This window comes from Diabrotica undecimpunctata, chromosome 5, assembly GCF_040954645.1.
Source record: "Diabrotica undecimpunctata isolate CICGRU chromosome 5, icDiaUnde3, whole genome shotgun sequence".
Classification (NCBI taxonomy): Eukaryota; Metazoa; Arthropoda; class Insecta; order Coleoptera; family Chrysomelidae; genus Diabrotica; species Diabrotica undecimpunctata.
The window spans coordinates 94,785,380-95,068,904 of record NC_092807.1 but is presented as its reverse complement, the minus strand read 5'-3'; the positions used below and the strand labels follow the sequence as shown (position 1 = coordinate 95,068,904).

Sequence of the window (283,525 nt, the reverse complement as noted above, 5' to 3'; positions counted from 1 at the left end):
CGGATTAGTACCTCTATGGAAGGTTGCCACTCCATCTTTTGCGCGGTCGTCCGATACTTTTTCTGCTGATTGGTGACATATCCTTGCTATTTTGACGACACGGGTTTCCTTTATTCTGCTTATGTGGTTATTCCATTTTTTTTTTCTATATTGTGTTCATTCATTTACCTATACACTGTACGTTACATTTTGCCCAGGTATTTTATTTCCATTATTCCAAGGGAGGAATCAGACCAACATTACGAGTCTATGAAAATGTATGCGCAGAGTCAGACAGGTGGACCCTCCATCACTTACAGCGACCGACCGCAATCGTCCAGTTTTGAAATTCGGACTTGTTGGAATTTTTGATCGATGGTCGATGAATATGGAACATTTCGCATTCATTTATACTGTTCTAAGCAATGACATTGACCATTGATATTTCAAAATTTGTAATTAACCTATAAAATTTGGGCTTGCTCATGCTATAATAATTTTGAAATTTAATAGAATGGGATATAACACAAAGAAATCTCCTTATTGTTGTCTTTTTAAAAAATGTCATGCACCCAAACTGCCCCCTACGCCTACGAAGACGTCTTCACATAAATTACAAAAATGTGGTTATGTTGCTACAGCCTCCTGAAGTTTTGAAGTGGTTTTGACTTTGACGGTCGGTCGATGGAACACGAACGAGTAATGTGAATTTAAAAATAAAAATATAAAGGCCGATTCACATTATAGCTCAGGTCACGCTCCGCTCACGCTCAGTTCAAGGTTCGGTCAAGTATTCTTACACGCATCTTAAATGGTGCTATTCACAGTAAACAAAACGCTCACGTTCCGTCCCGCTCTTTTGACCGCGGCGATTCTCCAGGAGAATAGTTTGATCGTGACTTGATCTGAGTGGAGTGGAGCGGCAGGGTAGTGTGAATTAGTAACAGTCAGGTGAAGGTATTTTACGATTTTCGCAGCTCGATGGATGACGAACAGTTGATTGAATTGGTGTGCTGCTGTAAGGAATTGTACAACCAGGGAGATAGACTGTATTTTGATACGGTGCAATAAAATTTATGTTTTGTCATTCGAAAGTACTGAAAAAATTTAGTTTCATCGTCATAAAGACCTTTATACAGAGTAAAAAACTCCCCTTCTGTTTTCCTTGTTTTTAAAATATTATGCACCCATATTCTTGGCTGTTTATTGGTTAACTGAAGCTCTTCTTCGTCCAAACATAAAGCAATGACAGCCAAATCACTGTTAGAAAAATCTTTAAACATGTTAAACAAATTTATATATGCAAAGAACTGTGCCTATTCTCTGAGTCCCGCCAAATTGAATAGTATACCGAAATTCTTGATCGTGAGCGGAGCGTCACCTGAGCGCCTACTGTGAATAGTGTACACAATTCTTGATCGTGAGCGGAACTTGAGCGGAGCGTGACCTGAACGTCTAATGTGAATCGGCCTTAAAAGTTGGTTGATCGCCGTCAGATGATTGTTCTGATGCCTACCTTAGGTACTTGTCCAATACTGGTGCAATGAATTTCTATTTATTTACATCTGGTTGGTTCTTTGCTGACTGACTACTATTTTTTTAGTTTTAGTTTTATTTATATATGCTTAGATATATTTATATAAGTACAAATTATTTTTTCTTTGATATAGATAAAAAGAATAAAAGCTTTAATGAGTAGACTTTAAGTTTTCAGTCATAGACAACATAACTTACTTTTTGTTTGTTACTGTGCTGCCTATTTTTTTTTTAATATGTGCAAAATTTATTAATTTTTTTCAAATCGAATAAAAATTTCTCTTTAAAAATAAAAAACGGGATGTGGCACTCCGGGAGTGACCGAGAAGGGAAACATAGTGTAAAAAATTATCTTTTCTACAATCGTTTGTTTAATAAATAAACAATAATAATTAAAATTATTTGAATTTTCCATATAACTAATGTGGGGTATTAACAAACAAATGTACTATTACGAATTAGTAGTACTTAAATTAACAGAACTATTCCTTCGATAACTCTGGCGAGAAAAAATGGACTTTTCCTCATTGGTGCAAATAATTATTAAAATTTAAATGGTTGCAATAAACAATCAAAAACAATTTATAGGTTTAGGTAAAACTAGGTAAAAACTTACCGCTGGGTCTAATTACCAGGGTTTGCACTACAAAACAACGAACGAAATCAATTCAATATGCGTGCATGGGTTCACGTGCCGGGTTGCGTCTTTTCTTTTCAACGACTGGTGCTCTTCTCCTTAAAGGGACGCATTCCACGAGCCCGATGGCGGTACTTATAGGGATCGTAGGAATACAGGGAGGACAAATGTATTGATTAATTTATACAACCATATTTAAATTTAAACATTCTCCCCCCTTTAAAGGCCATAAGGTCTTTAAAAAACAAAACGAATTCCAAATACTATAATTACTTAAACAACTAAAACGATAATTAATACAAACAATTCCTATACAAATCTTACAAAAAATATTCAAAACTTAAACTACAATAAAAAAATTAAAATTAAAATGGTGGTTTCGTCGCGGTTATATTGACAAAAGTCGAACAAAACAAAATTAATAAAAACGTTGTAAAGCGGCCAAAAAAGCTTCCGCGGTCAAATCACTAGCTAATTCAAGATTTAAAGCCTTAGTACCGCAACATACAAATAGACACAAATAGGCCTTTTGAGTTCTAACTCCCCTGTAACGAGACATGGTTATCGAAAACGGTCCACCATAATCTAACCCACAAATCGAAAAGGGTTTAATGGCACCGAGACGAAATCTAGGCAAGTTACCCATAGGGGGTTGTAAGTTTGTAGGTGATTGTTTCCAACATCTAATACATTTGGACAATACCAAATTAACGGCTTGTTTAGAAGACATTGGGGTGTATTCTGTAACACTTCCGTTAAATTTTAGAGGCCTCTAAAATTTTAGCGTCCGCTAAAATTATTTTTTTATTCTGTAACTTATGCATCCGTTAAAATCATAACCTAAACCGTTAAAACTCCCGCTAAAACAGAATATTTTGGAGGATGACAAAACTTGTCCTCTTATTTTTAGCAGTCAGTTAAAATATCATTTGATTATGTTTGTTTGGTTAGGTTTATATGATTATTAGTTTGTTTTATATATTATAGTATAGATAAACAATTAAAAAAGGCAAATGGCTTTTTATGATATATTTGGCGAAGGTTTAGTTGATGAAATAATAAATAATAATGAAAGGTAAGTCTCAGTTTACTTTATAATCCATATGTTACACCTACAACGAAATTCAAATTTTTTATTCTTTTTGTACAGCTGAATTCAGATTACACCAAAGAATAATCCGATATATAAGCAATCCTTTCTAGCTACCCACTTCAACATTTAGAAAACTTTTTAGATTTAATAAAAATGTTGCAAGGATCATCACTGATATGATTAGTCCATATATGCAAGAAGGACAAAGAATATCTGCAATTCCTAAAGAACTGAAGATTTTAGCAACTTTTATGGTACTGGAAGCTACCAATTACCTCTGGACAAGGATACAATTTTGCTTTAAGTCAACCAAGCATGTCGTTGCATTGGTGAAGTAACAGAAATAATTTATTTATTTGAGATTTTGTGGTTCGTGGAGTACATAATAAAATTTTATTAAAACGAAAATACAAATACAACGCGAACACAAATAAACTGAAATGAAAATGAAATATATTTTCAATAATAATAAAATAATTAACAGACAGACTGTCAATTTCTTCTTCTTTATTAAGTTTTTGGCCTCCGACACTCAGTTTTTGGTCAATTTCTACCTTACAAGTAGTTTAAACACGATCAACGTGCGATGTTGCCGTATCTGATTGAAAACCTTTTAGAGGATTCCTCTAAAAAATATATTTTAGCGGTCCTCTATAATATTTCTTTACAGAATGTCAATGTTACCTAAAACTTTAAGAGGACCGTTAAAAGTTAAATTTTAGAGGCCTCTTAAATTTAACGGAAATGTTACAGAATACACCCCATTATCCAAAACCTTTGACTAACCAAAAACTGAGTACTCTTAAATCCAGCATGTAAATACTTCTCATGATAATGACGAACTAGAAGAGTAGTAAGGCGTGATTTCTTTGGTAACAAAAACGGGTGTTTTGCTTCATACGATAACGAAGACTGAGATAGACGACCACCTACTCTTAAACGATGAGTACTATCATCTAAAAATACTCCCAACTTACGAAATGGTTTTGGAAAAGAATTTGATTGAAGATGTTCTTCAAAATACTTTTCTTGTGTAAATCTGACAAGAATAATCAACGAGTCTTCTAATTCTACGAAAGTCAAGGGTCCTGACCGTTTCGACCTTTTATAACGAGAGTTGTGCGCGAATCGCAACATAAAAGCCAAAATTCTTTGGATCGAGGTAAAAGACGATTTATTTTTTAACAAACAAGACAAAAAATGTTCCTCACGAGTGGAAACAAACACTAAAGCTTTCTTTATCTCTTCCAAAGAGGATTTTTCCTGCAATGAGGGAGGAACCTCTGGAAAAATTAATAGAATATTATACAAAAACGAAGGACCTGTTAACCAGTCTAATTTTGATAGAAAAGCGGCCGGTAGCATGCCTCGCGAAGGCGCATCAGCTGCATTATTTCGAGATTCGATATAATGCCAAGAATAATTTTGACTATGGGACTGGATATACGAAATGCGATTTGCGACGAAAGTTTTGAATCTCGAGTGGGAGCTTTTAATCCAGTGCAATACGATTTGAGAATCTAACCAAGCATACACATTTTGAAATATTATATGCTTCCACGACTCTAACACAAACGACATAAGTTTTACCAAATGAACAGCAGCTAACAATTCTAATCGAGGTATAGTAATCTGTTTTATAGGAGCTACTTTCGATTTGGCACACAGTAAATTAACTTGAACTAGGTTACGAGTATCAATACTACGAATATAAACGACACAAGCATATCCCTTTTCACTAGCATCGGCAAATCCATGAAGCTCTAAGATGGGACATGTGGAAATATTCAAAAAACGAGGAATTTTGAACTGTGAAATAAGAGATAGTTCGCTCTTATATTGCTCCCATGCACGAATTATTTCCGAAGGAGGGCGATCATCCCATTTAAGACCGGTTGCCCAAAGTTGTTGGATTAAATGTTTAATAAAAAAGGTTAAGTAACCACAAGGATCATAAATTCGAGCTAATTCGGACAAAAACGATCTTTTGGTACAAGGGACGTCTTGCAATTTGACTGAAAATTGAAAGACGTCGGACTGTGCAATCCACTTCAAACCAAGGATTTTTAATGAAGGACCATTTGCTTCTGGATCAAAATTAATGGAGTGAGGATTAATATGGGATTCAGGAAATTGCGACAACAATTTGGATTCATTCGAACACCATTTCCGTAATTCAAAGCCTCCTAACTTTAACAAAGCGACTAATTCGTCAACTAAAGTTTGTGCTTCTTCGAGAGTCGAAGCACCAAAAACAAAATCATCAATATACGAAGCGTGACGAATAAGCGAGATGGCGTTAGGAAAACGAGAGCCTTCGTCTAATGCTAATTGTTGGAGAGTTCTTAAAGCGAGATACGGCGAAGATACTATTCCAAAAGTAACAGTTAATAAACGATATTCCTGAATTTCCTCAGCGCTAGAAAATCTCCATAACACGCGTTGATAATCCGTGTGTTCCGGAGCGACTAAAATATTACGATACATCTGACGAATGTCCGCACACAGCGCAAAACGATTAAGTCTAAAATTCAACAACAGCGAGACTATGTTCTGTTGCAGCTTAGGACCTACCAGTAAATAGTCGTTCAAAGATTTACCGCGACTGGGACTTTTCTGAGACGCATTATATACAACTCGAATTTTACTTGAAACACTATCTGGTTTCACAACGCAATGATGTGGAATATAATACTTTCCCCTTTTCTTTTCGGCATTAGGGACTAACTGCATATGACCTAAATCAAGATACTCCTGCATATGAAAAGAATATTCTTTTTTCAAACTTGGTTGACGAGATAAGCGTCGTTCTAATGATAGCAATCTATTTAAAGCAATATCATAGCTATCTTGCAAACAAGGCGGCGATTCACGAAAAGGCAAAGATACAACATATTTACCCGAGACGTCCCGATTATGCGTTTCCAGATAAATGTTCTCACACAGAACGTCTTCTGGTTCTGAAACTGGCTTTTCCGGTACGTTTTCCAGTTCCCAAAATTTCGTTAACGAAGAATTTAGTGGGTCTTCAATATTTGAAAGACAAACAAGCGAAGTCGACGAAAGGTTAGGTGTGCTAGTAGGTCCTAACAAAATATAACCAAAAACGGTATTTAGGGCATCTGGTTGTCCCGCTTTACCTTCAATTTTACCTTCTAACAACACCTTCGAAAATATGCTACAACCAATTAACAAATCTATAGATTGACTACAGTTAAATTCGGGATCGGCTAACTTCAAATTTTTAATATAATTCCACGTCGATATGTCAATTTTGGTGCTCGGCAAATCCGAGCAAACCCGATCTGTAATAATAGCCTCCAAGTGAAACACCGGTGACTCCTGATGACGAGGTTGGATAGAAAAACTTATTTGACCTTGATTCAGTTTCGTTTGCATCGAATTGAGTCCGTTAACTTCAAATGAACAAGGAGTTTTAGGCCAACCTAATCTACTGGCAGCTTTACGACTAATGAACGAACTCATTGAACCTGAATCTAGAAGACATCTCAAGGGCTGTTTACACCTCTTACTATCAATCGCGTGAACTAAAACGGTACCGAGCAAAATTTCCTTTTTTGTCTCGTTTTTCTTCCCTATAAAACTAGCAGCACAATGTGATATTTCAGGCGAATTTGGTTCGACTCCCGATGCCCCTGAATTATTAGTATTTTCTGTGGACGACTGACTATTGGAACGATTTCTATCAAAGTGCAACAAACTATTATGAAGGTGACTATTACATTTACTACCTTTAAAGGCCTTTGGACACGACTTGACAGAATGATTAGCCTGATTAAGACACCTAAAACACGAGGATGATTCTTTACAAAATTGGTATCTTTCTTTTGGAGCTTTTTTCAAAAACAACGAGCAATGGTTAAGAAAATGACTTTGTTTACATAAAGCACAACATATTGACGACGAATTTGTAACAAAGGATGAACTACGATTATACCTTGACTCATTAGAATGTTTATAATTACACTTTGGCTCCGTATAAGTTGGAGCCCTCGACGATTTCTTAGATTCGCTTAAGCTACTATTCAAATTATCGTAAGCAATGTACTGAGTTTCAATAAACTCTACCAATTTTTGAAATGACGGGATTTTATTCGATTTATTTTCTAACTCAAATAACTTTACTGAATCCGCGTCTAATTTCGACAAAAGTAAATTAAACATAATAAAATCCCAATGTTCTGTCGGAAGACCTAATGTTTTCAATGCGGCTAAATTTTCTAAAAACGTATCTACTAATTTAGCCAGATTTTTCGAATTAACTACCGATATTTTCTGTACGCCCAAGATCGCATCCCAATGCGCGGTCGCACAACGACGAACATTTGTGTACCGTTTAACAATTAGATCGTAAGCAATTTGATAATTATCGCTATTTATTGACAAATTACAAATCAAACTAAGTGGAGTCCCTTCTAAACATCCTTTCAAATACTTAAACTTTTCTACGTCTGCTAGGCCTGCGTTATTATGTACAACCGAATTATATACGTCTAAAAACGAACTAAACTCCTTAAAATCACCCTTAAATTTAGGCAGCTCTATTTTAGGCAAGCTAATATTAGATTGTGGAACTACTACTGATCTAAACGGTTCTGGAGTTTCAAATTGTGGCTCAGATAATTCCGCACTAAATAGTTTTATTTTATAAAATTGTTCCAAAAATAATTCCCGAACATTTTCTTCAACCCTTGTATCCGCGTCTGGTACAGAAAGAATATTACTAATAATATTAGTGTGATGTTTTAAGAACTCTTCGCGAATCGAATCTAAATCCTCTAGTCTAATTTTAAATAAAGGGCGAATAGAAACGTCTGAAAGGGCCTTAAAACCTAAATCGAAAATTAACTGAATATCATTTAAAGCAGTTTTTCTTAAAAATTTGAGTTTCCTATTCTTTTCTTCAAGTTTTTCCATTTTAAATTTTTAACAAGTTTCAATAATATTATACAAACGAAAATGTATAAAAATGTGGTCTAAAACCCCGAAATTAGCGATTTGTAATTTGATACTTTATTAAAACGACGATAATCCCCTTTTAAAAAGTCCCATATGGTTGACTTTACAAAAAGGTCATAAATTATTCTCGAGCCACGACAAGAGACGCAAACTTAAGATAAGAACCCTCAAAACGATAAAAAATACGACATTCGACGAAACCAACCATTCAAATTTAAATAAAACAAAAATATTTTTTCAACAAATGAGTTTAAATCCGGCTAGATAGGCCAATGTGGGGTATTAACAAACAAATGTACTATTACGAATTAGTAGTACTTAAATTAACAGAACTATTCCTTCGATAACTCTGGCGAGAAAAAATGGACTTTTCCTCATTGGTGCAAATAATTATTAAAATTTAAATGGTTGCAATAAACAATCAAAAACAATTTATAGGTTTAGGTAAAACTAGGTAAAAACTTACCGCTGGGTCTAATTACCAGGGTTTGCACTACAAAACAACGAACGAAATCAATTCAATATGCGTGCATGGGTTCACGTGCCGGGTTGCGTCTTTTCTTTTCAACGACTGGTGCTCTTCTCCTTAAAGGGACGCATTCCACGAGCCCGATGGCGGTACTTATAGGGATCGTAGGAATACAGGGAGGACAAATGTATTGATTAATTTATACAACCATATTTAAATTTAAACAACTAAATTAAATTAGACGTTGTATTGGTCCTGTACGGTGCGCCGCTCCAGACGAGTATAATCGCCGGAGTGTCAACTAGTCAACTGCTCATAACAAGTATACACGCATTCGTGGATTTAACGCGCATGGGACAGGTATCAATTTTTAAGGTTCCCGCAGTGAAAGGGTTAACAATAAAATATCGGGGATAACTATATTTAAGTTAATTAGCTGTCAAATTCATGTCGATCATTATAGCTAGTAATGTGACGTCAGTTCCGTCGTTTATCAGCTACATGTAAAAATATCAACATGCTCCACCCTTATAATATATTGATGATTTAAACTCTTTATAGTTCTCTCTTCTTTGAAAATAGCTATTTTTCTTCCCTTTTTCATTCTTCTTTCAACTGAGTGTAACAAAAACGTAATTTCTTCATTTTGGGATTCAGAATCCAGCAAATCTATTAACAGATACTCCTATTTAGGGGTCATTCTGCCCAAGGTTGGGGTCAAGATGTGTTGTGCCAATTAAAAAGGTGCCAATGGCCTCGACTTGGGACTGGGCTGAGTTTAATATGCACAGGGCCTTAGTACTATGCGTGCGTGATTTTGTCTGAAGCCCTCACGTAGTTTACGTTTGTTGGTTGGTTTTGATGATAAAAAGAAGAAGAAAAAATGTAAAGGAAATATTTTATTTATTATATAAATAAAAGTATACTTAAGTTGTTTAATTTTTTATTTTGCACATAAACTATAAATTTATAATTGTTTTATTAACTTTAAAAATTATTTTATCTAAAATGAAAAGTGTTGCCTCAAAATCAAATAAACTTTTTCTTAGTACTTCTTCATTCTCAAGATCTTCTTATACATCATCCAAATTATATAAAAATGAAACATTGTCAGTATCAAAAACAGTTCAATACAAGATTAAACCATTTCGGTTCCCAAAACCAAAAATGTTTTGCTGAAAAGAAAATATCAAACAGTAACAGTTAGAAAGATGATTATTATATTTAATACTATTATTTGTTATTATTATTATTATTATTATATATATATATAATAACATTAAATTAAATAGATAATATATGGTAGCTAATTATAATTTCTAAAGTTTGCGGAATCAACTTGGAGTTTTACTGTTTCGCGCATTGACAATTTTATATCGCATTTTTGCGCGTCGGAAAACCGTCATCTTTGTTTATTTACGCATTATAAAACAAAACAAAAAATATAGTTTATCAGAAAGCTTTAAATTGATTAACAGACTGTGTCGTAACTGTTTGAAACCTTATAAATAGCCATTATTTTAGGCGAACTTAGGTAGTCTTCTCATCTAATCCTACTCTTTGTAGGGCAGCGGCCATCTTCTGGTGCTGACAACGATCAAATGCCTTGGTGTAGTCAATAAAACAAATATAGACATCACAACTGGCATCTCTGAAGTAGGATTTGTAAGGTCAAAAGTGCTTCACGTGTACCCATGGAAATGCGGAATCCAAATTGCATTTCACTGAACAAATATAGACATCACAACTGGCATCTCTGAAGTAGGATTTGTAAGGTTAAAAGTGCTTCACGTGTACCCATGGAAATGCGGAATCCAAATTGCATTTTACGGACATTTTCTTCGCATTTCTTGTAAATTCTGGCAGTAAAAGTATGATTTTAGTGCATGACTCATAAGGCTGATAGTTCGGAAATCTTTGCACGTTTTCGCAGATCGTTTTTTTTTTGGTAGTGTTACAAATGTTGATAATAGCGATTCCTCTGGGATATTACCTGAATCGTATATGGCGTTAAACAGTTCAGTTAACTCCTTCGTGCTCACTTGACTCCTCACCTTAATAAGTTAAACGGGTATTTCGTCCGGACGTGTGGCCTCACCATTCTTAGACTGTTTTAAAGCTGCTTTCACATTGCTTTCCAGTATTGACGGCCCTGTCATGCAATGTATTTCTGGACGGTTACCTTGGTAGTCCCTCGGTAATATATATAAAGATATTATATTAATTTGTATTGTAAACGACATTTAAAATAAAACTTATGGTATAGCCAGTTTGGTTTAGCAAACTTTATTTTGTAAGGACTTAATTGTTGTGATATGACAATTGATCTTGCAAACTCATGATTCCTGTGTAATTGAAAATATAATAAATATATAATATAATATAATATAATATAATAATATAATATAATAATAATATAATAATAAAATATAATAAAGATGTTATATTCATTATAAAATAAGCTTCAGATTCAGATTAAAACTGGTACACTTCAAACTTTACTTTGTTACTTTTAACTAACCTTTATTACTTCAAACATGTGTAATTAATTAAAGATAATAATACAACATCATTCATATCGAGCATTTTTTATTTATTAATTACGAATTCCTATCGTTTGTTTTAAGTTTATTGTATACAAAAGTTTAGCTTCTCTTATTTATTGAGGCAGTACAAAGTCTGCAGTGTCAGCTGGTTTATAAATAAAAACGTGAAGAGAAAAGGTCTTACCCTTAGAGGACACATTCTGTTCTTCTGTGCTCTAACTCTAACTATTTGTTCGTCGTCGAAATAATATACGTAGTTGAACCTACAGTCGTCTTCGTCGTAGAATGTACAAAGTACTTCGTTATTTTTGTCATTCACTGAAAACAAAAGAAAAACAACAAACTTTATAAGGTTTTCTGTTGATACTCCTTTTTGATAGAACCCATTTACAATAGTTGCAAAAATATTGCACCTAATCATTAAATAAAATCATCAATATCATGGTCTGCAAAAGTATCTGTTCCCTCCCTAGGTAACGAAATATAAGAAAACTCCAGACGATATTATAAACGAAAGTATCATATGGAAATACACGTTCAAAAGCTCAAGAATACTAATTAACAATATTAATGCTGCTAACACTGATAGTAGAAACAATTAAAGTTAGCGGAAAACTTTTATTGATGCAACTTTAAACCTTATATTGGAAAAATTAAATACATTAGATGGAAGAATTACAGACATTGAAAAACGTAACCAAAGTGTGATACCAAAAGTAAGAAATGGCTAGGCAATTAAGAATATAATAGCTTAAACGCAGTTTACCCCCGTTAAGATGGGCAAAATGCTCTCAGTCCTAGAATTACATTTTTTCATTTTTTTACGTTCTACTTGATTAAAAATAAGACTCACCGCAATTTTAAAACGCTACCCTCAACCCCCAAAAACATAATTTTTTCGTTTTTATTTTTTTTTCGGTGGGTTGCAATTAATTTATAAATTTCAAAAAATTCACATGCATAGTTGAGGTTTTTACAAAACTTATCTATTTTTTATAAACCCATAGGTTGAGTATGCATAACCTAAAAATGCATTTTTTTTTAAAAGCGTACTTTTTTTGGCTGCAGTTGCAGGTCTAATATTTAGGTAATCAAATTCTATACCTATTTCTGATTTTTTCCAGATTTTTCCGTCAGGTGCGTCATCTTCAAAAACTCAAAAAACCATTTTCTGTGGGTGTTTTGGGGATTTTATCTATTTTAGAGACTTCAAAATAAATCAAATAAGAGTTATTTTTATAGGTTATATATATTTGAAGTAACTGGGTCTATTAGGACAGGGGTCACCAATTATATTCCCTGAGAGTCCGTTTCGAAAAACTACTACTCTTCCGCGGTTAGGACACTCAGCACTTAACCAGGCAGTGGCGTAACCGGGGGGGGGGGGGGTTATCCAGAAACCCTTCAGTAGTTGTAACCCCCCCTCAGGAGATCATCCTGGTTACGAGTTGAAACCAGGCAACAAGGCCACCTCGTTTAGGGAGGGGTATGAAATAAACTCAAGGGTTTACTCCTTGAGTTTATTTCATACCCCTACTTTATGAGGTCAACCTCACTATTATATTGTTTTTTCTCCCGTTTTTATTTAATAAATTTTTGCGGCGTATTTTGAAATATTTGTATCTTAGAACTTAATTTAATCATTTAATGCTATTGTTTCTGGTTGTTTTCTTTCTGCAACTATAGTGTTTAACACTTTTCTACATTAGTTTCCATAAAATAACGCACATAACAAATTTTACATTGGTTTAATTAAATTAAAAATTAATGATTACAATAAGTATAAAAATAAAGGTAAAACTCCTTACAAAATTAAACTATTAGTGAGAAAATGGCACTTTTTATTTTGTACAACCTGTATGAAATTTGGAGTGAGGTTAGTACAACTGATTCTCATTAGGGAGCCGAGATGTTCATCTGTCAACCAAGATCTCTACCGATTTTTAATAAAGTTCATTTTTGAAAAAGCGGCTTCGCACACATCAGTTGAACCAAACATAGTACACAGTTTTATTGCCAACGATTTTAGTTCTGGATATTTTTGTCACACATACATTTAATCCAAAATTTGTCTCAGGCAAGCGTTTCTGGAACTTGAGTATGAACCTCCTTTAAAACGGAATCATCTTGATACTCCGTCATTTCCATCTGAAGGGCAGCTTTGTTACTCTTCAAAACTTCTGCTGCTTCGCTGGTCCATACACCATTAGACTTGAGTGAAAAATTTTGTGGAAATCAGCAAATCGTTTTTTAAATTTCAAATCAAGTTAAATAAACCGTGGGAACTGAGTAACATCAATATCTTTATTACTATTACAAACGGATTTAAGGAGTGGAAAATGCAAAAGTTCGGCCTTAATATCCTCAGAAAAAAGTCAATCTTTTTAGAAAAACTTCTAATATCCGACAGAAGTTCACAAACAAGTTTTCCCTTGCATTGTAGTTTTAAATTCAAGAAGTTCAGATGTCTAAAGATATCCGCCAAAAATGCGATAGTTGCAACGTTTTCTGTGCCCAAGAAGAAGCCCAAATGGTCATTTAGATATTTATATATTTAGATTTGATTATAAATTTACACTATAATTTTATTACTATATTTTATTTTTAATTTAACGGCGGTCCGCACAAAACAAGCTCACGGCCCGGATACGGACCGCGGCCCGCCATTTGGTGACCTTTGTATTAGGACATTCAAAAATTCGGCTAAACACCTTTGAACCCCCCAATAAACATGTTTTTTCAGAGTTTTTAATGCGGGGTCAATAATATATTTTGAGATCGATACAACCTGAATTAATATTTTCATTTTCTACGTTTTTTTTTTTCGTTTTTATAAAAAAGTTTTTATTATTCTTTTATTATCAATTTATCTATCTAATTATTTATTTATTATTTATTATCTTTTTAAAAATAAGACACAGCGTAATTTTAAACCGCTACCCCTTACCCCCAAAAATATATTTTTTTCCTTTTTAATTTTTTTTTCGGTGGGTTGCAATCAATTTAAAAATTTCAAACAATTCGCAAGCATAGCTAAGGCTTTTACAAAATGTCTATTTCTTATAGATCCATACGTTGAGTGTAAAAAACCTAAAAATGCGTTATTTTTTTTTCGAAAAAAGCGTATAACTTTTTTTGGATGTTGCTACAGGATGTGGCTGATTTTTCCGTCAGGTGCGCCACCTTCAAAAATCCGAAAAACTGTTTTGGGGATTTTCCTTATTTTATAGACTTAAAAATAGATCAAATCAAGATTTTTATAGGTGATATATAATTTGAAGTAACAGTCCATTAGAATATTTTAGAACCTTTCAAACCCCAAAAACCATTATACCTTCTTTTGGAGATAGCAGGTTTAGCTTCTAATAGCTAAATAAAGCTATTAGCTCATAGCTTCTAATGTTTTCCAGGTTCTTTGTAAGCCACCTTCAAAAAGATGAAAAACTGTTTTTAGTGGTTTTTTCGGGATTTTCCCCATTTTATAGGTCATATATGATTTAAAACAACTGTGTCATTAGAGCATTTAAAAATCGAGCAAAACGCCCTTAAACCTCATTGTTTTTTAGGGCATTTGCGAGTTTTGCGGGGATAATAATATTTTTTTAAATCGATACAACTTGAATCAATGTGCTTCCAATTTGTATTTAAAAAATATATAAAAAAAGAACATTTTCAGGCCTCAAACAAGCAAATACAACCACCTTTTATGCGAAAAAACAGGTGTGTAAGCATTATTCGGGGGTTTTTACTGAATTTATCCAACTTTTTTTACCTTATACATATATATTTTGCCTATCTTAATGGGAGTACCCTTTAATGAGTATTTAGTATACCATGCATGCATCCAGAAAACAAAGCCAAAGGAGGCAGTACATTAATAATAAAGCAGAACATAACACGATAAAAAATCAGCAGAAGTTAAAATATACAGAATATATTCAAATGCGTTCAAAACAAAGAAAGGAGCTAGATAGGGCTGTATATCACCATTATTGTTCAACACATATTTTGAATATATAATAAGAAAAGTACTAGACGGATGGAATGGAGAAATCACTATAGGAGGCAGAAAAATCAGCAACCTGCGATACTCAGATGATACACTTATAGCAGCGAATGAAGTCAAAATGATTACATCAGTGAACGGCTAAGCCGGATAAGCGAAGAATTCGGACTTCAGATCAACACCGGAAAACCACAAATAATGATAACCAACATTGGCGATTGCTCCTCAGAAATCAAGTGTAAATTACAAATAACCCGAACCGCAACAGCTAAACTGATTAAAATATGGAAAGACCGAATAATAACAAGAAATATTAAGCTGAGGTTGGTCAATGTCCTTATTTTCCCCATTGCTACATACACAGCTGAAACATGGACACTAAGAAATGCATAGGAATAAGATCGAAGCCCTCGAAAAGTGGGTATATAGAAGAATTCTACGCGTGCCCTGGAGAGATCATAGAACCAACCTGTCATTTCTGGATGAGCTTTATTATAAAAGTCGGGCTATTAAAAAAACTAAAACGAACATACCTAATTTGGGGACCATGGAACTATTGGGAGTAGATGGAAAGGTAGAAGGCCGAAGACCAAGAGGAAGATCTCCAACACGATGAGCAGGCCAAATGAAAACTATGATGGGAAAATCCTTACATGAAGCCGTCCATATTGCACAGGATCGCAGCCGATGGAGGCAGCAAGCCAATATTATTTAGAGTGTCACCACGCTCTAACAAGGTCTAAAGGAATGAGGAGGAGAAGAACATAACAGCAAAAGCAATACGGGCCACATGTGTAAATATTAAAATGAAAAAGTATAAAATGACAGTAGCAATATTATACTGTCCCCCAAAGCATAATATTAAATTAGAACTATACATAGAATGATCCACGGATGATAAAAAATTGTTTTATTTTACACGAATGCAAGAATGCAAGTAAAAAGATAAACCCATTTTACTTCTACTCGGAAATTAATTACTATATCAATAAGGGATAGTCTCATAAAGAGCATTATTTTATATTTGTCCTCTCGTAATTCTTTCAGATTAATTTCATTTGTTTTATGGAGAATTATGACGAGATGAAAATAGTGTCAAAATTATAATTATGCTTACCGGTTATTACGTCAGCCGGAACGGGAGTGAATTTTGAGCACTGTGCAGAACAGTCTTCCGGTTCCTTAAGTGGACCTGTATTATATTGTTGGCATTGAACACAGTCTTTGAATTCGGTACATCTATTTGGACAAGTCTGAAAAAAAGGGATACATCACTGTAGCGATGATTACTAAAAGTGTCGTCTCCGGTGTAATTAATAAACGTATGAAAAACTGTTTGCATCTTGGTGCAAGTTTCCATGTTTATTAATTTTTCTAACTATTGCGCAATATGTTGCAATATTGCGTAGTTAGCCGGTACGCTCTTATTGTGGCATTGTCTTGAAAAAGACAATGCCTTTATGGTTTATTTACTTGGTGGAAATAAAACACAGGTTTTCTAAGAAGAAAAAAACTCAGCTTCAGAGTCTTAGAAAATTCGCAGAGCCCTTCGAGCAAAGTGCTCTAGGGAGCTACCCTAGACGGGTAAAACCATACTGTGTACTGACTTGAGATCCGAAAATGTCCCATATTTAAAGATAAATTAACTTTTATATGAAACTTTTTCATTTCTCAACCAATTAAATTTAATTATAAGTTCTAGAAGGAAGGGCGATGCACATCGAGGTGCGTGATTGGTGGCACCTGATGACATCCCCCTGCTTTGGAGACTCTGAGGCTGATAAAAAAAGCTGATTTTATTAAAAAACTTAAAAAAACAATTTTTTTACAATTCACATATAGGAAAGAAAAAATGCATAAAATATATTAAAAATGGATATGTCCATATTGTCAAATTTACTTACAGTTCTCTAACACACACAACACTCGCGTAGCACTCACTTGCACTGCACAAAACACTCACAGGCGGTGGTCGGTGTTGTTGACAGCATCTGCAGGTCCATCCTCGGTGATGTGCTCGTACTACGGCGGCTTCGTCCTCTCTAGCTATACGTTTCCCATCTGCATGTCGCCGGTGTGTCGTAGGCGAGTTTGCCTGAGCCTCCGTGGTGACTCTGGACCACATAATGGTAGGGCAGGCAGTGACTGGCTACTCCGGGGACATTCATCGCATCCGGTACTTAGCATCAAGTAGGCTGGCTCGTTGGAGATATGGCACATCGACGGTTTCAGGGCTGCAGAAGGTGGATATCGGCATGTTAGTTTGGTATACTAACATCCGATGCTTCTCCCCGCTGTTTTCTTGAGTGGTTTTGATGAAGGCGTGGTGTTGGAACTTTTGCGATTTTCGATCGCTGGAGCATGAGAACTCTGACATCTCGGAGTCATGGTAGAGTTCGTTAAATGGTTGGGCGCCATGTCGTCTCCGGTGTAATTAATAAACGTATGAAAAACTGTTTGCATCTTGGTGCAAGTTTACATGTTTATTAATTTTTCTAACTATTGCGCAATATGTTGCAACATTGCGTAGTTAGCCGGTACGCTCTTATTGTGGCATAGTCTTGAAAAAGACAATGTCTTTATGGTTTATTTACTTGGTGGAAATAAAACACAGGTTTTCTAAGAAGAAAAAAACTCAGCTTCAGAGTCTTAGAAAATTCGCAGAGCCCTTCGAGCAAAGTGCTCTAGGTAGCTACCCTAGACGGGTAAAACCATACTGTGTACTGACTTGAGATCCAAAAATGTCCCATATTTAAAGATAAATTAACTTTTATATGAAACTTTTTCATTTCTCAACCAATTAAATTTAATTATAAGTTCCAGAAGGAAGGGCGATGCACATCGAGGTGCGTGATTGGTGGCACCTGATGACAAAAGTAAATGTAGTGTGCAGTTAATAAGTATATTTGTTTATGGCCGAGGGTTATTAAAGTAAACTATTACCACAGAATAAGAAGCAATCAGAAGATTATCTCTCACAGAACTTGTACGCGCATCTGGCTCGCGCAGACAGCTTCCACCATTCGGAGGCGGTTCTATATAGTAGCGTCGTGGTATAGTTAATTATTATCAAAAAACAGGTAAAGTTTTAGTGAAGTGAAGGGTTAAATTCAAAACTTTAGTTATTATAGACTCTCAAAAATAAGTAAACGCAGTTCCCATATGATTTTTGCATAGAGACGCTGTTAAAATATAGGCTATAAATGTAGTTTATCATATTTACGTTTTCCAAAAGATCTAGCACGACAAGTAGCTTCAAGTTTATACACATACAGCTTTTAATGTAATTAAAATCGATTTTTCTAGTATAAGTGTACGTTCACACAGACAGCTATGACGCGATCAGCGATGCGATGCTTTGCTATGCTATGCGTTACATAGCAAGCTATTATCTGTGGGTGTTTCAATACAATGATATGCTTGTGAGCTAGTCGTCACCGTCCTAATAAAAATATTACTACGCGACTTTTGTTTGATGATCTATCCTACAAAACATTGTTTTTCAGATTCCTTGCCACTGGGATGTTATATAGAAGTTTAGCATTCACTTTTCGTTTAGGAGTCTCGACAGTTGTAAATATAGTACAAGAAATTTGTTTAGAAATATGAAGTTTTTCTACAGAAGAAATGTTGATACATTCCGCTGTACATTAATACTTACTTGTTACTTGTAACTCTTTTGCAACCTAAATCCATAATTTATTTATCTTGTCCCTATTGTGATAGTTTTTTATCGTTGATCTCATAGGGCCAGACGAATTCTAACATTGTTTATTAATTTTTCCACATCCATATCGCTCGCTAGATATGTGACTATTGACGATGGAATCAAACATTCTTGAAAACCAAACCGAAGCGCATACTAGCCGCTACTAGCATCGCATCGCATCGCACTAAATCGCGTGCTATTTGAACAAGGCGCTTAAGATACAAGTGTTTGATATACTCGTATAGCAAAGCATCGCACCGCTGATCGTGCCATAGCAGTCTGTGTGAACGTACACTAAGTATTACTGTTGTATTACTACTACCTACTAGTGGTATTGGATATCGAGTTATACTGTAGATTGAATTTAAGTACCGATTTATATAAGCATTGTTTTGTTTCTTATTCTGAATTAAGTACTATTTAAAAACTTACTGGGCATCTATCACAGAATTTTCCAGAGTACTGTCCCTCGTCGCTGACATCACAGTGGCATACGCCGCACTCGCATTTTCCGTGCCCGGAACAAATCTTTCCATCCGTCACGCCAGGAGCGTAACAGGTGGCGTTGGACTTTGCACATGCGCAGTTTGGACCGGTCCAATTATCATGGCACTGGCACACACCGCAGTTGCATCTACCGTGGTCAACACCGCCACAAGGTTTGCCGTCATGACGTTCACAGGAGAAGTTGTCACATTCGCAGTATTCGCCGTAGACTCTCTAAAAAATGTAACAAAGCAAATAAAGAATAGCGTACTGTATCTTTAAAACTCCGTGTTTAGCACTCATAAGTAGATTCAGCAGCTAACGGTGTCATTAACGGTGTCAAGTTCGAGTTGGAGTTAGGCAATGAGTCAGTTATCCGTTTCCGTAAAGAAAAATGCAACTATGCATTTTGCGACCTATAAATAAGCCTTGGATAGAACAGTTTTATCGTCGACGACGAGGAAATAAGGAATATGCATTCTGTACATGGAATTTCTTAACATTAAATAAACCAGAAGCTTAAGCATCACTGCCCAATGAACTTGAAAATATAAAGTAGAACTTGCCGCAATAAAAGAAAATAAATAGTTCGGAAACTGAGTCAAAGACATTTGGCAAACATCAGATCTTTAAATATAAATGGGCCACCAAAAATTTTCTAGATGTAAAAATACAAAGGGGAATATGTTGCGGAATTGATCACTTATTGGTACAGATAAAATATAGATGCAGAGTCTCGAGGAACAAATATAAGCAGGATAAGTGCCAGAACGAGGAAGGGAATATAGAGATAAGAACCCCGACTTTTGAAAGAATTTAACAAGCAATACGGACACAAAGAAACTACAAAGTGTCGAAAATAGGCTACGTAAAAGATGGGAGAATAAAGTGGCAGCGGGTAAGCACAGTTTACCGAAAGTAAAAACTTGGAGGCGAGCGGCGCAACGTCTACATTGGTGGCAGAATCAAAATAAGGGCCAAAGCTCAATTAGAGTTATAATGTTATTAAAAAGAAGAAGTTAATATAACATATTCTTAAAATAGGAAAAAATGCAAAAACACTATACAAATAAAAAATGTATGATTATAATACAGTTTGTAATTTTATTCTACTTAATACTAACCTCATTTTCGTTCTGTCTTAACTCACACATACATTTATTGCAGACGCATTGTCCTCTGCCGGAACATAATAACGCACTTGGTACGTCTGGAGGAGTACAATCGTTGACAGTTATGTTGGTTGATAAAGAATCAAAGATACATTCACACTGTTTCCCGAAAGTCCCGGGGCTGCATTCACAAATGCCGCATTTGTATGTGCCCATTCTTGAACATGCCGGGGCATTTTCTTTATAATACTGAAAATAAAAAATGAAATGTTTGATACAAAATATAAATAGAATATAAATTTAACTTACTCTATTGCCGGGTTTTTCGCAGTCGCACTCGCATATCATTTCTAAATCGATTTTCAAACTTTCATGCATTCCAACGGGGTATATTTGAATTGTCTGGAAATGATCTGCTCGGTTTTTAGGACATTGTAAGACTTCTATATTGATTTTGAACGTTACAACGTCACCGACCTAAAAAAATACGTTCTTAATTTAAAATTGAAACAACAACTAAATAAGTAAAAAAGAGGAACAAAAAATGAAATACAGTTATAAAATCTAAAATTAAGCATCCCCGAGACCATTAAGACCGTAGCTGGTCTCAACTTGCGTGGAGGAGGGGCTTTGAAGTGAGTAGGGGACCTTCAGTACTTTGCGTAAGACAGACTAGGCGGGGAAGTCCTCAACCCCGACACAGTGCGTCCCAATGGCTGATAGGGAAGGTTCTTGTAGATATGCAGGACAGGTACGAATAAGGCATAGCCAAATACGTACCCGCGGATCAACTGAGGACATCGCAAAATCCTGTAGGCTTAATTCTAGATACTCACAGGCGCCACTCGCATTATGAGTCAAACGGCTGTGACACTGCGATGGGGAAGGCAACGGGAAACCACCCCATAAATAGTCCCTAGTTCATTCATCATGGTTAATGTAAACCAATTGGAGAAAGTACTAATCATGGACTTAGGATACTCAGAAGCGGTGATTCTGAGCAAAAAGGTCACTGGGGCTGTGATCAGCGTGCTACCTCTCTCTGATAGAGTCGGATGAAGCTGCAAAGCAGACCCGTTAATACGAACATCATCCAAATTTACACTCCAACATCAGAAAAGCCAGAAGAGGATATCGAGGAGTTCTACGCACTTGTACAAAAAGCACTAAAATATACCAAGAAGAACGCGCTTACCATCATCATGGGTGATTTCAATGCCAAAGTTGGCAAAAGCAGAATAGAAGACATCGTCGGATAACACGGCTTAGGCGAGAAAAACGAAAGAGGAGAACGACTTATCCAATTTTGTCGGGAAGAAAATTTTACCATTGCTAACACCTGGCTTAGACTTCACCCGAGACGACTTTATACATGGAAGTCACCTGCAGATAAAGCCAACAATATCATCAGCCACCAGATATCCTTTATTCTCATTAACAAAAGATTCAAAAGAACTGCTTGACTTCGGCGAAGACCTTCCCAGGAGCAAACGTCTCATCGGACCACAACCCATTAGTGGGCCAGATAGAACTCAAACTAAATAAACTCATTAAAAGTAAACCTAAACAGAACCTGGATTATGACACTCTAAAATACCCCGTAGTTCGTCAGAACGTAAGAGATGTTATGAGAGAAAAACTACAAACCGCTAAACAACAAGAACAGAGTGTAGAACAAAAATGGAGTTATATAAAAGACGTCATGCTAAATGCGTGAAAAGAACGTCTGGGTAAGAAAAAAATAGTAAAAAAAGAATGGATGACTGATGACATTCTACAGATGATGGACCAAAGGAAATTAATGAAAAACAGGGACGCGAAGAAATACCAAGAAATCAACCAAACAATTCAAAAAGAAATACGAAGAGTCAAGGAAACATGGATGCAAGAAAAATGTAAAAAAACTAATCAAAGAGCTCCAAGTGAAACACGATCATATAAATATCCACCGAAAGATTCGAGAAGCCACTAGTCAATACAAGAGGAGAAACACACACCTACTCATAAACAAAGACGGGAACCTGGCGACGACAGGTAAGGAGAAGTTGGTGACCTGGAAAATGTACATCGAAGAACTTTTATGGGACTACCGAGGTAAACTTCCAGAAATAAATTGCATGACAGGGCCGTCAATACTAGAAAACAAGGTGAAAGCGTCTGGATGAAATACCCGTTGAACTTATTAAGGTGATGAGTGAAGTGAGCACGAAGGAGTTAACTGAACTGTTTAACGCCACATACGATTCAGGTAATATCCCATAGGAATCGCTATTATCAACATCTGTAACACTACCAAAAAAACGATCTGCGAAAATTATATCTTTCTTAAAATCATACATGCCAGAATTTACAAGAAATGCAAAGAAAATGTCGGTGAATGCAATTTGGATTCCACAATTCCATGGGTACACGTGACGCACTTTTCACCTTACAAGTCCTACTTCAGAGATGCCGCGATATCAGTTGTGATGTCTGTATCTGTTTTATTGACTACTTCAAGGCATTTGACCGTTGTCAGCATCAGAAGATAGTCGCCACCCTTCAGGGAGTAGGATTGGATGAGAAAGACATTCGGAGCATCACGAATTTATACTGGAACCAGCTTGCTCAAGTCAAGGTCGAAGACCAGCTGACCGACCAAGTACAGATCATGCGAGGAGTAAGGCAAGGCTGTGTGCTCTCGCGGACTCTTTTCAATATAATCTTTGAGGAAATTTTTACTGAAGCCCCCACAAACCTAGAGATGGGAATCCGAGTGAACCGTGAATACATCAATAATAACCGCTACGCTGATGACACTGTGTTACTAGCAACCAGCCTAAATGATCTACAAGCCCTACTAGACCGTCTGAGAACTGTGAGCGTAACATAAGGACTTAATATTAAGAAAACTGGTTGTCAGCCGTGAAAATTTAGATCCCGGGGCGGGTAACAAAGATATCCAGAGAATCGACAGATTCACATATGCGGATAGTGAGGTGCTACATTCTTCCAGTGTTACTATATGGAGTTAAAGCCTGGACGCTGACGCAAGCTACTGAAAAGCGGATTAAAGCATTCGAGATGTGGATCTACAGGAGGATACTAAAAATATCGTTTGTGGACCATGTCACCAACGTTGAGGTCTTACAGTGCATGACAAAAGAAAAAGAAGTGCTTAATTTAGTGAAACAACGTAAGCTTGAGTACCTCGGCCACGTGATGCGGAACGAAGAAAAATATCGAATTCTTCAACTCGTCATGCAAGGTAAAGTATTTGGCAGGAGAGGACCGGGTCGCCATCGTGCCTCGTAGTTGAAAAATCTCCGACAATTGTTTGGGATGATCTCCGCGGAGCTGTTTCGCAGAGCAGTCAACAAAACCATAATAGCCTTGATGATCGTCGACATCCGGATCGGATAAGGCACTAAAGAAGAAGAAGAAATAATCATAAAAAAATTTAAATGTAGCACCCAGGTTTATGTAAAACTGTGTTCTTTGTGGTTGGTTTTGTTTTGGTTTTTCGTGTAGCGAGATTTCGTTTTCGTAAAGGATCTAATCAGAACGATCAGACAAGCTATATAGGATCCAGTCTCCGTATTTGCCAACTAAACATAGGAGAACTCAGCAGGACAAATCCTACAGCCAACAGGCTCGCAGTGAATACCACCTCCAAAAACGACATACCCAGCACAACCATAAAATTTTATAGCTATCAATATCAAATGTGTACAAATGCTTAACCTTCTTGGAATCTATATAGAGGACTAATATAGGTGACTTACTATAGGTAAGAATGAACAAAACGGGGATGTGCTTTGTAACAAAAAATACTCTGAATTAACCACTAACTATAACTAAAGACGTGCCCCTGAATTGTACGAAATAGGAATAAAAAGATCCATCCATCCAAGTAGGTCAATTCCTAGACCAAGTTAAAATTTCGGAAAGCAAACTAGAACCATCTTTTCACAAGACTTTGATTAGGTTATAAGATGGATCCCAAAGATAGTGGATAATTGTGAAAGATTTGGCAGTGTCTTCGTTGCAACAGCTAAAATGTGCGTTACAAGAAGCGTGTGAAAGGAATACATCCAGGTTAGTACCATGAATATGACGTCTATAACGTTTTTGTGAAGAATAGTAATCCTGATATGGCTGCAGAGATTCTGGAAAATTTAGGCGATTCGCACGGAGAAAGATCAATGGAAACAACTGAAGAGTCTGAATTTCTAAAAGTCAAACAGACAAGCATGAAGACTATTAAAAAAACTTGGCAGAAGCAGTCTACACTTTCACTAGTATCCACTGATCATGCTGGATCAGATAACTTGCAGAATAATTTCTCTTGGTCAACTATCTTGTTAGACGACGTCCTTAATTACGATAAGTATCGTGTCTAGGTCTTATTTAAAAATTTTCTTGGTCCATCGTCCATCTTTGGCTCTGGCAACATGGCCTGCCAGTCCCATTTCAGCGTTGTAATTTTTTTAAATGCGTCCGATATTCATAAATATTATAAAATATAAACTTACCTTTATATTACTACACTTATTGGTCTGAACCAAGGCTCCTGCGGAATTTAAACATTTACTAAAATATTTAATATTCAAGGCATTAGAAGAATTATCTTTTATTTCAACGGAGGAAGAAATTAGTCCGTATTGTTCTTTTATAAGGGAAATAATATTCGAATTATCGCCATCCATTTTTCCCACTAACGAACCCTCTATGCGTCTGGAAATCTGTTCGTAGGTGTTAACAGTATTGTCGGTGACGGCAAAAATGACGTTGATTGCATTTCTCTTTACGCTCCAATTGATTTGTTCGATTGAGGGGTAGTCTTGATAGGAGGATTGTGTGTAGGAACCATCATAGGATAAGTGGCAATATCCATCGTTGGGTTTTACATTACCTCCAATCTGAAAAAATCATAAATATTCTGTTGTAAACATATATATATATATATATATATATATATATATATATATATATATATATATATATATATATATATATATATATATATAAGCTATAGAGCGACGCCTATGGGTTTATTCAGGCTATGGACTTAGGAGTGCTGACATGGTCAAAGACATTGAACTTAGGAGTGCTGACGCTATGTTTCGTAATATTGTGAATTGTATAATTGCAAATGTATATGTTTTATTTTAACTAATATTTTATTCAGTTTAGAATCTGATTTTATTGTAATTAGTCGTTTTAGATCTAATAAATTCTTTTTTAAAAAAGGACTTTTGGCATTCCCAAATTTGAGTGGCGCAGTCAGTAGGATGGTCAAACGGGTTTAACGAATATAAATTCGGTTCGTTTCAACGATTTATTGACCTTAATTCAGAAGTGTTATATTCCTGTGGGTGGATTGAGTAGCCCTTTATAACAGGAATCGTGTTAAGTGGACTTTTCGAGTGAATACCGAAGATACCTGCCTAGTCAAACCTTCTGAGTGAACCAGCTTACATGGAGTGGACAATTCTTCTCTGGTAAGTGCTTATGTCGTATAGAGAGCCTAAAATTCTAATAAATTCTGATTCATCAGACTCAGATTCTGACTCAAAACTCCCTATTAAAGATAATTTTTGTTCTAATTCATCCTTAATAAATAATCGTACTTTTAATTTAAATTTTTACTCAAAAAATAAAAGAAAAATGGCAATCCCACAATTAAAAAAGGAATATCTTGACATGATTCCAGATTTCCACGGAGAAAATACATTACTTCCTAGATTCGTGGAAATCTGTGAAAAATTGATTAATAAATTTTATAATACAGTTGACTCAGATGATTTTCAGAATGAATACCTTATGTTTAGCATATTAGCAAAAGTAAAAGGTGAAGCTGCTATTAACATTTCAGCATGTGTAGTTAGGACCTGGCAAGATCTTAAAGATGCCTTGCTAAATACATACGCTGATAAAAGAGATATTTATACTCTTAGTATAGAAATGTCAGAATTAAAGCAAAATAATGAAACTCCCTTTGAATTCTTCAATAAAGTCCAACATCTTTTGAATTTACAAATATCTTTGATTACTACACGTTCTAATGACCAAGAATTATTAATTTTATCAAACTATTTTAGGAATTTAGTCCTACGAGTATTATTACGTGGTCTAAAAGAACCACTTGGAACCTTCATGCGAACTAAAAACCCTAAAGATTTAAATTCTGCACTAAGTATTTTAACTAACGATTTTCAAATTTATTTAAATGAAAATAATTCTTGACAATCTAGGCAAACAAAGCCAAATTTTCAAAATAATCGTAATCCAAGACCAAATCTTAACTTTCAACAAAAAGTTCCTCAAACGAACAGATCCTTTACATTCAATGAACCTCGACAAAGAATTCAAGCCCCACATATAACAAACTCCACACAATTTCAACAAACAAGACAACCATTAGCATCAACCTCTTTTTCAAATAATAACAGAGGAACTAATATTTTTACAAATAACAGAAGTAGTAATGTCTTTAAATCAAATGCAAATCAAAGATTTCAAGCCCCAACTCCAATGAGTACCACTAGTCAAAATACTTTTAGACCAACAAATTTTGGAAATCAAAGACGCTTCAATAATACATTTTCAAGTCAACCACAAAATATCATAGCTGAGGAGCTACATAATATTGGCGATACCGAGGAAGTTGAATTAACTAATGAGAATCATTTTTTAGAGAACAAAGCCTCGGAAAATCCATAATTACTCAAGTTGAACTTTTAAATCTGATAAATAACGAAAGTGAATTGCCGTACATTGTATTTCCTGAGCATAATCTTAAAGTAATAATAGACACTGGGAGCACAAAATCGTTTGTAACCCCAGAAGTCGCTGAAAAATATTTTAAAAATTCAATTTTTCGTAAACCTTTTCAAATTTCAACAGCACTTGGAGCAAAACAGGAAAATTACTGTACTGAAATTCCCTTATCGAAAATTTTTAATACTAAAAATAAATTAAATTTAAGTTATTGCGTTTTTAAATTCCATGACTATTTTCACTGCTTATTAGGCCTCGATAATTTAAAAAAATTAAATGCAAAAATTGATTTGGCCAATAACGTTTTAATTACTTCGCAGAGTAAGATAAAGTTGAATTATTATAAAGCCGGGAACAGTGGCAACACGAATTGTATAGTAGTGCCGCCACGAACCGAGCAAGTTATCAGTTTAAATGTTAAAAATATAAAAAATGGCGACGTAATTATACCATATACACAAATCGGTAAATTAGAAATTCCGGAATGCCTTACGACGGTAGAAAACAATAAGGCTATTTGCACGATTTTGAATTCTTCTGAATCTTATTTTAAATTGGATGTAACTTCCCCAATCATGGTGGAAAAGTTCGCTGAATACGAACAAATTTTAAATCCAAATTTTAATTCCATAAATGCTGAAGAATTCAAATTCGATATTTCTAAAGTTCGAACAGATCATATAAATTTTGAGGAAAGAAATTCAATATTAAAGTTAATAAAAGAATATTCTGATATCTTTCATGTCGAAGGTAACCAATTAATTTTTACTAATAAAATTAAACATACAATAAAAACAACAAACGATATACCAGTATATTCAAAATCCTATAGATATCCAGAAATTTATAGGAAGGAAGTGCAAAATCAAATCCAGAACCTGCTGGATCAAGATATTATTAGACCTTCGGATTCCCCTTGGTCCTCTCCTATATGGGTGGTCCCAAAAAAATGGACGCCTCCAAGAAACCTAAGTTTAGAGTCGTAATAGATTATCGACGTCTTAATGCTATCACACTTGGTGATAGATACCCTTTACCTAACATTAGTGACCTATTGGATAAACTTGGACGGTGTCAATACTTTACGACACTCGACCTCGCTTCAGGGTTTCATCAAATCGAGATGGATGAAAGCGACATTCAAAAAACTGCATTCAATACAGAAAATGGTCACTACGAATTTTTGCGAATGCCTTTCGGACTCCGTAACGCCCCAGCGACATTCCAACGGGTTATGGATAATATCCTAAGAGGTATACAAAATGAAAAATGTTTGGTTTATCTTGACGATATAATTATATTTAGTACAAGTCTACAGGAGCATCTAGTTAATTTAAAAGAAGTGTTTCAAAGATTAAGAGAATCAAATAGATAAATTTGAGTTTTTAAAAAAAGAAGTAGCATATTTAGGTCACATTGTAACGCCAGAAGGTGTTAAGCCGAACCCAGAAAAAATAAAAGCGATAAAAAATTTTCCAATACCCAAAAATACTAAACAATTAAAAGGATTTTTAGGACTTTTAGGTTATTATAGAAAATTTATCAAAGATTTTTCTAAACTTACTAAACCACTAACTACTCGCCTGAAGAAAAATGCTGAAATCAATGTATGTGATTCAGATTACATCCAATGTTTTGAAACTTGCAAACAACTTCTCATAAATGAACCCATATTACAGTATCCTGACTTCTCCCGTCCTTTCAATCTCACTACAGATGCTAGTAATTTTGCGCTAGGAGCCGTACTTAGTCAAGGAAAGATTGGATCCGACTTGCCAATTGCTTATGCAAGCAGAACTTTGAACAACTCAGAAATCAATTACTCAACAATTGAGAAAGAGTTACTGGCAATAGTATGGGCTGTCAAATATTTTCGCCCGTATTTATTTGGACGACGCTTTACTATTATTACTGATCATAAACCACTACAGTGGTTATTTTCATTGAAAGATCCCAACTCCAAACTAGTAAGATGGCGCTTGAAGCTAGAAGAATATGATTATGAAATCATTTATATAAAAGGATCTTTAAATACAAATTGTGATACATTATTCAGAATAGAGCTAAACGTCAATGAAACAAAAAATTTGGAAAACACAAAAAATATTTTTGAATATATGGAAACACTTAATGAACAAGCTCAACAAGATCTTAATAAAGAACTAGATACAGAATCGCTGATTGTTGAAATAGATGAAGATAATAGACAAGAAGAAAATCCTGATGACGGTGAGACGATACACACCAATGTAGAAAATCCTACCCCCGGAATTCCTATTTCCGAAAACCCTGTAAACACGGAAATTAATCAAATTTTTATCTCTGAAGTTAATTTTAATCCTGCTTGTCCCACTATAATCAAATTATTTGATAAAAGACAAAGAATTCTTGTCCAGTTCTCAAAAAACAATTTTGAGCGTGATGTTATTGATTTTATTAATAAATATACCATACCCAAAGTAAAATATCACCTTTACTTTGAAGACCCAGTATATGAGAAATTTAGCGTTGTTATCCAAAAATATTTTAAAAATTCTCAAATATCATTTATTAATTGCACTAAGAAACTTATCGATGTTCCTATAAACGAAATTAAAGAAATAATTCAAAACTATCATGAAGGCAAGCAGAATCATAGAGGTTTAGATGAAACGGATAACCGAATTAAATCTTTATATTATTGGCCCAATCAACGAGCTTCTATACAAACTTATATTAATGAATGCGAAATATGCCAAATAACAAAATATGATAGGAATCCCATAAAGCCAATATTTAGCATTACTCCTACTTCTACAGCAATTAAGCCATTTCAGATTTTACATTTAGATTCCATAACTCTTGAAAATACCAAATTTCTAACGATAGTCGATTCTTTCTCTAAATATGCCCAACTTTATAAACTTAATTCTGCTCAAGGTATCGAAGTAGCAAACGCTTTGATTAGATTCTTTACTCACCACAGCTGAAAGATTTCATTCAACTATTATAGAACATATCAGGTTACTAAAAATCAAAATGAGTATAAATCCGACCCAACAGAACAAAAAGTAAACTATGCATTATTAGCTTACAACAGTAGGTACTATCCACGCCGTAACAAAAATGAAACCCCATGAACTAGTTACGGGACATTTAGACACCAACTCCCCATTTAACATTGACCTAGAGCAACAATTAATTAATAATTATATTTCTAATCATAAGGATAAAATGAAATTACTATATTCTAATATTAACAAAAAACTTAGCAAGCAAAAGTTATAAATAAAGCAAATGAAACACGCGAGGAATTACCAAAAGAAATTCCTACCGAAGTATTTGTGCGAAACAGACAAATAAAAGGAAAAACTAAAAATAAATACCAAAAAGAAAATATTAAATCCCTAAATCTAAGAAAACAGCAAAACTCATTAAGCGGCATAAAAATACTACTGAAAACATTCACCTTTCAAAAATGTAAAACGACCTAAACGGAAAACTTATATTTTTCCAGGTTCGTCACAATCGGACATACAACAGCCGAAATAAAGGATATCACCCACAACCTAGGCATTTTACCTATAAAATTAGGAACCGCAAAACTCCAAAAATCTAGTCATACATTTGTACATTTTTACAATTTAAAACCACTTGTAACTGAATATGACAACCTGAACAAGCAATTTGAGTATCTTAAAAATAACATTTCTAACAGCGAATTCTTTAGATCAGAGACGTACAACTACGTTAATATTATTTAATATATCAAAAATAGCATACAAAGAATCTCTTTATTTTACAAAACACAATTACCATTTGAATTAAAACACGAAAATATTTTAGTTTTTGAATCCATTCTGGAAATTACCTGTAAAATAGAGGAAAACCAAATTCAATATTTTCTGACAATTCCTATCGATTTTGAGAACATGTTTGATCTCTACTATTTATTACCTATACCCACACAAATTGAGTCAGAATTTGCAATAATAATACCTAATATTTGCTAAAAAATAAAAATACAATAATACCTCTTAACGACATTTGCACCCACGGTAAAAATTTCCAATGTCCAAGCCGTCTACAAAATAACCAAATTAATTTAAAATTTAAAAAAAAATCCCACAAACAGAATCACACCCATCATGGAATAAAGAGAAAATTACCACATTCCCAGCATTTGGACGATCATATTATATCTTGCCATCGTTGTCATATTATATCTTGCCATTATATAATTGAAAATGTATATGTTTTATTTTAACTAATATTTGATTCAGTTTAGAATCTGATTTTATTGTAATTAGTCGTTTTAGCTCAAATAAATTCTTTTTTAAAAAAGAACTTTTGGCATTCCCAAATTTGAGTTAAATCTCGCTTTAAACTTAGAGCAGTGCATAATTCTTTTTAGAGTCATAATAACACACACACCCCCACACACCCCCACACACACACACACACACACACACACACACACACACACACACACACACACACACACACACACACACACACACACACACACACACACACACACACACACACACACACACACACACACACACACACACACACACACACACACACACACACACACACACACACACACACACACACACACACACACACACACACACACACACACACACACACACACACACACACACACACACACACACACACACACACACACACACACACACACACACACACACACACACACACACACACACACACACACACACACACACACACACACACACACACACACACACACACACACACACACACACACACACACACACACACACACACACACACACACACACACACACACACACACACACACACACACACACACACACACACACACACACACACACACACACACACACACACACACACACACACACACACACACACACACACACACACACACACACACACACACACACACACACACACACACACACACACACACACACACACACACACACACACACACACACACACACACACACACACACACACACACACACACACACACACACACACACACACACACACACACACACACACACACACACACACACACACACACACACACACACACACACACACACACACACACACACACACACACACACACACACACACACACACACACACACACACACACACACACACACACACACACACACACACACACACACACACACACACACACACACACACACACACACACACACACACACACACACACACACACACACACACACACACACACACACACACACACACACACACACACACACACACACACACACACACACACACACACACACACACACACACACACACACACACACACACACACACACACACACACACACACACACACACACACACACACACACACACACACACACACACACACACACACACACACACACACACACACACACACACACACACACACACACACACACACACACACACACACACACACACACACACACACACACGCACACGCACACACACACGCACACGCACACACACACGCACACGCACACGCACACACACACGCACACGCACACACACACGCACACGCACACACACACGCACACGCACACACACACGCACACGCACACGCACACACCTGGCCTGATGGGCCTTCTATATGAAAAAATTGAGATGAAGTTACGTTAAAACGTTTAGTGATAAATTTAAACTATAATTGCTGAATTTAAGAGAAAAACAACCGATTTTTTTTTATGGGGGTCTTCCTTGGCGTTGGGACTATGAAATGCCGGCACAATTCTTACCCTTTTTTTTCTTACACTAAGTTTCTTACACTAATTTGTGTGGGTGAGTTGGGGTGTGCATTGCAGGGTGTATACGGCCTCCACACACCCCGGTGTATAGTGTCCTTATCTAAGTGCCTTGGCACCTGTATCCTCTCGCCAGAGTCCTAAAATAGAAAGATTTTTTTGGGTGGTTGTTTTTCTGATGACTGCATTCTTTTTGTTTAGCGACTTTGTGACCATCTCATTCTTCATTTATTCGTTTGGGACCCTATATCCGGCTATTTGCTGTTTAGGCCTTCTGTGTACCGTCCTGGTGTTTGCGTTGTAGTTAGTCAGCTCTCTTAACATGCTACTTGGGTGGTTGTTTAGTCCGTTGAAAAGTTCGTATGCCTTTTTGTCCATTGTGTGTAGGATACTTGTTTGTCCTGAGTCTCTGTATAAATTTCTCAGAGGTACATATCTCGGTAGACTCAGGGCATCTCTTATTAGTTGATTTTGCGCTGTTTGTATTTTCTTCCTGTTTGTTTTACAGGTGTGTCCCCACGCAGCAGAGGCATACGAGAGGACTGGCAGGATAATGCTATTCGCCATCCTGATTTTGGTTTTAAACCTTAGCTTGCTTCTTCTACCAATAAGCGTTGAGAGCTGACTTTTCAGCGCTTTGGCTTTATACGTTTGCTGATTAATATGCTGCGTAAAAGTGAGTTTTTTGTCTAGTAACACTCCTAGGTATTTGGCCTCGTTTGTCCATTGTACTGGGGTGTTTCCAATCGTTAGTTCTTGGTTCGGTACACTTTTTCTGTGACTAAACATTACAGCCTGTGTTTTATCTGGGTTTATGGCTATTTTCCATTTGATGCACCATCTTTCGAATCTGTTAAGTGCTCTCTGCAGATGATTAGCTGCATGATTTGGATTTCTCCAGCTAACAGCTATTGCCGTGTCGTCAGCGTAAAGACTCAACAGGGATCCTGGTTCTTTTGGCGTGTCGGCCGTATAGATGGTGTACAGGTAAGGCGACAAAACAGCTCCCTGAGGCACACCCGCCTCCAGGGTCCCGACCTCGGACAGGGTTGCCCCTGTCCGAACTCTGAACCTTCTGTTGGCTAGGTATGATCCAAGGAGGCATGTCATCGCCTCGCTGTATCCCATAGTGTTCATTTTATAGATGAGTTCATCATGCCAGACCCTGTCAAATGCTTTACTGACGTCCAGAAATGCTGTTGCCGTGTACATTTTTTCGTTGTATCCTTTAGTTGTGAATTCGGTGAAACGTAGAACTTGTAGTTCGCATGAATGTTCGCTTCTGAATCCAAATTGCGCTTCTGGTATGATGCCTAGTGCTTCCGATTCATCGTTTAGTCTTTTTAATATAACTCTTTCCGCTATCTTGCTTATTGATGATAGTAAGCTGATAGGTCTGTAGTTTTGCGGAAATGTGCCATCCTTCCCTGGTTTTTTAATCATGATGATTTATGCCTCCTTCCATCTATCTGGAAAATATCTTAGTTTAAGCATGTTGTTTACTATGTTCGTTATGTAGACAATAGCTTTGTTGGGTAGGTTTTTTAGTGCCCTGTTTGTGATGTTGTCAGGTCCTGGGGCTTTTTTGACGTTTGATAGCTTTATTAGCTCTTTTACTTCTTCGGGGGATGTGTGTATTATTCCTACTCTGCCCTTTCTTCTCTTTAGTCTTCTGGCTGTTCTTTCTACCTCTTCTTCGAAGTCTATGTCTTCATTAGGGTTTTCGTTATTTCTACATGCCCTTTCTAATTCGTCCTTTAAGACTTCAGCTTTATCTATCTGCGTGTGAACAATCCCGTTTTCTCTGTGTAGTGGAGGTATGTGTTTCTTGTCCTGTCGGAGTATTTTCGATAGTTTCCAGAAGGCGGATTTGTTTGGGTCTAATTCTTGGATATAGTTGTCCTAGCTTTCGTTTCTATGGTCTCGTAGTTGTCTTTTAACTTCCCTGTCTAGCTCATTTGCAATCCTTTTATCTTCTAGTGTTCTAGTGCGATAGGCTCTTCTTCTTTTTCTGTTTTTTTCTTTTATTAAGTTTTGTAACTCGTGACTTATATCTCCGAATCTTCCTTTTTGTCTTGTAATTTTATCGGTCTTAGAGCTGGCATCGATAGCATTGGTTATAGTTTCTTCTAGTTTGATTACGCTGTCTTCTAGTTCTGTGATGTTGTTTATTGTTGGGATGTTACCGATGTTTTCGCTGAAGATTCTTCTGAAGAATGGCCAACTTGTTATCTTCTTTTTGTGGGGCTGCAAATAGTTTAGTTCTATTGCCCCAGGGTCAGGACGATTAAATTGTGCGTCGAATCGCCTTCATTTAGAGAGTGTATTACGTATTGTTGACCCACGTTGTGTAGGATTGCAATGTCTAGATGTGTAGGGAGTTGTCCGTGAAAACACGTCGGTTCTGTTGGTCCGATCACGTAGGTGTTTGGTCTATTTTCGAGATGGGCGCAAAGTCGTCTCCCGTTGTTGTTGGTCGCTCTATCGAACCAGTTGGGAGATCTCGCATTAAGGTCTCCTATAATTACTGTGGGCTCTTCTCTGTCGAGGATTAATCTCAAATCTTCATCGAATATCAAATCATTTGGTCTGACATAAGCTGACACTATTTTTAGTGTTTCGTTGTTGGCCTTTAATCTAACTAGCGTGGCTTCCATTGTCACCAGTCCATCTGGTGTTGGTATATGTTCATGTTCTATGCCTTTTTTAACTAGTATGGCTGTTCCTCCTGATCTTGTGGTCAGTTCTGTAGATGTCGTAGCCAGGAAATTTGGTTTTCTTCCTTTCCACTAGTTTTGTTTCTTGAAGGGCTACGACATCGAGCTCTAATCTATTAATCATCTCGTCCAAAAGGTTGAGTTTTTGGAAAATTCCACCGGAATTCCAGGACCCTATGCGTAGATCTTCCGTATGGTATCTTCCGTATTTCCATATCTTACTTTTCCTCTTGTATGATTTTTTTATTTCTCTCGGTCAGAGCCATTATATGGCCGACCAATTTCTTTATTTCCTCGTCTTTTGCTTGGTTTTCTTTCCTTAACTCAGTCATCTGAGTTAGGAGATCTTGAATTTGGGCTTGTGCCTGTTCCTCTCGTTGACGGCTCTCTTTTTGGAGCTGCCTGATTTGCTCAGTCAGTAAATCTACTGACTTGTAAAGTCCGCTTTCGTCCTTTTCTTTTGATTTTTTCCTCGCTTCCTCTTCTTCTGAAAAGTCAGCGGTTGGTCTTTGCCGTTTTTGTTTTCTGCCTACCTCCGGCTCGGCATCCGTTGCGGTGGAGATGATGTCCACTGTGGGGGCCTATTACGTCGTTTGGGGGCGTGGCTTCAATTGACTCGGTGGCCGGGCTCAGCTCCTCGTCGGGGGTAACTTCCATGGTGGTCGAGACGCTGTCGTCTGTTTCCACCTCGCTATTTTCTTCCTCTTCGTTCGGGATGAACGATTCATCATCGGAGGTTTTTTCGATTAACGCGGATTCAGGTGTTAATTTTGAGGTAAAGTCATTATAGAGTTTAATTGCTGAAGCAACCGAAGGGGTGGGTGACTCGGAATAGTCACCATCTTCTTTTTCTTGTGATGCCACCTGCGTGACTTTTTGGTGTGGGGGGGGGGGAGATCACTCATAGTGCCGTAAGGCAGTGAACACATAAGTGTTCAAGACTAAAATTGGAGTTTATTACTCAGACGACTCTGTTTTTGTCTTCCCGCCAAGCCGCTGCCTGACGGTTTTCCTGGGTGTCGTCCCAGCAACCTCTCGGTAGTTCACTCCCCGATTTCTCAGGGAGGGACCCTCTTGACGTTTCACTCACCTCAGAGGCAGGGGCCGTTTCTGTCCGACCTAGATTCAAAAAACTAGGCCTTACAGTGTCATACCTGTCGACCCACTGAGGTGAACCCGTATGTTTCGCTAACACGAAGCTATTAAAAGCCTCCGCGAGGAGCCTATAAAGGCAACCCCTCAAGCTTTAACTTAAAAATATCCCGCATCCGCTTTTCGCTTTGAATGTAGACAAAAGCCCGTGCAACACTCGGTGTCTTACTCACACTCACCGGGAGCTAAAAAGCTCCGTTGCGGTCAGGTCGATTGCCCCCACCAAAGCACACTTCGCTGCTTGTCGCTCTTCGCTGCGCGTCTGCACCGTTCGCCTGCTGGAGCCGAACTCTGATTGATAGAGTCATAATATCATGATAATAGTAAAAATTGTGTCTACTAATTGCAACATATTATATAGGTATATTTTGCATTTATTTGCCAGGGTAGTGACAATTCTGTATGTTTTTGAAGTTATACTTCTATACACGCGCTCCACGTTGGAAATTTGTATGGGAGTGAATCTGTGAAACCATTACATATGTAAGATAATGAGTAAGAGAGAGACAGAGGATATATTTTCTCTCTATTCCTCTCTCGAATATAAAAATGTTCCTTCTGTATATATAATTTAATATTATATATATATATATATATATATATATATATATATATATATATATATATATATATTATATATATATATATATATATATATATATACACCTAATATTATACATATAATAAAATATTTATTAATATTATTATTTATGTGATATGTTTTGTATTATTTATTAAATGTTCATAATTATATTATTCTTTTGTATTTCAAAATAATAATCTCAATAAATCACTGTATGATCCAGAACTGTCAATTTTGAAATATATTTGTGTTATGTCCTCGGTAGTGTAGTAGTCAGTATCCCCGCCTGTCACGCGGGAGACCGGGGTTCGATTCCCAGTCGGGGAGGACTTTTTTAATAATATTATTACATTATTGTCATTTTTAAATACTTATGGATATTGCATTTTAATTTGTATTGTATTATTATATATGGAATTATGTTGCACTGTATTGTAGTGTATTTTTTTATGTATATTATTGTCATTTTTAAATACTTATGAATATTGCAGTTTAATTTGTATTGTATTATTATATTGATAATAAAATAAACAATGAATTTTACTGCAGAGTATGTGTAAAAAAATTTTGCATTCAACTCCTTTCATACATATATGAAAATAAAAATATACATTTTCATCAAAATATTGATTCAATCCTTCATTGTTAGTAAGTTGTTATTAATTCTGTTTTTCTTTCTGCTATGTCTTACCTATAGAATTACATATGTAATGATTGTGCAGATTGTGCTCCCAAATAAATTTGTAACCGCGAATGCGTGTATAGAAGTATAACTTCAACCGGCAGTCCCACTGGACTGCCATACCCGTTTTTTTTTTTGTAAAGCACCACTCATTGTAAAAATTTCACCGATTCACCGTAGCATGTGCGCATGAATAGCTACCAGTAAGTACTAAATAAAGGATTCAATTATTATCAAATGATATAATTCCTCTGGCCCGGCAGTGACGTGATTGTTTACATTTTTCACTTATAGTAACTTCACTTTCAGTAACTATAATGTGAAAACTTTAAATGCCAAATTATAATCAAGTACCTAAGTTGATTTAAATAATAAACATGGAAATTAGAGAAAAGTACTTGCTATTATATATTTATGAGCGAATGGAAAGGATTGTATTATTAAATAATAATTTTGCTCATTAAAATTTAAAACACTTATTTTTTATGAAAATGATGGACAATTTTTAATGTTTAATAAATTGGTTCTAAATAAAATAAGCCATAAGTAAGCCATCTAAAAATCTCAGAATTACGATTAGAGCTGGAAGATCGGGATCTTGATTCTATTGAGAAAAGAGTTGTTTTCGAAATAAAATTTCGGGTAATATCCACAAAGTTTCTACGGACATTGTGTCTCCGGAACGCATATTTTCTAACGGGATTTCTTCGTTGGAAAGCAAAGTTTCTGCGAACCGATATTTTGTTTCCAATATTTCGGGTTTCGAAAAAAAGATAAAAGAGATTAAAAAGGAGATAGAGGAAACAGGAACAGCAGACCGAGAAATCAAATCAATTACAGTAGAGACGAAAGACGACGCCGCCAAATGTAAGTTGGAAACGCGGCCCATATTTAAAGCGAGTAGAGGCTCTGTTATGTAAACAAGAAAAGAGGCTCTGTTTGTGGTGAAGTCCCACATTTTGATAAAAAATCATCATGGAACAACTATATTAAACAGTTCGAATCAGCTATAAGAGCGAATGGTTGGTCCAAAAAATAAAAGGCTGTAAAACTGAATATTGCTCTTCGAGGAGATACCTTAGATTGTTGCAGCAATTCTGGAAAGGTCCGTACCTCATTATGGAGAAGATTAAAGATGTTATTTACTAATCAGGACGTTTTATTAAAAATGTCAAAAGGAAAAGAGTTGTTAACCACAATAAAATCAGCAAAAATCTAATACCTCTGCCACATCATGAGGAACAACGAAAGATATGGCTTGCTGCAATTAATTCTACAAGGAAAGGTAGAAGGAAAGCGAAGGATTTCCTGGCTGAAAAATCTACGTACGCGGTTTAACACAACAACCACAAATCTTTTCAGAGCAGCCTACTCGCACTTCCAGATGACTATTTACTGGCCCATACCATCTCGGCCAGTATTAAAGATGCACCAGGGTTGGCATCCGTCTTTCGCAGGAAGTTTGGTCGAGTTGATGAACTTCAATGCCAACTGCCAGCTCCCGGAAAAGTAATCTGTTGCAATCCACATAGTTACTGTTGCGGAGAGAAAACCATCCCTTGTCACTTTGGATAACTAAAAGTTGTGAAAGTGGGTCCAGTTGTCGATAGCAGCATCCAGTTCCAGTCTCGATAAGGTTCCAGGAGGAACCATCTCTTAAGGAGGGGGCAACGTTATGTTAGCCGCCGGTAACCGACCTGTGACCTTCCCGAAGATTTGAGCGTCGACAGGTATATTTCCAAACACTTCGCCACTAATGGTAAAGGCTTCAAAACTGGTTCCGATAAATCGAGAAACGACTATCGAAGGTAAAAAAACCGGTCCATATTCTTCTAGCCAAATTGAGGGAACTCTAAAATTGTTGTATCAAGCAAATTATAAATAAATAGTGTAAATTAAAGTAGTTGCATTTGAGTTTTAGTAATAATTGTTAGTAAATAAGTGTACATAAATTAAATAATAAAGACAAAAAATTAGACGTTAATAAAATCGTTTCATAAAGCTTTTCCAGGGAGTAATAGTACTGGGCGAAATCTTATAGTACAGTATTTTGTAGTACAGATGTTAGATGTTACTTACTTTTCCATCTCCAGCGATGTGAAAATTAGCATCTGTGGAAACTACCAGCAATTTTCTAGCTTGTTCTCTCCAACCAATCTGATGCCTACATTGCAATGCTTGTAATATGGCATCGAAACCTCCTTTAGGTGCCCCCAAATTTCCAGAAACATTTGTTTGTTTCACAGCGCGCTATATAAATTAGACAATTAGATATACATCTTGTAAAAACTGGTATAATATATCTTAACATTTTTATTTACAACTTTTTCAATATATATTAAATTATTTTTTTTTAAAGGTTAAAATACGTTTATTGACGTTTCAATTTTGCTAAATGAGACCAATTGTGTCGCGAATTCCTCGGCAGAATGTAGTAGGATCTGGTTACCCATATTGAAACAGGAAGTTATTAAAAGGAAAATACCAGTATTGGTAAGTCAGTAACATATAGAGAATACATCATTTATGTTTTTTATATAACAAACATATAAAATCGGAATTTGGTGTTTATTGAAGGTAAACTAAATGCCCGATCAAATACTTACCATGTCGGGATAGTATTATGAGGTTTTTTTCCTGGTTTTTCCCTCATAATTTACTATGGAATCACTAACAGGAGAATTTTACTGTCATCATGGCATGTATTTGTCTTTTTAAAGACGAATTACATGTTATGATCTTTTCTGACGGATATTCTCAAAAAGTTGATTTCATGTAATCGAATGAACTATCTTATAAGTAAAGTCGTCCCAGGAACGCAACTCAACAATATTGGCAATATCATTTTAAAGTCGTCTACTTTAAAATGTATAAGGTATGTCTGAATTGTCAATATAGATGAGTCAGATAAAATTAAATTATTAGAAGAATTTTTCACTAAGTAACAAAAAACAAAATTTGTTTAATTTACTAATATTTGTATTTTGAGAACGATTTCCGAAGTGGAAATTGAAACGTCAATAAACGTATTTTAACCTTTAAAAAAATATATTAAATTAGATTTATTTTTTTTATTCATTACTACAGCGGAGTAAATAAAGACCAAAGAGCAGAAAGGGGAGTGTATGTAGCAATAAGAAAAAAAAATATAATAAATATGTTTATAAAATAACTTTCGACCTTAATAGAAGAATTAAAACAAATATTTAACAAATGCTTATGATAGACGATGTACAGGAAGATCTTAAAACCATGAACATCAGGCAGTGGCGAAGAAAATTATACGACAGGGCAGAATGGAAGGACATTGTCAAGCAGGACAAAGTAGACCGCAAAGAGTTGTATGCCATTAGAAGAAAGACATTAGAAAAAAGGCCCGAATAATTATAGGGGACTATGCGCCGTACCTTCTGTGGTTAGGTTATATGAGAAAATCAATAAAGGAAGGACGGAGAAACAGTTGCGGACATACCAAAAAAACTGGAAGAAAAATTTGGAAGCTGAGGTTTGGAAATTAATTATTATAAAACGCAATACATCTACATTGAAAACACCGCAGAAGACTTGGAGGTGAATAACAACTTAATAAAACAAACAAATGAATTTAAATAGCTGGGGTTAACTTTAACAAATACAGGATCAGATGAAACGGATGTGATTATATGGACCAAAGATATTACAAGCAAAATTAAACACCACATATTTAATACAATAGTGGAAAGCTGCTCACTATGTGGCTCACAGAGAAGAATGGAAACAATAAATGCAATGGAAATGGTGTTTTGAAGAACAAGCTGCAGGAAAAGAGGACGTCCTAGACTACAGTGGAACGGACAAATAAAAACAGCAATGGAAACAATAGACCTCACTGAAGAAGATATATACGACAAGAAGAAATGGCGATTGGGATGTAGTAAACGGTAAAAATATGCTGTATAAAGTCACATATAAAGAAAAAAAGAACATATAACAAATAAACAGCACTATAATGAAATAAATAAACCAACAAAAAGAATAATTTAATAAAAAAAGCAACTATACAGAAAATGGCTGACTACAAACAACGATAAAGTTTATAAAGAATATAGAGAAAAGATAGAGAGGTGAAAAAACAAATAACACAACAAAATAATGAAGAATAGGAAAGAACCTGCTTAAATATTAAAACATACATATAAGGTACAAGAACTTCGGAGTCATGGAAAGTACTGAGAGGATTGAAACAAAACTCATAAGAAAAAATTAAATTGGTAAATATACAGGACAAAGAATGGAAGGACTATTACAAGAAACTATTAACAGAACAAAGACCACAATTCATTGGAAAAGAAAACAGGCGAAGACGAAGCAAATCCCCACAATAAGAAATAGAAATAACAGATAGGGATATGAGAACGGCCATAAAAGCAATCATAAATAAGAAAGCACCGGGACCTGGAGGCATCTCACATGAGCTTTTCAGAAAACCATAAATGGAGAACAGCTTCCAAAGGAATGGACGGAGGCATATATAATAATAATAATAATAATAGAGTTTATTTATAACAAAAATTCGTTACAATATAAATTTACATATTTTATACAATAAATAAACCCAGTTTCTCACAGAAGTTGTTCGTCACATGGACTACAACTTGTACGTAAGGGTTGAATTTTTTTTTTTTTTTTTTTTTTTTTTTAACATATTCGCACAAATTACAATTATAAATTTTTAAAGTAATAACTAGACTTCGGCAAATATGCATATTGCATATTTTGCATATTGTGCATATTTTATGCAAATATTTCATATTTTGGCATATTTGTATAAAAGTTTGCATAAAGTGCATAAAAGTTCAGATTTTTATACTGTATTTGAAAATTTTTAAACATACCAATTTATTTCAATTCTTGTATAAAATTTTGTAGTCATTTTAATCAAGAAATGATCTAAGTACGTAATCTCTACAGGTCCAAAACATTTACAATTTCAAAGAAGATCAATTTAAGTAGCCCTCAACATTCTTAGAAAGTCTCGGTCACTGAGGCATTCAGTTATTGGATAATCGCTAAGGGTTCGCTCATTTGCATTTTATGATCTAATCCCCAAATCTATCTACAATTTATTGTATCTTAACAGCAGGTAAACGGCTAATAGTTTTGTTCCTAATTTAGGGATTTTCCAAAATCTCCCCCAGTTTATTGAATTAGGTACCTAAACATTTCTAATTTGATGCTCAGATTTGTAAATCATTTTTGTTTTGATATTCAAAGCGTAAACACTCGTTGTGCGTAACAAAAAGGAAGATTGTGATTTTATAATGCCTAAAACAACCAGTGCTTCAACTTGGATTAAACCTTATAAAGAGGTGTCTATGGATATGGGAAAAATCTACTGTTCAGTCTGTGACAAAATTGTAAGTATCTAATATTTTCTATTAAATATCTAATATTTCATACATACAGGGTGTTTCCAAATGACACTTACAACGTTTGACTGTAGATACTTCTCGAAAAATTGAACAAAACGATATAGTTAATGAGGGGTCAAACTTATTTACTTTTCGAGATACAGGGTGTTAAAATTAAAAAAAAATTAAATTCTTTTAGTTAATAACAACAATAACTTTAAAACCGATAAACGTATTTACTTGAAATTTAGTACTCGTAGGTTGTTTTTAAATGAAAAATAGCTTCCTTTAGTGAGAAAAAATTGTCCATGGTACAGTACAATGGTGTGTATTTAGAAAAATTTTTCACCTTTACTTTTTTTTATGAAGTCAGCTATTCTAAAACACAATTATTTTTATTGTAATTGAATTAACAAAAAAAACTTTTGTTGAATTTTAAAATAAGTTATATGATGTACTAATGGTTAGTAACAAAAACTAATTTGTGGATTAATACTGCATTTAAAACACTTTTTTTCCAAACCAGTTATTTGATTGACCAAAAACACCTTGTATATTTTTATATTTTAAAGGTTGGGTTAAAATAAAGGTTTTTATTTTTATTTATAGATAGCATGTGAGAAGAAATTTCAGATAGACCAACATGTGAGAACTGCTTCACACATTGCAAAAAAAGGAAAAATAGGAGGAAAACATCAAACTTCAATGGCTAAATGTTTCCAATCTACTTCAAAAAAATTAGATGAGCAAGAAACTTTTAATGAAGACTTGTGTCGCGCATTAGTGTCTGCAAACTTACCGCTTTCAAAATTAGCAAATGTAAATTTTAGTTCGTTTCTAAAAAAATATTGCAAACTTAATGTTCCAAGTGATCGGTCTCTAAGAAGAAATAATGTGAACGGGCTATACTCGTCGGTGTTAATTAATATTAAGGAAGAAATTGCAGATAATTATTTTTACATATCTGTAGACGAAACCACTGATTCCTCAGGAAAGTATATTGCTCATTTATTGATTGGTGTTCTTAAAGAAGATACCTTACCAAAATCTCATCTTATTTCATGCCAGCAACTTGAGAAAACAAATGCTTTAACAATTTCGCGTTTTATACAAGAAACATTAGCAACTTTTTTTCTTCCGACAACTATTCCTTCTAATAAATTACTGCTTATTTTATCGGATGCTGCTCCTTATATGGTGAAAGCAGGACAAAATTTAAAAATATTTTTCCCAGATTTAATACATGTTACTTGTGTAGCGCATGGATTAAACAGAGTTGCAGAGGAAATACGAAAAAAGTTTCCTCTTGTAAATACCATGATATCCAGTGTCAAAAAAGTATTTCTTAAATCTCCTATAAGAATTCAACTTTATAAAGAAATGCTACCTAACATTCCTCTTCCACCACAACCTATTTTAACGCGATGGGGAACATGGTTAGAAGCAGCTAATTTTTATGCAGATCATTTTGTTAAAATAAAGAACATAATTGATACGTTAACAGATGAAAGTTCCCAATCTCTTTTGGATTCTAAACAAACTTTTCAGAGTAACTTGCTTCAACAAGAACTTTCATTTATAAAATCAAATTTTAGTTTTGTTCAAAAAACAATTACTCAGTTAGAATCACCAAAACTGTCATTGTTCGAAAGTACAGCATTAATAAAAGAATTTGCGTCATGTTGTCGGAACGTTAGAGGTAATATAGGAAAAGATATTTTAAAAAAATTTAAAGCTACTATGGAAAAAAATAAAGGTTACCATATTCTTTCTGAAGTAGTCAGTGTTCTAGCTGGAAATATTTCGGAAACAATTAATTTAGAACCAAATGTTTTGGTTAGTTTGAAAAATGCTCCCGTTACATCAGTTGATGTTGAACGAAGTTTTTCCATATATAAATATATGTACTCAGACAGAAGCCACAAGTTTTTGTTAGAAAATTTTGAACACCACTTGGTCATTTATTGTTACCATAATTCTAAATAAGTTTATTCATACTTAAAAATGATGTAGTTACTTAAAATAAATGTAAATCTTAATGAATAGTAGGAAATATTTAGTTATGTACACTTTTTTTTAAATAAAATTGTTACTATTTTACGATTTGTTTATTTATTTGTATGCATATTTTGTAAAATATTTGCATATTTTCGGGTAAACACACGCATATTTATGCGCATATTTTCTACATTTTTATTTGCATATTTGCCGAAGTCTAGTAATAACATACAAACTGTTGACAAATAACAAATAGTAAAACATAATATTTAAAAATATAACATTTATATGAAATTGAAGCTCATTAATAGCTGTTCATGACTTCATGCAATTTATATCTGTTACCATGGATCCATTGTTTTAATTTTTTTTTAAATTTTTTATAGTTATGTATTATTTTGATGGTAGATGGTAAGCAATTAAACATTTTTGGTCCCAAAAAATCAATGCAACGTTGGCCAATGGTTTTTCCTTTTTTTGGTACTAATATCGTTAAGTTTCTATTTCTAGTTTGATATGTATGGTGGGTACAATTCAGAAATGATTTCTCTCTGTGTAAATATACTAATGATTTGTACGAGTACAACTGGTTTAAATCCATAAAATGACTGTCTGTAAATAATTGGTCCACTGAAGATCTTATACCCCTTCTATATATTATTCTAATTATCCAATGTTGTATAACGTTTAGATTTTTAAGGTGAACACTGTACGCTCCACCCCATCCAATAATCCCATAGGTTAATTGTGATTGTACCAGAGAATAGTATAAAATCTTTAAGTGGTGAACATCTAAGAAGTCGCGAAGTTATTTGAATTTTAGGAGTAAACCTCTTATTTTTTGGACTGCATATTTGATATGATGATCCCATTTTAGGTGTCTGTCAATTACAATACCAAGGTACTTAATATTTTCTGCTTCTGGAATTGTTGTATCGTTGATAATTTTAAGTTGGTTGAAATTTGGTAACCCAGTGGTGTATGACGAAAATGGCAAGTATTTAGTTTTTTCAATATTTAATGTTAAATGGTTATGTTGAAACCATTTCTTTATTTTTACAAAGTCCATTTCGACATTTTCCTTTAACTTTTTCCAATTATTATTGCTATAAAAAATAGCTGTATCGTCAGCAAAACTTATGATCTGGCCTGAGGTCTGCAATGTAAGCAATGTATTTATATAAATAGTAAATAAAAGCGGCCCCAACACCGTTCCTTGCGGGACTCCGTAAGTCACAGTTCTGGTCATGCTGATTTTACCATCTACAGTTACCTTTTGCTGTCTGTCACTTAAGTAGCTCTCTAACAATTTGAAGGCCACACCTCTGATGCCGTAATTTTTTAGTTTATGTAACAGTATTTTGTTGTTTACAGTATCAAATGCTTTAGAGAGATCTACAAATATACATAAAGAAGCTTTTTTATTATCTAAAGCATTGTAAATATTTTTTACCAATTTACCAATTGCATATTCTGTAGACCTTCCCTCTCTAAAGCCATATTGACTTTCAGATAATATATCATGTTTCTTTAAAAAATTATTTAGACGAGATTTTATAATTTTTTCGATTACTTTACTGAGATTCGAAGTCAAGCTTATTGGTCTATAGTTTCCAAGTTCACTACGATCTCCACCTTTAAAAAGCGGTTTAATGATACCTGTTTTTAATACATTGGGAAATATACCTAATCTGAAACAGTTATTGATTATATAGGTCAATGGTTTAGCAATTTGTTCTGCAACTTCTTTTAACAATTCTGATCTAAGGGTATCTATACCTGGCGATTTTTTATTTTTTAGTGTATGTATAGTTTCAATGACTTCATCTTCATTCGTTGGAAATAAATATATGCTATTTTTTACATACTCAATCTTTTCAACATAATTGAGAGGTGTATCAATTTTCTCAGCATATTTTTTTCCCAAATCACTGAAATAGTTATTAAATAGATCTGCGATTTGTCCATGATCTGTTATTAAATTATCATCTGTCTTTATCTGCTCAATTGCTGTTTTAACTACTGTTCCACCACACAATTCTTTGACACATGTCCAAAGAGCCTTTGAAGTGCAAGTATTTTTATCAATTAAGTCATTAAAATATTTCTTTTTTGCTTTTGTTAATAATCTGTTGAGATTTTTGGATAATTTATATTCGTTAATGATATTCATGTCACTGGGGTGTTTCTTAGATTTTTTATACAAATTGTTTTTTTTCCTCAATAGCTTTTAATAATTCTAAATTGATTCAAGGTTTTTTATTTTTTGATTTTTTTCGAATTTGTACTTCCTTAGTTGTTATGTCAATATTTCGTTGTAGTGTATTGATAAACTCCTCAGTTGTATTATTTATATTTGTGGAATTATAAACTGAGATCCAGTTTTCGTCTTTTAAATTTAGCTTTAATTGTATGTAATCTGTATATTTTTTGAACATTGTGTACTTTTGTTTTCTTGTGGGATTAACTGAAGAGTTGAAATTTTCTAATATTAATGCAATGGGACTATGATCAGTTATTTCGTAGTTAAAAATGTAAGAACTAAGTTTATGTTTACTTTTTTGTGAATTTTCAATAAAGAAATGATCGAGGCACGTTTTACTGTGAGGTCTTGTGATTTGGTTTATATATGATACATATCCATGCATGTTAAGTAAGTTTTTATACTCCGATACATAGTCATCATCAACTAATAAGTCGACATTAATATCTCCTGCAAAAATATTAATGTCCGACTTCTTTGTATGGCGCAAATAATTGTTAAGGCATGAATTAAATACCTTTGGGCATGAGCTTGGTGATCTGTATGTAGAAACGATTTTAATATTTTCATTTTTTCCGTAGATGTTTAATTCGATTGCTGTCATTTCAGAGATCTTAATAATGTTGTATTTATAGTTTAGATTGTTTTTTACATATACAATAACACCATCATTTCTATTAAAGTTACCTCTACTATATATGAGTTCGTATTCCTGTATTTGAAATATATTGCAATTAACAAGCTGTAAAGTTTCCGTTAAAATAATAATTTCAAAATCAGATGTAAAATGATTTAAAAAAACGATAAATTCGTCAAAGTTTTTTGAACATTTTATGACATCTATATTTAAGAAAGGAGATAGAAAACGATGCGAGAACTACAAAGGAATAAGCGTAATATCATCAATTGCAATCTTATATCGGAAGATACTGCGAGAAAAGATAGAGCAAGCCATAAAAGGCAAAATCGGGGAAGATCAGGCAGGCTTCACGGCAGGAAGATCATGCATAGACCACATATACACACTGGAACAACTGTTGGAAAAGAAAAAAGCAAAAAATAGAGATACATTTGGCATTTGTGGACCTGAGAGAGGCGTATGACTCTGTACCAAGGTCAGAACTATGGGAGGCAATGTACAAATTAGAAATACAGACGGAACTCATAGAAGCTACAAAAGCTCTGTATAAAGAAAATAAAGTGTCCATTAAAATGGGAACAAGAATCATAAGAGACTTCACCACAACAAAAGGGCTCCTGCAGGGTTGTTCCACATCTCCAGCCCTATTCAAAATATACTTAGAGAAAGCCTTAACTACATGGAAAAAAATGCGAAGGCATGGGAGTACCGGTACAGAACGAATACCTATATATGTTAAGCTTTGCAGACGATCAAGTAGTGATTGCACAAGACCAAGACGACCTCAGCTACATGATGAAGAAACTACAAGAAAAATATACCAAGGCTGGCCTAGATATTAACCTCGCGAAGACAGAGTATCTATCTACAAGTGAAGAAGACATAGAAGATCTACAGATTGATGAAAAAGTAACAATCAAAGGAAAGGATAAATTCAAATACTTGGGGTTTATAATCACGAAAAAGGCAACAATAGAGGAAGAAATTACACAAAGATTAGGACAAACAAGAACAGCAATCCGACAACTTAACTCAGTATGGTGGGAAAGACAAAAACACAGATTTATAAAACATTAGTGCGAAGTATTATGACATATAGGGCTGACAATTGGATCATAAACAAGAAAAACAGCAGTAAGATAATAGCAACAGAGATGGAATGCTTGCGAAGATGCTGCAGAGTAGCAAGAATGGATAGAAGAAGTAATGACGAAATAAGGCAAAGAACATCAATAGAAACAGATATACTAACATATATAGAACAAAAAAGACTAAAGTGGTATGGACATGTAACAAGAAGTAGCGACAGCAGATGGATAAAGAGAATAACCGAATGGAGCCCCATACGAAGGAGGAAAATCACGGATAAGTAAGTAAATATCTATAAAAGTTTAATTTTGAATATCTATGGAATCTGCTGTTACTTGCTTAACTTAAAAAAACACATTATAATTCATTAGATTCAATGAAAAACTATTGAAGATTTATGGTAGTTCGTAAGGGGTTGCCATATTATAAAAAACTCGATTGATTTATAGATAAAGTCTACAATTATATATAAAAGACAATCTATTTTTAAGATAGCTCTTAAACATTTGACAATGTGCATTTCAAAAGTTTTTCGAGATATGTTAAACTCAAATTGGTTCAAAATGGTTTATATAACTGCAAAAAAATCACAAATTATAAAATGTTTCTTTTATTTTAAAGAGTGTGTATAAGCGTGATATTAATCCCTACCAATTGGATTGATACAGCGTAGAATAGATTGAAATGAAAGTTGCTTGGGGAGGACCATGTTCAGTAACGAACTGGTTTGGACTGATGATGATTTAGTTTAGCTTCAATTAGGATTTTTCTTAATGGTTTCTTATATATTATGGTAAAAATGAGTAAATTACAGTTATTCAAAAACTTACTGAAAACAATTCGGCATCTGTGGATAGTCTTAAGACGTGTTGGTAGCCGTGAGGAACAGTACAATTTTCGCAAGGATGCACGAAACTATAAAAAAAATAACAGTACAATGTTTTTCTGCTCATAATTTTTTTAAGTTATACAGATTTTGTAGCTGTAGCAATGGCGGATACACAGGGGGAATGGAGAAATCTCCCCAAGAAGGTCCAAAATAAAAAAAAAACCTATTATTTTGCCACTGTGTAGCTGTAGCTATTGAAGATAATGCTTAATTGTGACAAAGCAACGATCTAATTCTCAGATATATGTATTTAGATTTTTTTTTTTTAAATATATTTTACTAAATGCTGCAAATTTTAAAATTGGAAACATGCCTATTCCATAAGTAGATGGAAGAATTGGAGAACCGCACTTTTTGATAGTTTACCCTGGGATGCAAAAGAGGTATCTGAGACTAAATACATTAAATACCACCCGCTACCCAGAACACACTAAGGTATGCAACATTAGCAGAAGAGGCCCTGGCTCTCTAGGTTGAGGGTTGGGCAAAAGGCGAACACCGTCATCCCCTAAAAAACTGTTAAGTAAATATTCATTATATATATATATATATATATATATATATATATATATATATATATATATATATATATATATATATAAGCGGGGATCCTACAGCTTCTGCCGCTTCCCGCATTTCGATCGCCATCTTTTTCTATCTCTCCAGGTGTCTTCATCAATGGCTCTGTCTTTCATGGTTTCCATAACACCTTGTATCCAAGACTTGGCTGGTCTTCCTCGTTTCCTTCTATTACTTGGATTGTATTCCATAGCTCTTTTTGGCCATCTGTTGTCGTCCATCCTCTGTACGTGTCCATACCATATTAACTGTCTAGTTTCTATTCTTTCAGAAGTTGTATGTACTCTATCTGTATATTCATTATATCAAATTATAAAAAAGGTGCATTTAATTGGTATTGTGCCAGCTATGTACATTCTCCATTGAGAAGAGAAAGACCATACACAAAATTATGTCAACTAAAAGACAACCGTTCTTAAAGATACTTCTTTTTTCAATCTCGGAATGCTTTGTATATTGCAAGCAATCAATGTGTGATCAAAGATTTAAAAAATAGCAATTTACTTAATAAATTTCGAAAGTGATATTCAAATCACTTTTAGATCGTGTTATTTCTAATTCTTCTTCTTCTTCCTTCTTGTATGTAGGCTTTAAAACCTATTTCTTCTTCAATATTAACCTCCTAAATTGTTTAAATTATCGCAACATCTTTTTCTTGGTCTGCCAATACTTTTACGTCCATTTTGTGACTTATCTCATGCTATTCTATCCTCTACCATTCTACTAATGTGTTCGTTCCACTCCTCTTTCCGTTTTGTCACCCATCCATTTATGTCTTCTATATTACATGCTCTTCTTATGTTTTTGCTTCTCTCCCTATCCAACAGACTTTTCTTTGATATTCGTCGGAGTATTTTTATCTCTGTTGTTTCTAGTAGTCGTCTCGTTTTAGATGTGTCAGGTCTTGTCTCCGCCGTGTATAATAATATAGGTCTAATTGCTGCTTTATAGATTCTTGTTTTTGTGTCTTGTCTTAGGTGTTTGTTCTTCCAGATTGTGTCATTAAGAGATCCCGCCGCTTTACTTGCTTTTAAGCTTTGTTGTCGTACTTTCGATTTAAATGTGTTAGTTTTCCATTTATCTTTGCCTGTATTCGATTATGGAAGTAGATGTCTTCGATGGTTTGTATAATATTGATTGGTATGTTTCTTTTATACAGTAGGTGTAAGACGTCTTCGACTTGGATGCGTTCGAAAGCCTTTATCAGGTCTATAAAACATAGATATGCTGGTTTATTGTACTCGATGGCATTTTCTGTGATTTGTCTTAGTACAAATACGGCGTCTACGCAGGATCTTCCGGATCTAAATTCTTGTTGTTCATCTGATAAGGTTTTTAGTTTATTGATTTTGTTGGTTAGGACTTTTGCGGTAAGCTTAAATGCGATGTTCAGTAGATTTATACCTCTATAATTGTTGGGGTCTTCTTTATCTTCTTTCTTGAACATTGGTATCATTATGCTGTTTCTCCCTGCGTCTGGTATTTTGCGGTGCAATATTAGTTTTTGTATAAGTTTTATTATCTCAAGGGTTATAGTTTCTCCTCCGTGTTTTAGAAGTTCATTGGTTATTCCGTCTGGTCGTGGTGACTTTCTATTTTTGAGTGAATTTATGGCTATCTCTACTTTCTGAAACCTGATTTCTATTTCGTGTCTTAATTCAGGTACGTAAGTGTGTTGATTATGATTTTCCTTTCCTTTAAACAGTTCCGTCAGGTATATTTCCCATTATTTTGTTGGTATGTTATTGTATTCCTTCAATTCTGCCATTTCTTTCCGTTGGTTTCTTATGAATCTCCTTATTTATTTTTGTGTACCCTAGAAGTCGCTTTTCATTCTTTTTCGAAACTGTTCCCAATGTTCATTTTTTGTTCTTCTTACCAACTGCTTTGTTTCATTTCGTATTCTTCTATAGGTGTCTCGGGATTCTGATTGACATCTAGATATGACATTTAATTTTTGGTAGTCCATTGTGATCTATATGCATTATTCTTTCGGAGATATAACGGCAGTTATTTGTGTTGTCTTTAAATTTTTTATGGAAAAGTATACCTACGGTTGCTCGTGCTCGTTCTTCTTTTTTCACTCCTCTGTATCCTAAAAAATATTGCTTATAATCTATTTTTCCTTTTATCTAAACCGTGTTACGTAAAATATTTTTCTGTAGGCGTTTATTATGCTAAAAAGAATCTGAATGGACACATTATTTTATGAACTACCAATTCATACCTCTCTTGCTTTTAGCGGTAATAGATAAGTAGCCGTTTTAGCACCTTTATTAATCTCATGTGGAATCAATTCAGCGTTACTTTCATTACTGTTTTCCATTTTTTTTACTGGAAATATAAAACACTTTTGAATCTTGTAGGACAAATGTTGTGATAATAAAAAACAAGTTGACATTATTATTAAGACTGTCTATGTAGATATTCAAAATCGTTCCAAAAGCAAAAAAAATCGTTCCAAAAGTGAAAGAAATCGTTCCAAAGGTGACAAAAAACTCGTTGTGAAAATAGTTGCTTTTAGTAAGATTTGTAAGTGGAATTTTCGATGTAAATAATAAATAAATACGAAAGTTTACATCTCGGGACGGCTGTGGAAAAAAAACAGTTATAATTGAACCCATTAACCAATTTTAAAATCATTTACTTACTTCTCTGTTAAGTTGTTGCCGTGTGACATGACAACTTTGTCAATAAAAGTACCAAAGCCCAGTTGGAAGTTTGAGGTTAGTTTTTTCATCGTAGTTGCCAACCTCTCGCCCAAATTTAATAATTTCTCGTTTTCTGACATAGACTTACTCAAACCCATTAGATAGTAAACGTCCATTGGGTAGTCTTCTGCTTGGGTATATTTCATTTCAATGCTGTGCACTTTTCCTAACAAAAGGAAATAACATAATAATTAATACGAATTTTTGCATATTTATTTTACTATTGTCTTAGAGTTTCTCTCTAATAGATTACATTTTAGTGAATTTTAGGTAAATAAAATATTCCGAAACAGCTTCACATCTGTCAAGAATTATCCAGGAACAGATATGAAGACAGGCCACGTTCCTCTGGTCTGGGAATATTCCGAGTAAAACTAAAAAAAAGTAGGGAAAAGTAAATCACATGCATATGATATACGTATGCTGAAAGACCTTAAAACGGAGACAGAAGTCTAAGCTAGGTTAAAACAGCAAGTGACTGATATCAGGGACGAAACGAACGAAGAGCAAAATATCAAACATATTACAGAAATATTTTTTTTGTGACATATTTTTTGCCCCGCCTTTTGTCTATACCTAAGTCAATATTGGCTGAATCATAACCTGGTAAGCATTTCTTTTAGTTTTTTTTGTTTGATTTTTACTGCACAAGTAATTATAAATTTTAATCGTATTTAACAAATAAATAATTACATTATACTATCAAATGTTTTGATAATAAAAAAATCACCTTCTGACCTCCCTCTATAGAATTATCAAAATAAAAACTGATCCGAGAATTTGTTGAATATTGAAATGAGTACAAACTTTTGTCACAAATTTCTACTTTAATTATGGGTTTTTTCAAAAGATTATAATAATTGTAAAAAAATTGAAAAAGAATAAACAATTTTTAAAATTGATCCTTTTATTGCTTGACATTAAAATTAACTTGTTTGCCTTAATTTCTGGTCTCCTCCTGATTTTAATGTGTGTTTATCTTTTCTTTTTCATTTTTCTTTAATCAACTTTTACCCTATTCTTCTGAAGCTATTTTCTTATGGCATTTAAATTAATTACTAATTAAATGGGAATAAGCCACAATTAAGGGTTAAAGTAAGTTTATTGACGTTTCAATTTTCACTTCGGAAATCGTTCTCAAAATACGGTATTTTTTTTCTTAAGTTGTTATTTTGATCTATTTTGGTTTTATATTTTTGATGTTATCTCTCAATTGTTGTAAAATTGCTCACCATCCGCCTGTGCGCCCTTAAGATGATAATAACCCAAAGATGGTAATAAAGGTGAGAAAAGATTTATCGGATTTCTGGTTACAGAGTTGCAATCAGAAATACTGTTTTAAAGTAGCCAAATAGTACAAGCGATATATTATTTGACGCGCCTGAATAATACGAGAATTCTTCCGGTTTTTATATCACTTCAGGTTAAAAGGTTGCAACTAAAAGTGCCACATTTTAGTCGCAAAAATAGTAAATGTGATATATCAATCGTCGTGTACTGAAATGTTGAGTTCAAATATGTAGTTCCGGTTTTGATGAAATTTCCGGTAATAATTTGTGACCAGAAGTTTGGCAAAAATTACTCAAATTTAGTGAAATCGTATATTAATAGACAGAAAGTTACACGAAGAGTTGAAATATTGACTTTCGGTTCTACTTCCGGTCACTTTAGGTAAAAACTTAGGGCTTACGAAGTCCAATTGCTTGTTTATATTGATTGATTAGCTTGCTTTCCAACTGTAACATTATTAAGGTTATAATGTTCTGTATAATGAGTATCTTGTATTAGAATGGAATCTATTCATCGTATTTACCACTATTTTCATTCATTATTAGGCAATCTGGTTTCTTTGATAGCTATGATGTCGATTTTCATTATATTCATTTCTTTGGTGAAATCTGTGAGTTTACCTTCAGCAATGTTATTTTATTATAAACTTCATTGTATCAAGCAGGGGTATTTTTAGAACCCTCTGATGTGATAATATCTCTAAAACCTACCCGAGACCTAGGACCATTTTTTGGCGGAAAACCGATTTGTGCAAAATAAAAAATAAAACCCAATAGAAAAGTAATACTGTGATAGATAATGAAATAGATATTAATAAATAGTTATAAGTGAAGTCAAAAAGTATTTTCTTTATTCCAATTTTTTCGATTATATTTCTTGCTTTCAGATTTCTTTTCGGATGAAAGAACTTAAAAACCGGCAATTGAGCAATGGACCGTCACAATACCGCTACATCAATCTTTCTTTTTATTCTACGACAATAGTCAATACCAAGATCAAACAAGAAAACCTTGAGATTTAAAAAAAGAAAACCATGTGTAAGATAAGAAAACAGAATCTTCTTCTTCTTAGCCTTATGTCGTCCATGTTTCGACATAGGCCTCTCCCAACTCCTTTCATCGATCTCTATCCTGAGCAACATATTTCCAATTTGATCCGGCTATTCTTTTAATGTCATCAACCCATCTCATCTGTGGTCTTTCTCTTGGTCGTTTGCTTTTGTAAGGTCTCCAATGTTGTATTGTAGTATTCCAACGTTGGTCTTTTTGTCTAGCAGTGTGGCCCGCGAAGCTCCATTTAAATTTGGCAATTTTTGTTGCTATGTCCTCGACTTTTGTTTTGGATCTTACCCAGTCGTTCCTCTTTTTATCTGACAGTCGTATACCTTTGCTCTTTCCATTGTTCTTTCTGTTTTGGCTAGTTTATTCTTATTTGCCTTGGTTAGGGTCCAGGTTTGACATCCATATGTCATGATAGGAAGGATGCATTGGTTGATCACTTTGCTCCTCAAGTATTGGGGTATTTTGCGGTTCTTAAGTATCCAACTAAGTTTTCCAAATCCTGCCCATGCTAGTCTTGCTCTTCTAGTAATTTCCGCACTTTGGTTCTCTTTGTCAAGTCTCAGGATTTGACCTAGGTGGATATATTCCTGGATTTGTTCTATCTCACTGCCATTTATAGTTATACGTCTGGGGTCATCTGTGTTTGTCAAGAAAACAGAATAAGAAGGGCCAAATTAAGATCACTTTTGGGTTTGGTTAAAGATTAAAGTATTAAAACTAGTATAATATTCACACTCTGTTTGATTAAGATATTCATAGATTTAACGTTATTATAATAATAATTAGAAGTCTTACTCACCTGGTCGTAACTTTAAACGTATTCTTTGAGGTGCTACTGGCACCATCTTATCTCTGACACCACCAGCGTTAAAGCTTCTTCCAATTCTCCCCACAATCGTTTTATCACCATTATGAGCTTTTGTTAACTCTAGATTGGTCACAACATTTTGTATATTATCCGGAAAAAGGACAAATTCTTCAGCACACTTTTTAAGTCGTTGAAATTTCAATTCGGGTTCGAAGCAGCGTGGTTCATTGCCAAAGTCCTAAAACGAAGTATAAAAGAACTTAAAAAAATGTATACCGATGAAAGCATTTCGGGGAGCAAAAGATAAAACAAAAGTAGTAGACCTACTTAAATCATCTAGAAGAATACCAGAGATGGAGATGGCACTTTTGAGTATATAAAAAGAAGGAGATATAAAACTAAGGAGTAGGATGGGATGACTATTCTTTTACAAAAAAAAAAATAGGAAGAACGACGGGTCGCCATGTAGATATTGGGGATTAGGGATAGACAATAAATAAGAATATAAACAAATGAGTAAGGAAATAACAAACAAAGAAAGAGAAGATGGTTAAAAGGCTATGAAATAAGACACTGTAAAAGATAAATTGAATAGGCTGGTTGGATATTAAAAACGATAAGAAAAGATTGGAAGAACGGAAGTAATCTTCTTTCGTCCTAAGCCTTTTCTTCCCCCTACTTTATACTTGTATGATAACGTGTGACGTGTAATAATGGGCGACTTCAATGCAAAGGTCGGCAGAGGTAAGGTGTCAAACTTTGTGGGCGGTCACGGATTAGGAACTAGAAACGAGAGAGGGAAACGTCTCATACGCTTCTGTCAGGAACAAAAACTATTGATAACTAATACTTTTTTTAAACTGCCCCCTCGCAGACTTTACACCTGGAAGTCGCCAGCAGACTCGAAAGAAACAAATATAAGAAACCAGATCGACTTCATTGCCATACCAGAAAGATTCAGAAACTCAATCACATCAGTGAAAACCTATCCCGGGGCTGACGCTCAATCGGATCACAACCCAGTGGTGGGTAAACTGGGAATCAAACTAAAACGTATTGAAGGGAAGCCTAACAAAACCAAGATAAACATTAGGAAATTAAAGGATCCCAACATTAAACAACAAGTTCAGGAATCCTTAAGAAGAAACATTGGAAACTTGAGTGAACCCGCACAAGACGCAGTTGCTAAATGGGAAGAAATTAAAAGAGCTGTTGAAATGACAAACAAGACACTTCTGTTACAGGAGCGCGTAAAGAAGAAAGAATGGATGACGGATGAAATCCTTGATATGATGGAAGAAAGAAGACAACACAAATGCAAAAATCAAGTGAAGTATCAAGAAACAAGTCACAATATAAAAACAAAGATAGAGGAAGCGAAGGAACGCTGGCTGAAGGAGAAATGCTATGAGATCTAAGAGTGCGACAGAAGATATGACTACCACAACATGCACAAAAAGATCAAAGAATTAACAACTAAAAAGAAAACCAATAATCCCCACCCAACACTAATAGACGCAGACGGTAACCTTATATCAGACGACTTGAAGCTCATTGACACATGGAAAGATTACGTAGAACGACTTTTTAACGATAAACGCAGAGCGACAGTGGACCAAGATGACGACATGACTGGACCCGAAATACTAAGGTCTGAAGTGGAAAAAGCCATTTCATCGCTAAAAAACGACAAAACACCAGGTCCCGACAACATACAGGGCGAGATCATAAAACTCCTATGCGAAACGGATGATCGCTTCCTCGATTTTCTGACAGGCCTTTTTAACACCTTTTACGACAAAGGGGAGATTCCGGAGGAATGGCTTTGATCGACCTTTGTAGCCATACCTAAAACACCAAGTGCAAAACACTGTGATCAACACCGCTTAATAAGCTTGATAAATCACATTACCAAAGTTTTCACCAAAATCATACACAATAGAATATATAACAAATGCGAAGCAAATATATCGGAGTCACAGTTCGGATTCCGAAGCGCATTGGGCACAAGAGAGGCGATCTTCAGTCTGCAAGTTTTAATTCAAAGATGCAGAGACATGCACAAGGACGTCCACTTGTGCTTCATCGACTTCTCCAAGGCGTTTGACAAGATCAAACATGATAAACTCATGGAAATGCTCAGGAAGATGCATATTGATGGCAAGGATCTGCGCATAATAACCAGTCTCTATTGGAACCAAAGTGCTGAGATAAAGATGGGCAACTTACACAGTGGGAAGATAGATATTAAAAAGGGTGTACGACAGGAATGCGTCCTCTCGCCGCTCCTGTTCAATATATACTCTGAACAAATCTTCAGAGAAGCACTGGGAGAAGTTTCGGAGGGTATCAAAGTAAACGGAGAGGTAATCAATAATATTAGATATGCTGACGACACAGTTATTATCGCAAATGACTGCAACGAGCTTCAAATTCTCATGCAAAGCATACACACAGCAAGTCAAGAATAGGGTTTAGAACTCAATACAACCAAAACTAAATGCATGCTCATCAGCAGAACACAATAACCTCCGATGCAATTGACATTAAACAACCGAAAAATAGAACAAGTGGAGACATACACATACCTTGGAACCACAGTCAACACAAAATGGGACCAGTCAACAAAAATAAGATCACGAATTGAAAAAGCGCGAAACGCGTTTAACAATATGAAAAAGTGGTTCACAAGCAAAATCTCAATGGAACTAAAATTAAGACTGGTCAAGTGTTATGTCTTCCCGGTCTTGTTCTATGGAGCAGAGGCATGGACCACAACGGAAGCCACCCTGAAGAAACTAGAATCCTTTGAGCTGTGGATATATCGCAGTATTCTTCGGATATCCTGGACAGACCACATCACTAACGTGGAAGTAATGCAGAGAATAGCCAAAAGCAAAGAAATAATCTTCACAGTAAAGAAATGGAAGCTTGAGTACTTCGGACATGTCATGAGGCATACTAAGTACCGGCTGCTACAGTTAATAGTCCAAGGAAGAATCGACAGTAGGAGGGGACCGGGAAGAGGACGACACTCATGGATGCATAACCTGCGACAATGGTTCGGACTAACATCGACCGAACTGTTCAGAGGTGCCGTAAACAAAGTCAAAATAGCCTTGTTAATAGCCAACGTCCGAAACGGATAGGGCAAAACAAGAAGATGACGTGTAGAAGAGAGTATTTATCGTTTCGAAGTACGAAGCCCAGATACGATGTTTCTTTTATTTTAATTGTGTTCATAAGATTTCTGTCATGTCTAATTCGTCTTACCACTTCTTCGTTCATATAGCCACATTTCGAATGCCTTCAATTTTTTTACGGATTAGACTTTCAGACTCCAAGCTTCTACCCCACATAGCAGTTGCGACCATACATAATATTCGACGAACTTCAATCTAATAACCATACTCAATTTCTTATTTGTAAACATTGAAAGACAGGTATCGACGACAAGGACCTTCGAATTGTGGCAAACCTCTACTGGGGTCAAACAGCAAGAGCAAAAATTGGCAACGAACTCACTGGAAGGGTGCAGATCAAAAGAGATGTCCGTCAGGGGTGTATCTTATCCCCACTCCTATTCAATATTTATTCCGAGGAAATATTTAACAAATGTATAGAAAATGCAAATGAGGACATAAAAATAAACGGCGAGTTAACGAACAATATAAGATATGCCGATGACACGGTGATCCTTGCCAGTACCATAAACGAATTACAACAGGTAATGGAAAGAGTTTATTCAGTTAGTGAGGAATACGGCCTGAGCCTCAACTTCAAGAAGACAAAGTGGATGCTGATAATCAAAAAGCAACAACCTGCTCGACAATTACGGATAAGTATCATACTAATTGACCATGTAGAATCATATGTGTACCTTGGCACCAACGTAAATGCAAAATGGGAACATGCCACAGAAATTAAGGCGAGAATAGAACGAGCTAGAGCAACATTTAACAATATGAAAAAGCTCCTCATAAGCAAGGATTTGTCTCTTCCCCTAAAACTACGTCTATCGGAAAAATCTTACTATATGGTATTGAGGCCTGGAAGCTGACAGAGACGCTCACGAGAAAACTAGAAGCATGTCACCAACATAGAGGTACTCCAAAGAATCGGAAAGGAGAAAGAAATCGTGAGCACAATCAAACAAAGAAAGCTTGAATATCTAGGACACATATTGAGACACGATAAGTACCGTCTACTGCAATTGATTGTCCAGGGGAAAGTAGACAGTAAGCGAGGACCAGGCAGGAGACGACACTTGTGGCTCCAAAATCTGCGGAAGTGGTTCGGGCTCACATCTGTCGAACTATTCAGAAGCGCCGCAAACAAGATCAGAATTGCCTTGTTGATAGCCAACGTTCGCAACGAACAGGGCACTTGACCAAGAAGAAACATTGACTTGTATTTGATAAATTCTTCTATTAATAAATTCAATCCAGATCCTGTGGTGAAGGCCGTGTTCTCTTTATCCACAGAGCACAGAGGCCTATAAATATATATATATGTGTATTGTGACAATTAGGGTTTATAGAAAATAATTTATAAGTTATATACTACATAATATTAGATATTTGGTTGTTTTAAATAAGTTATATACTAGAGAATTTAATAAAAATATATTTATGTGAGGGTATTTTTAATAAATTAGCATAATAATTGTAAAAAGTTGTATTTTAATATTGTAAATATATATAAGTGAGCCATGTGCTTAGGCAACCAAAAATACTCTCGGAGATTGACAGATATTTATACTCTGAAGTGACGTTTAAAAATATTTACGAATATAAAGTGGGTTATAATAATATATTGTTTGAAATGTGTATTTTATTAAATTAGAATGTTAAGTTACTAATTTAATTATATATTCTGATCTGAAAAGCCTAAATGTAAACAAAATTATTAATAGAAAAGAATGGAATTCTCTGGATCTCCGGAGATGGCCATGTTTGCGAAATGGTTTGTTCCAGAAAATTCATACAAGTATGAAATAGAACAAATTGGAACATGATCTCTTACGAGATGGTTCTAGAATGTCCAAAAGATATAAATACCTGTGATTTGGATTCAAGATGGCAGTTTTTGAGTTTTTTTATTCAGAAGAGGCAGTTTTTGAAAGTTTTTAGTCAGAAAAGTTTTAGATAGTGCAGTCAGAAGAGTTTTAAGAAGTTTTTAGAAGTTTTTAGTCAGAAGTCAAGCAGTTTATTATGAAAGTTAGTTAGAGTCAGTGAATCAAGTACAAATAGTCCAATAGTATAATATAGTGAGTTAAATGAAGATTAAAAATTATGCATATAATTTAATGCACATTTATAATTATACACAAATAATTATTGAAGATAAAAAAAGGTATATTGGAAGAAATTAAATTATATTATGGTTGGAGATTAGTATAAATCAACTTATAATAATTGGATATTGGTATATTGAAAAGAAGAATAAATATAAATGCTGTTTGCTGGTTTGGTTGGTGGTGTATAAATGCTGGTGAAGAAAACTATATCTTAAATTGGTAGAAGCTGATAATTGAAAAAAGTAATTTCACAAAAAACAAGGATAACCGAAGTACGAAGACTTTCAGTGGTGATTAGAATATATATAGTGGAAAACAGTTCATTTAGGCATTCAGTGAAAGAAAGGTACAAAATTTTGTTAATATAATTTAGTTAGTGTCATAACAATTTCAATTTTGAAGATAGTTTTGTTTAAATTTTAGATTGTCTTTAGAATTTAATTAGTTTTATAAGAATATCACTTTAAAGATAGTTTATTTTAAATTTACATTGACTAGGTTAGATATATATGTGTGTTTCATAATAGTTATAATAAAGATAATTTAAAAAAGTACTTACAAGCTAATTCTTTGAGAACCGCGATAAAAACCCTATATATTATATTATTAAAAATACTCATTGCTCATCATTCAAACAAAAAAACACATCATAACAATTTGGCACCCAACGCGGTGGCTCTCTATTTAAAAGAATTAGTTTGGGAAGATAAGTGCTCTCATATAAGTAAATTAATTATCAGTAGAAAGAAAAAATTATAGATTTTATTTTTAATTATATTTGAACAAGTAAAGTCTCAAAATGTCTCAAGGAAAGAAAGGTACAAGAAGCAAAAAGAATGAAGAAGATGTGGAAGTAGAAACACAACCTATACAAGAGGAGAGTTTAGTTCAAGTTCCACAAGATACTGCAGAAATGAATCCAGAAAGAGAGGAAAATGTCAATATGGCAGCTTTGATGTCATTAATGATGCAGATGAACAAGACAATGGAAGAGAATTCAAAAGAAATCAAAGAAGACATGAAAAAAATGGAACAGAAAATGGAAGAGAATACGAAAAAATTGGAAGAGAATTCAAAAGAAGTCAAAGAAGACATGAAAAAAATGGAACAGAAATTGGAAGAGAATTATAGAAAATTAGAAAAGAAAATAGAAGATAATAATAATAAAATTGTAAAACAAATGGATAAAAAACTTGAAGCTGCAGAGAAAAAAGTAGCAAATGAAATAAAAAGTATACGGAATGACTACAAGAAAAGGATAGACAATGAGAGGACAGAAGTAAAGAGGATTATTCAAGATAATAAGATAGATATAGAACAGAAAATAGAGTTACAGAAATGTAACTTAGAAGTAAAAATTAACGAAGACAGGAGAAACACAGAAGAAAAATTAGACGATATACAACAAAATATCCAAATAAATTGTAATCAAATAAGAAATGTGGAACAGAGAATAGATGATATTTCACAAATGAGAGACATAGGGAGACCTTACTTAAATTTAACAAATGAGACTGGGATTAAATTCTCTGGTAATATAAAAAATTTGCATCCTAGAGTATACATAAATAGTTTAAAACATAAATTAAGATTGGTGAATAATATTAATGATATTAAAGATTATATTAGAATGACATTAAATGACAATGCAGCAACTTGGTTTGCTAGTATTGAGAATGATTTAGATAATTTTCAAACATTTGAAAATAAATTTTTAAATTATTATTGGGGTGAACTAGAGCAAGCCAAGTTTAGAGAAATTCTATATTTTGGAAAGTATAATCAAAATTTAAAATCAAATATGGTAGATTATGCATTGAAATTGATAACAGTTGCAAAATATTTAGAACCACCACTTAGAGAGGATGAAACAGTCTTAAATGTATCTAGACATTTTGATGCTGATGTTGTGCAAACCGTAACTGTACAAAATATTCAAACAATAGATAGTTTTATTAATTTTATTCAAAGAATACAAAGAGGCAATATGACAAGTAATAATAACAACAGAAAAAACAACAATACTTTTCAATATAATAATGATAATCAACAATATAGACAATCATATAATAGATATGGTGATAGTTTACAAAATTTTAATAATAATAACAGTAATCAAATTAGACAAAATTGTAATAACAATACTAATTATAATAGACAACATTTTAATAACAGTACTAATAATAATAGACAAGATTTTAACAATAGAAGAAATACAGAGCGACCTAACTATAACAGACAGGTAAATTGTGTTCGAAGGAATAGGAGCTGCGAAGACAGGGAACGAAATAGTACAAGGCAAGAAAATGTGAGTAGAAGTCATAGTAGGGAAAGACATAGGACATCAGATCCAAGTGGTCAGATACAATCTGACAATTCTAATAATCAAAATTTTGTGCCGTAAACTTTCTGAATTACAAGTTAGGCCATTGCTATTATGAAAAACCTTCTGAATTTATTTCTTTAGATGAGGATAAAATTATTGACTCTATTAATTTAATTTATATAAATGCTTTGGCCAAAAATAAAATGATTAAAATTATGATAGATACTGGTTCAGAAAGTACTTTAGTCTCGGAGAATTTTATTTTTAATACATTAAAACTATCAGATATAATAAAGATTCCAAAAATTAAAATTATTGGTGCAAATAATAAGAAGTTGGGTGAAATTGATAAACTAGCCAATTTTAAAATTAATATTCTTAATAAAGAAATTAATATGCAAGGATTTATTGTCAAGGATTTATGTGTTGATATATTAATGGGAAATGATGAATTGGAAAAGAAGAAAGTAAAGATAGATTTTGAAAAAAAAATGGTAACTTTGGAAGGGCAAATAATTAAATTTATGCAGAAAGATGAGGTGGAAGAAGGAATAAGAGTTGATAGGATATTATTAAAAGAAAATAATGATGTTTATGAAGAAGAAATGTATTTTGATGATAGGGAAATGTCCCAAAAGAATGTAAAGAATAATTCTTGTAGTGAATATTTAAGGAATGGAAATTTTAAGCAGATGGATGCCTACGAGGCGGAGTGCGTAAAATTGGAAGCAAGGAATAATGAGTACATATTGAAGAATAATGTGATTTGTAAAGAAGAAGATATGATGAAAGTTTTAAATTGCCCTGAAGAATATAAATCAATAGTCATTTCCATATTGCAGCAACACAAGGGACTTGTCAATAAAGAAAATAGAATTGCACAAAATTATATCCATAGTATAAAAGTTAAAGAAGAAAAAGATTTTAAAACAAAATCATACCCAATACCATATAAATACAGAGAAGAAGTAAACAAAACAATTAATAATATGTTAGAAGATGGGATCATTGAGAAGGCAGACACATGTTTTATTAACCCCATAGTAGTAGTACGAAAAAGATCAGGTGAAATCAGGTTATGTTTGGATGCAAGGAATATTAACAAGATTACTGAAAAGCAATTTGAAGCACCAATGAGTATAGATGGAATATTAGGAAGAATTACAGGAATGTCATTTTTCACTAAAATTGATTTACAGCATAGCTTTTGGTTAATACCTCTAGAAAGAAAAAGTAGACAGTATACAGGATTTCAGATAGATGGAGTAGTATATCAATTCAAAGTAGTACCATTTGGACTTCAATCATCTTGCAGTGCTCTATGTAGATGTCTTCATGATATTTTGGATCAATATGAACATTTTGTAATTCACTACATTGATGATATATTAATTTTTTCTAAAACGGCTGAAGATCATGAGAAACACCTAAAAATTATAATAAATAGATTAGACAAAGTTGGACTAAAAATAAATCAAGAAAAATGTACATTTTTTCAAAAAGAAGTCATATATCTAGGTTATAAACTTAATACTAAGGGAATCGAAATGGATCCAGAACGGACACAAGTCATTCAGGAATATAAAACACCACACAATTTAAGAACTTTAAGAGGATTTATTGGAATAATTAATTATTATAAAAGGATGATACCAGATCTAAGTATAAAAGAAATTCCATTACTTGAACTACTGAGAAAAGGTGTAAAATGGAGATGGGATCAGAGAAGAGAACTAGCATTCCAAGAGATTAAAAACATTTTTCTGTCAAATTTGAAAATATACTATCCTGACTACACACAGCCATTCATATTAAGAACAGATGCATCAATAGAGAGATTATCAGGGGTATTATTACAAATACATGATGGGGTCGAATACCCAATACAATTCATTTCAAGAATTACAAAGCCACATGAAAAGGGTTACTCAGTTTCAGAATTAGAACTAGCAAGTATAATACACTGTGTCACAAAATTAAGATTTTATTTGTTGGGTAATGAATTTACAATAGAAACAGATCACCAAGCTTTAACGTCTATATTAAATAACAAATATGGAAACAGTAGAATACATCGGTGGAGTCTAATACTTAGTGAATACTGCTTTGAAATCAAATACATTTCTGGAAAATCCAATATAGTGGCAGATGCTTTATCAAGGTTAGAAAATACACCACAAAAAGGGCAGCGAACAATAAAAATTGGATTAAATCAATTAGTAGAAAGTACTGGATTATATTCTAAAGAAGAAATTATAAGAGATCAGATCAATTTGAGTGAAAAACAAAAAGTCCTTAGGAAAGATGGGGTATATTATAAAATACTAAATGGCATAGAAGTATATGTAATAACTAGAACTTTAGCAAAGAAAATATTGAAAAATTTACATAACAATTATATGCATATTGGTTCAAGAAAGCTATGGATGCTATTTAGGGACAATTATTTTGCAAAGAATGATATAAGTATAGCAAAAGAAATTACTACCCAATGCCCAATATGTCAACTAAACAAAGAAAAGAATTTCAAAAACCAGAACACATATAGATCTAATGTTGTATATGAAAAACTAAATACAGTGTCCATGGATTTTATCTCAAATTTAATTCCAAGTCCAACAGGAAAAAAGCATATACTAGTGATAGTTGATTTATATACAAAATTTATTAAACTATATCCCTGCTCAAGAACAAATGTTAAAACATTGAAATTATATATTAATCAGTTTTTCGAAGAAATAGGACCATTTAGAAATTGCATATTAGATAATGCTACATATTTTAACAACCAAAAATTTCGGGCATTTTGTGAGAAAAAGGGAATCAACATTCATTTTACAAGTATCAGACCTCCTCAGGCAAATCCTGCAGAAAGATATATTAAAGAAGTTATAAAATATTTAAGAATAGTGTGCCAAAATCAACACGAAACTTGGCAGCAACATATACCACAAGTAGAATATTTTTTAAATAATACACATAATTTAAATACAGAAGAAGTACCAGAATATTTAATGTTTGGCCATATAGGAAACAGAAAGTGGATTAGTGAATATAATCAGGATATGTTAGAACAAGTAATGCAGAAAGTGAATAACCGAATTAGGAGGAAAGCTGAAGAATATATCAGAAGACAAAATCGAAATATAAAAAAACCAATCACATTTAAAAAAGGAGACCTAGTGTTAATTCGTTCACTTAGAAAAAGTAATGTTAAAGAAAACCGTTGTAAGAAATTACAACCAATGTTTGAAGGTCCATATACAATTGAAAATCAGAATGGACTAAATAGTTATGTGTTAATAGATGCAGAGAACAGACTAAGAGGCATATTTCATATCAACGACATTTTTCAATATCATGAAGAGATTGAATAATGATTTCTATACCTTTAACACAAATATAATAACACTAATAACTTACTGATATATCCATTTTATTCAATAGACTTGATTTGTTAAATGGTAGATGGTAGATTTCATTATTTTGAATCAATTTGACATCGTACTTGTTGAATTTTGTATATATGGAAATTGTTTGATACCCTAAAAATCATAATTTGGGATTCGATACTATAATTGCTATAAAAATGTCTTTCTAATATAATAAAGTGGAAAAACTTACCAATTTATATTGATGAAAGTTATTTTGAATGGAAATAATTCCTAGAATTTGTCTATAAATAAACAGAACACCATATCTATTATATTTTTAATTAAGGTTATATTTATTCTCTGATATCGCATCCATTGCTCCATTTGACATGACAGTTTGACCATAGAATAGCCGAACTGTGCTCCGTTGTTCTCTGTTTTGACATAGACAGCGAACAGGGATGTATTTAACACATTTTAAATAAAAAAAAATTGAATTATTAATTTATTAAATTTAATAAGATATGAGAAAATTAATATTTAAAAAAATAATAAGTAAATTATTTATTTTAAATATTATTTTGGGGTATTGTGACAATTAGGGTTTATAGAAAATAATTTATAAGTTATATACTACATAATATTAGATATTTGGTTGTTTTAAATAAGTTATATACTAGAGAATTTAATAAAAATATATTTATGTGAGGGTATTTTTAATAAATTAGCATAATAATTGTAAAAAGTTGTATTTTAATATTGTAAATATATATAAGTGAGCCATGTGCTTAGGCAACCAAAAATACTCTCGGAGATTGACAGATATTTATACTCTGAAGTGACGTTTAAAAATATTTACGAATATAAAGTGGGTTATAATAATATATTGTTTGAAATGTGTATTTTATTAAATTAGAATGTTAAGTTACTAATTTAATTATATATTCTGATCTGAAAAGCCTAAATGTAAACAAAATTATTAATAGAAAAGAATGGAATTCTCTGGATCTCCGGAGATGGCCATGTTTGCGAAATGGTTTGTTCCAGAAAATTCATACAAGTATGAAATAGAACAAATTGGAACATGATCTCTTACGAGATGGTTCTAGAATGTCCAAAAGATATAAATACCTGTGATTTGGATTCAAGATGGCAGTTTTTGAGTTTTTTTATTCAGAAGAGGCAGTTTTTGAAAGTTTTTAGTCAGAAAAGTTTTAGATAGTGCAGTCAGAAGAGTTTTAAGAAGTTTTTAGAAGTTTTTAGTCAGAAGTCAAGCAGTTTATTATGAAAGTTAGTTAGAGTCAGTGAATCAAGTACAAATAGTCCAATAGTATAATATAGTGAGTTAAATGAAGATTAAAAATTATGCATATAATTTAATGCACATTTATAATTATACACAAATAATTATTGAAGATAAAAAAAGGTATATTGGAAGAAATTAAATTATATTATGGTTGGAGATTAGTATAAATCAACTTATAATAATTGGATATTGGTATATTGAAAAGAAGAATAAATATAAATGCTGTTTGCTGGTTTGGTTGGTGGTGTATAAATGCTGGTGAAGAAAACTATATCTTAAATTGGTAGAAGCTGATAATTGAAAAAAGTAATTTCACAAAAAACAAGGATAACCGAAGTACGAAGACTTTCAGTGGTGATTAGAATATATATAGTGGAAAACAGTTCATTTAGGCATTCAGTGAAAGAAAGGTACAAAATTTTGTTAATATAATTTAGTTAGTGTCATAACAATTTCAATTTTGAAGATAGTTTTGTTTAAATTTTAGATTGTCTATAGAATTTAATTAGTTTTATAAGAATATCACTTTAAAGATAGTTTATTTTAAATTTACATTGACTAGGTTAGATATATATGTGTGTTTCATAATAGTTATAATAAAGATAATTTAAAAAAGTACTTACAAGCTAATTCTTTGAGAACCGCGATAAAAACCCTATATATTATATTATTAAAAATACTCATTGCTCATCATTCAAACAAAAAAACACATCATAACAGTATATATATATATATATATATATATATATATATATATATATATATATATATATATATATATATATAGACTGCATTTCATTTCAGTTGAACTTCCACAAGTGCTCCTGATGATGAGTTGAATAACTCGAAACACGTGTAGAGCAATCGTAGAGTTCCGATTGAAATGAAATGCAATCTTTTACTTTCATATATATATATATATATATATATATATATATATATATATATATATATATATATATAATTTAAAATATAAAAGAACTTTTCTCTTCCTTTTAAGAGAACCTTACTGTTACAGATATGGACTGATACCGTTTTGTAAATATAAATCGAAACGTTTCCGCTAATACATGGAATAGTTAACATCTAGCTTGTTTCTTTTCTCCTCTTATCTGACTGAGATCTTCAAGAGTTACGGATTGAAAGGGATTTCACCCCATTCCATTGTTCCAACAAAACCACAAAGTATCAAGACACGGAAAAATAAAAACCAAAGAAACTATTGATCATATTAAACAATATAAATAATAAGAAAAATGTATGTACGTTTACAAATGAATCTAACAAATCAATTGACACCCTTCATAAATTTCAAACTATTTCACACCAACAACTAGAAAACTATTCCATATGAAAATATTTCTAAAATTAGCAAGGAATTGCAGAAAAATAATTACGAGTACACCAATTACACAGGTGTTATATAGCTAGAAAATATTGTATTTATTGCAGAAATGTACTTACGGGATCATAACACCAAGCGCATTCCGGTGTTTGAATACATTCTCCACATCTTTCTTTGAGTGCACAGCGAGAAAACTTTGGGGCAAATTGGCCTATCACAATTGTAACGATTAATAGTAAAAGAAAACTATTCCCTACAAAACTCTTTATCGTTGGCGCCTCCATTACTCTGCAAAAGACAAGATTAAATGAAGTTCATGTAAAAAAAAAAACAAAAATGTAATCATTTTCAAATATTTTAAATTCTTACCTAACAGCGATAACAATTTTGTGGTTTTACTTAATGGTTTATTATTTTAAGTTCACTTATCGCGCTAAATACAGTTGGAACCATGGATTTTTACCCCGTTCGTCATCACTTCAAGCATACAAAATAAGTTGAGCCATAGTTCCGAAATTATGTACATGCTCTGGATACTTCTCATTAATAATATTACTCAGTAATGAATTTGCAACGATTATTTGTAATTATACATGTTACTTACAACAATTATGGCTAATATATTATATTTACAGAAAGGGAAAAAACAAAGAGAGAGAGAGAGAGAGAGAGAGAGAGAGAGAGAGAGAGAGAGAGAGAGAGAGAGAGAGAGAGAGAGAGAGAGAGATCTGAAATATGTTGGGCAGACCAACTCTGATGGGAAAATTCCTATATGAAGTAGTCCATCTGGTACAGGATCACAGCCAATGAAGACAGCCAGGTAAAAATATTTAGATACCACCACTCAGAAGGGCTCAAGGAATGAGGAGGAGGAGTTACCTTCTATAATCACAGGATGTTTCTTTTGTATAAATCTGTTGTTTTTTCTTTGTTTGTTTCCTTCGGAGTAGACACGCCAATAATGATAAAAGTTATAAAATTTTAAACTTGCTTTTGCTATTTTTAATATGACTATATACTTATATAGGAGTAAGGCTCTTTTCAATATATACTCTGAGGAGATTTTTAATGTTGCCCTCACAAACCTAGACATGGGAATCCGAGTGAACGGTTAATACATCAATAATATGACACTGTGTTACTAGCAACCAGCCTAAACGATCTGCAGGCCTTACTAGACCGAGTGCAAACTGTGAGCGTAACATACGGACTGAACCTTAATATTAAGAAAACTAAATTCATGGTTGTCAGCCGTACAACTTTAGATCCCGGGGCACTAATGGCAGGTAGCGAAGAGATCCAGAGATTCGACAGATTTACTCACCTCGGAACTACCCTCAACGTACAATGGGACTACGCTCAAGAGATTAGATCCAGAATTGAAATGGCACGGTCTACATTTATTAAGTTGAGATCCTTGCTGTGCTGCAGTGATCTCAGTTTGGGAACCAAGATGCGGATAGTGAGGTGCTACGTTCTTCCAGTGTTACTATATGGAGTTGAAGCCTGGACACTGACGCAAGCCACTGAAAAACGAATCGAAGCCTTCGAGATGTGGATATACAGAAGGATAATAAAAATATCTTATGTGGACCATGTCACCAACGTTGAGGTCCTACAGCGCATGACAAAAGAAAAAGAAGTGCTTAATTTAATTAAACAACGTAAGCTTGAGTACCTCGGCCACGTGATGCGGAACGAAGAAAAATATCGAATTCTTCAACTCGTTATGCAGAGTAAAGTATTTGGCAGAAGAGGACCGGGACGCTGTCGTATCTCGTGGTTGAAAAATCTCAGACAATGGTTTGGGATGACCTCAGCGGAGCTGTTTCGCAGAGCAGTCAACAAAACCATGATAGCCTTGATGATCGCCAACATCCGGACCGGATAAGGCACTGAAGAAGAAGAAGATACTTATATATAATGGCTATATACTCCAGCGTTGGGTTAAACAGCGAATGCTTTCTAGATCCTATTTCTTGAGTGGATCAGTCTTCTTTTGTTTATGTTATTTTCTTGACGATATCTCTCTATTTTTTCCTGTCTCTAATTTTTTCTCTCCATTCTGACTCCTGCCCTTTTTAGGTCTTCTTCAACTTCTGTAGCCACTTTGATCTTGGTTATTCTATCATTGCGTATATCACTGTCTCATCTCCTGCTCGCCAAATGTGACCTAACCATCTAACTATGCATTGCTTTATTTTAGTCACGATGTCTTCCTTACGTTCTTCCTTAATCTCTGCATTCGTTCTGCTTCTATATTCATTTTGCTCTGTTCTGATTGGTCTCAGTATGGTTCTCGTAATCTTTCTCTCCGCTATTCTTAAAGTTTTCTTTGGCTTTTTTGACCATCGTCATTGTTTCTCCTGCTTATAATAATATTGGCCTAAATATGGTGTTATAAAAGTTCATCTTAGTTTTCTTAGGCAGTTTTTTGCTTTTAAGTAATTTTTTTTTGCAAAATAAGCTTCATTCGCTGCTAATATTTTTTCTTTTATTTCGGACTTCCTTTTTTTAATATGATCAGTTTTATTTTATTATATTAATCATGTTGGTTAAAATTAAATGAATTTTGTTCTTGGTGGTTCTATTTGCTGATATGCAGCGAATTTTCTGTTTGTGTGTTTCACTCACAAATTATGTCAAAATAAAATTCTGACTGAATTATCAATGACCCTCTTAGGACTGAACTATCCTTGACCCTTAGGAATCGATCTTAGGATATCCGCAGCATCACCCCGTAAAGCACCAGTCAAGGAAATAGCCTTTTCTTGTTCTGCCCAATCATTGGCTGTCGCAATGGCTTCAAATTATCTAAGGTATATGTACCAAGAAGACTTTCCATCAAATGGTGGCAATTTGAATCTCATATGATGTGTCGTTTCGTCCCTAGGTGATTCTTATTTCACTACTAAATCTAAAACTACTGCATTAACTGGTGGTAGCACTTTCGTATTGAATACTCGAATACAAAGTAAACTAACTTGCATGTTATGAAACGGAAATGATAACACAGCATAACAAAATAAAAAAATTGATGCTTGAGAAGTAACGAATTAAAAATATTTTTGCCGCTCTGATTTCAAAAATGTCTTCATTAAAAGTACGAATAAAATATTGCATATTATATCTATGGTTGCCGTAAATAAATTAAACCAGGTTAATTTTTCTATGCACGCCAGATAAAATATGACTGAACAGCACTGGTTCCGTTTAAAACATGGCTGATTCCGTCTGAGATGGTCTGAGCGAAAAAGATGCGCGTACTTATCTTGACAGTTGACAAGCAGAGTTGGCAGTTGGCATTGATTGTTTATTATTCTGTGGTATTACGTTTGTAATTTCTCGATATAATTGAGGATTTACGTCTAAAAATTACATTATATAACTATAAATAAATCATAATTTTTACATAATTTTATAATTAGAAATATTATGCAAAGTAACTTGTGGACATGAAAAAAAGCAGAATCACGGTTAATAAAATAAATAATTTTGACATATCCAATGTTTGATCCACAAACCATTTGATCCGTGTTCTGTGGCATAATTCTAGAAATTACGTCTATGTTCTTTGACATATTACTGTCATAAATGTCATGGTTGAGTCAAAAGTTGGTAAACACAAATTTTAGGACAATTTGTTTTTTAGAGTTTTCTGTAAATAAGTAGTAGGAAACACGAAGTTTAATCTCAAAATTATCAAATTATAAACTTTCTATAAACAATGTCGATGGTAACTTCACCTTCCATAGAACTTAGTTCTTACCGAGACCAACATTTTAAGGTACCTAATCATAAAATTGCTTAATATAAGGATTCTTAATTAGTTTTTGCTTTTAAATACAGGGTACTAGAGCCGAACAGGACGGATTATTAAGACTATCGACCACATTATACGTTGGAAATTTATCTTTTTATACAACTGAAGAACAAATCTATGAGCTCTTTTCAAAATGTGGGGATATAAGAAGAGTTGTAATGGGTTTAGATAAATATAAGAAGACACCCTGTGGGTTTTGTTTTGTAGAGTACTATAATAGAGCTGATGCAGAAAACTGTTTAAGGTAAAATTAAGCTTGAACTTGGGATTGTTTAACATTCAGTGTGCAAATTGTTCTTTTAGGTATATAAACGGTACTCGTTTGGATGATAGGATAGTAAGAACAGATTGGGATGCTGGATTTATAGAAGGTAGACAATACGGTAGAGGAAAAACAGGAGGACAGGTAATGTTATAAACACATTTATTTCTCGTAGTACACTGGAGATATGTTGTTTATTCTTCTATTCTGCTTATTATCAACATATTTAACTTATAATGTTAACAAAGAATGTTTTTAGGTACGTGACGAATATAGGACTGATTATGACTCTGGAAGAGGAGGGTATGGTAAAATAATCCAGCAAAAAATTGGAATTGAGACTCCAGCTTTTTTGAGATAAGCATTGCTTTATTTTTCATTTATTTTAAAGTTAGGTTGAAGATAAAGGAAATGACGAAATATGAAAATCTTAATTCAATTTTGGAATGTTTTCCATTGAGAATGAAAATAATTTATTGATTGTACAATATTTCATAAAACATTTATAAAATTAATAAATGTAATAACAAAATATGTGTTTTTTTTAAGTAAGACTATTGTTTTTTAAAAATAAGAATTATTTTTACCATTTCATCATAGTAGAATATCTTAACAGGTTGATTGTCAGTCTCTCTTTTCCTGCATTACCAAAGAGTCATTTGAGGACTATATGTGGTACTCAGTCCAGAAGATAAATTCAAATTTGGTACTCAGTATACCTTACTAAACTACATGCCTTGTACCTCAGCAGTTGCTCTGCTTGTATATTTTATATATGTATGCTTGTATATTTTAGCCCGTTGCTTACAATATTATACTTTTTTTATGAAGGTCGTTTATCAAAGGGTGATAGAAACACTTTTTCAACTTAAATATGTATTTATATAGTAGAGTACAAGAGCCACCTGCAAGCCCAAAGGTGTCTGATCTTTTTATTTTTACTGCTGTACGCAGTTGTTGCCGGCATATTATTATTAAACGTCGGGAAGCCAATGCAATCAAAGATTTATTTTCTATTATAATAGTTTAAAAATCTAATAGTTGATACCTATACTGTGTCTAATATCTCTATGACCATAAACAAAAAGAAAAATCAATAAAACCTCATTCATTGTCACTCATATCATAAGTCATAACTTATCTTGCAGTGTAAACACGATTTTTTAAAACATCATAGAAACGAGGAATCATAACAAATCTCATATGATATTGTCCTATGATAAAATCATGTAGTGTAAAGTTTACTTTACATACGCGCTCCCAGAGAAGTCAGAACTCCGTTTATTCACAAAATATTCACCACGCCAGTTTTAAAAATTACTTTTAGCAGGTCAAGGAAGTTCATAAATTATTGTAATTGTATAAACAATGTACCTTTAGGGGAACGTAATGTTATTATAGATTTGGTTATATATTTTGATTTCAAATTAACTTTTAAATATCATATTAATGAAACTTCAGATATTTATTCTTAGAAACAGTAATAATTAATAGTTTTCAAAACAAACTTTACAAATGTTATTTCAGTTTCGTTCAGTGGTTTAATTTTCAACTAAACATGTCACAAGAAAACAGTTTTAGAACCACTTTAAATAAAAAATGTTTTTCTAACGCACAAAGTATTAATTTAAAGTTAAAATGTTACGATAATGGTTTGCCATTCATAGGTTAAATATAAATTAGGGAATTAGGGTATGAGAAAATTTTTTGCTCTAATAGGCAATAATTTCGTGTAAGTTAAGTTGCCTACTACGTGACATATGTTTCTGCATCTAGAAATTAAATACTGTGTGAAAGTAAATATTTTGAAGCTGTAAGTAAGAAAAAAAGGCAAGTTTACCAAAAAAATATTAAAAAGCGTAATGATTTACTAACTTTTAATTTTAACTCTAGGTTCTTTTAGATAGCTTTCTACAGTTTAGTACTCTGTAGAGTTGAGCTACACTCTAAAAGATGGCGAACGAAGTATAATCAAAGTCCACATGTCATTAGACCGCAGATTAGACAGAAGAATCTGTCATTCTTATTTATATTTGTTTTCCAAAAATGGCAGCCTCCTGTATCTGGTAAGTCGCTGGCAGAGTAGATCCTTATTCTTTAGTATTAATAATTGCTTGATAGTGAAATGTGTTTATAATTGTGGTAAACGCAGTAGTGTTAGTTCTCGGTTTTTTGTGATTGGAAAGTGTAACATTGGAATACAGAACATCAGTACTAAATCAAGTAGGTACTTTTGAAAGATCCCTTGTTTGTAGTTATTTTTAGGACTGTTCATCAGTTAGTTTAACGCTAGGGAAATTAAAATAATAAGGTTGTTTTCTATTATTTTGAGAGCAGAAGTGAACCAACTCAAAATTGGGACAAACACACCTACTTATTGTATATTTTTATCCTTCACCTCATTACAATATTCAAAAATATATTTTTCTAAATATTTTCTACATAACGAAAATTTTAGTGTAGTGGTTTTTTATGTAATAAAAATAATTGGGAACCGTTTTAAATTAAGGGTGTAAATTCTGACTGAAAAAACAGGCCTTAGGTACAACATGTGCATGTGTGGGTGTTAATGGTACCTGGGTTTGGCTATAAAAAAGAAACATTTCTTTTGAATAGCTTGGCGTACCAGTCAGCTTTTTGTTTAAACCATTAGATCCTTTGATATTTAGAAATACTGATTCATAGAGTTTTCTGTATAATGATACTCTATGACTCAGGTTCTAAAAATATTTTGATTATACTATTTACATCCTCTGCTTTAGTTTTTATTCAGATTATGTTGCAACTTAGTTTGCATATGCAATTAACCCATTTTCCATTTCCTGTGCACTTCCTTTTAGATGTGGTATATATTACCTACATGTTTTATCATATAACAAACATGTTTTAGAAATAATTTATTTACATTAGTTTTACATTTTATAATAAATTATAATATATAGCTAATAAAAATTCAAGATGTCAATAAAACTTAATATTAAAAGATTATCATGAGTTACCAGTTACTGCAAGGTTAATATTTGTTTTTATATTGTAAACATCATAAACTGATAAACTAAGTCACCTTGCAAGTACCTAATTGCTAGGTACTAGATAAACAATACTAAATGTTAAACACTATCTTATTGAGTCTTAATAAGATTTTTTGCTGGGTTTTTATTCTATTAAAATTAAGTTCTTGTCATTTATTTTTAATGTTTATAAAATTGTGTAAAAATATCTTACTTAATTGAAATTTAGGGGAACTACTCTATTATACAGATGATGGATGACATATTTGAGTCTTAGTCTGTGAAATGCTTTCTTCAATCAGATACAAAAACGCTGGTCTATTATAGGTTTAAATACAAGACAATTAGAAATGAAACACATGCATCTGTAAAAAAAAATAAAACACTTTTCAAAAGAAATGGAACATGATTTTTATGGTCTGCAAAAGGAAATATGGCGCTTTGCAAGAGGTCAAAGAACGGAGGTAAAGGAACTAATAGAAGCAAAACACATAGAAAAGGATACATAGATTGATTACCTAGAAAAGCTCTATGCGAAGGAAGAACAAACGACGCTGGAACCGGAAACACAAGAAATTACCACAAATGAAGAACTTAATATAGATGTACACGAAGTTCATAAAATACTTGAAAAGTTGAAGAACAGAAAAGCAGCAGGGAAAGACGGGATACCAAACGAATTTCTGCAATGTTGTGGAACAGCAATGACAGAACAATCAACAACATTAATTAATAAAATTATAAAACACAATAAAATACCGGAAGAATGGAGAAAGGGCAAACTAATTTTACAATTCAAAAAAGGAGATAAAAAATAGCCAGAAAACTACAGAGGTAGAAATTTGTTAAATACTACCCTAAAACTTTACAACTAAAATTTTACAAGTGCTAATAAATCAGAGGATAAGTTTAGCGGATGAACAACAGAGTCTTTGTAGTGGAATGTTCGTTATAAAGCAAATTACTGAGAAATCACTAGAGTATAATAGACCAGCTTTTTCTGTGTCTGCTTAACTTAAAGAAAGCGTTTGACAGAGTAAAACTCAAAGATGTAATCCATCTTCTGTATAATAGAGAAGTTCCCTTAAATATTATAAAAACTATCGAAAACATCTACCAAAACAACAAAATGGAAGTCAGAATAGATGGACAACTTACAGAACCTATAGAAATAGGCAGCGGAATAAGACAAGGGGATTCATTGAGCCCCATGCTCTTCAATTGGATCAGGGATTAAATCATCAAAAGCGTTAACAAAGGAACATAATACAGAATGTAAAACAAAGAACTAAAAATGCTCTGTTACACAGACAATGAAGTATTGATAGCCCAAGATGAAGATATTCCTCAAAAAGACTGGTCCACAAATTTAACATAAGAGCAAAAGAATTTAATATGATAATCTCATCTCAAAAAACTAAAACAATAGTAATCAGCAAAGAACCAACTAGATGTAAAGTAGAAATTGAACAAGTAATGGAAATAAAATACCTGGAAATTACTCTGTCTAGCTATGGAACCTGGACAAAGAAGTGAGAGATCAAGTACAAAAAGCAAATATACTGGCAGGATACCTAAACCCTCCTTTCCACGGCTGATTTTCTTGTGACACAAATCCACGGGTGGGGTCTATCAAAATATTTTTTTTTAATATTTTTAAGGAAACTTACTAATGTAATGTTGTACTACCTAAATGTACATATAGTTTACCGTGAAATAACTAACACCATTATTTTTTTACTAGAGTTTACAACAAGTACACAAGAAAAATATAAAAAAAGACAATATTATTACTCTATATACTTACAGTAATACAAGTAAAAACTAAATATCCAAAATTAAAATTGGAAACAGAAAATAGAGGGGGTTAAATAATGTTAATTTTGTTACCACACAATCGGCACAACATGCTTTTATATGTTCCACACATAACCAGTTTTGCACAATTGGCAGAAATACATAGTTTTTCTTTTTTTACAATACTTACACCATCCCCGTTTTCCTGGGGCTGACTAACGCAATTAATAAAGACTTAAGAAACAATCGACGAGAAGACCGAAATTCTGCATTCGTATTATTGGATCTTCTTCACCATCATCATCATTTACCTCTACAACTCTATGTGAGTCTTGGCCGCGTTTACTATTTCCCTCCATTGTTGTCGGTCCTGAGCAACTATTTCCCATTGCTGTATTCCCATTGTGCGTAGATCACTGGCTACTTCATCCTTTCATCTCTTTCTTGGGCGACCAACTGACCTGCCATCGGGCCTTTCCCAGAATGTGGCGTTCAGGAGTCTTTCATCACTCGATCTTAGTGCCCGGTCTGCTTTAATGTAGCGTACTATGTTTTCATCTCCATATACTGTCTGGTGTTCATCATTGTGTCTTCTTCTCCATTCTCCTGCTGTCTCTTCTCTGCAAGGCCCATAGATAGTCCGCAATATCTTTCTTTCCAGTACCAGTAATTTTGTTGTTTCCCACTGGTTCAGAGTCCATATCTCGCTTCCATACGTTATTGTGGGACGAATTATTGTCTTGTACACTCTTATTTTTGCTCGTATTGAGAGTATTTTTGATTTAAATATGGTCATTAATGAGTAATATGCCCTGTTTCCTGCAGTGATCCTGGCTGCCACTTCTGCCTTTTCATATTTATTTTCAGATGTTATGATCGCTCCCAGGTACTTGAATTCTTTGACGACTTCAAAGTTGTATTCATTGATTGTTACGTTTTGTATAACCCTTGGTCTTGGGTTCTTTGTAACCACCATGTACTTGGTCTTGTCCTTGTTGACCTTCAGACCAACTTCCTTGGCTCCGTTTTCGAATAGGGTGAAAACTTCTTTTGCATCTCTGGTGGATTGTACATTTGTGTCCACGTCATCCGCAAACGCCAATAGTATTTCTGATCCTTGGGCGGCAAATCCGTTTCTCAGTTGTGGTTGAGCTTTCGTTACCGCATATTCCAGTGCAAAATTAAATAACCGGGGGAGGAGAGGATCTCCTTGTCTAAGCCCGGTGTCAATGAGGAATTCCTCCGATGTGGTGCTGCCAATTCTGATCCGTGCGGAAGCGTTCTCTGTGCTCACCTGTGCTAATCGTACCAGCTTTCCAGGTACTCCCATTTCTACCATGGTCTCCCACAATACTTCTCTGCTAACAGAATCGTAAGCTTGTTTAAAGTCCACGAAGATTTGGTGTACATCGCGGTTGAATTCCCAATTTTTTTCCAACACCTGGAGTAGTACGAATATCTGGTCTATGGTCGACCTTCCCGGTTGGATCTTAGTATATAATAAATGTATTTAAAGCTGCAATATTAGCCAAGCCATAGCCATAGCCAAAACAAGAAACGCACACCCACGGGTGAGGTCTGTCAGGATACTTTTGCAGCTAGCGATTGAAGGGATTCATACAATTTTACCAAATTATGCTAAAGTGTACTATTCAGTACCATTTAAAGGTACACCGAGTCTAGGAAAAAAAATACAAAAAAATTGAAAAAATTAAGCAATTTACGAAACCTCTGCCCCTAGGAGTCCGACACCAAAGTGAAGGTGCCACGCCACGTATACAAGAAACGTTTCGTGGGGCTTCCCCGTAGTACCTGTGTTGCGAGTACCTCACCTACCCCCCCCCCGCGTTATCCCACCCCCGGGCGGATAGGTTTGGCAGGCGGAGGAATTTCCGGAGAGGTATGTACGAGCCCAGCTCGTTCAACCTCACCAGGCTCTTTTGGAATGAGAGTAGAGTGGTCCCACAAGAGTCTCGTCTCGGATACTAGGAGTGTAGACCGGTGACCGTGACGCCGAAGCGACCGTGTGCGTTTCTACAAACCCTAAACCTCAAGCGACGGCTCTCCACCTCCCGATTCCTACCCATTAGTCGCCTCTTTCGACAGGCAGGGCTTTCTGACCCCGGCCGTATTCTTATCTCCGCGAGACCGGACGGAGAGTCAAAATAGCAAAAGAAAAGTCACCAATCGGCAGAAGAAGTATCGGGCGACCGCGCAAAAGATGGAGTAACAACCCTCCATAGAGGAATTAATCCGCCAATCAACAAGCAGAATTACTTTCAGCAGAAAACAGTTGATTTCTTTATATTATATATTACTTATGATAAAAATATATTCAAATATACATTATACCATTACGATTTAAAAATTATAGACTTATTTTTATAACATTCATTGAAGCATAATTTTCATGCAGTAATAAAAAGTACATTAATTTTTTATGACATCTGCTCCATAAAACATTTCTGGGTTAAATATCTTTCTGGGATTTTATATGTTGTTTGTATAATTTTCTAAATTTTGAGGATCAATGCTCTCTTTGGGTTAAATGAAATTGGTTCCCATTCCAACTCGTTTTAGGGTTCATTATTTTAAAAGGTGAAGTCTGTTTTTTAAACAATTTAGTATTTAAATAGAATTTCTAGAACTTTTATATACAACTAGCTATTGTTAACACAAAAGTGTAACCATCATAATCCAATTAAAAATTCACTTTTTTTACTTCATTATTTCAAAACATATTATTTTGCTATTTTTACATGAAACAATCTATTTTTATGTAATAAATAATTTATCTAAAGGTAATTTAATTTATCATATCTTTAAACTAAAGTAGAAATAATTTCAAATGTTAAATCTATATCTCATCAATATCAGTAACAATATCTTCGTCACAAATATCCGAGGCATCAACGTTATTATAATTAACGCCCATGTATTCCTTGCAAAATATTTTCAGTTTTCTGCATCACAACTTTTTTGGCAACCATTTAAGTATGCATCCGCAAGCTATTTGTGCAAGCAGAGAATGGGAAGCAGGAGTAGTACCTACCAATTGGTATAAGCCATTTTTTGATTTCTTTCAACCCCAACGTCCTTGTGAACCAATTAACAATTAAATTATGTTATAAAACACAGAAAGCTAGAAAACTATTATCTTTCAATTACCAATAAATGCAAAGTTACTCCTAATTAAAATTTTAAATAATAAGAATATTTTTTAATTATCCATATAAGAAATTTAGTATGTGTGGCAATTCCTCTGGCCATATTTGAAGAGCTTTTCACTAGAGGTTTTGTTAAAGTAACTGTCAAGAAACTTACGACTTCTGAGTTAATGTCAAAATTATTGATTTTATACAAGGCATCTAGTATTTATTCCGAATTCCAAACATTTAGTTGCCACTATATTATGCAATATTTTCGTTTATTCTTCCGCCAACACTGCAGTCAAAAGTTTATAGAAACCAGGTCATTTCAATATTTTATTAATAATGATAGACTTTAATTTATTGTTGATTTCGTTCTTTAATTCAATAAGCAAGGTTGTGAAGATGAATGTTTTCAATAAATTTTGGTTTGTCCGAACATTTAGTTGTTAGGGCTCGTAATACGGATCCTGGACCAAACAGAAAAGTCACTTCTGTACACGGAACAGAATATTTACGAAATAATCGCATACACAAAAAACGCGCCTAATTATATTATTGTAAGTTTAGTATTACGACAATTGCAACTACTTAATTTATCAGCTAATTGTAAACATCTATCAATTTTTTATTTAATTACTTAAATGATAAGAACTTTTAACTAGGAAAAAAATCATACTACGCAATTATTCAAAAAAAAAAAAAAATGTAGGCATAATAAATAGGCCATTGACTATATAAAAAAACGTGGATAAAAATAATTAAGGCGATCAAGGAATTTTAATGTTTCATATGGTCAATTGACCTCTAAAAACGATAAAATCGAAACGTACTACCAAATAGAAGCCTTGAGTTTTTATGATCGGGTTAAATTTGTCCATTTTTCATTTTCCGACTATAAATCAAAAACTATGCCTTTTAGTAAATATTTTATACAAGATTTATTGTATTGAATTACATTACTATTAAAGTGATATCTCTTAAACCTTCGATCAGGCGCATCAATTCTGTGAGATAATACTTGGATATTTGGTGTGCCTACCTCTGGGCGGCGTTTATTAACAAGGGTGGGGGACTATAGTAGGAAACTCTCCACGTCTGAAACATAGCTAGTGTTCTAAGCTCTAATTTTCGTAGTATCGTAGTACAGTTCTCTGCTTATCTCCGACGGTTTAATCTACAGATTACGTAAGTATTTCCAACTCCCGACCTACAATATTTGAAAAACTTTTTTCAATATAAAATCTTCCTGAGGCGATTGAAGACAGCTCTCACCATTTCTATACGACATCTTATTTCCTGTGAGTGGTCCCATTCCTTATTTACGCTGCATCCAAAGAGACCGACACAGAAGAGGAAATTCAGTAAAGAGATGATGATTCTGAGACTGACCAGGAATTTTTAGCAAAGATAAAGTTACAAAATGGTCCAAAAAAGCGTTGTGCCAAAATTAGGCGAGGAGCGCACAAAGTCTTGCTGCATGTGCCTGGCACTAGTGGAGATGCAAGAATTGCAAAATCACCATATGAATGCTGGAAATGCATATTTTCAGAGACAATAATTGAAATGATTGTGAAATACACAAATAATCATATTTGGACAACACAAGTAAAATACGTAAGTCAAAGTGATGCCAAACCTACTGACGTGGTTGAATACAAAAGTTTTATTGGGCTGCTGTACCTACCTTGCTGGAGTTCTCATGAGTAATAGACATCTTTAGAAGAGTTATGGTGTGAAGACGCGTTTGGTGTAGAGATGTTTCATCTAGTAATGGACTTGAGAAGGTTTAAATTCCTTATTAGATGTACTCGATTCCCGAGAAGTGAGAAAGTATTGCAATAAATTGGCAGCTGTCCGAGAAATTTTCGACTTATTTGTAAGTAACTGTCAAAAGAGTTATTCAGTCGCAACAAACATAACGGTGGCTGAAAAGTTAGAAGGTTTTCGAGGCAGATGTTTCTTTATCCAATATATACCATCAAAACCAAATAACTTCGGAATCAAAATTTATGTTTCGATTGATTCCAAAACTTTCTATTCCCATAATTTAGGGATTTACGCAGACACATGCGATAATTGGTTTACCAATGTGAAAACTCTTACAGGCTCTAAAAGAAAAATAAGTATTGTATCACGCTTGTTTCATATGTTCCAAAAAAAGGAACAAACGAGCAAAAAGCATGCATAAAGATGACGCAGTTGACCCAGAAACAGGAAAACCGTAAATTACCCTGGATTATAATGCTACCAAATCTGGAGTTGATGTAGTAGATAAGTTGTGCGCGACCAATGTTGCTAGAAATGTTCGACGGTGGCCAATGGTAATCTTTTCCGCTTTACTAAATGTTGCCCAGGTCAATTCACAAGTGATATATATTTCAAATCGTGATTCTGTTGTACTCTGTTTAGAACATGCGCGTATGGTGTGTGATAAGTATTACGATAATATTTTCAATAATGATTAATGCGAGCTTGATTGTAAAGAATATTTTTGTAACCATATTGTACTTACTGCCTTTTATAATCAAATAGAGTTTGATTTTTTTTCATTTCAAGTGATAGCATCAACCACGTGGGTCATTAGCTATACATTAAGTTAAACGGTCTGAATGTTTGATATTTTGAATTACCACCATTTAATAATACATATTGTACTTGTACAACATTTTTCTTCGATGATTTAATAACTTGTTTTTTGTGTTACTTAATTGTTTATGTGATTATTTAAAAATGTTCAAATTAAAAATATAACCATTTTTAATTGAATAGCCCAGTTTCTTAATTTATTACAGTTAACTTTAGGCAGAAATTTATTTTTAATCTCACAGATGAGATGTGCCCGAACGATTTATGATTTGTATTGCGTTCGGCCGAAAGTTAAAGTCTAAATTATTTTTCTTTCAAAAAAATAAATAGAAAAAACAATTAACAAGGTTCTGAAACTGTTTTCTTGTGGAATGTATAAGATTATGTCGATCGGATAGCCAATCCTGGGCGGCTGGCTTCTCCTTCGCTTCACTGCGAGAGATGTCAGTTCGATCCCCAGCTCGGTGACAGAAAACAAAAAGGCTAACGCAGCAGTTTAAAATTCTAAAATGAATCTGCGGCTTAGTCTAGAATATGCTGGTATCTGATCGGCCTATGGTGGAGCAGTACGGCAAGAGATAAGGGCTTGCGGCTCGGTGATACTCCTCCATAGATCCCTACCGGAAGGGCGTGTGCCGCCTAAATACCGGGTATATATATATATATATATGTATAAGATTATTTTTATATGGGATTAATCTACAATTCAGTGTAATGGAAATTACATTTTATTGTTGTTTGACGTTTCGATTTTCCACTCCGGAAATCATTTTGAAAAAGAATCTTTTAAATTAGGGAGTTGTTATTCTAACCAAAGTTGTCTGGCGGTTATGTTTTCCAAATTGACGGGTGACTTACTCAGGACTTTCTTCTTCTTCTTCACGTGCCATCTCCTCTAAGAAGGTTGGCAACCATCATGATAATTCGCACTTTCGACACCGCTGCTCTAAAGAGGTCAACAGAAGTGCAATTAAACCAAGCTCTCAAATTATTCAACCAGGAGATGCGTCTTCTTCCACGACTCCTTCTACCCTGTATTCTTCCTTGCATTATTAATTGCAACAAGTTATAACGCTCGCCCCTCATGACATGTCCCAGATATTGCAGTTTTCTGACCTTAATTGTTTTTAAAACATCTTTATCTTTTCCCATTCTTCTCAACGCCTCGACATTCGTGACTCTATCCACCCAACTTATTCTTAATATCCTTCTGTAGACCGATAACTCGAAGGCTTCCAATCTGTCCGAAACATCTTTCTTTAAAGTCCAAGCCTCCAATCCATAAAATAATACGGAGAACACGTAGCATCTCAGAAGTCTTATCTTTAAAGAAATTGAAATGTCCCTGTCCCTGAAAAACTCAGGACTTTATCTGACTATTAATCCGCTAATGTTAGAATATTATTGCTTCTGACTTCTTCTTTTAGTATTTGCAACCAGAGCCTGCTACATTCTACTGATGGGTTTGCTACACATTTTTCTTCATTACTATTCATAGTTCTCCATGACTATTGATGCATCTTTCCACTGTACTCTGTGCTTATTATCCCAGGAATGTTTGCACATCTAACCATTAAAATCTAGACATTAAGTAATGTTTAACCACCATTCCAATATATTTTTGATTATTCTCTCATTTTTTTTTTAAATATAAGTGGCATAAGCGGAATAAGTGTGTATATGTCGAATTGATGTGGGTTTTGGTTTGGTTTACGTATTATCCATATGTTTCCAATCTTCTATACTTTCGCCATTGATCCATATACTTATCAGGTTAAAAAATACGAGAAATTGCTGAAGAATTAGATCTTGCTGCGTCTACAGTTGCGGACGTACTTAAGCTTTATCGTAGTGGAAGTGTCCAACATAAAGGCAAAAATTCGGGTAGACTGGGAATTGTGTCTGATAGGGATCGACGATTAATAGTGAAAGTTTGCAAAAAAAACGCTTCGAAAAAAAAAAACGCGCCAATAGACTGTTAATGAGAATAGTTATAGCGTATAGGCAGCACATTATGCAGGTGGAACCTTTGGGACGTTCAGTAAAAATTCGTTTATAGTGGTTTTATAGCAATACCACTATTATAGGATGCAAAGGGTAAAGTAAAAATATTAATAATTTTACCATTTGACTCCAATAGTTCAATCATCTACTGTATATAATTTGAGACATTTAAAAACGACTGGCCTAAACTGTAAGATGGGATAAAAACAAGTGTTTTGATAGCAGCATCTCATTAAATTGAATTTGCGCAAGTGGATAACTGCTACAAATTGGTGTGTCTAATCTGGTGAATAGTATTCAAAGTCGATGTATGTAACGTGATATTAATAAGGTAGCTGTGACTTGAATTTAGATTGACTGAGATGCGTGAGATACCGCTTCATGAAATAAATTAGTGGTTTTACAAGGATTAATAAAAGGAATTATAGAAAAAAAAAACCAAACGTTGAATATTTCGACCAAGGTTTTATGATCAATAAATACCTAACTTTGTCTGGAAAATAGATGGTTGCTGTTTTATAAGTTTTTTTATGACGCAAAAAAAGCCACCGCCACAACTTTACGAATTATTAAGAAGTGACAGATGCTTTTTATTTTGTTGTTTGTCAAACCTATTTTGCGCAAGTTACAAATTGCAAATTTAAAAATATGGATTCAGATTTTGAATTGTCTAACACAGAAAATGAAATTCCTGAAGAAATTTTGGAATTTCAGTCATTTACAGATTAAGATCATTTATTTTTATTTTTTTATGTTTTAAAAACGATTTCCGCATTGGAAATAGAGACGTAAAATCAAATATAATATGTAATTTTTATTACAATCAATTTTTATGTAAAGTTTGTAATTTATAGAATTTTCCTCAATTTGTGCCATACGCTAGATAAATACATAAATTTCATCAGTAAGATTCAAACGTATTTATATGTTTTTAAAGAATTTTGATAAAATAATCCTTCGAAAAAGAGGAAGAAACAGCAATCTTGTACTCTTAAGGAAAGTACTTGTACTAAGGATTGATTCAAGTCAGTGTCGAAACCATCCCTAATTCACCTCAACCACAAATACGTCCTTACATACTAGGAAATAAGGTTGCACATCCCGCAAGAGTTTTATAGCTCTTCAGCTCTTAAGCGAGTGTTATAGCTCTTCAGATTTTGGTTGGTTTTTATTAGTTTTTTCATAATTCTTTTATTTTGGCTCTATGAACTTTGTTTAGAAGGTACTTAAGTAATATCAATATAGATCGAGCTAATTTATATTTTTACGAGTAATTTCTTCAAAATTCGCATGTTTTAGAGATGATACCAACTTAGATCCTGATGAGAATATTGACATTCAAAGCTTACCAGTAGAGTTTGAAGATGAGGAGTTTCCAGACCAACAAATAGAACCTATTAAGGAGCCAATTTTCGTCGACTTCGATGTGGAGGTTGAGCCAATCACTACACGAATAAAAATATATTGTGGAAGAAAAAAAAAACCTATTCATTGATGAACTCACGTAGACTTTTAGAGGACATACCAATCTTCCTAATGCTATAATGAGTTGATGACTAATACTTTTTGACAATGAGTTGATCGAAAAATTTTTATCAGAGTCCAATACATATGTTATTCAAAAGGATCGGAGTAAACCTACTGGACTGACCACCGTAGGTATAAATCAATATCTAGGAATTTGCATGTATATGTCTCTAGTTAACACGCCTAATTGTCGTATTTATTGGTCAATTCCCTAGGCTATCCGCAAAACTTAATGAGTGAGAAAAGATAAGAGAATATCGTCAGTGGCCTGGAGAGATAACAAGACTTTTTGTTTGTTGTCAACATATGTAAAGTCTTGCCTTCTTTACCGTCGATGTTCTAGAGAAAAGGAGACAGAGAAATAAATGAAACTTCGAATTTCGTGTTGAAGTGGCATATTGCTTATGCAAAGTTGTAAGTAATCATTTATTGAAGAGAGGAGGGCCATCAGTTCTTGAAAAAGAAATAGCAGAAAAAAAAGAAAGTCAGCAACAACAACGTATATTCCTCCAAAAGACGTAAGGCTTGATGGTCACTCACACTGGCCATTGTACAAAGACACAAGGCAGGGATGCAGGATGCCAAAATGTACTTCTTTTTCGTATATTTAATGATTACAATGTAGACTATATCTTTGCCTCAACAAAAATAATAATGTTTTGATAAATTTTACTCAAGTTGGATATTTAGTTATAAGATATTATATTTATTAATAATCTATTAAAATTTGTTTTGTAAAGACTTCCGCTATGTATCATACATGATACAACAAGATTTTTCAAAAAATTAATGTTTTTTTGGACGCTACATTTTTTCTACTATTTTTAGGTATAAGGTTATACCTTAAAGCGATTAAAAATATTTTTTTATTACAATACAAAAAATCGCGCATTATAGCGTTAACGCTAACAACGATAAAATGCTCATGCGACATTAGGTTCCCTCAAGTTCCTATTCTAACGCTAAAAGACATTATTACTAGGTAATGCATTTTTGTATCATTAGTATGCAGGTATAAAGAAACAGGAATTTATAATTTTGTGAATGCGGTCTAGCGCCCACAATCTCGCCCACCTTAATTTAAAATTTAAATTTAAATGTTTTTTAAAACGATAACATATAAATCATACGTTGCAATACGTTGATCATTGATTGCTACATTTTTTCCGATATCAAAATATACAGATGGTTTAAAATATTGTAATTATTATATTGTCTCTAACCCACGCACGGATATCACTTTAGACACACTATATTATATTTACTACTACATAATCCCTTTTATATCGTAATACTAATGAATTCCCTGTCTCCAAGCTTGTATATCCCGGCAGTCGTTTTAACTTAGATTTCTTTGTGGTATTGCTTTTTTAGATTCCGTGTAGACATGCTGTAGGTTTTCTATCTCGTTTCCTCTTCTCCGGCGAGAACCATTCCAATATCTTTTTTGGGAGTCGTTTCTCTCACGTCCGCCTTACGTGTCCATACCATATTAATTTTTTACGTTTTAATCTATGTTTAAACGGTGTTCACATAACATTAAACTGATACTTTCATTAAAAAATTATTTCTTCTCACCTAAACTTTGATTTGGAAAAGGTCCCAAGAGAGAGAGGGAAGCTTGCACAGCCGCACCCGCATGAACATTGACCCAGAAGTAGAGGCCCGAACACAAAATCCAGTCTGTCCTATCAGCTTTTGGTTAACCGAAACCAATTTTTCCTACATTTATAGACAGAAAACCATAAAAAAGAAACCACAGAAAAGCGATGATGGCAGAGGAAACTATACAGGGAAAGAAATCCTCGAATGTTAGCAACTATTAAGAGCGAATCAGAAAAAACTTCAGAAACTTTACTAGAATATCACCATTGGATTGTGATTTTTTCCTCAATAGTATCGGATCAAAAATGGATAAAGGACACTGTTTTCAAAAAAGCCATATCTATAGTTTCCCTGTGCACACCGAACAAGAAACGATACCTGCTCACTTTGAAGTACCGACAACTCGGCTTGGGCTTAGTGGTGCGGATCCGTTCGGCTCGCTCCTCACTCATCTTAGCAAACCAGGGCGAACGAATACTCATTTGGGACGAATAAGCAAGTGTGTATGCGGTTTTACGTATATTAAAATGTTATTTTTTTTGGACTATAAAAGCTATGTACAGTTCCAATAAAGCACAGATGTATAAATTAAAAAAATGAAGATATAAATAGTGAATTCTGTTTCAAAACCTACACATTTAGTTGTAAATATATTGATTGTTTAATAATTCAAGCAATAAAATGTTTATATTCGTACTATAAATATATAACAATACATAAAAATAGCCTGACCCTGACCACAACACCAATAGCTTTGTTTAAAACTGCTGATTTAATACCAAAGCAATAAGAATGTCCAATTTACATATTACGATTTATTAATTAGTTGATACAGTACAGTTACTGATCTGTTTGCAGTTTAAAAGCCAGTCTGGTTTTTATAAATCTGGTGGAAAGCGTGTTAGAATCTACATTAAAACTTTTTCTCCATATATTGCAAAATACCAAAAAGAGAAACATTGTTTTAACGGAGACAACAGAAAAATATCAATTATTCCTATTTATAATGCAAATAATTATAATTGGAAGAATATAAATACTAGGAAGTTGGTTAAAAAACTGCGTTAAGTGGTCCAAAACCACCAGTAACTACCTATTTGGATCAGCATATCAATATAATATATGGGTAATTCTCCACTAAATGAAAAATCGCTGTCTCTAGCTAATTTTATAATATTCTTTTTATCGAAACGTCAATAAACGTACTTTAACCTTTAATTGTGACTTATTCCCATTTAAACATTTAATTATATAACACATGAATACGTGAATACGTTTTTATTATATTCCGTGCACTTTTATAATAGTACCGTCATTGCGCATAATGCCTCTCTTGTTCCCATTCCACCTCTAAATCCAAAATGTGTTCTGACTGTTCTTCACATTTTTTATATATACGCTGTTGAATAACTTTGAGTAGTATGTTTAAAGTGTGGCTAATGATGCTAATTAATCGGTATTCATCGCAAGATTTAGAATTATTTTTCTTGGGTGAGGGACAAAAGATAGATCTTAATCATTCTTCAGGAATTTGACCGTCTTTGTATATTTAATTAAATAATTTAGTTAGACACTCAATATTTTCGTCATTCGGATTTTTAGTATATCTACTGGAATTTCATCCTGGCGTTTTACAACTTTTTGAGTTTTTAATTGCCTATTTCACCCCTGATATTAGAAGTTGTATATTTTCATCAGTTGGTAATGTTTCATTTATTTCTTCTCTATTATCTGTAAAGGAGGGACTCTAAAATAAGTAGGGGTCATTCAGTACCCTGCGTAAGACAGATTGGGTGGGGGAGTCCTCAACACCGACACGGCGTGTCCCAATGGCAGATAGGGAAGCTCCTGTAGATATGCAGAACAGGTACGAATAAGTCTTAGCCAAATAAGTACCCGTTGATCAACTGAGGACATGACACAGGTCAGCAGCTGTGTCATTAGTGGCCCGTGGCTGAGCAATACAATTCCCGACGGTACAATACCACAAAGTCGCAGGCGGCAATCAAGTTGATTTAACCGGCTGTGATACTGCGAACACTTACCAACCCGTCTGGCAGGCGTGGTGTTTTAATGCCAATACAACCCTTAAAACCGCGATTTTAAAACAAATACAGATTTACCCCAGGTGAGTAGGATGCGTCCAAAGTACATACAATGCCAGAAATCTACTGTCTGAGGAGAGATTCACAGAAATGGAAACATAAATGAATAAAATTAAATGAGATGTCATAGGTATTAGTAGTGAAGTTAGAAAGAGAGGTGAAACTTTAAAAACACTGAAATCAGGGCATATATTCTATCAGACTGGCCCTAAAACTACATCAGTTGGAGGCATCGGTTTCTTTGTCCATAAAAACCACGCGAACAAGATAATAAACATACAAAGTATATCATCTAGAGTGGCGTATCTTATTCTGAAGTTGAACCGTAGATATCAACTCAAAATTATCCAAGTATACGCTCCAACAACAGACCATACAGACGAAAAAATTAAAATATTTTATGACGATAAATCTACTGCGCTTAATGACTCTCGTACTCAATTTACAATTTTATGTGGCGATTTCAACGCGAAAGTAGGTATAAAAGAAGCAGAGCTAGAAACATCCTTGGGCAAATTCGGTTCCCCAGGAAGAAATGACCGAGGAGAAACGCTACTAGGATTCCTACTCCAGAATAATTTATTCAACTTGAACAGCTTCTTTTACAAAAAGATGCACAATCAGTCCCACTACTGAAACGCTGCTAGTCAAAGAAGACAGATCAATCAGGAGAGCTTTAAGGAAATTTAAAACCGATAATATTAAACGTACTATACAGGAAAATAACAGCCTAAAAGTTCTGCGTAGAAAGCTAACGAATGGGAAATGCGAAATTCATAAATTAAGAAACAAGCAAAATGAAATAATATCAATGTAGTATAGCGTTTATTTAAATAAAACGAGCGGTTCGAATTTATATAAATATATTTATTTATAAGTTTACAGCTCGATTATATCTTATCAACTAAAACTACCTCAATCATCGTTACTTATATATATACAACTTATTATTTACTAGAATATTCTGGAGTAGCCCACCTCTAATTCGTCTCATCGAAAGCGCATCGAAGACGGGCGCTATTGAAATGCCAACTCTTGAGTTTTCTAGATTTATCCTTCTAAGAATTGTGACGCATCGGAGATGGGCTATTTCGTTACAGTAGAGACGAGTTAATACAGGTCGTCGAAGAGTTTTACGAGAAATTATATGGAAGTAGACGAGAAGATCAAACAGGAATACCAACAGCCATTTCAAAGAAGATCATAAATCAAGGTCTCGAACTAATGCCATAAATGGAGGTAGATGAGATTCGACAAGTGTTAAGAAAAATGAAAAATAACAAAGCCCCAGTAGAGGATGGAATTGTAATATAAGCTATCGCAAATAGAGGAGATATGCTATTAAATAAATTAAGGAAACTGTTTAATCTATGTTTGCAGCAAAGAGAGGTGCCCAAAGAATGGAACAATAAATGTAGGCTGGCTGATGATGTTGACGATGATCATCATCAAAAACGTCTCAATTTTAGTTTTTATATTATGTGAAGTAAAAAATAAAATTAAGTATGTACCACTGATGTTACCGGAGGATTACGCCGAGCAACATTCATCCCTCGGGTTAGAGGCCCATTGGCTGGATCAAGTTACTCTCCGGGCGTAATCAACTTAATAACACCCTCGGTGCGTAGATAACTATTAAACCATTGTTTTTTAATTGATAATGAAGCGCGTATGGCAGGCCGGGCCCTAGATCTTGTTTCTCTCTTATACATGCCGCAGCCCGTGCGCCCGTCCAGCCATAGGCGTTTCATTAACGGTTAAAAAACGTTTTAAATTGAAATAGGCCTAAAATACTTATCGGGATATGGTAGAACAAGGTTTGAACTTAAATTTAGGTGAATTCTAGGTGAATTCAAAAATGATGTTTTTACTTGTTTTTCAATCTTGAAAATCGTAATTCTGCGTTTTTCTCAGTTCAAAATTATTTATAACTCGAAAACTATCAAGATTACATTAAAACTATGAGACACTTATTTTTGTTCAGAATAATCCAAAAATTTCAAAAAAAAATTTTCCAGACCGAAAAAATTGATTGGTACAATTCGTTTAAAAAAATTTCAACAATTATTCGCCTGGGTGACCTCTTGAACCTTATTTTGTGGTATCCCATGAAAGCGATTATACAAACAAATCTCATAGGAATATTTTTCCTAACGAACCTGAGCTTTTCGCCTTGTCTATAATTTTAGTCGTTAATATATTTATGTTTAACCCAAATTTTTCAGCTGTCTTAATATGTCCATGTACTATCTTTTTGCTATTCCTAAATAATCATCTTAATGACCACATTATTGGCGAAACGTAGGTTATTTAGATATCCACCCCTTTATTTTTTCAATCTAGTTTCTTAAAAATATATTCCAGGACCATAATAGGATCTCCTTGTTTGACTTCCTTACTTATATTGCCTTCTTCATTTGTCGTTATAGTGTTTTGTAGGTCGACGTAATTTTGTCTCCCTTTATTTTTTTTTCTGAATCACTTTATTATTAGTTATATTTAAACCAAAGAAATCAGTCATTGTGTTCAGGAGTTTATATTATTTATTTGTTAAAGTTAAAATTTTCTTCGCGTACATCGAAGATTTCTTGAATTATTATACTATTTTCTGTGATCTTTCCCGTTATATTTATAAAGTGCACTCAACTACCGTAAGTAAACCCTTTTACATCCTGTTTGTCCCGTTATATCTAAGTCTAACATCCAGACCAGACGCAACATCCACTGAGGATATCTTTCATCACGTCGACTACATAATAAACTCTTCACATGTATGAAAGTAAACAACGGACCTATCTGTTTGTATTTGATAGATGAAATTAACAGTACTTTTATCTTTACTTTTTGTTCCGAATTCCGTAATAGCAGCAAGCGCAGCTATTGCAATAGATATACAGTAGTCCCCAACAAGTTTTCGGAAGCACAGTTTTGGTCTATGTATTTTATTGGATTTAAATCATGTTTTTTGTGTATTAATTTGGAATTTAAATTGGAATTGCATATGCGGAAAGACGTAAGAAATAAGACACAAATTTATTATTATAATGAGCATTTTGATATTTGTTTTGACGCTTCGATTTCCAAACCGGAAATCGTTAAAAAAAAATTAAAATACTGGTGATAATGACAATTTAATACGAGTAGTTGACTTACTTACTACTTATAAGTGGTTTACTCTCCGAGTAAACCACTTATATACAGCATCATCTATATCCGTGTTTGATGCAAGTTTCATCGTTTTAGGACTTGTGAATCCGTCAGAAAGATGCCAGACATACAGTTATTTATGCTCGTCTTTTGTCGGGAGTTCGGATAAGCGGTCGTTCGGTTAATTTCGGACCGTTTAAGGTGACAAAGGGCCGGGAAAGGGCATTGGAAGGCTGGAATAGAAAGTGTACAGGAATGGGGACAGGAATTGAATATCACTGCTTGACAGCACCCTGCATCTGCAGATAATCAGGTTATTCTTGTCAATTTTGATATATGCTACGAAAGCTTAAAGAAGAGATAAATAACGAAAAATGCACGTAAATTTTGTTTTTAAGAATTACAATTGATTTCCTAGACTCTTCGAAGTTATTTTATAATTTTTGAGAGTGTGGACAGTTTGTACATAGTTTGGAAACATTTGACAAAACTACATAAATACGTATATTTCCCCCAATTCCTAAACGGTTACCACATTTTCAAAATTGTCTTAAAATAGCCGGAAAAAAGCACCAATGAAATTCTTCTTCTTTCTATGCCGTCCCCAGTAACGGAGGTTGGCGAACACATTTCTAAAAGTTTTTCTGTCTTTTGCAACGTGGAATAGTTCCTCTACAGTCATGTTTGTCCAGTCTCTAATATTTCGCAGCCATGACTTCCTCTTTCTACCTATTTCCTTTTTGCCATCGACTCTACTCTGCATGATGACCTGCAGAAGACTATATTTATCATTCCTCAGTGTGTGTCCAGGGTATGCATTCTTGCATACTTTTATTGTTCTCAACAATTTTTTGTCTCGACCCATCCTTCTCAGCACTTCCTCATTGGTGACCTTGGCAGTCCATGGAATTCTCAACATTCTCCGGTATATCCAAAGTTCAAAAGCTTCTTAACTATTTGCGCTTTTAACGTCCAAGTTTCTACCCCGTACATTAGTTGGAACCAGACGTAACATTCAACAAACCTCAGTCCCAGCGGAGTATTCAGATTTTTGTCACAGAACAATTGCTTGAATTGCTTGAACGCTGCTCTTGCCATTTCTATTCTTACCCTGATCTTTTGGTCTGGATCTAATTCTGTGTTGATGTAAGCTCCCAGATATTTATATTTTCTCACTCTCTCTATTTTCTGTCCACCAAGGGTTAGTTGTTCATTATTTATTGGACTCCTTGATACTATCATAAATTTGATCTTATTTGTGTTGTCAAGTCCCATTTGAATGCATTCACTATTTATTGCATCTAGTAAAGTTTGTAGTTCTTCTATACTCTCAGCCATAATTATTAACTCAATTAATTTATCTATTAAGTTCATATGCTGCACTCGGTCAAAGGCCTTCCTAAAGTCTATGAAGCATACATATGCACTCTTGTTATATTCCCGACATTTCTGCAAGAGTACCGTCAACATCTATCTGCTCCTCACGTTTCTTATAAATTCGGTTTTGAACAATTTTCAAGAGAATCTTTAAAGGGTGGCACATAAGGCTTATCAATCTATAGTCATTATATGATTTGGGATTATTGTTTTTTGGTAGAGGTAAAAATATCGATTTAAACCATTCCTCCGGGATGTTGCCCTCTACATATATGAGGTTGAGAATTCGGGTGTCTCTTTATATTACCGTCATCTAAGGCTTTTTACAGTTCAACTGGAATTTGATCAGGACCCGGTGCTTTTCCTTGTTTTGCATTCTGTAGGGCATTCTTTACTTGTGAGGGTAAAATTTGTAGATATTGTTCTTCTTGACCTATATCTTGTTCATTTTCCCTCTCGTCATGGAACAGATCGATTATATATTGTTCCCATACTTCCTTTGATTTTGCTCTCTTCAGTAAGTATTCCTCCATTACTATATTGTTATGAGTGTTCTTCTTTGTCTGGTGTTGCCTGTAAGTTCTTTAATTTTTTTATGTAAGTTTGAGGTGTCATGTTTGTTACTGAGTTCTTTAAGTTCTTGGCATTCCTTGTTTATCCATTCCTCCTTAGCCTTTCTGATTTCATATTTGATTTTATTCTTGATGGTTTTATATTTATTTTCATCTTTATTTTTGTATTTTCTTTTTTCAGTTACTAGCTCAACTATTTCCGGTGTCATCCAGTCTTTTTAGTGGTTTTCTCTTCTTCGCCTAGGACCTCTTTTCCCGCTTTTAGTATGGCTTTTTTCATATCTGCCCATTCCACGTTTCCTTCAGTTAATTTATTTATCTCTGCGTTTAGATGCTGTTGGCAGTTGTCGTCTTTTAGGTTTTTGATGTTTATTTTGGTGGTTTTAACTGTTTTCTCCGGTTTTCTGAGTTTAATATTGACGTTTGCTAGTAATAGATTATGGTCAGTATCTGCATCTGCGCTTGGATAGGTTTTTGCATTTTGTACTCCATTACCAATGAAATAAAAATATGTAAATCATTTATAAATAAATATCTTTCGAGAAAAACTATACACTTTTTTATAATCAAATTCAAGCATATATATTACCGATTTCTGACCACATGTCTGATTTAGAAATACACGGTAATTGTTTTCTTATTTGGAACCACTGGACAAAACTAAGAATGAAAACCAGCTCGCCATATATGGCGAGAATAATGCACCGAGCGTTGTATTCATTTATATAAATTAAAAAAAGAGCTCTCAAGTAACTAGCAAGTTGATGGGACAAGTTTATCTGCCATTACGTGGTTGTGGCGAGGTTACCTAAGGTTAATCATCACCTTGTCAATGGCATCGCATCTTGTTTAACACTCTGTTTTTAATTATTTGGCGACATTGAGGTAATTTTTTAGGAGTAGCAAGAAGGTGGAGTAGTATTTTTTTGTCGTAACAGATGTTGCGGCCTGGCTAAATATATGATCAAAGCGGGAACCGGTTATGTAATGACAATATTTAAAAGCTTTTATTTAAAGATACGATGGAACTTTTTCCACAAAATACGTAAATAATTGTGAAGTAGGAGTTGTTTTTTCTTTATAATTTCGTCTGTTATACGGGAGCATTGGAATAAACAGGAAATAAACATTTATTTTTTGACATTATTTTATTATTATATGTAAATAATTTAGTTGGAGAATCATTAATAGATTCCATGAATCTATCTTTTAACCACCACATGGTTTATGATCAGTGCAATAACAATGGACAGAAATTTATATGCGTTATTTCAAATCATGATAAACGAAGCATTAAAACAGAAAAATATACAAAGATGTTTCCATCATCGCCTGAATATAATTAAATAAATATCTCTACAAGAAAAATTGTTTTTAGACGGAAGCGTTTCTATTTTCACACTAATAATTTACAGATGTTCCACACTCTTTACGATTAATAGCGTGTTGGATGCGTCTTATGCCCCTAATAAATATCAAGAAGTAACTACGTAAGTCTCTGAAAAAGTAGATAAGGGGTAAAGTAACGTCTTCGGCGGATTGGTTTATTTACTTTTCGGGTGCAATCACCGCACGGGCTGATAACACTTTATTTTATTAGTTTAGTTTCAAGAGTAATGGGTGCCGCACGTGCCTGCTATCATACAATACGAGTACACTGAAAAATTTAAGTTCTGGAAAATTAAGACTGAATTAGTCAAATAAAATTTAACACACGTAAAGCTTTTTGAACTAGGTTTCAAATTGGAAAAATTTCCAAATCGAAATTTAGATGCAAAGAAATGATTTTGTCATGAAAGTATTTATTATTTACACTTATTTTTGTAGTAATTTATAAATGTTATATGTAACTTTTTTTGTATAATGACGTGTAATATTATAAAGATGGGTATACATATACGAGCCGAACTGTTATCGAGCTGTTCGCGAACAGTTCGTTGAAAATATGGTTGCAGCGAACTCATCGCGATCCATGGAAAACGACGAACCAACTTGTGCGAAGTAAAGAGGGGGGTACACATATGCGAGCAGAACTGTTCGCGAACCGTTTGCCATCTGATTTGGTTTGGTCCGATGTTGGAAGGATTAGCGATGTCTACTAATAGACGTTTCCAGAAGACGCCGTCAATAGTGTTTACTTTGTAGTTTATGTGACACTATTGATCTCGTGGAGTCTCCTTTCCTGTCCTCTAGAAAATGAACGAGTGGATTCTATTGATTCCATTTCAACTTTGATTTCATTGATGGTAATCATTTCAAAAGTACTTTTTCACTGCTCTCCGTTGATGTAAGCCACTCAAATTCAAATATTCTCTCATTGTTTAATCGGTTCTGTAGAAATAATTTTGAGGCAGATGAATATTCCTCTAAAATTATACCATCTTTATCCTAGATTACGTAGTTATCGAGAATCCCTCGTATGTTTTTGTAATGGTATAAAAATGTAATATGGAATATATTATCCACTAAAGAAGATATAAAACATTATAAGATATAATACATTAATACAAATTTTTTGAACAACCTAGTGCATTTATTTTAAGTTTGTGTATGTATTTTTAGATACCGGAAATATATTTAAATTTGCCAGCAGTTGTATTTTTTGTTTGAGTATTAATACTTCCGCTATTGGTCATACGCTGGATGTAAATGAGCACTTTAAACATGAAATATACGAAATCGTCAAATATTCTTATAAAACTGAAAACCGTTACCATTGAGCATACTATTACGACTTAGTTAATTCAATTCACTCATACAATCTCTTATTTTGGTAATGTTACTTTCTTCCATCTACTTCTGAGTTTCTCATCAGAGTAGGCTCCATCTTTTCGTTATTGCATATCAAATATTGCATAGTTTAGTAACCAAACTTATAATCCTATTGATGTTTTACATCTTTGAATCATATGTACATGATCAGCAGTACCAAGAGTTTCTCTTTTTCCTAGTGCACGAAACCCAAATTGAGCTTTTTCATCTGTATTGGGATGTAATCCAGCCCAGCTTCTTTTTTTATTTTATAAGTTATCCTCTGCCTTTTTTTATAAAAAAGTAAAGTAAAAACTTCTTTTTGTAGAAGGTATTGCTATTTCATACATTTGTATATAGTGGGCTATTAAATAAATTCTGATAAAAATGGCTATGGGACTTTGTGATTTAAAATAGATAAAGAATTAAATTCCGTCGGGAAAAGAGGCTGAATTGGTACAACGGCTAAACGACGCTCTGGAAGAAGAGGATTTTGATTTAGAAACGTATCAAGCATGCTGCTGTGATTTCGTCGAATACATTGTTGCAAAACAAAGTTTCTGGTGATATCACATCGTTGGGAAACAAAGTTTCTGGTGTAATTATATTGTTAGAAAGTAAATTTTTACGGACATTGTTTTCTTTTTAGAAAATAAAAGTTTCTAACGAGATATATTCTCTTGATGAAATATCTTCGTTGGAAAACAAAGTTGGTACCGATATTTCGTCTTTTGAAGAAAAGAGACTGAAAAGATTTCCTCTTTTGAACAGAAACTAGACGACATTGAAAAGAAGATGGATAAAATAGGGACAGCAGACAGAAGAATTTGATCAATTACAATAGAGACAAAAGACGACGAGACGAAATGTAAGTTGGAGCCACTATCGACATTTGAAGGCAGTGGAAGTTCTGTTCGTGTTTAAGTCCCAAATTTCGACGGAAAATCATTATGGAATAACTACATTAAAGAGAGAATGGATGATCTGAAGAAAAAAAGGCTGCAAACCTGACTATCGCTCTTCGAGGAGATGCTTTAGATGTGCTTCAGAACATAGCCATAGCGGAGACGGATGATTTCGAACAACTTAAGAAGAGGTTAAATATGCGATATGACCACGAACATTTGGAGCATGTATCTCAGTCGCAGCTTAAAAATCGAAGACAGAAAAAAGATGAGGCTCTTCAAGAAAATTGTGTAGATATTGCCAGGTTAGTGCAATATGCTTATCTAACAGCTCCCGAAGTCATGATGGAAAACTTAGCTGTTACAACATTTAATCATGGTCTTCGGCATCATGAAATGCATGAACCACTGCGATTAGTTCGCCAAAAGACGCTGGTCAGTGTCTTGTCCGTCGGGCGGGTACAGTAAGGTTTAGGACTGCAAAAGAGGAAGAAGATGACGACAAATTTGACCAGCTTGTTAATCTGATAAAAGGCATTCCATACAAGAAAACGAAGACCACAAGGAGCTGGAATTGTGGTGAAATGGGACACGTACGAAGTTCATGTAAGCATCCTAGGTACAACACAAATCAATAAACACACCAGCAGTTTAAGAATCTAGAGGGTCAGATAGCTAGATGGATTGAATGACTCCAAGAATTGATTTCAAGGTTGACGTCGCGCCCAGCAGTGTTCCCACTGCAACAAGGCATAATCCAAGGAAGCAGCAGTGCTAAGAACAACGGTGATCAACGTGGAGTGGACGTCTACTAACTAAGATCAGAGAAGAACAAAAGAAAGCTACAGTTTTTACAAAAAATTCGAAAATGGATAGAAAAAAACCGTCGATTGTCTTCGCGAGAAATACCAAACCTATGCTCAGTAGTTAAAGCTCAGTTGATTCCAAAGAGCAGAATGGCCGAAGTACTTCGTCAGTTACATGACAGTCCATCAGGAGGGCATTCTGGTGTAAAGAAAACCCTTCAAGGAATTCGAGAACAGTTTTATTGGATGAATAGTTCCAATGATGTAAAGGACTGGTGTAAGAATTGTACTACCTGTGCCACGAGTAACGGACCTTACCGTAAAATAAAGGCTCATATGAGACAATGCAATGTTGGAAGTCCGTTTGAAAGAATGGCTTTCTTTGCACATTGCTGGGCCATTTTCAGAAAGTGAAAATTCTTAGTATATTTATTAACAATATCTACAAGTATGATTTAAAATTCATGAGCAGGATTTCTATCCTCTCATAATCATCATCATCATCATCATCAGTGAGTCCTGAAAAGCAATCAATACAAAAGAGTACAACTTAAAGTTGTAAAGAAGTTAAACAGTTAAACAAGAAGTCAATAAAAGCATACGTTTTGTTACCTATTGTATAGCTGTAAAAACATTAAATTTACGTTTTAATTTAAGGTTTATTATTAATTAATTAACCTTAAATTTAACATAATGTCGATACTTATGGATTTAATTGTAAAGGAATATCTTGGAAGGCTGTAGTTGAAACGATGTAACCCTGGAGGTTTGACAGCGATACAGCAAATGGAAACTAACTCATAACTTAATTGCATCGCCCTGATTGCGCAGTGGTGAGAGGGCCAACTTACTGAGCGCAGAACCCAGGGATCGTATGTTTGAATCCGGTCTAGATGAGAATTTTATTAAAAAAATATACTGTCTTTGGTGGATCGGTACTCACTCGAGGTACCACAGTCGTTCGGATATACTAATCGATTTGTACAGAAAATAAAGCCGACTTTACTTAGAAAAAAGGCAATTTGTACGTAAAAAAGTGCCTCAATTGCATGTGACAAATGGTAAGATAGATCAATATGAATAAATTGCTACCGTCAAAAGAAAGAATGGTAAAATCGATAATGTTTTTCGATTGGTAAAGTCGATTTTGTAAAATGAAGCTTCATGCCCTGACAAACCAGGATTATTATTAAGGGGGGGATAGGGTTTTTGCGTTTTTATTGAGGTGAGTGAGATGAGGTGAGTGAGCACTCACATAGAAATTGGAATTATTGGAAGTACAATTTCAAGTTCTCATAATTATGCACTCGCGGCAGATAACAATCGAATCACTCGAGCGGATAAAATGGCTGCAGATGCAACAAAAAAGAAAAAAAGGTAGAGTTCGTCGACAACAGGAGCAAAAAGATGCTCTAGATATTTTAGTAGGAAGCATGTCGCTATAAATGTCCTGGAATAGAAGATACTGAGTGAGCATAAAAAATAAGCCCTTTTTTAAACGCGTTTTTCTCGGAATAATTTAAGTCGGTGTTCACTATATCTCAAAAACTTTTTTATCGATTCTTCTCTAATTTTGCACACCTTTTTTTAGATAACTTACTTGGTCGCAACAGTAGATAGAGATATTGTCCATTTTGTTGTTATAATTAATTTTACAACATCCAATTAGTCAAATTTAAACAAAAAATTTTCGAAAATTCAAAAAATTCGTCTTTTTTATTTCTAAAATTTGAAAAAACGATAAAATGAACAATATCTCGACGTTGCGACGTAGGGAAACTTATAAACTAACTCTTTTTGTTTTTTTGTCAACACATGATTCAGTAATAAGTTACAATGAACATCGCGATGTAACTTTTTTTTTAATCTTGGAAAATTAGCTGTTACTTTCTTAATTTTGTATATTTTTACTATATGTTTTCAATATTTTTAAATGTTGTACTATAATGTATTAATGTTTAGTATAAATAAATAAATTTATACTAAAGAATTTTTCAAAAAAAAAAATCTAAAAAATATGTTTAAAATATTGAAAATAAACTCTACCCCCCTTAAAGTTATAAATTCTCATTAAATTTCGTAGCAAATTGAGTTAGCTACATACTTAACAAGCGCATTATGATATAACATACCATTAATAACAACTAACAAACATTTAACGGAGAACATACACTTTTATCACTACAGTCTAATAATTTAAACTATGTGTTTATCGATTGTATGATAAATATTAATATTTTTTGTTTTATGCATAAATTTCATTTGCATTTTATCTCTTACAGTATAATGGAGGTGCCAACGACAAAGAACTTCGCACGAAACAGTTTTCTTTTAATATTAATAAGCACAGTTGTGATAGCCCAATTTACCCCAAGATTTTCCACCCCCAATCCCTGCACGCCGAAAGGAAAATGTAGCGAATGTATTCAAACGCCAGGATGCGCGTGGTGTTACGACCCCGTAAGTACATTTATGTATAAAATTAGAAATTCAATTAGTAAAATATTTTGCAAATTAAGAAGAAACGTCAAGTCTGCGTCTTTTTTGTTTTCCCCTAAGATTGTTATTGAATCAAAGAAACGAATGTTTTTCTAAAGGAATATAACTCTAACTGATAGATAAGTTATAATAATTGCCGTCAAATTGTCTCACCAAACGTTTTCTTTAATAAATCCATTGTGGGACTTGCTGTGTGGGGTTGTGTACAACCTTGTTGAAACCGCAATTCCTTTACATCAAAGAGATTCAATTCAAGAACCAAAAAGTCACTGATCGTGCTCGATAGTGGCCACTATTAACTATAACACTCTCTCCTACATCATCTTGGAAAAATGATGATTCCGCCAGTCTATAAAGTATACCAAACATTCAGTTTTCTGGATGTAACAGTATTATACTCTATTCAATGAACTCAGACCCAGCTGTTCAGTCAATAGAAAGCGAAAGCTTTCTATCGAGCTAAAGGGTCACATACTTGTTTTCGTGTTCTCATATATGTAACCATCATCAACACCAGATACTACCGGATTAGACGAGGACAGTACTCTCCAAAGTGGTATCGCCATAGATCAAGGCCTGTCACTACCCACAATCCAACTCACAAGTTATCTAGTTGGAATTTTCTTGCCACAGTTCTTTCTTATCGACCTTATCATTTCTTTGGAATTGTCGAAAGTCCTGTATGCGCTCCATGAGTTTCAAGTAAATTCTACTAGAAACCAATTCGCTAAGAATTTTGCTTAGTTGAAAAGATATGTTGTGGAATGCAAGTTTTAGATTCCCCATGTCTCTCTTAACACCTTTATCAACGTCTGTTTTTGCCTTGCAATTCTTAGAAGGCACAGATTAAAGCGGAATTCTTGAATTTGGTTTCGAAAATTAGTCTACGATTTTATTATCAGATGTCGCTACATTGCGTCTATACGAAGCCATGTTATAGTTGCTTCCTAAGACAGAGAAGAATTATTTCACGTTCAGAGCGCTTGCGAAAGCCGTTCTGATGATGCCTATTGGGCTGAAATACGTATAAACGGATGCGCAAGCTCCCTATACGTGAAATAAAATCTTAACTGTCTTTTCCTTGTTAAATTATTATCGTTTCTAACTATATTCCCAACATCGTTGTTCTCTCCACATTTGAATATCTATCTATTTTTGCTCTTTAATTTTCGTCATCCATAATTCTCATTGTTAATATTTTTTTTCATCTCCACCTCTTTCTTGCAACATTTTTTAACGTGCAACTTTAGCTTCCTTGTTATGTGTGTATTTAGCGACGGAAGTGGAGAGTCTCAAATGCTACCTATGCATCACCATCTTGCCACAATTTTCAAGTTTAGACTCTCATAGACGCGTATATATCCTTAATTTTTGTTTCGTTTCAGAACTTCGGTGACGGCCCACGTTGCTTCGAACCCGAACTACAGTACCAGCAACAGAAAAAATGCCCCGAAGAATTCGTTCTTTTCCCCGACAATATACTAAGTGTCTTGAGTAATCTGGAGTTAACAAAAGCCCATAAAGGAGTAGCAGGTGGCGGGGGAACAATCGTATCAGGCGCCGAAGGCAGCTATAATGCTTCGGAGCATTGGAGCGCCCATGGATGGGAAGAGGGAAGTGCGGGTGGAAGCGGAGCGTTTGCTGGTGCTGGTGGGGGGAAGATAGTGCAGGTCACGCCTCAAAGGATCAATTTGAAGTTGCGAGCAAGTAAGATTTCCTATAACGTATTAAAATTGTTTCAATATTGACTTAATCTATTAAAAAATCGCTCTAAATTAATCACATCCCAGCTTCATTTCTTTTTTTTCTAACCTTTTAGTCAAACATCACTGATAGTAAAAATAAAACATTTTGCAACATATTGAGTTTTCAAGAAAAACGTAATCGTTTTATTAGTTGATTAAAAAATCTAAATGCAGAACCAGTATTACAATAACTAGTAATTAATGAATTATACTAATTAAAATATAGCATGTTTAAATGGACAGTTACATTTGAGATAATTAATTAGTGTTATCGAATATGCTGATAAAAAGATTCACCTTCTAACCTAGATACAAAAATATTGCAATGAACACTGATTAAATGAATTTAATTTAGATTTAGAGCATTCATCAAAGGAATTTCTAATAACTCTAATTTCTAATAATTCTAATAACGCATTTCTTAATATTAAATAGTAGGGTTGCCTCTTCCTAAATTATTCCTATATATTTCCCTTTTTGGGCCCCGTAGCTCGTTACCGCAATTGAACGAGGAAGGGAATTCCCCTTCTTCGTGCCAAACTGTCTGATCCAAATTTGCAACTATCTGATGATTTGCCAATTAAGTATGATGTAGGTATGCATCTGTCATCTGTGCAATCTACAGTTACATAGCTGCAACCACTGTGTCATGTTTTCTGTTTATCCGTATGTGTTCATTTGATCACATCTATTGTTCTATATATATCCGTAGGTCTATTAGCTAGTCTTTTAGCAATTTTTTTTTCTTAAAATCATATTTCTATTGTTTAATAACAGAGCTAAACCTCTATTTAAGAGCTAAAAATTGAACAGATTTTAAGTGAAGATATAAAAATTTTCTAAAAAAAAATCTTTTTTATAGAGCCTGTCAGAGCTCCGTTTGTTTGTTGAATGGAATTTCAAATTGAAGTGAGATGAAAAAATTGCAATATCTCGGTTTCTGTGGCACTCAGAAGTTTGATTTTTTTATATATGCTTTTATATACTACTTTTTATATACTTTTCCTCTTGGTCTTTTCAGGAAAAGTGTACAGCATAAAAATGAAATACACCCAAGCAGAAGACTACCCAGTCGACCTTTACTACCTTATGGATCTCAGTAAATCTATGTACGACGATAAGGAGAAGCTGTCGTATTTGGGCGACAGTCTGGCAACTACGATGAGAAAGTTAACATCAAACTTCCGACTGGGCTTCGGTAGTTTCGTTGACAAAGTTGTCATGCCATACGTCAGCACTTTACCAGAGAAGTAAGTTCACTATTTTAATTTTCGTTAGTAGTTTCGACTGAAAATGCGTTTTTTTTCTCTCTAATTTTTGGTGGAAATAATCACACTAAAGTAGTCATATCAATATAGAGAATGTTTCGACTTGTTCTTGTTTAGTGTGTAATAAATTCTACAACTGCAAAATTGATTGGGTTTATAATTATTAAATTGATATATTGACGCTAAGATGCATTATAAAAATAATAAACACCCTTGAAAGTGAGTATTTTACAATTATTTTAGAGCCTTTTTACACTATACATATTGGAAAGGCAAAAACTATATTTTTCTGCAAAAACTGTGATAGATATGGCAACATGGATGCCGTGAAAGATTTATAAGAGCAAAGAATCGGTCGATTCACATGCCTAAAGACTTGTTTACACGAGTAGAGTTGTGAGGAGAGTTGTGTGTAGAGTCGACTCTACTCGCTACTCTACCAAAAATGGCTTGATACCGTTCACACGAGAAGAGTTACAAGTATAGTACTTATGCTAGTATACTGTGGAGTAGGTGTTTGTTTAGTACAAAATGAATTCAAGAAAAAGAAAATTGATTCAAAATTGTTTAGCTACTGTTGCAAATGCATTTGTAACTGAGGTCGCTTTGTAACAAAGAAAAGAGTGAATGAGAGAGTGGCTTAAAAGAAGAAATACACACGGGGCCTCAGCTCTTTTATCTTGATAAGAATACATTTTTTATTTCTTATTGTCTTTTTTATTAACAAGTAATAAAAACCTGTAACTTGCCCGTGAGCCTTCAGTTTTCTTGTTTCTTTTTGCACCTTTCATGATTGCTTCCATAGGAGTGAACCATTTCACGTTCGGAACGTATACATCGGCTGAACCTGAACCCCATTTTTTTGATTTTTGTATTTTTAAACACTCTTGATTATAAGTGCACCTTATATTCTTAATTTTTTGCTTGAGCTCGTTTACTCCAAAGCCCCCTTTTACCATTCTTTCGACGATTTCATTCTCCGCAGCTTGCCTCATACTTTTATTTCTGTAGTGTACACTACCTAAATTCCATAAACACTGGTATTCGCCATACATCTCTACAAGTTTTAAAGTGAAAGTGAAATGAATCTTCGGTGAACTTTATTTTCACTATTTACACAAAACACAACTCCAGACGGAATGACAGCGTCCCTATGCACTCTCCTACCTACTCTACTTTACCAGAATTGACCGCGTTCCATGGGTAGAGCGCGCAGGCGAGTGGATATTTTGGAGGTGGCGGTGGTAGTAGAGTAGAGTTACTTTGCCACATGTTGCTAGTCACTCTACTCTACCACGTACTATGCACTCTACTTGCTACTCTACTGCGCTGAGCGTTTTTACGGGTAGAGTTACTCTACTCTACCAAGTACTTGCATCATTACTCTACCCGTGTAAACGGGTCTTAAGACTACAGAAGTGTTTCTTTTCGTGGATCCTCTATCAAATGTCGTGAGCACAATTTTACTACAATTACTTGACTATTGTACGTCTTACGCTATTTGTCAGTGAGTTTCTGTTTGATTTTACCTTGACATGTCTTCGTTTATAGCTTGAAAAATACTCGAAACGAGTATAATATAGATCCACCATTGATTCATAAACATGACATACTAAAAACCAGACGACTCGGATTCGTTTCTATCGCATGTTGAATATCCTCTAAATATTTTAATTGATTGTCCCTAACCCTATGCAGAGTCGCTTAGTTAGCAAACATTGTTTTGAAGGATATTCTTCCTTTCCGTATAAAGTTTATTGTTCCAATAGAAAGTTTTAGCATGAATAAATTTTCGTTTTTTATATTTCGGCAAGTAGTCATTTTTGATATAATTATAGAATTGTCATTGTATTGACTAAATACACGTCCAAGAAGTAATTTTGAGTAATATTTCGATACAATTCTAATAGGTTATGGGCCCAGTGACACTTTTTAAAGTAAAGTTATTTGGAAGTATTGTGCAGCAGACATACTTTTGATTACTTACGTATTTACTTGAAGTGAAACAAAAAGGATATTGAGATATTTGAAGGAATCTGAACCTTTGGCACTGACTTACCATAGACAGTAAGATGAATACAATTTGGATGGCTATTGGACCAAATTATGGTAGCGATACAATCTATCTTAACGGTACCGGTGTATCGATGATTTTTAATTGTGGAAATGCAGTGTCTTGTGTACTGTAGCTCTCTCAACCGCCGAGTTCGAAAATCTAGCAGCATGGAAAAATAACTAAATGGTGCAGAATAAATTGACAATAAAAAGATGCTAACAATAAACAAAACTGTAACTCATCTGATGGAAATTTTCAAGAGTAGCAATCGCAGCAAACATGGATGGAAAGAAATAAGCCGCTGTCAGTCTTCAGCGAAGAAGACCATTATTACCTAATATACAACAATTTTTCCAAATTTTATTTTTGAAAAGTGATATAAAATTCAGCATTTTTTTCATTCAATACCTTGTAAAACCTCTAAATCCGAAGCATTCCATTCTTCGCTTCAAAAGTGCTTTGGATGGTGATTACGAACAAAAGTCTATTGGTGGAGAGCACCCCGGACTTAATCTATCGGATTAGTCTGGAGAACGAGGAAGCCCAGGTACCAGTAATATCGACTTGTTCTAGAGCAAAATGCGCGTCAAGTTTTATTACCTACAATATCAAAATTTACGCCCAATTGAAGAGCAACTGAGCCAAAAATCGAATGAATGATTAATATAGCATGTCTGTGACTATTCATTGTTTTCTGCCAAGAATAAGTTGTTAGTTGCATGCCTCCGTAGAAATTGCAGTTCAGGCAGTAACAGATCCTACTCCAACTCATTTGAATGAGACAATGCAAATCTAGACTTATCCGTGAACAATACACAACAACATATAAGTCCAATTTCGTGCAATCTTATGCGAATGATAGACAAACTTACGTGAATGCAAGTATATGGAATTATTACACAATAGGTACCACATTCATTATTTAGGACAGTACAGTAGGACATTGATAAAGAGGCACATCCGCACTTAGACTTTTTAAAAGCCTCTTCAAGGAATGGGATCTTTGATTGGAGGACTTAGTAGGAGCGGTTTGGTAAAGCTGCAGCGGCAGAGGTTTCGGAGACGAGACGTCGACAAATGGTCTTCTATTTGGGTTAGCTCCAGGAGGTTGTGCGGAGGGGTTTTCCTGGGACGCTTCGGTCGTTCATTGAAGTCACAACTTTTCTACAACAGAACAGAGACCTTTTATGTACCTATTACCTTACCTAAGACAGGTCAGTAAGATTTAGGGGACGAAGGGTAGTTTGCGTTTGGGACGCCTGAGGAGTAGAGGTCCTCTAGGATGGCAAGTATTTTTATTGACATTTTAAGCTCACTTTCTTGCTGATTCACTGAGAATTTGTCTCTCCTTGGACAGGATCCTGGTCTTGCGCAACAGTTCAGGTTAGAGAAAACAATTTGAACCAATCTTCGTTAATTGAGTGGACACATTTTATAGGCTATTGATTATGTTCAAAAAATGGGGCTAAAAGGAACTACTACGTTAAAGGGGTTTTATTAAATGGACCCCCAAATATGAAAAAACCGCGGAGTGCTGCTGTTTAAAGGGGTGCGTTTTTGAAGACGGGGTGAATTTGTCCCTATACACTAGGATGCATCTGGGTGAATTCTATGCAGTGTTCGTACATATACATCTACAGAAAAGTTATTCAATATGAAATTTTCTATCAAAATGTCACTTCTTTAAAGTCAAAAGTATTTTTTTTTTTTTGACAAAAATATATTCTAAAACAGCTTATTATAGAAGGGAAAATAGAAGGCAGACGCGGCCCGTGTAGACGACAAATGACCTGGCTGCGCAACATCAAAGATTGGACAGGATTAGACAAAGTTCAATAAGGAAAGCCCAAAATAGGGAAGACTTTACAGAGGTCGTCGCCAACCTTCGCTAAGAAGACGGTACCTAAAGAAGAAGAAGAAGATATTCTAAAAACAAAGCAAAACAAAATGGGAACACTTGCGATTTTTCTATTTTGCCTCAAAACTTTTTTCCACGGTGAGATGAGTATAGGCATTGCTGTAAAGAAGAAAAAACTTTTATTCGTCCCCTTAAAAATTACGTTTGGTAAAAGTATTTAGGATTTACGGTATCCCAGATACGATTTTTCAAAATTTCGCCACTCACACGATTTTTGGCCATTTACCCTATTTTTCCGCAAACATTCTTCTACAATTTTTTACTACGCAGTTTTAGGTATATGCAGTGGTGCATTTAGTTTAAAGAAAAAAATAATTACCTTTAAAATGGTGTATATAGTAGAATGTTTTAGGACTAGTTTTAAGCAAGATACGGTTCTTCAAAGTTTTCTAGTTTTAACGATCTTTGCTAAGTTTTACGGCTATTTTTTAAATTTCTCATAACTTTTATTCTTGTACATTTAGGTATATGCATTACCAAATAAAAATGAAAGCTTATTTTCGGTACTTTAAACTTATAGTCTATTGTAAAATATTCTAGTCCTACCGCTATGGTTCGTGAAGTTGTGATGCTTGCAACGATTTGTATATACCTACCTAAATGTAAAAAAAAATACTCTATAGGCAGTCGTCTGAGACAAAAATACCCCTGAACTTATAAAAATCATACGAACAAGCTGAATTTTGCTAAGAATGTAATTTTTTAGACCCCACAAAGATGCAAATAAGTTTCCGCTCCTACCCCTGGCTTCTCCCCAAAACCGTCCCTCGTAGGGGGTGGTGGAAATGGAAAACATCGATTTACCAAGGATCTGTACACCGTGGAAAAAAATGTTTCCAACAAAAAATGTCGCTAAGATAATGTTGAATAAAAATGTTTATTAGCACTTTTTCTGTAGAATGAACTGTTCTCTCAGAAACAACACTTGAAGACCGGCGGTTTTAAATTTGTTACGCGTACGATATCAATTTTTTAAATAAATTTGTATCAACTCGACGGTAAAAATTCGATATCTTTTGATCAGTGTCCTATCTACAACAATTAAAATGAGTTCTAAAGATGATGAGTGCAATTTTTGCATTTTGCCGTAAATAGCAAAAATCGTTAGAGGTAGGAAACTTTGAAGAACCGTATCTTGCATAAAATTAGTCCTAGACCCTTCTATAGTAGACCATTTTAAAGGTAATTGTCTGTTCTTTCTAGTAAGTATGATATTATATATACCTAAGCGGCGTAAAATAGAACCATTTTTGCGAAAAAATAGGGAAAATGGACCTATAATGGTGTGAGTTTCGGACTTTGAAAAATCTTATCTCGGATACTATTAATCCTAATGACTTCTACTAAATGTTATTTTGTAGTGAAAGGATAATAGTTTTTTTTCTGTAAAGCATTGGCTACACCTATACCTTCGTGGAAAAAAGTTATGCGTTATAAAAAAATCACGTGTGCTCCTGTTTTTTTTTATTCGTCTTTGAATATATTCGTGTCAAAAAAAAATTATTTTAATTAAAAGGTGACATTTCGTCAGGAAATTTAATTTTGAACAACTTTTCTGTAGATGTATACATAGATTCTGTAGATGTATAAATTTGGGTTCCATTGACCATACGAAATAATAAAGCTCCTTCAACGTTGTAGTTCCTTTCTAAAGTAGTTAATCAATAGCCTATTAATTAGAAGGTTCTTTCTTGTACACGATTTCTTTACTTACATCTTCATAAAATTGTTCTTTTTTACGTACAATATATCCTGAGTTTATTAAAAATTGTTCGTTACTATTTTACAATAATGTTCTCTAATGTAAAGAACAAAAACGAGATATATAGAGAAAGAGATAAGATAAGAAATCCAAGAAATTTTTGACCTTTTGTATTATTTTGCAAAACTAGGCATGAAATTTTATAATATTGTTGATTGTTTCCACTGAAAAAAAATATTTTTATTTTCATTCTTTTGTAGACAAAAGTAAAATCTTGAGGAGAAACAATTTATCATTTAACTTTTTTTCTGGTTAATCATTGGGCAGAAGCTTCAAATTAAACCTGTAAAAGTAGGGTAAAGATACCGGCGTCAGGATATGTTAAACAATATTTGTTTGTGACACGGTGTGGTATTTTTTCCTTTAATAGGAGTATTTAGTTCAGAAATTTAGTTTAGAGAGTAAAAAGTACCGGTTTTATAGTTTTATGTGAGCATTGTGTATATTCACTTAATTTCTTGGTATGCTTTAAAAAACAAAAAACGAAAAACATTCAAAACAGGAAGAAAACAACACCAATCCAAAAAGACAACAAGTTATTTTTTCGTGTTCAAATTTTAAAAAGTGTTTTAAACTTATATTAGGTGCCATTTGTGCAACATCATTAACACTATCAAAAAATGTTGGGCGCCAATTCTGTAACAAGAGAACGCTGGGATACATTATTGAACATCGTTGACCAAGCTCACTCACGTACGTGAGTGAGCGCACGTGAGTCCCTGAGGTACGTGAGTCCTGTAGTACGTGTTTCTCTAAGGATTTGTGTCACTCCAATACCTCACATTGTGTGTGTTAACATTTTCATTGAGAGTAAAAGTACTTTCATCACTAAAACAAATTGTTTTTGTGTAATCGGGCTGTTGGTTAATTTTATTGGACATATTTTCACAAAATTCTACACAAAAGTCTTCGGTCGGGGTCATCATCTGAAAGTTAGTGCACAATTTTTAATTTGTATGGATGACATTTGTTTTCAGCCAACACTCGGTGTACTGTTTTTTGACTGATTCCATAGATAGATGCAACTTGGGCTGTAAAAGAAGGGTTCACTACCATTTCTGAAATTGTCAATTTTTTGTCATCACTTATTGTTGATTAGAAGAACAACTAACTAAAAACAACTTAACTAAACTTGAATTGACTAAACTGAGCAGAAACAGAAACTAAATATTGAGCTATAAACGCTTTTGCAAACTAAAAACAAAAACGTTAACTTTTGACAAATTACCAAAGGCGAACGTTAGAATTTTTATTAATTAAATGCCAAACTAGAATTTTAGTATTTATTTAATTTATTCGTCAAAATCATCTTAAATCCAAACAAAATTAGTATGATTGAAATGGTATATTAAAATAATTGTAGTTTCGCATTTAATTAATAAATATTCTAACGTTTTGCTCTGGTTAATTGTCAAAAAAGTTGTCATTGACGTAAAAACAATTAGAGAATTAAAAAACGTCAACTTTTTGACAAGTAGCCAGAGGCGGAGGTTTTAATATTTATTAATTAAATGCGAAACTACAATTTTAGTATTTAATTTATTTATCAAAATGAGCTTAAACTCAAACAAAATTATTATGACTGAACAGGTATTTTTAATATCTTTCAAACGAGATATCACTTGCCATAAGGTCCTATTTAAAATTATCTGTCACAGTGGCGCTGTAACGTCATCTGTCACTATTACGTCACTTGTTATCACTAGTTAAGAAGCCTACGTCTGTTTATTACCTCCCTATATTAAGTAAAACTGTTCAAAAGATACGAGGGGGACGGGACGGACTTTTGACTAGCACTGTATATACTAACTACCGGGCTTTGTAGCTTCTACTGTAATGTCTTGTGCCTTTACACCTTGAATAAATGTTATGGGGAGTTCCAGAAAAAGAACTACAAAACATAACACGGTGGCAGCTCCGTTAAATTTTACAAAACATTACAAAAGTGAACTCTACTTTTCTGTTTATTCGAATATTCGGAGATAGGCTTCTCTGGCAAGCTGGCATGTGTCAACAGTTTACCAACGTTAAAATGACATGACGTATACAATGGTTATATGAAAAGTAAAGGGAGAATTGAACTGAGTTAGTAGGAAATCAAAATAGAAAAATACCAATTAATCAGGATATTGTAAGAACATTTGGGCGCCAACTATTTTTCTAAGAAAAATAATGAAACAAAACAGAACTAAAGTAATTAAGAATAAAATAATTATTGGAAGATAATAAATAAAAATGTAACGTTTATAATATTATACCGTATTTATATTTAATCTTGTTGTTTAACGTTCCTAATGTAAACAACTTCTGTCTATATATTCTCAATTTATTATCTGGTTTGTTTATAATATTGTATAATTTTTGACAGTATGATGAGTTTTTTCGGTGAATTTAATGCTATTCTTCTTTATTTTCTTAATCTTCCAAGCTATTTTCTAATACATTGATCGTCGTTCTCAAAAATTGGTTTTAACACTGCATATGATCGTTTCCAGATGGTGAAAGTAAAAAAATCTTATTGATATTATTAATAATACATATTTCTTGTTATTTTTTTTATAGCAAACACAATAACCCTTACTTGGGGACAAATTATGAAACCATAAGTTTTTACTCTCTTTTCCAAGAAACCTAAAAAAAGCTCACGAGGATAACTAGTGTAATTTTGGTACTTATTTTCTAAAAGTTGATATTGTCGCCTCTTTTTGATGCTAAAATCTTGAACAAAACTAGGTTCCATGACGAATTTATTCCATTTTACACACTTTGTACTAAAATAAAATATTGAATTAATAATTGTTTCGAAATACGATTTTACTTTTGTCTACACATTGTTTTATTTAGGCTTGTGTTGACTTTTACTTGTGGTGTACGTGAGCATAGCGGGATGTGAACGTTAATTTAAAAAGTATTCTGTTGGCTACTCCAGGTTACGGCACCCCTGTGACATTTGCGTTGCTCCATACGGATTTCGGCACCATATGACTCTCGATCAAAATACGCAATTGTTTTCAGTAAGTTTCCTCTATCGTTTTGTACAGAAGTGTAACTCTGATCTGTAGGTCGTTGGAGATAAATTGAGTTTCTGTAATTTTTATGATGTAGATGTTTTGCAATCCTGTCAAAACGTCTGTTGTACAAAAATGTATAAAAACTTGTAAATTCGAAGACAAATAAAGAATATATATATATATATATATATATATATATATATATATATATATATATATATATATATATATATATATATACATATACAGTAGACTCCCTCTATAACGAGAACTGAAATGAAGACTAATTACCTCGTTATAAGCCGATCTCGTTATATCAGACAATAATAATACTGTGCATACATATGAATCTGTAGTTTTCTAAACCATTAACTTCCTATAGTGAAGCCATTCGGAGCAATATAAGATGCTAATAAATATTGTTTGAATGGCGTTTTTGAAAAGAAAGTTATTTACTTTTATTGTCAATGAAATATATTAAAACATAAAAGAGTTGTTTACTTTTATTATCAATGATATACTTTAAAACAAAAAATCTGTACTTATATTTTTTTCCAACTACATAATGTATAAAGCGTATTTTCAAGGATATCATAAACTATTGCTTCTGCAATTTTAAGAACTCTGTTATTTTTAACTGCTTTAAATGGTCCAGTATCATTCCATCATATTTTCTAAAGATGTGAAACAGTTGTATTTATTCATTGTAAAGAAGTTTATTGCGGGCTGCAGTTAAGTTTATTGAGGGGCTGTTTGAAAAGGTATTTATTTATAGCCACGACCCGACCAAAAACGTAAAAAACACGTTTTTGGATCTTATTTTCTCTCGTTATAACCAAATTTGCCTCGCTATAGACGGTTATAGTTCAATAGAAATTTCACGGGACATCTAATGTATCTCGTTATAAGCGAAACCTCGTAATAACCGTGTTCGTTATAGAGGGAGTATACTGTATATATATATATATATATATATATATATATATATATATATATATATATACACAAAGAAAAATTAAAATCGTCATTTTTTTTTTGTCGAGATTAGGTCGAGGTTGGTAATTATTTGTTCTTGACGTTTCACAAGCAGTGGCGGAGGTGAATGTAGATATGACCTTGTATCGTTTCCCTCACACTATCTTGGTTTTGCTTTATATGCGATACTTGACGCGGTACGCCTCGCGGATCTCTCGGTTGGTCTTAGTCGTTATTGTCATTTTCGATTCTTCTGGCTAGAGTTTTTGTAAGAACCACAACCTTTTCAGATGTAAATCCGCTTCTTTCCGATCTTTCTTTCCGAATTTCTCTTTCTTTCTTTCCGATCAAGTTAATCGTACGCGATATTTTGCATTTATCAAGTTGAGATCCTTGCTGTGCTGCAGTGATCTCAGCTTGGGAACCAAGATGCGGATAGTGAGGTGCTACATTCTTCCATTCTTCCATATGGAGTTGAAGCCTGGACACTAACGCAAGCCACAGAAGCGGTAAATGCTTCGAATGCTTCAACTCGTTACGCATGGTAAAGTATTTGGCAGGAGAGGGCCGGGCCGCCGTCGTATCTCGTGATTAAAAAACCTCCGACAATGCTTTGGGATGAACTGCGCGGAACTGTTTCGCAGAGCAGTCAACAAAACCATGATAGCCTTGATGATCACCAACATCAAAAAGTAACAAAAATCGTTTGGTTCTTGTTGGTGGACATTGCGGTTGGCTCTTTTTGGGCAATAGATTGCGTGATGTCTCTTGGACTTCTATTCGAACGCTTTTTCTAGAAGTTTCATTTCTTACTCCAAATATTCAGGTCCACATATTAAAGCAGCATGATTTGTTTCTCCTATGTATCTATCTACGTTCTTATTTTTACATAGTCTTCTTTTGTCAAGAGGGATATAGAAAACTATAGAGGGATATCAGTCACTAGTACATTCAGCCGTTGGTATGGACGAATAATTAGAGACCGCATTGAGAAGGAATGCAAAGACCAAGAGGAAGAAGAACAATCCGGTTTTCGAACAGGAAGAAGCTGTACTGATAATATCTTCGGCCTCAAACAACTAATAGAAAAAAAATTAAGCACAAATCAAGAAACCCACCTCGTGTTTATTGACTTGCAGGAGGCGTACGATACAATTCCTGGAATTCTGGAACGTCATAGATCCGTCATAGAACTTCATAGATATTGTTAACATTCCAGGTACCTATCTTCCGTGTTTTCGTACTCTTTGACGTGTCATCCCGATGACGAGCTGAGGGGCACCAAGGTCTAGTTGAGATTCTTGATCCATGATCAGATGTCTTATTGTCATTAGTGATAGCCATGACAGTTTCTCCTTTCCTTCTACATCCTCATGCCGTTGATTCAATTTCTTATCCCCAGGTCAAAAGGGCGCTATTACTCTTGTTAGCTCTTCCACACGAAACTGTTCACATGAAACAAGAGAGACTTGCTTATACCGGCGATTATTCGGTTTCCTTAAAATCCCAGGAATGGGAGATGCCACTTCCGAACAATGACTTAGGGTAGACATAGTTATAGGTTTCATGGCATAGAAACCACGATAAAACTTGTCGATATCTCGAAGAGAAGTATTACTTATTTCTATTTTCAATATTCTACTCAAATCTTACTTCCGACAATATATTCTTCGCTTCAATAGGAGTGACGCACTGTTGATCAACGATCACGTAGTTTGGCTATATAAATTTCTGTGAAGAATGGATGTAGCCACTATAACAAGCACTGTTGTCTGCTTTTTTAGATTCTACATAATAAATACCAGCTCTTAACCGTTAGACCTTTATTAAAGATCCGATTTTTAGTTGTGCTGGCTGTGAAACCAGTTAGGGGCAAAACCAAAGGGGCGTGCCCACGGCTCCACCTCATTACCAAATTCATATCGAGTAGTCTGTTGCTATTCGGTGATCGGCCGATCTAGTGTAGCCCGAGTCCTGTTAACAAAATCTCACGTGAACATTTTCAACCGGAAGTGGTCCCGACTAATCAACCGGTTTAGCTCGTTAGGGAATCTGGTCGTTTAAAAAATGTTTTATACAGAACGAAAAAAGTGGAACGAAATAAATAATATATGAAGTCAATGTTTTTAAAATATTTAAAATCAAAAAAACAGAAAAATTGTGTTTTTCCAACAAATAATCGAAGTAACTTATCTGGATTGTTTCGGAGTGGTACTCACCTGAGGTACCGCAGTTGTACAGATATAACAAGCGATTCTTTGAAAAGACATAGCCGACTTTACTTATTAACAAGGCAGCTACTCAACACACACTATAACATAAACAATGTACAATAAATCAATTGGCTGCAGTACGATAAAAAAGTATGCTGTTACTAAAATTGAATAATTTCATATCGGAAACTTCTTTTATCGGTATTTTTTTACTTATTTCCATTTGATCTTTAATTTCATTTACGTTAAATTTTTGAAGGCCTAATTTTAAACATTTCATCGTTTTTTAAGTTCCAATTAGTTTTTCCGCTTAACTTTTGAATTTTTATTTTTTCGCCATTTTATGTTTTTTTGTACGCCCTTTTAGATTTTCGTGTAGTTCTTTCTCTTAACAAATTAAATCAAATATATCTGCAATTTATAGTACGAATATAGGACTCTCTTATTTACCTCTATTAATGTATTCTGTTTGTTTTGATATTTGTGCAATATATAGTGTCCGTATCTTTTGTGATGTCTAGCTCATGTCTGTTTTAGTTGTAGAGAGTTTTCAATGGCGCCTGTTGTTTTGGTTTTGTTTTTTATCTATCCATTTTTTACGTCTCGTAATAATATCCCCAGCATTTGTCTTCACATAGCTCTTTGAGTTGCCTTTACTCTCATTTCTGTTACTATTTTTATGAAAACCTCGTCATTGCTGACGTGAACGGTCCATACTATTATCAGCATTCTGTGCGTCTGTGTGTCTACACCATAGAAGAATCAGTCATAATCATTAATTACTTGTAATCATTTATATGCTTATAGTAGGCGATAACTTTTCACAGACTGTTTCGTTTTAGCAAATGGCTATCTCGATGCAGCTGTTGGTTGCTACAGCGGCGGCTATATGTATCAACTTTTACTAGCTATCGTATCTCTGAGAAAGTATTCCCGGTCAAGCACAATGTATAATAATATGGCAAACGCGAATAGGACTAAAGTTCTACAGAAAACAAGCAGAAATCAGCCATAAGAAGCTTCCTCACTAAATACACGCCAGTTGACATCTGGCAGGATATACAATGAGACTGTTTCATGGAGGCTGTGTTGCAGAGAACTTAAACTACCAATCGTATATTTCATAACTGAGAGGCGTTAGTTTGCCTTTGGCAAATTCTTTTCAGATACTACCAAATGACTCCAAAAACATATGGTACCCACTCACTAGACCTGGGCAAACTGGTACAGGGTTCCAGAATTCTGGAGTCGGTATTATGAATATGTGGAAGATGTACAATAAGCCATAAAAGGTAAATCCATGTTAGCTATTGGGATGCCACTTACAGTTTCAGAACGTCTTCTCCCACTGGTTTGACCTTTGTTTTGAACGAAGAATGTTCATGATAATATTACGTTTCTTGGTTTTTATTGACGAGAAAACAACTTCAATAGACCTTTATTTGTATCGATTTTTACCGTATGTTTTCCACCAGCATTTATGACAAACTAATAATTGCCTTCAGTGTTTTGAAAGTATCTTGAGAGCCATTACAAATGATTATCAGTCGTGATATGAAAGTGAATAGATGAATTAGTTTTTCGTTTATTATATATACTCATATTTTTGGAAGATTTACATATCAGAGTTACACTACATTACCCGGTCCTAATCCTTCTTCTATCATGTACAATTTATCGGTATGTACTTTCACAAAACCTCTCTCAGCTAAGTCATTGTTTTGTGCCTGACTTATTTGTATCATACAATGTTTTTTTTTAAATAATGTAATGCTTAGCGTTTAGATTTTTGGGAACAGTAGATTTTTGTGCAGATATAACTAAGTAACAAATAGGAAAAAAAATTGTAGTGTTTCTATTTGAAAATCTAGATATAGGATGTATATAAAACTAGATAACTGTCAGACTAAAGTTAGATTGTACAGTAAAATTCTCTCCAGTACATCTTGTTCCAAATTTATTCTTAAGACCCCACAGAAAATTTTCCTCTTACTCTTTTGTATTCCCATGAAAGCTAACCTATTTTTTGCTTTTTCTGTCTCATCATTTTGTCCAATGTTGATCTGTGGATTTCCGTTTAAGTTTTATCACTTGTTCTCGCACTATCTAGTTTCTTCTGTCGCTCACGTTAGTTTTTCTCGTATCCGTTTGTTTCTTTTTCGATCTCTAAGTGTTGCTTGCAACACTACATACAAATAATTAGACAATCGAACGTAGAAAGTGTTGAGGTATAATGCTCTATTAGTGGTGTCATCCTAAAACATCCTTCCTGGGTGCATCCTGAGAACATCAAACTTGGTGACTATCTAAGTGACCACGCAAAATCTGTGCTGCTTGCAACGTCCAAATTGATTAGGAAATTCGTAGTAGACACTCAACCTACTGCTGACTAACATGGAGAAAGTTCACTCAGAGCTCAATCCTTATGATAACATAAGTATCTGAGATGTGAATATTCATTCCTATAAGAGGGAGTGGGGGCCATACAGCCATATGACTTACTTTTTCTTCATTCCAGTGTTTTGGCATTTCTTGCTTGTTGCATAAAAAATTTATTTATTTTTCCTTGCTGTATGTAATTTAGTTATTGTTTAGTTGTTGTTCTGATTTTATTTTCTATTCTTTTACTTTCTCGATAATGTCTTTAAATCTTCATTTTATACCTCTTTGTGTCATTACTAAGGTTTCACATCTAAATAACAACCAATGTCGTCATATTTTATTGAGAAAATTAGGACGTCTTTGGATCTTAATGGATTCTCGGATAATTTTTATTGTATAGAATCGGATCAAGAGCTATGTGATAAGCGATTGTAATCTAAACACGCTCTAATTGTCTCAATAAAAGAATTGACGACACCTCTTTGCCTTCAACATGGAGACTTACAAATGTAAAAAATACGTGAGCCATGTTGAAATTATTTATTAATCAATCTTAGTTATCAACTACCAAAACGTCAATTATTTCTTTCTCTCCATTTTCCTAAATATGAAGGATGGGAGACTAATATGTTTGCAGCTTTCACATTCTTATAAACATACTTTTAGCAAACAAATCCATTTCACCAATTTTTCATGCAAATCATAATCACTTTCGTTGATACTTACCTTGAAACCTCTCATAATATTATTTCCAACATTGTTATATACTTCTGCAGTTTGTATATCGTTATAAAGTTTGTATATCGTTGTTCCTTTTTCAGAACATATATTTGTAGAAGTCTGTTGCTGCCTTCCTTCTTCCAGTTATTGCATCTACTCGTCTACTTTCCCGTTCTTCTTTCCTGGGATCCCGTCTTTCACAGGGCCTCGTTTACTTCACTCCTACATGATCTTCGTGGTCCACTTCTTCTTTTCCTTTCCATTGGAAGTTGTTCTTCTATATAGCGCAATATATCTGGTTTCACTGCTATCCTTAATTTTATCTCTTCACTTCTCACGTGAATCTCATGGCATCTCTCGGTAATATACAGATTTTTCTCATGAAAATTGTTTCATCTATTTATTTTCCAGTTGTCTGCCACGTATGTCATTGACAGTGTCATAAATTCCCTTTTTTGTGTTGTTGGTGATCTGTTTATGACATAGTATTTATGTAATACATCTTTGTAATTTGTACATTTTTTGGAGGAAATCTTATTCGACGTGAAGTTAAATCATAGTTTTGACTGTTTAAAAAATAATACAACTCACGTGGTTCTTTAAATAATTATAAAATTTAGATTGTTGTGACCTATTTGATACTTGGTTATTACATAAAAAGGGTATTAATTACAACATTATGCATTGAATGAATTTAATAGATTTTAATCAAATATAAGAACTAGGGGTTGATTTTAAAACTATGGGAAGTTCTTTATACATAACCTATAAACGACAAATATAAGATTGTTTAATGACTTAGTTGCCTGTTATTACTATTTATACTGTCAGCTGTCATAATTTGCTTGATCACTTGTGATTGTGACATAATTAATTACTATTTAGTTTGTTTTCTTAGGTACATGGTATATATCAAAGTGTTCCTTTTCTTTCTACAATCAGTAACGCATTCAAGTGGTTGTTATTTGAAAGATGTGTTCAGATTTATGTTATTTAAATTATTAATATTAATTATGCGTTTAATAAGAACCTACTGCTTCTTCAGTTTATTAATGTTCGTCTATTCATAGGAAAGATAGAACGGATATAAGTAAAGTTGTTTGCAGTTAAATTTTCTGTCATTTGTTGCTTGTGAAATTATTTTTTTTCCTCTCTGTATAGTCTTCCTAATTCTACTATGAGATAAATGTAATTATTATTCTTCAGGTATCTTCCAATTTTACACAACAAGTTTTCAGAAAGGTTTCTGTTTCTCTAAACAGTTTTTCTGAAAGGTTTTTTTTAAACAGTTTTCCGATTTTCCATGAGGAGATTCCCGAAAGATTATTTAACAATGTTTAGAATATTTTCTGTCATGTTTTGTAGATATCTTCAACTTTACACAGCAAAATTTCAGAAATCCTTAAGCAGTTTTCCCATTTTCCGAGAGGAAATTATCAAAATGATATTTTTACAACATGATCAATATTTTCTATTATGTTACAATGTTTTCAATATTTTTATCATGCTTTGTAGATATCTTGCAATTTTTATAAGGCAAATTTTTAGAAAATCCCAAACAGTTCTTCGATTTTTCATGAGGAAATTTCCAAAAGTTTATTCCTAAAATTTCTACAATATTTTCTCTCATATTTTGTAGATATCTTCTAATTTTACACACCAACTTTTCAACTGCTTCTTCAGTTTATTAATGTTTGTCTATTCGTAGGAAAGATAGAACTGATAAGTAAAGTTGTTTGCAGTTGAATGTTCTGTTATTTATTGCTTGTCAAATTATTTTTCTTCCTCTCTGTATACTCTCCCTAAATCTACTATGTGATAAATGTAATTATTATTCTTCAGGTATCTTCCAATTTTACACAGCAAGTTTTCAGAAAGTTTTCTGTTTCTCTTAAACAGTTTTTCTGAAAGGTTTTAAACAGTTTTCCAATTTTCCATGAGGAGATTCCCAAAAGATTATTTTACAATGTTTAGAATATTTTCTGTCATGTTTTGTAGATATCTTCAACTTTACACAGCAAATTTTCAGAAACCCTTAAACAGTTTTCCAATTTTGCATTAGAAAAATTTTAAAAAGGTTATTTTTACAATCGTTAAAATATTTTAAAATGTTTTGTAGATACCTTCAATATTTATATATCGCTCCAGAAACTGGAAACAGTTTTCCGATTTTCCATAAGAAAATTCCCAACAGTTTATTTTTACAATGTTTACAATATTTTCTATCATATTTTGTAGATATCTTAAAATTTTACACAGCAAATTTTCAAAATTTTTTTTATCATTAAATTATCAAAAGATTATTTTTACAATATTTACAATATTTTATCATGTTTGGTAGGTACCTTCGATTTTTATACACCAAATTTTCAAAAACTCCATATAGTTTCCGATTTCCCACGAGGAAATTCCCAAAAGGTTATTTTTACAATATATTCTATCATGTTTTGTAGATATCTTCAAGTTACAGTAAATTTTCAGAAACCCTTTTACAGTTTTCCGATATTCTATAAGGAAATTTTCAAAAAAGTGTTTGAATACATGCTTGAATTTTATTTATAAATAATTTTATATGTATATTTTTCTATCGTATATATGATAGCTTCTGAGATATCCAGGATAACAGGTTCAAAAATAGTGGTCAATAATAGTCTTTTTTCTTTCTAATTTTTTTCTTGTATTTAGCACAACTGTTTCAGGAGCAATATACTCAAATTCTAGTCATAACACAATACACAACAAATAGGATTTAGCATACTATAGCATTCTTTACATAGCAAAGTAGGTTTTTACATATTATTTTTTAAAATTAAGACTAAAGGACCATATAATCTGAACATATCTTTGTCGGCATGCGGCAATATGGGATGTTTGAAATTGTGTGAATAATTTTCAGTAATTTCGTAACGGCATGGTAAAATAAATTCTTATACATAGGCAGTAGAAGATCTATCAAAGATGACTGATATTTATGTCGTAGATTGTTGGTGTATTTGCATTAATTAATTAAGACTGTAATATCGTATTTGTTATGTTGATTTGGGAATTGTAAAGACGCACCTATTACATCTAACATTCACAGTGTACACGGGATAGTATATAAATGAATCTCAAACTTGACCTACAGGTTGGTAAACCTTTATTGGTCTAATATATATATATGTATATATATATATATATATATATATATATATATATATATATATATATATATATATATATATATATATATATATATATATATATATATATATATATAATCTTTTATGGTAAGGCTATTCTCTCTGTTGATCGTATTTTAAATATTTACGCTATTGCCTTTAATATATGGGGTGATCCATTAATAAAAGACATAAATTAACCATCAATTTTCTGAGATGTTTCTTAATACATTTTTTCTTTTAGCTAATTTTATTGAAAAACTTTATATAAGAATTTTTTAAATTTTTGATAATAAATGCCAGCTGTGCTTGGAATGCATTACATATTTTCTATTGCAGTTTCATTTTTTATACTACTTACTTAAATTGCATTTATTTTAATTGCGGTATTGAACAATTGCTACAGAGTTTTAATCAGGAATGTCTTCTCCTTCATATCGATCTTCTTCCATTTATAAGTTTTGGAAACAATTTTAGATGTTCTGTATGTTCTTTAATTTAGGTCACTAGGATAAGTCGAGTACTTCTGACATTTTTAGTCAAGAAATCCAGTTATACAAAGAATATTTATTTGTCCAATTAATGGATCACTTTGTATATCGTGTAGTAACATGGGAAACCCTATACTTAATGTCTAAAACTATAAACATTCGCAAATTTCGTTCGGTTATAGGAAAACTTGGCAAAGAAACGTCACCAGGAAAATAGTGTTTTTACTCAAAGTTTCTAATTTTAGAAAGAAATATTTTTATCCGTAATATTTTACGTAAATCAATAATATGGAGTATGAGATTATAATAAAGTTATAAAAATTTAGTTTTAGAAATAATACTTTAATTCCAGTGTAAATCACAATTAGCAGAAAAAAAGGAGAGAAAAAAAAACGATTTACGATCATAAGATTATTATATTCTTATAATCATGTAATTCACAAGAGAAAACTTTAAATTTTCAACGATTTTAATCAATTTTCTCAAATGATGTTTCCAACGAGAACTATGAAGAGCAACATGAATCAATTTTTTCCTCCTACTAGTAATATACTAACACGAGAGATGTAAAATGTTAAGTACATTGGTTTCTTTAACCTTTTCCCGGATAAGACAGCCATTACCGTCTCGTCTATTATAAATACACTATAGCATAAATTTACTTTTTCTCAGCGATTTTTAGGGTTTTTGCTACAAGAAATTTATATTCATGGATAAATATGTGTGTTTTTTTTATTGAAGGTTAAAACTGAACTCTCTTAAAAACCAACTAACAAATACTGCATCTATTTTATCTAAGTTTGTGTATCAGATAACAAAACACTTCTTGGATCACATAAATACATTAGACCACTTGACATCTACTGATGCACATAGCTCGTTCATTTCTCATACCCCCATAGGCGTCACCATAGTGATTATGATTTGTTACAGTCTCCCCCCTGGCATCGGACTCATTAGAGAAGGTCAGCAGAAGATGCAGGTTTCTTCCCGGGGCGTCCTCTTCTTCGTGTTGTCACTACAGGGGTGGGAGCTTGAACATAATTGAGGTTAGCGTGTGTAAGAGTGGATACGTGGAACACACCAAAAGCAGTAGGGGTGTCCACTCCACAAAGCTCGTAACTCATAGGGGATGCCACTCGCTTGATTCTATAGGGTCCATATCTCTTCGGGGAGAATTTAGCTGTCTGACCTTTCGACCTTTTACTGGGAGCGGTTGTTTTGGCCCATACTAAATCTTCTTCTTTGAATGTACTGGGATGTTTATATTTCACTTTTTCGCGATCAAACACGCACTTTTTGCTATTTAAGTTACTAAAACCATGGCGCAAACGGTCCCTGAGACTTGAAAGTTCATTGGAGCTCTTTTTAGTTCAAAAGGCGTCCATAAGTACCGGTAAATCCCAAACGGTGACAAAAACGCAGTTTTATCACTTTCAGCTTCCGTGACATTAACCTGATTATCCCAACGGATAAAAGTCATTAGTAGTCACAGCGCTTAAACGTGGATAATCTACTCAAAGTCTCGTACCTCTGTCTTTTTTCGGCACTAAATACAACCGGCTCGGCCCATTCTTCGATGATTCAGTTTATCTAACTCGGTTTTAAGCACTTCCTTCTATGCAGGCGATATTCGGTATGGTGGCAGTGCGATTGGTGCGCTATTTCCAGTTTTAATGCGATGCTCTGCATAGGTTGTAGGCTCTCCCCCCCCCCCTCCAATCTGAAGGTATTCTTTTTACTTTCTAAAAAGTCATCAAGTCGAGCTCGTACATATTCAGCTATCATCGTTCCTTCATCCTGTCTTAAATTTTCATAGCATTAAATTTCAGTAGGTTCTGTACACTTGGCTTCAAACAATAAATGCTGTCGTGTGCTTTCATTTATAAACTGTGATTCTGTATTATGCAAATCTAAAGCTATTTATGCATTGGAAAAAAATCTATACCAAGAGTTTTGTTAGGTGCATTAGGAAAAACTATAAACTTAGTAGGCACCATTTTATCTCTTACTCGTACATCAACTAACGTTGTCAAAACTCGTTCGTTTCTACTAATACAATCAGCAAATTTTACAGAAATTTGTTCTGACTTAAATGTTTGACCTTTATTTTCCAAAAGGTTGTATAAAGTTATTGTCGATACACTTTGTTTGGCACCCGTATCGATTAAACCTTGACCTTCGTGACCTAAGTTGATGCTTAAAACCGGTCTAGGTTGAAGTGAAATAAATGTATCTTCGGAAGAAAAGTCTAAAAGGATCCATCAGTATGGCTACACACTGGAGAGTTTGCTCTGCTGAAATCTGGTTTACCACAACCGTAACAAGTTAAAGGGTTGTTTTAGCTATTGTGCGGTGATTTAGAAGTAGTTGCCCCGACGGTAGCGCTAACCGTACGCGAAGAACCTGAAATTACGAAGTCGAAGTCGTAGGTGCAGCTCGATCTTGAGTCGTTGTCGTGAACACGACAATAACTACAACGCGACCGTTTTTGATACGATTCACGATCCAGGGAGGCTTTCTTCTCCTTAAAACTAGGTTGGTCAAAGACATCATCAACTTTCCGTACTTCTGTAAGCAAATTGTTAAAAGTTGCGACTGATTCTTGAGAAATCTTGTCTCGAAATCTTTTCTCTAATATTTTTGTGCAATAATCCGTACAACAGCTCTAATTGAACCGATTACGAACCTGGTTCTAATTGTGCAATTATGGCTCTACGTTTACAAAAGAAAACGTCATCTGTTGTTTTTCTATATTGTTCTTCTGCAAATAGTTCGCAATAAACACGATATACTGATTTTTCCGACCAAATGTAATTCTTAAAAGCCGAACAAGTTCGTTCCATGTAGATATAGTATCTTAACACCTTGATATCATTTAGCAGCACAATCATCAAACAGCTTTGCGATTCCTTAAAACGCGTTTTCGTCCGACACTAAAGCGCAATATTTAAAAAATTTAACGGCACTAATAAAAGCATTTAGTTTGTTGCATTTACGGTGTTCTCTTTAGCATCAAAACGCGAAGGGCATTTCGAAAGATTACCGACATACTGAATCCATTAATGGATTCTGCGAACAAATGTCGAAAATGCTGGGAATATATGACATTAATGTTGAACGTAAGTTGTCAAAAACATCCGAAAAATATTTTTTTTAAATTTAAACCCAATGTTACTAAAAATCATCTGCCATTCAACATATGTTGGACAAACATACCAATATCTATATAGAAGGGTTGTAGCACATAAACATAGTGTACAAACCAACAAATTAAACACTACAGCCTTAGCTAAACACTCTCTAGACAATAGCCATGTTTTTGATTTTGAAAATGTACAGATTTTAGATAAAGAACAGAACTCAAACAAAATATGTATATTGGAGATACGTATGTTATCATAAAAAAACCAAAATTGTATCAATAATAAGACCGATATAAAAGATCTCTCCAATATATATATATATATATATATATATATATATATATATATATATATATATATATATATATCACAACTTAATAAACACAACAATATTATATCACAACAAAATAAATTTAATAAATAAATGTTTCATTATTTTTATTCATAACCTCAAATTTTTTAGTAGTTTGGTTAATGTACAAGGCAAGTAATATAGTTTTTAGGAATTAGAACTTCTCGCTGAAAATGTTTATTTTAGTTTTTTATTTATTTAAATGTTTATTTCGCTTAAACTTATTTTAGTGTTTTCCTCATACTCCATACTATTTTTGTCGTAAAATTAAACTGTATAATGTATCGAAAAGTGTGTAGAACAAAAAACGTTGGTGTCAATTGTTAATATTTCTTTATAGTTTGTTACACCCTTGCGAAGGTTGTGCTGCTCCTTACGGCTACAAACATGCCTTGAGACTATCGACAAATACGCAACTGTTTTCAGTAAGTCCGTGATAGCGTAACCCCCGCCAGCCAATTTATTTGAATAACTCTATTTTAATACTAAACCAATCACCCATTAACTTACTGAAGAACATATCCTATACATTTCTTTCTGTAAAGCTCTTTTTACTTTTCTAATATATTTTTCTAATTTTCCGGTGTTGGATTTTTTATATTTAGATGTTGCTGTAAATTATTTAACGCATTATATAAAATTGTGTCTGGTAAAGTGTAGGCATACTTCTACATTAGCATATCACAAAGATCATTATGCATAGAACCATAATAAGAAAAAAGAAACTTTGGGATCAAATTTGGAAAATTACCCTTGACATGGCAAGAAAAGGGCTAGACAACACTCTGTGCGGTAAATTAGGGTCTACGCACACAAAAACGTTAAGTCATATCAAAAGTTATAGACATCCACTGATTGTGTACAGGGCAAACATTTGCTCTCTGCTTAGTAATTACATTACAAAAGCTGTGAAGTTTGAAAAGAATAATCCTGCGCAAAGTAAAGTAAAAACGCTACTGCTTCCTTCCCGGGGAAACACATCGCCTTTTTTATCATACGTACCATACACGAGAAATTCTTGTCTTTGAGCAGGAGTTAATCTGTAAAAAGTATTCGTAGCCGAAACTTCTTTGCTTAAAACACCTTGAAAACTCTTCGATTATCTCCCCACTTCCCCACGTTCACATTAAATTACCACTTCTGCTAGCAACGAAATCCCTGAAGAATATATTGATGTACTGTAGGAAATTCACACTTTTACTGTCAATACATAAATAGCCAACTTCGAGGTTTCTGCTTCCACAGAAAGGAATAATTATGCTCTAGGGTTATAACAGCTACAGCCGACGCATTTCACATAAACGCATTTTATAAACTAATAAAAATAAAAGAAAACCTGAAAAGATCCTTTTAATAACAATGTTCCCTTTCTCTGCTATACCTACCTCCCCCGCAGCACATCAGACCACACAACTCACAGTTTAAAGCGACCTGGAACATACAAGTACTAAAAACAGCCCACCAAAAATACACCCTAAAAACCCACGAAAATCGAATTATCCCGGAAGAAAAATAATGATGATCATAAAGAACCCCTCCACGACGACACCAAAAATACCACCATGTTAGCGATTTTGACAGGGGTAGAATTATTGCGTATAGAGATATGGGTTTGTCGTATCGCGAAATTGGCCGTCGTGTTAATTGTACGACAAGTAGGATATGCACGGCTATCGTAAGTGGACAAACGAAGGTAGAGCAACACGAAGAAGACCAACTGGTCAACCGAGGCGTACCACAGAGCGTCAAGATAGGGGTTTAAGATTACTGGCTCTGCGAGACCGTTTTGCTACTACGCGTCAAATTGCTGACCAATGGTTTGGAGTAGTAGGTAGACCTGTCAGTATGCGTATACTAAACCGTCGCATTCGAGCCTTTGGACTGGTTTCATTCCGCCCACGACTAGTGCTTCCTTTGACTGCGGACCATTGTCATCAACATTTGAACTGGTGCAGAGAACGGCAGCCTTGGGTGGCAGAATGGCGTAATGTAGCATTCATCGATGAATCGCGATTCTGTTTAGGAATGCATGATGGTCGTAGGATGGTAAGACGCCGCCATGGAGAACGACGAGATATCAGGTTTGCTGTTGAGAGGCATGTACACAGGACAGTTGGAGTAATGGTTTGGAGAGTTATTGCCTATGGTAGCCGATCACCACTTGTGTTTATTCAAGGCAATATGACAGTTGCGCGTTATGTTGATGACATCTTACAAACCACTTTACTGCCTTATCTCGACGGCCGTCGAGAGCACGTCCCCATATTGCTCGTCAAACTATGGACTTTCTCCAAAAAGCTGGCGTTAATGTTTTGCCGTGGCCGCGCCGTACTCCGGATTTAAAGCCTATCGAACATGTATGGGATGCGATGGGAAGGAGATTGTCCACTTTGTACCAACACCACAAGCAGACATCGATCATCTCATTTTATCAATGCCTATATGTATACAGGACTGTATTCAGCTATGGGGTCGCCAAACACATTATTAATTTTGTTTTGATTACTTGTTTATCTTGTTGTCTTGACAACGTTATCGTTTCATTCTTGATGTAAATCTACCATGTTGTCAAAAAAATAAGTTCAAGAAATTATTCCTTCTGGGTGTAACACTTCTAATCTCACTGAGTATATAACTAATTTATAAAATATGGAGCTGATGAATTAGCTGCAGAAATTAAAGAAAAGCCTTAGTAAAAAGTGAGGTACTACAGGTATTTATTTAGAAGAGTTAGAAGACATATTTTAGGTATGCCTACTTTTACCAGATTTGATAAAATCCTAACTGAACTATACTTTCTATAACAGTTTATTGTAAAAAAGAAGAATCATTTTATTTCTTTACATAATTAACAGTCTCGATTTTTAATCTTCGTATCTAGTTATATTACTTTTAGCACACAAAAAGTTTGTTAAATAAATTGAATAAGTAGATTAAATATTTAGAATCAAAAAGTTCCATATGGTTCTTATCGTTGTTCTAGTTGTTCTAGTTTTGTTTTACAAAAATCCCCTGCAGACTCTATAAATCTAAGACTTCATCATACCTACATCAATATGAAATATTGTTCACATTGTGGTGTTTTTATGGGCTTTTTATCGCAAAAAAAATCATACTGAGTCCATAAAAAGTTTTTAATTTTTAATTTTCACTTTTTATTCGTTTTAAATCGTCAAACCTTATGAGCTGATACAATTTCAGGTATAGATGATAGACAATATTTCAGTTATATCTGAACGATACGATACAGTTCACAAAGTTTAGCGATTTCTGTGGATGTACACGCAATGGAGTCTTATGATATGTTTGTGCACCTGTTGTTTTATTTTTGTGTGTTGAATTTGCTTGATGTTAAGCATTTTTTAAATAACGCTTCGAATGGCAAAGTTTTCACGTTTTTTTATCGTTTATAACGTTTTAGGTATTCAGCATTTTATAATAGGAATGAACAGTCTAGTTTGGTGATAGATAACTTAGGTAGTGATACTAATACATATTTTGAATGTTGTATATATCGCATCATGAAAATATTATATAGGTGTTCAGATTTTGAGGCTGCTTTAACTCTTGTTACTCTATTATTAAATTGTTAATACTAGGAATATTTGTAATAATCGCCTCAAAATATGAATGCAGATAGAAACAATTTCTTCAGGCCTATTCTAGTTTGCCTGTATAAGTTACTCTACTAATTTTAACTGTAGTATCTTCAGATATTTTCCATTAAACATTAACTACCCCAACTTTTAACTAACTCTAGATATAGCTGTAACTAACTTAATTTTATAAATTACTTTACATTTAGGTAAAACAGTAAAAAAATATCCGCAAAGTAAGTAATCAAAAAATGCCATTGAATGTGAGTAGAGTTCTTGAAATTTAAGTCAAAAATTAGTATTAGTTTGATATTATTTCAGAAGTATTTAACTATTATTTAGACAAATATGTTCAACATCAAATTTTTAAGAAACCAACGTTTGTGTTGGATTTTTACGATCTACCACAGAGTACTGATCGTTCTTGTTGGTAGTGATACCCGCCACAATGCAGACATGTACCCGTAGAACATGTACCATGTCTCTTAGAAGAGGCCTGTTGAAAGAGTATTTAGTTACTTTTCACCTCGAGAAGTTCATATAATTTTGCTCCCTCAGTAAACAGTGTTTATTTCATTTTCAACTAGACAAGTAAAATAGCTATGGTGTTAGCTGAAGTTTCTCCTCGATCAAATTTTTGACAAGATAAGTCACTATAATTTGTAGAGTTTGTACGAAAGTAAAGGCTTGTTAGTGTTCATTAAATGTCAAAAAGATCTTAATGCAAAGATAACAAGACTAAAAAAAGAGTAAGTGGTATTTTTTGAAATTATATTTTTGTTTTGGGATACATTTCTATTTGAATTAAATAAAAAAAACTCCAAATATATAAGGTCGTTTGATCTCAATTTTTTTTTCATAGAGGCTCGTCAGTTTTCAGCCTTAAGCTGGACCTCTTTGCTTATAATTGCAAAATAAATATTTCAGAAAAGATTAATGTAACTTAGATCTATCTGGAGCAGGCTGTGCTGCTGTTTAATCTCCTTCCTTCTGTCTCTTCTGATTGAGCATAGGGCAGTTAAGTTTCTATCGCAGTAGTCGGCCATCTTTGGCCCAGAAAAAATTGATATCCCATTATTTCACCAACCGATGTATTTCCTGCTTAAAGAATTCTTGTAGCTGTTGCTACTTTTACGACATTTTTTACTTCTCCATTTGACTGAAAACGATTACCTTTTAATACCTTTTTCAGTGGCCCAAAGATGTGAAAATCGCAAAGAGATAACCGGTGACTATAGGGTGGGTGCTCTAATATCCTACATTTCTTTAGTTGTAGATTGTCTTTCACTACTTTGGCAATATGAGGCCTAGCATTATCGTGCAGAAAAATGACTACACGTTGGAGGTTCCTTGGACGCTTTCCGCTTGTTGCTTCATGGAGCTTCTTTAAAGCTTGACTATACGCTAGGTTTGCGTTGATGTGCATTCTAGGTTCTATGAGCAAGGATCTTTCAACTAGGCTTGAACTAGAGTTACACGATTCACACAAGTTCTCTAGTCAGGGTATTTTTCTTGGGTCTACACTTCTTTTTCTATCTATTTTACCTTAAATTAATAATTAAGAAACCCTCTTCTAAGATCTTAACCCTCGCAGTCTGCTTGCAATATAGATTTGAAATTATTCTTGTTTCTACTATCTAAAGCATTGTCGTTTATAATTTGTAACATTGTGTGTTGTTATACTTTAGCCTAAGCCTTTTCGAAATCTATGAAACACATACACTTTTTAATTCATATAAAGGCATCGTTGTTCAATAATTTGTAATCCGAACCGAACTTTTTTACTGCCAAAGCCTTAGTGTTGTAGTACGATGTTCACTGTAGTTCTTTGTATTTTCTTCACAAGCTTATGCTTTGATACTATTAACATTATTGCCTAAATGGCGGGTCTGGTTAAAGACATACAAAAACTCTGTACAATAGGATAAGGTGGATTTGATATCTTCACCAGTTCTTACATTAACTAATAATATTGTAGGATTCTGTTCTAGCACCGGCTACTTTACCAGTTTTCATTGAAAGAAATTGTTGCTAAAAGCTTTTCAAAAGTAAAAACGTTGTTATAAAGATTACAAAATATCAAAAATCTACTTTTTGATTTTAATTTTAAACGAACTAGAAAGCATTTGGTAGCATTTTATATGCTTTTTAAAAAGTTTATTCAAGTGATTTTTGGGCAATAAAAACAAAATTTTAATAAATTCAAAATGACTATAAAAAAAGTGTAAAAAATGTAAAGTAATTTATTATTCCACTTTTGACGGGACATATCTCTTATTTTTTAATTTATATAGCGTATGGTGAAACAAGCTAACGTTTCTGGTAATTTGGACGCACCCGAGGGAGGTTTCGATGCCATAATGCAAGCCATTGTATGCCGTAATGAGATTGGTTGGAGAGAACAAGCTAGAAAATTGCTGGTATTTTCTACAGACGCCAGTTTTCACTACGCTGGAGATGGAAAAGTAAGTATATCCTTATTATAATAAGAAAAAACTATTAAGCCGTAGCTAGACAGTCAAAATTATGATTAATTTTGCTCAAAAAATTAAGAATAATCATTAAGATATTATTCTGAAATATATTTAGTTCACAGCTGATTTTTTTGCAGTAAAGATGTGGAAGAAAAGGAAGATAAATTGTGTGACTGTTGCATTACTAGCTATAACCAAAAAGTTATTTGCATCTAACAGCTGTCTTTAAGTTTCATGTTTAATTTTAAGTAGACCATTCTTTATATTTTTTTTTTCAGCTCGGAGGTATTGTAAAACCCAACGATGGATTGTGCCACTTATCCCGCGAAGGTTTTTACACACAGTCATCTTACCAAGACTACCCCTCGATCGAACAAATCAACTTGAGCGTAAAGAAAAATTCAATCAACGTCATTTTTGCCGTAACCAAAACCACTATTGACATCTACGAGCAGCTCGCCAAGACTATCGAGGGTGCATCAGTGGGAAAATTGGAAGGCGACAGTTCAAATATCGTTTCCCTTATTAAAGAACAGTATGAACAAATTTCGTCCACGGTTCAGATGAAACATAACGCCTCTGCTGCACTGAGCATTAAATTTTTCACCAGGTGTTTGAATTCCACAGGAGCTTTGGTTAATACCAATAAATGTGGAAATATAAAGGTAGGTTCATATTTTGCATAATGCGTAATGTTTTATATTGGATAGCAATACGAAATTTGATTGCAGCAAAGCAGCAGCAGCGCGGAAAAGCTGCACATATGTTGTATTGAACCAGATTCTAAGGTTCTTTAACCAAGATGTTCTTCTTCTTCCTGGACCTCGTTTTCCAAATATTTTTCCTTGCAGGATGGCTTGAAGGAGAGCTTATCTGGATTCATTTCGCATAATATGTCCGAAGAACTGTAACTTTCGAGATTTGATGGTGGTCAGTACCTCTCGGTTCTTATTCATTCTTCTGAGGACCTCCTCATTTGTGACTCGGTCAGTCCACGGGATCTTAAGCATTCTCCGATATAGCCACATCTCAAATCCTTTCAGTTTTCTGCACATATCGTCGTTCAAGGTCCACGATTCAACACCATAAAAAAGGACAGAGAAGACGTAGCATCGCAGCATTCTTACTTTTGTATCAGGAGAGAGGTGACTCTTGAAGAAAACCCCCATCCGATTGAAGGTGGATCTAGCTTTTCCGATGCGTGCTCTAATCTCCTGGTTGTTGGTCCATTCTTCATTTATTTATGGTGCCGAGGTAGTTGTAGTGCGTCACTCTTTCTACAGGGGATTGGTTGACGTAGAGTTGACCTTGAACATACCTAAACTATTTTTCAATACATATGTGCTATAGCCAGCTTCAGGTCTTTAAATTTTAATTAAAATTCATTAGTAAACTTTTTATCTCTGTATATTAGGTTCTTTTTACCTCTGTATTTATTTAAAATCTGATTATTTTTAAATTTTTTGCTATTAGTTATGCAAGCAATAATAGTTATCGTTGCAACCACTAAACTACATTCATTTTACATATTCCCAACTGCAAACAAATGCACCTGAAAGCCAAACAGGGTGGTACTGAGGTGTATGATATGATTTTTAAAAATATTTACTTTTGAAACTATTATTATTTTTCTTAACTTATTATTATTCTTAACACTACTTTGTTTTGGATTTTTGCCATCTCATCAATGATATATTTATTATATTGTCCCTTATGTTCCTTAACGATAGCCAGCAGTTGCACCCCTAACATGGAGTCCTCAAACCCTTTATCTTTTGATTTCTGCCACGCTTGGATGTCAGCTTTTCTAGAAGCAGTAGTTGGAATTTTTTCCAATTTTCTGGAATGATAAGACGCGTTGTCCAATACGATGATGGAGTTGTCTTCTAATCGGGGCAGTATATTTTTGAACCAATTTTCGAATGATTTCCCGTCCATCTCTTCATCGTAGTCCCCACTTTTTTTTTATTCAAACACCCACAGCCCTTCTGGAACAAATCCATCTTCACTGCCAATGTGACAGATTATTAATCTTTTTCCTTTTCCTGAAAATTTTATTATTTTAAAATTTACTTGAATTGAAAAAGCACATAAACATTCACCTGCAGGATTTTTGAACCCCGTAGAAAGTCCACCTAAAAAAGTCTCGTCTAAGTAGTAAATTTTGCGGTTTTCATTTCTGTAGGACTTAATTTTTATCAGAAATTCTCCACAAGACAATTTCGTCCTTGTCCATCAAAATGCTGTTTCGCTGACAACGTTGAAACTTTTATTGAAATTTATTTCTTTCAATAAAATAAAAAACGTAGTTCTTTTGAAGTTAGGCAAAACCGGGTCTTCGTTTACCACCCTCAGAACTTTGTCTATTGGGGGTATTTCATTTCAAAAAAAAGAATTGATGGATTATTCTTCTTATTGCTTTTCTGTCAAATTCATCTAGTGAGTTAACAATACTTTTACGATACTCAACTGATTTTGAACTTGTCATCAATAAATTAAAATATTGGTTTCTATATATATATATTTAGGGATTCTACAGTATTCACTGCCTTCCCTCGCTCAACCGTTTCCATCTCTCTCTGTTGTTCCATTCTCCATCGTTTAGTCCTCTCTTACTCATGGCGTCGTCTACTTCGTTCCTTCAGGATTTTCGGGGTCGTCCTCTTTTCCTCCTTCCTATGGGGCTCCATTCGGTTATTCTTTTTATCCATCTGCTGTCGCTATCTCTTCTTACATGTCCATACCACTTTAGTCTTTTTTGTTCTATATATGTTAGTATGTCTGTTTCTATTGATGTTCTTTGCTTTATTTCGTCATTACTTCTCCTATCCATTCTTGTTACTCTGCAGCATCTTCGCAGGCATTCCATCTCTGTTGCTATTATCTTACTGCTGTTTTTCTTGTTTATGATCCAATTTTCGGCCCCATATGTCATAATACTTCGCACTAATGTTTTATAAATCTGCGTTTTTGTCTTCATATTTAGGTGTCTATCCCACCATACTGAGTTAAGTTGTCGGATTGCTGTTCTTGTTTGTCCTAATCTTTGTGTAATTTCTTCCTCTGTTGTTGCCTTTTTCGTGATTATAAACCCCAGGTATTTGAATTTATCCTTTCCTTTGATTGTTACGTTGTCATCAATCTGTAGATCTTCTATGTCTTCTTCACTTGTAGATAGGTACTCTGTTTTCGCGAGGTTAATATCTAGGCCAGCCTTGGTATATTCTTCTTGTAGTTTCTTCATCATGTAGCTGAGGTCGTCTTGGTCTTGTGCAATCACTACTTGATCGTCTGCAAAACTTAACGTATATAGGTATTCGTTCCGTACCGGTACTCCCATGCCTTCGCATTTTCTTTTCCATGTATTGGTTTCTCTTACCTATAATAAAGTGATTACCGCAAGCTATTTTTACTCTTGATTAACAAATACTTTGTTTTTGGATACTAAAAGTTTACTACACACTTAAACTAAACTCTAAAAAATAACACGACCAGTAAATAACTAAACAATAACTATAACATATAACACACAATATATTAACTTAAAAACCAACACGGTACAATTTGAATTTAAACAGACTAGCAAGTTTGGACCTGTAAAATGAGAATCCGTCTGGCTTAAGGCAATAAATTATATTTAATAGCTCCTTGACGAATGAGAGGACGAATATCAACACGTGCGTTTGTTGACAGTTGGGAATTTGCTGAACGAATGTACTTTACTCACCGTTTCATTTTTATGATATATTTTATCTAGTATATGGTTTCTTGGATTGTGGCGTTATATAATGATAATTCATTCTTCACATTTAATTTGGATTTTATTTCTACGAATCTGTAGAATTTTCATGTTTTGAGTTCGATTTGTTTTCTATTTTTGGTTATATATACTTTTCAACTAAATTTGGAGTCTTTTATTTACGTGAGAGATGAAAACCTGCAAAAATTGTATATATTGTGGGATTTATACACCATCGTTTCTATATATTGCCGTATTCTCAAACGTTCTCCGTTTATTATTTCGCTTCTTCGCCAATATTTATTTCCCTCTCATCACCATTCTCGTGGTTCGAATGTTGTTCGCTAAGGAGTGTCACTTCGTGTCGGCGTTAATTTGGGCCTCATCAGTTAGTGACAGTTCCACAAAATTTTATATAAAAAAACTTGTTTGTAGCTTTCATATTATTTTTTTAACGTGTTTACTTAATTTATTTTCCTAAACTGATTTGAATTTTAGGTCGGCGACGTTGTAACGTTCAAAATCGATATAGAAGTCTTAAAGTGTCCTAAAAACCGAGCAGATCATTTCCAGACTATTCAGATATACCCGGTTGGTATCAATGAAAGTTTGACCATCGATTTAGAAATGTTATGTGAATGTAACTGCGAAAGACCCGGCGACAAGGTAAGTTTAATGATTTACCAGTTTATAGTTTATTATTTTTTATCAATAAAACAACACCCTCGTACTAGGATCTATAATATATACTAGAAATATTTATTAGTAGCTCCTCTTCTATCTAGCTAGAAAGTGATATTTATTGATATTATTAATATTTTGTTTTTCAAAATATATTTATTTGCATCATATTATTTCTATCTTCTTTCAGTATTTATCTAAGTATATATATATATCAGTGGCGCACCGAGGGGGGGTTTTTGGGGGTTAACCCCCCCCCCCCGGACCCTATTCCGACACTGTTACTTACACATTTTAAGGACTCAAAATGGAGGTAACATCTAACACTAATTGACACAAATACTGTTACAAAATTTTTTAAATCCATGAAAGATTTACAGTTTCGCATTTTTATTTGACGAAATTGTAACCCAATTTTGAATAAAACAAGATAATTTTGCCCAAGCAATACGCAAGGCATAACAAATTTTGTATGAAGCTTTTTTATTGTGTCGTCATAATGCAGTTTATTATTTTTATTGGGAATAAGGCACAATGTGACTTTAAAATAAGCTTATTTTGATGTTTAGATTTCCAATTCGGAAATCGTACTTAAAATACGAAACATTAATAAATTTTATTTATATAAAACGATTTTCGAAGTGAAAATCAACATGTTAAATTAAACTTATTGTAAAGGAAAATTGTGGCATATTCCCAATAAAAAACAGTAAGCTGCCATTTAAATCAATTCGCCTAACTTTGATTTTATCTTAGAACTTCTTGTTGAAATAATTTGTATTGTATACGGCGGTGACACTTAAAATCACCTTCAGTTATTTCGACACTACCATCTGAACTCACTTCATTCAAATTGTTTACACCCGGTAATTTTTTTAAATGCGAAAGAATTTTGCCGCAGTTTAATTAAATGAAATATAATTTAGAGTACCTAGGGTTTTATAGCTTTTTTTGAAGTTTGCATGAGTTGAAAGGGTCAGACCAATCTAAAAGTCCCTAAATCCCCTCTTGTTAGTACATTTTTTTTACTTATGACTTCAGAGGATAAACCGACCAATGAAATTACATTTTTCATACCCATGTCTTCAAAGAATAATCTAGCCAATAGAATGGAAACATAAATTATTTTGCATAGTAACTGATTTTGCCAATTATATGTCTTTTTTGCAAAAAGTATTATGCACATCTCCTCTCGCCTAACTCGTTGTGTTTCTGCATGATGTATTATTTTTATCACAAAAAATAGCATTAAATTTCAATTAAACTTGATTTCTCAAGCTTATATCCCCATGTGTTATTTATTTGTTACACTTAGTAATCGTTGCTCAGTCAATTATACAAACTATTTACGAGAATTATTAACAACCGGTTAACCTACAAAATGAACAATTACCAACCGGGTGAACAGGCTGGCTTTCGCAAAGGATATAGTACATAAGACCATCTGCTGACAATGAGAACATTGATAGAGAAGGCAAATGAATACCAACTACCCGTATTTCTTGCCTTCGTCGACTATGAAAAGGCGTTTGATAGTATCGAGATGTGGGCCATAGAACAAGCTATTAATAATTGTAGAATAGATTCAAGATATAGGCAACTAATACATAATATATATGAAAATGCAACTATGATAATACAACTAGAGGAAAATACAAATCCCATCCCCATTAAGAGAGGAGTGAGACAAGGAGATGTAATATCGCCAAACCTTTTCAACCTAGCCCTAGAACACGTCTTCAAAACTACAAATTGGTCAACCTATGGCATTAGCGTTAATAAAATAATGACAAATACAGATGACCCCAGATGTATAACTATGAATGGCAGTGAGATAGAACAAATCCAGGAATATATCTACTTAGGCCAAATCCTTGGACTTGACAAAGAAAACCGAAGTGCGGAAATTACTAGAAGAGCAAGACTAGCATGGGCAGGATTTGGAAAACTTAGTTGGATACTTAAGAACTGCAAAATACCCCAATACTTGAGGAGCAAAGCGTTTAACCAATGTATCCTTCCTATCATGACATATGGATGTCAAACCTGGACCCTAACCAAGGCAAACATGAATAAACTAGCCACAACAGAAAGAACAATGGAAAGAGCAATGTTAGGTATACAACTGTCAGATAAAAAGAGGAACGACTGGGCAAGATCAAAAAAAAAGTCGAGGTGATGAGATGGGTTGATGACATTAAAATAATAGCCGGAACAAATTGGAAATATGTTGCTCAGGATAGAGACCAATGGAAGGAGTTGGGAGAGGCCTATGTCCAAACATGGACGACATTGAAGGTCTCAGTAAGAGGAAAAAAGAAACAAAGCTAGGTGTTACTATTCCATATATTAGCGGAAATGTTTCGTCTTGTAAATCAGTCCAAATCTGCAAGAATAAATAATACTCTTTTAGAAGGATTAGTACTAGAACAGAGTATTACTCTTGCTCATTTGGACTGATGCTGTGTGCAAACGATGGTTTAATTTCTAATGAAATAATATAGAACTTAAGTTAGTTGTATATTAACAATATTTAGTTCTAATGACTTTAATTTTCTTTTCAGTATTATAAAGAAAATGCCCCGGCATGTTCAAGCATGGGCACATACAAATGCGGCATTTGTGAATGCTATCCCGGCGCCTTCGGACCACATTGTGAATGTCTTCCAGATGATCTACCGACTAATATCACTGCCACCGATTGTATTCAACCTGATGTGCCAAATGCAGTAGAATGTTCCGACAGAGGACAATGCGTCTGTAAAAAGTGCATTTGTGAGTCAAGACAGAACGAAAATGAGGTTAGTATTGAGTAGAATAAGAATTATGTACGTTAGTCTTCTTCTGTAATGTTATAATACAATTTTGTTCATATCTAATACTTGTTATGAAATGGCAGGAATATTTTACAGTATAAAAGTAATTAAAGCAAAACATAGTATATTCTATCATAGGTACCATCAATGTCTCAAATACAACCGCTATACGTACTTCTACGGCACCTCCATAAAGTTGTAATTAGGCAACCCTATCTACCACCTACAACGTATACACTTTAGAATTATGCGGAATATTACAGGCAATAAAGACACCAACAAATGGAAGCAGTTTTATTGTCATATGCACTAATTCACTTTCCTGAATCCATTCTATATGAACCATTTACTCAAGAAATTCCCTAGTGTGCACAATATCGAAGCCAGCTATACACAAAAAAGTAGCGATCACAATTATCTGAACTGACTCACATAGATATGTGTTGTCTCGTCTTTCCGTTATATATATGTTAGTGAACTGTAATTAATTTGCTGCTTCTAGAAGAAAAAACACAACCTTAAAGAAAATTAAAAAATGTTATGTTTTCCGAACCGCTTTGATAGTGTTAAGTTTTTAAAAGAGACAGTCAATTGGTTATTTAGTCTTTGTTACTTACATACTGTCTACCACCTCTGCATATATACATACAGAGTGAAGCCAGATCAACAGTACATCGGTTGATCCAAGGCCAAGCTCCAATAAGTATGATGCAGGGAGCTGATAACTTAAGGCTATACCAGGACATAAAGGCAGACCCCGTTCTAGGAATGCCTGTAGACCGAATGGTTACGAGGTATAGTTTTAACAAAAATTTTCAAATTATAATACCAAAAAGAGAGGACTGGGAAACTGGTCCTCCGCTAACAGCAAACTCAATATGGTATACGGACGGCTCCAAAACGGATACAGGTACGGGGGCTGGAATATATGGCATAAAACCAAGGACGGAAGTCCGGGTATGTCTAGGAACATACGTGACCGTATTTCAAGCCGAATTAGCTGCTATACACAGGTGCGCTATGGAACTAATCGGCCGAAATGTAGATAACGACTCCATCGTTATCTATTCGGATAGTCAAGCGGCTCTAAAGGCTCTCAGTTCGGTACAGGTCGATTCATGGCTGGTATGGAACTGTTTGGATGTCCTCTCTCAGGTGGGAAGTCAAAACAGGTTGACACTTGCCTGGGTGCCGGGACATAAGGGTCATCGTGGCAACGAGAAGGCCGATGAATTGGCCCGAGAAGGCGCATCTACGCCACTGGTTGGTCCGGAACCCTTCTTTGGAATCGCAAATACGATAAAAAGGGCAGCCATACACAAATGGGTGCAACAGAAGTCTCTTGAGTGGTGGAACAACTCACCAGGACAGAGGCAGGCCAAACAGTTCATCAAAGGACATTCGGCTAAATTTACAGCAGACTTACTTTCGCACAGACGCAGGACTGTCAGAATGATAGTGGGTCTGCTCACTGGGCACTATAGACTCAATAGACACCTGAGTCTCATAGGCCTGACAGAAGAGGACACCTGTCGTTTCTCTCTGGAAGAAGAGGAAACCGCTCTACACGTTCTGTGCCATTGCGAAGGTCTCGCACGAATGCGGTTTCTAGAACTCGGAGAGGAAAAACCGGAAGCACCAGGCTACATGAAAAGGCCACTATCAAGGCTGTTGAGTATCATTAAGAGGACCAAGCTAGATGAAGTGCTTTAAAATAAGGGGGAAACACAATAGATCTGCAAAGGTCGCAGTGTATCAGGCTCTATTGGCCGCCCCATTTTCTACATTCTACATTCTACTTACATACTGTACTGTTTGTAATAACCTGTATACTTATATTGAATGTAACAATTACATTGTGTCTCTGTCAATGACCCCAAGTGATAGAGATACGTCAATCCAACAAATCCTCATAGATTATTGTATGTATTATTTTTTATATGTTATAGAGAATCTACGGCAAATACTGCGAATGCGACAACTTCTCCTGCGAGCGTCATGACGGCAAACTTTGTAGCGGTCCCGACCACGGTATATGCGACTGCGGTGTGTGCCACTGCAAAGACGAATGGACGGGCCCGAACTGCGCATGTGTCAAATCCAACGCCACCTGTTACGCTCCTGGCGTGACGGATGGAAAAATTTGTTCCGGGCACGGAAAATGCGAGTGCGGCGTATGCCACTGTGATGTCAGCGACGAGGGACAGTACTCTGGCAAATTCTGTGATCGATGCCCAGTAAGTTTTTTTACTAGTAGTCTATTTTAATCAGTTGAAGTTAACACAAGTTATTTGTGAAATAGGTCTAAAATTAAGAGATAATTGTTGGCTTTAAATCTTTTGGGTCCAGTTATCAGTTGTATTAAATTTAAGATCATTATACAGTTATAAATACATTTTGGGAATGGCTAGTATCAGTTTTGGAAAAAATTGATCCTTTTTATTTTGTGCGTCCCTGTAGGTTCAGGGACACCCCTGATAATAATATTTTTGGAACATTATAAGCGGTTAGCTGCCTCATCGACAATCTTCTTCTAAAGGTGCCTATTTCCTTGCGATCTTAGCGACCATATTGACCCATCTTATTCTATTATTAGACCAATCCATTTCCTAAGGTTGACAATACTGTCAGTAAATTCTGTTGTAATAGAATCTAGGTGGAGCTGGATCCTCTGATTCGCCGAAGACACCGCAGCCAACATTTATTGATAAATGCATGTAATGCATAATGCAACTTTTACTTCTTTTGTCGGCACCTTATCCTCTTTTAATCTGGATAGAAATGATAATAAAAGTAGCTGAAATTGTTTGTATTTTCCAAACATGAAATAATGTTGAAAACATAGTTATGCCTGGCTTTCACTTTCAGACTTGTTCAGACAGATGTGCCGAATTCAAAGACTGTGTTCAATGCCAACAATATAAGACTGGTCCCCTCAAGAAACCAGAGGATTGCTCTGCCCAGTGTACAAAATTCACTCCCTCGTCGGCCGATGTAATAACCGGTAAGCATGAGTGTAAATTTTTACATATATTTATTATAAAACATAAATGCAATCTAAAAAGAAAATAGTCAATTTAGTAATTATTAATTTTGTGCTATTCTTTTGACTTCGGTTGACTATACAAACTAAGAACTCGTGCTCATAGCCAATATTTGTTGTAACTTATAAGTAAAAATTGTTCACATGCACAAAATAAAACTGAATAAATTAAAACAACAAATCAAAGGTTTAAATATTGTTCCGAAGCTTTTTTTTTGTGTCTTTCTATTGTAAATCGTTTTCAAAATACTAAATACTACAATACAAACTCGTATTTTGAGAACGATTTCCGAATTTTAAAGTAAAATTGTAACCTATTCCAATCAAAAATAGTAAAATGGTTTAAATGTTTATTTTTGAAATTTTATGGTGGTTTATAGGTCAGTATTTAAAAAATAGAATGTATTTAATCAATATTAATTAATAAAGGCTCCCATTATTCATGTTTCTTTTTTTTTATTTCATTAAAAAGGAAGTTCTTCTTTGCAAGAGTAGGCTTATTTCAGGCTATAAATAATGAATAGTAGGAATTTTTGTTGTATGTTTCTGACAGTGACTCTGTCAAAGTATTCTCAAGCTCAGTGATTCTACTAAAATATTGACTTATTTTCTTCAATAATCTGTCCAAACTATAGCGTACCAATAATCCTCTATTTTCTTTATGTATACCGGGTACTACTCTAACAGTAGTATCGTAATTTTACGTAGTAATATGCATAATTTAAATATTAAGCTGTTTTGTTTGTTTTCAGTGGATGCGAAGAACAACGAAGTGCTTTGTGCTTACTACGACGAAGATGAGTGTAGATTTAAATATGTATATTATTTTGACAGCGATCAAATTCAAGTTAGAGCACAGAAAAACAGAGACTGTCCCGAAAAGGTAAGAAATTTATACCTGTGCAGTAATTATTAGCTAAGTACTGTTATTTTGCTGTCAAAAATTGTTATTTAAATATCCTTTACAAAAGGTATACAATTAAAAAGACCCTTTCGCCCTACGTCACACAACGTTTACGGACAAAAATCCATCATCAGTGTATTATTATTACCTGCAATAAGTATTACCACTTTAGTGAAGGCAACCATAAAGGTTAAATTTTGACTAAGATTGAAAAAGTAATGTGGCTAAATACTTAGCAGGTATACATCAGGAGTCAAACCTGGACCATACACCAGGAGTCAAACCACTAAATATCTGACTAAAAACCCTTAAAAAGTTATAAAATTTGTTGTGTGTTACATTATTGTTGAAAATATGTATGTGATTAAAATATTTAACGCATTTTCGGTCCATCGAACATTTTCATGGCATCGAATTGCTGCTTTTAATTGTCGATGAAATCTTTCCACCATGCCATTTGCTTGAGGGTAATAGGTCTTAAATGGACAGTTCCAGTTAATTTTCAGATTGATTTAAAGAAATGTGATTCGAATTGTCCACCTTGATCCGTTGTGATACGCTTGGCAGTGCCAAAACGAGCTATCCAACCAGAAAAAAATGTCCTGGGTACTGTATCTGCTTCTTGATTGGGCATTGGGAAAGCTTTCGGTCAACGCGTGAAACGGTCGACACATAATGTCTATGTGAACATGTTCGAATCGGCTGGAAGGTGGTAGGAAACTTCCAGTCGTTGAAACAACATGGAGCGGTATTTTTGATTTTTGGCACTGTAGACACGTTCGAGTCCATTTTCTCACATCTGATTTGATTGAAGGGCAAACATATCGCTGTGTGATCATCTTCACAGAACTGTTGATTCCACGATGTGCTAGATTATGCATGGTGCTAAAAATTGCCGTTCGGAGTGGTTTTGGTACAAATGGTCTGACTGTAGATGTTGCTACGTCACAGTACAAACTAACGTTTTGTTCCGGAAACTGTAATCTTCTTCTTTAAGTTCTTCAATTGCAACGATGTTTTCTCTCTTAAGTACGTTTTTAGTTCTGGACCTGTTTCTTGTCCGAGAGCTAAGTCTATGATGTCGATATCTTTCTTGATGCTATTGACTCGAGATAGTGCGTCTGCTACAATATTTGTTAATCCAGAGATGTGCTGAAATGTTGGTGCAAAACTGTCCTATAAAATCTAAATATCGAAATTGTCTAGGACTGCATTTGTCTAGCTTCTGTGTAAAGGCGAAGGTGATTGGTTTGTGATCAGTGTATATTCGTACAGTCCAAATGGTGTGGTAACGGAAGTTTTTGGTATATCTTCGGTTGGTACTGGTAACTGGTTATATGCTCTAACTAAATCTATTGTAGAGAAAATGATCTTACCAGCTAGCGACTGACCGAAATCTTCAATGTGTGGAATTAGATATCGATCTGGAATAGTCCTTTGGTTTAGACGTCGATAACCTCCACAGGGTCTCCATTCCTCACCTTTCTTCGGGACCATATGTAGTGGTGTAGACCAGTTACTTTTTGATGGTTTTATGATGCCTAGTCGCAGAAGATTTTCGAATTCTTTTTTAGCCCACTGCAAAGTGGTGCTAATAGTCGAGGCTTAAAGAAAACGGGTGGACCTGGTGTTGTATCGATGTGGTGCTTGGTTTGATGTTGAATGTCTTTCAGAATACCGGCGGGTCGCGTGATTTCTGGAAACTGAGCTAACAGCATATGGTAACGCGACACTTCCGCCATTGTCTTTACGCTGCTATCGAAACAATCTTTAACGAGTCTCTTCGTTCGACGAGTTGTAGTACTGTCTATTAAGCACTGGTTAGCAATGTCTACTAGGAGAGCGAAATGTGATATCTATAGTAAATAAACATATTGAAAAAACACATTTCTATTTCTTATGTATAAACCATTTGCGAAAATGTAAATTTTAATATGAGATCGTTTTATTTAATTTTTGAATACAAAAGTTTAATTATTCGTAATTAGCTACATGTATATTATAACATACGTTGCCAAGTTAAGGGTTAAGGACTAACTCGTTCAAAAGGTGGACAGATTTACATACTTGGTAACAGTCGTAACCGAAAACAACGAGTATACGCAAGGGCCAATTCAAGGCTTTCATTTGACGCATACCTTGATTTTGATTCACGGCTATATTTATTTTACTAGCAGTATGTATAACAGTCCAACTTTACCGAACTTAACGTTGTTTTTCTTGATTTTTCTAGGTATACGTCCCAGGTATAGTACTTGGAGTAATAGCAGCTATTGTCCTGATAGGTATGGCAATTCTATTATTGTGGAAGTTGTTGACGACAATTCATGATAGGAGGGAATTCGCACGATTTGAAAAAGAAAAGATGATGGCTAAATGGGACACGGTAAGTGAAAAAAAAATCCTAATTGAACAAGTTAAATATCTTAAGTTAAACGATGTCATGCAATGTTCAACTTTAATCATAAAATACCCTTTTTAAAATTTTTTACGACGTCTAGATGACGCCATCTCTTTATCGCTCCTTTTAGACCTCTTTATATCCATATTGTATTTTTTTTTGCGTTAAAATAAGATCCACGCAAAAAGTCTTTGTATTTATAAGTACAAAATCGATTATACAAACTTACCCATTTGAATAGCTGCTAGATTATCTACTGTTGAATCTAGCAGATATAAAACATTTTTAATCTTACTTCGATATTACATAAGGTTGTTTAGGTAACGATATTTAATGTCTCATACTGTCCCGATATTTTTCTGGTCAGTCGGAAGACTTTTTTTCTGATTCTAACTATATAATGATAGTGATACGATATTTTCTTATTCTAGGGTGAAAATCCCATCTACAAGCAAGCTACCTCGACATTCAAAAATCCGACATACGCCGGCAAAGGTTAAACAACAAATCATCTTAGTTACTTTTGAAATTAAACTGCCATCCGCAGCGGAGCACTGTGATTTCCGCTATACTTTACTAATCCTTTCCATCTAGACGATTTTCTTTAAATCCAGTGGGGTAAAACATGAACGTAGCTTTAACTTGAATCGATCCAGTTAACAAAAACAAGAAAGATGTCTGGGATAATTTTAAATTGTACATATTGTTTCAAACGAAGCAAAAAACGGGAGGTCGGCTAATTTTTTGTATAAGAACGTTGATTTTCTAAAGTTTTTATTTTAGTAAAAGTATGTGCAATATTTACCACATTTAAAATAATTTTCAGTACAGTTGTCCCACTTTTTTAAAGTTCAAATTTATTTAAGAATCTCATAAATTCATTTTTAGATTTGTTCTATCGCGTCATTTGTGTTTAGTTTTGGAAATTTCGGTGTTGTCATGTCATGTCATTTTGATGTTTTAAATTTGTTTTGTTTTCATTTTTTATGCCGTAAAGAATTTTAATAAAAAGTTGGTTATTTCTATGTTTCTTACACCTATACATCAACAGTCGTGTTTATTCGGAAATGGTCGTTGGTTATTTCTAGTAATTTCGGTTTTGATTTGATAAAAACATGTGCAGAGGGAGACACGTGTCACAGACTACTTTCGTATCTGTCATCTGTCAAAAGTCACGTTTGCAGGTACGTACTTGGCCTAATTTAAGTCATTTGTTTGATTCAAGATTCATCTATTTCTTTGAGAGTCGGCTTTAATGTCTGTTCCATCTGCATTTACGATTTTTTATGGAACAAATATTATTTAATCATAGAAAGAAATTAACTAGTGCTATAATTTGTAATTTCAGGCAGCTGTTATTAAACTTATCTCATTTAGGTTCCTAACTTGTATATTAACAAATTAAAATTTAATGAGAACTTCAGAAAATCGATAGTTCTTACTAAGCGTAGAATTTTTGTACTTAGTTCGTATATATTTGATTACGTACTCGTGTTCGATATATCCATTTAGCTAGCCCATTCCTTTCCCGTGCCATAAATAAAATTAAACTTGGTCGTTAGTTTTGTTCCTTTATAATCGTTGCAATAACTATTTAGAACATTTTTATAAAAAAATTTAATCAAAATTATGAGTAGGTGTTTAAAGAAACATTTTTTAAGTATTCGAAAGGTATTACACTACTGGAAGTCATTGATTTTAAACATTTTAAACAAGGTCCGATTAGAAAATAGGAAATTATTGGAGCGCTTTACTATATAGTCTTTGCCGCAAATTTGAAAATGAAACTGTAAATTTTCGCCTTCTTATCGAACAATACTTTACCATTAGGCTTTTTCGCAAAAATATATTTTATTCCTGTTCAGTAATATATTTCAGGGATTAATATGTATTCAGGCGTTAAAAATGCTTGTATGGTATTGGGAAGTTAATTGTTGTGCTTTACTTTGCATTTTTCTTATTTTATATCGATGGCGTAAATGCATAATTTTTGGTGAGGTTTAGAATTTTCTTCCAATATTCATCCTTTATTAATAATAGCATCTATAAGTCAACTATGGTGTTTATTTGGAAATCGTCGTTGGTTGTTTTGAGAAATGTCGGTTATATGTGCGCAAAAGGAGACACGTGTCACAGACTACCTGCATATGTGTCACCTGTCAGAAGTCACCTTACAGGTACCTACTTAGCCTAATTAAACTCATTAAAATCTTCTATGCATTCTACATAAAAGAGAATATTTTGAATTTATAACTGAAATCTTTGTGTAATACCTTTCGTATCTCATTAGAAAAATTATTTTGCAAATTATATCGATAATTGTTGATCTGCATTATTGAATCTCTTTTGTTTATTTTAAATTTGGCAACTTTTTCCACAATTTTGGCAACTTTTTACTTTTTATATTACTAAATCTCTAGTAGATCTGAATTATTTATTTACAATTTATTTTTTTTTTAACTTTTAACGAAACTTTTACGAATCTGACGATATTTTATTCTACATAAAAAAATATTGTGCCTACTGCAAGTGTCTTAATTCAACTAATTATACATACGTGTAATCATCCATTTTTCATAAAAAAAAACATTCTATATATTGCTAGTACTATAGATCAGGAGTGGGCAATTTCCGGGTTGCTGGCAGAATGCGGAGTACGATTGTGTGGTAACAGGACCACGACATTTAAAACTAAACCGCGACATTTAAAACTAAACCGCGACATTTAAAACTAGATCGCGACATTTGAAGTTGTCTCTGGACAGTTGAAGCTGACCCATCCGCGGCAATGTTAAAGAGGATTCTGTGACACTCTTGCAAGTCTGTTCTAGAAGGTTAAACCCTCGCGGCAATGTTGAAGAGGGTTCTGTGATACTCTTGCAAGTACGCTCTCGAAGGTTAAACCCAAATCGAGACAGTGTTAAAGCGCGTTTTTGACCCTCAAAGCCCGCTGTTAATAATATTTAAACTGCAGTCCGGCCTAAGAAGTTTCTATCTAATCATTCTTAAAATACAAATTTTTGAGGTGGAAATCGAAACGTCGAAAAATTGTGATTTAATCCCATTAAATAAAGTAGCAACGTCGTCTTGATAGTGTGGAAAATCGGACCCTTAAGAAAATAATTGCGCTGGTATCTCGAATATAGATGAATTTATTATTTTGAAATTGAATGTGGCATTGAATTTTGTACAATTTTTATAATATTTATTATCTGAATAAGACTAAATTAAAAATATATTTAAAAAAACATATACAGAAGTAAAAAACTTCAAAAATTGTATATTGGTATAAAAACATTTAATTAAAACTTGTTAAAAGTGTCGTCCAAAATTTATAGATACCTAACGTTTTCGATCTAGCGCAGTTCATCCTCAGCGCCTTCTTTTGGTACTTGTAGCTAACACTAAAATTGCAGTGGAGACATCAATATACGGTTTAGATATTTAAATTTAAATTATAATGCGACCCTAGGTTGATGACAATGGTTGTAAATATTAATACTCAAAGGGCAACATGCTTCCTTGCTCGACATGAACACGTGGTTCTTGTCAGTTAAAACGTGTCGTTAAAATGTGTCATTTTAACTGACAAGAACCACGTGTTCAAGTCGAGCAAGGAAGCATGTTGCTCTTTGAGTATTAATATTTACAACCATTGTCATCAACCTAGGGTCGCATTATAATTTAAATTTAAATATCTAAACCGTATATTGATGTCTCCACTACAATTTTAGTGTTAGCTACAAGTACCAAAAGAAGGCATTGAAGATGATCTGAGCTAGATCGAAACGTTATGTATCTATAAATTTTGGATGACACTTTTAACAAGTTTTAATTAAATGTTTTTATACCAATATACAGATTTTGAAGTTTTTTTACTTCTGTATAAGTTTTTTAACTATCGTATACAGCCAACTACTGGGATTTTTTCCATTAATTTTTATAAAAATATATTTATTTATGAAAAATGGATGACAGTATATTTTTATACATATATTTTTTTAAAATTGTTAATTTTACTTATACAATATTTATCTAACTTTTTACATCTTTAACTATAGGTACGGATAGAATCTCCGGTTTAAAACAATTACTAATAAATGTTTAAATGTCAAAAATTATTCGTGGAGACTAGTTTTTTTTTATATGTATAAAAAGGTCTTTTTATTTACAAATAACTATATGTACTCTAAACTGAAATAATTGCTCGTCCAAATGCGTTTCATCCAGATGTTACTGTTTAAATGGGAGAAACAGACGTTGATGAATGTGTTTTAGGTCCACTAAAAGTGCTTTATGGAAAGACTTCCAAGTACCTAGTCTTGTTGCTACTGTTACATCTTCTTTATCATAAACGTTTTCCAATCGCAAATTTATTTGAGATTTGGGAAAAAATCATACAAAGTAAAATTTGACAAATGGCGGATATTACAAAAAAATACATTCCAAAACACCGGATTTTATGGCTTTAAAAAGGTCTATGTGAGCGGGATTTTTCTGATGAACGAGAACAGTATCTGTCACAAACAGCACCTAGTGAAGAATAGTGCACCTATTATTTTCCATTAATTATTATATTGTTCGAAAAGTTCACATATGAAACACTTCCTTTGAAATCCGAAAAACACTAGCTATTACTTTTCCATTGGACAGAAATGAGCTTACAGAAGAAAAACATTTACAGAAACAATAAAAAGTAGAAACCAAATTAGACTAGAGAACAATATTGAAACTGTAAAAAGTGTCACGTATCTAGGAATGAAATTAAAAGTAGAGAGAACCGAATCAAAATAGAGTAATAAAGGGCAACCAAGCCTATTTCGTTTTTTTACTTTAAACACCTTTAAGTCTTTACTTTAAAAACATTTACAAAATTTCCTGGTCAAATTCACAATTGTGCCAACATTACAAAACAGTAATTCCTGTTCTGTAACAGTGCCATCTATTGCCTTACGCTCGTATTACAACATTACATATATTTTTGACGTACACTAAACATTTATTAGTAACATTAGTACTTAAGTAATTAAAGTCATAATATTAGGATTTTCTATTTACTAAATTATTTTTCTTGTATTATATTTGTAAAATTTGATTTGCACGAAAGCTTAACTGCCAAATATCGATGATATGTATGTTATATATAAAACGTATAGATAATTTTTTTAACTTGTTAGCGTAACATTATTTAAAAACTTATTTTATTAATGATGACTGTTAATTGATTGTTTAGATTTATTAAAAGTGTATAATAAAAGGATTTGTTTTAATATTTTAATTGGTGATCTTATTTCCGCTTAATTTGAGACAGCTTTGATAAAAAAAACTTGAGTTGATACAACTGTCTACATTGTTAAATAACCGGGGAAAGAACTCTGGAAGGTAAAACCGTCTGGAAGAAGGTAAAACTCTGGAGAGAATGGTAAAGAAAAGACTTGAATATGGGGTAGAAAAGGAACAGAATCTACACCATTCACAATATGCCTTCAGAAAGGAAATATCTTCCCTAGGACCTCCTACTAATACTATTTATTAAATGTCATCAACTTAGGATTTACTCAAAAATAAAATACTCTAGCAACATTTTTGGATACAACTCCAACATTTGATAACGTTGACTTAAATATACTGGAGGAGTATACAATGGACGGAATTTAGTCGGTCAGATAGCCAAGCGGGCTAGGCGGCCGATTCTCATTTGCTTCACTGTCGAATGGTTCAGTGGATGTGAGTTCGAGCCCCAGCTCGGTCTATAGAAAAATAAAAAGGGCTAACGCAGCAGTTTAAAATTCTAGATGAATAGCTTAGACGGCTTAGACTAGAATATGCTGGTGTCTATGTTTTATATTATTTCACAAAAATCCAAAATTGTTCAATACGCCGATGTCGTAGTTATTTACACTAGTGAGAAAATAAAAAACAAATGTATACAAAATATTACCACTGAATTTATCAAAATTCATAAATGGTTAGATGACTCTGTACTTTCCAAATCCAAGTCTGAAACGAATACCGGTATCTTCTCTAGAAAAAGAAACAAATAACCATAGGAAAATATAAATTATTTATCAGTAATTCTGTGAAATAACTTGGCCGACAACTAAATAGAAAACTACTATGAAAAGATTGCATTCATCAAATTATCAAAAAAAAAGAACTTCTATAAGTATTTTAAAAGCTTTGTGGGGGGGGGCAGATTCAAATATTGCTTTATTCATTTATATTTTTCTCTTTCCGTCCATAGGTTTTCTCTTATCTCTCATTTCCCTATTTATGCCTTCTCTCCAACTATGGCGAGGTCTTTCTCTTTTCCTTCTACCATGAGGTTGCAATGTTAGGATTTATTTTGAAAGTCGATCTTCGGGCATTCCTTGAACATGTCCGATCCATCTTAGTTATTGATTTACTTTCATGATTGCTCTTATTGCAGTGTTAGTAACTCTCCCCAATCTCGATTTCCCTGCCACACCTCTCCAGAAATCCATTTCCTTGTCCCGAGTCTTCTCTTGTATCGTTTCTTTATCTGCCATAATTCACTGCTGGAGGTGATTCCACTTTTAATAAGTGTGTTATATATCCTACGTTTGTTATTATTTATTATTTATTGGTCCCAAAGTATATTATTTAGAAGGGATATTGCTTTTCTTCCCTGGATATTTTTTTCTTATATCGTGTCGTCTACATTCCCTTCTTTTGTGATGGTCATTCCCAGGTACTGATATGTGTCGCAATATCTAATAGTTTCTCCATCTTTCAATGTGAGGTCTTGCTGTATCCCACCGACACACATTTTAAGTCCTCACTGTTCCTCGATTAATTTTCTTCTCATATATTCAGTATGTTCATACTCTTGTGTTACTACTAGTTGGTCATCTGTACATAATAATGTGTATATAGTATTTTTGTTTAACGGCAATCCCCTATTTTTGCACTTGCATTTCCAAAGTTTTAGAGTTTGTTCAAGGTAAATTCTACATAATATCAGTGAGAGACAACAGCCTTGTTTAAGACCCTTGCTGGTTTGGAATCCCGTGGATAGGTTGTTTCATATTTTTACCCTTGCCTTAGAATTAGCATACATTTGTTTCGTTGCTTACACTCTACGAAGATTTACAAATTCTTATAGACATAATTAACAGAGAAAGCAAAAAGATGCGACTATCAAGGAATATAGATCAAACCAAATACATGGTGATGTCGAAAACTCCTGTTGATAACATACATCTGAAATTGGAAGGTAAACCGTTAGAGAGAGTCGACAAGTATAAATACCTCGGAGCAATTATGAACTCACAGTTAGATAAAGATGAGGAAATAAAGGTCAGAATTAAAATAGCTCGAAAAGGATTTATAAAATACAAGTCAATGTTTACAAATAAGAAATTGAGTGTGGTGATCAGATTAAGGTTCGTTGAATGTTATGTATGGTCGCAACTGCTATATGGAGTAGAAGCTTGAACTCTGAAAGCTCAATCCGTAAAAAAATTGGAGAAATTCGAAATGTGGCTATTTAGGCGTGTTCTTGGACTTCAAAAGTCCCACACGAAGAAGTGTTAAGGCGAATTGGACATGACAGAAAGCTTATGAACACAATTAAAATAAGAAAAACATCGTCCATGGGCCACATACATGGAAACGATAAATATTCTTTTCTAACGTCATCATGCAAGGAAAAGTAGAGGGAAAAAAGAAGAAATTTTGGTTGAGGAATTGGACTAACCTCAATGTTGAACAGATATTTCACGTTGCAAAAGATAGGGAAGTGTTTAAAGAAGTGATCGCCAACCTTCGTTAGGAGACGGTATAATAAGAATGACTTAACAATGGTATAAGAACAATGACTTCGACTTCAAAAAACTATTGCAGTGTTGCTCAATGTTTATCCTCTTATAATTCACAACAAAAATTCCATACTAAAGTTTCCGCTGGACGAGAATATGAGAAAAATTTGGCAATGCATTTTGCGAATTGACAGACCTATAACCAAGTACATGACTGTGCAGTTTACATTTGACTGAGAACGATTACTTTCCAAATAAGTGTTGATTAAAATAATATTTATATTTTAATATATTTATATCTAATTTACTTTATAGTAACACCTGAAATTAAATTGTCAGCTAAATTGCCCCAAAGGTCTCATGAAGTTATTAGTAGAAAACGTAAGGCGTAATTTACAAAATATAACGTGGTCAGCTCCAAAAACTGCCTCACCCTCAACTAAAGATCTCTACCGACCTTGCAACCACAAAAATAATTGAGATAGTGTAAATTTTACTTTCCGTGTTTCAGACATACTGTAAAAAACAAACATTTAAGCTTATTTTTATTCAGGTTTGGGAGTCAATTACCGCATGTATAAACTCGAATCACAAATAAATAAACTTTGAGGAACGTACTCCAACTTTTACTTTGGCAAAACACACGTTAAATGATTTATATTAAACGTTTTATAGCTTCGAGATCAAATGACAAAATGATTTGTTTTCCCGAAGTTAGCGTCCATCTTTGAAATCTTGAGCGCCCCCTGTCGGAATTGGCCATCGCGAATATTTGTTTTCTCCAATGCTACCCATAGTTTATTTTGTGAAAAGCGGTCATATGCTTTTCTCAAGTCTGCATACACTAAGTGTACTTTCTGGTTAACGGATATTTTCTTTTCAATAATCTGTGCAAGGCATAATGAATGATGAATAGTTGATCTACCTGTCCTGAAACTTGTTCTTGTTCTTCGGCTTTTATATCTTTGTATTCATTTTCTATTCTTCTTTAATCACTTTTCCACAGCGACGTTTCCATCGCCTTAGTCACAGCGATGCCTCTATAGTTGTCACTGCCGTCTCTTCTGCCTTTCTTGTGAATGGTAGATATGAATAATGTCTTCCATTCTCCTGGGATTTCCGCTCTGTTAATGCAACTTTGGAAAAGTTGAGCTAGGCTTTCATATACTTTGGCTGTGCTATATTTTATTAGTTCAGCAGGAATGTTTCCTGGACCAGGTGCGTTGTTATTTTTTAACAATTTACACATCTCTTCTACATATTTTTAAGATATTCGTATAGGTGAGGCTAGGATATTTATATTATGGATTTCGTTGTTATCCTTGGCCTTTCTTCATTTAAAAGTCTTTCAAAATACTTCCCATTTATCAGTGTACCTAATTGGTGAGATTCTCTTTTCTTTTCTTGTCTTGTGATTTTAATACTCTACAACCGTAGGTAAATTTACCGGGTACTGGATGAAAAATGATTTTTTTTTATTTTTTTGGTAGACTCAGTAAAATTAACATTTATGTATAATTAGATGACTGCATGGATAAAGAATTATGAAAATAAGGCAAGGAATAACGATATTAAGTCATAACGAACCGACAACAAAAACAAGACTAACAAAATATTAAAAATTTTAAGGGTAACGTGCGCACATACTGTTTTTAAATCATAGAAGTAATAAAAACTTACCAGAATTCGCATCCAGCAGTAATTTATGGCACTTCAAAGGTTTTTATTAAAATTAAAATTTACAGTGTTAAAACATATTTGAAATCTGGTCTTCGTTCTGTTTTACTAGCAAAACGGTCAATAACTCGTTTATTAAAGTCTTCAATGTTGTTGAGAAACACTTTCTCAGATAATAACATTCCCAATGCACTTAGTTTTTCTTCTTTCATCGAGTTGCATAAAAAGGTTTTTACATAGAGAAGCATCTTTCAGCTTCGGATGATGAAATTGGCGTAGTCACTAAAACTTCCACTAGCTTAACAGTTTCTTGAAAAGTAGATATCATTTCTTCCTTTGAAAGTAATGATGAAAGGAACGGCTTCAGAAATGGTTTACACTTCTTGTCTTTCATATATTAAAATCGAAATGGATATATGTCAACAGTATCAAAGAGCAATTGTCTAGGTCTTTTTGATATTCGTTAAAACGTTTTTTCATAAATAATACCAAATATTTTAAAATCTTCATGATTAAAGTGATAAGAAACTAAAATTTTATCTGATTTCAATATTGATATAGCTGAACCTGAATCAATTAATAACTTTATACTCAAATTTTTAATATGCGCGTAAAGAAGTGGTTTATTTGCTACTTGGTAAACTGTAAAGTTGTCAACTGATCTGATCAATTTCGATTTCTATTTCTTTTTCTGAACTATTAGTTCGGATGATATTAACACAAAAGACTTCACTAAAAATAGGAATGTACGAAGATAGATATTAAAGGAGGAAAGATAGGAAGCGCTTATTAATTAAAGACCCTATATTAGGTATATATTAAAAATGATATCGTAAACAAAGCCACAACCTGACGCCTGAAAATTTGAAATTGAGAAGAAAAAGGGTATATATGAAACAATATTGTTTTGAACTTAGATCGTTTATTAATTTAAAATATCACTAACAATAGAAAATAAATAGAAGTTCACAGTTTAATTTAATGCTTTAAAACAGTACAAACTCCATAGGAATCTCGAACCATTCCAGGCCCACACTGTTCAAGTTCTGCTCCCAATAGTTTCAATTCTGCTTTTGATTTTTCTTTGATAGTTTTTTTATGTTTTCTGAGCGCTGATTTTGGTTCGGCGTATTTCTTTGAAATGTAGTCTGTTTCGGAAGGAATCGATATAATGTACGTTCTTGCAAATCTTGTTGACCTAAAAGGAAAAAAACAAATTATTAATAATAGTAATTAATTATAATTATTAATTTAGCTTTATTATTTTTTAATGTTGACTTTAGTGAAAAATTCATTATCCAGTACCAGTAGGTTTCGTATTCAAATTTAGCAGTAAAATTCTTCATTTTAATTAATTATTTTTGTATACGTCAGAATTGGTAACGCTTTTATAAGGTATTATCCTTTACTATATTTTGGTTTCTAGTAATGTGAAATGTGGATGTAGGTTGTTTGTTGTGAGTGAAATAGGTGTTGTTAATGCATAATTTGTTGTATAGCCCGAAATTAATAAATTAACGGCCATTATCATTTGGCCCATCTTCATTATATTTCACCCGATTTGCAGTTATTCATTAAGGAATTTCTTGTTAATTTTAACAAGCTCCGGGACCCGTAGCTCTTGGTAAAAATTCTTAAATCTTTGTTTATCGTATATTTTATATATATTGTAACTTCGTTTCCCATTATTCTCGTTTCTGTTTTCTGCAGGTCAGTTTTGCTGTTTTTTTGCTGCTTCATAACTCTTCATCGTTTCTGTCGTATTCAGTAGGTATATTCATTTGTATTGTAGCTTTTCTTCTAGCTCCTATTTATCTTTTACATTCTGTATCGAACCTGTCAAAATGTGTACTCTTAATTTTCATATTCCATTTAAAGAACCACTCATAATTATGGCGATTTTACTCTTATGCTCTTATCCTCTAGAGTACGCCTATGTATTTAACAAAACATATTTTTATACCGTCACTGGCAGTTTAAACGACCGATCACATTAGTGGCCTTTCTCGGTGTGAACTACCTACCTATCTACCTACAGGAACAGGTGAGTTGAACGTGTTCCAAATTCTGTTGATTTGGTGAGTTGAACGAATCAAATGTCACAATAACCTGCTAAGGTCTACGAAATCCGAAATATGTAATACTTGTTAAAGGCATATAAATTTAAATAACAAAATAATTTTCCTATTTTGTCTGCTTAGACCAAAATAAATGTTTTAAGAAAAAATAATTTTATCTCCGAATGTTATTTACTACCCGAGGTTATCACAATGTCAATGAGTTAAACAACACACAATATACAAAATATGTCGGACTCACAGGGAGCGGTAGGCAGAGAAATAGCGGATAAAACGGTAGGCTGGGTATATAAATTAAAAAAAGAGGAATTGTGCAATGTTATGACAAAATTTAACTTCGACAGTTACCAAGGTCGAACCGGAAGTTCCAGAAACGTACGATACACAAACGTAAAATGAGCACAATCAAATAATGGGCACAGTTAGAAAATGGGGCTTACATTTGGACGGGTCCAAAGACCGCACAGAATTTTTGGAAAGACTACAAGAACTCAGAACCTATTACCGAATTCAAGACGATGCATTACTAAAAGCGGTACCGGAAGAATTTAAGGGGAAAGTTGACTTCTAGACAAACTAGAACAATTTGACGAATGATTTCAATCTCACATTTTAATCAGAAAACCGGCTAGACGATTTGGAAGATCAGATCAGGATACGGACGCAGAAAACAAACGAACGATTTGAAGATTTTTTATTAGACCTGGATAATCTAATTAAAAGATATGGTAAAATGAACAAAACACAAGAATTAAAAAGAATTTACAAAAACATGCCCACAAACTATACATCAAGGAAAAAGATGTCAAGTCCGTCAAAAACCTAATGCGTTAGACCAAAGAATATGAAATTATTTAAGAAATGATTATCTAAAATATGAAAAATATGTAGGAAAAGCCGCAACAGACTCACAAAAGATTGGATAATTTAGATCTAGAAACATTTATTAGTCGCATTAAAGGAAAGCATTTTAGAAACACAAGACAGTTTACAAGAAATATGGAAAGCAATCAGAAATGCCATAGAAACCTCTATAGAAAGAACCAGAGAAAAACAGAAGATCATCAAGAAAAATCACTGGATGACAGAAAGAACGCTGCAACTTTTTCAAGGGCGAAAAAAACTGAAGTGTCTCATACATCAGAACTACAGCAAAAAATAAAATTGTTAAGGTTTCAGATTACAGATTAATAAAGAGAGCATGTAGGGAAGAGAGCATAAATGAAGAATGCAATAAACTGAAGAACTTATCCAGCTTATTAAGTTATGTGTGAATAGCTGTAGATCCAGAGTACGGATAGGTAACAAACTCTCAGAATCTTTCGAAATAAGCAGTGGCCTGAAACAAGAAGATGCGCTGTCACCTCTCCTCTTTAATATCATCCTGGAGAAAGTAGTAAGAGCAGCACAACTTAAAACAGAATTACTGACATTAAATGGACCAAAATTACTACTAGCATACGCAGATGACATTGACATTGTGGGAAACACAGTCACCAACATGAAGGAGACTTTAAATAAATTGGAGGTAGAGGCAAAGAAAACTGGTTTAAGGGTAAACGAAGAGAAAACCAAATAGATGTGCATCAACAGACAAAAGGGACGAGAATGAATAGGGCAAAATGTTACAACAGACTGATATAACTTTGAAAGAATGGAGTTTAAATATCTCGGAGCAACAATCACTGCAGATAACGATATCGCGGAAGAGATTAAAGGAAGAATTCAGGCAGCAAACAGATGTATGTACAGCCTCCACAATACTATTAAATCTAAAAGCCTAACACGAACATCAAAGATTAGAATATATAAAACGTTGATTAAACCGGTGCTTATGTATGGGGGTGAGACGTGGACCCTGACCAAAGAAACTGAAAGAAAACTTAGATGTTTTGAGAGGAAAATCCTCAGAAGAATCTTTGGGCCTTACCACAACATTAATAGCAACCAATACCGAATGAGAACAAATGCTGAGGTCAAGCAGATGTATAGAGAGAGCGATATAGTCCAAGAGATTAAATCCCAACATCTAAGATTGGCTGGTCATGTCCATAGATTCCCTAATAACCTCCTTGCCAGGTTAATATGGGAGGAAGTCCCCACAGGAAGAAGGCCCTTAGGACGTCCACGAATGTGATGGAGAGACAATATATCGTCAGATCTAAGAACAATGGGGCTACACACTGACCCAACTATTATGGACGACCGTTCAAGATGGAAGCAAGATGTGCAGTCAGCCCAAACCCACCCTGGGTTGTAGTGCTACTAGAAGAAGAATAAACTGAAGAGGCATGTAAACCAGTAGATATGCTAAGGGGATCTGAGAATATCCCTAAATCGCATCCCTTAAAATTGCAACCCCCGGTCGTAACTGCCAAACGGCTTAAAGTAGGATGACGTGTGAGGTATCGTTGGAAAGGTGATGAAAAATGGGATTGAACGCAGTATGTGTCGTTCGTATCGGAGCATGCCAAAAAGGCATTATATGGTATCTACGTTTCTGCGTTCTGCGTCGATTGTCACATAACTGTCACGTTCTGTGTCGAATGTCACGTTCTGTGTCGAATGTCACGTTCTATTAGGCACTATACGGAAAAGAAAAAGAAGTGCCAGTTAATATTGAACGTTGACAGAATAAGAATAAACAGTTGACTTCTGTGTGTCACCTTCGCTTTCATTTGACACCCCATACGTCAAAATCAGGCCAATACCAACGAAGATGTGTTATAGCGCCCATTTGGTAATGCCGCCATCTTTGTTTTTTGTCTCAACGAATTGGTTACCTCCTTGTTCCAACGAGTCCTCGTACGTCATGATCGGACCAATAGACACGTAGATACCATATAATGCCCTTTTGGAATGCTTCGATGCGCACGGCACATACTGCGTTCAATCCCATTTTTCATTCCCTTTCCAACGATACCTCACACGTCATCCAACGTTAAGCCGTTTGGCAGTTACGACCGGGGGTTGCGATTTTAAGGAATGCGATTTAGAGGATGTGCTCAGATCCCCTTAGCATATCTACTTAAACCATTATAAATCCCATGAGCTTTACTACAAAGTCCGAAATCACGACGAGTTCATTGCAAAGAGAGAACGCGACATTCTAAAGACAGAGGTAGAAAAAGCAATTAAAACTGTAAAGAATCGAAAGTTTATGGTGCAGATCAGATCACAGCAGAGGTTTTAAAAGAGACAGAAGAGGTTGGAGTAAATGTTATGCATCTGAACTGCAGACAGTATATATTAGAAATATTCGAAATATAGGCAGGAAGGCAGAAAAATCTAGATCAAACTCAAGTCAATGATTAAGTTAAAAAACTATTGCTATTATACACAATCCTTCAATATGCTAGAATAAAGCCCAATGCTCCCGTAGTAGTAATAATTATGACTGATTATAAGATCAAATATATTGTATTACGATGTATAATGGGCAGTTGAAAAAAAAAATATATATCACATATTTTTCAAGAATTGATAAAAGATGATTTAAGTACACCATTAAAGGTAAAACTTCTATTAAGTGAAGACAATATAAAAAATTTTAAAATCATTATGATATTTCTTGTAAAAATTAAATTAAAGGTATGAGTGTAAAATTGATCGTATGCATGAACATTTCCTTTGTATGTGTACCATAAATGTTGCCCACCTACCTAACCGTGATTTATGTCTTGTTTGTTAAAATAAAGCCGCCCTGATGAATCTCTGAGCGTGAAAAGTGTCCTCCTTGTATGAATCCTGTATGAATGAATACTAATATTCATATGTAATTACGTGGTTAAAGGTTCCCAGCCAAAGCCAATAAGCAAAAAAAATCAAATATTGTACTTACCTCTTAAGTTTAGTTTCAGGCTTGATCACTTTAAGGTTGGGTGAGTTCGCTAAAACAACATCATCACTGGGTGTTGGTTTAATATCAGCACTAGGCTTCGTTAAATCAACGTGGTACGGTGCTGTCTTGGATTCTATAAAATGTTGTGTCTCCAAAACTTGACTTTCTTGTGCTAATTCAGCTGCAGGATGTTTTTTTAAATTCTTAATTCTCTTTATGTGGCTTCCTTTTGGTAGAGATTTTGACAAAAAATCTAGAAGACTCGGACTAGCTGCGGTCGCAACTGTTTGTGTGGGGACGATCATGATAAGAAAGTTGTCTAAGTGAGCTCTAACATTCCATTCTCCTGAAATATAAATGAAATTAAGCAAATATATCTACAGGAAATATAAAATACTAAAGCTGGTTGGTTTTAGAAGTTTTTATTTCAAAATTTTACCTATTGAGAGGAGTCAATAAATGTTGATTAGTAGCACAAATAGTCATAGTATAGAATGCTAGAATGGTTTTGTGACAGTTGGTGCTATTGAAATTTTGTACTTGGCTACACTGGTTCACAATATTAGGTATTAGTGATTCTGGTCAGTTGGCAGTTGTGTCATGGCAAAATGAGCATTGCCGGAACGTACTTTCCTTAACTTTTTTACAAGTAAAATATTACTCTATGTTTTTTTGACGTGACAACGTCTTAAATTAGGTTGTGGCTCGGAGTCACTCATGAAAAAGTGTAACGCCCGCTCACGTCTGTTACGATGAGTCACCGAACGAGAGAGAGGCCCGCCGGACCGGCGAATGCCTTGCGTCTCTCTCCCACTCAAACATGATCGGTCCGCTGCGCGCGCAGCACTAGAGAATTAGGCGCGTTGAATCGGTGCGTGCTTGTGTCTCTGTCTTTCTCGAGCGTTCTTGGCGTTGGAAAACCGAGAAAGCGTCATAATACAAGTTCACACGTGTGGTTAAAGTATCGTCAGCTGTGTCTGTAGTGAAAATGTGGAGTGCTTAGATTCGTCATTTACAACTACAACAATAAAGGTAAATAATTGTACACTAATATTTCATTATCGTAAACTATGATTGATTGATTAATTGTTAGATTGACACAAAAGTGGAGAAACTGAGTTTATAGGTTATGTCATACTATTGACAAATGTTGATAGTGTTAAGTAAATTATTAGTTTAAATCACTCTGCAATCAATCGTAATTCAGTCGATTGAGAAGAAACAGCGCGTTTCAACTGCAAACAACTATTGTGCAATTTAATAATATTCATATCAATAAATATTCTACCGAGAAAAAGACGTTGTCACGTAAAATCTTCGCCCGTAAAACCGACTTTACAGGCAACCGATTTTTTTTTAATACAAGTTACGTCTGCATATTTTAAAATGTATATAAATTTGGTTAATTCAAAAATATTTAAATTCTGGAATTGTTGCTTTTTTATTTTATTTTACTTGTGACAAAAGAAGAAAACATTAACAATTATTATAAACAGTATTATTTACATGACAATATAACATAGGAACGAAAGGTGGTGTTTAACATACAAAGGAAAGTGTTTCACATTCAATCAAAATTACAATATCTGAACATATTAATTTTCTTTAACTTTAAGAAATTGAGTTTAAAAAGTTAATCAATTTACAAAAACTAAACAAATGTATTTTCTTCTTCCGGAGAAGGTTTTACCGTGCGTGTCCCTGTGCGGTATGCTCTCCTCAATCAGTTGTTCACATAGGGTTCCACATTCCACTCATTTATACTTAATCCACGTTGTTTTATAAACATAAGGCTTGAAACATGTCTGGTTCATGAGACTAAAACCTCGTTCACATTCTGAAGAACTACACGAAATCGGTTTAAGTGCCGTTCAACAACGGGATGAGATCTTTTGGCACTCTTGAAGGTGAATTGGCCTCGATATAATCTTGAAATCAGTTTTTTATTTTGGTTTTATTACCTTTTGCAGACATTTTGAATTTCTTCTTCTCCGTATCGTACTGATTTGTCAGTTGGGTACTGATCAGTTTCCAGTACTTTTAAATTAGATAAAAGAGAATTATATTGTTGCTTACAGTTTGAAGAGGCGCTTGATGTTGATTTAGCAGTAAACATTCTTCTAGTTCATCATAATCTTTGGCTCTACAACCCTGTGTGGGTCTTGGCCTGTTCAAGAATTAGTCTCCATTCCCCCCGGCTTTCCAATTTCTGACCCCTAGATTCCTCAAGTCATCTTCGACTTGAATTTTAAATCTAGATCATAGCCTGCCTTTTTTCCTGGTCTCCAGTATCCATTCTTTCAAGGTGTCCTAGCCACCTTAGTTTATTAATTTTAATAGACCGGACGATGTTGCATTTTTCATAGCATTGATACAACTCAAAATTGTAGCACCTGCGCCATATCCCGCTTTCTTGTACTCCTTCGCATATGTGCCCAAGTATTCTTCTTTCAAAGCGGCCTAACAGTTATCATTCTTCTAGTTAAATTGTTTATTACATTTGTTATCAGTTGTTTGTGGTTGATGGTCGCAATTTTTGGATTGTTTGTAATGGGGACCTTGTTAAAATTACCCCCCTTCTCAACAATGCAAGCCTCAGGGCTCTTGAGTGCCTCTTTTATATAATCCGTGTTTTATTTACAAAACCTTATTCTCTAGTTATTTTTTTTTCTTTTGTCAACCAGTGCCGGAACGGCGTTCCGGCACCATGACACCACTTAATTCTGGTTGGTAACTGTTACTTGTAATGTTATTTAATAATGTAGCGCATGTTTAGTATTAATTCTTACTGCAGAATAAAATATTTAAATAATTAACTGCGAACTCTTAATTACCATACTTAAGTGGCGAACAAATTCTAACAGTTTACAGCCACAATACACTGTAAACAAACATCCCTTTGTAACACCCTATTTATTTGTAACACCCTTCCAAATCTACCTGAGTGAGGCACTGAAGAAATAGAGATCATGTTCTGGAATATTAATATTATACTAAACGACGAAACAACCATATAAACACTTAATTTCGTGAACGATCATGCAGCCATCACACAAGACAAGGAAGATCTGCAATTCATGACAAAGCGATTAATACAAAAATACGAGTGATGGGTAACAAAAACAAAATACATTTGCATAGGAGGAACTAAAAAGGATGAACTAAGTTAGAAGATGGAAATCTAATTTAATGTTTTGAATATTTCTATTTGGGGGCAAAGATGGAAAGAGATGGACACACTGAAACAGAAATCTAAGACCGAATCATAGAAGTAAAAAAAATAAGCGCACTAAACTCACTACCTTACAAACAGGTAGAGACACATAGAGAAGATCTTAAAAGTTGTAGTCTTTCAAAATTAATTAAAAACTAATTAAAAACAATACCTACACAAACTAAATAGAATTTAAAAAACAAACCAACAAGCAAAAAAACATGGATGCCTAATGAAATATTAGAAGTAATGAATTTAAGAAGACAGCACAAGCATAAACATAACAGTAAATATAAAGAAATTCGCAAACAAATAAGAAGAAAAATAGTGGAGGCAAAGTGGAAGTGGCTGAAATACGTGAAGATTTACAGATAAACTTCTCCACAAAAAAATAAAGGAACTAACGGAAATAGAAATAATAGATAGTGTGGCATGCCAACAAGCATAGATGGTAGAGTCCTGACAATATTAGAAGAAATAAACGACGAATGGGTAACATATTATACAAAATATATTCTCAGATAACAAGGAACAGGTACCAACACTGAAAAAATTAAATTGGCTCAGTCTCATGTTCCATATATATGTTAAAATTATTTCGGAAAATAATTCGTAAAAGAATTTACAGAAAGTGTGAAGAGGATATGGGTCTAGAACAATTTGGTTTCAAGAACGGTATGGGAACCTGAAAGGCCTTGTTTAGTTTTACTTTGACAAAGTTAAGCACAAAAAACTAGTAGAATGTTTATAAAAAAAGAACATTCATCCCAATGATATAAATACATGATATAATATGTGAACTCCCTTGAAACCAAAATGTATAAAAAAGGTTCTGAAACGGTTTTCTTGTGACGTGTCTAAGTTAAATATTATTTTTATATGGGATTAAGCCACAATTGATTGTAATGAAAAACTGCTGAAAACGATTTCCGGAGTGGAACTCGAAACGTCAAACAGCAGTTAAGAGTGTAATTTTCATTACAATCAAAATGCATTTATTAGAATGGAGATTAGGGACACTGACACCATAAAAATCCAAAGAGGAGTTAGACAAGGTTGTAACACTCTCGCCATTATTTTTCAACCTATATTAAGAGGAAATATTTGCACGATCTTTGGATGAGACACAAAGAGGGTAATAAAGTCAACGGTATTAGTTGCCGGTAGAGAAAAAGAGTTACAAAATCTGCTAAAATGGTAGTGAGCGAGAGTGAAAAATATGGTCATAAAATTAATACCAATAAAACAAAAACAATGGTAATAATGAGAAAAAAAAACATATAAGCCAATGACAAACTAATTGAACATGTTAAAATGTTTAAATATCTAGGATGCTGGATATACGAGGCTGTAGGTTCAGAATAAGAAGTCAAATGTAGAATAGAACAGACCAGAAACGTATTTCTAGAAATAAAACAATTGACGCTGACAATTAGCTTGTTACGACGCCTGGAAAACTTTTGAGAAGTGAATATTCCGCCGCATTCTAATGATTTGATAGATACATTTGCAGAAGTCATCGCCAACATCCATTAGAGACGCCATCTAAAGAATAAGAGAAGAAGAATAATAGATAGGCAAAAAATGTCATAACCTCGGATAATATAAATATTTAAACAATAATAAAAAACTTATAATTATGGCAAAAGTAAATAAATGTCATAACCTCGGATAATATAAATATTTAAAAAATAATAAAAAACTTATAATTATGGCAAAAGTTTTGGCATTAGATAAAAATATCAATAATATTTGAACACATACGAAATTTGAATTAGCGATGTACAAAAATATAAATAAAGTTTTAACATTTTCCTCAACAATTTGTTGAAACTCTTGACTCAGAGGTTTGCAGTCCGAGCAACCCAATGATCCTTAAAGGACGTTAAGATATGAACAGAAAAATCTGTCAATAAATATGATATTAGTAAGAACAATATATACTAAAACAGAAATTGAAACAAAACATTTTACAAATGAGAACACCATCAGTTTATCGGTACATTTACCATCAGAAGTTATTAGTACATTTTAATTGCATATAAATGTTCTGATTAGTGGTTAAATACCTTCTTGTCGCTGGTCGTAGAGTACGTTGGCATCGGTACGCTTTTCTTCTTTTTTGGGCACAGGAGATGCGATGGCGCTGTAAGCACACCAACATACAGGTAATAGCAAAATTATCGACTTGATCAACATTTCGGTGTGGCACACTCAGTGAAAAGTTATCAACTGTGTCTGTGATAAATTCTGCTGGAGCGGTGTTTGGCCCAGACTCGATTTACGGTATAAAAGACTGGGTCGGGGCTAGTTCTTTTTATAGAGGGATTATTAGATGAAGAGGTGTTAAATAGCTGATTTATTGTTACAACAAATAAATAGTCACTTGAAAATAGAGCATGGGACAGACACCTTTTTCTATAATCCAATAAGCTGAGTATTAAAACCTCTCTCTCGTCAGTCCTGAATAATCTTAGGAAGCGGAGTGGTCATCGTGATGTCGTATATTATCTGTTTCCAAAAATATGTCTCTAATCATTTCTTTTAACTCATGCGTAGGTCTTTTGCGCATTCCTGTAATTTGGTCTCTCTAGTTTAAGATCTTCCTCGTGATCTTCGGTTTTCTACCTTTAGTTGGATAATAATAATAATAATAATATAATTCCTCTCGAAATCACTTAGATCAAATGCTAAAAACTGTAGAAACTTTTTCAAATGATATCAGTATGCACTTTGGGTTAGACAAATGTCGTGTACTAAATATAGTCAAGGAAAGGTTCAGCCAGGAGGATTGGATATGCAAAATGGCCAAAACATCGAGGTTATGGGCGAAATTTTGACATGTATAAATATCTATGAGTAAAGCAAGCGCGGAAAATTGACCATAAACAAATGAAAATCGAATTAACATCAGAGTTCATACGAGGAGTAAAACAGTTACTCTGCTCACATCTTCATAGTACAAATTTGTTTAAGGCATTAAACACCTACGCATTTTCTGCGCTTAGGTACTAATTTGGGATTATTAAGTGGACTAAAACGGATATAGAAACTCTTCAGCGAAAAGTACGAACCCACCTCACAAAGGCACAAAAACACCATCCTCGAAGTACAGTAGAAAGAACGACATTACCGCGGTATTTAGGAGGACGAGGACTTATTGATATAAGCGAGCAATTAGAAAAATAGATTACTAATTTACGAACTTATTTTCAGGTGCAGGCGGAGACATCTACTCTTCATCGCGCGATTTGTGCAGTAGATGACACAACACCGATTAAACTGAGGGAATAAGAAATGCGCATAAAGCATCTTACTAAGAACGAAAAAATGCGCATCTAGATGGGTAAACTTCTGCACGGGCGACATCGGAATGAAGTCAGTCAAGACTATGTCGACAATATAGCGTCGAACTATTGGCTGACATCAAGAAAGGTGTTCCCTGAAACAGAAGGTTCATTACTCGCCATTCAGGATTAGGTTATACCAACCAAAAATTACCTGAAATATATCGTCAAAGACCCTCAGGTCCAAAACGGCAAATGCCAATATGGATGTCAAGCCCAAGAAACTATCCAACATCTTACCGGGGGCTGCCAGGTATTTGCTGCAACTGAATATAAGGAACGGCATGACTCAGTAGGGAAGATCCTCCATCAAGAGGTAGCTTTTAAACTGGGACTTCTACAAACAAATCATCTTCCATATTATCAATACGTTCCTGTGAGTATGCTTGAGAATGACAACTACAAGCTATACTGAGATCGTACTGTGCTCACAGACCAAACTGTAGCACATAATAGACCAGATCTCGTGCTAGTTATAGTGATGAGAAGGTCACGAACGATCCGTTTACAAAGATCTGATCTTTTTAAAGACCCGTGATTGATACAATCACATTCTGTGACCCTATCGTTGGAATTACCCTATGAATGACGCTGTTTAGTGTTTACGAAACGATCTGTGTGATGGCGACACGTTGCTCGGTCAAATTAATGCATGAACCGCGAACCGCAAAGCGTTCAAATGCTGATTTCAGTTTCCCAGAACGGCGAAACCCTTACGCTACAAAACTGTAAAATTATATACATTCGAATTGTCGAGTCCATAGTCCCGTAGTCTGTTCTGTTTATAAATTTGTAGGAAATAAAATCCATTTTAATTGTTGCATTATCAATATGGAATTTGTAATTTTACTTAACTTTTTCAAGTATTTTTTTTTACATTTTAATGATTTCTGAAGATGATTTCAGAAATACAAATCTTATTGTCAGCCTTAAACTATATTTTATTCTTAAATGTATAGTACCAATATCGAATTCTACACGTAAACAACAATATAATTATAGTCGTTCTAATGAACGAATCTCTATGAACGGGTCCTACATTATCCTTAATTCATATACTCTCAAAAAGATTCATAAACACATCAAAATTAAACTCTACACACTTGACCTTTACACAACAAATTTAATTAGTCGTTCATATGAACGGATCTTTATGAACGGATTATTTTAATGAATGACCTGAAAGATCCGGGTCACCGAAACGAACCAGATCTTCCCATCACTAGCTACTTAATAAACTAACAAGACAAACAACACTAATCGATTGGCGATACCTAACAACAATAATCTGCGTGTTAAGTACAACGAAAAGATCGCCAAGTACAGAGATCTGGAAATACAAATAAGGAGACAATGGAGAATGGAAAGTAACCACACGATACCTATTATTCTTTCTACCACTGGAGTCATCCCGAAGAACCTCCTAGAAAACATAAAAAAGCTGGGTCTAAATGGACATCTATATAAGATCATGCAGAAAGCTGTGCTACTTTCGACGTCCAGATGCGTGCGAAAATTTTTGGGAGATACACCAGCGTACCAAGTCATCTAGGACTTGATAATATGGAAAGAATCCCACCAGAGCTCAATCCTTTTGATGCCGTTTTTTCTCTTAGAGGGAGTGTGAGCCGTATGGCTAAATCTGGATAATAAATAAGAATAATAAGTAAAAGGTAAAAGAAATAATAAATTAGACTTACTCACAATCAATTTAATTTAACTATCCAGACGACCGGTTTCGCTTTCTACAATATGCAAAGCATCTTCAGGTCTCCATACAAAGTTAAATAAATGCTGAAATAATAAACCCACATTAGGGTGTTGTCTAATAAAGATAAACAAAGATAGATGATATAAATTATATAAATTACAGTAATTACTGTAATTACTGTAATTTAAGCGTCAATATAATAATAAAATACAAATTAAAATGCAATATTTATAAGTATTTAAAAATAACAATAATATACATAAAAAAATACACTACAATATTGTGCAACATAATTCAATATAATAATACAATACAAATTAAAATGCAATATTCATAAGTATTTAAAAATGACAATAATATACATAACTTTTCTACTTACGCATATTTTTAATTTACCATGTAATAATATTAATAAAAAAGTCCTCCCCGACTGGGAATCGAACCCCGGTCTCCCGCGTGACAGGCGGGGATACTGACTACTATACTACCGAGGACATGACACAAACGTATTTCAAAATTGACAGTTCTGGGTCATACAGTGATTTATTGAGATTATTATTTTGAAATACAAAAGACTAATATAATTATGAATATTTAATAAATAATACAAAACATATCACATAAATAATAATATTAATAAATATTTTGTTATATATATATAATATAATATTATATGTATATATATATATATATATATATATATATATATATATCATCATATAACGGGGGTCCTACGGCGATTGCCGCTTCCCGCATTTCAGCCTCCATCTTTTCCTATCTCTCCAATCTCCCTCTTCTAAGCCTCTAGATTGCATTGTTTTTGTAATTTCTCTTCTCCAGGAATTTGGTGGTCTTCCCCTTTTCCTTCTTTCTGGCGGAACATACATTAAGGCTTTCTTTGGCCACCGCTCCTCCTCCATTCTCATCACGTGACCATACCATTGTAATTGCCTTCCTTGTATTCTATCTGAAAGAGTATCTCTAATTCCTGTACGGTTTCGTATTTCCTCATTCCTGATTCTTTCCATTCTCGATACTCGACATGACCTTCTAAGATAATCCATTTCCACAACGTCTACTTTATCTCGTTCATTCTTTGTCATCGTCCAACATTCGGCACCATATGTGGTAATTGGTATATTGGTAATTATATATATATATATATATATATATATATATATATATATATATATATATATATAATATATATAATATTAAATATTATATATATTATATACAACCTAACACACAGAAAAACGTAAGGGTAAGAAGAACGAAAATCGCAAGATGAAAAAAGCCAAATACGGAAACACATCCCCGGGTGGAAAATCCACACCTCTGATAGAGGGAGCCCCATCGGATACGGGGGGGGGGGGCAATGTTGCGAAGAGTTCGGAAGACCCAGTCTTATCAAAGCTCAACCAAAAAAAATCGAAACGAAGAAAAGATAGAACATTCATATGTGCAACATGGAATATACAAGGATGGAACAAAAAGGCGACGGAAGTGATCAAAGAGTTTAAAGAAAGCAACATCGACTTACTAGTAACAACAGAAACCAAAAAGAAAGGAAATGGAACGGAAACAATAGAAGACCATATCCACTGCTGGAGCGGAGTTAATAAAGAATGTAGAGCAAAGGCAGGAGTAGGAATACTAATCAAAAATAAGTGGAAGAACAGGGTTAGAACATGGGAACCAATCAAGGAGAGAATAATTAAAATGCATATAGATATATACGGTAAAGAGACAGTGATACTCGGAGTATATGCACCAACAGACGATTCTCCGAGAGTAGAAAAAGAACATTTCACGGAACAACTCCAGAATCAAATAGAGCTAATTAAAAAGAACGTGGAGATAATTATAGCAGGAGACCTTAACGGCAGAACCGGAAGGAAAGAAAACGATAAAGTAGTGGGGAGATTTGGAGAGGATGAACAAAACGATAACGGAGAACGTCTGATTGAATTATGCGAATTAAACAACCTAAAAATCACCAACGGATTCTTCAGACATAAAAATATTCATAAATATACATGGACGCAAGAAACACGAAAGCTGAAATCGATAATAGACTACATAATAATCAAACAAGATACCACAATAAAGATCAAAGATGTGCGAGTCAAAAGAGGAGCAGAATGTGGAACGGACCATAGACTACTGACAGCAAAAATGGGCATTAATTGGAAACATAACAAGACCCCCTCCACAGAAGAACCATTGAACACTATAAGAGAAAAACAATACAATATAGAACTACTCCAAGAACAATCAATAAGAGAACTATACCAACAACGTCTAGACCAAAAATTAATAGAATTTAGATACGGCAACATCGAAGAAATATACGAGCATATAAAGGCGAGTATAAAGCAAGCAGCATTCGAAGCCCTTGGGGAAAAAGAACATATAACAAATAAACAGCACTATAATGAAATAAATGAACCAACAAAAAGAATAATTGAAGAAAAAAAGCAACTATACAGAAAATGGCTGACTACAAACAACGATGAAGTTTATAAAGAATATAGAGAAAAAGATAGAGAAGTGAAAAAACAAATAACACAGCAAAAGAATGAAGAATGGGAAAGAATCTGCTTAAATATTGAAACATATATAGGAGGTACAAGAACTTCGGAGTCATGGAAAGTACTGAGAGGATTGAAACAAAACTCAAAAGAAAAAACTAAATTGGGAAATATACAGGACAAAGAATGGAAGGACTACTACAAGGAACTATTAACAGAACAAAGACCACAATTCATTGGAAAAGAAAACAGGCGAAGACGAAGCAGATTCCCACAACAAGAAATAGAAATAACAGATAGGGAAATGAGAACGGCCATAAAAGCAATCAAAAATAAGAAAGCACCGGGACCTGGAGGCATCTCACCTGAGCTTATAAACTACGGATCAAAAAAATTACACAGGATGATACAATGGATATTTCAGAAAGCCATAAATGGAGAACAGCTCCCAAAGGAATGGACGGCGGCATATATGACATCTATATTTAAGAAAGGAGATAGAAAACGATGCGAAAACTACAGAGGAATAAGCGTAATATCATCAATAGGAAGATTATATGGGAAGATACTGCGAGAAAAGATAGAGCAAGCGATAAAAGGCAAAATCGGGGAGGATCAGGCAGGCTTCACGGCAGGAAGATCATGCATAGACCACATATACACACTGGAACAACTGTTGGAAAAGAAAAAAGCAAAAAATAGAGATATACACTTGGCATTTGTGGATCTGAGAAAGGCATATGACTCTGTACCAAGGTCAGAACTATGGGAGGCAATGTACAAATTAGAAATACAGACGGAACTCATAGAAGCTACAAAAGCTCTGTATAAAGAAAATAAAGTGTCCATTAAAATGGGAACAAGAATCATAGGAGACTTCACCACAACAAAAGGGCTCCTGCAGGGTTGTTCCACATCTCCAACCCTATTCAAAATATACTTAGAGAAAGCGTTGACTACATGGAAAAGAAAATGCGAAGGCATGGGAGTACCGGTACGGAACGAATACCTATGTACGTTAAGTTTTGCAGACGATCAAGTAGTGATTGCACAAGACCAAGACGACCTCAGCTACATGATGAAGAAACTACAAGAAGAATATACCAAGGCTGGCCTAGATATTAACCTCGCGAAAACAGAGTACCTATCTACAAGTGAAGAAGACATAGAAGATCTACAGATTCAAATACCTGGGGTTTATAATCACGAAAAAGGCAACAACAGAGGAAAAAAATACACAAAGATTAGGACAAACAAGAACAGCAATCCGACAACTTAACTCAGTATGGTGGGATAGACACCTAAATATGAAGACAAAAACGCAGATTTATAAAACATTAGTGTGAAGTATTATGACATATGGGGCCGAAAATTGGATCATAAACAAGAAAAACAGCAGTAAGATAATAGCAACAGAGACGGAATGCTTGCGAAGATGCTGCAGAGTAACAAGAATGGATAGGAGAAGTAATGACGAAATAAAGCAAAGAACATCAATAGAAACAGACATACTAACATATATAGAACAAAAAAGACTTAAGTGGTATGGACATGTAAGAAGAGCTAGCGACAGCAGATGGATAAAAAGAATAACCGAATGGAGCCCCATAGGAAGGAGGAAAAGAGGACGACCCCGAAAATCCTGGAGGAACGAAGTAGACGACGCCATGAGTAAGAGAGGACTAAACGATGGAGAATGGAACAACAGAGAGAGATGGAAACGGTTGAGCGAGGGAAGGCAGTGAATACTGTAGAATCCCTAAATATATATTAAATATATATACAAAAGGAACATTTTTATATTCGAGAGAGGAAGAGAGAGAAAATATATCTCCTGTCTCTTTCTTACTCATTATCTTACATATGTAATGATTTCACAGATTCACTCCCATACAAATTTCCAACCTGGAGCGCGCGTATAGAAGTATAACTTCAAAAACTAAACGTCTATGGAATTCGATGAGAATTTATTTGTATTGGTTTCAATCTTACTTGGGAAATAGGAAACAACTAGTCACATCTCTATTCACAAAAGCATTGTATGTGGCGTCCCGCAAGGTTCGGTATTGGGTGCTTTACTTTTCCTTATCTTTATAAATGACATAAATAACTTAAAACTATAACTTCGTGCAACTATAACTTCTGATCTATTTAAAATAAAAACCTGGCCCGACTCTAATTCATTCTCTTTTAACGTGAATAAGACAGTAGCATTATCCTATAAAGGAGCTCTTCAACCCTTGCTTCTTAATAACAGCCAGATCAGTACCTTCAGCTACTTCAAAAAGAACGGAATTTTAACGCTTTCCTCTTTATATATTTTAGAAACTGTTTGCTTAATTCCTAAACACCTATATGTTTTTCCAGCAAGACCTAATCATGACTACTCCACCAGAAATTCAACCTTTGATATGTATTTACCGATCCCCTTCACTGAGTTGGTAAAGAAATCTATATTATATTCGGCAAAAAACTTATACAACCATCTCCCTTTGCAACTTAAATCTACAACTTATTTCCTTAAGTTCCGTAAATCGACAAAAGCCTATCTATCTGAAAGACCATATTATTCAGTGGAAGAGTTTCTTAACGAATAACTAAGAAATTACAGTACCTTTATGTACAAGTAACTAAAGTATTTTTATACATTTATATTTGGGTATCACATGCTGGAAACTTCCGTTCGGAAGGTTTTATTATGCAATTTACAATTTAGTGAAATTTTGCAATGGATATTTTGTATATAGACCTTCTATATTTTATTATCTTTTATTTTGTGATATTGGCGATTTATGCAATTTTAGTAAATTTTAATTGTTATTGATATTTTTCTGACATTTTGTAAGCTTTGTCCATAAAATTGTACAATTTTCAGTAATACTAAAATATTTTTCTATTCTTGTGATGTAACTACCCTTGCGAATATTCATAATAGAATAGTTTTTTGTGATACCAAACTCGATTAAAAGCGGTCTCCTCTTTCGTTTCGTCTAACAATTTCAACATTTATATTATTAAATCGGTAATTTTGTTTTATTTAATATTTCATTCGCATTATTTTGATGCTGTATCATTAAATTTTTAATCAAACATCCTTCTGTATCTACTCTCTACGCTACACCTTTGTTTTTGAACAGCCTGCACTTCGAAATCAGCCCAATGCCATAACGGGAATACAGGCAGATGATATTTTTATATTTTTTGTAGTGTAGCGATGAGCCACGACCTCATCGATAGTACGGGAATACCACCATTTAGCAGATGCTACTCGCGCCTGTGAATCGTATAACCTTGATGATGGTCAGGCAACGGTTTTTTAGTGTGTTTGATCTTAATTAAAACTGTTTTGTATTCTCTAGGTTAATTAAGAGGAATTTAAATATTTTATATTCGTAGAGGTATAAATACCGCCATAAAAAATGATGCCGTTCGTTGGCCCTGTTGTTTTTTATTTTGATATTTAGATTAATGATAGATAATAAGAACTGGATTAATTAAAATTGTTAAATCATCAGAAGGATAAAATTTACTATTTTTATTGTTTATTTCTGCACAAATAACGAGCTTAGAATACACAACACATTTTTTGACCACAAAGACCAACCCAACACAAATATACATTTAATAACACCCGTGGAAAAAGATCTATGATAGATTACATTCTTCTCTTTAAAAAGGGAGACAAATGGGACCTGGAAATCTACAGAGGAAATAATTTATTAAACACACCACTAAAATTAACAACAAAAGTGATAACAAATAAACTGAATAAAATTATAACACTAACAGAAGAACAACAAGGTTTTAGGTTGGGAAGGTCATGCACCGACGCACTATTTATAACGAGGCAACTGCAAAAGAAATCATTAGAATACAACAAATCGGCATATCTATGTTTCGTGGACCTTAAGAAGGCATTTGACCGGGTTAAATTAAAGGACGTTATTCACTAATTGTACGCAAGAGAAATACCTCTAGAAATCCTCTATTGTTCAACCTGATTATGGATGAAATAATAAAAGAAGTAAGAACTTTTAGGATACCAAATGGGAGAAAAACAATTTAAAATAATCTGCTATGCAGACGACGCAATACTACTCTCTCAAAGTAAAGATTATTTGACATGCTAATTTGAGCTCAAATAATAGAACAAGCGATGGAGGTTAAATTTATCTAGGCATCTCATTATCTAGCTACGGAAAGCTCGAAACAGAAGTGGAAGATCAAGTGAAGAGAGCAAATAGAGCCGCAGCTTGCCCGAATGAAACAATATGGAGAAATAAAAATATCGGGAAAAAAATACGTGGACGGAACGAGAAATGGAAAAACTCAGAATAAGGACATGAGTGAATATAAAGATGATAACACAGACAGAAAGAATCCAGATTTAAAGGGCAACATAATGAGAAACAAAGAAAAGAACGTTTAAAAATGACAACATCGAATGTATGAAGTTATAAAAGAAAAGAAATCGAACTGGAAAAAGAAATAGAATACAAGAAGATTAAAGTAGCAACTATAAAAAAACAAAAAAAAAGAAGAAGAACCACTACTTTGAAAAACGGAAACTAGTAATATATAGTGGAGTAGAAGAGAAAAAAAAAACTCAGACAGGGGTAGCATGTATGGTAAAGAAAAATATCATCAATAAAGTAAGGAATTGGATATATTTTAATGAGCGTATACTTAGAGTTGATATAAGGATGGGCAAAAAGGAAACAATTACGCTATGGACCTGATTAAGATGCAATAAAAAATGAAAAAAAAAAATGAATTCTGTGACCAACTTCAAGAAGTAATAAATGATTGCATAGCGAAAATACTAATCACAGTAGATATGAATGCTAGAGTGGAAATGAAGTATAAAAATGGAAAGATGCTATATAAAATGGATAGATGCTAGATAAAATAAACAATAATGGAAAACTATTACTTGAATCTTATTTAGACAATAGCGTAATGATCATGAATATACATTTCCAAAACAAAAAGATACATAAGATCACAAGAGAAGTCATATCAAGAATCGAACAATCATTATTGACTATACTATAGTGCAAAAAACAGAGAGGAGCTATATAATGACGTAAAGGTAAGAAGAAATAAGAAATACGAGTACAAGGAAATAGGAAAGAGAAACGGACACCGTGGTGAAATAAGGAGGTAAAAATCGACATTAAACAACGAAGAAATTGTTGAAATAAAAGACAAAACGCAACAAAGATAAAAAAATACAAGATACAGAGTATAATAGCCAAAACATAATAAAGAAATAGTCAAAAATGAGAAAAAAAAAGCTTGAATACGTTTGGAGAAAAAATGGAGGAAAATAGTAAAGAAAATGTAAAATTGTTTTATACAACCCTGAAAAACCTACGAAGCAACAAAGAAATAAATTTAAAACAAATAATGTTCAAAAACGGAACCATATTAACCGATGACAAGGATATAATGGAAAGATGGAGAGATTTTAAACAACTGTTGAGCAGAGAGCAAGGAAAAGCAGAAAATGAAAACAACATAATTAGCGGATAAGAGGAAAACACAGAGGAATCAAAAGCTATACAGAAAGAAGAACTAAAGGAAGCAATACGAAAGATAAAGACAGGAAAAGCTTCTGCGAGTGATGCAGTTAGTCTAGATATGTTGAAATATGGGGGGGGATGCAAAAAATAAGAATATGAAAATTGGAGTATTTACCAATGTCATATGATACCCAGAACGTTATGGAGTCATCCATCTTATTATGCATGGCAAAATATGTGAAAAAAGGGGTTGCAGGTCGAAGGAAGGTCCTTCTGGTCGTAACCTACGTGGGTGGTTTAATCAGTCTTCGTAGTCCCTCTTCAGCGCCGCGGTAAATATAATTATGATAGCCATCGTGCAGTGATAAACATGGTACGGAAAGAAGAAGAAGAAGATGAAGAAGAGCTTGTAGGGGTGATTTAAAAGGCTTATGGTTCGGTAATTTAAGAGATCTGTAGGATCGCCCTTGTTGTGTATTAAAATGGTAAGTACACTGTGCTATCTTGTAGGTATTTCGCTCTGATGCAGACACACAGTTGAACAGTTAATTTTATATTCTAAAAGTCTTTCTTCTCTAATCTTTATGGCTTCTATAACGATATTATCTTTTCCTGAAGTACTATTTTTTTTTTTATTTTCTTTAGAGCGTTTCTTATTTCTTCCGTTGATATCTTTCTTCTGCTAGTGCCTATCCTCTATGGATGTTGGCTACCACAATGGCCCATCGTATTTTATTAGCAGCTGTTCGAAATAGGTCTGTGGTGGTCATATCTGTCCACTGTCTCAAATTCTTAAGCCAGGATATTCGGCGGCATCCTGGTCCTCTATTTCCTTCTATTTTCCCTTCTAATATCAATAGTAGGATTCTGTATTTGTTGATATATCAGGCATTAATTCCGATCCAATTCGCTCTAAATTAGTTTTAACGCATTTGCCGGAGTGTCATCAGGACCAACAGCTTTCCTGTTCTTTGCCAACTTTATAGTTGGCAATACTTCTACCTTTAGTATTTCTGGTCGTTCTTCTGGTTTGACGTCATTAAATCGTTTTTTTTTATGTCCTCCTCCTGCTCATTCCTAACCAGTTTTGGATTTATTTATGTATGTATACTAAAATGTCCGAATTCATTCTTCATTGTGAGCTTTATTGTGAGGTGAGTTTTTATGACAGAGGCCAGCTATTTCTCTGCTTTTTTTTACATATTGAATGTGTCGTATTTGTATTCTAACTCTTCTATTTCAATGCATTTGCTAATTTACCACTCCACTTTTTTTATAAACAATCACGACCGAATTCCTAAAACTTTGAAACTAAATGATCCAGGAATTAGCAATTAAGATACGGATTTTTTAAATTGAAAATTTATTGTGCAATTATTACTTATACGTCATTAATATATGTATAAACCAATAAATAAATCAGTGTTGGTGCATAAACGGGGAGTAGTCGTATTCAATTGCAGTGTAGATAACTAAGAAAAGTGAACTTCATACCATCAACATTATACTTCATTGGGTTTTGCCAGTGTCAACAATGATTGATAGCAGATATCTGTGGACTGTGTGTGTAGTTTTAACACTATTTTATCAGACAAATTGTAAGTGATTTTGAAAAATATTAAGTTTTTGTTTATTTAATATGCATCTAGATGTAAGCAGCATTATTTTGATCCTTCTTCTTTTCGTCCGGCTTTCCATAATCTCGAGTATAGTTATTTTTTAAAAACATTTTTCTTTGTAATTATTGCAGAAATGCAGTAGTTGTATTATATACGTACGTAGTTTTTCTACTGTTACAGTGTCAATATTTTGTTCTTTTCCATTTTCTTTTTTTTTGTCTCGTAACAATTTCATGTACTGCGAGAGATATGGAGTGGCTCTGAACACAAACAAAAACAAAAATCATTATTGTCAGTAAAAACAAGATTGAAGACGAAACAATCTACGTTAAAGGAAAAGCTTTAGAGAAAGTACCCAGATACAATTACTTAGGATGTGAGTTAAATGAATAATGGAACGGAGAATGGTGTCTTGAAATAAAACGACGCATTGAGATAGCCAGAAGCGTTTTCTGGGAATAAAAATTAGAACTAGAGTATTGAGATGCTACGTATTCTCTGCCCTTTTATATAGAGTTGAAGCCTGGACAATTACAGACGCAACTGAAAAAGACTTACCAATTTTGACGTGTAGTGTTATCAAAGAATTGTGGAAAATATCATGGACACAACACGTAACAAACACGGAAATATTAGGAAAGATAAAAAACAAAAGAAAATACTCAACGCTATAAAAGAAAGAAAAATGAGCTACTTTGGTCGTATACTAAGAAATGAAAAATATGAGTTGGTACGATTGAAAATACAAGGGAAAGTGGAAGCAAAAAGAATCCTGGTCGAAAAATTTCAAACAGTGGAGTGGAAAAACAACAATAAAACTCGTCAGAATTGCTACAGACAGAATAAAATGGCCCATGATGATCGCCAATGTCCTTAAAGGATAAAACACGTTAAGAAGAAGAAGGAAAACAATTATATTCTAAGTGATAATCTTCGGATATTTTACATAATGGATAAATTAATAGTTCACGAATACAAAGGAAGTGGACAAAGATGTATAAGATGAATCGGCTATTTTGACAAAAGTGTTTAATCATCACCATTCCTTGGCCGTCTGTCCAACGTTGGTTTGGATTTCTGAATTATATTTCTCCATATGTTTCTGTCTTCTTCTTCATGAGGTGCTTATCCGTGACGAGTGATGGCAATTATGTCATCATGGCAATCTTTATCATGTCTGCAGCAACGCGGAAAAGCAGCAAAGACGTTGTGTTGAACCGGGTCTGAGGTTTTTTAACCAGGATGTTTTTCTTCTTCTTGAGCAAGCCTGGTCTACCAAATATTTTTCCCTGCAAAAAACCTATCGAGTGTTCTTCATTCCTCTGAAGACCTCTTTATTTGTAATTCAGTCAGTCCACGCGATCTTGAGTATACTTCGATACAGTCAAATCTTAACCACTTCCAATCTCTTGAACGTATCTTCGTTTAAGGTCCACAATTCAACACCATAACACAGAATAAAGAATAAAGATACTTTTAGACTAAGAGAGAGATTGTGGCGTTTAAAGAAAGCCCTTATCCAATTGAAAATGGGTCTTATCTCCTGGTGGTTGGTCCATTCTTCATTTATTATGGTACAAAGGTAGTTGTAATGCTTCATTATTTCTACTGGGTCTTGGTTGACACACAGTTGACCTTCTGTTATTTTTTTCTTGCTAATGATCATGATCTTTTTCTTCTTTACATTTTTATTGATTCCATATTCTTGACTCTGGTATAACATTTTTTTCGTATGAGACTTGTAGTTCCTCTAGGTTATCTGCAAATACAATGGTGTGAATTGACAACGCTCAAATTATAAAACACTTTCTCGTTATCATCCAGGCAACAGAGGCTCTCTTGTCAAATAACATTTATGAATTCGAACTGGTTAGAGGAAATTTGACTTTCATAAAGCTTGTAAATTATATTATGAATTATCTTTAGGAACAGTTTTAGAAGATGACTCATGAGACGTAGATGAGAAGGTACTCTTCATAGTTTTTGGCTCCTGGCTTTTTCGGAAGTGCAGCAAACTCAGACGTTAGAGAGCCTGTTGTTATTTGTTTGAGTTGTATATAATGTTGACTATCTTTGATTCCCATTCTCTGATTTCCATCTCTCTGTATCTTCTATCACTACATCTCTCCATTTCTTTCTTGGTCTTCCTCTCTTTTTTGGTCTTAGGTACTCTACAAGTAATATTATTGACTAATCTATTATATTGCATTCTTTCTAGATGTCCGAGCCATTCTAGTCTACGTTTTTTCACCACTTTTATTATTGTAGTGTTAGCATACAAATGGTACACTTCTGCATTAGTTCGTCTTCTCCATTCTCTCTCTACAACTTTTCCACCAAACATTCTACGAAGTATTCAAGAAATCGAAGAAATAATAAATAATATGAAAAATTAAAAAAGTCACGGGGAGAGCGGCATTGTGGCAGAGAACTTAAAATATGTACGAGAAGTTTTAAAACCAACTTCGTGAGCTAATAGTAGAAACGTAGGATGCCGAAAAAATGCCCCAAGAATGAAACAAGTCCATTATAATTCCTATACACAAAAAAGAGATATAGAACTGAATGCGCAAATTGTAGAGGAATATCCTTGTTAGAGATAATATTAAAAGTGCTCGCCATACGAATTAAAAAACTAAAAGATTAGAAATATTTGTGAAGAAGAATCTACGAGAATACCGGGGAGGATTTTGCAAGGGAGGATCAACAACCGAATTTTCAGAACGTAATTTGTTGTTAATGACCTAAGGTATATTAACTTTTTTCTTATATTTAAGTAAGTAAAACGTTGCTCCAAACAGAATTGGAGATATATGCAAATGTGTTTCCTAATAACACTGTTGCTACTTCAGTTAGAAACATAATTGCACTCAAAGAGGGAAAGATAACCAACTCCTTGTTGCAGCAAAGTCTTCATTTTATTGTTTCAGTTTTTTTGAACAAATACAATTTCTCCAAACTAAACTTTAATGTTTTTTGTCTCAAATACATAATTTGTTTGAATAGGTGAATGTCCAAAAATATATACTCGTTTTGAATGGAGCGCTCGAAAAGCAGTAAGCAGCAAAATGTTAATGGAAAATCCTCCACCGTATGTGGTTGTCCATCAGTCGGAATTTGGCTCATGTTTTTCATTTCAAAATTGTTCAAAACTTGTAAGAAGAATCCAAGCTTATCATATAGATCACAATGGATTAAATGATGTTAGATTTAACTTTTTGGTAAGTCAATGAAAATAATCGTTATCCATTTTAATATTCGTTATCATCATTATTATTATCATTAATTTAGAATTATTATAAAAATCGCTATTGCCTTTTAAATCTTTTCACTTAAAGAATCGATTTATTTAACTATATTTCTTTCATTCTAGGTCGTGCCTTGTTCTACGATTTTACACTATTGTGATCTCTTTCTGGCTTTGTTTTTCTACTTGGTGATATTTAGAGTCTTCAGACCGATGTCTGGTTTGTTATTTTTCTTTGTATTTTATTCTACTGTATCCGTTCAATATAGCCCATCCAGCGCAATCGTTTAATCCAGTGGCGGCTCGTGACCTCAGTATGCGGGTAGGCGACTTTAGATATATATATATATATATATATATATATATATATATATATATATATATATATATATATATATATATATATATATATTGTTATGATATGTAAAATCGAGAAAAATATTGGTTTGTTTAAAATATTTCAAAGTTCAAAAAAACATTAAAATAATTCAGATAAGTAGGATAATATCCAACAAACATTTCGGAGAAGGAAAGTTATTAAATTCTTGAATTACCTGTACTAAACAAAATGTAAGCTTTGCATAAATTATTTTTTTGTTATACTTGAGTGACCCGCATAATTTTAAGTGAAATCCCAAAGACAATAGAAGGGATTATAGAAAGAGGTTTTTGTTAGTTTTTAAGAATTATAGAAAAATATTATTTGTAAATAAGTTTTAGGAAATTTATAATTATAGGTAAAAATTTGTTTGTTATCGAAATGAAAAAATGGGGGAATTGTGACGAGTTTTGATTGGCGGAGATTGAAAAAGGTGGGATAAGTATGTAGGAAAAAGTTTAGCGAGATTGAGGAGAGAGAAGAGAGATGGCAGTTGGTTTCCAAGTCTGTAGGACGAACAGTGAGGTTTCTCTGGCTGTTCCCGAGATGTAGCAAGCAGTAGTGTTGAATGTTAGTGAGTTTTTGTGGAGTTAGTGTATCTGACAGAAGCTGAAGCAGCAAAATATTGTAAGTCATATTTCTCTACTTATATTCCAAGAGTCACTGTTCAGGCCAACGAGAGATTCAGTTTATCTTAAAGAGAAGATATTCCAAGAGTCATTTTTCACTCGGGCCAACGAGAGATTCAGTTTATCGAGAGGAGAAAGGCTATCATAATTTGAATGATTTGTGCTTTTGAAGGAGATCATTAAGAACGATATACTTGCAACAATCTGTGTAAGATTGCTGATTACATAGGGAGCGGTTGAGAGGAGATAATACAGTCTACAAGGAACAAGGATTTGGACCACTCATCATCAGAGAGAGATATTTTTGTTTTCTGCAGTTTTTTTTCTTTTATTGATAACACAATTTTTACACGTAATTTAGAAAGGATATAAATATTTTGATTAGGAGAGTTAGAATAGTTTGGGATTTTGAGATTTCAATTAATATTGTTTGTACCATAAATTTTGATTGTTCACGTACGGAGAACAAAATTTTGAGAATCCTTATATGAGATTTGTTTATTGAAAACTTTTGAGTGTGAATTATTTCATTATTTTTATTTCAATATATAGTGTTAGATCATATATGTTTTTTATTATTCCGGTATTCTCTGGACCTTACCTTTCACATGTAATAGCATAGATATTGAAGCACGAATTTAACCCTGAGATAAAAGAATTAAAAATTGTGATAGAGTCATAATCATATCATTTAAATAATTTTAATTAATCAAAAAAATTAATTAGCTAATTATTGCTTGGCGCACCAAGACTTTAAATATCACAATAATATATATATATATATATATATATATATATATATATATATATATATATATATATATATATATATATATATATATATATATATTTATTGTTTATTCATCCGAAAACTAGAGTGCCACGAATATATTCGGGAAGAACCCTTCCTTGCCACCCCCGGCTCATCCGCCAGGTCGTCACTCGATCTCGCGTCTCGCGTCTCGCGAATGTCGAGTTTCTTTATCCCATTATTGCATTTGAAGAAGGAAACTGTTCAATTCGCACTACTCAGAAGAATAGGGCATTTAAAAAGCCCATCTATTCTCTGCCACTAAAATTCGATTTCACTCGTAAAAATTTTGTGCAATATGTCAGTTATATTACCTAAATATTTCGTTATAAAGACAAGGAAGAAAAGCAAACTCAAAATTTTTAAAATTTGGAAATATCCTCGAGCACCATATATAGATTCGGCTCCCAAATTTCCGTCTTCGATAATTTGATTGAAAACTGAAATTAACTCATTCCATTTTAAATTAACAATTAAACTTGTTGGAATACTTCGATTTAGAAATGAAATCAGAATAAATGTTCTTTTCGCCGAATGATTAAAAACCCAGGAATTGTATAACCATTGCAAAAAATATCCTACAATTTCTAATACATTTTGACCCGTCTTTAGAGCATCTAGGTACTTTAATTTTTTATTACAATCCGTTTAAAGTGCCGGCTATTACGCTTGCACCATCATAACATTGGGGAATTAATTTATTTTTGTAATCATATCGCTCAAGAACGTTTGTAATTAAACTATATAGAGCGCCTGCAGATCTATTCTAGCTATATCAAAAAACCCCAAAAATCTTTCTGTTACCTGACCAATTTTGTTAACAAACCGGATTATTAAAGTACACTGTGATGTTTCGGTAATATCAGTAGTATCGTCCGCTAATATAGAAAAAAACTGAGATTTTTTTTGTTCTTGTTTTGCTAAAATAATCGTAACTTCAATTAAGTATGTTATTACCAGATAAACTAATATTTTCTAATCTAATTTTTAAACCTAAGCAATAGTTTAAATGTTCTTTGGAAAATTCATTTTTATAGTTATGATTAAAAAGAAACTTTTCGAAACTCTTCGGATCAGTCGCCTTAACCACTAAAATATTCACAATTCACAGCTTGTTAGATGTTAGATGTGCTGCTTGTACCTAAGCAGAGGCTTGTAAGACAGAGACATATATTATATACGTCTTATCAGAGAACAACCGAACACACCTGTGTGTTCGGTTATTCTATGGTCTTATTCCATTTTCAGGCGCAGATTTGACGTTCCTCACTTGTACGAGGACCGTACAATAATTAACTTCGAAGAGAATATAAAAATAGCTTTTTTATTTTAAATAGGTGTTTACTACGAGGAGCGTAAAATATTTAACTTCAAAGAGAATATAAAAAATAGCTTTTTTATTTTAAATAGGTATTAAGTCAAAAAATTACACCGTAAATCAACAAAAAATGTTGGAAGCCTTGACAGAATGCCGAATTGACTATCGGTATATAAATATAATTAAACATATATACCAAAACGCAACAGCCAGTGTTAGAGTGGGTGATCGTCAAACCCAGAAATTCCCGATACAACGTGGAGTACGCCAGGGGGACACCATATCGCCGAAACTGTTCACTACGCTTTTGGAATATATATGTAAAAGGGCAAAACTGACCGACAAGGGCATAAACATAAACGGAGAAAAGCTTAGCCATCTAAGGTTTGCAGATGATATTGTACTAATAGCTGATAGGATAGATGAGGCCAAAGAACTTTTAAATCAGCTCTACCTTTCCTCGCTAGAAGGGGGATTGAAAATAAATATATCTAAAACCCAGATGATGACAAATCTTGTAGTCAGCGAAGATATATGCGTAGGAACAAGATCCATAGACCAGGTAATGGCCTATAAATACCTAGGTCATGAGATTCGCATAGGAAAAGATAACCAAACCGTTGAGCTTCTCCGCCGTATAAGACTGACTTGGGCAGCCTTCGGCAAGCTGAACCATATTTTCAAATCGTCTGATATACCAATATGCCTTAAAAGAAAAACGTTTAATCAGTGTGTTTTGCCAGTGTTAACTTACGGTGCCGAAACGTTGACCATGACAAGGAGAACAGTTCAAAAGATCCGTGTGTGTCAAAGGGCGATGGAGCGTGCTATGTTGGGCGTTTCACTACGAGACAAGATCCCAAATCGCCAGCTACGACAAAGAACAGGAGTGGCTGATGCAGTAGAGAGAGTAGCAACACTGAAATGGAACTGGGCAGGTCACGTGGCTCGAATGACAGATAATAGATGGACAAAGCGGATACTGGAATGGAGACCAAGAGATGATGCCTACCGAAGCAGAGGTCGTCCACCAACACGTTGGACTGACGATCTAAAACGTTGTCATAGGAATTGGATGCAAGAGGCACAAGATCGAAATAGATGGAAAATTATGAGGGAGATCTATGTCCAGCAGTGGATAAGCGAAGATTGAATGATGAAGTCAAAATTTATAAATTACAATTTTGAATTAAGTAATTTATATTAATAAATAATTTATTATTGTACAGTTGAACAGGGTAGGCGGCGCCTACCTTGCCTACCCTGACGGGCCGCCCTTGGTTTAATCTCTATAAACGTTATTATGCCAGCTTCACTTTATCTCTGCATATAATTGTTCTTGATTTAAATTCTTTTCTACTTTTTTTTCGATGTAATTTTCTCGTCTCTTTTAGTTTATTCAGTTCTCATATTTCATGTAGTTTTTGTCTGTTTTTACTTCTCGTCCCTCGATGTATTATCTTGTACTCACCCTTAGCGTCCTATATTCTTATTATGCTTGTCGTGTCCTATGACGTTATTTTTATACGTCGGTCTGCATTATATTCTTTGTATTATTTTCAACTCTTCTGTAGTTTTTTTATCTTTTTGGTAGACTCAGAGTTTCTTTAGCGATTTCTTGTATAACGTTTTTATATGTTCTTCATTATTTGGTTGTGTTCCCCTTTCACTAGACATTTTAGAATTTTTCGATGACATCTCGAAAATTCTAGACTTCTTCATTACGTGTTCGTTTTCACCAAGGGACTTTTTTATAAGAAATAAATCTCAGGGAACTGTCGTAACACTGCCCCCTCCTTTATCAGGGACCGATTGAAGCCATCACAGTGGATCAGTTCCATTGTATGGAGCTAATCTCTCGATATGAATGCCTTGGGTTTATTTCTAGCTGAAAAGTGGATGCAGTCGATTAGATCGTTTATTTTCTGGCGGACGGTATACGGGCCTACCCAGTTTCGTAAAAGTTTCGGACAAAGTTCTATTTTACGTGTAGCATTTTATTATCATACAGGGTCACCTCTTTTAAAAGTTATAGCTGTAGCATGCATGTCGAGCATGGCCTTGGCTTTATCACTTTGAATTTTCAAACTTTTACGAGCAAAGTCGTAGACCTGTTCCAATTTTTCCTTCAAATTTTCGATGTAAGTCAGGGATGAAAGTTCTTCGGTGGGAGGCAATCTTCCGAAAATAAGATTTTGAAGAAGCTTGTATTTTCTTTCGATAATCATCATTAATGGGGAATAACGGTTGATTTATGTTCGAAACAGGCTAACAGCAATAGAGGAGTTAAACTATCACTTTTTTTATTATCAGTGACAAACATTGAAATCAAAGCTTGCGTATCTAAGATTAATACACACTATATATTCCTTAATAAACAATCTTTTATTTTTAATTTAGATAAAATGATTTAGGAATGAATTGATCGTTATTGTTACCGTTTTTCATATTTATTGTATTTTATTGTTGCCATATTTGAATATATTTTATTATTAGTGACAACGATCTTTTAGATTGGAGGTGATGGAACTATTTACGAAGGTAGAGGATATAGTATACATGGTGCGCATTCCATGGCATATAACACAAGAAGCTTAGGGGTTTGCCTTTTAGGAAATTTTAAAGGTAAGAAAATGTTTTGACATTAAACTTACATTATATATCACTTACATTATATATCATAATCGAAGACCACTGACATTTATAGGGAATATACATAATCCTCGATGGGAATATAGCAAATTTACGTCATATGTTATAACCTAATTTACGTAACTGTGAAATTCGAACTGTCAGTTGTCAAAATTTTCCATCAAAACGTGTTTTGGACTGGAAACATGGATTTTGGCAACAGTATACATAAGACCTAGCAAATTCCAGAAATGTCCGAACATTTTAGGGTTGCAGTCAAAATAGTCATGTCAGTGTCCAACATTTTTAACGGATGAGCACCATAAGAAGAATAATTTTCCTTAAATATTTACCAAAGGGGAAGACTCTATTAAAAGAAATAGCTTTAACAAAAGGAAGGAGTTATCGATTAATAAGCAATACGAACAAGATCGGAACAGACGGAAGTGAATTGGAAAAAATTATTATTCAAACATAAACAAACAAAGTTAGGTTAGAATCGACGAGTGAGGTTGTCCGTTACTGATTACTGGCTTACCGGAAGGCTGAGATAATCAACCAAAAAGGTTATAGGATATATTTACTATTCGTCCGTGTTATGTTGTTACGCTACAGAAATCTTATTATCTTTTTGTTTATATATTTACGCACACGCGGGCATAAAGTACAGTATTACGAAGTTGGTAGCTAAGCAATAAAAACACAATAATAAACTAGTATGACATAAAATACATTTTGATTTTTGTCGATAGGACACTCTGATCAAACGGATTTGTACCGTCGCATCGAGGTGATACAAATTTTATTTAAAATTGATTTCGGGCGTGACTGACTTTCAACATCGCTGGTTGCTTCAACCGTTGTTTCTGAGAGAACGGTTTATTCTACAAAGGGGGGTTTTAGGGGGAAACCTGGGGGTAGGAGTGGTAAACTTTTTTGTATATTTTTTAGGGTCCAAAATTGACATTCTCAGCAAAATTTAGCCTGTTTATATGATTTTTAGTGGTCAAATTAGTTTAGACTGGACTAATATAGTTGATAGGCTAACAAAGTTGCCACATAAATGTTCCGGTGTGAGATTTACTGAGCCGCGCTCAAAGACAAACATGCATATAATTTCATATAATTTTTGGATACTCTGTTACAACGAAGTTTACAATATATACAAACTAAACCATAATTAATTGTATTTTAGATATAAATCCTCCTAACGTGCAATTGAAAGCATTGGAAGATTTTTTGTCTTGTGCAGCAGCTGATAATAGAATTACTGCAGATTATCACCTAATCGGACATCGACAAGTTGAAAAAACAGAATGTCCTGGGGAGCGACTGCAAACGATTATCGAAAAATGGACTCATTTTGAATCCAGTCCACCAGATTCTTCCCGAAATAAACTGTAAGCACAACAAAGTTCCTTTTTCTTACGGAATAAATACCTCCGTGTCGCAATGTTTTTAGATTGCAACAATTATTAATCGTTGTAAACCTTCAAAAGGCTTTATATATTCGCACTTTATTAATGTTTAAAAAATAAATCAGTATCTTTTTCATTTTAACTGTTTTAATTATCCTTATACTTATTTTTAATATAGCATCTTGTATCATATAAAAACACAAAAGAAGAAATGGTTTCCGATAAAAAACAACAACCTGTATGAACTTACACTAACCAGAGATACACAAGACTTAGAAAATGAAATACAATATATTGATTAAGCAAATAATGACAACAAAGGTACTAAAGAATTGGAAAAGGAGTGCTACTCGACCTTTGTAACTAATAAGGAAAAACTAAGCCAAAATACCAAAGAGCTCCTGAGTAAATAACAATCCTGAGGAAATAACAAAAATAGCCTTTTGGCATCAGGAGGGCATTATTGGTTTCTTGCATTAAACACAGGTAAAATAATTATTTGTCTGTTTATCTGTAAAATAGGTACATATTGGAATTACCTAGTACTAAGTTTCGTTTTTAATAATTGTAAATTATTTCTCTGCATCTTGGATATATATTTGTAAGCTTATCGATAATGTTTCATGGAAATGTTTATAGTATCAGTGAGGTTCAAATTGGTTCGAAGTGTTTCGAAGAACAATTTCTGGGTGAAAGCAAGAATAAAAAAAACCTAAGCCTTGTAGGCATTCGTAAAAGTAACAAAGTGCAAAGTATTTTTTTTTTAAAGCAAAAAGTAAATTCAGTGATAAGTGATAGCAGTTGTAAGTACTCAAGTAATTTCGGCTTTTCGGCTCCATCGACGTCCACATAAATACTCCAGTGTAATTTGGCATAGCCGCCTTCTATAAATTAAAGAAAATTCTAATTAATAGAGATATTACGTTAAAAAGCACGTGGTGTTCGTGTATTAAGGTATAAAAAATGCTTATTAAAAGCTTAAAATTTTTATTTTAAAGAAGATCTTTTCGGAATTGAATCATTCCATCATCAGTTTACTAAAAGAGAGAGTAAACTGATGGTGGAATGATTCAATTCCGAAAAGATCTTCTTTAAAATAAAAATTTTAAGCTTTTAATAAGCATTTTTTATACCTTAATACACACGAACACCACGTGCTTTGTATTAAACAGGTATACTAGCCACTAATGGATATCTCCACTTCATGGTTTGTTCCAGTTTCACTTTAAATATTACGTTAAGCCTTACAATCAGATTAATACGTTGCTACATATTCTCCACATTGCTGTATGGTATGGAAAGCTGGACCCTTCTTCTTCTTGTGCCACTCCTATCGGAGATTGGAAATCATCAACGCTATCCTGACCTTGTTTACAGCTGACCTAAAGAGTTCATTAGTGGTACAGCCAAACCACTCTCTCAAATTACGGAACCATGACATTCTTCTACGGCCTCGATTCCGCTTTCCTTCTATTTTTCCTTGCATTATATTTTGAAGTAATGCGTATTTACGTCCTCTCATCAGGTGACCCAAATATTCGAGTCTTCTTCGATTGATCGTTGACAAAATTTCTGGGTCTTTTCCTATTCTTTGCATTACTTCAAAGTTTGTAATTCTTTCAACCCAACTTATCTTCAGCATTCGACGGTAGCACCACATCTCGAAACTTTCAATATTTTTTATATTGTTCTGCTTGAGAGTCCAGGCCTCTACATCGTCTCATAGCGTGTTAAATACGTAGCCTCTTAGCATTCTTAATCGGAGAGCGATGCTTATATCTCTGTTGCAGAAGAATTTCCTCATCTTTATGAAAGTGGCCCTGGCAATTTCGATACGTCTTTTTATTTCATTATTTTCGTCTCCAGTTTTGTTTATTGAAGTACCCAAGTATTTGTAACTTGATACTTTTTCTTTTGAATGCCGTTTATACGTTTATTATGTGCTGGTTGTGTCATGTTCTTACTGAAGACTATATACTTGTTTTTTTTTGATATTGATACTTATGCCATAATTGTTGCAGGTAATATTTATACTTGTAAGTAATCGTTGTAATTCTTCTACTGTTCTTGTACTAGTACAGTACCGTCTGCGTATCGAATATTATTAACAACCTCTCCATTGATTACCATTCCTTCGTTTGTTTGCAAAAGGGTTTCCTGGCAGATGCTTTCACTATAAACATTAAATAGCAGCGGTGACAAAATGCATCCCTGTCGTATTCCTCTACGTATTTCTATTGCTTGTGATATCTCATTTTCTATTTTGATGTTAGCTTCCTGATTCCAATATAGATTAAGAATTATTCGCAGATCTTTATTGTCTATGTTCTTTCTTTCAAGAATGTCTCTTAGCTTGTCATGGCTGGACCCTTACAGAGACAGTAATAAAAAAATTAAAGACCTTTGAGATGTGGATTTATCGACGAGTATTGCGAATAAGTTGGGTTGATCGAATAAGAAATGAAATAGTTTTACATCGAATGTACATGTAATCAGACATCCAGAGAGGTATAACCTTCTACACCTCATAATACAGGGTAAGATCGCTGGAAGAAGAAGGCCAGGCTGAAGAAGAACATCCTGGCTCCGAAATTTCCAAGAATGCTATCAAGAGACCACCGCTAATTTATTTAGAGCCGCCGTAAACAAAGTTATTATTGTCAATATGATCGCCAACGTTCGATAATTGGACAGGGTACTAAAAGAAGAAGAAGAATTTGGCATAAACTTTTACATAAACAATTTCGTTTTTTTTTTAAATTATTTCTTGCAACCAGTTCATTATTGTATTGATTTTTGTTTTTGTTGGAGCCACTCTCTTTCGTGTGAGGTATTTCATGATGATTCCTATTTTACATAATACTAAGCTTTGGCCGCTACTTACATTTGCTGAGTTGAGGCATCTTAAGTCGATTATATTTATTAGATGTATATTTCAGTTAATTATAACGTAATCTATCATAGATCCACGGGTGCTATTAATGTATATTTGTGTTCGTCTTTGTGATAAAAAAATGTGAGACATCTACTCTACATCGCGCGATTTGTGCAATAGATGATACAACACCGATCAAACTGAGAGAGCCAGAAATGCGAATAAATCCAAATGAGTAAACCTCTCCACGTGCGATATCCCAATAGCTCAGTCAAGACCTTATCGACAATATAGCGTCGAACTATTGGCTGACATCAGGAAAGATGTTCACTGAAACAGAAGGTTCATTACTCGCCATTCAGGATCAGGCTATACCAATCAAAAATTACCTGAAATATATCGTCAAAGACTCTCAGGTCCAAAATGACAAATGCCGATATGGATGTCAAGCTCAAAAAACCATCCAACATCTTACCGAAGGCTGCCAGGAATTTGCTGCAACTAAATATAAGGAACGGCACGACTGAGTAGAAAAGATCCTTCATCAAAATATGAATGAAAATTACAAGCTATACTGGAACCGCACTGTGCTCACAGACCAAACAGTGGCACATAATAGACCAGATCTCATACTAGTTAATAAACTAAAAAGGCAAACAACACTAATTGATGTGGCGATACCCAACAACAATAATCTTCGTGTTAAACAGAACGAAAAAATCGCTAATTACAGGATTCTGGAAATTCAAATACGAAGACAGTGGAGAATGGAAAGTACCCATCCAATACCTATTATTTTCTTTACTACTGGAGTCATTCCGAAGAACCTCCTAGAAACCATCAAAAAGCTAAGTCTCAATGAACATATGCAGAAAACTGTACTACTCTCAACGTCCAGATGTGTACGAAAATTTTTGGGAGATATTCCAGCGTACTAAGTCACCTAGGGCTCGATAACACGGAAAGAGTCCCACCAGAGCTCAATCCTTTTGATACCGTAGGTATCAGATATGAATGAGTGAATTTTCCGCTTAGAGGGAGTGTGAACCGTATGGCTAAATAATAAATAAATAAATAAACTCTGTTTCCACAAGGAAACTAAGTTCCTGTGTTTGGCTGTATACCATATATTAAAAATTTTGAATAAAATCCTTTATAAAAAGGTATATATAAAAAAAAAAGTTGCTTTATTGAAGTCCTCGTAGACATACCGTCTCAGGACTTGCAACTTATTGCAGAGTCATATGTCACCATGTTACCAATCCAACGGTAACTTTACCATCTAAATTGTAAAACAGACATAATGTAAACTAAATTTCAATTAGCAATTTTTAAAGGGTTTGTAACCCCATATTTAGTGGCTACATCCATGTATTAACTTGGTACTGATGATGGAATACTTATTCCGAAAACGTTTTGCCAATTTAACATAGCCCAACTGGGTTTTTTATATACCTTTTTATAAAGGATTTTATTCAAAAACTCTGTTTCTTCCATTATAAAGAACAAAATAAAGATGACAAAGAAAATGGAAATCATGAATACGATTAAGATAAGAAAGTTACAATATCTCAGCCACCTTATGAGAGGGGATAAATATGTGTTGCTACAAACCATAATGCAGGGAAAAATACAGGGAAAACAAAGTATTGGAAGAAAACGCATCTCCTGGCTCAACAATCTGAGAAAGTGGTATAATTGCAATTCCGTCGACTTGTTCAGAGCTGCAATCTCAAAAGTAAAAATAGCTGTGATGATTACCAACTTCCTTAAAGAAGACGCTACCTAAAGAAGAAGAAAGAACAAAAGACCTGTGCAATATACTAGGCTATTCTATTTTTCTTCTTCTTCTTAGCTTTCTCTCGTCCATTTTTGGACATAGGCCTCTCCCAACTTCTTTAATCGATCTCTCTCTCTTTGTTCCGGCTATTCTTTTTATGTCGTCTACCAATCTTATCTGTGGTTTTCCTCGTGGTCTTCTACCCTTGTAATGTCTCTACTACTGTACTCTACTACTATTACCTCAAGTTATTTCTCGTACATGATTTATATCTTTTTCTAAAATTGAACTTGTTTTAGAGTATATTAAGTTTTGTAATAATTGTACTTACAATCGCAGTAATATTACGCTTTAAAATCATATAAATTATAAACACTATATAGAACAATCTTTCTGCAAATATCACAGCGAATATCATAGTGAACCTTGCTCATCTTTATTTTACTGTGTACATATGTGATAATAAGGCAAACATTTTGTCAACAACTTAAGATATATGTAGTTTTGACAAAACACTCGATAAGACGATAACGGTATTATTTAAATATTATAAAAATGCGTAATCACTTTCTTCGTCTTTGAATTATTATTAAATTTAAACTATTATTTTATACATTGTGCGTTAAACTCAAGTCCTTAAAAGGATTTTATATTTATTGCTTTCAAAATATGCTGTATAAAAATATTTTATGTATATGTTTTGCATGTGTTTGAATGTTCTAAACATATTTTTCAATTCTAACTTCTTTATAACTCTACAGTCCTTGATGAGAATCGATTTTCCGTAAAAGATACTTGCCTATTCAGACTCAGTCTTCTACATGTCCTTATTCCCAGCACCTATATATCTGTTTCTACATCATCCAGAAATTTTTTGAAATTCCGCTCTGTGTCTGTCCTACAGGCGTTTTTCGAAAACATCGATTTTCGAGCCAGATCTTTATTTTTCATTCTAATAATAAAGTAATAAAAAAGAAAATACTAAATTTTGTAAAACAAGTTCATTTCTCGAAGGAAATCTAGTATATATATGAAGTCTTCAACCCCAACATCTGGCCTGAAGGTTCAATGATTAGTCGTTTTGACTTCAAGTACAAGATTTTTACCAGCCGCAGTCTCCAACAAAACCAGAAATATTTGTTTAGAAAAGTTTAAAGGCAACACCAATCAACTAAAAATCGTATGTATTAATTTTCAATCTATTTTATATATGATTATCAAATTGTTGATACATCCAGAACAGATAGCAAACAAATTTGATGAGTATTTTTGTACATCAGTCAAACACACATTATTAAAACATTTCAATAACTATACCTTTAACGATTTCACAACTATGACAATTAACAACACATTATTTTTTTCTTAGATCTCACCATTTGATATTGAGAATGTTATATCTTCTTTAAACTATACCAGCTCAGTAGGTATAGACCAAATCCCCACTAAAATAATTAAATACATTTCTACATATATATCTCCTGTTCTGTCTCACATCATCAACCTATCTGTCAAGGATGGCAAGTTTCCAAGTGACTTTAAAACGGGAGTAGTTAGTCCAATTTTCAAAAAGGGAGATCCATGTTTGGTTGATAATTACATGCCAATCACTGTAACAAGCGTACTCTTTAAGATTATCGAAAAGTGTATTTACAATAAAATGTTAAATTTTCTGAATAAATATGATATCTTAAATAAATGCCAGCATGGGTGCCTTCCTAATAAATCTACAGAGAGTGCTTCTATTTCATTATTTAATTATATCCACGCTGCTTTGGATCGAAAAAGATATGTGGGTGCACTCTTTTTTGACTTAACTAAGGCTTTTGATTCTATTGATATTGAAATTATACTGCATAAATTAGAAGCCCTTGGTTTTCGGGGTCATTTCTTGAACTGGTTAAGGTCATACTTACAACATCGTACATTCCTAGTAAAAGTCGATAATAATAAGTCATCTGTTTTTAATCTTGATCAAGGTGTACCGCAAAGCTCCGTATTGGGATCCTTAATATTTCTTTTATATGTCAATGATTTGATAAATTTTTTAACTGCGGATCATACAGTTCTCTATGCAGATGATTCAACAATTGTATTTGACACGTCAACTGAAGTCGAACGGAATTTACAACTTGGTGTAAAAGGAAATCTTTAATGGTAAATGCAAAGAAAACTATGTGTATGCAGTTCTACTCGCGCTGAGTATTTTTTTTGTTTCTTACTCGTATTTGAAGCACTGTATAAGGATATGTTGAACGGTTAATAATTCACTACACTTTTCACTAACAGGTGATTTCTCGGAAGCCATCAGGTGTCCTTTTTCTTTTCTACTTAAGTTAGGTATCTGAAAGGTTTCGATGGTAGGTTGTATTTTATGTAATTTCGGAGTTGAATTCTTCCATTGGTTTTGCCAGGACTTTCTAATTTGGGACCTAAAAAGCAGTTTTAGATCTGATGGTAGTTGAACAGATTTGATGTCTGATTTGGTTGTAATTGCTTCTTTTGCAGCAGTATCAGCAGTCTCATTACCTAAAATGCCAACGTGTGAAGGATTCCAGATTAATCTTATGTTTGTTCCAGAATTGTTGCTTCATATAATGGCATGAACTAATGGATGTTCGGAAAAAATATTTTTAATTGAGTCGATGGAGGACATCGAATCTGTACATATGAAGTTTTCTTGGCTTTAGTTTGGTTACATAAGCATTTTAATGCTTGTAGGATGGCGTACAGCTCTCCTGTATGGATAGAGATGGATTGTGGAAGGCAGAAGGCTGAATGATACTATTTGAAGTTGTCACAGAATATCCAATATGTCTCAGTTTTAGATGCATCTGTGTAGAGAATCTCGTCATATGAGTTTTTGTTGACCAGCTATAAGAAAGATTGCCTCAGAATTTGGCTGTTGGTTTCATTTTTGTGATAATTATTATTAAGCGAAAGGTTAATTTTTTTTATGTTATTAATCCATGGAGCAGTTGATGACAGTATATGAGTATCTGTTACTGAAAAATCAACAGGTCGTGAAAGGGGAAGTAAAATTTGAGGTAATGTCTGGTATTTATTATTGAGCTCACAATTATAGGGTTTGTATATTAGCTTATATATAGGGTTGTTTTGATTAGAAGACACTCTAGAAAGTATGTTAGAAGCAGTTGTAGCCTGCTAAGCAAAATGTGAAGTTCACCTGTTTCACAGCGAAGACTTTCGGCGGGACCGGATCTGAAAGCTCCGAGATATATTTGTAATTCGGTATTCTAAATAATGTGAAGAGTCCTTAAATAAGTCTTTGATGTTGACATGTATACAAAGCATCCATAATCCAGTCGAGAGCGAATAAGAGATCTGTATAGTTTAATTAGGATATCTTCATCAGCTCCCCAGTGATGGTTTGATAGAGATTTCAATAGTTCTTCTATTAATTTAATTTTATCTGACTCATCTATATTGACAATTCAGACATACATTATACATTTTAAAGTAGACGACTTTAAAATGATATTGCCAATATTGTTGAGTTGCGTTCCTGGGACGACTTTACTTATAAGATAGTTCATTCGATTACATGAAATCAACTTTAACTTGAGAATATCCGTCAGAAAAGATCATAACATGTAATTCGTCTTTAAAAAGACAAATACATGCCATGATGACAGTAAAATTCTCCTGTTAGTGATTCCATAGTAAATTATGAGGGAAAAACCAGGAAAAAAACCTCATAATACTATCCCGACATGGTAAGTATTTGATCTTGCATTTATTTTACCTTCAATAAATACCAAATTCCGATTTTATATGTTTGTTATTTAAAAAATATAAATGATGTATTCTCTATATGTTACTGACTTACCAATACTGGTATTTTCTTTTTAATAACTTCCTCTTTCAATATGGGTAACCAGATCCTACTACATTCTGCCGAGGAATTCGTTAAATAGTAATTAAGATTTCAATAGGTTTAATCTAGCTAAGCAATTACCTTTGACGTTTGTAATATGTGGTTTCCATGTTAGTCGACTGTCAAAAATTAAACCTAGTATCTTGTATTTATTAGCTAATGTGAGCGGAGTGCTATTTAATGTAATTTGAGGTAATAATATGATACGTGTTCCTCGACTGAATTTGAGTACTTTTGATTTTTCAGCAGAGAAATTAATACCAAAGCTTATTTGTGGATTTTAATTGTTTTGTAATTGCATACTTTCAGTCATAGCAGCAAAAACAACTTTTTATATTGTTTGACGGAAATTATTTTCCGATTGTCCTGTCTGACGGGTAAAAGTGATCGATTTTATGACTGCCAAAAAATTTATAACAAATACGTCAAATAACTGTCAAAGTGAAAATTTGAATTTAAAAGTTCTCCGATAAAAATTATAGTTTTTAATAATTTGAAACAGTATTGATTTAAAATTTAAGTGCAAAAACCATAATAAACGAGCCGGTTTTCTAATTAGTATTGTGATTTACTTTTTATGTATAATTAGGATTTTAATTTTGACCATATAGTTAAACGACAAGTGTTTTACGGTTGTAAACCTATATTTTGTTCCCCCGATGGGGGACACTAGTGCAGGGACGTCCTCGTTGACGCAAATGTTAGTAGATAATAGTGAGGACCATTTAAAAATAACTAATAATCAAAGCATGACCATAAAAAATGTCAACAGTGTAGGTGCTGTCATGGAACCGGAAAAGAAAACCTTTAATTTACGCTCAGATAAGTATAATATTAAAAATATTTGGGTTTATATTGAAAAAGTAAATGTTGAAAATTTAGGTAGATTACATACGATGACTGTTGGTCACATATTATTCAAAAAATTAAAGCTTACAAATATTTTAGAAATTAAAAGCATAGGTAGAAATCGCATCAAGGTTTTGTTAAAGTCTTTACTGGAAGCAAATAATTTAGTAAATAATCAAGCATTAAAATTGGAAAATCTTAAGGCGTACATACCTAATCATTTGTTGAAAATCAAGGGTTTAGTACGGGACGTAGATACTCAGTATGACGTAGATTATTTAATAAATACTATAGAGTCATCTTCTAAAGTTATTAATATATATAGAACTAAACGTAAAGTTGTTAATGATAATAAAGTTGAATTCATAGATAAAAAGACAATAATTATCACATTTGAAGGCAACGTTCTGCCAAATTATGTTTCTTTTAATAAGGTATTTTGTCCTGTTGAACAGTATATTGGAAAAGTCGTTCAGTGTTATAAATGTCTTAGATTTGGACATGTATCCAAACAGTGTAAAAGTACACAAGAACGGTGTATTCAATGTAGTGAAATTAAAGAAAAAGATCATAATTGTAATAGAGAAGTTGTATTTTGTATTCGTTGTAAAAGTAGGAACCATCTGTCGATATCTAATAAATGTCCACAATATGAAAAACAGAAAAAAATAAAAAATATAATGGCTGAACATAACATATCTTTTGTAGAAGCACGTAATTACTGTGAAAAGTCCTTTTCAAATTTTGTAAGTAACAACTCCTTTGAATGTTTAGCAGAATATGAAAGGGATTTTCCTAGTTTGCCTACAACTAGTAAAATTATTCCGGTATCTAAACAAGTTTCACACAAGCCAAATTCTGTTTTTACTCACACTGATTTAAATATTACGAAATCTCAAACAAATAAAAAAAGAAAAGTCAATTCCCCAACTACACAGTCGTCTACTGAGAAACCAATGTTTCCTTTTGTTTTTGGACCTGATAAACCTTTACCTGTTAATCGAATTGTACCAAATTATGAAAACGTTGAAATTAAAAGAAATGTAACTGAAAGTCTTTCTACTTTTATATATCAGCTTTTACAAAGTATACAAACTTTTGATGATATACGATCTATAGATAAACAATTAATAGTCAATAATATTGAACAGGTATTGGAGGGTACTCTGATTAATACTAAATAAAAAAATGTCTTGTCAACCTAAGTTAAAAATAATGCAGTGGAATGCTCGTTCTGCTGTCTCAAATAAAAATAGTATGATGCATTATTTAGTAACTAACAAAATAGACATAGCTCTTATTAGTGAAACATGGTTTAAAAAAAATGTATTATATGATTTTAATGGGTATAATCTTGTTCGTAATGATAGGTTGGATGGTTATGGTGGAGTTGCTATACTGATAAATAAATCAATTTGTTTTACTGAACTAAAAATTGAAAATAATAATTACAATAACGAAATACAGTTATGTGCTATAAAAATTAAATATGGAAATAGTCAATTATGTCACTATATAGAGCCCCGAAAATAAGATGCACGATAAATGATTGGATTAATATATTTTCCCAGTTACAAAAACCAATTATAATAGGAGGTGATTTTAATGCCCATCATACTATTTGGGGTTCAAGTGCAAATGATGGAATCGGAATACAGCTGATTAAAATGGCAGATGATCTTGAATTTACAGTTTTAAATAATGGACAACCAACAGTACTAACTCAACCTAACCAGAATTACTCAATGATTGATGTAACTTTCTGCAGTCAGGATCTTGTTAGTAAGACTGAATGGTCTATCTCTTCAGACACGCTAGGATCAAATCATTTTGTTATACAGTTGGAAATTTGCATTAAAGCCGAAACAGAAAAAATATTACCAAAAAATAAATGGAACATCAAAAAAGCTAATTGGCCTTTATATACTTCTTTAGTACAAAACTTTTTTAACCAAAATACTGAAATTCCAAATAACACATCAAGCAAATATGAACATTTAATTAATAGTATAAATTATGCTGCTCACATTGCAATACCACAATATAAACCTTTTAAGCCAAAAACTCGAAACCCGCCACCTTGGTGGAATTCTGAATGTGACACTATTATTAAAAACCGGCAATATTCAAACATGAATTATAAAAAAGAACGTAATTTTGAGAACTATATAAAATGCCAATCAAACATGGCAAGTACAAAAAAACAACTAAAAAGTATTGCGAAACAAAGCTGGGTCAATTGGGTTTCTTCTCTTAATAAATCAATACCATCATCAGTACTTTGGACTCAAGCTAGAAAGTTATACAGAAAATCACCAACAAAAAAAAATCTTTTGAAAATATTTGGATAGAAGAGTTTTTTGATATAATTGCTCCTCCAACAGTGATATCTATGCCTAATAAACCTGAGAAAATAGTAACCGACAAAAACCACTTTTTACTTCAACCGATTAGACAGACAGAACTAAGCTATGTTTTAAATAATCGTTCTAGCACAAGTCCTGGTTATGACCACATTAAGTATCCTATGCTTGATCTGCTTCCTCCAATCGCTAAAGATCTTTTATTGGAAATATTTAACGAATTTATGTCTGCAGGTACGGATGAATTTAAAGAAGTTATTGTAATCCCAATTTTAAAGCCAATGAAGGATCCGAATCTGGCAAAATCATACAGACCAATTTCACTTATGTCTTGTGTTCTCAAAGTATTAGAAAGGATACTAAAAGTAAGGCTTGAATGGTGGTTAAGTGAGAAAAAACTACTTCCAAATTCTCAGTTCGGTTACAGACAAGGATGTGGTACTTTGGATGCACTCGCTACCGTAGTAACTAACATTCAAAATGCATATTCTCGCAATACGTATGTTCCACTATTATGTTTGGATATTGAAGGTGCATATGACAGTGTTAATTTAGATATGCTAAAAGAAAAAATGATTCAACAATTCCAAATACCTTTCCTACTTGCCCAAAATATTGTCAATTTCTACTTAAACAGGAAAATATATATTAGGATGGAAAACAATCAACTCATTGGACCACGTTTTAATAGTTCGGGTCTTCCACAGGGCTCAGTCCACTTCTATTTAATCTTTACACAGCCGATTTTCATAATATTAGTATCGAAAAAATTTCATTTAATACAATACAATATGCAGATGACTTCTGTATCTATACTGAATCTAAAAAATACAATGACGGCTTAAACACATTGGAATGTGTTCATGAACATTGCTGTAGGTGGTTTAGAAAAAATGGTTTTGAGTTGGCAAACAACAAGTCTAACATTTGTATATTCACTAGACATAACTTACCTCAAAGAGAACAAATAATATTAAATGATAATTATTTTCCCCTCTGTAAGTCGATAAAATATTTGGGTATGATTTTGGATACAAAACTGACCTGGAAACTGCATGTTGATTTTATGCTTGATAGGTGTAATAAAGCACTAAACTTTCTCAAATCAATTACAAAAACTTGGTGGGGTGCTGATGTTGAAACATGTCTTCTATTTTATCGTTCTTATATCAGGTCCATTATAGATTATGGCTCTGTACTTTACGGATCCGCTAGTAACAATATTTTAGGCCGTATAGATGTTTTTATAAACACAGTTTTGCGGTGTTGCATGGGTGCTATGAGATCTACCCCTATTGAACCACTTTATGTTGAGACAATGGAACCGCCCAGTAAATTTAGAAGAGAATATCTCAGTCAAAAATTTCTCCTTAAAGTTCGTGGTTACAACACTTGTTTATATAAAGATATTAGTAGTTTAAACTATTTCGACTTAACAAATAAATATTGGACTCACAAGAATTCTCCACCCTTATGCGAAGCATTTCGAAATACTGCAAATAAAGATACTGAACTTACAGTTGCAAATAAATTGGTACATTTTAAAGATTTCTTTGAGTTACTGGATCAAGTACATATAATACAACCTATTTATCATGAGAACCCTTTAATAAGTCGTATTGTTTTAAAAAACTATCTAACAAATTGGCCAAAATCTGTTTGTATTTATACAGACGCATCTAAAAGTTTAAAGGGTACTGGTTGTGCCTTTTATATTCCAGATAAATTTATAGAAAAAATGTTTAAGCTGCCCACAAATTTCTCTATTTTTAGTGCCGAGGCTGCGGCCATATATGAAGCTTTAATTTATTTTAAATTTGCATCCCATAGTTCAGCAGTAATTTTATCTGATTCATTATCTGTACTTACAGCTATTCAAAAACCGCAACTACCATGTAGTACTTCTAATCCATACATTTTTTTAATTAAAAAATGCTTATTTGAAATTAATAAATACACCCAAAAAATACAATTGATGTGGATCAAAGCACATTCAGGACTTACATATAATGAACACGTAGACCAGTTAGCTAAAAATTCCATCATTCATGGAACACTAACTAACTATCATCCTTGCATTATAGATGCTTTTGCTTGTTCAAGAACTGAACAAATGAACAACTGGAAAGCACACTGGGAAAAGTACTGTAGTATTTCAACAACACAATATAGTTTGATACAACCAAATATTCCAAAAAAACCTTGGTATAACAATTTCATCCTCCCTCGCAAATATATAACTACCATCAGTAGACTTAGATTTGGTCATGCATGTTATCCTGCACATTTATTTAAAATAAATATATTAGATTCCGATATTTGTCAAGAATGTCAGATTAAAAATGACTTAAACCACGTATTTTTTGAATGTCAAAAGTATAAACAACACACCAACAACCTTATTAAAAGAATGGTGGACAAGACCATCCCACTTCCTGTTAATATTCTCTTTCTACTATCACTTAATGAAAAGAAAATGTTTGACTGCTTGATAAACTTTTTGTCTGATAGTAAAGTATGCCTGTAATTAGATTTGTAACCTATGTTTGGAAAAAATAAAAAAAAAAAGATTAAAAAAAAAGGAATATAAAAAAATACTTAAAAAAATAGATTAAAAAAATAAATTAAAAAAAAATAAATTAAAAAAAAATAAATAAAAAAAAAGGATTATTAAAAAAATATAAAAAAAAAAATAATTAAAAAAAAAAGAAAAAATAAAAAAAAGAAAATAAAAATATAGTAAAACAATCACTAAGAGGATCTAAACCTCCGAGGTGTTGAATCGGGTTTATGTCCTAACGTAGTGATTAAAAAAAAATATATATTACCATAGTTGTATTTATTAACATAGTAGGTAGATATTTTTATTTGTAAGATGTATACACTATGTTTTTCACGTTTGTCAATAACTGAATTATAATAAAGGTATAATATACTATTTATTAACATAGTATGTACATTAGCTAAGTACGGAATAATTATATTATTATTATTATATTGTTGTGAATTTATTAATTGTTATGTCTTTAATTTATAATGTCTTTACTAATTTATTATCTTGTTCCTACTTTAATTTATTAAAAGGCACGATAATTTATATAAGTTTATTAACCACTAATTATTACATAATTTATTATAGGCGAACGTAACAAATTCGCGAGCGCGGGTTCAGAATTAACTCACTCTCCATATAAAAATGTTGTATTTATATACGAAATCCTGATATACTGGAATAGTCGAGAACATCAAGTTGGAGAATTCACCATAATTTGAATCTAGACTTCCACCGAAATTTCTACAATAAAACAGAATAATTAGTCATAAAAGTTAGGCCAGTATATTTATCGTAACATTGCCCCCCTCTTAAAAGATGGTTCCTCCTGGAACCTTGTCGGGACTGGAACCGGAACTGTATGCTGGTATCGGCAACTGGACCCTCTTTTACAACTTCCAGTTGTATAAAAATGACAAGGGACGGTTTTCTCTCCGCACCAGTAACTATGCGGATTGCAACAGACTAACACCTGGACTTCGGTGTCTTTAAAGATCTCCTCCACCATATTTCGGATAACCCTCCAATCTAATTGGCGGCACTCCAACTTTGGCATGGCTAACTTTTGCACGTCGGACTCTAGTACGTGCCCTCTCAATTGAAGTAAGGCTTCCCATACATCTCGGTAGGTAGGTTGGTCACGGGCAGTGTCTTTTGTTACCAGGTAGAAAAGGTAACGTGATGCATCTTGAAGTTTCAAGGTTTTACCGGGAGCTGGCACTTGGCATTGAAGTTCTGCAACTCGACCAAACTTCCTTCGAAAGACGGATGCCAACCCTGGTGCGTCTTTGATACTGGCCGGGATGGTAAGGGCCAGCGAGTAGTCATCGGGGAGCGCGAGTAGATCTTGCTTTTCTTCAGTGGTAACACCATGTCTCGCTTTACCGGTACCTCCATAGGCACCCATGAATTCCTCAAACGTGAGGTCAGACACATCTTGGACTTGGTTTACTTCCACTTCTTCATCTACGTCGTGGTCACCTTCGAAAGATGCCAACCGGTTATGGTGTACTATCATCGGCTTTCCCCTCGGAATCTTGCTTATTCGGTAGATGACATCGTTGATCTTCTCCATGATGAGGTATGGACCTTCCCAAAACTGCTGCAATTTGGGAGAACAACCTTTTCGCTTCTTGGGATTATACAGCCATACTTTGTCGTTCTTCTTAAAGCAACCCTTTTCGGCTTGTGTATCGTACCGTTTCTTCATTCGGTCGCTAGCGATCTGAAGGTGGGAACGGACCAACTCATGTACATCGTCCATTCTTCTTCGTAATTCGATCACATAATCTTCACCTGCTACATCTTCTCCAGGTCGACACCCAAATTCTAGATCACAAGGTAGTCGCATTTCGCGTCCGAATAGGACTCTGGCTGGTGTCTGGCCCGTTGATTCGTTAACAGCAGATCTGTAGGCCATTGTGAAGAACGGAAGGTATTGGTCCCAGTCTCGCTGATGATCGGACACCATCTTTGTCAAATACTTGCCAACTGTCCTATTCATTCGTTCTACCATACCATCCGATTGCGGATGATACGCGGTAGTTCTTGTTTTCTTCATGCCTAGTCTATCACATATTCCTTGGAATAGATCACTTTCGAAGTTCCTGCCTTGGTCACTATGGATCTCCAAAGGCACTCCAAATCGGCTGATATATTCTTGGATCAACTTATCTGCAACGGTGGCGGCCTTCTGGTCTGGAAGTGCGTAAATCTCGACCCACTTAGTGAAGTAATCCATTACTACCAACATGTACTTGCCCCCATTTTCACTTTCTGGAAATGGCCCTGCAATGTCCAAAGCTATTCTTTCAAACGGGCTTCCAACATTATATTGTCTCATAGGAGCTCTCCTTTTCCGGTGAGGCCCGTTACTCGTAGCACAAATAGTACATTTCTTACACCAGTCTTTTACGTCGTCGGAACTGTTCATCCAATAAAACCGTTCCCGAATTCGCTGAAGGGTTTTCCTTACACCAAAATGCCCTCCCGATGGACTGTCGTGTAACTGACGAAGTACTTCGGCTATTCTGCTCTTTGGAATCACCAACTGTCTTCTTTTCTCTGAACCGTCATCATTTTCCAGGACTCGTTTGAGCAAGCCATCTTCGATGATAAATGAGTCCCACTGGGCCCAATACGTCTTAACTACTGAGCATAGGTTTGATATTTCCTGCCAAGGTGGTCGACGGTTTTCCTCTTTCCATTTTCGGATTTTCTCTATAACTGGATCTCTCTCTTGTTCTTCCCTTATCTTAGTAGGCGTCCAGTCGTCGTTGACAATCGTCGTTCTTAGCACTGCTGCTTCCTTGGATTCCGTTTTGTTGCAGTGGGGACACTCTGCTGGGCATGGCCGTCTGGAAAGAGAATCAGCATTTCTGTGGCTAACTCCGGCTCGGTGCTCAATCTTAAAATCGTATTCTTGGAGTCGTTCGATCCACCTGGCTATCTGACCCTCTGGATTCTTAAACTGCATCAACCACTTGAGGGCGGCATGGTCGGTTCGGATTAAAAACTTCCTTCCATAGAGGTATTGATAGAAGTGCTCTACTGATTTCACTACTGCCAGAAGTTCTCTTCTCGTGACGCAATAATTCCGCTCAGGTTTTGAAAGAACTTTACTAAAATATCCGAGGACTCGTTCCTGTCCTCCTTGAATCTGAGACAGCACTCCTCCAATTCCCACATTACTTGCATCTGTATCTAAGATGAACTCTCCTTCTGGCAGTGGATACCCTAAAATTGGTGCTGTTATTAAATGCTTTTTCAAGGTCTCAAAGGCATTTTGGCAGTCTGTATCCCAGCGGTAATCTCTTGCTTCCTCCGTAAGTCGCGTTAATGGCTTAGCGATATCTGCAAACTTCTTAATAAACCTCCGGTAGTAAGTACATAGTCCAAGAAAACTTCTCACTTGATGTTTGTCAGTTGGTTTTGGCCATTCCTTAATGGAATCGATTTTCCCCTTATCCACGGCCACTCCTTCTTTACTGACTATATGACCCAGATAATTGACTTTACCTTGAAATAGCTGGCACTTCTTGGGGTTTAGCATCAATTGGGCAGCTTTAAGTCGATTAAAAACGTTTTCTAAATTCCTCAAATGATCTTCGAATGTCTCCCCCAAGACGATTATGTCATCTAAATAAACCAGGCATGTTTTCCAAGATAACCCTCTCAACACATTTTCCATAAGCCTCTCAAATGTCGCAGGAGCATTACAGAGTCCAAATGGCATAACATTGAATTGCCACAATCCAGATCCTGTGGTGAAGGCTGTCTTTTCTTTATCTACTGGGTCCATTTCTACCTGCCAGTATCCAGACTTCAAATCCAAAGTAGAAAACAATTTACTTCCAGCCAATGTGTCCAATGTGTCATCGATCCGAGGCAGAGGATAACTATCTTTCTTGGTAACGTTGTTCAGCAAACGGTAATCCACACAGAACCTCGTCGTTCCGTCTTTCTTCTTAACCAGGACCACCGGAGAGACCCATGGGCTCGTAGAAGGTTCTATCACCCCGTCTTTCTTCATTTCCTGAACAATCGTTTCAGCTTCCTCTCTCTTCGCCTGTGGTAATCGTCGAGCTGTTTGACGAATTGGCTTAGCATTACCAGTATCAATTTTATGCTTAACAACGGTAGTTCTTCCCGTCTTTCCTCCTTTCGGTACGAAAATATCACGATACTGCCGAAGAAATTCCCTTAATTTCCTTTTCTCCATCTGATTTAGAGACTGTCCTGCAACTGCAACCATTTGGTCGAATTTGTCGTTGGAATTATCAGATGTTGTCGCCTGACGGATTATGGATGTCACAGGTACACAAGTTCCTACCTTTGTCTCTTTCTTGATGGTCACTGGGTAGTCGTTGACATTGATAAGTCTCACAGGAATTTCTTTGGCCGAAGTCACCAATTCCTTTCCAATTATGATTCCACGGCCAACCTCATCGTCGTGGTTCCAAGGCTCCATCATAACAGGTGTCCCTTCGTCTACAATTCCCTGTAGTCGCGCTACTATGATCGTTTCGCTTCTCGCAGGCACGACTGTATCTTCTGTAATGGCTGCTTGCACAGTGTTGTCATTATGTGGATGGAGAAATACCTCTTCGTTGCCAACTTTGATTACCTTATTCTTAAAATCCAATTGGAATCCATGCATATTCATTACGTCCATTCCTAATATAACATCCTCTTCGATGTCAGCAACTATAACAGTATGGACGAACTTTTCTGCTCCAATTCCCAATTGTACCTGGATTTCTCCATGAATGTTAGCATTTTCACCTGTAGCGGTCCGAAGTCGCAACCTCGTTGGTAACAGTTTCTTTCGGCTGTTTATAACTGTCGGGCGTATAATGGATCTGGTCGCTCCGGTATCCACCAACAACGTATGCTTTTTACCATTTATGTCTCCATCTACATATACACTATCTTCACGACATTTCAAAGAAGCTATTAGTATGAGAGGGTCTTTGGAAACGTTCTGGGTCGAAGCTGCCCCCCTAAGGCTGACCCGTTCTAGTTTTCCTGATGGTGAGTTTCTTGATTTGCGTCGTACCTGGGGTGCTTACAGGAGCTTCGCACGTGTCCTATTTCGCCACAATTCCAGCATCTGATGGTCTTCGTTTTCTTATATGTCATGCTTTTCATCATATTAACGAGCTGGTCAAGTTTATCTTCATCTCCTTCCTCTTTTACAGTCCTAACTTTACTGTACCCGCCAGAGGCCTGCGTAGCTGACTCGTATTCGAGAGCGGCGGATAAGACATCAACCAGCGTCTTGTGACGAGCTAATCGTAGTGTTCTCTGCATTTCATGATCACGAAGACCATCAATAAACGTTTGAACGGCCAATTTTTCCATCATGTCTTCGGGAGCTGTTGGATAAGCATATCGTACTAATCTGGCAATATCTACCTCATATTCTTGAAGAGCCTCATCTTTCTTCTGTCTACGATTTTTGAGCTGCGACTGATATACATGCTCCAAATGTTCGTGGCCATATCGCATATTTAACCTCTTCTTCAGTTGTTCGAAATCATCGGTCTCCTCTACGGCTATGGTCTGAAGCACATCTAAGGCATCTCCTCGAAGAGCGATAGTCAGGTTTACAGCCTTTTCTTTTTCAGACCATCCATTCGCTCTTGCGGCTGATTCGAACTGTTTCATGTAGTTGTTCCATGACGATTTTCCGTCGAAAGTTGGGACTTTGACATGCACAGAACTTCCACTTCCTTCAAATTTCGGCCGTGTTTCCAACTTACATTTCGTCTCGTCTTCTTTTATCTCCACTGTAATCGGATTGTTACCTCTCTCTGCTGTCCCTGTTTCTTCCATCTTCCTTTCCATCTCTTTAATCTTTTTTTCGAAGGCCAACTTATCGGCAGCAACTTGGTTTTTTAACGAAGATATTCTATCGTCCAGGGCAGACATCTCAGAAGTGACTTTAGAGATTTCTGAAGAGATGTTAGCAGAAACTTTGCTTTCCAGGGAAGAAATCTCGTTAGAAACTTTGCTTTCTAAAGAAGCGATGTCGCCGGAAACCTTCGAAATATCGCCAGAAACTTTGTTCTCTAATGATGCGATATCACCGGAAACTTTGGCTACATCAACAGAAACTTTGGCTACGTCACCAGAAACTTTGGCTACATCACCAGAAACTTTCGAAATCGACGAGAGGACAGCATCTTCAAATATATAAGTCTCTGGATCTAGTCCTTCTTCTAGCAAAGCGTTCTTTAGTCGTTGGACTAACTCAGCCTTTTTTCCGGTGGAAGCTAATTCTCTGTCTTCAAGATGTCTTCTTAAATTAGTCACTGTCAGCTCATAAATCGTAGCCATTTTCACAATTTATTTTATATTCACTTGTAATTTATTTTCGCAATTTATCTTAAGTATTCCACTGTTCTGACACCATTTGTTGTGAATTTATTAATTGTTATGTCTTTAATTTATAATGTCTTTACTAATTTATTATCTTGTTCCTACTTTAATTTATTAAAAGGCACGATAATTTATATAAGTTTATTAACCACTAATTATTACATAATTTATTATAGGCGAACGTAACAAATTCGCGAGCGCGGGTTCAGAATTAACTCACTCTCCATATAAAAATGTTGTATTTATATACGAAATCCTGATATACTGGAATAGTCGAGAACATCAAGTTGGAGAATTCACCATAATTTGAATCTAGACTTCCACCGAAATTTCTACAATAAAACAGAATAATTAGTCATAAAAGTTAGGCCAGTATATTTATCGTAACAATATTAATCATGTTTCACTAATTGTTTAAATATTTATATGCATATTTAAATTCGAAAATAAAGCTCATGCTGATTGTGACTGGCTGAATGACAATTGTCCAAGCCAAGAAAAAAAAAAAAATTTATTAATAACCGTTTTTTCCAAACATTTTTTGTTTTTAAATGGAACAAAAGAATATTATATAATAATTGTCTTATAGTGACATAGTTATTATTTGCTTGTTCAATATCTTCTATTTCGTTTTCTAAGCCTGGTGTATCACTGGTTAGTGTGTCTTCAAGCAGGTCGTTGTTTTCTATTGGAATCCATTTCTTTTTTCGTGTTTTTATATATGATACAGGATGTCGTATTGAAAATAAGTATAAAAATCATTAAAACAGTTAAAATCAAGACGACACGGATTTATTTTTTACACATTTTTAAAGTACGAGTTTATAAAAACCTTTTGAAAGTGTACATCGTTTAATAATTACAATCTAAAAACATTGCGATACAGAGGTATTTATTTCATTAAAAAATAACGTTGCTGTCTTTACAGTTTCTGTTGGGAAGCATCTTGTGGATTGGATTCAAAATGAGTCCATTTTTCGATGACTGCATACAGTCGCCCCCCAGGACATTCTGTATTATCAGCTTGTCGATGTCCGATAAAGTGATAATCTGCAGTAATTTTATTATCAGCTGCTGCACAAGACAAAAAATCTTCCAATGCTTTCAGTTGTACGTTAGGAGGATTTATATCTGAAATACAATAATTAATTACTGTTTGGTTTGTATAGTGTGTAAGCTTCATTGTAACAGAGTATCCCAAAATTATGTCCATGATTATGTCTTTGAGAACGGCTCAGTAAATCTCACACCGAAAATAAGATAAGGCAGCGATGTTAATTTGTTAAATTTGATAGAGTTGTCAATTATATACCCTACTTATACAACATGTTATAGTGGGCTTTAAGCAAAAATTATACAATTTTTAAGAAATATGTTTGATTAAATCAGTGAAAAACATCGTTTGCTTTGATTAGAAAATTGAGAAAGGCTTACACGAAAATATTTTTAGCTAAAATATAATAAACTACAGATAATAAAATAAAAATAGGTTTTATACTATGAAAGATATCCCTAAAAAAATTTTCAGTAACCATTTTAATTAGCAGTCTTCTTCTTTACTAACCAATTTCTCACTATCCAGTATGAATGTTCTGATATTGGTGCGCCACAAATTAGTTGCATTGCTCGTATAATAAATATTTCCAAGTTACAGTTTTCCCCTAACTTGGCTACATGATACTCATAACGACCAACGAGTCAGAAATACGTATTTACGGTTGCGTTCCACCTTTTAAATCTTTGTTTTTTTCTTTATTGCGAATAATTCCAACACTATTTAACTCAGTTGGTTTTATTTCCTTGAGTTAACCTTTTCTTTTTCAACGTTCTAAATATTTTGATATTCTTTTTCTCAGAAAGCTGTAGCTCTCTGTGGATGTGGTAGTTGTAGCTCTGAGATCTTGCATTGCTCCTATAGTTAATTTTTTCCTGATGATGATATTTGGATACATCTCTTTTTAAGTTGTTCTATGTTTCTCTTCATCACTTAAAGGGTTCTTAGGTCCTGGAGCTTTTCTGTATTATAATTTACATAAGCTATCCTTGACTTCTTGCTTTATGATTTCCATATTGTTATCATCATCCCTGCCTTCCCTTGCTTCTGAAAGAACAATAGTCTCCATTATAAAGTTCTTTTATATAAGTTATCCACTTTTTTTATTTTGTTAAGGGTTTTATTATCTTTAAGGGTTTTCCAAAGTTTTATTTGTGCTCCATGTAAGTCTTGTTGCATATCTTTGGAGAATCATGTCCAATAGTTTCTTTCATGGTTCTTATCTTAGAATTAATGTTTTTTCGTGTATCTTGTAATTAATAGTAATTTATGATTAATACAAATCTGAATCTCCATTAACTTTCCAACTCTATTCCCAAGTCTTATTTACTTAACCAAATTTCATAATATAAAAATAAATCTAATTGTTTCTTGAAGTGAGTCGCACTTTACTAGATACGAACATAACTTACACTTAAAATGTTCACGAAAACATTAAAAATCTATCTATTACATCACATGGAATCCATTGATCTGGTCCGTATTGCATATTAATATATAATTCCTTTCTTTTGTTAAAGCTATTTCTTTTAATAGTCTTCCTATTTGGTTAAATATTTAGGTTAAGTTATTTTTTTATGGTGCCATGCTGACATACCTATTTTGACTTTATTAACTGTTACAATAAAATGTTGGGATACTGTTGGTCTACCAGATACTACTTCCCAATTTATTAGGTCCTATGAATACTGTTGCGAAAATCCACTATTCTAGCTCAATTTTGACAACTGACAGTTGGAATTTGTCAACTACGAAAGTTAAATAATGATGTGACATAAATTGGTGATATTACCTATAAATGTCAGTGGTCTTCGATTATAATATATACCAAAAAATAATGAAATACCGTATGCTATATACAGTGTTAGTTTAATTTCAAAATGTTTTCTTACCTTTAAAATTTCCTAAAAGGCAAACCCCTAAGCTTCTTGCATTATATGGAATAGAATGCGCACCATGTATACCATATCCTCTACCTTCGTAGATGGTTCCATCACCTCCAATCTAAAAGATCGTTGCTACTAATAATAAAATACATTAAAATATGGCAACAATAAAATACAATGAAATATGGAAAATGGATCAAAACGAGCAATTCCTTCCTAAATCGTTTTAGTCCAGTCGTCAGAGACGAAATACCCCTCAACTTCTAATATGAACAAGCTAAATTTTGCTAAAAATGTCAATTTTGAGATTCCAAAAAGATGCAAAAATGTTTGCCACTCCTGTTCTCGGGCTTCCCCTCAAAACTCCACTCCTAGGGGGAAACGGAAAACATGTTTTAATCAAGGAATGTAGCTGAGATACAAATTTGAACAAAAACGTATGTTAGTACTTTGTATGTGTATGTACAGAATGAACCATTCTCTCAAGAACAAAGCTTGAAGTACCGGCGATTATGAATGTCAGTACGAGCGCCAAATCAATTTTTTAAATCAATAAAATTTGAATCAACTCGACGATAAAAATTCGATATCTTTTGATCAGAATGACTTATCGACAAAAATTAAACTGCGTTTTAAAGGTGAAGAGTACAGCTTTTGTCTGAAATTTTTGTATTTTGCCGCAAACAAAGTCAGTTTCTATAAAGTCTGGCATTTGAAACATGACTAAAAAACGCCGAATTTAAACTTGTACATTACAAACAATATCACGTTGCCGGAAATACTTCCATGGAGACGGCATTGGGTGGAATTTGTAGCTGGAGTTGGGTAGTTTTGAAACACGTATTTGTGCAATCAAAAACAAGCAGTTTTAAACCTTTTATTTTAAGTAAAAGACCGCTGCGTTTTCACGAAAAAACACTTTTGAAATTCCAAGACTCTCCTGCATAAAGCGACATTTAAAAAATTATTATCTTGGACCTCATTAGTGGTAGGTTTTTTTAAATATGTCTTTTACCCACATATTCAGACTAACTTGTTAAAATTAAATTTAAGGAAAAATAACGAAGTTATTGTCAGTATTTATGACTATCACAATAAATCTGTTTAACATCATTTTTAATAACAATTTTAAAATAAATAATAAATTTTTGGATAAATTGTTAAAGCTGAAACCTTCATGAATTTATTCCACTTTAGTAAAATGTTCTAGGACCATTTTTTGGACAAGAACAGTTATTTACATATTTGTCTCTGGGATAAACAATTAACACTTTACATAAAATACTAAACCGACTCCGCTGAAATTTAGCCCACATATTGTCACAAATTTTTAGACATTTACAATTGTTATTGCAATAGTTACAAACATTTAGCAATATTGCTAAAAATACTCTTATTTAGTTTAATTGTTTATCGATTTTAATTCTTAAAAATAAGTTTTTTTTATATTCTAAAATCTCCAGTTTATCGATTGTTTCTAAAATTATAAATTTTAGGCTTAAAAACATTGTTTATAAAAAACAATGCATATCTGGCTATATTTTTTTATGTACTTATTATTAGAAATACTTTATTTAAAACTTTCAAATATCTGCTAAAGTTTTTTCACCTTTCTTTATCTAGCCTGAGCTAAATTAGGAAAGTGAATCTGAAATATATCTTTTATAAAAATAAAAGATGACTTACAGTGTAATGAAGAATTTCAGTTTGTTTGGTCCTAAACACTACCATTGATACCTAATAAAAGCCACTCAAATTTAATACTATTTTCAGACAAATAAAAATGTGTGCTTTGCCGTGAATATCGAATTGAGAATCGATACAATGGACAAGATAAAATTTATCTGAAAAGTATAAATATCACGAATTGGATAAACAAAGCAAGAAATAGATGAGAATGGTGAATAATTATTATAGAATGAGCCACGACGTACAAGTCAATAATGATGATAAAAATGAAAGAAATATAGTTAAATAAAACCATTCTTAAAGTAAAAGGATTAAAAATGCAATAGCGATTTTCATAATAGTTCTAAAGACGTTAGTTATTGATAAAAATAATAATGATAAAGATTATGATAACATGTACGGTCTTAACAGAGATAAAAAGAGTTATTTTCATTGACTTACCAAAAAGTTGTAACCTATATCCTCCCATACATTGTTATCCATATGATAATTTTGGATACTTCTTACAAGTTTTGTACAATTTTCAACTGAAAAACATGAGTGAGTTGCCGAATGATGGACAACCACATACGGTGGAGGATCTTTTCTTAACGGTTTGACGCTTAATGCTTCTCGAGCGCCCCATTCATTACGAGTATATATTTTAGGACATTCACCTATTGAAACAGATTATGCTTTTGAGAGAAAAAACATTAAAGTGCAGTTTAGAGAAATTTTATTTGTGCAAAAAAAATTAAAATAATAAGTCGAACACTTTGTTGCAACAAAGAGTCATGTGCAATTTTTTGTTAAAATGAGTTATTTGTGATTTCTTATTTGATTTCTTATCTTCATCGTAGATGAAGAGGTATTTTTCTTATTATTATATATTATATAATTTCTTATTATTACATTAAGCGTAATAATGGTATTTCTAAGTAAAGTATTAACATATTTATTTTAGTTTTTTCTACATACGCTGTTTATTATAACCTCAAATCTAGTAACTACACACAAAATATTTATATAACAAAAACCTACATAATAGATTACTGCCGTCCTCAATTAAAACGCGATATCTGCAAAAAAAAATTGAAAATCGAGTTTTTGCTATATGTGGATTCCTTGTGACCTTATTTATGCTTCTGCAATATCTAAAAGCCGTATTATTTTGTTTACTAGCAAAATAAAGAAATTGGCATATGTTGTATGTGTCAAATTTCAATAGTTGCAATTAAAATGCGGTATCTACAGAGTACTCAACTAAAAAGCAATATGTGCTAGCGAGTATCATGTACTTGCCGTGTTTTAATTGAGCGCATTTACCGCGTTTTCATCGAGACTCGTGTTGCAAAAATCTCATATTCGTTCAGTCGTATAATATGTGCATTGCATTTAAGAACGGTTGATTTCTTAAATTTTGCTTTGAATTTGGCGCTTGTTTTGTGGTATTTTGTGTTAGTTTTTATAGTCGTGGTTCTTTGCGGTTGTTTTATGAGATTTGATTACTCAAAAGATGGCTCACAATAGAACGAAATATATATTATCTATGGCTTTGGAGAGACCTATCTTTACAAGAGGATATGTTTGACGCAAATCTGTAAGGAAAATCACAGATAGTTAAAATTTTCTATGTTTATTGCGATTGCTTAACTCAGCTAGAATAATATTTATTATAATTAAATATGCGCTTAGTTAGCTAAAAGTTAATCAAGGATTTTTTGGGTACTTATTTCGAATAAAAATTATAAATAAATTTATCGAATTTGGTAAATGGATTAACTAATTTTATTAAATTTGATTAATTTTATTAAATTCGTTAATTGGGGGTAATATAGTATGTATATGAAATAGTTTTAGAGCCGAATTTAGTGGTTAAAATAAATGTAGACAATTTAAATAAAAAAGCTATTTAAGTGTGATATTAAAAATAAATATAATAACAGTTTTACTTTATTTCTATAAATTATTTATAGAAATAATTAATAATTTTAGTCTCTATGTACTTTCAATTATTTTGTAGTCCTACTTTAGAATCCATTGCTACAAACAACGATGATCTAGGAAGTAACTGTGCAGACTACGTGTTGCAAGAATTACAGCCATTGAATTATTTATCATCAGAAAATGTACATCAAGGTTTTCAAAAGATTGAGGCATCTTGTACTATATCAAACGATAAGGTTTTAAGTTGGCTAGAAAGTATAAACCATGTTAGTGAAAAGACTAATTTTAGTATAACAGGAATTAAATGGCATCATATTGGTTGAAGCAGAATCTAATAATAGACCAATAACACATATTAGGTAATATGTGTTATAAAACTTTACACATATTAGGTAATGCAGAAACATATAAAACAGTAGTGTCACCACTTCACCAAAACGCTTTATTTAGTTCTGACACGTGTTTCGCTAACAAAATAAGCATTTTCAAGAGAAGATTAAAACTAAAAAAATAAAGCGTTTTGGTGAAGTGGTACACTGGTGTTGTTTGAAGTCTACACCAAAAGTTCTAGTCCTCTTATAAGATCACAAGAGTTTTACACATTTTTTAACATACTTGTTTTATTTTATATTATTAGGTGACGATCAAGCAAGCTGCAAAGAATCGGAAAATTTCCAACATGACACTGTTAGACATAATAGCGAGGAGATGTCTAACTCAAGTTGCTAAGAAACTACAAGTATTACCTCAGAGATCGGCATATGCTGCAGATGGTAAGAGTTATGTTACAGTTATTTGCAAATGCGTTTTTTAGATTTAGTAATAGTATATTACAATTAATTGTTTTAATTTTAGTACCCACTGAAGAAAACATCCTAAAAAAACGAAAACTTTGCGATAATAACCTGAAGACTAGGAAGTTAAAAAACTACAAGAAATTGCTAAAAAACATTCGGTGTTGCCAGGATGCAATGATTGCAAAAAAAGATGTTGTTCTCTTATATGCGAAGAGAAGTGGCAAAAAATAAACGGTCAATTTTGGAAAATTTCAAAGAGGGACAGAAAATGTTTCATTCTTAATACATGTAAGAGATTAACAGTAAAGCGAAGAACAGGAGATTGTGCAAGAAAGAATAACACATTTAAGTACTATCTGGATAATGAGGAAGGTGAGTCGGTAAACATATGCAAAACATTTTATCTAACAACATTGGGATATAAACAAAATAATGACCGCGTGTTACATCATACGTTATAACAAACTCCTAAGGGCCAGCTCACACTACTTCAACATGGACGCATAGGACAACGCGCCATCAGAAAAATAGACGACTCAGAAATAAATGCTCACATTGAGTCCTATCACCCGGAGGTTTCCCATTATCGCAGGGAGCACGCGCCGAACACCCGATACCTTGGTAGCGGTGTATCAATCACCCTAACGCATAAAGACTTTCAAGAAAAGTTTCCTGATGTAAATGTTTCATACAAGACTTACCAGAGAAAAGCTAAAGCCAAAAATATCTCGTTATTTAAACTTCTTGGACATAACGCTGAAAGTTTTCAAGAATCGTGTAACAAATGTGTTTTTTGGAAAAACCATATAAATCGTGCCAAAGAATCACGTCAGTTATATAGAGAACAATCAGAAACTACATTTGATTCTGAAACAAAATGTGTTTCTTGCGATCTGCAAAAAGTCATCATGCTGCCAAGGATGGATAAGTTTAAAAAAGTTATTTTTTGCAAAGGTTAATAGCTTTTAATGATACTTTTGTCCCTCTGGGCAAATTATCGAAAAATAATAAGCCATTTGCCGTTGTTTGGCATGAAGGAATTAGTAAACGTTCCAAAGAAGATATTATTAGTACATTCTATGCCTTTCTGAAGTTTCATAGGGACCCCAATAATATAATAATATGGATGGACACCTGTGCCAGCCAGAACAAGAACTGGACTTTATTAACTTTTTTAGTTAAAAGATAAATTCTAACGAAATACAAGCCGAAAAAATAACTTTCAACTACTTCGAACCTGGACATACTTTTATGTCCCTGATAGTTTTCATCACCAAATCGAACTCTCTATGTTCAGTTGGCAGTTGGGAGTAGTTGCAAAGGAAACGTGGAGGTTAAAGAAATGAATTTTACTGAGTTTTATATTTGGAAAAACATGACGTCGCAAACTAAATTAAAGAGAGATTTAGAAAACCGACCGACCCTACCTTTCAGATATGGTCCAGATTGTGACTAGCGCGGCCAATACATTTTAAAATATAAGCAAAGTTTTAATGGACAGTTTCATATTTTGGATTTCCTAATGAATAAAGCGATGAAAAAAAAAGAACTTCTGAAACCCACACATTCTACAAATGATAACGGTAGTGACGAGGAGAGAGATATATCATAATTGTTTGCTTATAGTTGGTTTTAAGTTAATTATTTTTTCATTTTTTAAATACACCTATTATTTGTATTTTGAACATTTATATATTTTGCGTACATAATAAACAATTATAAGCTATTTATTTTTCTTTTTTGGAAACTGTACTTCCTTATATATGTAAAATATCCTATTTATAAATAAAATGCAGATACGGCACTATTTCTGATCCAGTTTAATATGTCCGCTGCTCAATTAAAACGCGGTATATGACTTTTTATTTACAGGTTTGATAAAAACATGATTTTTTTTAAGAATATATTTTTAAATAAAGTTCAACTATCAATAGAACATGTTTTGCGTTAAAAAGTTATCAAAACATATAGAGTCCAGAGAATAAACTTTAATAGCCGATTTCTCGGTTTTAAGTTGGCTGTAGATACCGCGTTTTATTTGAGGACGGCAGATTAGGTGCGCGCGGTAAAAAAGGTAAATGGTTATCGAATCTTGTGTACATCATCGTTCGTACTGTAACTATAATTAGTATGTTTATTAGTATGTATAATAAGTATAAAGTTATTAATTATTTAACGAAGATTTCCTATTCTACCTGCTACAAATTCATGGCCACCATTCACCGACATGAGTAACCACCAAAATAAAATGATAGATGAAAAGATCTTCATCAACCAGGCCAGGAGTAGGTAGTGTAGAAACAACAACGTTGTCCGAGATGAAGGGAAAGATAACTCAACTTCGACGCCACATCCTCCAGGAAATATGCAGGTTTTCAGAGCTGAAATTGAGAATGGAAACACGAATCCAGGAGCCAACAACTCATAAGCGAATGAGAGAAAAGACACGTGAGACATTTATGAGAGTATGTGTATAATTTGCAATTTATTACAGACATAGGCCTCCCCCAAATCAATCCAGTGTCTTCTATTTTGCGCCACTTGCTTCCAGTTGTGTCCTCCGATCTTCTTAATGTCATCAGTCCATCTCATTTGTGGTCTTTCTCTGCTTCTCTTTGTTAACCATGGTCTCCATTCTTGTATTTCGTGGTTCCATCTCTTATCCTTAAGTAGGGCATTGTGTCCTGCGAAGCTTCATTTTAATTTGGCAGCATGTTCTCCTGCGTCTTTTACTTTGGTTTTGCTTCTAATTCATTTGTTTGTTTTTTTGTCTATAAGTCGTACCCCGAGCATTGATCTTTCCATCGCTCTTTGTGCTTTTACTATTTTATCCATATTAGACTTGGTACTTGGTGAGTGTCCACGTCTGTGAACCATACGTGAGTATAGGGAGGATACACTGATCATAAATTCTGGTTTTCAAATATTGTTCTATTTTAGTGCTTTTCAAGATCCAACTCAGTTTTCCAAATCCTGCCCACGTTAACCTGATTCTTCTGGTAATTTCGGCAGTTTGATTTTCTTTGTTAACATTCATTATCTGCCCCAGGTAGATGTATTCGCTTACTGTTTCTAAATTTATGTCGTTCAACGTTATTTCTCTAATCTTCGGTGTATTTGTCATTATTATTGTTTTTTTCCAAGTTCATCTCTTAAGACCTACTTTTTCCGAAGCTTGAAATAGTTGCGTCATCATGGTCTGTAGTTCTTCGAAACTTGTAGCGAATATTACAATGTCATCAGCGTAACTGACTCAGTTTTCTTCCATTAATATTTATTCCTTTATCTGCCCAGTTAATGTCTTTAAACACGTCTTCAAATCCAAGTGTGAATAGCTTTGATGAGATAACATCTCTCTGGCGAACTCCTCTGTTGATTGGTATAGCTTTGGTTTTCGCATCTATTTGTATGTTGATTGTAGCTTTCGTGTAAATATTATATATAAGCATTCTAGCTCTCTCTATTGCCCAAAGTTCTATGGAGTCGAATGCCTTTTCATAATCAACGAAGCCAATGTATAAGTTCAAGTGATATTCATTGGCTTTCTCTATTAGAGTTCTGACTGTAAAAAGATGATCCGCATAACTGTAACCCTTTCGGAATCCTGCCTGCTCTAGTTTGTACATTTGGGACAGCAGGGAGATTGGCCTATAAATCTTCAGACCTCTCCTGTCTCCCTTTTTGAAGAGAAGTATTGTCAAACTTTTATTCCAATCATCTGGGACCTCTCCTCTCTCATCATTCTTTGAAAAAATTTTTCAATTCTTCGAGAATAATTTCACTCCCCTCCTACAACATTTCTACAAGTATTCCATCTGGGCCCGGAGCCTTATTGTTCTTTAGTTGTGCCATAGCTTGTTTTATTTCGAAGGATTCTATGTATTGGGATACTATGGGAGTATTTCTGAGTTCACATTCGTTATCTTTCTCTCGAGATTTTCCTTTGCAGTGTTATTGAGTTTTTGTTTGAGGAATATAAATCACGGTAAAATGTTTGAGTAACTTTTAGGATTTCGTTCTTTTCTCTTATTTTTTTTCCATCTTTATCCTGCAATGAGATTATTATAGGCTTTCCTAAGTTTAAATTTAAGCATTTCAGGCCTTGGTTCTTTTCTATTATTTTTTCTACCTTGTTTTCATTATAGATCTTTAAATCTTCCTTTACTCCCTTCTTATACATAAAGTATATGTATAAGAACTCCCATCTTATACATAAAGTTTAAAAATTGTTAAAAATTTAAATATTAAAAATAAATTAAAACATTGAAAATAACGTAATGACGACTACAAGATATTTTTTTTAGAAAAGAAAAACGTAGAGAATAATTATGTTATATTAAATTATGGGTAGATAAGTGTATATACTGATGGCAAAAAAAATACAACACCTAGAAGGACAAATATTTTTTTAAATATTTATTTATAGAAGTATACACTATAATATTCTTATTAGTTGATAACATTATAAACAAATTTGTAACGTCACTTTCGTCAAAAAATTAATAATGAGCGACCTATCCTTAATTTTCTATATACTCAATTACTCTATGGGGCATTGATGGAATTAAGTGGTCTATATCATATTTCAGAATACTCATCCAGATTCTTCTTATACCATGCCACAGGTCTTCTAAATTTGCTGGTGGACGTGGCAATCGATTTAGGTTTCAAGCTACCATCACACATGTTTGATGGGTGACAAATCAGTTGATCTTGATGTTCACTCCAAATATACCACTCCATACTCCATACCAGATTAGTGTATGAACTCGATGGTTTCACGGACAATATGAAGTTTTGCGTTATTCTGTTGAAAGATCGCGTTTGGAATTTTTTGTAAGTAGGAAAGTAAAACCGGTTGCAGTACTTCAACAGTATATCGTCGAGCTGTGCGATTACCGTTAATAAGAACTACAGATGATTGACTTCCCAAAAATATAGCGCCCTATACCATAATACTTCGTTGAAAAAAACCTAGATGAATCAGACAAAATTCCATGGACCATTCCAGTTTTGGCGAGCACTGCACCATTCTAAGCGTCGAGCCTTATGCTGTGGTGTCAAATATCACACTAACAGCAGACGGTAAGCTCTAAGTCCCATTTGAAGTAATCTTTGATTAATTACGATTAAGACTTCGCTTCCTGTAGCGGCAACTAAATCATCTCTTATTTGATGTACATTGTCCCTTCTATTTCTGAGAGCAGTAAGATGAGCAAATCACGGCTTTGCAATATTTTAGGGCATCCAAACCCTCTACGACGCCGATAAGTCTCATTATTGGATCACCTCCTCCAAACTCTTAACACCGTTGATGGATTAGCTTCAAGTCTTCGTGAAATTTCCCGTAAACCAACACCTATCTCTTTTATGCCTACAATGCGTCCTTTTTCGACGTCACTTAAATGAGGAAAATGCTGAAGACCGCGAACTCTTGGCATTTTAAATTTTTTGCGCAAATTAAAAACAATCCAAAATGACCAAACATTACAAACAAACTAAAGCTAAATACACAGAAATAAACTATCTTATCTTTGTTTTGTTGCGAAAAAAAAAAAAAGAAAAAAACTTCAGTTAAAGAAAAAATAGTGAGGTAATATCTATCACATTTATATTTTTAGATCCCACTCCTCAACACAAATAGTTGCATATGCAGATGATTTAGTTCTTATGGGAAGAGACAAGGAAAGATTAATAGAAGCAGTTACAATCCTGACAAAAGAAGCACGGAAAAGAGGTCTAGAAATTAACGAAGGAAAAACAAAATATCTACTCTGCCCTAGAAGTGAAGAAGTAACGAAACGAATACTAGCAGGCAACAAAACATACTGGAGATATCATAGGCTCATGAAGGACAAGAACTTATCCAGAAATACAAAACTGAAAATATACAGAGTTGCAATCAGACCAGTAGTTACGTACGCAGTTGCGACAATGTGCCTCACGGAAAAAAATGAAGAAAAATTGAGAATTTTTGAAAGGAAAATCCTCAGACGGTTTATGAGCCCGATAAGAATGGACAACGGAGAAATGAGAAGAAGAATGATCCATGAACTAAGAGACATAATGAAGGGAGAAGATATAGTTACATTTATTACAGCATAGAGGCTGAGATGGCTGGGACACATAGAGGGAAGGAAAAATAACCTACTGATTAAGAAGATCACCAGATGGAAACCAGCAACTGAAAGACAAAGCGAAAGACCCAGAGAGAAATAAGAGGATTAAGTCATGAGAGATATCAAAATTCTGGAAGTGAGAAACTGGAGGGAACTATGCACATATCGAAATGACTGGAAGAAAATTGTAACGAAAGTCAAGTCATACAACAAACTTTGACAACATACAAGTAGAATGCAGAGTGATTCACCGCAATAAGCGAATCAGAGAGCTCTAAGTAAGAGCGCCAAACATCCCACCCGGAATGAAAAGCCCTGATGATGATGATGATATTTTAGATAACACTTACAAAGAAATTCTTTAGATCCAAATAAATAACCGTATACAAAGTATTGAATTTTGTTTTGGCCATCAGTGTATATACATATAGATAGATATATTAATTTTTTTTAATTAAATAGTGCTCCATAATTTAGAAATTGTTATTGAATATTTATTGATTACTAATAAAAACGGAAATTCAGGTGGTTGCCTATATACCATAGTTTAAAAACTTACAATCAGATGAAATCAGGGAAAGAATAAACAAGGGCAGAGCAGCGACCCGTGCCTTAAACTCTCTTCTTTGGCAAAAAACAATTCGACGAGAAACCAAAAAACACATTTACGGTAGTATAGTTCAAAGTATTACACTTTACGGTTCGGAAGTATGGGACGTCACCAAAGCTAATAAAAACAAACTTATGACGACAGAAATGGATTATCTGAGACGAAGCTGCGGTAGATCGAAACTGGAGAGAGTTAGAAACGAACAAATAAGAAACGAAATGAAAATGGAGAGAAATATCAATGATGACATAGAAAGAAAACAATTAATCTGGTTCGGACATGTTAAAAGAATGCCAGAGTACAGATGGCCTAGGAGAGTACTGGAATGGATCCCTCCTGAAAGAAGAAAGAGAGGACGACCACGGAGAAGTTGGCGCAACGATATTGATGAAGCAATGGCGGCAAGAGACTTAGAAGAGGCAACTGCATATGACAGAAAAAGATGGAAATTGGGGGCGGAGAAGCGGCGACAGCCGTAATAAATCCGTTATTATATATATAAAAACTTACAATGAAGTATATAACTTTTAATGTATAATGGTATATATTTATTATAAAATTTGAATTATCCAAACGAATTAAACAATTTTCAGAACGTTTTTGGTTTTATCAGCCACATAGTATTGTCTAATAACTCTTATTTTTGAACATTACATATTAACATTTCAACTTTCAGTGACACGAGGTCGATGTTAAAAGATACATACTGATCTAGATTAGTATAGGGTCATCAGATATAGACTCTGCCCTAGGAGTCACTTCCTGAAACTTTTCTTAAAGATAAACCATAATTGAATTTAAAAGCTGTCCGAGAGTAAAATTTTCTCTAACCAGTTAGGAGTCATAAATGCTGTTGATATGAGAGAGGCTTTGTTTTCAGTACAGGTCTTATTCCAAATGTATAGATGTGAAAAGGAGAAGGTATTGACAACAAAGATCTGAGAATAATTGAAAATCTCTAGATATATGTAGATATATAGATAGTTTATTTGACTCTAAGTTAGACAAGGTTTATAGCAAGTCAAAGTGAGTACAGATTAAAAATGTAAAACATTACAAAAAATGGAACAATACATTAAAAATATTGCAAACATTAAAATACATACAAAGCATGTAATATAAATAGCCTAATACAACAATTAAAATAATAATTTTGGTTATTCTGTTGCAGCTTGGGCATTTACTGTGATAATATTCACCCAGTGTATACGGACACATGGCCACTATGATAGGTACTCTTTAACTTGGTTTTTAAAAGCTGTAAAGGAGACAAAGCTCATCATATTTAGCAAGAAAAAGATAACAGAAGGTTAACTATACGTCAACCAAATCCCAGATGAAAGAATGAAGCTATACAACTACTTTGGCACCATAATAAATGGAGAATAGACAAACAATCGGGAGATAAGAGAGCCCATCAGAAAAGCTAAAACCACCTTCAACCGGGATGAGAGCCTTCTTTAAAAGCCACAATCTATGTCTTGTTATAAAAGTAAAAATGCTGCAATGCTACGTCTTCTCTGTTTTACTTTATGGTGTTGCATCGTGAACCTTGAACAAAGATATGTGCAAGAGACTGGAAGCGTTAGAGCTGTGGCTGTTTCCCGTGAACTGACCAAATTAGAAACGAAGAGGTCCTTAGAACTATGAAAAAAATCGCCCTGCAGGAAAATATTCAGTAAACGCGGCTCAGGAAGAAGAAGCAAATCCTGGTTAAAGACTCTCAGAACATGGTTCAACACAATATATGTGCAGCTTGTCCTCGCTGCTGCAGATAAGATAAAGATTGCCATAATAATCGCCAACAATCGTCACGGATAGGCACATCAAGAAGAAAAATATAGAAACATAATGGAGAAATATAATTCAGAAAATCGAACAAACATAGAAAAAGGGTCAATCGTGATGCTGATTGTTTATCAATAGTCAATCCATCTTATACAGGGTTTGTCTTTGTCCACTTCCTTTGTATTCGTAAAGTATTAATTTATCCATTTCTAGCACCTTTCCTATCTCCTACGAACCCTTTGTTTTTTATTGAGTCCATAAATATGTGAAATATCCAAAGCTTAGCACAAATGAAATTGTTCGTGAGACGATACAAAAAAAAGAAAATGGAAAAAGACAAATTATGGGAAACACTGGAATAGTGGATAAACTACATTTATGTATATAAAACAAGTAGTCAATAATTACAAAAAAAATATGAAAAAAAAAACGGAGTATACTTGACATTATAGAAAACCATACAAAAAGAAGAAGGCTCAAAATAAACGCTGCTTAAATCTAGATGTATTTTTCGTACACAAAAACTAAATATTTTACAAAATCACTTACAATTTGTCTGATAAAATAGTGTTAACACTACACACACAGTCCAGATATATCTGCTATTAATCATTGTTGACACTGGCAAAACCCAATAAAGTATGATATTGTTGTTATGAAGTTTACTTTTCTTAAAATAGTTATCTACACCGCAATTGAATACGGTTAGTCCCCGTTTATGCACCAACACTAATTTATTTATTGGTTTACATGACTAATGACGTGTTTGTAATACTACAATTGCACAATCAATTTTCAATTTAAATATGTAATCTGTATCTGAATTTATAATTCGTCCATCATTTAGTTTTAAACTTTTAGCAATTGTATGGTGAATGTTTATAAAAAAAAGGTGGAGTGGTAAATTACTAAATTCATTGAAATGGAAGGATTAGAATCCAAAAACGACAAATTCAATATTTTCAAAAAAGCAGAGAAATAGCTGGCTTCTATCATAAGAAAACTCATTTAATTATAGACTCGACAGGAAAATTATAATAAATGAAGAAGAAACTCGGACAACGTGGTATACGTTCATAAATGAACTATTTAATGACATCAGACAAGAAGAATAACAGATATATGAAGATGAAGGACCTTCTTCTTCTTAAGGTGCCATGCATTTCATAGCTGTGGATTCCTGTCCATTGTCGAATATTGCGCAGCCATGACATTTTTTTACGTCCGAGACCTCTCCTACCCTCTATTTTCCCTTCGAGTATCAGTTGCTGAAAAGTGTATCGTTCTCCTCGTATAATGTGCCCCAAGTATGCAGTCTTCTTACTTTTTACATAATTAAAAAGTTCCCTATCCTGTAAGCCCGCTCTTCTGAGTACTTCCTCATTTCTGACCCTGTCCGTCCATGATATTCTGAGCATTCGACGCAGGCACCACATTTCGAACACTTCAAGTTTGTTAATGGAACTGGCCTTTAACGTCCATGCTTCCATTCCGTACAGGAGAACAGGCCACACGTAACACTTAAGCATCTTGTATCGGAGGTTGAAGTCCAATTTGCGATCAGTCAGAAACTTACGAAGCCTCAAAAAAGCATTTCTGGCTTGTTCAACTCTGCTCTTTATTTCATTCTCGGGGTCCCAACCCTCATTCAGCAAACATCCCAAGTATTTGAATTGCCTGACTTGTTCGATTTCTTCTCCAGAGACATATATCTTTGCGTTGGGGTAATCATTTCTACTTATAATCATTGATTTTGTCTTCTTGATATTTATTTTCAAACCCCGAGCTTCACTTGCAAGAGTTAGATCATTCAAAAGGCATTGAAGATCTTCGATGTTATCTGCCACTATGGCTGTATCATCGGCATACCTGATGTTATTAATAAATATGCCGTTAACTTTAATACCCTTATTAGAGTCTTCCACTGCTTCTGCGAAGGCTTTTTCTACGTATAAATTGAACAGCATTGGAGACAGTATACAACCTTGCCTTACTCCTTTTTTAATGGAGAAATCTTCTGTTTCGTTGGAATTTTGAAGACGTACAGTTGCTGTCTGATTCCAATACAGATTGGCAATGATTCTTATATCCTTTGCATCCAATCCCAACTCTTGTAGGTATTTTATCATCAATTCATGTTTTACATTATCGAATGCTTTCTCGTAATCGATGAAACAGATAAAAACATCCTTTCTTTGATCTAAACAATTCTGTATCAATGTTTGCATACTAAAGATCGCTTCTCTCGTGCCAAGTCCATTTTTGAAACCAAACTGACTCCATCCACTGACCTCTTCACATTTCTTAAACAATCTAGTGTGAAGTATTCTCAGGAAAAGTTTCAAAAAGTGACTCATTAGGCTTATTAGTCGGTGGTCCTTGCAGAAGTTCGCACGTGGTGTTTTTGGTAAGGCGATAAATGTAGATCGAAGCCAATCTTTTGGAATCTGGCCCGTATCGTAAATGTCGTTAAAGAGCTTGACAATAATGTCTAGGTTTTCTTCATTAAGTAACTTGATTGTTTCTGCGTACATATCATCTGGTCCTGGGGTTTTGTTACTTTTTAATAGTTTGATAGCGTGTACAATTTCAGCTTTCAAAATACTTGGGCCATACAAATGGTCTCCCAGTTGTGGTGGTTTTTGTGTTCTGTCATCATTGAACAAATTGGCTGTGTACATTTTCCAAGTATTAAGTATATCGCTAGGGTCCGTTATTAATTCATTTTGGTCATTATGTATACCAGTGACTTGTTTTTTCTTGAAGACACCAGCAATTTCCTTAATTTTCTTGTGAAGATTGAAGCTGTCGCCGAGTTTATATAGGCTTTCAGCCTCGGCGCAAAGTGTAATCATCCAGATCTCCTTCGCCGCTATAATTTCTTTACGAATTTGACTGTGTATATTTCGGTACCCTACTTCGTCCTGCCTGATCTTACACTGCCTGCGTTGTTCCATCATCTCTAATATTTCTTCTGTCATCCACTCATTCTTGGTAGTTGTTTTACTCTCGAGTAGAAAAGTGTTGTTCAACTCATCAAATGATTCTTTTATGGTAGTCCATGACTTTTCAACATCATTCTCAGTTGCCATATTAGAGAACCTATTGTTTATTTCCTCTGTGTACGCTTCATTTGTTTCATTGTTTTTGAGTTTTCTAATGTTTACTGATGCCTTCTGGTGTTTTCTTTTAGTTGTAGCGAGCCTCAGTTTGATATTTGCTACTAAGGGATTGTGGTCGGATCCTATGTCTGCTCCAGGTAATGCAGATACCTTAGTAATAGCATTCCTGTACCTTCTATTAATTGTCACATAATCTATTTGGTTCCTTATAATGCCCTGATGTCCGTCTAAAGGCGACTTCCATGTGTAAAGCCTCCTGGGTGGTAACTTATACCAAGTATTCGTTATGACTAGATCTTTGTCTTGACAGTACTGTATCAATCTGTCCCCTCTGTCGTTTCTCTGACCAAGACCATATTTTCCAACTACGTGATCTACAGCTCCTTCCCCAACTTTTGCGTTGAAGTCTCCTAATACGATGTTAATTTCGTGATTCTTAGTCACCTTTAAGGCTTCGTCTAGCTGTTGATAAAATCGCTCTAGTTCTTCTTCTGGCTTGTCTGCTGTAGGGGCGTAGACTTGTATAATATTTATGTTAACTTTTCCATGCAACTGAATAAGTATGACTCTTTCGGAGATCGGGACAAAGTTCTTCACGGAGGCGCGCAAATTTTCGCTTATCAGAACTCCCACCCCATGTCTGTGGTGAGGGTCTGTGCTATCACTGCATGAGTAGTAAAGGGTTTTACCGGTAGTATTGATCATGCCTGTGCCTTCCCATCGCAATTCGCTTATGCCGAGAATATCGATGTTAATTCTGTTCATTTCCTGAATTAGATTTTGTAGTTTGCCTGCTGCAAATAAGCTTCTAACATTCCACGTAGCAATTTTGATTGTCTTATCAAGTTGAAACCGGGAGATTCTTCGCACCCCTTGGCCATTTAAGGCCTGCCCGGGACTAGGGGCCGTTTGTTTTGTTTCTTCCAACATGACAAGAAAAAAATCTACGGACGGATGTCCTGAGGAATATAATGCGGTAGTTTCCTACTTGCTTTCCGCATCGCAGTACCGTAGCCCTCTAACTGTTTCAGTCTCACCTACGGTATTCTAGTAAGAAGCCGGTTTAGGATCATTTCCTTTACGCCTAATTCTAGTACTGGTGATCGCTGCTGCCCTTCACCAGGTTGATTCTATACTATCCCTAGAAACAGGGTTGCCACTTCCGTTGAATTCACTGAACCGAATACTATATTCTCCACCTTCATCATCGTTGTGGTCTTCACCCGTATCCCTGGGCAAGGGGGCCGTGTTATACCCCACGGAACTGGGTCCCTATCTGAACTTAGCCATCTACTAGCTCCGGTCTACTGAAGCAAGAGATGCCCACCCCCGCGACGTGGACGCGCCAGACAGGAATTACTCATATGAGCGACAGAGAAGGTGGCTCTGTGCCCTATGAGCCGAGTTAATGGGAATGTGTGATACCATTCCCAAAAGCAAGATGAAGGACCAGAAATACTAAAGATAGAAGAACTGCATAAAGTAAGCCGAAATAACAGGAAAGCTGTTGGTGCTGATAACATCCCAGCAGAGATGTTAAAACTTATCAACGAAGAAAACATTAAAATGTTGGTTAAGCTTTTCAAGCATGTGTAATCAACTGGTGAAACCCCTGAGGACAGGTTGAGGTTTGAATTCATAACTTTAACAAAAAACAACGCCTGAAACACTGTAGAGACTGTAGACGTAGACTATACTAATACACATGTAATATAAAGGAGTTATACTCAATTACAACTTAACACCAAAATACCTGGGGGTCACCCTCGATCGAACTCTAATTTAGTTAAAACCACAGTTACAACACGAAACAATATCATACAAAAACTTTTTAAGTGATCATGAGAAGCATCAGCAGAAGTTGTAAGAACCAGCTCAATATAACTGCTTTAATTAACCGCAGAATACTGCGCACCATTGTGGTTAAACAGCCTTCATGTTATACTTGCAGTTGAACACCAACAGCTTGGCTTTCAGTATTGTCAATCGTGGTCTCATCAGAGGCAAGACGACTCGCAGTACTAAAAGCACAATATAGAAGGTATCAAATCAACCTAATGCTACCAATAAATGCGGACATTAAAGACTTACCAAATGAGCCCCTTGTCTTATTCCATTGCTTGTTACTAATAATTATCACTTCAACTAAGGATGTTTTCTTCAATATTAGAATACTTGATTAAGAATAAGCATTCAGTTTTTAACTACATATAAGCTATGTAACAATAACCAATATGCGAGAGTTCAAACTCTAAACAAGAAGCGACCAGCTCAGCTGGGATACAATTTTATACTGTCTACTTAAAAATCTGATTTTCAATGCCTGACTATTGCAAGGGATTTGCGGGAAACGGGGGACAACTTCGATATTTCTATACATAGGTAGGTAAAACCCACCTTTTGAATTCTTTTAAATAGGGAAATTTTGGGAATTGGTCGGAGAAAGTTATTCTGTCGGTAAAAATATCTTTTGAATACATTTTCCTCTTTCATGAGAATTTCCTGGAGAATTTACCTAGGTAGAATTTAAGACGAGTAAGTTAATTGCTACCAGTGACGTAGCAACACTTAATACATTTCTTACAGAAATTTATCAAATACGAGTTCAACTATATGTAACATTTATGATTTTATGTAGTCTGGAAGGTCTTAAATACATAAAACAGAAGTCTGACAACGCCTAATTGTCTCAATAAATTTTTTAATACTAACAATTTTCAACTACATTAAAACGTAACAATTGATAGATTACAACATTTTTTAACATAATGGTTACTTTATCAAATGTGCTTCTGTTGTGAGTTGACAGTGCCCTGATCGATGATAGAATGCGTCTACCATATTTCTCCATAATTGTCTAGAAATTATTCGAGATTCCTGGATAATTCGTTGCCTTAGCTCTGCAAGACTTGCTGGTTTAGTTTTGCAAACTGAATTTTTAAAGTATCCCCAATAAAAATAATCTTTAGGATTGAAATCAGGTGTACGTGGAGGCCATTCAATTCTACCTCGTCTATCTCATCTAAATAACGCCGAACATATGTATACACCAAAATGAGCTGGAGCTCCATCTTGCTGAAACAATATCTAATTAAAATTGGAACCAAACAAGCTTCTCAGTGTGGGTACAATTTCATTTCTAAGTAACATTTCGTAACTATCTGACCTTAAATTTCCTTCGATAAAAAGTGGCCCAATTAACTAAATACCTACTATACCTAACTATAGGTTTAATTTTTGTAGTCTTTGAGTATGGTTTTCACGCATCCAGTGTGGATTTAAGTCACTCCAGTACCTTAAATTGTGTCGATGTACACTTCCACACATTGTAAAGGTTGCTTCATCGGAAAAACATACTCTGTTAACGAAATTTTCATCATTTTTAATTTTATCCATCATTACCTCAGTAAACTCTAATCTACGATCGAAGTCATCTTCTCTTAATTCTTGCAATAAGTTCATTTTGTATGGTTTAAATTTATTCTTACGTAATATACGTAAGACTGAAGAACGACCTACATCATGTACTTGTGCAACCCTGCGTGAGGATGTATGTGGATCTTCAACAAAACTTTGCATTATATCTGAAGTTTTGTTATCATTCATAACTCTTTTCGGTCTACCTGATCAGTATCTATCTTTTACTTCTCCAGATTACTCAAATCGCTTTACAGTTTTTTGTACCGTTACAATATGAATAGGAGAACGGTTTGGATTGAACAAGTTGGCTACTTCACAATAAGATCTTTTTCTGTCACCGTACCCTCTCATCATTAGAATAGCAATTCGTTCTTTTTCGTTAAGAGCCATTTTAGAGAAGCAATTTATCTTGCAGAACTTTTTGAAACACAACTACTGTCAGTTTTAGTTAATAACGTAAATGGTGCACAAATGTCAAAATCACAGCATTCTACATTTAAATATTTAAATTTATTAAAATCTACATACTTTGCACTGTTTTAGGTATGAAGACCTTCCAGACTACATAAAATCATAAGTATTACATATTGTAGCGAGATTAAATAAAAATTTGATAAATGACTAACAATTTACGAGATAATTGGCTGTTTCCAGATTTTGGGCCATTCTGTATGAGTAACACATAGAATCTTATAGGCATTTATAGGCTATTTTTACATTATACACAAATATTTAATGTCATTAGCAATAACTCTCTTTAAGACATGAATTATTTTGTACTTTATTAAAGGATACTGTAATAAAGGATAAGTAAAGAAAACCATCTTATGTTTTCAATAACTCTCTAATTGGATGGGCATTGGATGGATGGATGGAACATTTATGACTCTTGACATTTATGTCGAATTTTAGCATTAATCTCTTATTTTTCTATTTGTTTTACTATATTTTATTGAAAAAAATATACTTTTAATTTTTTACTTTGCATTTACTGTCTGTATATTGTTAGTTATTTTTCATGTAGTTTTTAATTTAAACCCGCTTAGAGTAAATATATTATGATGACTAGAAAAGAATTGGTCGCGAATAATGAATCGATGTGAAGACCCGCAATTTCATGACGCTATTCGTGACGACTGCATTTTGTGGCGCTAGTTCCGTGACGCTCGCCTCAGCATTTCACTATAGAGAAAAAAGTAAAATACAACGCCAGTATAGAAGCTTTGCTTCAAAAATATTCACATATTTGTTAGTTCACTCAGAACATTATAATACAGATCAATAAAGTATTAATGGTAGTTTGTATGACATTAATTTGTTTAATTTTACTGTTACTACTACCATATTAAATGGTTTTACCTGTATATTCAATACACAAGCATAATACACCGTAACAATCTGTCGTGATGTTAAAAAGCATCTCGAATTCTGAAGATGTTCTCAATCTGAGAAAAAATCGAAAAGGCAATTTGGTTCTACGAACCTAGCGGTAGTACTGCATTGATCGCGGCCTCAAAATCAACTCCCACTCGACTTATTGACCTCACTAAAGCTTCTTGAACATTTGCCTGAAAGTCATTGACCATAATATGCACAGCAACGAGTAGCGGTACACAAACGTGTTATATAATAATGAGGTATTTAGTTTATATGCAGAAACTACAATAGGAAATATATTTAAATCAGAAGAATATGCGATTATGAGACTAGTTGTATTCCTTCTATATAAAAATCATTATGTACAATATATATATTTACTACAGGATATCTTTTTTCGTCTTTTTTACAAAAATAAAGTATTTAATTTAATTAAGTTTCTGGCTGAAATGCACTAAAGTGACTAGAATAAGATATTCGCGATGTTTCGGCGAGTTTTCTTAAAAAGACTGGTTAACTGGTTTTTTTGTAAAAAAATAGTTAAAGAAGTTTAAGGGACGATCCAAATTAAAAGAAAAAACACATTACATGGTAAAGTGCTATGTATAGAGTTCGGATTTAAAAGTATAAAAAAACGCAAAAAAAGAGTCTAAAAACATAATAATTTTATGAAAAAAGCATTTCATTTTACAAAAAAAGCGTGAAAATAAGCATTAAAATTTTGACAAAGCATTTTTTTTACGAAAATTAACCCAAAAGTATATTATACAGATCACGACATTGTTTTAATGACCAACACAAAGCAATCGCTGTGACATGTTACACGTTTAAACCTCTATATTCATTTCACAGTAGGTATCCGAATTGTAATTGTCACATTGACATTAAAAAGTTCAAGTGAAGTTCTGAAAGAATAAACAAATAATTAATAAAATGCTTATTACATTGTATACTGTCCAAGAAAAAGTGCAACTTGTAACATGGTACTTTCAGGGTCATTCGATACGCGAAGTAATTGATTTATTTATTGTTGCCTTCGAAAATAGACCCCCACCAAGTGTTACAACAGTTAAAAACACCATTAAACATTTTTAAACTTCGGGATGTGTAAACAGTTGTAAAAAGTGTCTTGAAGGTAATGAACCACGTGTTAGACCTGTCGATGAGGAGCGTCAAAACAGATATATTGATATTTGTGCTTTTGTGGAAGCTAGTGAACTCTGCAATAGTGTACAAATTGCTAGGGAAGTTACCGTGAATGCTCGAACTGTCCAGCGAGTTTTCAAAAGGAATAGGTATCACTGTTTTAAGACACAACCAACACAAGAACTGTTTCCGAAAGATAACTTTAGGCGGATGGAGTTTTGTGAATTTATGTCAGATAAAAAAGATAAAAAGAATGAAAAGGTACATTTTTAAAAAATATTTTATTTTCTGACGAATCTTCATTTTCATTTCATAAAAAAAACACAATCCATCCGTTGCAAGGTATTATTCTCGGGAAAATAAGCACCTCAGTGTTGCAGTACGAATGCAGCATACGCAAATGTGTGGACTGGAATGTTAGGGCCCAAATATTTACAACTTTTACATAATGAGATTATTCCGGCAGTTCGACGCCTTCCCGTTAATTTTCAGGAGGTTTATTTCCAACAGGATGGGTGTTCGGCTCACAAGTCTAGAGCAACTATTAACTTCCTGATCGAGTGGTAAGTACCGGGTTTCTCATTATATTTTGACCCCCACTTATTTTCCTTAATTTATGGGAATACAAAAAAAAAATTTCAAATAAAACTTGTATTATTTTATCTGTACCGACCAACAGTGTAGCAACAGACCAAATTTTGTATACAGGGAGTGCCCCATAAAATGCATCTTTAATATTTCAAATGGGACACCCTGTATTTTTTTATAGTTTTGAGTAGCCCTGCATTTCCTGATTACCAATATATAACATTGTGTAGCATTAGTTTTGTTCTATAATGGCATATGGTACTACAAAAGGGTAACCATACATGGCTATGCAACTGACATTTCTAAATGAAACAATTATCAATTTATTATAAACTGTCAGTCCTCATACCGAAATGGGTTATACTGCAGATGAAAAAGTAGATACATTCTCAATTTATGTAAAAAATAATAGAAACAAGCAAGCGGCAAGAAGAGAATATAGGCTGAATTATCCAGATCGACAGACTCCTTCTGCAAATACATTTTTATAAATAATTATCGTCATGTCATAAATGAAAAAATGTTTGAACGGAAGAAACGTACTATCGTAGAAAATGATGATGAAGATCTTAATACTTTGATTTACTTTGAAGGTAAAAATTAAATACTTAAATAATAGATTAAATCCATAATAACATTTTTATTTTAGCAAATTCCGAAACTAGTCTAAACAATGCTACTAATGCATTAGAGAAAAGCTGTGCGACGCGACGATACAGAGTTTTAAAAAAAGCACACTATAAGCCGTACAAAATATTACCGGTACAAGAACTTACCGATGTTCATAAGAGAAAGCGTTTACAGTTCTGTCAAGACATGCTTGCCAGAACAATGATCCTAATTATTTTTATAACATTTTATGGACAGATGAATCAAATTTTTCAACTTTAGGCATTTTTAATAGAAGAAATAGGTGGAAAGAAATGTCGTAGCCGTTCAAGAACATTTTAAATAATCAATTTAATGTGTGGATCGGCAATAAGGGTACCATTACATGGCCACCAAATAGTCCCAACTTGACACCATGTGATAGCTTTTTATGGGGGTTTTTAAAAGAAAAAGTGTATTTTGATTCAAATATAAATATTAACACTATCACGGCAAAAGTTAGCGCGGAAATTGAAAATTTAAATGGTCATAATAACACAACATCTGACGCATTAGAAAATTTGAGACCAAGATATTACTTATGCATTGGTAACAATGGAGGGCACTTTGAGCATCTATTGTAATCTTAAATGTAGTATTGTAAGTCATTAATTTTGTTGACTTTCTAAATATATTTTTTCTAAATACCTATATTTTTTTCTTATCTTAGTATAGTATAGTAGTACCATACGCTATTATAGAACAAAACTAATGCTACACTATGTTATACCGTTGATTGAATAATCCAAACGTTTGGGTTATTCAATCAACGGTTATACACATATGTCCAAAAGTTTGGAATATTGGAATATTTCTTCTTTTTATTGATTTTTATATATAAACTCTTCTGAATAGTTAAACATCACTTTGTTTCAATTCTCAACAATACTAAATAAATCTCAAAACCAGATAGACGATATGCAGAAAAATTATTTATTCTCTTGGAGTGAAAAACTTACAATGTAACAAAGTTACATTTAAAAATAAATTAGTATAGAAAAAAATAAATTTTAATAAAACTAATAATTAGTATTTCCTCCATTGGCCTGTATGCATGCATGTAGGCGATTTGATATGCTGCCGATTAACTGGTCGAGCTGGGCTTGCGGAATTCTCTCCCATTCTTCACGAGCAGCATCTTTTAGTTCTCGAAGTGTAATAGGGGGATTGTTTCGCTTCTTGATACGTATTTTGAGAATGTACCAAGCATGTTTAATAACGTTCATTTCGGGGGAAGTCGAGGTCCACTGTAATGTAGATATTTCTTCTTCTTCCAGAAAATTTTGTTCTGCTGCTGTTCGATAAGGAGGTGCGTTGTCATACATAAATACAAATTCATCACCTACTGCCCCTCGGAATAGACGTACGACAGGATTTAAAACTTCCTCGATGTACACAGCACCAGTGACTCTTCTCTCCAGAACCAGCAGTGGCGTCCATGTACTACTCATAATACCACCCCAAACCATAATACTGCCACCTTGAAATGGGACACCCGGTTGGACTGTTTTTAATCGGGCTTGTTGTCCTGGGGCCCTCCAAACCAGTGTTCTTCGCGAATTAGATACCAAGCCAAGTTTTAACTCATCAGAAAACATCACGTTATTCTAGTTGGGATCATGATGCACCATTTCTCTGGTCCATTGCAACCTTACTATTTTGTGTTGGTAGGTTAGTTTAACAACATGTAGCGGTCTTCTACGATAAATTTATCGCATTTATTCTGCGTGTTATTGTTTGCCGTGAAATATTCAGTCCTTGAAGCCTAGAAATTTCTCTGGATATACCACTTGTAGATTCCAGACTATTTCTACGAGCTATCAATGTTATTTGCCGGTCTTGTGCTGCTGTTGTACATGGACTTCTACCACTTCTGGAACGATCCTTGACGTCATTTGTATCTTGGATTATTTTTTAATTTTCGATACAGTATTCTGAGTAACATCAACAATATTCGCGATATAACTTTAAATAAAGCCCTGTTGTAATAAAGTAACTACTCTAGATCTGTTAAAATGAGATATCACGTTTCTAGGCATTTTTACACGGTTCAATTCAAATTTCAACAATGACTGAAATGTGTAAATACGCTAATCAGTTGAATGTGATATGTAATGTTGAAAATCATACAAAAACGATTCAAATTTTTTATCATTTTCATTTAAAAACGTTCTAGAATGAATATCAACAACAGTTTTAAAACCACCATAGGCGTAGATATATTATTTGTACATATTCCAAACTTTTGGACATGTGTGTATATTTGTAATCAGGAAATGCAGGGCTACTAAAAAGCAAAAAAATACAGGGTGTCCCATTTGAAATATTGAAGATGCATTTTATTTGGCACTCCCTATAATATTGAGCCCTTAATTTATTAATCTGCTTTCCTAATTTTTATTTTTTGTTAGGTTCATTTTACCAAATTTGTAGGTTCTTAATTAGGTAGTATTCTTTATTAAGTTTTGAAGAATTTTATTGTTTTTTTTTTATTTAAAAGTACAAACGATTCTTATTCTGATTTTTTTTTCTTTTTTCTTGTCTTATTGTTCTGTACAATTTTCAGTATACTTATTTACTTGCTTATTTATTTGTATCGCTATTAAGGCTAAAAAAATAACCAAAAAATTAGTTTTAGAGCATTATATTAAATATACTCTAGAGATGGGAGTGCAATAAATCTTAATTCCTGTGGTCAACAAAACAATGTCGTTATCTGTATAACTTTTATCTATTAATTGAGTCGTATGCCTATTTTAAATCTAAATCTAAAATAAATATGTTGTGGACGTTAATGTCGTATTCCCACGATATGTTTAGAATTTATTTTACTGTGAATAGCCGATCAGTTGTAGATCTTCCTTGTCGGCAATCGGTTTGATATTCCTCAACAATATTTTCAGTTAGTTGTAGGAGTCGTTTGTTTAGTATGTAAGTAAAGACTTTGTACGCTGTGCATAAGAGGATTATGCCGCAACGATTTTTGCATTTTAGTTTATTTTCTTTTTTATAGATTGGGCATATAATCCCGGTTTTCCAGTCGCTAGGGATATTTTCATTATTTAAAATTATTCAGAAACATATGCATTTGTCCTACTAGGTGCTCGCCACATAATTTATATAGCTCAGAGGGAACGTTGTAAATACCTGGAGCCTTTTTGTGTTCGTATTGCTTGTTTTAACCCTTCCATCGTTGGGGGTTCTATATTTTCAGTGTCTCCCTAAATTTGGTGCATATCCATATGTTCTTCATTTTCTTGCGTCCTAGTAGAGTTTCGAAATTGATTTTTCAGACTGATTTGATTTCTTTTGAATCACTGGTTATTTGTCCTTTTTCATTTATGTACAGATTTGTTCGGGGTTTGTATCAATCTCTTAAATTGCGTAGATATCTAAACGCTTCTCTTATATCATTTTGAAGATTTTCTTCCATTTTCTGTATGCTACCGTTTTCGTATTTTCTTTTTTCTGTTCGGCATATTTTATTGGCCTCCGTCTTGCATCTGTCCTCTTCTTTCTCTGGTCCTTATTTCCATATATATTTTTGTGTTCTTTATTTCTTTTCTGCATGGCCTTTTTACACTCGTCAGTGAACCTTTCTCCTTTTGTTTGTGTCCTGTTTTTTGCCTATGACCTTTCTTGCGGCGTCAATTACTTTTGTTTCAATTTATTCCCAATGGTCTTCGGTGCCTAGACTGCCAGTATTTGTTAGTGTTTTTGTTACTTCTATCTCATAGTTCTGTTTGATATCTTTTGTGTTAATTTCTGAATTACTAGTTGTTCTGTTGTTTGTTCCTGTTTGCCTCTCCTGTTTCTGTGATTTTTGGTTCTGTATTTTATCTGTACTAGGAGATGGTCAGATCCGCAGCATGCTCCTCTTCGGCTCTTCACATCTTGTATGCTTGTTGCGGATCTTTTGTCTATCAAGACATGATTAACAGCAATCCGATAACTTAACACAGTATAGTGGGATAGACACCTAAATATGAAGACAAAAACATAAATTTATAAAACATTAGTGCGAAGTATTATGACATATGAGGCTGAAATTTGGATTATAAACAAGAAAAACAGCAGTGATAGTAGCAACATAGATGCAATGCCTTCGAAGATGCTGCAGAGTAACATGAATGAATAGGAGAAGTAATGACAAAATAAAGCAAAGAACATCAATAGAAACAGACATACTACATACAATAGTTTTAGCGAAAGACATTATTAAAAAAAAGTGGAATGAAATCAAAGTGTTCACAGACATCCCTCTAGAAGAATTTCTACTAGCAGTCGAAACAACATTACAGTCAACTTATTTTCTATATAAAAACAAAATCTTCCAACAAACAGGTGGATGTGCTATGGGTAGAGCATCTAGAGGAAATTGTTTTAAATAAAAAAGATTTTTATATACTTTTTTTCTATCGCTATATAGATGACTGCTTGAGTGCAGCACCAGAGGATAATATGGATATTTTACTAAATGAATTCAATAACTTTCACCAAAAATTAAATTTCACATTAGAAGTTGAAAAAAATTGTCAAATTAATTTTCTGGGTCTGACCTTACATAGAGAAAACAGCACTATAACTACTTCATGGTACACCAAAAAAAACTTGGTCGTCGAGATATCTGAATTTCAACACACCAGTCAGCTACTTAACTCAAGAATATGTTCCCACAAATATGACAAAAAAAACTTAACCGCCCTCACTAAACATGAAAACGAAAAGAAACATAAATTTGATTTTGACAAAACAAGATCCTAAAAAGTGAACATAGGTAGAAGAGGGAGCTTAGCTCCCGCTAGGAGGTATAGCAATTGGATTGTTTTTATTTAACGCTATAAATTACAATCCCTCGTGCATATTTCTCAAAGTATTATGAACCACTTCACTTTTTTTTATGGATTATTTTTATTCAACAATTTCGATTTTTCTGGCAAAGGGATATTTATGGAATTTAATAACATAATATAATAATAACGGTAAGCTTTGCAGACGATCAAGTAGTGATTGCACAAGACCAAGACGACTTCAGCTACGTGATGAAGAAACTACAAGAAGAATATACCAAGGCTGGCCTAGATATTAACCTCGCGAAAACAGAGTACCTATCTACAAGTGAAGAAGACATAGAAGATCTACAGATTGATGACAACTTAGCAATCAAAGGAAAGGCTAAATTCAAATACTTGGGGTTTATGATCACGAAAAAGGCAACAACAGAGGAAGAAATTACAGAAAGATTAGGACAAACAAGAACAGCAATCCGACAACTTAACTCAGTATGGTGGGATAGACACCTAAATATGAAGACAAAAACACAGATTTATAAAACATTAGTGCGAAGTATTATGAGATATGGGGCTGAAAATTGGATCATAAACAAGAAAAACAGCAGTAAGATTGTAGCAACAGGGATGGAATGCCTGCGAAGATGCTGCAGAGTAACAAGAATGGATAGGAGAAGTAATGACGAAATAAAGCAAAGAACATCAATAGAAACAGACATACTAACATACATAGAACAAAAATGACTAAAGTGGTATGGACATGTAAGAAGAACTAGTGACAGCAGATGAATAAAGAGAATAACCTAAAGGAGCCCCATAGGAAGGAGGAAAAGAGGACGACCCCGAAAATCCTGGAGGAACGAAGTAGACGACGCCATGAGTACATGGTGAACAGAGAGAGATGGAAACGGTTGAGCGAAGCGAGGGAAGGCAGTTAGTACTGTAGTATATATATATATATATATATATATATATATATATATATATATATATAATAACACTTCGAACAGCATTTGAAATTTTATATTAATATCCAAATTATCATTATATAAAACAAAATTAAAGTTGGAATTTAGCAAACTCTGGTTTAAATTAAAGAGATTATCCTCTGTTATCGGTCTGTGACAAACTCTGGCTGCACAATTTGTGGATGAGTAAGTTGTCAGAAAGAAAATACTCTGTGGTCAGATTGTGAGGGAGATCCAAAGGTTTTGTGGTACCCTCAATATTTGTGAATATATTATTGAGACATCTGTTACCCCGAGTGTTAAATTCAACTTTTGTTATTTTTTATAAGATTGTAAGGTCTAAAAAAATGCAAAATTTTAAAATCTGATGACTTTTTCATTTTAATAATAACATATTTATGCACGTTATTTCTTTTACGAGCTTTAGCAGTAAATCGCTATTTAGAATACTATAGACAGTGACAAGCTGCATTAGATTTATTTAATAAAATACCTGTAATCTCACAGTGTTGTTCAGAAGAGAGGCTTTTAAGATTCAAAAGTGTTATCTAACTTGTGTTATCCCTGGTATATATGTATACCTTACCTACACCTCCATGAGACTGGACTGTCCTGCAAAATCCAGAAACCATCTTAGAGCACTTAATATACAGTATGTACCTCATCAGGTACAAGCTAGTGCTTATTAAGACACAAACAATCATGCAGATAAAACATCATTGAGCAGTACTTCAACATGAAGAAAAGAGTTACGCAATAATTGAGCCTTATAATGAATCATCTTTAAATCATTTTTAAGTTTAGCAATGTTTTTAAAGAGAATCCAGTCACATTGGCATCCTCTCGTTCACAAAAAAACTTTGATACTACTGTACCTTATGACCAAACATCTTTATTCTAGGCTCTCCTTAGGGTTTCTTGATTACTAGTGACTTTCATGGAACTATATTCTTCTGGCATTTTTGACAAAAAATTAACGAAACAATATTGACCAAACTAACCATTCAGTGGATAACGCCAAATTGTAGGAAGCGATGCATATCTAAGAAAACATGGAATTATAAAGCAATGAATGCTAAAGATCTAAGAAAAGATAATGGAATTAAAAGTTAGGAATCAATCTGTGTGTTCTAAAAGTTGAGCTCTACATGCGGTTTTGTTTAGTCTTTTTTATATAAACTTTAAATTATCTTAAGCTTTTTAAAAAAATACAGTTATTTTTACATCCGATACATATTAAATAAAAAAACCCACACGAACAACCCATCAATCTTTCAGCAATTTAAATAAAATCTGCCCACTTTTCAAAGAACTGCCAACAACTCTTAAATCATTCGATTAACCGCTACTGTACTCTCTTTAATATCATAAAATGAGAACTAGTCCTCGCGAAATATTCTTCAGTTGATTTCAAAGCCTCGAAGAAGAAGAAAGCCAGAATAAGAAGAAACTACAAGTGAAGAAGCGGCCGTCTAACTATGGCGACGAAGAATTTATTATTTTTTATTATCTTAGTCGTCGTTGTAGTAGTTGATTGTGCTCCTAAGAGGCCGAAGAAAGGCGAGCCTGTTCTTCATACGGTTTACGATCAACAGCAAAAGGGAGACTATAATATACAGTTGCATTTGAAAGATTTTCAGATTATTGCAGTTTTAGGCGATGATGTGAGTCTAGGGGTAAGTAATTCTCATTGATTATTTTATGTTTCAAATAAAGAAAACTTTATTGACTTTTTTATTTAAAATATGACAAAATTTGCCTGATTTAATTAGTCATTTGTTTTTTAAAGAAAGGGGAACGATATTATAAAAACTTAAAATTAATTTTAACCCTATATTAAATGAATTTTAAATATGAACAATAATGATCATTTCTTACTTTTACATACATTTAGTGATAAATTTAAAAATTCCTCTAGACTAATGGTTGAGTTGCCCCCTGTTTGGAAAATATGGAATATGTACTGTAGGCAACATTCTGCAATAAAACTTTATATAATATATTAAAATTTAACATATTAAAACTTTATTCTATATAAGAATTCTTAAAAAAATTGGTTTTAAGTTTTAAGCTTTCTTTTCGTTCAAAATATATGGGCCAATGACCCATTTGATCTTTTCTAACTTCTTCGCAAGGAATGCGTTCTGTTGTATCGTATTTCTTTTCCTCGTATGCCGTAGACACATTCGAACTAGATGGACGCTCTGTTTTAAAATAATTTACCTTATTTTTCAAACAAAGGGTTTGTGAAATTTCTGCCTTGAATTCTAATAGAGGTAACTCTTCTTTTTTTGGTATTAGGCTCTTGAATGTCAATTGCAGCCATTCTTTATTCAATTTAGCGATCTGTGATCAACGGTATTATTATGTATAAATTGTCATACTCTGTCTGGAGACTCTTTAGATGATTGTTTATACTTTTCATTCATATGTAAAATGTTTTTTTTTCAGATCGGTTTAGATTCATTACATCAGCTACTTGGATTATCTTTGTGTTTCAATTCCAGAACATTCCTTGTCTCGGTCATTTATATATTGGCATATATCGCATGACTTACTTTACTTTACTTAATCAGTAGACCCATTTGTACCTTTCGGTGTTGGGCCGTTTAAAATACAATTCATTACATTACACTATTTGACAGTCTTCTGAGGTGTCCTAGCTCTTAACGAACTTTCTCCATTCCTTCCTATTGGATGCCATCTGTGTTGCTTCCTGCCAAGTCTTACCCTTACTCTGTAGTATCTGCGAGATGTCACTGTTCCATTCTTTAATGGGTCTTCCTCTTCTGTTCTTCCCTATTGGTTTGGCGTCCCACACTCTTTTAACTTGTCTATTATTGTCCATCCGGGTTAGATGTCCGAACCATGCCAATTTTTTCTCTTTGATTGACTCGAGTATCGGTTTGATTTTGAGTCTTTCTCTTATTTCTTCATTTCTGATTCTATCAGTTCTTTTTACTCCTATCGTTCTTCTGAGGTATTTCATCTCTGCTGCCTGAATTCTGCTCTGATGTCTTTTGTTTAATATCCAATTTTCTGCTCCATATGTCACTGTAGGTCTATATATTGTTTTGTATATTGTCATCTTGGTCTTTGTTGATATTTCTTTGTTATTAAGGAATCCTCTATTTAGTGCTTGGAATAGTTTTCCTGTGTTTTCCATTCTGTTGTTAAGATCATCCTCGATGTCTCCTTTGTTGTTGATTACTGTTCCTAAGTATTTGTATGAATTTGTCTGTATTATTTTTTGTTGGTCTATCATTACTTCTTTTGATCTTCCGTCCCTTGTTTCCTTGATATTTTCATTATTTGAGTCTTCTCTTTGTTTACGTTTAAGTTGTATTTGCTTGCTTCTAGGTTCCATTTCTCTAAGTTGTATTTCAGTTTTTCTGCAGTTTCCGCAATTAATACTATGTCGTCTGCAAATATACACATCTCAGCATTTATCATTTGCATTCTGTTCCAACCGATGCAGTATTTCTTGAATGTTTTCTTACATTCTTTCACTATCTCATCTATTACATTTATGAATAGTACTGGGCTGAGACTTCCCCCTTGTCTAACTCCTTGGGTTGTTTCAAATGGTTCTGACTGTATATTTAACATTCTTACTGTATTTGTTGTTTTCATGTATATACTCTTTGTTGCTTCTATCAGTTCTTCACTTACTTGTTTCTTCTTTAGGCTTTCCCATATATCTTTTCTTTTGACTGAGTCGAATGCTTTTTCCATGTCTATAAAGCTCAGATGTATTTCTTTATTTTTCTTTAAGGCTTTTTCTATTACTTGTTGCATGGTGAATATATGGTCTTGTGTGTTGTGTCCTTTCCTGAATCCACTTTGTACATCCTCTAATTTATGTTCTATTTCTTTTCTAATTTTCCTTTCTATTATGGTTTCGTATACTTTTGCTGCTACACATAGTAGTGATATACCTCTATAGTTCCTACAGTCTCTTGTGTTTCCTTTCTTGTATATAGGTATAATTACTGCATTTGTCCATTCTCTGGGTATTACTTTTCTCTTCCATATTAGGTTATATATGTATAACAATTTTTCTTTTGCTTTTACTCCTATATATTTCATCATTTCTGGTGCTACTTCATCGCTTCCTGGTGCTTTTCCAATCTTTATCTTTCTTATTGCTTCTTCCAGTTCTTCTTTTTCTATAGTTTCTGTATTTTCCGTGTTTCTCATGGATACTCTCCTGTTGTGGCTTTCCTTCTCCATTGTATTCGCTTGATTTCCATTCAGTATCAGCTGAAAATGTTCCCTCCATCTTTCCATTATTGTCTTATCGTCGTTTATTATTGTTCCTTCCTTGTTCATTATTTGTTTCAGTTTCGTTTCTTTGTTGCTTCTTAGGTTTTTCAGTGTTCTGTAAAATAATTTTACGTTTTCTGTGCTGTTTTCTTCCATTTTTTCACCGAATTTTTCCCAACTTTTCTTTTTCTCTTTCTTAACTATCTCTTTAACTTTTGTTCTTTGTCTCTTATAATTTTCATATTTTTGTTGTGTTTTGTCTTGGATGTATTCTTTCCATAATTTCTTCTTTTCTTTTATTTCTCTTTTCACTTCATCGTTCCACCAAGATGTTCGTTTTCCTCTGTTGTTATTTCTTGTGGTTCCACATATTGATTTAGCTGTTTTTATCATCGCATTTTTAAATTTTCCCCATTCTTCTTCTATTGTTTCTGTTATTTCATGTTCATTATCCATCTCTTTCTCTAGTCCTTCTGAGTATCTTATTCTCGTTGTTTCTTCCCTTAGTTTATAAATTTTTATTATTTCTTTGTGTTTTCTGTTTATGTTCTCATTTCTTTTTATTTCTTTTCTTTTGCTTTTGAATGTGGTTTCTAGTAGATAGTGGTCACTACCAATTTCATAACTTCTTTTTACCCTTACGTCTCTTATCCAGTTCTTCTCTGTTTTTTGCACTATAGTATAGTCTATAATTGATTGTTCGTCTCTTGATTTGACTTCTCTTGTGATCTTGTGTACCCTTTTATGTTGGAAGTGTGTGTTCATAATCACCAGGTTATTGTCTAGACAGAATTCGAGTAGTAATTTTCCATTTTTGTTTAGTTTGTCCTCCCCATAAGGTCCGATGACATTGTTCCATTTTTCTGTTTCTTTCCCCACTCTATTGTTCATGTCTCCTGTGATCACAATTTTCTCTGTACAATCATTTATCACTTCTTGTAATTCGTCCCAGAATTCATTATTTTCGTTTTTTGTTGCGTCTTCATCTGGTCCATAACATATGATTAGGTTTGTATTGGTTTCCTCTGTATCCATATCTATGTCTACTCTTAGTATACGTTCGTTGTAATATATCCAATTTTTTATTTTGTTGATACTCTCCTTCTTTATCATGCATGCTACTCCTGCCTGAGCTCTCTTCGTTTCTTCCACTCCACTGTATATTAGTAACATTCCGTTTTCTAATATTATTGATCCTTTTCCTTTTTTCTTTGTCTCTGTTATAGCTACTATTTCAATGTTCTTATCTCTAATTTCTTCCCCCAGTTCTATTTCCTTCCCATTTATACCTCTCACATTCCATGATGCCATTTTCCAAATTGTTTTGTTCTTTTCTGTGTTTAAGTTGTACTTCAATTTGTTTTTACTCCCGTATATGTTATTATCTTTAGATCTGCTCATGTCCCTGTTCTGTGCCTGTTTTGTTTCTCGGCCCGTTATTGTGTTTTCTTCAGCTAGTTTTTTGAACTAGTTGGTTCTGTATTGTATGTTATTTTTTCTATCTGGCTTGTTTTTTGATTCCATTTCCACTTAATGCCTTCAATAATTATGAAACCATATCCAATTTTTGTCCTTTTTCCATTAGTCTTTTCATCTGCTGCTATCTTCCTAAGATTTCTTTGTATCTCTATCTCTTTTAATGTTAGGTCACATTCTATATATACTCTATGTTGCTTATAGTTTATTAGTTTACCCTTGGCTTTCAGTATTTTCATTTTATCTTCGAATTTTTTACATTCGATAACACACATTGTTTCATTTATCTTTTGTACCCTATTTATTTCTGATTTTACTCCCATTTTTGTTTCTATGAAGTTCTCCAGTTGCTCTGCTTCTATTGTGTCTATTGGTAAGCCTCTCATAAAGAGGTTATTTTTCTTCTTTTCTTTCTGGCATGCTTCCAATGCTATTTCTATTTTATATATTTTTTGTTTCATCGCTGTCATTTCTTTCTTTAGATTTTCATTTTCTCTTATTATTTCTTTCATTTGCAATTTGTATTCACTATTTTCCTTCCTAATTTCTTTTAGTTCCTCAATCATATTACCCATTGTATTTTTTATCTCTTCCAGGTCGTTGTTTTTCTTTTTATTATCGCTTGCTATTTGTCTCATTAGTTCCATCATTTCGTTCTGGCTGCTGGTTTCATTCGTTGTTGGTTTCGACCTGTCTGGCGTTCGGCTCACTTTTCTGCTCCGGCTAAATATATCTATCTCCTCTTTGCTTTTTCTCTTACCATCTTCATCAACCTTACCATCCGCCATTTTTCTTCTTATTCAAGTAATTAAAGTATTTATAAATATAAATATTATAAATAACGGTTACGGATCTCGACAAGCGCCGCGCCTACCTCTACAGTTAAATCTTAGCAATTATTCTCGATCCTAATCAGTTTCGACTTCTACCACTTGTAAATACAAAATACAATAAATATCAAAACAGCAAATAAATTCAGCCTTTATAATTCTGTATAGTTTTACCAAAACCTGAATAACAGACCTATTGTTTTTGTTGATAATTATTATTGTTTATCGTTCTTAATCACCCGTCTAGCGTAAAAAGCTCAACTCGTTTCGACCACTCAGAAGTTTCACTTTTATCCGTAGGGCAATTAAAACTATCAATTTAATACAGTTCAAAATCAGATAACTGATTATTTACTTACATAAAGGTCCCTTTCAAACACACTTTACACTAACTTGCATGCAGATTACACTCGAAACCACCCAAAATTGGAATTTAATTTCGGAGCGACACTACACACGTCCTACTAGTCTGACCGCCAATCAATATATCATATATATATGTATATCGCATGAAATGCCAATAAATTGTTTTATTTCAGTTTTTGTTATTGCCAGTGGTTTAGTGGATTTTCTTGGATACAATATAAATTAGACTGCTCAACCAAAACTTCAGTGAACTCATTGTCAAAAAAGTTTTTGTATTGAATTTTGTTTCATCACGTTGGTATTTGGTTTGGTACCACCTACAACTTAACTTTCTATTTTCTGAAATTATATCTTTTATTTATGTATATATGTAAAACGTTAACAGGCCTTTTAGACCCATTGCTGGATGGATAATTTTCATCGTTTTCTGTTCTTAGCTATCAGCTTCCAATTTCTGATTCCCATCTCTCTGACATCTTCCATCACTACATCTCTCCACTTCTTTCTTGGTCTTCCTCTCTTTTATTGCCCTCAGGTACTCTCCGATCAATATTATTGACTTGTCTGTTTTCTTGCATTCTTTCTAGATGTCCGAATGTTATTCTAGGGTTAACATACAATTGGAACACTTTTACATTAGTTCGTCTTCTCCATTGTCCCTCTACTACTTTACCGTAGAAGATTGGATACCAATAATGTAGAAGTAGGATTTGCTGGGATGATTTGTTAAAAGAACTGCGGACATTTCTCAGAGTTTTAACATAGCAAAGACCTCGGAAGTCTTAGCAATCTTTAAGACCCAATTTGTGGTCACTACCGCATGTTTCCACTCTGCGTATTCGTACGTTCTCTATTTTTAATTTCCGATGTCTTGAACCCATGTATCCCTGTGTATCCAAGGGTGTTGAAAGGATCCCTTTAAGTCATGAATGTGTTGATTGTGTGAGTCCATTTCAAATAGGTAAAAGTAATAAAAAAAGTAGTAAAAATAAAATAATTTTATTCACATATCGTGATTTTCTTCTTCTCATGGCGCCGTCTCCTTTCGAAGGTTGGCGATCCAAATGGCAATTGTAGTTTTGGAAACTGCTGCGCGAAAGATTTCTGGGGACGAGCGGTCGAACCATCTCCTAAGGTCTTTCAGCCACGAGTTCTGGCGTCTTCCTACTGATCTTTTGCCCTGTACTTTTCCTTCCAGTATAACTTGAAGTAATTCATGATCAGTCGTTCTCAATTATTATTTGTGACCTCTTCTCCGTATTGTTCGACTATATTGTTGTTTTCGCTTCCTTTCATTTAGATCTCTCCAAACGATAATTTTCCCTACGTCTCCTATCTTGTAGATTTTCCATTTAAATTTTTCATAGGTTTCATCTTTATTATCTTTATTCATTTTTATAATTCGTTCATCGATTGGTTCCCACGTTGTCTTGAACTTCCTTAAGGGTCTATGAGTGAAGATAGCTACTTACTTTTGTTTTTAGGCCCTTCGATACATAATAAGTCACATGTTATTTTTTGATAAATTTCCTTTTTTTTAGTTTCGGTTAGTATTGCGATGTTTACATTTAATTCCTTCGTTTCAAAGATAACTTAATTTATTTTGGTCGATTTTTCTTGTTGTTCCCGTGCTTAAAATCATTTTCCATTTTTGTATATTAAAAAAAAAATTTTTGAGTAGCGAAAAATATTTTTTTTTTATTTTCAGGATTATGATTACACGTACGACTATTCAGATTTTACAGTGAAACCTAGTAGCCAAAAACCAACTGAAGCACCTTTGACAGCTTCTCCAAGTGTTATAACTTCATCATCATCGATACCGCCATCTACTATAAGCCCATCATACAGCCCAATAAGCAATGTTTCCCCTACAGAAGAATCATCGAGTAAACCGGACGAAAAACCTAATGTAGAACTAAATCCCTCTGATTCTTCACAGCAACCACTATTATCAAATGAATCATCGGAAAAACCTGTTTCGACACAAGAACCCACATCCTCAATTAAACCAATTGATACAGAAAATTCTACGTTTTCCGCAATTCCCGTCTCTACAGAGCTAACATTATTAAATAGTTCACCTATTATCGAAAATGCAATTTCCAACAGTTCTACAACTCTGAAAAGCGGCAAATTGGACGACTCACCTGGCAAAATCAAAGTTCAGATCATCGAAACACCGGTACGGATGAGCGTTGTACCTGGAGAAGACGTTGACCAAAACGAAACGCTTCCACAAGGCGAAATTCTCCAGTTGCGTAGATGTGCCACAGGATTTACCAGAGATAAGAGGGGCAGATGTAGACGAGTGAGACGACCTGCAAATCTTCAACAATCAATACCGTAAGTAATAACCTGTATAACTTTTAAATCTATAAAACTCCCTCTATAACGAGAACTGAAATGGCAGACTAATTACCTCGTTATAAGCCGTCATTCGCTCATTGCAAGTTAGCACGTTTCAATACCAATACCTTTTGAATTGTTCCAGAGTTTTTTAACATTTTTGCTTGTGTTCTTTAAATGTCCCAATCTAAAGGTCCCAATCAAGAACAAAATTCCAATGAATGCACGAATTTCCGTATCAACCGTTAATCTTGCGTCTTTATCTCTTTGGAACCTATTTTTAACTTTTTCAATATTTGTATTCGTCGAAATAGTTACCATTTCAATAATTACGTTAATAAGGAAAATATTTAAACAGTCAATTGCTGAAATCACATTTCGCGAATCACCTTTGGGACCAGGAAAGTGCTTTGTAATATTATGACAACGGATACGTGTTTGTAAATTCTCTATTGTTTTTTCCACTTGGTCGTTTTATCTTTAGCCAAGTAATATTTTTTATTGCAATATATTATTTACAGTAATAATAAAATAAATAATAAAATTGTACGTACAGTGGGTCCAGTTACCTCAATTAACAGGGGCAACTGGAGCAGCCAGCCTAAAATCTCATAAGAGCTGGTCGAAATAATTGTGGGCTATCTGGGCATGATTGCATATTTTTAAACTTTTCAAAGAAACCTCAAACAATAGAGCGAATAAAAACAATTTAAATTGAGCGAATTTGAAACCAGACTCAACGTAAGGGTATCGTCTTGTATAGCAGATAAGGTTGATGAACAAATTATACACAGTTTGCAGCTAACAACTTGAAATTTAATGCCATTACATTATAGAGTTTATAAATTTAGATTTAAAGAGTTTATTAAAACTGAACAAATCAAAATTAATATCTTAATATATTCTGAAACAAAATTCTTCATGAAACAGAAACTGCAAATTGAAAAATAAGATTAGTAAAGAAGCGTTTATAATCTAATATAATTTCCCACAGATGCTGCAATTCTTTTACATGAAAACACCCTCTTTTAGAAATAATTTTTGGTTCCTCAATTGTACCAATAACGTCATTCCAATCGTATTTTCCAATATCTGCTATATCTGGCCACTTCCAAGACTTCAAAGATTTCTGCGTCGATGAAATTTCAACCTGGTCATCTGTAAAGCTTAAGATTTTTCCTGCAAAATTACTCTTCTTTATACTTAGATTACATATTCACCAACTTTTTTGACAATTTGGTTAAGGCCTAGTTGCTGAAAATTTCCACAGGTCTGCTCATCAATATTATTACAGAACATTTCAAATTTCTTCTTGCTATATAAATATCTTTCATTTTATTGTACAATATCTGGCAAATCAACATCATCACTACTTTCTGATATACAATCCAAACTGTTCTTTTTCTTGTGTTTTAAAAAACTTATTGTAGGCCTATTTCGTTTAGCTTTCGGTATGGCATTTCTTTTTTCAATTTCCTCCATTTTATTTTTCTTCCCTTGTTCTTTTTTAATTAGGTAATCTTTGCAGGTGATAATTTCATAGTTAGTGACCAGTCCTTTTCGTTTCTTCCCTGAATTCTGTGGTCTTTTATCTTTTTTTCATCATTTCTAATAACAATTCCTCAAATGATTTATGTGTTTGTAAAGAAGGTCCAATTTGCGAGACAGGGCGTTCTTTGTCTACTTGAACTTCGTTTGCAGGACTAGCTTCTGTTCTTTCAACCATTGCAAAGGTAGAGACAGAGGTTTCTGGTTGTTCTGTTAGAATTAAAGCGTTGGAGACCAGTGGCTATAACAGGTCTCGCATCTGGTTGTAGTGCTGCTGAAGATGTAGGCCTACTGTCTTCTGATTGTACTGTGGCTGAGGAAGAGATAGTTACTGAGTGTTGGATATTAAAAGAAGCAGTGGTTTCCAAGTGTACTGTAGTGGGATTGGGAAGATTATTTTTAGACCTAAGAAAATCATCTTTTTTTTTAATATTGGTGTAGGAATTGCATCTCTGTTAGGACCTTGTTTATCGGCATCATAAATTCCTGTATCTTTAAATCCGTTAATAATATTAATACAAATATTTCTTTGAGTGCCTTGTCCCAACTATTTTTCAAACCTCTAAAGACTGACACATCTAATGGTTGTAATAAATGTGTCGTGTGTGGAGGTAACTTCATAATAGTAATTTCATTTTTTTGTGCTAACTTAATAAAATCTGTGGACACATGGGTAGCATGACCATCATAAATTAATAAAACTGGTCTCTCCTTTGTAATATTAGGTAAAAAACCTCTCTAAACCAATTAAAAAACAAAGTAGTTTCCATCCAACCTCGAGACGTTGTAGAAACTGTAGTTTGGGATGTTGTATTCTCAATAATCCAATTATCCATTACGTTTTTAGCTTTAAATACACAGAGGAGAGGTATCATTTAACCATCAGCACAACAACACAACAAAACAGAAAACAGATGTGTTTTCTCGGACAGACGAATTGGCATTCCTTATGCTTTTTGTACCAATTGCACCAACGACCTTTGTTTTACTAGGGTCATGGCAAAATGTTCTAGTTTCCCCTTAAGGTTTAGTTCTTCCACAGTTTTTTTAATATTTCAAAACAATTATACAAGTCTAATACTTCCTCTTTGGATAGGCCAAACCCATTTTTGTCCATAATTTTTATGCAATTTGCAATTTCTTTTTCTTCAAGAGACGACAAATATGACTGAACTCCTCCACCACCATTACCTTCTTTTGAAGTCAGTCCAGTCCCACTCGTTTCTTTGACTCGATGTTTCAGTGTAGATCGTGGAATATTGTAAAATAATTATGCAGCCCGTGTTGTTTTGATGCCATTTCTAATATCCTCAATTGCCCTATCAAGGTCTTCCGTGGTATATGAGGAGCCAGCACCTTTCTGAGTTTTTCTTATGTGCGTTCGTACTATTTTCTGTAACAAAAACAATCTGATATAACCTAGGCTTTGAAAAAGTAAAGGACCGAAAAAATTTTAGGTCCTGAGGGGTAACTTGACCAGGCCCTCCCCCATTTAATCCCGATATAGGTCCCAGTTACTCCGAAACAGCAAAAGCTCTCAGGGTAACTGGACCACTCATTCTAACCTCAAAACTAATAAAATAATCATTCAAAACTAATTTAAACATTGTTAATAGAATATTAATCAACACTTTTACACTAAAATACATGGTAAGAACACTTACCTTGATAATCAAAACAATAATGTAAATCACAAACACGCCACGTGGATTTCATAAAAAATGACTACGAATTTAAATTGGACTTCTCACAGCAACCAAAAGTACTATGAAGGTTAGAATTAATGTTTTGGAGGGTAGGCACATTCTTGCAGTACAGCCAACAGTAAAAAACGTAAATACATTTACAGTTTAAGAATAAAAATGGTATGGCTCAGACACCCCCTGGTCCCAGTTGCCCCCCATCGCCCTATTTATTTTTCTTTTTTAGTTAGAGATCAATTCCTAAAAATAAAATGTTTTTATGTTCGTAGATTTGGATTTAGTAGGTTTGCCAGTAATCTTGCTACTAGATTCCGTCAGACTTCAGAAGAAAGTTCCATATCTTCATCTGAATCGAAAGAAGATTAAAATCAAGGAAAATCTAGGAAGATCTAGGAAGCTTATTTATTTGAATTTTATTTATTTATTTTTAAATTATTTATTTGTACATGAAAATGCCATTAATACGCAGTTTGTTTTTTTTTATTTTTTTTTAATTGTGTTTGTATTTTAGATTTAAAGAAAATTTCTTCTGACCGAAAGAAAAAAAAAGTTCAATTGGTATTCAAATGTTATGTACTGAATATTGTATTTAAGTGGATTCCTATATATTTTTTAAGACATAAATAGATATAGTCTTAATCATTGATAATATTATTCAATAGTTTTACGATCAGTACCTTAGATGCTCAGTATTTTAAGATTTCTACTTAAGTGTATGAAAATAATAATTAAAAAAATAAACTCTATATAGATCTAACGTTGTTTCGCTCTCCAGCATATTTATTATTTAATTTAATATAACAACACTAAGACAATACGAACTTTTAATAAAAATAACATTCATTGTTGGAACAAACTGTAGATATAAAATACTTTCATTTTCCTCTTCTTCTCTCTAGAATTACAACTAAAATGGGAGTAGATCTCCGCTAAATCTCGGATTAAACATTTATTTAATATATATGTCTTGAAAATGTAATAATCCATCTCAGTAGAACGGCTCCATAATAATATTAGGAGAGTAAAGAAAAAAACAGTCGAAAAAAAATCTTATAAAGGATTTTGAAGGTTTTAGGATTTGCTTGTTTTTTTTTAAATTCTAAAAAGTAAAAAAATCATTTTTGGATTATAAAACGTTTCTTATACATTTTAGAGAAAAATTACTCAAACAAATTGTAGATCTTAAAAAGTTCTATAATTTTCCGGTTTCTAAATTAAAATTCATAAACAATTGACCGAGATAATTCTGAAAAACTTACTATATGAGTCCGAGAACTCGATCATATCCAGATGTTCAGCTGAAAATTTCATTCTAACACCGTTTAGGATACTCGTCTGATGATTGTAGGCTGGTTTTGGGTGTTAGAAATAATTTTTCATATCAGATCTCATGCCAGCTGTTGCCTCATCCCACATGTAGAAATACCCCTGGGAGGGATATAAACTATGGATGTTGAAATTGTAACAAAACAACTTCTTTTTGTAAAAGGTTGGCCGTGTTGTTAATTTAGGAGTTGCCAAAGCCTGCTGAAGATCAAATGTTATAGCAAAAATCTCATCAGACGTTGAAGATTTTGGAGTCGCTTCTTTTATGACGTCTTGGCCAGCTTTGGCTTTTCGATGATGCAATTCTTGTTTAAATGTTAACTCTTGTATAGCGCCTTCATCGTTTTTTGAAGCGCTATTAAGAGCGACGTTTATGCTGTCACAAACACCGCAGGTATCATAGTCATAGTCATAGTCATCTTTATTGATCCTTTAAGACATTCAAAATAAATGTATAGGATACGTCACTACAGAATTTGGTATAAAATACATTAATGTGTATAATACAATATTCACAGTGTAAAAAAAAATTGACAAAACATAAAATATATAAAATAACATTTTTACAAGTAAAATATGAAGCTATTGCAGTTTGTCCTCAAGATATTCATTTATAGAATAATATGCTTTTCTTAAGAGTAAATCTTTAACATTTTTTTTAAATTTAGAGATAAGTGGTATTTCTTTCACAGTTTTTGGCAAATGATTGTATAAGGTCAGTCCCATATATCTGAAGCAATTTTGAAATTTGGATGTTCTGTGTTTAGGAACTCGTAAAGATTCAGCACTTCTTGTATTGTAGTAGTGATTGTCTGAATTTACTGGAAATGAATTGATTTCCTCTTTGACATAAAGTAAACATTTATAGATATATAGGCAGTAGAAAGTTAAAATTTGATGTTTAATAAAAACTGGTTTACAAGACTGTTGATAATCCAAATTAAAAATTTTACGGATAATTTTTTTTTGGTTAATGAACACTTTGTTACTATCTACTGAGTTCCCCCACAAAATTACATTGTAGCACATGTGGCTGTAAGCAAGGCTATAATAAACGTTCATTAATGCCGAGATGGGTAGTGTGTTTTTAATTCTAGATATAGCATAAAAAGCTTTATTCAATTTCATGTTCACTGAATTCACTTGCTCTGACCATTTGCGATTACAATCAATGAATACACCCAAAAACTTTGTAGAGTGAGTGGAAGATAACATATTGTTTCTATCGTGGATGGTTAAGATATAGTCATATTTAGATGAGTTGTATGAATGAAAATAAATAATTTGCGTCTTGTCAATGTTTAATATTAGTCTGTTGGTATTACACCAGCGTATAAAGCAGTCAACAACAGTCTTCATTGTCATTTTTAATTCCTCTAGTGTACGTGCAGAGACTATTAACGAGGTATCATCAGCAAACATTGATATTATAAGTGCCCTTATGTGATCTGGTAGGTCATTAATAAAAATTAGGAATAATAATGGTCCCAGCACGGATCCCTGTGGTACTCCTTTATTTGTCGTGTATGGTTCTGAGCTTGATTCTTTCATCTTAACAACACTCTTCCTGTCACTTAAGAAATTTATTATCCATTCTAGAAATATCCCTCTAAAACCAACGTTATATAATTTATTGCGAATAAATGTTATGTCTAAGCAGTCAAAAGCACGTGATAGATCAAAAATAGTCCTGCCACGTGGTTTCTACTATCTAATTCATCATAAATACGCTCAAACAAGCTGCATGCAGCCGTGAGTGTTGACTTTTTTGATCTAAAGCCGTGTTGGGTTGGAGTTAATAAATTGTATTCTTCTATAAAATTTAACATTCTGTTGTATACAACCTTCTCTATTACTTTTGAAATTATGCTAAGGACAGATACTGGTCTATAATTTGAAATATCATGAGGGTCATTCTTTTTGAAGATTGGAATAACTTTTGCCATTTTAAATATGGATGGAAATTGGCTGGTTGCTATTGAGAGATTAACTAAATGGGTTAAAGGAATCGATATATGATCATTTATCAGTTTTATTATTTTTACAGATATGTTATCAATACCAGTACTAGGCTTATTTTTTAGTTGATCGATTGTATTTTTTATTTCAATTGGAGTTACGGGTAAAAAGAAAAATGTTTTGTTACACATTTTTGAGGTAGTACAAGAAGAAGGTAACGATGTGCCAAAATGAGTTTGAAGATTGTATTCTGTAATTGTAGCAAAATATGAGGCAAACGAATTAGCAATATCACAAGACTTGGTAATAATTTTATTATCATAATATAGAATAATATCAGACCTGTTCTTTTGCCTACCAGTTTCACTGTTTACTAAATTCCAAATTGTTTTTGGTATATTGTAAGATTGATTAATTAAGTCACTATGAAAGTTTTTTTTAGTATTTATTAATAGAGAATTATATTCTTTTTTTGCCTGTTTATAGGTATCTTGAGACTCGAGACTCCCTATATTTTTTGCTATCCAGTGTAGATTTTTTAGTTTTTCACTAGCGTGTCTTACCTCATTTGTTACCCATGTAGCCTTATTTGTTTTGTGTGCTTTATACCGTGTTTTTATTGGACAATATAAATTTAGATTGTAATCTAAAATGCTAAAAAATGAATTTGTGGCATATTCAGCATTCAATTGTGAATGCTTGAATAAACTTCATCAAAAACTGTAGAAGAAATCCCTGCTTTAAACATCCGCATATTTTCATCTGACATATCCCTGTAACTGATGGGTTTTTTTTATCTTTTTTCGATACTTTATTGGCTTCCAAATTTACACTAAGTGAAAATACTTTATGGTCACTGAAGTGACCCTCGAACACATTTGATTTATAAAGATGTGGTTCGATATTTGTCAATATGTAATCCAATTTTGTAGATGATGTTTTACCTACTTTATCTACGAAAACTCTTGTAGGAGCCTCAGATGTGACTCTCAGATTATAACTATCTAAAAACTCATTAAAAGATTGCTTATTATTAGACATGACAAGATAATCAATGTTTAGATCCCCACAAATATAAATATCATGATATGACTTACTGCATAGCTCCAATATATTATGTAATTTACACAGAAAACTCTGAACTTCTCCTGATGGCGAACGATAAACACTAATAACACAAATTTTCCTATTGGCTATAAACAGAGAAATCGCACAGCACTCACACACCATTTCTTCACTTAAGTTAGAGACATCTAATGTTTTGAATTTAATATCAGTTTTGATGTAGATGATGGATCCTCCATGGATATGGAACTTTCGACAAAAATAAGCGGCGATGTTGTATCCATTCAGGGTCATAAATTGGATGTTTTCTTCAGTACACCAATGTTCTGATAGACAAATTATATTGGGTGTTTCCTGCAATGTTAAGACTTCAAGTTTGAGTAACTTATTTGTCAAAGATTGAGCATTTAGTTGCAATATTTTTAAACAACTGTCTGGTGATGATAAAAGTAACGTTTCTCTTGGATTTACTTGACTAAAAAAGAGTCTGGTCTATCTTCTCCAGTTGACAGACCTCTATTATGATGCTCTCGATCTAAGAATCTTCTTCCTAACCTAAAGTTAAATCGTTCAATGCCAATTTTTTTCGGCCAAAAAGCAGGATTGTAAATTTCTTCCCTTAAGTCAGGTAGTACACCTATCATAAAACATTGATTATACCTTCTTTCTACTAACTATCTGTTTGTGTTCCTTTATTGTTGTGTAACCCATGTATGCTTAAGAATGCCTGCTTACAAATTTGTAATTTACCAGTCATAGAGGACCTTATGTAATACATCACGGTGTGGCTTCGCCTTGAAGATGTATTTTTAATAGTACTATAGAGCGTTCCACGTTAAGAAAATAACATTGCGGAGATATGGTCATGTATTTCTTATGGAAGATAGAAACGCGACGATGCCACGACGAACACAGGCACGATTCAGGGTTGTATTATTTGTATTTTCGTTTCCACATGTTTTTTAACGTAATTGACCAAAAGTACCCATTCGAAACAAGAGATGAAAAGTAGGGAAAATAATTTTAATTACATAAATAGTATTTACAAAAGATAATTTTATTTTAATTATAGTAACGACAGTTTATTTGTTTTTCGGTGAGAATACCATATGCCATGAATAGCTAAATCATGCATTTTGCCTGCTATTAAAGATAAGCAATTAAACGGACCGCTTTGTGCAGCGAGGTTGTCCAGCTATCCGTTGGAATGCATATATCTAATTACTAATTGCAACTTAAAATAATACAGTGAGCATATGTCAGCGATTTTATGTCATTCTCTGACTACATATTGATAATAAGGCTTTGTGGCTATTTAGTAGTTATTCTGACTTTACAGTCAAATGTTAATTGAAATGAAATGAAAATGGAAATTCAAAAATTAAGCCAAGGGACATGGACATCCATGTAAAACAAATTGTTTTAAATGTATTTAATTATCATCTTAATTTAGGAAGTGATGAAAGTGTTGAAAGTTTAACCGATAAAGTAAGGGCTATGACGGGAGTAAGTTTCAGTACTATTTTTAAAAAAGAAGCTGAAAAAGAAGGACTACATTATAAGGATAAACTAAAATTTACTGCCGACATTGAACAAAGTTTTTGCACTGATTAAAAAAAAACAAAGATTTAGCAAACATGGCACGCACAAAAATGTGGAGAATACTCCATGAAATGAACTTTGTTTTTTTGCAAACAAGAAGTAAAGTCAAGCATGATTGAACAACCCGATATTCTAAAATGAAGACATCAAACCCGATATTCAAAAATTTCGTTCTCAAAGATACACCTCGTTTATTTGGATGAAACTTGGGTGAATGTTGGACATAGTGTTTGTTAAGGAATTGTCAGTAAGCTTAAAACAGCCGACACAACGAGGCACCCGATTTGTTATAGTGCATGCGGGTAGCGATTTGGGGTTTGTAAAAGGTGCCGATTTTTGGTTTTTAGCTAAAAAAAACTCAGCGGACTATCATGATGAGATGGATGGTATTGAACAATGGTTTAAGAAAAAGCTGCTTACGCTTCGTACCATTTGAGGAGAGAAGAAGTGATTCCGACACAAGCCTTCAATAAAGATCAAATTAAGACATGGTTGCTGGAGAAACACATACAAAGAAAATTACATAAAATATAAAATCGACGAGATGTGCAAAGAGAAAAATGTTGATATTCTAAGACTATCTCCATACCATTGTGAGTTAAATCCAATTGAAATGGTATGGAGTCAAGTCTAAAGACATATTGCACACATAAAGACATAAAAACACAACACAGAGTTTAAGACCGCCGCTAGAGAACAATTAATAAGAAATGCATTTTTTTCTTTTTGTAGCATTCCCTTACCACGATAGCTGAGATATTTTTCGCCACTATATCTTTTATTCTTTTTCATGGTTTTTTTCATTTTACGTTTCCGGCCTTTATTTTTACTGTTTGTAACTTCAGTTGTTTGTCATGTAAACTTATCCTCATTTATATCCTGGTCAGACGATATTGATGGAATTTCACATGCTATCTTAGATTTCGGCAAGAAAAAAGAAAATATAAATGTATGTGTTCATACAACTACCATGCAAATGACCATATATCTACATGCGTGTAAAAAATGGTATCTGAATTCACTTATCATTGTTTACATACAGTGTAGTTTATTTGCTCTTATACTCATTTATAAATTACTGCAAAAATAAGTTAAACCGACCTAATAACGGCCCAGTTAAGGAATAGGTATTTGACTTTAGACGAAAATATTAAGAAAACGAAACAATAGAGAAAATGGATTTAAAGTATATTTGATAGCTTGATATTTTCTTTATCAAAATAATTAATAAAAAAATAAAACATGTGTTTTTTATTCGCCAAAAAAAATTGTTTCAAAATAAAACGATATACATACATAATACATTTTGAACATAAAAGAAACAACATAAAATACTTTCATAAGTTACTTAGTAACATTCTTTTTTTTTTCATTTATTGCATAAGAGCAAAGAGCTTTGAAAGACCTAAAAATTATTTATCTTAGGTTTAGGAAAAAAGAACCCTTTTATTGATGTACTGAGGCGGTGTAATTAAATAAACAATTTCCTCTGGATCACACCAAATAATATAATCTGTATCTGACCATCTTCAATGATATCCTATTTTTTCCATACCTTTGATTCTGAATTTATCTTCTGTTATTTCTTTTACTACTTCTGGAAAATGTTTCTCCTCGTAAACTACAATGACGTAGTCACCTAGTTCGTAGTCGCCCACCTTTAAATCCATAGAATTGTTAGCTTTCGGCTTTTTAGTTCTTTCGCCTGTTTCTCTACCAGAACCAACATTTTTGATAGCTTTTGAACTTTTAATTTTTTCTGTTCTCTTGCCATCAGATTCTGCATTTTTCTTAGTGATAGGTGCTTTTTTTTCTTTCTCTTCAAGCTTTTGTTTTTTTCTTGCTTACTTTTCGTTTTTTCACCTTCTACTCATCTCTGGTACTCCATGATATCATTGGCAATCATTTTTTTGTAGCCTTTCTTTTGGACGTTTGAGATATTTTTCTGGGGAAATAAAATGCATTTTTAAATGGCGTTGGGAATTTTGAAGGATTGACAAAATAGAATTCAGCAGAATTTATGGGAGATTGATTTTTAAAATAGATTCAGAAATCATGAACTATTTTGCGCCATGTAGCTTTGACAGGTCGAAATATAGCAACATTAAGCAGCTGCTTGATATGTATGAAATTTGGAACCAGTGCTACCACAACAATTCCAGTTTCAAGACAAAACTTGCTCAATGTCATTTGGCTTATGTGTTCATCCAAAAATAACATGACAGGTCGCTTAATGTTGTTTTCGTTCAACCGTGTATTAAAATAGTTTGCAACGTACTCATAAAACGTTTCTGTATTCATCCATCCACTTTCACTGTATTCGATACTTCAACCTATTGTCTGTCTTGTTGCAGTTGAATATTGGATCTTTAAACACATCTGTGATACCATTTTCACTGAAATAATATACTTAGCAAACAATGCCAAGATGTTTCTAATCCAAATTCTAAATGAGATCTGGATCAATGGGGAAAGTATAGAAGAATGGAAAAAGGCTATTGTAATACCCATACACAAACCAAACAAGGACCCCCAGCTATGTGACTCATATAGACCTATTGCACTTATGCCATGTATACTCAAGGTTTTCGAAAGAATAATTAAAAACCGATTGGAATGGTGGTTATAAAACACAATATGGTTTTAAAAAAGGTTTTCGCACCATAGATGCGGTGACACACTTAGTTACAGACATACAAATAGGCTTAACTGAAAACGAGTATAATGGAACGATGTTTCTAGATGTTAAAGGTGCCTACGACAATGTCAACTGGTTCATCTTACGGGAAAAAATGATGAAATTACAAATCCCTCAAGAAGTTGCTAACACGATATGCAAATTATATATAAACAGGCAAGTAGGGCTCAGAGGACATTATGGGTGCCCAGTAAAATACCAAACTGCAAATTTAGGTTTGTCACAAGGATCTGTCCTTTCACCATTACTTTTTAATATATATACTACTAATTTACACACCTCCATATCTAAAGCAACTATTATATAATATGCCGATGACTTTGTTGTTTATACACTTAGCAAACATCTTGACGAATGCATTAATCCCTTGGATTCAAGCACGAAACTCGTTTTAAGATCCATAAGTGATTTAGGGCTACAAATCTCCGCAGAAAAATCCAAAGTTATAATCTTCACCAGGCATAACATGAAACCGATGCAGCAAATTACAATAGATTGTATAGAATTTCCGATGGATACCAATGTCAAATACTTAGGAATAACATTAGACAAAAAATTGACCTGGAAACTTCATATTGAACAAATAGAGACAAAATGCAATAAAGGACTAAACTTCTTAAAATCCATTATGCGATCTTGGTGGGGTGCAGAACCTCAAACAGCTCTAATCTTCTATAAAGGTTACATAAGATCAATAATTGATTATGGTTGTACACTTTATGGAACAGCCAATAAAACAAATCTATGTAAGCTGGATATTATACAAAACAAATCACTCAGAATATGTCTGGGGGCAATGAAATCTACACCAGTTGAACCGTTAAGAGCTGAAGCAATCGAACCTCCATTAGAACTAAGAAGATCATTTTTAGATGAAAAAATGATTATTAAGTCGCTAAACAAAAATTCACCATTCATTAGCTGCATATATAAGTTAAACGAATACGACCTAACTAAGTCCAAAAACCAAAAACAAAGGTAGCGACCGACTACTTTGATCACTTTGTTTCCTGTGATGAGAATATACCCCTTTTTTCGGAGTTAGCATCATTTAATAGTATAGTCATAAATCAAATTTTAGAGGAACATCCAAACTACGTCACTATATAAACTGATGGATCAAAAAACACCGATGGTACAGGTTGCGCTTTCGTAATACCTAAACGTATACAGAAAAAATATAAGTTAAACAAAAACACATCTATTGTCACAGCTGAGGCAATAGCAACTCTAAAAGCACTAGAATATGTTCATCAGGAAGAGGATCAGCATGCTATAATATTTTCCGATTCACTTTCCGTTCTTAAAATTTTAAAATAAAACTCAAACACAACTAATGACATTATTTTTAGCATCCAAGTAGTACTTAAACATTTACATGATCAAAATAAATATATAAAATTCTTCTGGGTCAAAGCACGCGCAGGAATAACAAACAATGAAATTGCAGATCAAATTGCCAAAGAAAGCATAGTAATGGGGGAACAAATAAATAACGAATTAACCACACATGAACAAATAATCATAGCAAAACAAAGAATGATAAAGAAATGGTCCTATTTATGGCAAGAGTACAGCTTTACAAATCCAACACGTTACACCAGGCTTGAAACCAAATTAAGGAGAAAACCTTGACAATGAGTACGATTACAGTCGAAAAAGTATAACTACTATCAGCAGAATGAAGTTTGGTCACGCGTGTTATCCAGCATATTTGTTTAAAATAAAAATACTTGAGAGTGATCTTTGTGAAGTCTGTGATAAAATCGGTGACCTGGACCACATCTTTTTTGATTGTTTAAAATATAGAGCTCAATCTAATGAGCTTTTCAGAAAACTTTTAAAATTAAACATTGAAAGCCCATTGTTTGTTGAAATTTACGATTGTTTACTGTCTTTCGTCAGAACAACGAATACACAAATATAACAACCACCTTTGTTGATACCTCATGTCTTTCCTTAGTGTTTGTATACCTATCTGTCCGAGGCCTACCTTTTATCGTTTATAAAATGCCCTGATCGGCCCCTGGGCCAGAAGAGTGTAATCCTTGTGTAATCCTTGTATTGTTCTGTTTTTAAAAATTTCTGTCTGGCTGTGTGGGTATTTACCCTAAAGCCAAAAAAAAATCAAATACTTTTTGAAACCAATTTCTTACTCTTTACTCTGTAACGAAGGAACAGCTAGCTGTCAGAATTTGCGATACACGAGTGTTAATCAGCTGATCACGTGTCACGGAAAAACCCGCCACAGCCAAAAACAATCTATTTATCTATTTTACGATTATTTTTCCTCATTACTTTGAATGTACTTTTTGGTATACAATACATCTTGGATGCTTTATAGGCAGACATGCCGGTTTTCATTTCATTTAGGGTCCGTTCCAGTGTCATCGAATGCCATAGTCTGTTGACTAGTACGCATTTCGATGCGCATCGCCCCGCCTCGAATTTTCCCATAGGCTCTTGACCTGGAAATCCCTATTTATCGCTCGAACAGCGCATATAAATATTGGCGATTTTCAGGTCAGCCAGGTCAGTCCCTCACGGGCTCTCCGAGAGCTTAGTGCTCTCGGGGCTCTGCTCCTGTGCTATTTTCCATACTCTGTGGCTGAGAGTTATTTTCAACTTTAACTTGGTGTTTTTATTTCGACAATCCTTTGTCATGTAAGAAAATATCGTCTTTCTCAAGACAAGCCATCGGAAGACCACAACCTAATGTACCATTTTCGACGAGTACTTTGTTGTGTAAGAAATATCTTGCCTTTTTCAAGGCAAGACACCGAAGATATAAATATTTACAAGTCCATACCTAGTAAATGGACTTAAGTAGAGGAGCTCTCGACAGTATATTCGAAGCCCTCTACAGAGCACCCGGGGATATCAGAAGGTGGCTAGACCCGTATTTGTTCCCCCGAGGTGACACCAGTAGCTCTTGTGAATATTTTTTTTGCATTGACTTGAGCTTTTTAGTTCTGACAATGATTCTAGAAAAAAAGTCAAATGTGAATAATTGAATCTTTTTTGTAGATACCATGTCAGGCTAAATTTGGTTTAGGTCAAAATTAGAGCACATGCGAAATAAAATGAAATCTAATACCGCCCAGAATAAAATAAAATTGTTTTAGTTGTAATTAACTAATTGTCAGTCTATATATTTTAACTTAAGTAAGTTCGAGCTTTTTTTCAATTTTCTACCATTAGTAATAACTACCTGACTTTTATAGTTGTAAACTTTCTTTTTTGATTTTATAGATAAAAAAGTATGGGACGGAATTTTGACAGTACGTTTTTGTTATTATTTTTTTAAAAGAATGTATTACTTTCTTTTAAATCATTTTTGATATTAAAGGACAAAAAGTTGAATTGAAAAAAACCACCAATATTTGTTATTACGGCTCATTGAGCCGGAATTAGATTAGCTACTAAAATTGTGCCCTAATACCGGCCTAATGTATCTTTGTAAATTTTACTTTGTTTTGGCCCAAAAACTAAAGTGTTTTAAAAATACAACTATTAACCATGTCTAATGAACAAAATACTGCATGTAGGTGAAAAAATATTTTTTGTAATAACTTGCAAGCAAATATTGTAACCAATGGCTTTATCAATGCTTACCTGAAACATTACGGATTGACGACCGCTCTCGAATTGATTGCGATGCTTGATTAAATCGAATTGACTATAACAAAAGCTAGAACATATTGTCACCCCACCATTTATACATAAAAAATGGCCTAATAAATTTCTCGCTAGGATACAAACGCGCCGTAGTATTAAATTTAACCAACTTATTTAGAAAAGAATTTCAATTTTTTTAATTGACCGGATTTACATCACGAATTTGTATAGGCCGTTAATAGCTAGTTTTACCTTAAAGGTTTTTTAGAACTATCTCGGTTAATTGTTTATGTATTTTAATTTAAACTAGCAAATTAAAGAACTTTTTAAGATTTACAAGTTTTACTTCAACCATTTTTTTCACTTTTTATGATTGTTAAATGTAAAACAAAGCAAAATAAGTTGTACGTCTTTAAATATTTGTCATCAGCTATCTCCTAATATAACTTTTAGAACCTATTGTGTCATTCCGACATTTATGTTGGAACCAACTTCATTACAGGTTTAACTCGGTAAGCAGAGTTCCAATTTCTTTTAAGTTGTCTGTTGTTAGAACAATGTCGTCCGCAAATCGTAGGTTAGAGAGCATTTCGCCGTCGACATTGATTCCTTTGACTTTCCACTCCAATTTTTTAAGAGCATGTTCCAGAACTGTCGTAAAGAGTTTGGGAGATAACGCGTCTCCTTGTCTGATTCCTCTTTTGATTTTTATACATTTTGTACCTTGTGTTTGGGTAGCCTTACAGTTATGGTTGCAATATTTGCGATTACTTTGGTGTACCGATAATCTATTCGACTTTCTTCTAACCCACTCATTACGACTGAGGTATATTTCCTCATAAAAAATGTGATTTTGACGAGCTTGCTCAGTGATAATTAATTACCTGTGAAGGTACGAATCATATAACATACATTATTAACACAGATTGTTTGTGATTTGAGTAAGTATTAAATATAAGTATTAAAACAGCGATAAAAATTAAACAATTTTACAATTCTACAAAAACACTTTAAATTTAATTTGACCTTCAGCGCCGCTAAAATAATTGATACCTATAATCCTTTTATACAACAATTATGTAATGCTCTTAAAATTATCTAAGTATATAACTGTTTTAATTAATTAAGGAAAGCTGTGCAATTTTTATTAATCCTCAATACATATTTACTATATATTATATACTCATAAATATCATTGTTTTACAAATAGATGTTATTGTAATGCAAAACATATACTTATATGTTTATAATGAGGATAGTATAATAGGACCTAGTTTTCTGTAAAAATATATAGTCTGGCAGCAACACTACAATACGAGCCTGATTTTGGCACGTTCATTAATGGGTAGAAGTGTTTTTTCTTCCTAAACTAAACTATCATTACTGATTTATTTGGGATACTATTAAAGTTTTAGTGTTGTTTAAAATTACACTGCCGAGCATAAAATTAGGGTCATTCCGTAATTTGAATTTATTTTAGAAATTATTGTTATTTTTTTAACGGTTTTCGTCCTTCAAAGTTTATGAAAAGTAATGCAAATTAACAATTTTCTTTTGATATACTAAATATTAACAAGGGACAAATTTAATTTGATGTGCTTTTTGTTAAAACAAAAGAAATTTTAAGAATTTAAATAGCAAGTATTCCCTCCTCTGGCATTAATAATAGCTTGCAAACGACGAGGCATGATTTGGATCAGATTGTGGATCACATTCTGCGGAAGATTGTTCAATTACTGCACCAATATATCGTGAAGCTCTCTTAAATTTCTGGGGGCCGGTATATGACTCCGTAAGCGTCTCTTGATCTCATATCTCATATATCTGGACTGCGAGCAGGCCAACCAAATTCTGTACTAAGAACTTTATCAGAATACTCAGTAACTATCCGAGCAGTGTGGAATAAATATTGCGTCGTTTCCAAGAATTACCATAAATGGTTAAGCATGGTCTTCTAAAATTGTGTCAGGTATCTATGTGCAGTCAATTCTCGATAAAGACTAACTCCGTGCGAACATCAAACGATATGCTTCCTCATGCTATAACTGACCTGGACATCGATACACTCTTTAACATTTGTCTGAGCCCGTAAGACAGAATTTTGATTCATCGGAAAATAATACACGACACCTGCATTGCATATTGCCCAAGCCAAGTGCTCTTGTGCAAAATTCAATGTGGCAATTCGGTGTTCAGGAAAAGCGTTAGTCCACTTACTCTAGTTCAAGAAGATAAACCAGCAGCAGGGAGTTGCCTCCTAAGGCTACGGTTACTATGCATGCGAATTCGTACGAAATTTTGTTCTTACGTGTTCTGACGAATTCGCTTGAACAAACAAATAAATGCTTTTCAATGGAAGTGTTTACAGTGGGTGCGATTTCCTCGTCAGAATACGTGCGTCGTCGTCAGTACGATTTGAGAGTTCAAACAACTTTGTTATTTTCGTACGAATTGTTCCGAATAGCGGCTGTTTTGCGACACATACCAGCAGTAAGTAAAGTTTTCTTTTTTATTAAGAATTTTTTAGCGAATTACACCTAATCAAGTAGAATTATGATGTTAACAAACATGGATGTTTAATTTGTTAATTCCTTTTTTGCGTTAAACCTTTCAACTATGGATGTTTAAAAACAATAACATTTACATGGATGTTTTGTTCTAGGAACTGCGGACTGTCCACCATGGACATTAAAAAATTAATTGCTTGTGTTCAAGAGAACAAGTGTTTGTGGAACATGAGGGAAAAACATTACCACAACAGAGATGTTTGTCGGCAAAGTTGGGAGAAGGTTGCATCACAACTCGACACCAGCAGTAAGCAAAGTTTATGAATTTGTTTGTGTTTATACATACATTAGTTACGAATATATTAATTTACACATAATCATAAAGCAAGTAAATTACCTAAGCAAGTAGAGTTATAATGTTAACATTTCACCCATCAATAACAAATCTTATAGAGCTGGAGATTTTTATACTAGGTCATATTGATACGGAACCTCACCTGCTGGGCTAACAAAATAAGTTTTCAAAGTTTCTCTAGCATCATTTGCGCTTCTTCCGTAGTTATTATATCTCCGTGAAACTGGAGCATTGTTTTTGGGTTCAAGTCCCATCGCAGGAATATCAAGGGAACTCAGTCCTTCCTTATCAACGATTATGTTATGCAAAAGACAAACGCATTTAACTACGATGTCTACTTTATCTGGATCGATTTGCAGTTCGGTTTTTAAACACCTCCACTTGGATACCAGAATACCAAAGGCACATTCCACACACCATCTAGCTCTTGATAGTCTATAGTTAAAAATCCGTTCTTCAATACCAAGTCTTGAATACGGCTTCAATAAATAGGTTTTCAGAGGATAAGCATTATCAGCCAATAGAACATAGGGTGCTGGAATGTTAGTTGACGGAATATTTTCATTCTCTGGTATGTTTAGAGTTCTTGCTTCCAACTGTTGATAAATATTTGAATCTGAAAATGTTCCCCCGTCACTTTGCCTACCGTATCCCCCAACTTCAACAGCAATGAACTTGTACTTTGCATCGGCTACTCCTTGCAGTACAATTGAAAAATAGCCCTTGTAGTTAATATATGTCGACCCAGTTTTTTTTGGGCATTTCATGCGAATATGTTTGCCATCTATGCAACCAATGCAGTTGGGAAAATTCCATTTGTTGTAGAAGTCACTCGCGATGTTTTTCCATTCCTCTGTAGTTGGCAACGACATATGTGTACCGCAGAAGCACTCCCATATAGCTTGACATGTGTCGTAAACTATGCTTCGAATACCGCAGTGGGAAATTCTGTATGAGAAGCTAAGTGCTCGAAAAGACATCCCAGTAGACAGAAATCTGAAATAAGAAACAAATCTACTACACACTAAATCAACATTATTTAACAAAACAATAATTCAATACACTAAAATAATAGTAGGTTACAAATGAAAACAAGATTAATTGGTTCTCATTTCAATAATTTCAGGTGAAACAGCCAAAACTAAGTGGCGGGGTTTGAGGGACACGTTTCGCAAGGAATTGAGCAAGTATCCTGAAAAACGAAGCGGAGACGAAGGAGGAATCATCAAAGAGTCTAAGTAGGCCTATTTTAGAAGCATGGAGTTTTTAAAGGACCAATTTCAAAAAAGACAACTGCAGGGTAATGTCCCGAGAGCCACCCAGCCAACATCTGATAGTGAAGAAGACACCCATAATAATTCACCTTTTAGTTTTCCCCCTGATCCCTCTGAAGACGAACCAGATTCACATACAAAAACTCTCGTATCACCTCATAACACAGTGGATGAAACAACGCCACCACAAGCATTTTCTGCACCCAAGAAAAAAGTAGCGAAGATAAATAATGCCACTATCGTCAGAAAATTGATGGATTTTGAAGAAGAGAAACTTCGAATGATCAAGGAAAGAAATTCATCTCCACGAAACGACGATCCGGACTATCATTTTCTGATGAGCCTACTACCTTATTTGAGGAAAGTGCCAGATGACAGAAAACTGTACGTGAGGACTAAACTCCAACAAGTTTTTTGCGAAGAGGAGGAAAGATTTGGAGGTAAATATACACCACAACCAATTCACCATCCAACTCATACATTTTCCACTTATTCATCGACGAGTGATAGTCAACAAGATGACCTTGCTTCGTACTTTTCTAATGTAACACCGGACGACAAACATTATTAAAAACTAAGCGCTATTTGTTCGTTCAATTTTGCTGCGTTTAATTTAACTTTCTGTATTTTATTTTATTATTGAATATTTCAAATTGTTATTGAAGTAAAGAACTAAATATATAGTATACAGTGTAGTTCATCTTTTTCTTACCTTAATGTTACAGCCAGTCTGTGTTTTGGCGAAATACATTCGCGAAAATTGGAGAACTTTTCGATCCTTTTTTCAATCCCCTTTAGTATGTAGTCGAAAGTTTCAGGTGTCATCCTGAAGTACTCGAAAAACTTCTCTGGTTGGTCCCATATCTCTCGAAACAACATACGAAACTCTCCTTTGTCGTCTCTACCGCTAAACAACTGGCTCACGTGCTCCGATTTTCCACTATTTAAAATTAATAACTTTAATAAAGGATTATCCAAAAAATATAGATCATCGAGTTCGTCAATTTTCGCTGGGTGGCAGAAACGTACTGACGATCAAAATGCGTCCACAGTGTAACCACCTTGCTCTGACGACGAGTTCGTCAGAACACGTAAGAACAAAATTTCGTACGAATTCGCATGCATAATAACCGTAGCCTTTAACTGTCCATTTACTTGCCTTTACATTTCTCACTTCTTGCAGATGATTTCGAAGGGAAACTGCCATGACAAGGCGCGGCCATCTCTAGCAGTTGTAATTCTACCTCGATCTAAACTAGGCCTTCGAGTAAGCAGACCGATTTCTTCGTACCACCGCCATACTCGTTACACATTCGAGAAACTTACACCAATGTTTCTAGCAGTTTCGCGCTGACGGTGGCCATCTGCTAACTTTGCCATAATTCTTAGCGCTACAACAAAACTTATGCTCATTGCAATATACTGGTAATAACAACACTATACAAGCAATTTACGTTTGAAGTTAAAACGACAAAAACAAAAAATATGCTGATAATGGTTTTTAGGAATTGGGGTAAGTTTACCTCAAACACTTATCGAAACAGCAAAAACACCATTTTTCTTCAAGCAATCCATTAGTAAACTATGTTATAATCGAAAGTAGTTAAAAAATAATAATAATTTTTAAAATAAATTTAAATTACGGGGTGACCTTAATTTTATGCTCGGTAGTGTATTTTACTACATTTTCTTCTCAAGTTATTATTGCAAGCCTGCTGCTGTTGAGCACCTGCGTTGGTAGGCCAAGAAGAAAGTTTGTGAACCTTTCTTCCTCTGTCTACCTGAATCTCTCGGTTTCCTAGTAAAGTAGATTTAGAGAGGTGTCCTTTTGGCCTATTCCACTGCGACCTTTGCAGATCTATTGTGGTCCTCTATTCCTAGATAACATTCTCTAGCTTGACCCTTTTTAAAAAGTATAATAGCTTCGAGACTGTAAATTCTATGTAGCTATTTGCGGGTGGATTTTCTTCTCCTAATGCAAAGAACCGCACATTTGTCGGACTGTCACACTGACATAGAATGTGCTCTGCTATTTCTTCTTCGAGGTGACAGAATCTGCACAGGTCATCATCTGATAATCCCATCAGCTTTAAGTAGCTATTCTGCTTACAGTGCCCTGTTAGAAGACCTACTATGGCTTTGACTGTTTTTATTTCTTTGCTTATTAGGTCTGCCGTAAATTTTGGCGAATGTTCTGTAATGAACTGTTTTGCCTGTCTTTGTGCTGGTGAATTCCTCTACCATTCCAGAGATTTGTGAGCTACCCACTTCCTTGTAGCCGTTCTTGTTGAGCATTGTCTCTACTGTAGCATTGATGAGCCTTGTTTGGCCATTTTATCTGCTTTTTCATTGCCCTTATGACCCTTTTGCCCCGGTACCCAGGCTACACGTAATACCATACTAGCTTAGAATTGACCTCTACAGAATTAAGTGCCTTAAGCGCTGCCTGACTATCTGTGAAAATGTCAACTAAACGGAACGTTCTTTGCTGCCTTACTATTTCTTCCACGCAGTGATGGATTGCCGTTATTTCCGCCTGGAAAACTGCCACATCCTTAGATAGACTTACCGGGAAATGTATCCCTTGATTTGTCCCTACCATACCGGCTCCCACACCCTCCCATGTTTTTGAGCTATCGTGTAACAGGTAGCAGCAGCTTGTATGGATACACCTTTATTACAGCCTTCTCTGCCTGGTATCTTAATTGTGAACTTATTGTCAAAAGTATATCTCGTAGCTGTTGCATCGATAGGTTGCTCCAACACAATATCGGCTATTATGCACACTTATATGTCGCTAACTATGGATTAATCTAACTTCGCCCTGTATAAAGATATGAAATGGGTGGTAGATTCAGCAGGACTTCCAACGCAACAGTAGGAGTTGTTTTTATGGCACCCGTAATACACAGGCATGCTAGCCTTTGTGTATAATCTAGCAGCCGTATTGTTCCCACTTTGTCCACCACGTCACCGAGCCATAGGTTACCATTGGTCTAATAACCCTTGTGTATAACCTTAGAGTAATTTTGGGGTTAAGTCCCCAATTATTACCGCACATTTTTCTACATCTGCCCAGGGACATAGCAGCTTTCTGTTGGTTTTCAGAATGTGACTATTCAATGTAAGCCTATGATCAAAATATACACAAAGGTATTATGTTTCTTTGGCAAATAAAATCTCTGTTCCCCCAGCACCGGTGGTTTTAGGCCTTGAAGTGCTACTTTTTGGTGAAGTTAACGATTTTTGTTTTCTGAGCATTAACTATCAGTCTCTCTTGTTTACACCAGTCGTCAACTATATTTAGGGCTGCTTCCATTCTCTCAGGCACCACCTGGGTAAACCTTCCCCTGACAACGATTGCTATGTCATCAGCATATCCTAGACAATAAAAGCCTTCTGTGGACAGATTTCTGAGGAGATCATCTACCAAAGTCGCCCAAAGTAGATAGGAAAGAACTCCTACTTGTGGACAGCCTCCACCTACTTTTGCTTTAATGGTTGCTTTACCCAGAGTGGACATTACTGTCCTATTCTCCAGGGATGCCCTGGAGAATAGGATATCATATCATAATAGAATAATAATATTAAAGAGTTGGTAGTAACAATATAAAATGCCCCTTCTATATCTAAAAAAGCGGCCATTGCTATATTTTTGTCTTCCATTGACTTTGAGATACGCCTATTTAAATCATCCAACGCAGAATCCGTAGATATACCAGGTTGGTATGCATATTGACGATTGATTAGAGAATTATCTTTTAGCACTTCGTATTTGATGTACCTATCAAGAAGCTTTTCCAGCTTTTTGAATGGAAAAGCTTATCGGTCTATATGACTTTGTAGTTGGGTCTGACACTTTACCTACCTTAGACAAGTATATGCCTTTAACGTTCTGCCATATTTCCGGTACTACCCCCCATGCTAAACTGGCTTTGAGGAGCTTGCATAGGTGTGGTATTAATACCTCTAATCCCATATGCAACAGTATTGGATATATGCCATCTGTCCCTGGAGACTTGTATGGCCGAAACTTATTTATAGCCCATCTAATTCTATTTGGTCTTGTGATTTTTGTGGCTATTTTCCAATCTGTAGACCTTAGCTTAGTCAGCCTTTGGTCTAAGTTGGTTTACCTATCTGCATCATCCAGAATTGTTGAGCTCGGAAAGTGCGTGTTTCTAAGTTCTCTAAAACTTTCCTGTTTGGTATCTGTAAATTTGTCGTTAGCGTTCTTTAAGAAACCTACTTATTTAGTTGTAGCACCATCCTTTGCCAGGACTTTATGGATTCGATAACATGCCGGGATATCTGTAACCTCCTCGCAAAACTCTCTCCACAAATTCCTTTTAGCTTTTAATTTCTTTATTGTATAGCGTTAGCTTATACCTAGGCATCCCAGTCTTGGTTACTTTCGGCTTTGTTAAATAGGCTTCGGACTTCCGACCTCATCCTCTTTAAGCTTCTGACATCAAAGAATGAAGATGATTTACAACCAATGCTACACAGTTTAATACCAAATTATTTTATTTATAATAATATATAAAGAGACAAAGTACTAATTTATAAAAAAATTAATATGAAATTTTCGTCACCTAAAATGAAAAGCGTAGGTATATTAACGGAACCAGTAAGCTGCAAACTTGATAATGAAAAGCATATGATATAACACGTTAATATATAAAAACAAATGATAAAACAACATAACAACACAATATGGGGCAAAATACAGTTAAAAACGAAAAAAAGGCAAGAATATATGTCTGTAATTTGACTTGTAACATATATCGCAGAAACAAGACCAATACCTATATCTGAAACTAGTGAAATAAGTCTAGAAGTTGGTGTGTTAAATACAAAAAGAAAACCTATAAGTGATCAACAAAGGCCGCTCATAAGATATCTTCCCTTTAAAGGAACAGAGAACACCTAGAACCAGCAGCTCACCAAGTAGTATTGTGACCATGTTATTATAAACTCTAGTGTTTGTAGAGGTTATCAGCACAAAAGAGATTTGAAATTAAATGGGTGGTCTAGAGTACGGTTTGTATTTGATAAAGCACATGTTTGCTTACCCATTTAGATGACTGACAGCTTCAGTTGTCTTTTTACATGAGCTGTCCACCAGGGAATAGCAGAGCCAACAGTCCTCTGTACAAGACGGCAACTAGCCTTATTTGCTGAGGATAGGGCTCTGGATAAGCGATCTACAGAGATCTCTATAATATGTTCAAACCTGCCTCGATAAGGGGAATAATTCAAGAAGGTATGACTTAATTTCTCTTAAATGAGTTCTCAGTCTATCGCTCCTGGATTGCTGTATGAGATATTCTAGAGCTTAAGAGAGTTCAACTTTTACATAAAGCTGGAGTCACATTGAGCAATATTATCAAAGCAAAGCTAAGCTGGGACAAATATCTCAGAGATTTTGAAATAATAGGCACGTAGAAAATATATTCTTATTTGCTTCACTGCTCTTTAAATTAGTTTAAAATACAAAAATAATTTCGTCTACACTTTTTTATTACTTAATATTTCCGGACACACTTCATAAAATTTTATGACCGTTTTTTTGTTTACGTGTATAAAATATAAACAAAAATTTATTTAAATTTATATATTGTGATATATTACTTGCTTATAATTAAAAACACAGCTTGATTATGTTTTTGGTAGTCGTTAATATTTCAAGATCTGATATTTTGGATGAAAAGGTCAATTGCGCAAGTAGAGAATGTAAATCCAAAGTAAATTTTTATTAAACAGAAAATAAAACACTAGTTACGGAAACATTAAAGCAGCTTTTATATATGAAGTTATCTTTTGTTAGTGGAGTTAAGAATGTCGCTCTTTTGATAGAATTGCTGGACGAAATCATCAAAGATAGCTACTAAATAAAAGTTCTTAGCTTAAACCAAGTCAAAGTCCAACTAGAAGCATCTGAAACTTATAGGATAATAACTAAAGCCCTAACAGACAAGAAAACACAATTTTATACATATACGCTGAAAACAGAACGTAGCTTTCGAGTAGTACTGAAAAATATGTACCAGTCAGTCAACATTCAACGCAAAAAACATAAAAGAATATATAGAAAAACATGGACTTTGTGTAGAGAACGTTTAGAATATCAAACACTACAGAAATAAAAATCCACTGCACATCTTTTATGTTGATTATAAACCAACACCAAACAATAAAACCATATATAATTCAGAGCTTCTACTTCATTCAAGATAAAATTTGAAACACCACGACATAGAAGAGACATAACACAATGCACTAGGTGCCCAAGATAAGGACATATAAAGAAATATTGCAATCACGCGCCACGCTGCGTCAAGTGCACCGGAGACCACGTGACAGACAAGAAAAGAAAGGTCAAATAATATGAAATGCATACTATGCGAAGGCAATCATCTAGCCAACTACAGGGACTATTCAATATACAAAGAATTACAACAGAAAAAATATCCGGTACACGCGTCCAAAGCAAGTTAACTCTACCAATAATAAATCTGGCGATAGAAAGGCGATATTTTCGAACTGAAACAAATGATGACAGGACTCATTAGAAAAATGAGTACTATGTTAAACCTTTTAAGTATAGTGATTGCTATACAGTCCAAATGACCCAGTTTCTCAGTGCCAACGGGCTAACCAATCGTGCCCAAGAGCCAAGTGCCATAATGATGATGACATAGACATCAACATTGACGTAATGCTGATATCTGAAACCCACTTTATTAGCCGCAGTTATTTCAGCAGTACTACAGCAGTAATCATCCAGACGAAATGGCAGACGGCGGATTTGCAGTCATAATCAAGAATTCAATTAAGCATCACGTGCATAGCAAAACCACTAAAGACTTTTTACAAGCCCACAGCATATCCATTGAAGATTGGGAAGGGCATTAAGAATAACAGCCATATATCACGATATAGTATAAACAAACAACAATTAACACAATTTTTCAGATCTCTTGGAAACAGACTCTTTGCACCACAACAGACTACAGCGCTGAACGTATACACTGGGAATCTAAAATCATTTTTTTTTAAGTAAGACAACTTTACATGTATGTGCAAAATAACAGTCTTAAAAACATATCCACGGGTGAACTAATACTGACCTACCGATAGAAATAAAATACCAGATCTGATAGATTTTGGTGTCACCATAGGTTTACCAAACAACCACTTAAAGGGTTCTTCTTCTTATGATGTGTTTTCTGATCATTCTCCGGTTTTAATAGAAGTAAATTCAGAGATCTTTTACAGAATACCAACTGCTACATTAACTAACAAATCCAGAAACTGGGAACAACTCGTAGAATTACTATCTAATAAATTAGAATTAAATATCTCACTAAAGACAAACCTGGACATTGACAATGCTACAGAATACCTTAACCAATCCATACAAGAAGCTGCATGGAAATCAAGACGATAAAGGAAATAAACTTCCCTCCTCATGAACTATCCAATAAAGTCAAACAAAAAATTATTAAATGAAATCGTAGGCTTCCACGGCCAGAGTCAGAATTCCGGGTTTGGAGCGTGTCATTTGTGAGTGACCCAAAAGTGGGTTCATCTCGACGTTTCGCTACAATTGTAGACAGAATAGAACAATATGGAATTTTCCATATTGTTCGAAAAAACCCATATTATTTCTAAGAGCCCCTGTTCAAGATAGTGGCTGCATAATTATTAAAAAGGGGAAATGTCAAGGTTGCCAATAGCAACTAATAATTAATCTGTATCATCTCTGTGTGTGTCAAGCGAAAAAAAAAAAGTCAGACCTTGAAATTCATTTTGTATAATTTTATTATAGGAATTTTTCACATTACGAATAGATAAATCATCAGATCATATCTAAGAAAAAGAACAAAACAATCATTGGTCCTTAGAGCTTCGGATATTTGTGCTATTCCACGCCATACAACCTACAAGAAACACGTTTGCCGACAACGTTGAACGAGACAGTCGCAGAAATACATCGAGTGTTCCTTTGCCCCAGTCTTCAAGTCAAGTATACAATCCGATTGAACACATACTGACGATTTCACTGGACGGGACATCGAATCATCAAAAATCAGGGAAGTGAGCTTTTGTTCCTTACTTATCTGCCTTTCATTTCAATTTCCTAACTTAGACTTCTTCAATCTTGAAATTTATTGTTCATTGTTAGTTTACTTTGACACATAATAGTTAAAACATTTAAATTTGAATTAAAATGGGGGATTTGCCTACGTTAAAAAAGATAAGAGCATCTCTTAAAGCGCGATTAACCTCATTTATTAAATTCATTGATAGGGACTCAACCCACGGTGAGATGAATGAGCCAACTCGCGCTGAAATTGAATTGCGCATCGAAAACGCGAATAGTATTCATACTCAATATCAAGAAACCCAATTAAAAATAGAAAGTTTACTGGACGCAATAACTGAGGAAGAAATAAATTACAGAGAAACGTTCGAAACATCATTTTATTCAGTTATAATTAAGGCAAAACAACTGTTGACAACAACCTCAGCTAGTGCCTCCAGTACATCTAGTCCTACTAGTGAACATTTTGCATCCAATCATACATATACAACCTCCAATATAAAACTTCCTTCTATTGAATTGCCAAAATTCAGTGGCAACATAGAAGAATGGTTAGATTTTCATGACTTATTTGATTCGTTAGTTATAAAAAATAATAGTATATCTGAAATACAAAAATTACATTATTTAAGAGCATGCATAACAGGTTCTGCTGAGAGAGTCATTGCTTCT

General features: G+C 33.9%; 8 protein-coding genes and 1 long non-coding RNA gene across 11 annotated transcripts in view; 7 read left to right on the top strand and 2 right to left on the bottom strand.

Moving 5' to 3' along the window:
* Positions 1-9,620: 9,620 nt before the first annotated feature.
* LOC140441496 (integrin beta-PS-like) lies at positions 9,621-71,143 on the bottom strand. Its single transcript, XM_072532252.1, has 13 exons — positions 71,000-71,143; positions 70,750-70,918; positions 56,972-57,218; positions 53,762-53,987; positions 50,473-50,557; positions 40,342-40,512; positions 25,068-25,454; positions 20,863-21,030; positions 20,566-20,802; positions 19,388-19,675; positions 16,364-16,499; positions 11,425-11,558; positions 9,621-9,869 (listed from the first exon to the last, which is right to left on the bottom strand). The coding sequence occupies exons 2-13, from the start codon at positions 70,912-70,914 to the stop codon at positions 9,822-9,824; spliced, it is 2,292 nt and encodes a 763-aa protein (XP_072388353.1). The 5' UTR covers positions 70,915-70,918; positions 71,000-71,143; the 3' UTR covers positions 9,621-9,821.
* Positions 71,144-74,211: 3,068 nt separating this feature from the next.
* Positions 74,212-75,247, top strand: Cbp20 (cap binding protein 20). The gene is made up of 4 exons (XM_072531060.1): positions 74,212-74,417; positions 74,480-74,697; positions 74,757-74,859; positions 74,975-75,247. Exons 1-4 carry the CDS (start codon positions 74,358-74,360, stop codon positions 75,074-75,076), a joined length of 483 nt encoding a protein of 160 aa, XP_072387161.1. The 5' UTR covers positions 74,212-74,357; the 3' UTR covers positions 75,077-75,247.
* A 1,408-nt stretch (positions 75,248-76,655) lies between these two features.
* mys (position-specific antigen beta subunit myospheroid) lies at positions 76,656-154,670 on the top strand. Of its 3 annotated transcripts, none has more exons than XM_072532248.1 (14): positions 76,656-76,781; positions 104,343-104,520; positions 105,945-106,266; positions 107,326-107,554; positions 130,100-130,184; positions 135,650-135,820; positions 136,108-136,494; positions 140,067-140,234; positions 142,814-143,050; positions 145,015-145,302; positions 145,934-146,069; positions 146,861-146,991; positions 149,246-149,398; positions 149,845-154,670. In XM_072532248.1, the coding sequence occupies exons 1-14, from the start codon at positions 76,762-76,764 to the stop codon at positions 149,911-149,913; spliced, it is 2,574 nt and encodes an 857-aa protein (XP_072388349.1). In that variant the 5' UTR covers positions 76,656-76,761; the 3' UTR covers positions 149,914-154,670. The 3 variants fall into 3 exon arrangements, with proteins under 3 accessions (XP_072388349.1, XP_072388350.1, XP_072388351.1); XM_072532249.1 differs by lacking the exon at positions 130,100-130,184 and adding an exon at positions 116,238-116,322; XM_072532250.1 differs by lacking the exon at positions 76,656-76,781 and adding an exon at positions 76,788-76,938.
* A 5,103-nt stretch (positions 154,671-159,773) lies between these two features.
* Positions 159,774-230,449, bottom strand: LOC140441492 (uncharacterized). Its single transcript, XM_072532247.1, has 5 exons — positions 230,292-230,449; positions 218,944-219,158; positions 216,820-216,931; positions 164,791-165,136; positions 159,774-160,069 (listed from the first exon to the last, which is right to left on the bottom strand). Exons 1-5 carry the CDS (start codon positions 230,353-230,355, stop codon positions 159,850-159,852), a joined length of 957 nt encoding a protein of 318 aa, XP_072388348.1. The 5' UTR covers positions 230,356-230,449; the 3' UTR covers positions 159,774-159,849.
* On the top strand, positions 182,549-193,309 carry LOC140440697 (peptidoglycan-recognition protein SC2-like). Its single transcript, XM_072531059.1, has 4 exons — positions 182,549-182,719; positions 185,747-185,961; positions 191,638-191,749; positions 192,951-193,309. Exons 1-4 carry the CDS (start codon positions 182,656-182,658, stop codon positions 193,157-193,159), a joined length of 600 nt encoding a protein of 199 aa, XP_072387160.1. The 5' UTR covers positions 182,549-182,655; the 3' UTR covers positions 193,160-193,309.
* On the top strand, positions 220,088-227,658 carry LOC140441494 (uncharacterized). Its single transcript, XR_011951008.1, has 3 exons — positions 220,088-220,820; positions 221,066-221,201; positions 221,284-227,658. It is a non-coding gene; the product is annotated as an uncharacterized lncRNA (long non-coding RNA).
* Positions 230,450-247,132: 16,683 nt separating the features above from the next.
* On the top strand, positions 247,133-259,080 carry LOC140441491 (uncharacterized). Its single transcript, XM_072532246.1, has 3 exons — positions 247,133-247,477; positions 254,448-255,085; positions 258,609-259,080. The coding sequence occupies exons 1-3, from the start codon at positions 247,280-247,282 to the stop codon at positions 258,703-258,705; spliced, it is 933 nt and encodes a 310-aa protein (XP_072388347.1). The 5' UTR covers positions 247,133-247,279; the 3' UTR covers positions 258,706-259,080.
* A 7,943-nt stretch (positions 259,081-267,023) lies between these two features.
* LOC140442372 (uncharacterized) lies at positions 267,024-273,438 on the top strand. Its single transcript, XM_072533447.1, has 3 exons — positions 267,024-267,145; positions 267,329-267,967; positions 273,270-273,438. The coding sequence occupies exons 1-3, from the start codon at positions 267,024-267,026 to the stop codon at positions 273,436-273,438; spliced, it is 930 nt and encodes a 309-aa protein (XP_072389548.1).
* A 9,541-nt stretch (positions 273,439-282,979) lies between these two features.
* Positions 282,980-283,525, top strand: part of LOC140442371 (uncharacterized) — a 4,962-nt gene continuing 4,416 nt past the window's right edge. The window contains exons 1-2 of the mRNA XM_072533446.1: positions 282,980-283,431; positions 283,486-283,525. The exon at positions 283,486-283,525 is cut by the window's right edge and continues 4,416 nt beyond it. Coding sequence (XP_072389547.1) covers positions 282,980-283,431; positions 283,486-283,525 — 492 coding nt within the window. The remainder of the gene's footprint in view (positions 283,432-283,485) is intronic.

Coding starts and splice junctions, on each gene's coding strand:
- LOC140441496 (XM_072532252.1), bottom strand. CDS start 70,914: ATGGAGGCGCCAACGATAAAGAGTTTTGTAGGGAATAGTTTTCTTTTA. Junction 40,513..50,472: donor CAGATGCCGAATTGTTTTCA/GTAAGTTTTTGA, acceptor TAATTTATATAG/CGCGCTGTGAAACAAACAAA. Junction 19,676..20,565: donor TAAGACAGAACGAAAATGAG/GTTAGTATTAAG, acceptor TACATTTTTTAG/AGAGTCTACGGCGAATACTG.
- Cbp20 (XM_072531060.1), top strand. CDS start 74,358: ATGTCGATGGTAACTTCACCTTCCATAGAACTTAGTTCTTACCGAGAC. Junction 74,418..74,479: donor ACCGAGACCAACATTTTAAG/GTACCTAATCAT, acceptor TTTTAAATACAG/GGTACTAGAGCCGAACAGGA. Junction 74,698..74,756: donor GATGCAGAAAACTGTTTAAG/GTAAAATTAAGC, acceptor TTGTTCTTTTAG/GTATATAAACGGTACTCGTT.
- mys (XM_072532248.1), top strand. CDS start 76,762: ATGGCAGCCTCCTGTATCTG. Junction 130,185..135,649: donor CAAATACGCAACTGTTTTCA/GTAAGTCCGTGA, acceptor TAATTTATATAG/CGTATGGTGAAACAAGCTAA. Junction 136,495..140,066: donor ATAAATGTGGAAATATAAAG/GTAGGTTCATAT, acceptor TTTGAATTTTAG/GTCGGCGACGTTGTAACGTT.
- LOC140440697 (XM_072531059.1), top strand. CDS start 182,656: ATGATTGATAGCAGATATCTGTGGACTGTGTGTGTAGTTTTAACACTA. Junction 182,720..185,746: donor ACTATTTTATCAGACAAATT/GTAAGTGATTTT, acceptor TTGTTTGAATAG/GTGAATGTCCAAAAATATAT. Junction 185,962..191,637: donor ATGTTAGATTTAACTTTTTG/GTAAGTCAATGA, acceptor ACGATCTTTTAG/ATTGGAGGTGATGGAACTAT.
- LOC140441492 (XM_072532247.1), bottom strand. CDS start 230,355: ATGATTAATAGCAGATATATCTGGACTGTGTGTGTAGTGTTAACACTA. Junction 219,159..230,291: donor ACTATTTTATCAGACAAATT/GTAAGTGATTTT, acceptor CTGTTTCAATAG/GTGAATGTCCTAAAATATAT. Junction 160,070..164,790: donor CCTGAAACTAAACTTAAGAG/GTAAGTACAATA, acceptor TTTTCCTTTTAG/GTCAACAAGATTTGCAAGAA.
- LOC140441491 (XM_072532246.1), top strand. CDS start 247,280: ATGGCGACGAAGAATTTATTATTTTTTATTATCTTAGTCGTCGTTGTA. Junction 247,478..254,447: donor GCGATGATGTGAGTCTAGGG/GTAAGTAATTCT, acceptor TTTTATTTTCAG/GATTATGATTACACGTACGA. Junction 255,086..258,608: donor AATCTTCAACAATCAATACC/GTAAGTAATAAC, acceptor TTATGTTCGTAG/ATTTGGATTTAGTAGGTTTG.
- LOC140442372 (XM_072533447.1), top strand. CDS start 267,024: ATGTTTCTAGATGTTAAAGGTGCCTACGACAATGTCAACTGGTTCATC. Junction 267,146..267,328: donor TGCAAATTATATATAAACAG/GCAAGTAGGGCT, acceptor TTATACACTTAG/CAAACATCTTGACGAATGCA. Junction 267,968..273,269: donor TCCAAAAACCAAAAACAAAG/GTAGCGACCGAC, acceptor GTTTTGTTCTAG/GAACTGCGGACTGTCCACCA.